The following is a 258,359-nucleotide window of genomic DNA, read 5'->3' on the forward strand; positions in this document are numbered from 1 at the left end:
TTCCTCCCTTTCTAACGTCCTAGAGGGAAGCATTTTGGACATTCTTTCCAAAACTATCCTATATTTGCTCTTGATTCTCTCCCTTTCTATTCTTCGGGGCCCTCTCCCTATCCACCCCCCATTTTCGTTTGTTCATTTATTGGTTCAACAAGCATTTATCACACTCTTGTTACAGGTCATATTAGGTTCTTGGGACACTAGAACAAAAGACATCTTTCCTACCTTCACAGTGCTCACAGTCTAGTGGAAGAGGTAGCAAAATGAACAACTGCAAACCACACAGTGACGATACAGCATGTAAACAGCCACAGCAGAAGTCTGCATATTACGCGGTGGTTGTGCACACAGGACAGTTTAAAGAAGGCTGGAGCAGAGCGGGTAACACGTGAGCCGGACCTAGACGTTAGCCACCGGGACAAGTGGGGAAGGAACGGCATTTTATTTTTATTTTTTGTTTAATTTTTTTTCAACGTTTATTTATTTTTGGGACAGAAAGAGACAGAGCATGAACGGGGGAGGGGCAGAGAGAGAGGGAGACACAGAATCGGAAACAGGCTCCAGGCTCTGAGCCATCAGCCCAGAGCCTGACGCGGGGCTCGAACTCACGGACCGCGAGATCGTGACCTGGCTGAAGTCGGACGCTTAACCGACTGCGCCACCCAGGCGCCCCACAGAACGGCATTTTAAACAGAGGGAATAACATGCACCAAAGCATGACCATGCAAGAAAATCGCAATCCAGGAAGGCAAACAACACAAGGAATCAGAGGTGTGCTTGGAGGTAAGCAGCGAGGGAGCATTTGAACAAATAATAAGGATCTTGAAGACGATAGGAATTGTTCAAGTATCTTAAATATTTAAGTATTAAAGTACGGTCTAATTTGCATTTGAGGAAGTTCAGTCTTGCAGCAGAGGACGATTAGACTGGGAACTATTGCAGTAACCCTGAAGACAAATGGGCAAGCGGGAGTGCACGGTGCTGCCATTAGAAGAGGTGATTCAGAAAGAGGCAGACTTCAATGTAAAGAGGAATTCAGTTTAAGGACATACAAGTGAAGGTGCCCAACAGAATATTGGTTGTATGTGTCTGCAATTTAAAAGTTAGGAGCGCCTGGGTGGCTCAGAGCCCCACATTTGGGCTCTGTACTGACAGCAAGGAGCCTGCTTGGGATTCTCTGTCTCCCTCTCTCCCTCTGCCTGCCTCTCTCTCTCTCTCTCTCTCTCCCCAAAATAAACAAATCAGGGGCACCGGGATGGCTCAGTCAGTTCAGTGTCTGACTCTTGGTTTCGGCCCAGGTCACAAGCTCATGGTTCATGAGTTCAAGCCCCGCTTGGAGCTCTGCTCTGACAGCACAGAATCTGCTTGGGATTCTCTCTCTCTCTCCCCCTCTCTCTGCCCCTCCCCTGCTCGGGCGCACACTGTCTCTCAAAATAAGTAAATAAATAAACTTAAAAAAAATAAAGAAATAAACATTAAAGAATTTTAAACTAATATTGCCCTGTATGTGAACTAATCAGAATTTAAATAAAAACTTAAAAAAATAAAGAAAACTGAAAAGTGGTTAGTGGCAGAGATGTGAATTTGGAAGTCACAAGCACATCGGGGATGACTGGGGACTTGAGTATGAGGCGAGGTTGCTTGGGAAGAGTAAGCTCCATGGGGGAAGGCAGGCATTTTTCCAGGTTTTGTTTATTACTATTTTCCCAACACCTAGAAGTGTCCCTGGACTTTAGTAAACAATCAGTAAGGTGGGTTTTTTTTTTAATGTTCTTTTTTTTTTTTTTTTTTTTTTTTTTTTTGAAAGAGACAGAGCATGAGCAGGGGAGGAGCAGAGAGAGAGGGAGACACAGAATCCGAAGCAGGCTCCAGGCTCTGAGCTGGCAGCACACAGCCCGACGCAGGGCTCGAACTCAGGAACCATGAGATCATGACCTGAGCCAAAGTCAGATGCTCAACTGACTGAGCCACCCAGGTGCCCCAGTAAGTATTTAAATGAATGAGGGGCGCCTGGGTGGCTCAGTCGGTTAAGCGTCTGACTTCAGCTCAGGTCACGATCTTGCAGTCCGTGAGTTCGAGCCCCGCGTCGGGCTCTGGGCTGATGGCTCAGAGCCTGGAGCCTGCTTCCGATTCTGTGTCTCCCTCTCTCTCTGCCCCTCCCCCGTTCATGCTCTGTCTCTCTCTGTCTCAAAAATAAATAAACATTAAAAAAAATTTTTTAAAAAATAAATGAATGAAATACTGGAAAGAAAAGAGGGCTAAGAACATAACTCTGAGAAACACTGACATTTACATGAAAAGAAGCCAGTGAAGGGGTTTGAGATAGAGAGCTGAGAGAGGTAGGAGGGAAAAGTAGGAAGGAAAGAGTGGGGGTCACAGACACCAGAAGTTCAACGATGCTACGAAAAGACTGAGAACAAGAACTAAAAAGTCTTCGTTAGTTTTAGCACCCGGAAAGTCACAGGGTTTTTTTATGACAGCCGTATCAGTGGGGATGGCAGGCAGGTGATAGTGGTTTGAAGCGTATAGGGATGGTAAGAAAATGGAGGCTGTGAACGTAGATATTCTTTTCAGAAACTTGGTTGCATAGTCATTAAGCAATTTCCCCCATTTATTTTATCTTTTTTTAATGTTTATTTTACTTTTTTGAGAGAGAGACAGAGACAGAGAGAAAGGGAGGGGCAGAGAGAGGACAGAGGATCCAAAGCGGGCTCTACGCTGACAGCAGAGAGGTCCCATATAGGGCTCGAACTCCCGAATCGTGAGATCATGACCTGAGCCGAAATCGGACGCTTAACCAACTGAGCCACCCAGGCGCCCACCATTTATTTATTTTCGGACCTAGGCAGCTCTTGTAATCTGTCACTCTATAATGAGCATAAACATATACATTCAATTCACTTAATCATTTATGGATCCATTCATCCTCGATGCTCTTTCTCTCATGCCCTACGCTTAACACATCGGCAAATTCCCACTCTGTGTTTGTAATATACCCTGAATCTGACCATTTCTCATCACCTCCACACTACCACCCAAGGCCAAGACCCCATTATCTGTCACCTGGACCAGTGCAGTAATCTTCCAGCAGATCTCCCTGCTCCTACCCTTGCCTCTCTCTTATCTATTCTTTTTCCTTTTTTTTTTTTTTAAGATTTTATTTTTAGGTAATCTCTACACCCAACATGGGGCTCAAACTCACAACCCGGAGAAAGAGTCACAGGCTCCACCCACTGAGCCAGGCAAGCTCCCATCCCTCTAGTCTGTTCTTTTACCCCCAGCCAGAGTCACCCTTCCAAGTATGAAGTCATGGGGCACCTGGGATGCTCAGTCGGTTGAGCGACCGACTTCAGCTCAGGTCATGACTTCAGCTCAGGTCATGACTTCAGCTCAGATCACAATCTCACGGTTCATGAGTTCAAACACCCGCATCGGGCTCTGGGCTGACAGTTCAGAGCCTGGAGCCCGCTTCAGATTCTGTGTCTTCCCCTCTCTCCGACCCTCCCCCTCTCGCGCTGTCTCTCTCTCTCTCTCAAAAATAAATAAACATTTAAAAAGTGTAAAGAAAATACGAAGTCATATTTTGTCAGTCTTCTCTTTAGAACCCTCCAATGGCCTGTCATCTCCTTTTAAGTCCCTGTGTAATCTGAACCCCCACCCCCACCCCCGCCATTACTTTGTTCACCACATCTCCTACCACTAGTCCCCTCAGCCACTCCACACCAGCCTCACTGGCCCCCTTCTTGTTCCCTCAACACACTCCACCTGAGGCCTTCTGTATTTGCTGGTTCATGCTCGGGACACTCTCTCCTCAGACATCATCGTCTCCCTCAGCGCTCTGTTCAAATATCCAAAGGTCTTCCCCGGCCAACCTTCACAAAACCATCGCACCGCCGCCTCCCTCGCAGCCTTCTCTTCTCTTTGTCCTGCTTAATAGCACTTGTCCCCAGCCGGCCCATCACAGTCATGTATTTATTGTCTCTTTCCCTTCACTAGACTGTGAACACCTACCAAGTACAGCTACCAAGAGCACCTCCTCCAGAGAAGCGGAGGTAAAGATAACTGAGAAACTATCCCTGCCCTTGAGGAACCCACACATCCGTGAGTCATAGAACCTAACGAGTAATTAGGATGGAAACGCTCAAAGCAGTTGGATTCGAGAGTCTGAGGCCCCGGGGAACAGTGCGGTTTGGGCCACTCTGCCAGTAGTTAAAACCATGAGTTCACCCTAAGAGAATGTAAGAAATGAAAAGCACTCAGGAGACACCGATGTTTAAGGGGTGAAGGTCAGAGAAAGGAGGCCAAGAAGGGATAATAATAATCAAGGAAGTGAAAAAGAGCTGGAAGAAGGAGCCGCTGACCCCAGAGCTGCTAGAGCCTTCGCAGGACGCTCCGGATAATCAAGCAGGGATCATGCCTTCCGATTCACTCGGTGTCAGCTACCGTTCGAAGCACGTTTCCTACGTTCGCACGTTAAGCCTCACACCAACCCGGGGAGTTAGGCACTGGTATGTCCCTATCTTGCAGAGAACGCCGATTCACTCACCCACGTGCACACGCCTCCGGAGAGAGATCAGAACCCAGGCAATTTGAACTAGCCCTCTTAACCGCTGTGCTGTTATCCATTCTACTATGCTACGCTACGTCTGTACATTTTTTTTCCCGATTTTACTGAGTACCTGCTAAGGGCCAGGAATTCTAGGCCCTAGACATAGAGTAGTGAGGTAGACAAAGTCCCTCTCTTCACAGAGCTCATATCCTTGTGCTGGACGCCGACACCCAACAGGGCAACAGACGCGTAATAGACAAGAAGTGCTGGGAAGAAAAATGAAGTCGGGTAAGGTTCCACAAGTGATAGGGAGTCGCCTCTCTGAGCAGGTGACACTGAGTAGCGACCTGAAGGAAATGAGAGAGGGAGCCAAGAGGATATCTGGGGGAAGAACATTCCAGGCAGAGGCAACCGCAAGTGCAGGAGCCTTAAGGTGTGAGTGTGCCCGGTGTGTTCCAGGAACTGCGAGGAGGTCAGTGCAGCGAGAGCACGATGAACTCGGGGAGAGAGAGGCAGGCGATAAGGTCGGAAAGATCTAGAAAGGTTTCCAGGTCGTATTGTTAAGTGAAAAAAATGAGGGGATCAGGCATACTAGTTTGTATGTTATAATCACATTGCGTATCTCTCTATCCAGGCTGTGTATGTTTCTATACGTAGAGATTGGTGAATTTTATATGTATATGTGCTCATTTATATTCTGAAGTATTAGACAACAAACTTAACAGTGATTACCTTTGGAGGGAAGGAAGGGATAGTCAGACTTTTAGTTGTTCCGTGCTGTTTGAAAAATTTCACCTTGCATATATTACTTTTATAGTAATCAAAAGTTAGCTTAAAAAGCTACAACAATGGGTCACCTGGGTGGCTCAGTAGGCTAAGCATCTGACTCTTGTTTTCGGCTCTGGTCGTGATCTCACGGTTCATGAGTTCGAGCCCCATGTCAGGCTCTGCGTTGGCAGCCGGGAGCCTGCTCGGGATTCTCTGATTCTGCCCCTTCCCTGCCCGCTCTGTCTCTTTCTCTCAAAATAAGTGAACTTAAAAAAAATCAAAATAAATAAACTTAAAAGAAAGTGGCAAACGAAAAACTCTTAACCACATGTTAAGGGGCTCCAGCGAAAGTCTTTCTCTTTCCTTTTGCAGCCGAACCCCCCCAAAGAGTTGCCCCCACTCGCTTCTCGTCCTTTTCATTTCTTCCTCAACCAAATGCGACCTGACTTCAGACTTTGCTTTTTCCCTGCAACTTCTCTCACCACGATCGCTTGTGACTTCCCTAGGACTATGAGGGACACTCTTCAGTCCTTTTGCCTCTTGATCTGGCTGCCACATTTGACATTGTTTACAGCTCTGCTGTTTGCAACGCTTTCTCCTTTGGCTTCTCTCTAGCCCCCTTTCTCCCCCACTGAGCATTCTTTCTGAGTTTCCTTTCCTCGGCTACTTTTTGTCAGCCCACGCAGCAGATATGGATTTCTTCTGGTTCCCTTCTTTTTTTTTTTTTTTTTTTTTCAACATTTATTTTTGGGACAGAGAGAGACAGAGCATGAACGGGGGAGGGACAGAGAGAGAGGGAGACACAGAATCGGAAACAGGCTCCAGGCTCTGAGCCATCAGCCCAGAGCCCGACGCGGGGCTCGAACTCACGGACCTCGAGATCGTGACCTGGCTGAAGTCGGACGCTTAACCGACTGCGCCACCCAGGCGCCCCTTCTGGTTCCCTTCTTGACCCATTTGTCTCTGAGTGCTACCCACACTCTTTCTGTGTGGTCTCATCCAGGCCCATGGTCTGGGCGGCCAACTCGATGCCTCCAAATCCCAGATCTAGATTTCTTAGCCTGTTCTCGAGCTCCAGTCGGATCTATCCAGCTGCCTATTAAACAGCCACACCTGCAGGCAGCTCATCACCTCCAAAATCACCTTCCTCCCTTTGTCCTTGTCTTCGAGGGTGGCGTCAGCATCTGCTTGATCGACCCCAGCTGGCAACCTGAGAAAAGCCTCTCTTCTTCACCCTCCATATCTGAATGGACACCAAAAGTCATTCTCTCTACCATCTATCTTGGGAATCTCATGCCTACATCTCCACTACCACTGCACCCATAATCTACATAATCTGGACTACCGCATATGGATGTATGAGTCTTAAATCCTGGAAGAGCTCAGAGATATTCTAACTGCATTCTCGGCTTCTAGTTTCACGATCAGCCTGTTTCTTACACCCAGTTGTCACAGTGATGTGGCACAAAGTTCATGACCCCGGTCGCTCCCTGAAACCTTTCCATTGTTTCCTAACCTGGCTTGCATAAAATCCAAAACCCTTGGTATGATCTGTGCAGCCCTCTTTTGACGCTTTTCCACATGTACCTTTAAAAAAAATTTTTTTTAATGTTTATTTTTGAGAGAGAGAGAGAGTGCGAGAAGGGGACGAGCAGAGAGAGAGGGAGACACAGAATCCGAAGCAGGCTCCGGGCTCTGAGCTGTCCGCACAGAGCCCGACACTGGGCTCGAACCCACAAGCAGCGAGATCATGACCTGAGCCGAAGTCAGACTCAACAGACTGAGCCACCCAGGCGCCCCCTTCCACGTGTACCTTATGTTCAAGCAACACTGAAGTATTCTTTGTTTCTCAACGGCCTCTTTCCTTTCCATGTTTCTGTGCAAGTTTTGTCACATAGCATCTTCATATCTCCAGATCTAATATAATACCTGGTACAAAACAGATGTTCAGTAAAGGCTTTTTGAGTAAATTAAAGGACAGAAAGTTGAAAGTAAGGATACCAATGAGAAGACTACTGTAAGAGTACAATTTAGAGGTAACTAAGAAGGGGCCCTGGGTGGGTCAGTCGGTGAAGCATCTGACTCTTGACTTCAGCTCAGGTCATGATCTCACGGTTCACGAGTTCAAGTGCTGTCAGTGTGCAGAGCTGGCTTGGGATTCTCTCTCTCTCCCTCTCTCTGCCCCACCCCTGCACTCCCTCTCTCTCTCTCTCTCAAAATAAATAAATAAGCTTAAAAAATGTTTACTTATTTTGAGAGAGAGAGAATGAACGGGGAAGGGGCAAAGGGAGAAGGAGAGAGAGAATCTCAAGCAGGCTCCACACTCAGCCTGGAGCCGGTAACGGGGCTCGATCCCACTACTGTGAGACCATGACCTGAGCCGAAGCCAAGAGTCAGGCTTTTATTTTATTTTATTATTATTGTTTAATGTTTATTTATATCTGAGAGAGAGAGAGAGAGACAGAAAGAGACAGAGTATGAGCAAGGGGAGGGGCAGAGAGAGAGAGGGAGACACAGAATCCGAAGCAGGCTCCAGACTCCGAGCTGTCAGCACAGAGCCCGATGCGGGGCTCGAGTTTGGGAACGGGGAGATCGTGACCTGAGCCGAAGTCGGGTACTTAACCAACCGAGCCGCCCAGGCACCCCTTAAATAAAATGTGTTTTTAAAACAAATAAGTATATGCAACTGCTGAATTCCTCTGATAAAACAAGAGTCTTTGGGCATGAATCCTAACGACTGAGAGTTCAGTGGGGAAGTGTCACTTATTCTGCAAACATTAATTGGACTGGTACAGACACTGCTTAGCACAGAGGATGCAAAGATAGGTAATACACCTGGGGCACCTGGGTAACTGAGTCGGTTGAGCATCTACCTTCGGCTCAGATCACGATCTCAAGGTTTGTAAGTTCAAGCCCCATCTTTGACTCACTGCTGTCAGTGCAGAGCCCCTCTCTCTCTGCCCCAACCCCGCTCACGCTCTCTCAAAAATACTAAAATAAAATAAAAGATAAGTAAAACACGATTCCTGTTCTCAAACAGCTCCTGGCTCCCAAATCATCTAGTCCTTACCTTTGGCAGGGACTATAACTAATCCTTTACCTAAAGCCAGCTGTCCACACTGGGGTCAGTATTTAAAGTCCTTTTCGTCATAGACGTAGCTATACCTAATTCTTGTGGAGCTCAGAAATGGGAACTCATGGATTCAGGGCAGTAGCAAAATGTAACCATTTCTTCCTTTAGGAAGGATGCCTGTGCAAAGGGTAATGGACTTGACCCTTTCTTCCCCACAAGACAGTAGCATCTAAAGATTCTGAACTGTCTTCTGTTCAGTGATGATCAAGTCTTCCAATGGGCAAGTTGAAACGACTCAGCCACCGTTCTTTTTTTTTGTTTTTCAAATGTTTATTTTTGAGAGAGAAAGAGACCGAGCATGATTGGGGAAGGGGCAGAGAGAGAGGGAGACACAGAATCGGAAGCAGGCTTCAGGCTCTGAGCTGTCAGCAGAGAGCCTGACGTGGGGCTCGAACTCGAGAACAGGGAGATCATGACCTGAGCAGAAGTCAGACGCTTAACCGACTGAGCCACCCAGGAGCCCCATCAGCCACCGTTCTTTCTTAGTTCGATGACTTTTGGGACCACTACTGCAATGTTTTCCAGTGGGGGCCTATTTGGAGAAAGGAAATTGCTGATTTGAGAGAGGGTATCTTCACTAATGCCTAAAGAAATCCCTGAGGGGCCGGGGTGCCTGGGTGGCGCAGTCGGTTAAGCGTCCGACTTCAGCCAGGTCACGATCTCGCGGTCCGTGAGTTCGAGCCCCGCGTCGGGCTCTGGGCTGATGGCTCAGAGCCTGGAGCCTGTTTCCGATTCTGTGTCTCCCTCTCTCTCTGCCCCTCCCCCGTTCATGCTCTGTCTCTCTCTGTCCCAAAAATAAATAAACGTTGAAAAAAAAAAAAAAAAAAAAAAAGAAATCCCTGAGGGGAAATGTGTCTACCTGAGAGAGAAGACACTTTATTTACATTATGTCATTCAACCTTCATAATACTCTTATGAAGTTGCTATTAATATCCTTATTTTTTGCAAATTAGGAAACAGGCGTAATGAGCCTGGTTGCCTGCTTCAAGATCACATGGCTACAGTTTTATTGGACCTACAGTTCAAGCCCAGATTTGTGGCATACTGGTTTGCTATGAAAAGTCTTTCCAGGGAGGAGAAAAGGGAGTAAACATCTAGAGGTCCATTCAAACCAGAACATGAGCTTGCAGAAAGGCGCACGATTTGGGGTTCTTGTCTTAAATGTTTCCTTTTGTTGTTTGGGGGGGAAAAAAGTGAAATATGTGCATTTCCAGTAGGTTGTCAAAGACCAAGAAGTTAAAAATCCTTTCTGGAAGTATGGGGGGGAAAGATGCTCTCTTGAACATTGCTGGTGGGGGTATGAATTAGTACAATCTTTGCTGGGGACAACATCTCTCAAATTTCCAAATATACGTACCTTTTGACTCAGTAATCCCACTTCTAGAAATTTGTACTACAGATATATTTGCACACTGGCAAAGTTACAAATAGTCAAAACAAGGCACTGTAAAATTGTTTGAAAGAGCAAAAGTTTAGAAACAACTTAAGTCCCCACTGACGGAGAACTGGTGAAGTAAATGATGCTACATCTATTCCATGCAGCCCTGAGAATGAGGAAATGCCATCTACTAATAGGAATTATTTCCAAGATATAGATTTCCAGGCAAGATCCAGGAAGCGGGGGTGGTATTCTTTCGTTTATGAGAAAACTTCTATATGGACTTGCTTGTATAGGCACAAACCATCCCTGGAAGAATTATATGAGACACTGATAACGTTAGCTGCCCCTAAGAAGAGGTAAGCTATGACTGCAGAAGGGGAGTTCAGAACAACAGTGGAGGAAAGACTTTAATTCCTTTAAACATTTAACCATATGAATATATTAGGTATTCAAGAAAAAGAAACTGGGGGCGCCTGGGTGGCTCAGTTGGTTAAGCGACTGACTTCGGCTCAGGTCATGATCTTGCGGTTCGTGAGCTCAAGCCCTGTATCCGGCTCTGTGCCGACAGCTCAGAGCCTGGAACCTGCTTTGGATTCTCTGTCTCCCTCTCTGTCTGCCTCTCCCCTGCTCACACTCTGTCTCTCTCTTTCTCTGTCTTAAAAATAAACATTTAAAACCACCGAATTAAAATTAACAAATAAAGCACATGTCTTTTTAGTACATTCATAGTTGTACAGCCATTACCGTCCTCCAACCCCATAATTCTTTTCATATTGTAAATCTGAGACTTTATATCTATTAAACAGAAAATCACTATTCTTCCCCACCCTACCCCTGGCAACCACCATACTTTCTGTCTCTATGATTTTGAATACTCTACGTACCTCACATAAGTGGAATCATACAGTACTTGTCTTTCGTCTTTTTGTGGCTGGCTTATTTCACTTAGTACGACGTCCCCATGATTCATCCATATTGTAGCATAGCGCAGGTTTTCCTTCCTTTTTAAGGCTGAATAATATTCCAGCATATGAATGTACCACACGTTGAATCCATTCATCAGACAACGTGAGTTGCTTCCATGTTTTAGCTATTATGAATAATGTTGCAATGAACATGGGTGCACAAATCTCTCTTTGAGACCCTGCTTTCAATCCTTTTGGGTATATACCCATAAGTGGAATTGATGGATCACACGGTAATTCTATTTTTAATTTTTTGAGGAACCCCCATGATTTCTGTGACTGTTTTCCACAGCAGCTGTACCATTTTACATTCCCACCAACAAGGGTTCCAATTTCTCTGCATCCTCACCAGCACTTACTGTCTTCTGAGTTTTTTGTTTTTGTTCTTTAGAGAGAGAATGCGTGTGAGTAAAGCCTGAAGTGGGGCTTGATCTCACCAGCATGAGATGATGACCTGAGCTAAAATCAAGAGTCCCAAGCTCGACTGACTGAGCCACCCAGGCGCCCCTATTTGTTTTTTTATAGTAGCCATCCTAATGGGTGTCAGGTGGCATAGTATGTCTTTTGGGGATCAGCAGTATGATTGGTGGATATAGGCGTCAGACCCCCATGACTTTGAGTGCTGCTGCTTACTAGCTGTGCGACCTTGGACATTATCCTAGGCCTCAGTTTCCCCACTTGTAAAATCAGACTTATCTCAGAGGGTTGGTGAGATGCGAATGCACCCAGGTCAAAGAAAGCACCCAACAAATGTAAGTTATTATTATTTCTGCCTTAAAAGCCCCAACAATAAACCACATTCTGCTTTGCTCTGGTTCCTTTTGGACTAGTCTGGAGGCAAAGAGACAAACTAGATTTCTCAAGTTTTTCTACCTAGATGCTTGAGTCTAGAGGACTTCTGACAATCTTCTCTGGCATTCTTCCTTCCTGCTGCCCCCACCCAACCTACCGACCTCCCACCTGTGCCAGATGAAGTGTGCTCGAAGTGAGGTTTCTCAGAACCCGGCCGTTTGTTTTCTCAGGGGTGGAGGACGGGAAGAAATCCTGTTGACATAGTTATGTAAAGCCTGTCACTCAGTCCCCTGCCTATTACCTCTGCAGACCGTTATGCATATTAAAGAAGGGGGGCGGCAAATACAAAAGAAAAATAAGCGAGAAAGAGTGAGAGAGTGAACAAATCAGGATGCATGAGGGAATCCACGTGGTCGCCAATCTGTAACTGATCAGAGCAGCTACACTGAAGCAAAACCCCCAGCTCCTACCGCCAAATATATTGCAATGGAGAAACCGTCCACAATGGGGTGTCTAATATCCTTAGCAGAGTCCTGGGGCTGCCGTTTAAGAGACTCTCCCGCTACTCCCACCCTTTTTGCACCCAGTAAACCAGGCGATGTAACAACGGAATCTGGTTCTGTGTGTGCCCTGTGAGTGTGCGCTTTGCAAACCATCTGGGCTCCATCCTGCGCGGTTGGAACGACGATCGATCCCGGACGAGTTGGGGGAGTTGGAGCTTGCCCGTGTCTCCTCCCTTTCTCTGCTCCCCTCTAGCCCCCACCCGGTCGTTCGCTCAGCACTAACGTTTCGCCGGCGGAGGGACGTAGGTTTTCAGCACCAGGAGGCCGTGGACCTTCTCTGGAGGCGTGCAGTGCACCCTCCAGAGGGCCAGAGCTGATTGCAACCTGCTCACCACGACCCTCCCCCTCCTTCCCAAATTCGCCGCCCCAGGCTGTAATATTACAAGCAGTGTGCGCTGTACCCGTGCGGGAGTCCAGGAAGGCTGCGTGACCTTCCAGCGAACTCCACCTCGGCTGGGGGGATGGAGGCTACCCCGGGGCCTGCAGGCTGTGTGTATCGATCCCCCAGCCTCGGCCAACACAAGTTCTCCCGGCGCAAACCCCTCCCTCCCCTCTCCGCTTTCCCAGCCTTGGAGGCTTCTAACGCCCAGCTTGAGGCGCCCTCCCCTCTTTCCCGCAATAAAGTAAACCGGGTGGATGTTCATCCCCCGCCCTCGCCCTCCTTCCTTCCCCCTCCCCCCTCAGCCTACTAACCCCGCGCAATGAGCTCGCCGCCGGCGGGCCCCTTCCACCCAGTGTATCATAATGCCCAACGCTCTTCTCCTCCCCCTCTCTTAATCAGAAACGTGCTCGCGAGCCCCCCTCCCTCTGCATGCATACATTAGGGTCTGCTTTGCATGCAGCGGCAGGCAGAGAACTGAGGAAGAAGGGGCGGGGGCGCTTTTGCCCGCCTCTTCCCTCCAGGCCCCGTTAGCCATCCAGCTTCAGCTTCGTTGTAACACCGCCTCGTTAGCGGAGCACGCCGTGGCCCCAATGCCCGGGCTGGAGAAACACGACCCAACTCTCTGCAGAAGGGCACGAGAGACAGAGGTTCCAAAGCCCCGAGTGCGAGGAGGTGGCGGGAGACCTGCCCCTTGATGTGTGCATTTTGGAGAGAGCTCCAGCATGAAAATGGGAGGGGCCCTCTCTCTCTCTCTCTTTTTTTTTTTTTAATTTTTAAAGCGCGTTCATTGAGGGCCTTTCTATTCTGCATATAGTAAACTGGGCAACGCTTCCGTTTTGCATATGGTACAATAAGGGCTCTTTTATTCTAGAAGCGTTAAATGAGGGCTAACCCATCTTGTCTCCGTGCCTCGAGGCAGAGAAGGAGGCTCGCTCGTCCCCGACCCGGCAGCCGCGCTATACTGGAAGCTGCTCTCCCGGGCGGTTCGATTCCCAGCGCATCCCGGGAACGTGTGTAAGCGGCCTCTCGGCTCTCGAGGCTGCAGGCGGCCGGGCTCCCTCCGCCTCCATCCTCCCTGTAGTCCTCGCCCCCTCCCCCTCTCCCCGGAACCCGCGCTCCGCGTCGGGCTCCTGGGCTTCCTTCCCCCCTCCTTTTCCCCAGCAATGCCGCTCCCGGAGGGCGGGGCATGCACTTATCCAGGTTGCGGGGCGGACGGGCGGGCGGGCGGCGGCGGCCCGGGCCTCGGCCTGGCGTAGCCGCGGCCCGGCGTCTGGAGCGTAGGCCCGAGCCCGCTATACAGATTGCGGGGCGGGCGGGCGCGGCCCGGCGCTCTGCATAGCGGCCGGCTGGGTGCAGGCCGCCGGGCGGCGCCGAGCGGCTCAGGCAGGTTCCGGGGCCCTCGGCCCCCCCCTCCGCCTCCCCGCCCCCCTGTGTTGTCGCCTCTCCCTCTCGCTGCTTCACTTCACGGGGCGAACATGGCGCACAGCTGTCGGTGGCGCTTCCCCGCCCGACCCGGGACCACCGGGGGCGGCGGCGGCGGGGGGCGCCGGGGCCTGGGGGGCGCCCCGCGGCAACGCGTCCCGGCCCTGCTGCTTCCCCCCGGGCCCCCGGTCGGCGGCGGCGGCCCCGGGGCGCCCCCCTCCCCCCCGGCTGTGGCGGCCGCGGCGGCGGCGGCGGGAAGCAGCGGGGCTGGGGTTCCAGGGGGAGCGGCCGCCGCCTCAGCAGCCTCTTCGTCGTCCGCCTCGTCTTCGTCTTCGTCATCGTCCTCAGCCTCCTCTGGGCCGGCCCTGCTCCGGGTGGGCCCGGGCTTCGACGCGGCGCTGCAGGTCTCGGCCGCCATCGGCACCAACCTGCGCCGGTTCCGGGCCGTGTTTGGGGAGAGCGGCGGGGGAGGCGGCAGCGGAGAGGTAAGGGGGCGAGGAACCCCCAGGCCCGGGGTCTCGACCCTCTGCGGAGCCCCCTCCCCTCCCCCATCCGGGATTGTGGAGCATCCCAATTCCGGGACCCTCCTGGGGTCCCTGACCCGGGGCAAACGGCCCTCCCATCTTGGGACCCCCCCCCCCATACATGGGTGCAGACCCCTAGGCGCCCCCACCCCGGGGTTTGGACCCATCTGGCTAAGGGCGTTTGCCCCCCGCCTCCTTCCCCTGACCCTTCCCCAAATCCCTTGGCACAGACCCCTCGCCGGGGTTTCCCATCCCGGGACTGAACCCCTCCTCCCTTTCACAGATTACCTCATCCGAGCAAGATTCCTCCCTCCCTCCCTCCTAGAGACCTGATCCCGCCACATCCCCGCCTCCCTCTCTGGGCAGATGTTTTACTCTTGGGGCAGTTTTCCTCTTGGGCATCTCTCGGGTGATGGCCTCATCCAGGGCCACGTTCTTCTCCTACCCCTTGGGGACCGATGTCTCTTCCAGCACCTTGCTTCCGAAAACCTGATGAACCCTCGCCCCATCCCCGGGCCGGGTCCCTGCACTACCAGCCACTCCCCCTTCCTTCACCTCCACCCTCCACCCCCCACCCCGTGCAGAGAGATCCTCCCTCCTCCTTCCCTACCCCGCCAGGAAGAATCTACTTTCCTCTTCACCTTGCCTCCCTTCACCTCCTTTCCCGCTGAAGATAACGGTGATCTCCTCGACCAGCAGTCTGTTTCCCCCATCTTACAGAGCTACAGTGTCTAGCCTATTGGTTAGCAGGGAATTACTCTACCTTCACTCCACCCTTTCCCTCCTTTAGAATGAAGGATTGGTGGCATCTTTGAGAGGAAAACAGTCCACTGTCCCCTAGGCTCAGAGAGGAGCCGCTTTCCACCGTTCCCCCTGGAGAGGAGGCAGGCTTTCCCTCCAGCTCTGGGGAAGGGGGCCCCTGTGAGGGGAGGTGTTTGTGGGGGGACTTGGGCAGCATCCTCCCAGGGGAAGCAGCTGCTCTCCTACCCCACCCACTGCGCCTGAGAGCACGCAGTCTCCAGCCCTAGCTCCCTCCCGCCCTTCTCCTTTTCTCCGTCATTTCACTATTGATCCACCTTTTCCTAGGCCAATCCTGGGGCTTGGAAGGGGTGGGGGAAGCAGGGTTGGGGTGAGGAGAGTAGATAAGGGACAGTTTTACTTTATTATGCTTCTGGTGGTGGTTGCTTTTGGTTGGGGGAAAGAGGGGGGCCATGAAGCAAAGTTATTCCTTAGAAGGAGGAGTTAGGGTTATCTCTCTGATTCTTATAGGGGGACCCAAGGTGGATGAAGGCTCAAGAGTTTTGCCCCTTCCCCGTTAGTACTGGGGCAGGAATGGGGATGCGTTACTCAGCCCCCTTCAGCAAAAAGGAAAGTTGCCCTGGGAAGGGAAGTTGAGTTCAGGTTCAGCCAGTGGCGTTGCGTATTTGTTTTCCATTGGATGCAGAAGGGGGAGTTTGAATTGTAGGGGAGGGGGGATGAGATGGAGGATGCTAGGAGGAGGAAGAGCAGCTGCTAGGGGCTGAAGCGAAGAGGGGGGGGGGGTAGGGGGTTGCTGCTCTGGAGTGCTCTTGATTGAAACAGAAAGGGAAAGATAACAACCAGCCGTTTCCTGCGTGCTCTGCCGTTGGTCCCGGGCAAACCCCTCGTCCCCTATTGTGCCCTGCACCCCTTTAGATATACGGAAAGATCCTGGGAAGAAGGGGAGGGAGAAGATCCCAGGGACCCTGGCCCCTCCTTTCAAGGAGCTGGCATTTTTTAGTTGTTAGTCTTCCTGCCTCCTTTTAAAAATCGTTTCTAAGGCAGCCTGATCAGGAGACTGACAACAGCCCGCCTTCTGACAGAGCAAGGAGGACATGATGGGGGCGTGTTCCTTGCTATGTAGCTAGCCGCAGCGTCCCTTTTCCCTGCCTCTCTCCGCTCTGTCTCCACCTCCTTTTCCCAGCCTTCAGAAGGCAGCTGCAGTCAGCAGGGTTGTTTGAGACTATTTATTGGTTGCTGTAGATTATTATTTTTTTTTGAAAGGCCAATTCTGTATTTTTTAAGCTAACAACACAGATCCCATGTAGTTGGAGAACCAAAGGCCTCATACATGACAAAAAGACTGAACCGTTCAGGTTACTTGCATGGAGTTGGTGCTTAAATGTGAGTTGATTTTGCTTTTTTAAAAGATACGGCAGCAAAAAAAAAAAAAAAAAAAAAAAAAAAAAGACTTACTGACATTTCATTTACCTGCTTATTTTCAAAATTGAGACTTGCCTGGTTATATGTAGAATTTTAGCCCCATGTATATTTGAGTATGATAAGAAAGTCTCTATTAGGAGAAGTTAGTCTATTTTAAAGGGATCTTGAGACGTATTTTCTCCTTGTGTAGCATGCTTATGTATTTTGTATTGAGGGACCAAGTGTTCACATTCCAAATGTTATCACCTATTCAAAAGCAAAGTTTTATGCTGACAGCTTCCAATCGTAGCTTTTCAAGAGACTGGTTAGAAAGAGAACCACCTGGATTCAGGGACCTAATGTCTGGGCACCAGAATATTTTATCTGTTGGTCTTTGACAAATCACTTTTAAAGTTTTAATCAGGTGCTAACACTTCCTTATCCACTGGCATTATTTTGCTTAGCAGTAGTGTGTAGTGTAAAGCCTGTTAAGGAATTGCAGTTACTTCAAATAAGATCATATTAGTACATTTTTTTTTTTCTTTAAAACTTTTGCCTGAACAGTTGTTGCTGCTTGACAATGAGAAGAGTGGTTGACTCCTTATATTCGATTTCAGTATTTTTTCTGAATTGGGTTTGAATGAGCTGTTGTTCCATTGGTAAGCTTTTTATGTGGTAGTTAGAGGCAATCTAAGATGTATATGGGTTGATGGTATGTGTTGATTAGTACTAACCCATAGTATGGTTCAGTACTAAACCGTAGTGATTGGGTCCTTTGACCTGGTAGTTTTCAGTGTAGAAACCAAGCGTTTTGTTACAGAGTCTCACAAATCAATGATAAGATTCCAGAGGGGAAGTTCAGGGTTCCCCTGGGCTGACATAGAATCCTAAAGATTGTTTCTCAGAATTCACTCACAGATCTGTATCAAGTCTTGTCTGGATTCATGAAGAAATGGTTTGGTGACCCAAAATGAGTCTAGCCTCTTGAAATTCTGGTTTGCTTTAAGTGAATGATGACAATAACTTGTCTATAACAAAATGTAAGCTGATACTTACACAGCTAGTAAGTTCAGGTGGTTGAAAGGTGATAGAACTTCCAGATCACTTCCCTGTTTAAACTCCTTTCGCCATGGAGACTTGTCCTTCACTGCCACAGGTCCGTAACTTCCCTTGTACTGAATATCTCTGGGTAACAGCTACGTGTAACCGTTCTTCATGACCAACTTCTGTCAGAACGGGATTATTTTAAGCAGATATTTAGCTGTTGCTGGTCTCCTCTGTTTCAGCTTTGTGTCTGACAATCAGGAAGCCGAATTTAACTTTGATTTAACTGAGCACAGTAAGAAATCACAGAGGTCTGCTTCTTCGTCTCCCTTTCCCCTCCACACTGTCCCACTTTTCTGAGGATTGTCTCAGGTACTGTTAATGCCACCATACGGTGCCATCTCAATAAACATGGCACAGCATCTTCTCTGTCGACTCGAATTTGAGCTGTTTTTAATAGAAACCCCAGAAATGGTTTCTGTATCAGCAGCTAGTCTTTGGTTAGTACTTTCATAGTCCACTTACCTTCTTCCTTAACCACCTCATAAAATGTTAAAGGCAGAATTTCCCTTGCGATCATAACATGGCACATTTTAAGTAGATCTAAGTGGAAATTGAATGACAGCATTGGTTGATACTTGTTTTCATTCGAAATGGCAGTTTAGTTGAGGTGGACCAAGGCACGCTCTTGGGCTGGGCCTAGAAAAGATGATGTTCCTGTAGGCCAAGGGTAGTTGGAGAGTGATTTTGTTTTTTGTTTTGGATGTTCACTGGGCATGTGTACCAAGAGGGGGAGTTGTTCCTTCATCACCTTCACAGCTAATCCTGAGCTTGACAGAAAGAAAGTGAAGCAGAGAACACAAGTGGAGCAGATGACACTGGTCATCTCTCATTGACCAGTGATGGGACCTTGGGCAGTTCACTTTTAACCTTACATATCTGATCTGTAAAATGAAAAGGTCGGGCTAAATATTAGCTCGTGAGTCTTTTCTGCTCCAGTATTCTCATTCGTTTCTATGCTATTATTTTTGGGGGGCCGGGTCAGAACTTCGTATTCTGAGTTTACTTAAAGAGTCAAGAGTCGGTGAGCCTGCTTGGTAATTTTTAATGTTAGTTAGTCCGTTTGCCCAGTTAACCGGTGTTATCACTGGGAAGAGAAATTCCAGCTTAGTGGGAAAGTTTTCGTTGTATGAAGATAGAAGGACGTACCTGTATGGGAGAAGCTCTTTGCTGAAACTGACCAATTTCATTTCTAGAAAGTTGAAGATCAGATTTTAAATACAAGTCGTTGTCTTGTGTTTAGAGGCCCTCTGGTTTGGCTGACTTTTGTTTCAGGTTTTCAGTGTCGTGGATTCCGGACTGCAAAAGGGAAGTATTTCAGTCCAGGTGGTGTATTCCTTTAGGTGGGACAGCTTTTTTTTTTTTTTTTTTTTTTTTTAAATTTTTTTTTTTCAACGTTTATTTATTTTTGGGACAGAGAGAGACAGAGCATGAACGGGCGAGGGGCAGAGAGAGGGGGAGACACAGAATCGGAAACAGGCTCCAGGCTCTGAGCCATCAGCCCAGAGCCCGACGCGGGGCTCGAACTCACGGACCGTGAGATCGTGACCTGGCTGAAGTCGGACGCTCAACCGACTGCGCCACCCAGGCGCCCCAGGTGGGACAGCTTTTAAATGAGAAGAAAACTTCCGTGCGCTAACGAATATATGAATCCAGAGTGACAGTACCTACGTTGCCCGGAGTAGCTGTTACTAAGCTGTGAAATGTAGGACTTTGGTTTCTACTGAGCATCAGAAAGGCAGTCTTGAGAACTTTTCTTCATTCTCACTGAAAAGCATATGACACGTCCCCAGTCTTTTCCGTCCATTTAATATTCTGAAGGCACAGTTCTTCCCCTTTTGTGAATCATCATTCACAAAATAGTGATTTGCCTCCTGACTGGAAGTGGAGAAGAGAAACTACTCCCATCTTGACTCACTTTCCATCTCTTTGCTCACCTTGGAGCTGTCCCTCCGTGGAGCATCCGTGGAGGCTCCGGGCAGACTCCGAGTTGCCTTCCTTGCCCCGTAGCTGGGGGCGGGGGAGGGGGGCAACGGTGCCTTGCTTGCTCGGAGGCAGAACAGACTCTCTTCTCTCTCTTTTGGAGACTCACTGTTTTAATTGTAGGTCTCCTAATTAAGATCTCTTTGTGCCTGCCCACATTCCACTAGTGTTGGCACAGAACTTCAGTTTCCTTCTAGCACTTAACTTGAAGGCCTTTGGTAGGGCCTTTTGTGAATATCTTGTCTTTCCATTTTTCCTCTGCCAAGGTGGAGAGCCCAGTGGCATAGACCTTTGAGAAAGGGGGAAGCTATGTGACTGTCACTACTTTGGGAGGAATTTATTCTAGGATTGCTGGGATGGGAACTTCTTTTGTTTGCACAGGTTATTTCCAGGGATTAAGAACGGTTACATTACTAATGAGTCTGACATAACATACCTGTACTTTCTAAATCCTATTTTTAACCCCATGGGCCCTAGCGGAAAGAGGAAGCCTGAAGAGCTCACTGTTAGAAAAAAGTATTTGTGTGGGTCTTACCTAGTTTGGTCTAAAGCTTGATAAATACAACTTTATCGTGGAGTAAATCACACACACTCGGGATTTGTGTGGACCGGTAGGTTGCGAAGAAAATCATATGAAGTTATTGATCTGCTCCTCAACTGTATCAGATTGTAAAACGCAGACTGAATGAACATTAACTTTCAGGTTTGAATGAACTTTTTTCATTAGCAAAGACTTCAGGAGGTTCTAGAAATTATTGAGTTAATTAAGAATACTCTTGTAGGTTCCAGTATTTCTTGAGAAGTTCAGGAATTGGCTAGGCTTCTAGAGTAGTTTCAGAGTAAAGTCAAATAATTGGAAAATGTCATTTCACTTCACTTTCCATCAGCAGGTCACTGCTCTAAATGCAGCCTGGCCCTTAATGGATCTCAGTGTGCCATGTGAGAGGAAATGCAGTCTTTATTAGGAAAAAGGAATCTTAAATCCTTCACCTGGACCCAGATGGTTTCATTGATCACATCAGTATGGGGCAGGCAGACAAAGGGCCACTTTTTTTGTTGTTATTGTCATTTCATTGGTTGTGAAGAAGGCCTGAAAGGAGGAAGTACAGGATCTTTATGGCGTGCATTAAATAAAGCTGGAGGCCCGCGCTCTTATACCTGAGTGGGTGGTTTTATGGCCTAATTCTCTAATTGCTGGCATTTATGACAGTGTGGATGCTACTGGCCCTGTGGCCGAGGCGGATTATATTGGGAATAGGGAGAGAAAAGGGGTCCTTTTGTTAGCCTTTTCATTTTCCCCCTCAATAAGATCTCTGAGAAAGCCCCGAGGAAATACACAGACACTTGAACGGAGGGAATGACATCCCATAAAATGGTCCTTTATGTTTTTAAAAAGGATGAGCTGCTTTTCTTGACCTATCCAGAGAAATCCATACCACCACTGTTAAATATTTCAATGAGCTTTGTACCTTGTCAGGTTACACACCAGGGGAAGCCGACCATGAGGCTACACTGCCAGACGCTTGCTTTCAAAGACTGAGATACTTGAAAGACGGGCTTGGTCGTGTGATTTGTAGTTGTTTGGGACGATAGAAGTCCCCTGGTAGGATTAGTACGCAACTTCTCAGAGGCCACACTTGGCTAAACTTTTTAGATACCGGACATAGTTAATGGGCCGCAGTTTTAAGGAAATAAAGACATAAATGTAAGAGTTAGTTGGCAGTTTTCTGTACTGGGTATGAAAATTCCCCTTCCTTTGAAATGAGTAGTTGTTTTTCTATTTGACAAATAGACCGAAGGGATTTCCCCCAGAAAACTTACCTTTAATTATCACTGCAGCAGTGCTCTGTGTCCTACCAGTGGGTTGGATCTATCCCGCTGGCATTTAGCTCTAGAGTTGGGAGTCTCTCTCGTATATTTCATCTGTTTTCTTGCATTTTTGTTTTTGTTTGGTTGGAATGTCCGGGCATAGATGGTTTGATGTCTTTGAGCTGTATGAGCGATGAACCTTTCAAACATTGGGACTGTTTTAGGGAGGTCCAACCCTTCCAATCTGTGCTTTGCTGAAGCACCATTGTTTCATTCTCCTTTTACAGCATCAAAGTAACTGTGGCTTTCTGTCTTGAATTAGGAGAGTACTATTACTGGTGAGGAGTGTGGTTGGAGTACAGTTTTTTCACCAAGCCCTCCTTTGTACTTTCTCAGCTCTGAAAAACTGGGAGAAGTTAATCACAGATGTCTCTATAATCAACATCTACACCTAGAGGAACAAATACGTACACATGTGTATATTCAACTTCTGTCCATCCATGAGTATTGACTAATTTTTAGATCAAACACAAACATACAACATTGCTCCTAGATGATTGCCTTTAATTATAAGCAGTAAAACCATGTGGATAACATCTCTTTAAGCTTGGTTAATGAGGAAATCCTTTTGTAATCTCTCGGGCTAGGATTTTTTTATTTGTGCGTATATAAATACCTTTATAAAGGATGGGGAGAATCTCATTATCTAATCTGTAATAGTGTGAGATAGTATAGCACAGTAATTAAGAGCTGTTAAGACCATGGGCTCTGGATTTAGACTGCCTGGGTTCAAATCTTGGCTGCACCGGTTTATTGGCTGAATGACCTTGGAAAAGTTTCTTAACCTCTCCATGCTTCAGTGTCTTCATTTGTAAATTAGCAGTAATCAAGCTTCTTAAAATTATTGTGAGGCTTAATTGAAATTATGCATGCAAAGTACTCAGCAATTTGCCTGGTACATAGAAATCCCTAATTATTATTAGGACTCAAAGTCCACGAAAGTCCATGAGGGCTGTCATCTTATTTTTTTCTACCGAGATAACTGGGTTTTATTACTCTGATGTCTACGTGTATACGTGTGCACATACATACCTATTTGAGAGCTGTATAATCTTGATTTTAGAACGTTCTTGATTTGGGTCCCCGTGTCAAGTTCATTAACAAGCTAGGTGTAACCAAGTTGAAGGCCAGCCACACACATCTTGGCAACAGTGGGTACCGTCGGTGTCCAAGTAGCACATAATTAGAGATAAGGCAAAAAAGGGAGGAGAAAGAACAAGACAGTAAATAGGCAGGTAGGATACTGAGGAATTCAGTGCCTCGGTGAGTTGCATAGTTATCAGGCCAAGGCACCTTTGTGGGAGTTGCTACTTTTTGTCTCTGTAACTAGTGTTCTTTACCTTTTTATGAATGACTAGGAGTACTTGGGTATCCCCTGCCATGATTCTGAGGCTCTTCAGGGTCCCCAGGTTCAGCTCCATTCGTCTATACTTGGTAACTAGTTGACATTTGCTCTCAAGTTTCAGCGTGGGGAGAATTAAGTGTTGGTCTACAGAGATCAACGCGATTAATAATTTAATTATAGAATAAATGCTGAGTTGTAGGTTACCATACTGGGGCTTGGAACTTAGCTTGAGAAATACAAAATAATCACGAGTAGAATAATCAGAACCAGATTAAAGTTTAAGAATAACTAGCAGAGGGTAGTATGCTTAAGGAGGAAACATACAGTACTCCTTATCTCTTAAAAAAAAGGTTTGCTGAGGGGGCGCCTGGGCGGCTCAGTCGGTTGAGCCTCCGCCTCCGGCTCAGGTCACGATCTCACGGTTCGTGGGTTCGAGCCCCGTGTCGGGCTCTGTGCTGACAGTGCGGAGCCTGGAGCCTGCTTGGAATTCTGTGTCTCCCTCTCTCTCTGCCCATCACCCATTCATGCTCTGTCTCTCTCTCTCTCTCTCCTTCAAAAATAAATAAACACATTAAAAAAAATTAACCAAAAAAAAAAAAAGTTTGCTGAAATACCGAGTACACCCCATCGTCTACAGCTGGAGAAACTGAAGCACAGACAAGCTAAATGGTTTCCCGAAGTCATATGGCGAGGAGGCAACAGAGCTAGAATTCACATCTAAACCTGTGTCCGTCGGAAGGCTCAGTCGTGCTCTCTCTGTTGCTGGCGTCCCCTCTTTGCTCTCCGTACCCCATCCAGTTAGTTTCGTGAGGCTTGTCCGTGATACTATTGTGGCGTTTCTTTAATCTGTCCCCGCCGTTCTGTTTTTACCATCCTCCTTTACATTTCCATTACCTTTGCGTGGATTATTACCATAATCTCGTAGCTGGTCTCCCTGCCTGCCTTTTCACTATAGGCAGCGTTGCCAGTGGTTTTCTTAAATATACATCTGATTATGTCACTTTATTCCTAAAACCCTTTGCCTCCTCACTGAATATAAAATAAGATTTAAAATTCTCAGTCCTTTATGGCCTACATTTCTACGTTTTAAACATTATCTCCTGAAACACACATTCTCACTTCTATGCTTCGACCATCTTGAGATGTTCTCTGTGGTCTGTCTGCACTTGCCTTTATACCTTTGCTAACGCTTCTCTTTTGCCTTAAAGTCTTTCCCATCTTACCCTGCCTCTGGCTTATTTTTCTTTCATGGCTCAGCTCAGATCCCCAGATCCCACCTCTTCCAAGAAGCTTTGACAAATGTCACTACTAGTGGAAACTCAACTTCTCCTTTCCTCTTTTCTTACTGTACTTAATACCACCCTTAAAGAATCTACTCCAGGTTGCTTTATGTTGTAAATACTTTTGATTGTGTCTGTCTTTCGCCCGTTAGACTGTGATTTGCTTAAGACTTGACCATTTCCAAGTCACCGTTTAGGTTTTGTATTGTTTATAGTGGTGACTTTCCATATAGAAGGTGGTCAGTGAATGTCTGTTGAATGGAAAATTTGGTACACACACAACTTTTAGGAATACTTTGCCAGGACGGTATGACATAAGCTATTACATTGTACAAGACTTATTAATAAGCACGATAATTGTGAGTCATTTTTTCAAAGTAGGAAGCTAACTTAAGTGTGGCAGAGGAACGTTGAAGAGCCATCAAAGATCATTTCTGTAAAAGTACCAGGTGGGGGGTGCCTGGGTGGCTCAGTCGGTTGAGCCTCTGACTTCGGCTCAGGTCATGATCTCGTGGTTTATGGGTTCGGGCCCCACGTCGGGCTCTGTGCTGACAGCTCAGAGCCTGGAGCCTGCTTCGGATTCTGTGTCTCCCTCTCTCTTCCCCTCCCCCCTCATGCTCTGTCCCTCTCTCTGTCCTTCAAAAATAAATAAACATCCAAAAAAATTAAAAAAAAAAAAAAAAAGTACCAGGTGGGGCTTTACAGGTGATGTTGAGGTATCCTGACATGATGCCGTCATCTTTTGTATAGATAATGCCAGTGCTGACCATCCCCTCACTTGAGTGTTGTTTCCGTTTCTAGGTTCCTCAACTTAAAGGGGATGAGGAGACGTTGGAGGCGGTTCTGAGGAGACTCAAAAGATGATTATATGATTGGAAGTCAGTCCTGTGAGGAAAGGTTGGGAGAATGAAAGGTTAAGAGGCAACTTAATAACTCTTCAAAAGACACGAAAGGGTCTGTTACTAGGAATGGTAACCAGTTCTTTTCCAACTCAGTGGATACTAGAGTAAGAGAAAAATAGATTTAAACTGAAGCAAAGGGTAGATACGTAAAGAACTCGTTACTAATGACGTTTGTCATTATAGTGACGATGAAAGAGATAACCAGAATAGCTTTATGATCTTCTGTGGAGGTGAATTTTTAAAGTATGGTCCTGCCTGTATATGTATAAGATGACCTCTCAAGCTACCTTCTCATTCTGTGAATCAATAAGTGTATTTTTATTCAGATCTTAGAGGATCTAAATAAATAAATAAAGCATGGATCATGTTTTAGACTTCTTAATGTTCCCCCAGGGGTCCTGGGGCCTCACTGGCTCCCTGAGTATTTGACTTGAATCGTCAATTTGTGGCAATAATTAACTTTCAGTAGTCAGCTCCAGAGAAATGTCTTTATGCAATGATGTTATAGTGGTTTTATAGGCGAATAAGACTTCAGTAAATGGAGCTAAGAGAGAAATCTTAACATCCAGAGAAACTGGGGAAAACAGTAGGTGCGGTCTCAATATAGGAAACAAGTGTTTGTAGCTTTTATGTCCGTTTTCAGTTGTAGTTTCAAGAGACGTGCTGCAGAATAGCCCTTGGTAAGGTTTCCACCGCTTGTGGACCTATTCTAACGAGTGCTTTGTAAATCCTTTCCTGTCTAATACAAGTTTGCTTCATGCGAATGAGGATTACAAAGGCTTCTGACCCTTGGTTTTTGAGGCTGCGTGGAGGGCTTGCATCACTCAGAATGAAACCTTTTTAGATATGTTGGGTTGCAGAAAGCATTTCCTGTACAGTCAGAGTGAAAACTGTGAATTGGGATTATTCATATAGATTACAAGAGTCTGGGCAGAACCGATATTTGCGCCAGCTCCTTTTCCTCCCAATTCTTAGTTCCAAAATCTTCATTGTTTTACTGAAGCTTTAGGACTTTGAATTTAGTCCTGGAATTGTATATAAATTCCTTCTTTGAGGTGAAGTGGTCACGAGATTTATTTAAGGTTATATACATATAATGAGGTTTCTAAGTTGCAGGTAGTAAATGCTGTCTACTCTTAACCAGACAGTCTCAGTAAATGACTGGAGGTCAGAGATGTAGCTGGCTTCTTGCAGGAATTCTGTAAGGTGGCAAAGTGAGGGCACTTTGGACTCCCTAATTGTAAAATCGGGTGTCACTTAAGAAACTCTGGGAGTTGGAAATATAAGAGATTCTTACTTTTTCTGGAACTTTTCATTGCTAGTCCTACAGGTATAAATTCAGAAAGCAAGCGATTATGAACGCAAAGAATAATTCTCATGATCCTTTATTCTACTTGAGAGACTCTAGAGGTGGAGTAATAATAAAAAAAAATACCGGGGACTTTTTTTTTTTTTTTGAATAGGTTAATGCCACAGAATGTAGGCTTCTCAGAATGTGATGGCAAACTTCCAAATATGATGTGGTAGTCAGAGGAGAGTCAGTTGGTTTTTCAAGATACGAAGAACACGAAACTTCCCAGCTCCTATATTGAACATTAATTCCTGAAAAATATTAGGTCAAAACGATGTTGGCTGACTCGGTGGCTTTGTGGTTTTGCCAAGGAGAACGTTGACACTTTTGACATCTAACTTCATGTTGCTCCTTCAGAAAACTGACTTTACCGAATGATAAACCCTGTTTACCTTCAGAGAGAAGGAAGTGAAAACCTCGTGTTTCTGTAGTTGCTATTGGTCATTCAACAGTGCGTCTATCTTCCCAGAAGGAAGGATGCACCCTGACTTTTGTACCAAGATATGACCAACAAGCTGGAAGAAAAAAGCTTCAGTTTTATGGTAGAAACTTGTAATTGAATGAGCGTATAACTCAGAATGAAGTTAACTACTTAAAGTTGATATATGGGGGACCCAAACCTCTTGGAATAAAAAGAACCATCTCTGAAAACAATGTTGGTGTTTGTTTGCTTAATTTTTCTAGTCTATTCAAAGGGATCTGGTCATGTTGTGGTACTTTCCTTTTAGAGAAGAATAAACCCTGTGAATGATGATGATTAACTTCATTTCTACAGTATATCAGGCTTATTTATTTCTTCTGCTTCAGACTTGGAACCTAGGAGTCTGGAAATGTACCTTTCTTGATCAGTTTTGGTTTGGTTTTTTAAGATCCTGCAAAATCATTTGGGACATTGCCAAGAATCTGTCTAGCTTACCATCTGATGTAGTGTGTTCATTTGCTGTGTTTCTTTTCTTCTTCTCTTTTGCTCCTCTTCTTTCTTTCCCTTCCCTTCCCTTCCCTCCCCTCCCCTCCCCTCCCCTCCCCTCCCCTCCCCTCCCCTTCCCTTCCCTTTCCTTTCCTTTCCTAAGACCAGTGAGCCACTTTATGAGTACCTCTTTCTGAAGCAGGATGGGTGGAGTTCACCTGCTCATTTGCTTGGCTGTTTTGAGCATCTTTGCTTCTTGCTCTTGTTGACATGGAATGAGGATGAAGGGTGCTACTTCTTTTGTTTTAAGTTTATTTATTTGGAGAGAGAGTGCGCGAGGGGGAAGGAAGGGCAGAAAGAGAGAAAGGGAGAATCCCAAGCAGGCTCCATCCACGCTGTCAGCACGGAGCCTGACGCAGGGCTCAAACTCAAAAACGGCGAGAGCATGACCTGAGCTGAAATCAAGAGTCGGACAGTTAACCAACTGACCGAGCCACCTAGGCGCCCCAGGGGTGCCACTTCTTTCTCTAATTACAAAGTGGGTAATATTTCTTACGTAGGTGACAGTTGTTAGGTAGAATTGATTAAATATTTGAAAACTGAAGTTCATTCTTCCGTGGGTGAAAATTTCACCAACTACCGTTATTGAAGAAGAGTTGGCTTTACACTCTTCAATCCTAGGTGACTTTCTTACGTTAACATTTCTCAACATCAGGCAGAGATCATACTTAAAACAGTTTAAGTCTCTTCCTGTCTGTTGTATATTAAAATAACCACTCTTCTCTTTAATGTACCAGTAACCAGAGAGAATTTGGCTTTGGCCATACCTCTGCCGATCTGTTGACAAGACTGTGATATTAGTTCAATAACTGCGCACACTTCTTGACCAGCTGGATTTCAGAAACCATCTCGGCTTAGGAAGTTTGTCTGTTAATGTCTTGACTGTGCCTGAGTATACTATACTTCTCCCTTCTTGTAGAATCAACCAGCATTATTGCCACATTCCAGTTTTTGGAAATGAGTTACAGATGTCACTATATTTTCTTCTATTATAAATGATGAAAAAGTACTCGCAAAGAGGCTCATCTTCCCCCGGAATGGTATTCATAAATGAAATGTAGCACTCTACACAGTAAGAAATGGAGAGATTGGAAAATCTTATTTGTTTGTTTGTTTATTTTTGAGAGAGAGAGAGCACAAGTGGGGCAGAGAAGGAGAGGCTGAGAGAGGAGAGAGTGGTGGGGGGGGGGGGGGAGGGTAATCCCAAATAGGCTCCCAACCGTCAGTGGTCAGTGTGGAGCCCGACGTGGGGCTCGAACTCACAAACTGTGAGATCACGACCTGAGCTGAAATCAGGAGTTGGACACTTAACTGACTGAGCCACCCAGGCGCGCCCCTCTAATTCATTTTTCAAAAAACCTCTTATGTACCAGACAGATGACCGAGTGTTGGCATTAGCATTGAACAAGTCTCTTCTCCCCTGGAACTTGTTATCTGACCTCTTTTGATGGAGCTCTGCTTAAAATATCGCATGAGTATAAGTACTAAAGTTATAATACTTTGTAAGGTTAACTTTGGAAATTGGCCATTTGAAGGTTGAAACTCCCAAAACTAGTATTAACAGAATTGTTCGCGGGAGCAGTTTGAGTAGTAGTCTTCGTTTACTGATTTACTGATTCTTGAATCAGCTATGCCAAGTGTAATGTATGGATTGAGGTATTTTACATAGTCTCAAGGTCTTTAATTGTTTTTCCCTTCCTGGTAAAAGGGAACTTAAGTACTACCACATCCTCTGGCACCTTCTACAAAGTACCACTCTGTTCTTGCACTCCGGATTCCATCCCTCTTTTCTCCTCAGGGTTGTGTCTGCACTGGCAGTTTTTCTCACCTCTATCTGGCCTGGTCTCAAAGCATATAAAACTCTCTCTCTCTCTCTCTCTCTCTCTCTCTCTCTCTCTCTCTCTTTTAAGATCTTATTCATTTATTTGTTTTAAGTAAATTCTATGCCCAACATGAGGCTCCAACTTAACGATGCCAAGATGGAGAGTCGCGTGCTCTAGTGACTGAGCCAGCCCGGCGCCCCTAACTGTCTTACTATAATCCTTATTAAAAAAACAAACAAACCCTTGACCCCCACATGCCTCCTCCAGCAACTACCCCATTCTCTGTTCCCTCTTACAGCAAAACTCCTTGAAGGTGCTGTGTGTCATTGCAGTCTGCACTTCCTCACCTCTCCCTCCTCCTCAGCCACTGCAGCTGGGCTCTTCTCCCCATGCTTCTACTGAAATAGCTCTTATCCAGTCCTCAAGGAGCCCACTCTTGCCAGATTGAATAGATAATTCTTGGTCCTCATCCTGTTAAACCTCTGGGCGGTATTTATTGAATTGGCTGACCACTCCCTTCTCGAAACACTTTTCTTGGGTTCTGTAACACTGCACTCACCTCTTTTTTTTTTTTTAATGTTTGTTTATTTTTGAGAGAGACAGAGCATGAGCAAGGGGACGGGCAGAGAGAGAGAGAGGGAGACACAGAATCCAAAGCAGGTTCAAGGCTCGGAGCTGTCAGCACAGAGCCCGACACCAGGCTCGAACTCGTGAACCTCCAGATCATGACCTGAGCCGAAGTCGGATGTTTAACGGACTTAGCCACCCCGGGCACCCTCACCTGCCCTCTTCTTAACTCACTGGTTGTTTACAGTATCCTGTATGGCTTCCCTCCTCTGCTTAACTTTCCTGAATGTTGGGGTCATCTACGGGGCAAACTTTGGCTACCTTCTCTGTCTACACCGTCTCTTCCGGGCCTCGTCTACATGCCCAAGGACTATTAAATCTTTGTCTCTTATTCTTACTACTTCTTGGAGTCCCAGGGTTATTTGGCATTTCCATTTGGATGATAATAATGATAGAAGTAGTTAGCATTTATTGAATGTTTATTATGGGCCAGGCAGTATTCTGAGTACTTTACATGGATTATGTTACCTAATCTTCTCCACCATCCTCCAAGGTGGCCTCTATTACTACTACCAGGCAAGAAGACAGGTGTGCATTGAAGCCCTTGGGGGTGTAATAGATATCTTACACTTAACGCAGCCAAAAAGTCTCAGTTTTGTCCTTTTCTGTGTTTCGGAATAACTCAGGCCTAAAACTAAAAAGGTACCTTGGATTTCTCTCTCTTATTCATATCCCAAATCACCCATCAGCACATTCTTTCTGTATGACCTCCAAAATGCCCTAAATCCCACTTTTCCTCAATTCTACCACCCAAACCCCAGACTTCTTATAATCTTTTGGCTGGACTACTCTGTCATCTCCTTGCTTGCCTTTTCTCCCCCCAACCTTTTTTTAAAAAAAAGATTTCATTATTAAGTAATCTCTACACACAATGTGGGGCTTGAACTCACGACCCTGAGATTAAGAGTCACAGGCTCCACGTACTGAGCCAGCCAGGCACGTCTCCTTGCTTGTGTTCTTATCTCCCTGCAGGTCGTTCTTCACACAGCAACTATGTGCTCCAAGTGTAAATTAGTCAAGTCTTATTATTCCCTGTCTTTAAAGCTGTCAGTGACTCTCCCCTCACTGTCCATCCCCCCCCCACTGCTAGAATAAGTCCAGGTGCCCTGTTGGGGCCATCCAAACCACACAGGCTCTGGCCTCTTGTCAACTCTGCTTCTCTGGTAACATCTCTTCTCATTCTCACTCATTCTGCTGCAGAGCCATGCTGGCTTTTTCGTCTACTACACATGCATGCTTATTGCTGTCTCTGGGGCTTTGCACTTCCTATAAAGCAAGAATACTGCCCTGCCTAGATCTTTTATTTTATTAAAAACCATTTTTTACGTTTATTTTTGAGAGAGAGAGAGACGGTGTGAGCGGGGATGGGGCAGAGAGAGAGAGAGAGCGAGGGGGACAGAGGACCCAGATAGCAGGCTCTGTGCTGACAGCAGAGAGCCCAATGTGGGGCTCAAACTCATGAACCATGAGATGACCTGAGCCCAAGCAGGACGTTTAACCGACTGAGCCACCCAGGTGCCCCTCCGCCTAGTTTGTATGTCTGTCTTTGTCTCATCATTTAGGGCTAAACCAGGGTTCAGCAAGTTTTCTTCTGCAAAGGGCCAGATGGTCTCTGTTGTTTAACAGTCACTTCTGCTGCCGTAGCGCAAAAATAAAAAAATGAATGAGCATGGCCGTGTTCCAATAAAACTTTATTTATGTACGCTGAAATTTGAATTCCATATAATTTTCATGTGTACAAAATATTCCTTTTTTATTTTTTAATGATTATTTTTATTTATTTTGAGGGAGGGAGAACGAGAGCAGGAAGGGGAAGGGAGAAAGAGAATCCCAAGCAGGCTCCTCACTGACTGCCCAGAGCCCGACGCAGGGCTTGAACTCATGAACAGCGAGATCATGACCTGAGCCGAAATCAAGAGTCATAGGCTTAACCAACTGAGCTACCCAGGTGCTCCCAAAATATTCTTCTTTGATTTCTTTTCAACCATTTAAAAATATTAAAAACCATTCTTAGCTCATGGACTGAACAAAAACAGGTGGCAGACCAGATTTAGCAAGTGACCCATAGTTTGCCAACCCTTGGTGAAGCATCACTTTAGAGCAGCCTTTCCTGACCCCAGGAAATAACCCCCACAGTGAACTCCCATCATCCTATTGCCTTTGTCTCTTTATTTATTTGTTGTATGTTTATTTTCTGTCTCCACCAGATCGTGGCCTCATGGGGCAGGAATTTTGTCAGTTTATCTTTAGAGTCTCATACAGTGCCTGGCAGTTCTCAGTAAATACTTGCTGAGTGAATGAATGCCAAGCATATTTAAATCGTGGCTGTAGACTGCTATCTAGTCTCTATTTATTCAGTCTCTGTCTTATTCTGTGTGTGTGTGTGTGTGTGTGTGTGTGTGTGTGTGTGTGTGTGTGCGCGCGCCTCTTCCAGGGTAAACTTCAAACAGAGCCCTGGCTTTTCTGCATTTGAGAACCGATGGTAGCTCCCTGCTGCTTATTGGACCAGCTTTGACCATACCATCCCAGATTTAACAAGGTTCTGTTACTTCATTTGTCTTTTATCTTGGCCCTGCTGTGGCTACCCCTTTGCAACCAAATCAGTTTCTACTAATTCCTGCATCTGGTTTTTTTCTCCATTATTCTGCCCTCCCATTTATTCTTAATTAGCCATTGTCCATGATTTATGTGCCTCAGAGCTGTGTTCTTCAAAACTGCTGTAGGTTCTGAGCCTCTTTGAAAGCTGGAGAAATCTGTCGTGTTTCTCATCTGACAGATGCCCATATAAACCAATTTTTGCCTGTCGTCTCAGAGAAGTTTCTCTCCTTACTCCTGCCCATAAACTTTTTTGCAACTAAATCCTTGCTTAACCCCTTTCTTAGAAGAAGAGAATTTCCATCCCTTGTGCTTTGTATTCGTTCCCTCCCAGTGCTGATGCCTCCTTCTCCCAGTGCCTTTTCCATTTATTACCGCTTTGCTTTTGAGGATTTTCAGCTTCTCTTCTGCTGCTGTGTTCCCCTTTGGCATCTAAACATATTCCACTCAAGAACTAATCCTCCAGGGGCTCCTGGATGGCCCAATGGGTTGAGTGTCCGACTTCGGCTCAGATCATGACCTCACTGTTTGTGGGTTTGAGTCCCGCGTCAGACTCTGTGCTGACAGCGCGGAGCCTGCTTCAGATTCTGTCTTCCTCTCTCTCTCTGCCCCTCACCTGCTCATGCTCTCTTTCTCTCAAAAATAAACATTAAAAAGAAAATTAAAAAAAAAAAAAATCCTCCCAAGCTAGTCTTTCCCTATCTCTCAACTAGTCTGTACTCATTTCCATTTTGTCACTTTTTTTTTTTTTTTTTTTTTAGTGTTTTACTTATTTTTGAGAGAGAGACAGAGTGCAAGCTGGGGAGGGCGGAGAGAGAGAGGGAGACACAGAGTCTGAATCAGGCTCCAGGCCCTGAGCTGTCAGCACAGAGCCCGATGCGGGGCTTGAACTCACGAACTGTGAGCCAAGCCATGCCCGCCCCCCCCCCCCCCCCCCCCCCGCCACTTTTGTCACTTTCTAATCACACCTCTACCCGTTGCGGTTCGTTTCCTCTAACGCTGCATTCAAGTCAGCTGTGCTAAGGTTAGAGATGCCGTCCCAGTTTTGTTACCCTACTGTACAAGTTTCAGTCCTTCCCCAACTTCCACTTGACCATCCCTTGCTATGTATTCCTTCCCTTGACTGTTGTGTACCTTTCCACGCATGACCTTCCTCTTGGCCCTTCCATCTGCATCTCCTTCCTTGGCTTCCCTTTCACCTTTGTGTTAAGTGTGGGTATTCTGTAGACATCTGCCTTTGCCCCTCCTCTTCTCTTGGGTGTTCTCTCTTTGGGTGATTCCATTTATACATAAAGGTTCAGAATTTATAAATATATTCTGTGAAAATAAATATATTCATGGACTCATTTGTGCTTTGTCCAGATCATTATCCTATCTTACAACTTGGATGGATATTTCAAATTCAAATGTCTGAAGTGATCTCCCTTCCCACCTCTATAAACCTTTCTTCCTCCTTGTATTCCCAATCATGGTAAATATCGCCACAAACTAATCAACCCAAGCCAAACACTCTCCAGTCTTTACTGATTCTTTCCATTTCCTTAACCCTTCATATCAAAACTTTGTCCATTTTGCCTCCTGTCTGCGGAATCTGTCCTTTTCCTTCAACCCCCAATGCTGCCGCGGTCATTTTATAGCTGTTTCTCCTGCCTATGGTTTTAAAGGCAGTCTCTACGTACCCACTGCTGTCATAGTGATCTTTTGAAAATATCAATCTGATTCATGCTTCTCTGCTGCCTGAAAGCATCACTGATCAGTTACAGCCTTCAGGATGAGGTCTGCACTTCCCTGAAGATAAACTTCAAACTCATGAAGTCATTCAACACCTTTTGAGATCTGCCTATGCCTTTTTCTCCCCTTCGATTTCTGACACCCCTTTCCCACATCAGCTAGGGCCCCCTCAGCCATTCTAAACTGTAATTTCACTCCATGCCGTGGTCTTTTGTACTTCTGTGGCTTTGTATGTACTCTTCTCTCTGCCTGCAATCTCTCTCCCTGACCCTGACTTCTCATCCTTCAAAAGTTTTCATCCTTTCTGTAATGCCTTTCCTGACTCTTTCTCCTTGATTGGGTTCGTCTTTCTGTTGTGCTTCCATATTCTTTCCATTCCAGGCAACACACTTGTGTTCCATTAATTTAATCATCTATTCTTAACAGGCTAGCAGGTCCTGGAAAGCAGAAGCTGTTTTTTATCTTTATGAGCTGTCTTCAGGGTTCCTGAGTGGCTCGGTTAAGTGTCCAACTCTTTCTTGGCTTTGGCTCAGGTCATGGTCTCACGGTTTTGTGGGTTCGAGCCCTGCATCCGGCCCTGTGCTGGCAGCACAGAGCCTGCTTGGGATTTTCTGTCTCCCTCTTTCTATCCCTCTGCCACTCGCACTGTCTCTGTCTCAAAATCAATAAAATTAAAAAAAAAATAAGGGGGGCACTTGGGTGGCTCAGTTGGTTAAGCCTCTGACTTCGGCTCAGGTCATGGTCATAATCTCACGGTTCGTGGGTTCAAGCCCCAAGTCAGGCTCTGCACTGGTGGTGCAGAGCCTTCTTGGGATTCTCTCTCTCTACCTCTGTCTCTCTCTGCTCTTTCCTCATTTTCACTCTCTCTCTCAAAATAAATAAACTTTAAAAAATTCTTAAAAAAAAAAAAAAAAAAGGAAATATATGAACTGTCTTCATCCCTTAACCCGGAAAGGGGCTCACATATTTAAATGAATGAATGGTTGAATAGATGAATGAATTGCTTTCCTCTGTCCTGCTAGCTTGAGGACATTCTCCCTATGCATTCTTTCTTTGTTTTTCTAATGTTTATTTATTTTGAGAGAGAAAGTGGGGGAGGGGCAGAGAATCCCAAGGAGGCTCTACAGCTGTCAGTAGAGAACCTGACGCAGGGCAGAACTCATGAACTGTGAGATCATAACCTGAGCAGAAACCAAGAGTCGGATGCTTACCCAACTGAGCCACCCAGGCATCCCTCCCTATGCATTCTTCTTTAATTTTTTTAAGTTTATTTTTGAAAAGAGAGCAAGCATGAGTGGGGGCGGGGCAGAGGGAGAGAGGGAGGGAGGATCCGGGCTCCACCCTGACAGCAGAGAGCCCACCGTGGAGCTCGAACTCCATGAACCATGAGATCATGGCCTGAGCCAAGGTCAGATGCTTAACCGACTAAGCCACCCTGGTGCCCCTCTCCCTGTGCATTTTTAAAAGGAAGAATCATATTGTTTAATTCTTTGGATTCCACCAGTATGTTCTATTACAGTGCTATTACCACAGTAGCTACTCAGTGTTTTATAAACAATTGCGTTTCTTTTATTTTCATTTTACATTTATGGAGTGCCAAGTTTGTGCCAGATACAGAAAAAATACAAAAATGAATAAGTACACTGTCCTTATCCTCAAAGAGTGAACACGCTAGAAAAGAAAACAAACAGGGAACATTTTTAAAAAATCCCTTATGCTAATTAAATACTAGTGATTATGTATACATGTCTTTAAAATGCCACATCAGGACCTTGGTGTTTTAGAGCTTGTAGCAGGAGACACAGAGGGAAATATCCCAGCAGAAGTGACAGCTCACTGGAATAAACTCCTAAAAGAACAGTGTTAAGTGTTACCGTTAAATTTTTTTAATGTTTATTTATTTTGAGAGAGACAGAGTGTGAGCAGGGGCGGGGCAGAGAGAGAGGGAGACACAGAATCTGAAGCAGGCTCCAGGCTCTGAGCCGTCAGCACAGAGCCCAGCTTGGGGCTCCAACCCGTGAGCGAGATCATGACCTGAGCCATCCTGAGGTCTGACGCTCAGGTCTGACCTGAGTCGGACGCTCAACCGACTGAGCCACCCAGGTGCCCCGAGTGTTACTCTTTTTTAACTAGAACTGAAATACACTGTATGCTTCTTGTATGTGTCTTCACCTTCTTGAGTTGTTCTTCTTAATTGTCTTAGTCCTCCTGTGGCCTCATATGGTGAAGCCAATATATGACGATACCAATAGTCAGAAGCTTCACATTTCAAAGAATTTGGAACGGTATGGTATTGGGGTGATTTTTGATGCTGTCTGTGGTTATTGATGTTAATCTTCAGTTGATTCATTGATGAACCTTTGTAGTTGAAGAAGTTTGATTATTCAGACTCTTGAGACTAAAATTTTGAAGGCCCAATGAGAAGATACTATTGCCAAGGGGCATGTCTGAGAAACCTACCACTTAATTCAAATTGTGATCTGAAGGGAGGAGGAGTCTCTTGCTAGAAAAGAAGGGTGTGAGCAGACTCATCCTAGACCTTAGTCATCTGAGGCTAGAAGAGGTTGAGCTCGTTTATTTAATGGAGAAGTTTGCAAAGTAGCTTTGGAACCTCCACCTTAGCCTGGGGAGGTGAACTCCAGGTGAGTATTTTGCCCTGACAGTGGTAAATTGGGAAGAATTTAAGGGAGTAACCAAAAATCTACGTATTTTATTTAGTTGAGGGTGGGGAGGAAAGGCGTTGAGGTCGACCAGTTGAAAGTTTATCAGATCACTGGTGTTACTGGGAACCGTGTCACATCTAATCACTGCAGATGGTTTAGGTCGATTACGTAAACTCTGATCGCTAATGCTGGAGTGGTGCCTGGTTACAGTACTGAGGGATGGAGATATATATTGCTGTCTTTTGGAAGGATTTTGAAATTTGTTGACCATTTCTCTATGAACCAAATACTAATATATAAGAGGAAGAATGAACTATTCCAAGATGTCAGCCAACTTTTATTCCAGAATATGATTTTCATGGTATTTTATCCTTCTGGCATTGGTTTTTGAAAGCAAGAGTGACATTGTGAACCTGCCTGTCTGCCTTTAGATACTTCATGGGATCAGGAATCGTGTCTTAATTATCTTTGCATCTAGAGCAGATAGCATATAAAATGGCAGGCGTATAGATGGTTTTTGAATGAATGAACAGGTAAAAGAAATAATACTTTGTTTGAAAAGTTGGCTTGGTAGTACACAATTCCTTGACACAGAATTTCATGTATTTTTCTCAAATGTCTTCATTATATTTTATATATAAACATTGTTATCTGAATACTTACTTTGGGTTCACTTAGGTTCTCGTATGGAGAAAAAATATTCTTACTGCTCTAGCGCTTACAAATAAAACCAGACACAAAAGCTTTAAAATTCTTTCATTAAAATAAAAGCCATCAGGGGCGCCCGGGTGGCTCAGTCGGTTGAGCGTCCGACTTCGGCTCAGGTCATGATCTCATGGTTCGTGGGTTCGAGCCCCGGGTCAGGCTCTGTGCTGACAGCTCAGAGCCTGGAGCCTGCTTCGGATTCTGTGTCTCCCTCTCTCTCTGCCCCTCCCTGGCTCACACTCTGTCTCTCTCTCAAAAATAAACAAACATTAAAAAAAAATGTTTTAAATAATAAAAAAATAAATAAAAACCGTCAAATGTCAAAACATTTATGAGTTAAGTGGAATTTAGTAAAGGTATTCCTGGTAATGGTATGCTGGAAGTTCTCAAATAACTGGTTACCTTCGAGTTAGGGGTATGGGTAATACAGACATTCTACACCGTTAACTATTTTTGCCATTAGGTTTCATTTAGGAAGTGACATCAGACAGCTCCATTGCATTCTTAATCACTGGAAGCTAAATATGATATCACAGTATTTTACGGTGCTCTACTTGGCAGGTGTGTTTCTATGTTTGGAGAAAAGAAAGTGTTAAAATCTTGGCAGTCTGGTCTCCAAGGACATCACTGTTCAGAAGGCATCGGTTTGATGACTCTTGCCTGGACTCTGTCTTGGAAGGCTGTGCTCATCAGGGAAAGCCATATTGAAAGGAAAAGTATGTGTGATGAATGGCCATTTGGGCCCCGTTCCCAGGAATACTTGACCATGTGTAGCATGGTGTCTCCTGTCGCCCGTCTCAGGACTGTCCGGGCTTATGATGCCACAGTGCCAAACGTGGAGTTAATTGCAGCTCCTTTTTTGTCTTTTTTGTGTGTGTGTGTGTGTAGTCATTTTGCCTTAGCCTTTTGGTTTTTTAGACAAGTCTGAATCCTTGGGAAGCCAGCACTGTTACCTTGCCGGCTACATCTTCCAGGAACCCCACGTGTTAAAGGGTGTGATGGGAGCAAGATGAGAGGGAGGCAGGAAGGGCTTGCGTTGAGCACCCTCCTGTAGTAATTCTTTCCCGGCGCTTTCTCGGCTTGGCCTCTCTCCTTTTTTTTTTTTTTTTTTTTTTTTTTTTTAGAGCTCTCGGAATTGGAAGTTCAGAGTCAGAAGGCTAGGGCTCTTTAACATAACAATGATGGCTTTTGTTTTTGGCTTAACTGTCGGGATTATTTAAACAACGGGTAGTTATTTTTTTTAAGCAGGTTTGCAGAAGTCAACCTATATTTCAAGTGAAAAGAAAGTTCTTGGGTAGAAGTGTAGCCTTTTTTCGACTACTCATTCTATTCTCATTCCAACTACAAGATCACAAGGAAAGAGTTAACGCTTTCTGTCACGTTGGAAAGCACTTGCGAAATGTAGACATTGGCAGTTCGTTCAGTTACCGCTCGCTAGCTCAGTAGCACTCTGTTTTGGAGCCCACTGTGATTAGGAGTTTGTAGTTACATTTTGTGAAAAGTTTGAAATAGAGAAAAGTGACCCACTAAGATTGCTCATGGTGAACAGAGCAGTGTGGAGCTCTTCTAATTTTCACGATTCATAATCTTTCATTGCCTCACCTATTGAGTACTTCACCCCATAGTTTATTATGTGCACAGTTGCTAGAACTCTCTCACGGCCACACTGGGAGCATAAAATTCAGGCATTTAGCATCGTTGTCCCCTGGTGAAGTGTTCGGAAATCTCCAGGTGTCTGTGGCGTGTCTAGATTCACGTGTTTGTTCCGTGAGGATGATGCAGGAAAAGAATGAATAAAATCAAACTTTAAAGATCTGAAAAGAGTTAACTTTCATAGTAGTTGAAAGACTAGCTGGAGATGATTTACTTGGTTCCTTGAAATATTTATCATTTAAAATTGTAACTATTTTGGTAGGAAGTCTTTGTAACTACATGTATGATCTTGGGCAAGTCATTTGGCCCCTCAGAGCTTCAGTTTCTGAAGCCACATCAAGAAGTACGGTATGGATGTCGCCTTATAGTCTCCTGAGTGCTTTTACAGAAATCACATAATTGACATAAATTATTTCGTTTACTCCTTACAACGCTTCAGTAAAATTAAATCGAAATACAAAAGTAGTAAGAGACTTGTCTAATATATAGCCTGCAAGTGCGAGAACCAAGTCCTCGGTCAAGTCCTTCGTGCTCCTCAGTCGTGTCATGTGCTCACATGAGAGATTGGGCTGGCCCCCTTCTAAAATTCTAAGGTACTGTCGTTTATTTATTTTTTTATTTTTTATTTTAAAAAAATTTTTACAGCATTTGAGGCCACTTACCCTGGGCTGTTTTATGTGTCTGCTTTTTTTTTTTTTTTCCTCAAAGTACATTTTAGGATTAACTATTTTAAATGTCCTTTTTCTAGCCAAAAGTACACTTAAAAAAATTAACAGGGGGCACTTGGGTGGCTCAGTCGGTTGAGCGTCTGACTCTTCATTTTTAATTTTCTTAGTTTCGGCTCAGGTCGTGCTCTCATAGTTTTGTAGGTTCAGGTCTCCTTGGAATTCTCCCTCTCTTTGCCCCTCCCTAGCTCGCTCTGTCTCTGTCTCTCTCAAAATAAATAAATAAACTTAAAAAAAGAAAAAAAGATTAACAGTATGGGGGCACCTGGCTGGTGTAGTCGGTAGACGGAGAGTGTGAGACTCTTGGTTTCTGGGTCGTGAGTTTGAGCCCCACGTTGGGTGGAGAGATGACTTAAAAATAAAATCTTAAAGAGATGAAGAGGTAGCTTTATTCTCACTCATAAATGATATTCACGATGAAAACTTTAATTTAGTGATGAGAAGACACTGTAAAAAGCAGGCCTACTTCGTACTTTTTAAATTTGGGTTTTACACGTTCTTGGAGTTACAGTGCCTTTCAGACAAATCTCTTTGAAGCGGACAATTTCAGGTTTTTCTTAAATAGTTAAATGCTTTAATAATGTTAACAACATCAGAACAAGCAACTTAGATTCTAAGAACCGTTCCTCAGCTATATCGTGTGCAAAGCCTCGGACCCAAACATTGTGCTAGTCAAAGCATTCAGATTTAAGAGCTGAACCTGCTAATTTGTCTAAAAGGTTGTATGTATCTTTTCATAGCTTCCTGGTGAATAAGTGGTTAAACAGATTAGCACCTGACTGTAGCCTTAAACTAACTGGGGAAGCAACTTTGCAGAAAATCCAGATGTTGTCCATATGCATGTGGTCTTTGCTCTTGAGAGGAAAATCTGGGGGCTTTAATTGTGGGAACATAGCTTGGGGCTTGGCTTATCAGTATAAATTGGAGGTTCAAGAAAATCTGTCTTTCGATCTTTATTTTATTCTTGTTTTTGGTGGATTTTGTTTCTGGAATCTGAAGTTCTCTCTCTCGTCTCTCCTCTGGAAAGAACTCAGTTTCTGAGTCAGTGAATTTCTGTTCATCAGTTTGTTTAAATAGACCACCTTTCTTGAGAACTTGTCCGAAATAAGTTAAATCCTTAAGGATTTTTTTGAAAGGGCAGGTTGAAAATTGGAGGTAAGGGAAGTTTTTGCCTTTTGCCTTTCCCAGGAGTAACTGAGAATAAGATGCTTCCCGAAGTTATTCTTGAATGCATTTCATCCTGTATGCGGTCAATTCATGATCCCTTTCACAAATGCTGCTGCCCACCATTAAGTCTCTTATCACAGGGCATTTTCAAACGATGCCATAAAATGCATGTTGAGAATCTTTGGATCTCAAATGTATAGAAATCACATCTAAATGTCAATTCCTGAGTTAAGGAACTGACAATTATGGCAATTTCAGTCTCTTCTATTAATATTTAGTAGACAAGAGATTATGGTATTGTTTATGTTATTCTTTATGTGTGTGTAGACTTAACTACTTGTTGAAAAGATTTGTTTGTTTTATTGGGGCTGTATATTTCTGCCATTGAACTGATTTGCTTACTTGAATTAAAGTCGTTCTTTAATTGTTTTGGGCTGTATCTACAGTTTGAAATTTAGGACCATCCCCTGTGTACTATGCACCAAAGGTGACGTTTCAATGCATTGTTTTCAAATACTACACAGCTCCTATTTGTCTGCAATGAAGCTGTATGACTGGGTCCATTTATTTCAATATCAGTTATTTTATATTATCCATATAAATGATAATGATTAATATATAGAGTCTGATTTTCCAAATTCATTTGTGTCTCCTCTGGGCATTTCTTTGGGATATGTTCACACTCATGTTTTTGTTTCTGATTTTAAAATAATTTTCCTTTGTTGTAGGATGAGCAGTTCTTAGGTTTTGGCTCAGATGAAGAAGTCCGAGTACGAAGTCCCACAAGGTCTCCTTCAGGTATGGCCAGTTAAGTGCTCGGTGCCTTTTGTTTACGAAAAAGACCGTGGCTTCCCCTTGCCTTCTTTGCATTTAAAGGATGATCTTAAATACCGGGGTTTTCTTTGTGCATCCTTGCCTTTCCCTCACACTGAGTAGGAGATGGCTTATGAACTAGACCTCTTTACGGGGCTCTTTGTCAGGCCGCTTCTGCCTTGTTCTTTATTATGCTTCCCTGTGGGAACCACTTGAGGCATGGGAGGCCGGGAGGGTTGATTTCCATGGGATGGCTGAAAAACCTGGGAGTTGAATTGAAGGTAACCCTGAATGAGCATCCTCAGATTCTTGTGTTTTGAATGATAATTTGGCTATTTTTTACAGATGAAATTTGGTCTACTGTTGTCAAAGAAATAAAAACAAACTATTAGCACTGTATGAAACTATTGTATGTGATCCTTCAAAGGCTGTATTAAAATAAAATAGAAATGATATGGGGGTATCATTTTTATTTTTCCATAAATAGGTTTCCATTTATAAGCAATATTTGTCATTGTTCTCGCCAAGAAAATATCTAGAATGTCTTGAAATTCTAGACTTATGGCAGTTTCCTGAGAGACAATCCTCGGTGGAAATAACATGTAATGGCTTGCAGAATTCCATTCTGTATAGGAGAAGGCTATGAGTCTTTTGATGAAAAAAACATTCCCCATCTGTGCTGCCATTCTGACTTCTCGTTTGGTTTTCTTTGCTCTGATTGGGGTAGACAGTCTAGTTAAATGTGATGTTCTTAGGCGGTTTTGCTCTTTGACACTGACTTAGTTTGTCATGTGTGTTAGTTAGCATTTGAGTTTCATCTAAGACTCACCGTATGTGTGTCGTAATTTGTTTCAAACGCGTAAGTTGACAGTTTCTTTTTTCCCAAATGGTGGTAGTATGGCCATCCCAGCTGGGAGGAGTTACCCAGCAGTATCACGAGATCTGTGCTACTTACACCATAGCCATGTTCTCCTCAAGTTGCGATGAAATCTTAAAACTTCCTATAGGAACATGATTTTAGAGACCATCTGGTCGAACCCTTCCTCTATAGATGACAAAATGAGGTCCAGAAAATACACGACGCAGTTGCTCATAACCGACTTAGGACTCCTTCGTGTGTGTTGAGTTTTGTGGAAATCAGCAACAGGGCTGAGCTTCGCTCTGTTCTGGTTTTTCACTTGTTCATTTAAAAAAATTCTTTTTAAAAGTGGTTAGAAGAGGTTTTCAGAATCAATAAAGCCCTATGAGTGGCCAGGTTTAAGTCTACCATGATGATAAGGAATCTTGTGATAAACTTCTGGGTAGAAGTTTATTTTGTGAATTCACAACCATTTCTTAATGGTTCCCCCTCCCCCCCCCCCCCACTTGGCTATCAGTCTACCCTGAATATTGTCTTGTTTTTGTTTTTGTTTTAAACCATCTGAATATACTTCATTATTTAAGAAATGAAAACGTCTTTTTGTTGTTGTCCCCTAGTCCATTACTTTTGTTGTAATTAGTATATATGGAGAATGGATTTGTGAATTCTTAATGTATTAAAAAAGGAAGTTGCAAGTTAATTGGTGAGAAAAAGCATTTATATTTAGAAAGCCCAACAGTGAGACCTTTGTCGATTTCTGTTCTGTTAGAAAGTTGGTCCTGTAGTCTCAAATGCTCATCATACTGGCCTGAATCTCTTTTGCTGCCTGTTAGGGGAGATTTTCGTTTCAGAAGAATGTTGTCATATAAAACATTGGAAAGTCACGAGGGAGGAGAAGATGTGATAGACCAGGAAACTCTTAATACATTTAGAAAATATGGATTTAAACAAAGAATTTTCGAAAACAGCCTTGTTTTCTCACGTCTCTTGATAAGTGGCAAATTGAGCTGATTTATAAATTGGCAAATTCCTTTTAGTTAGAATAGAAGAAGTCTGATTTGTGAAATTGTTGATTTATTTTTGACATCAACTCGAGTTAAATCTTTTTTGTCACTTGGGGCGAACTACTTCAAGAGCCTGTAAGTAGGGGAATAGATTAATGGACACATCATCATTTTCCTTCACTCATTAGTTCACATGCCGCTGAGTTCAGTGATCTTATTCTGATGTCTCCAGAATGAATATTTTTCCATCTAGTGAAGCTTTCTTAGTTTACTTTGACAAAACAGATTGCAAATGTAGGAAGCCGAGCTGCCCAGGTGTTTTCCCTACGGAAGTTATGCTATTGATTGAAGAGCTCCTTGTTCAAATTTATTAAAGCAAAAATTTCACTGAAAAGATGGGATGACTTTCTACAAACATGTTCTCAAATATTAATCTTAGAGGCTAGGACACGGAAAAGGTGGCAGATTTTTTTTTAAACCTTTTTTTTTTTTTCAATTAAAAAAAACCTCCTTGCTCACCTGAAGTTGTAGGAAAATTCGTTTCGCATATTAATGAAAATCTCTTATCATTATCTTAGTTTTTCTGTCAAATGTTCTAGGTGGAATGTTATTTACTTGGTTTCTTTGAGGCAAGCTTTTGTTGGAAGGAAACTAAACCCAATTAAGGTGTTTTATTGACTCACTAGACCCAGCTAGAGGTCCGTACAAAATGACTTGTGCTAAAGTGTATTCAGCTTAGTAGCGACCTGAACCACAAAGCTAAATATATGCTCTCCATTGTTTAATTTTTATACACAGTTAAAACTAGCCCTCGAAAGCCTCGCGGGAGACCCAGAAGTGGCTCTGACCGGAATTCGGCTCTCCTCTCAGATCCGTCTGTGTTTTCCCCTCTAAATAAATCGGAGACCAAATCTGGAGATAAGATCAAGAAGAAAGATTCTAAAAGCATAGAAAAGAAGAGAGGAAGACCCCCCACCTTCCCTGGAGTAAAAATCAAAATAACACACGGAAAGGACATTTCAGAGCTACCAAAGGGAAGCAAAGAAGATAGCTTGAAAAAGATTAAACGGACACCTTCTGCTACATTTCAGCAAGCCACAAAGATTAAAAAATTAAGAGCAGGTAAACTCTCTCCTCTCAAGTCTAAGTTTAAGACAGGGAAGCTTCAAATAGGAAGGAAGGGGGTACAGATTGTCCGACGGCGAGGAAGGCCTCCATCCACAGAAAGGATAAAGACCCCTTCCGGCCTCCTCATTAACTCTGAACTGGAAAAGCCCCAGAAGGTCCGGAAGGACAAGGAAGGAACACCTCCACTCACAAAAGAAGATAAGACAGTAGTCAGACAAAGCCCTCGAAGGATTAAGCCGGTTAGGATTATTCCTTCTTCTAAAAGGACAGATGCGACAATTGCTAAGCAGCTCTTGCAGAGGGCGAAAAAGGGGGCTCAGAAGAAAATCGAGAAAGAAGCGGCCCAGCTGCAAGGCAGAAAGGTGAAGACACAGGTCAAGAACATTCGGCAGTTCATTATGCCTGTCGTCAGTGCCATCTCCTCGCGCATCATTAAAACCCCTCGGCGGTTCATAGAGGATGAGGATTATGACCCTCCAATTAAAATTGCCCGACTCGAGTCTACCCCGAACAGCAGATTCAGTGCCACGTCCTGTGGGTCTTCTGAAAAATCAAGCGCGGCTTCTCAGCACTCCTCTCAAATGTCTTCGGACTCCTCCCGATCCAGTAGCCCCAGCGTCGATACCTCCACAGATTCTCAGGCCTCGGAGGAGATCCAGGTACTTCCTGAAGAGCGGAGCGATACCCCCGAAGTTCACACCCCACTGCCTATTTCCCAGTCCCCAGAAAACGACGGCAACGACAGGAGGAGCAGAAGGTATTCCGTGTCCGAGAGGAGTTTCGGGTCGAGAGCGACGAAAAAACTGTCCACCCTGCAAAGTGCCCCCCAGCAGCAGCCCTCCTCCTCTCCGCCTCCGCCCCTGCTCACCCCACCCCCGCCGCTGCAGCCGGCCTCCAGCATCTCTGACCACACACCTTGGCTCATGCCTCCCACCATCCCCTTAGCATCACCATTTTTGCCTGCTTCTGCCGCTCCCATGCAAGGGAAGCGAAAGTCGATCTTGCGAGAACCGACGTTTAGGTGGACCTCTTTAAAGCATTCTAGGTCAGAGCCACAGTACTTTTCCTCAGCAAAGTATGCCAAAGAAGGTCTTATTCGCAAACCCATATTTGATAATTTCCGACCCCCTCCGCTGACTCCTGAGGACGTTGGCTTCGCGTCGGGTTTCTCTCCATCTGGTACTGCTGCTTCAGCCCGATTGTTTTCACCGCTCCACTCCGGAACAAGGTTCGATATGCACAAAAGGAGCCCTCTTCTGAGAGCTCCCAGATTTACTCCAAGCGAGGCTCACTCTAGAATATTTGAGTCTGTAACCTTGCCTAGTAATCGGACTTCTGCTGGAACGTCTTCTTCAGGAGTGTCCAACAGAAAAAGGAAAAGGAAAGTCTTTAGTCCCATTCGATCTGAACCAAGATCTCCTTCTCACTCCATGAGGACAAGAAGCGGAAGGCTTAGCACCGCTGAGCTGTCACCTCTCACCCCGCCGTCTTCTGTCTCTTCCTCGTTAAGCATATCTGTTAGTCCTCTTGCCACTAGTGCCTTAAACCCAACTTTTACTTTTCCTTCTCATTCCCTGACTCAGTCTGGGGAGTCTGCGGAGAAAAGCCAGAGACCAAGGAAGCAGACTAGTGCTCCGGCAGAGCCGTTTTCATCCAGCAGCCCCTCTCCTCTCTTCCCTTGGTTTACCCCAGGCTCTCAGACTGAGAGAGGGAGAAATAAAGACAAGGCCCCTGAGGAGCTGTCCAAAGATCGAGATGCTGACAAGAGCGTGGAGAAGGACAAGAGTAGAGAGCGAGACCGGGAGAGAGAAAAAGAGAATAAGCGGGAGTCAAGGAAAGAGAAAAGGAAAAAGGGATCAGAGATTCAGAGTAGTTCTGCATTGTATCCTGTGAGTAGGGTTTCCAAAGAGAAGGCCGTTGGTGAAGATGTTGCCACTTCATCTTCCGCCAAAAAAGCAACAGGGCGGAAGAAGTCTTCGTCGCTTGATTCTGGGACTGATATGGCCTCCGTGACTCTTGGGGACACAACAGCTGTCAAAACCAAAATACTTCTAAAGAAGGGGAGAGGAAATCTGGAAAAAACCAACTTGGACCTCGGCCCAACTGCCCCATCCCTGGAGAAGGAGAAAACCCTCTGCCTTTCCACTCCTTCATCTAGCACTGTTAAACATTCCACTTCCTCCATAGGCTCCATGTTGGCTCAGGCAGACAAGCTTCCAATGACGGACAAGAGGGTTGCCAGCCTCCTAAAAAAGGCCAAAGCCCAGCTCTGCAAGATTGAGAAGAGTAAGAGTCTTAAACAAACTGACCAGCCCAAAGCACAGGTACTCTTTTCCATCTTGCCTGTTAAAAGTCAACAGCTCCTTCTATGAGCAAGTTTTAGGCGAAGGGTTTCCGTGACCTCTAGTTCCGGGAATCAGGAGAAGGGCCGAGGAGGTGGGGGCATTTGCACTGGTCCTTCAAGGACTGGTAGGATTTTGATAGGTAGGAGATGAGAGGGGAGAACATTCTAAACGGAGGGCACTGTGTGGGTAGAGAGGCAGAAGTACGAAGAGGAACAGCGGCGGATCGCCGGACTGGTACACACGGGAAGGTGGTGAATTAAGACCGAGAGGCAGTTTGGGGCCACTTGACAGAATGCTGAGTTGTTTGTGCTTAATGGGTTTGGTGTAACGGAATCTGTGACTTAATTTTGAAGGTGCGTTTTTGTACTCAAATTGTTTTACTATTGTTTACTACAGAAAACGGGGGTGGGGGGATTCTCTTCCTCTGAGTACTGAGTGATTAGCGCAACAGATAATAGGGCGTTTGTGGAATACAAATGAGAAGCGCGTAGCCTTCGAGCTGTAGGATTCAGTTAGTTAAGGTGATGACAAACAAATTTTACAGAGAACAGCAATATTAATTTTTTATGTTTTACTATTTTTTTCACAAAGTGAGCTTAGGCACCAGCCTTTTCAGAGAAAACCCACCGATCTTCAGGTTCTTTTTTAAAATTGCCATGTAGTAGGTACATATTTATGCCAGCCCACCAAGTTAGATTTAGACGGCCACACACTTAGGTTTTTCATGTTATTCAGCCAAGGGCCATATTGACATTTAGCAATTTCATCAGTTGAGAGTTCTAGCGGGAACACGATGGGATTTGTTTCTGACACCGTGTGGGGTGGTTTTCGGTTGGCCTCCTAGTGATAGGAGCAGTGGCTCTTAAAAGTGCGAGACGTTTCTGTTTAGAGCTGTGGCCTTGTATCCGTACATTTGTAAGTTGTTCCCCCTACCCCTCTGTTGATGAGGGCAATAGAAGAAATAGTCTGTGATTGGATAAGCCTTGTTAACTGCAGACCAAACTTTTTGATAATATAGATTGGCAGCTTGAATTTTGATGGGAACTTTAAAGCAGTAGTATAATCGGGAATAAAAACTGAGTTCCTTTTTTTTTTTTTTTTAAGTTTATTTATTCATTTTTGAGAGAGAGAGAGAAAGCATGAGCAGGGGAGGGGCAGAGGGAGAGGAGAGAGAGGGACTTCCAAGCAGACTCTGTGCTGTCAGCTCAGAGCCTGACTCGGCTCGATCTCACAAACTGAGATCATGACCTGAGCTGAAATCAAGAGTCGGACGCTTAACCAACTGAGCCACCCAGGCATGCCTAGTTCCTGGGGTTTTTTGGCTTTTTGTTTTTTGAAGCCCCACCCCCCTTTTTTTGCTGCCAGTTTTAGGATACCGGAAGTAGTCGATTTCTGCAGATTGTCATGGCTTATCAGCTGGGAATAACTAGGGTTGTATGTGTTGATTTTAGATTGTAATAAGCAAAACGAGTCTACCTTGGCTTCAGTTAATTACATTTTCAACATGTGTGCTTGCTTGTTGTTTGTTTTGACATGCCTCTTACTCAGGGTCAAGAGAGCGATTCATCAGAGACCTCTGTGCGAGGACCCCGCATTAAACATGTCTGCAGAAGAGCTGCTGTTGCCCTTGGCCGAAAACGAGCTGTGTTTCCTGATGACATGCCCACCCTGAGTGCCTTACCATGGGAAGAACGAGAAAAGATTTTGTCTTCCATGGGGAATGACGGTAGGTCAGGGAATGCCGGCCTCAGAGTCTAAGCAGACATTTGATTTGTTTGCTGATCATTCTGGGGACGCCTAGTAGGCTCTTCGTAGCATTATGTGTTAGTCTGGGTTTCTCCAAAAAACAAATGGCAAGGGTGCATTCAGTGGGTAAGGATTATACTAGAGAAAATGGCCCGAGAGAACAAATGGGGAGGGAGCTGGGGAAGGCTGGGGGAACCATCAGACCGCTTTGCAAGTCTGATCCCTATGAAAGAGAAAGAAAGGGGAGGAGGGTTGGACAGAATCTTCCCAGACTGTTTTCCCAGAGAGTTTGGCAAGGCTGTCGAGGAGTCCTTGGGCAGAGGTGGACTGTCAGAGTAGTTATGTGTCTCCCAGGACCAGCCCGCCTCAGTGTCCCTGCCATGCTCGGTCACTACCTAAGAGAGACCCTCATGGTAAGTGTGGCCTCTGTGATGCACTGGATTTCAGAGCACAGCAGTTGGGGCCCTTAGTCACTTAGTTACATGCCCCGTGGTTGGAGGTCTGAGGTACATTCTCATGGTCGCATTTAGATGCTGGGTGACTGCTCATATAAAATGTAGAGGTTTAGAGAATCTTAGGAAGCACTCAGTTCATATTTAAGTTAGACTGTGTTGTGTTCTCAGTGTTTGGATTTCTGCTTTCATCAAGCTGTAAGGTATAGACATTTTTAAACATTTAAAGAATGATCTATGATGGGATATTTTTATTATGACACATTTCATTTTTGAAGTCCCAATTAAAATGAGGCTCGCGTGTATATAATAACATCTGTGGATTTTGAGGACCCCCCCACTCTGCTCCCAAGAAGGAACTAGATACTCCCTGATAACTAACGCCCCGTTTCTTTAACAGACAAGTCATCAATTGCTGGCTCAGAAGACGCTGAACCTCTTGCTCCACCCATCAAACCAATTAAACCCGTTACCAGAAACAAGGCGCCTCAGGAACCTCCAGTAAAGAAAGGACGACGGTCCAGGCGGTGTGGGCAGTGTCCCGGCTGCCAGGTGCCTGAGGACTGTGGTGTTTGTACTAATTGCTTAGACAAGCCCAAGTTTGGTGGCCGAAATATAAAGAAGCAGTGCTGCAAGTGAGTGGGGGTCTTACTCGGAGGCGGTGGCCTCTCAGCCGTGAAGGTTGTGTGTTTATGCCTGGTTTGTGGCAGGGACGCAGCAGAAAACTGAATGTGGTGGTAATGAGTCCCCTTGAGGTGCAAGGTTAAGTTGCCCAGTTGGATTTTGTGACGTGGCTAGGTTTGGGCTGCCCTTCAATAAGACCTAGTCTGGGGCAATGCTGTCCAGGAGAATGTCCCGCTGCAGTAGGAATGTTCTCGGCTTAGTTCAGTATGGTAGCCATTAGCCAAACGTGGCTGTAAAACCCTTGAAGTGTGGTTAGTATAACTCAGGAACTACATACTTAATTGCATTTCATGTTAATTAAATTTAAATAGCCACACGGCCTGACAAATTTATGGGGCACCTGGGCCGCTCTGTCGGTTAAGCGTCCGACTTTTGATCTCAGCTTGGGTCGTGATCTCAGGACCGTGAGTTCAAGCCCTGTATTGGGCTCCACGCTGGGTGTGGAGCCTACTTAAAAAAAGAAGAGAAAAGAAAAAAAACCTGATAAATTATATGTTTATATTTTATATATTGTATAAATTATATATAGGTCACATATATATGTAATATTTACATATACTCGATCTATCATTTATATATAGTTTACATATATATTATAATATTTGTATAAATTTTCAGGTCAACTGAAACCACGGCATTCAGGAAATTGTGGTGATATGTTAGTATAAAACTCTTGGCTTTCTAACTCCTGGAATATTTTCACTCACATGGAATTTTTGATCTGAAAGTTTCGATTACTCGATCTTTTCCCCCTTGTTTTAGTCAGCTTATGGATGCACTTTCTGCTCTCTGGGATAATTTGTTTGAAGCGAATCGAGACATTTGCACAGACAGAAATGTTGGTGGCTGAGCATAAGGAGTATAGTGCCCAGACAAGGAGGAGATGTTAGCAGTAGGTATTTGCTGAATGAATGGCAGCACGAAAGTGATTTATAGAAAACGTGGTTGGGAGAAAGTACTTCAGGGGAGACAGTGTCTAGGAGACCGTAAGTAGTTCGGTGCTTTGGTTTAGCCTGTCCTTAAGCAGGAATCTTGCCTCCGTCCAATTAGTAGAACGAAGTGAGATAATTCACTGATCAGCAGAAAGGTACACGACCGCAAGATAAACCTGCACTATAATTTAGGGGTTGACATGGATTTAGACTTCAAATTCAGTTTCAGTTTCACTAAGTTGAGGGGTGGAAAATATACAAAGCCCTGAGATAGACCTATAGCATTGTAGTCTCAGAGGACTTGTTGGTTAATTTCAGTCCATTTGTATTTAGATTACTATATGAATATTAATCTCCTAAGGGAGCAGAACCGATCTGACTACAAGAAATACCAGCTGATCATTTTGTGTGTGGTGCTGGTCAGTACTAGGTTATAAGAAATTTGAGTCCGTTTCAAAAATAATTTGATACTTGCTCCTTTTAGAGCCTACAGGTAGGTAAAATTGCTGATTGAAGCATTCAAAGGCTCGGATTGAATCTGAGTAATCAACAGTGCCTTTTTTCAACTCTCAAAATGAACCTGAAGAAAGGTTCACTGATTCTCGCAGGCCAATTGACACTTGTTTCAACTGCTCTTCTTCTAAATGTAGTTTACTTTATGATATCCCTTGTCATCCTAGGATGAGAAAATGTCAGAATCTACAATGGATGCCTTCCAAAGCCTACCTTCAGAAGCAAGCAAAAGGTAGTGTTGTAGAAAGATCTTCCCCAAATGCTTCCTGCTTTAATGCCATACAATCATGTGCATCTAGCGTAAAGAGAATGCTAATTTGTTGTTGTTGTTGTTTAAGTACCGCTCTTTCCCAGCAAGTTGGTGTTTGTGGAAGCTGGATGGTAGTTACATGAGGGTTCATTTTATTATTTCCTTTACCTTGAAATTTTCCATAATAAGAAAAAAAAAAAATTTAATTCCTGTAAAAATTACAGTGCATGCCATTTCCTAGAGCAACAAAAGTGCCCCTATTTCACCTGACCAGCACGAGCCTTCCAGCGTCGACTTCAGCTGCAGGAAACTGAGAATAAGATTATGTTACATTCCTCTACTTCTGTCTGAAGTAAAATTCTTCTCACTTATACTCTTGTGTTTCCTCCTAGCTGTGAAAAAGAAAGAGAAGAAGTCTAAGACCAGTGAAAAGAAAGAGAGCAAAGAGAGCAGTGCTGTGAAGAATGTGGTGGACTGTAGTCAGAAGCCTACCCCGGCAGCAAGAGAGGACCCTGCCCCCAAGAAAAGCAATAGTGAACCACCCCCTCGAAAGCCCGTTGAGGAAAAGAGTGAAGAAGGGAACGCCTCTGCCCCAGGACCTGAATCCAAACAAGTTACCACCCCGACTTCCAGGAAGTCCAGCAAGCAGGTCTCCCAGCCGCCTCCAGTCACCCCCCCACAGCCACCAAGCACAGCACCGCCAAGAAAAGAAGTTCCCAAGACCACTCCTAGCGAGCCCAAGAAAAAGCAGCCTCCACCACCAGAATCAGGTGAGTGGGGAAGGCAAGGAGGAATAGCTGAACCAGAAGAACACCTCTGTCTTTCTTAAACAGCATGTGGAAACCTGACGTGTATATTTTTAAGCCTTTAATTCAGAAAAATTAGCTCTCTTTTAACCTGTTTACAGAATAATAGAGAAATAGAAGCAAAAAAAACCCAGTTAAGTCGGAGGTATTGTCTTCATTTCCTATTTAAAGCCCAGAGTTTCAATAGTTTCCTGTGTTTTCTAATGCCCCTTTCCTCACAGGCCAGTAAGCCCTAAAAGTGGTCGTTGCTATTTAGCACTGACTGTAATTTATGTTGAATTCTTCAGGTCCAGAGCAAAGCAAGCAGAAAAAAGTGGCTCCTCGACCAAGTATTCCTGTAAAACAAAAACCAAAAGAAAAGGTGAGGAGAGATTCGTTTCTCTGCCATTGCTCGGGGATGCGTTCCATCCTGTAAGGCAATAGTCTTGTCCTTGGCATTTACGTGATTGCGTGAATGAAACCGCGTATCTGCTTCTAGGAAGATGGCAGTGGACTTTCTTAAAATTGACAAACTTCAGGTTTAGGCTTTCACTCGTTTTGTTTTTTGTTTCTTTCCCCTTCTTTGTGCCTTTCTATGCTTAGGCTTATGTCGCAGGCCACTTTAGGGTAATTGTTTTTGCCTTCAGCATCCTTTAGTGACATTTGTCTGTAACTATCACCCTTCCCTGTGTCCACGATGTTATAGGGAGAGAGACGGGTCTTCAAGAATCCTCTGGCTCTCTCTGCTGTCTCTCTGTGCCACCATAATGGCGTGTGTGAACTTCCTGGTTGATACCCTCAAGAGTATCAGCAATGCCAAAGAGGGGCAGATGCCAGGGTCTTAGGAGGCCTTACTCCAAGGTCCTTGTCTGGCTTCTGACTGTAGTGATAATCAAGCATGGTCATACTGACAAATTGAAATCATTGATGATCGCAGAGCTGGGAACGCTTCTGTGAGCATCCCAGGCGGGTTAAGCAGGAGTGGAGCGATCGGCCCCACATTTGATGTGCAGCTCAAAGATCTAGAAAAATGGCAGAATAAACTGCTCCCGTGCTGTCACATCCGTTTCATTGTGCCAACAACCTCGGCCGGCGTCACGGACCACGAAGAAGCAAGACAAGAACCCACAGGGGAGAGTCCTGGAATTCTTCTCGGGTTGTAATACATATGTAAAATGCCTTTCTGGAGAAAAGAGTCTGAAGATTGACTCTCTGTGTCTGTAGGGTACTTCCGTGGAGATGTGTTTTGTAGATCTGTTAGACTTGTCGTTTGCGTTATCTGTTACAAAGGCAAAGGCAAATAGGGTGTGGTTTTGTTCTTCATCCATCTTCTGTCTCTGTAGGAAAAGCCACCTCCAGTCAGTAAGCAGGAGAACACAGGCACTTTGAACATCCTCAGCACTCTCTCCAATGGCAATAGTTCGAAGCAAAAAATCCCAGCAGATGGAGTCCACAGGATCAGAGTGGACTTTAAGGTAAAGGTGTTTTCGTGAGCATGTAGTGTATCAAGCGTCATGGACTTTAAATCAGAAAAATGATGTTAACCAGGGGTGCCTGGGTGGCTCAGTCGGTTAAGTGTCCGACTTCGGCTTGGGTCGTGATCTGAGTTCATGGGTTTGGGCCCCGCGTCTGGCTCTGCGCTGACAGCTCAGAGCCTGGAGCCTGCAGCCTGCTTTGGATTCTGTGTCTCCCTCTCTCTCTGCCCCTCCCCCGCTCACACGCTGTCTCTCTCTGTCTCTCAAAAATGAATAAATATTAAAAAAAAAAAAAAATGTTAACCCAAGGTATTGAAAGAAAGGCAACTCGACACCAAGTCAGGGAGTAAGAACTACCATCAGAAGGTGGGTTCAGGGGTGAGAGACACCACTGTTTGTGAGCTGGCTAAAGAACACAGGCATTGACGCACTCCTGACCATCCTGAGCAATAAAAGTGCATTTGGATGAGAACAGTGTCTGAGGAAAGAATTCATTCACATAGGAATTATCGAACCACGATGATGGCTTGAATCAGCAAAACTTTAAGGAAAAGTCAGTCCCAGGGTATCTTTTAACAGCGTGTGTGTCTGAGATTCTAATTTTGTAAAGCAGCAGTTCTTTTCAAACCCACTGAAGTGAAGTATTCTGGACACTATGCTGTCACTCTGGTTCTAGGCTTTCCATCCTCACTTTCGTTCCAAAGCGGTGTCATTGTAACACTTTCATAAATGACCTGTGTCTCTCTCTCTGCAGGAGGATTGTGAAGCAGAAAATGTATGGGAGATGGGAGGCTTAGGAATCCTGACCTCTGTTCCTATAACCCCCAGAGTGGTTTGCTTTCTCTGTGCCAGTAGTGGGCATGTAGAGGTAAGAAATCCTGCTTCTTGGTACCCCAGAAAGTTGAATGGTAGATTATTTTGCTGTAATGAAAGAATCATTTATTCTGTTTCGTTGGCGTGTACCAGGTGCTTACCCCCTCTTTAATTTTATTTAATTTTTAAAGTAATCTCCCTGCCCAACGTGGGGCTCAAACTCACAACCCCGAGATCAAGAGTCGCATGCTCCACAGGAGGCCTCTAGGTGCCCTGGTATCTCCTCTTGAAACCAGCCACCGAAGTATTTTTGAAGATTTTGTAGAGGTTGTATGAAGGAATCTGCCTCTTAGTAGAGTAGCAAAAGTGTTGAGTGTGAAAAGTTTAATGGTCTCATCTCTTAAATTCACTCTTTTTATTAGAGTTCTGATATTTCTGCTACATGTCCAAACATGGAAAAACTGTTACAGTGCTCTTCTAGAGAAAGATATGGCTATCTTATATTGAATATCAAAAACCCCTTGTCTATAAAGAGCTCTTGGCAACTAATAAGAAAAAGGAACAACACCCACCAAAAGAAAAGGCTAAGGACAGAAATATGTAATTCACAAAATGAGAAATGAACATGGTGGGAGGTGTCCTAGAGCCCTCTGATGAACAAAAATTGGACATTAAGCATGAAAAAGATCATGTGGGAAGGGACACCTGATTGCCTCAGTTGGTGGAGCATGTGACTCTTGAGCTTGTGTTGCGTGTTAGCCCCAGGTTGGGTGTAGAGATTACTTAAAAATAAAATCTTAAAAAAAAAAATCACGTGGGAAAAAAAGATTTGGAAATAGGGACTTTCCGCTGGTGGAAATCTAAATGTTACAGTCTTTCTTTCTGAGCAGATTGTTCGGAAATACGTATTTGTCTTTAAAATGAGCATACTGTCTAACCCAACAATGGTACTCCAGGCATTTATCTTAAGGCTGTAATTAGATCAGCAAATAGGTGTATGTGTACATACATGTGTGCGTGTACAATACACACACGTGTATATAAACATACATGTACATAATATATACATGTATTGTATACGTACATGTATATAATAAGCCTTTCTCTATATATGTAATAAATACAAGACTTTATTTCAGTACTCTTTATAGTAATCAAAAATAGGAAACAGCCAAAAGTTTGTCAGTAAAGAGCGGGGGCTTGGTTAAAATAATCATAGGACATGCATATAAGGGCAAGTATGAAGTCCTACATAATAATACAGATTGATATTGACATGGAAAGGTGTCCTTGACACGTCACTGAGTTAAAATAGCAGGTTACAAAGTAGTATGTAAAGCGTGATCCCATTTTGGTTTGGACATTGTTTTAAAAATGTATTCAGAAAGAGTTGTGGAAGGATTTACATCAAAATCTTAAAAGTGTGGTTGGGTAATGGTTGACTTGTTTTCTCTTTATTTTTCTTTACCCTTTTGAATCTTTTGCAGTGAGTATCTGCCACCTTTACAGTAAGAGAGGAAAAAAAGCACAATTTAAATAGAAAGCAGAAGTTTGTCATTCATACAATCCTCAATTCCAGAATGCCTCCTTCGCTTATTACTTTATCACATATGTATTTTAGTATCATAACGAAATTCCAAACCCAGATTGTAATGTGGATATTGAGCAGTCCGTGAGACTCATTCACTAGCTAAGAGATTCAGCCCTGCCCACTTGCTATGTTAAATTATACATTATTGTCTGGTGTTCATTCATTAAGCAAATCTATTAGTGCCTATCGTGAACTATAATATTGTTCTAAGTGGTGGGGTTGCTTTAGATACTATTGAGATTAAGAATATTCAGTGTAGGGGCGCCTGGGTGGCTCAGTCAGTTAAGTGTCCGACTCTGGCTCAGGTCATGATCTCACAGCTCATGGGTTCGAGCTCCACGTCAGGCTCTGTGCTGACAGCTCAGAGCCTGGAGCCTTCTTTAGATTCTGTGTCTCCATCTCTCTGCCCTTCCTCCGTCCTTGTCTCTCTCTCAAAAATAAAAAAACATTAAAACGTTAAAAAAAAAAAAAGAATATCCAGTCTATAATTGATTCTCCGCCTTTTGGCTAAGAGCAAGCGAAGAATATTCAGTCTATAACATCAAGGGTCCGCTGTATCTCTTGTATGTATTCTTTATACTTTGCATCCATACATATGCTATCCACATGAATAACTTGTAGCACCAGTCCTTCAACTCCTATGATAAAACGATTTTTTTCAGACTATAATTGCTTTAATTTAAATTGTGTAGTTATGCACAGCAATCCCACAGGATTCCAAAAAACTGAATTAGAAAAGGAATAGCCCACTGCCTGCATTGCACTCCTAAAACATTACCAGTGCCTAATGAATTCTGGCATTTGAATTTTAAAAATCTTTTTATGGTGATGTTATTTCAGATTTGCAGAAAAGTTAGAGTACAAAGAATTCCCATATATCCTTCACCCAGATTTCCCAAATGTTAATTTTTTAAGTTTATTTATTTTGAGAAAGAGAGAGAGCCAGCAGGGGAAGGGCAGAGAGAGAGAGAGAGAGAGAGAGGGAGAGAGGGAGAGAGGGAGAGAATCCAAAGCAGGCTCCGCACCGCCAACATAGAGCTTGACGTGGGGCTCAAACTCACCAACTGTGAGATCATGACCTAAGCCGAAACCAAGGGTTGGAAACTTAACTGACTGAGCCACCCAGGTGCCCCTCAAATGTCAATATTTTTATTTGCTTTATCCTTTTCTCTTTGTGTGTCCGTATTTTACAAAGTGAGAAGTTAAATATGTATACACATTTTATATGAAGACACATTTTTTTCTGAAACTTTGGGAGTAAGTTGCAGACGTGTCCTTTTACGTCTGCATATTTGGTGTGTATTTCCTAAAACCAAGGACATTCTCATGTAATCACAGTATAGTTATCAAAGTCAGGAAATTAACACTGGTATATTACTGTTAACCTAATCTATAGACCTCATTGAGACTTGACCAGTTGCCCCAATAATTCTGTTATGGCAAAATTCTTTTTTTTTTTTTTTTAAAGTTTATTTATTTATTTTGAGGCAGGGGGGAGCACAAGCAGGGAGGGGCAAAGAGAATCCCAAGCAGACTCCACTCTGTCAGTATCAGGCCCCATGTAGGGCCTGAACTCATGAACAGTGAGATCATGACGTAAGCCGAAATCAAGAGTTGGATGCTTAACCAACTGAGCCATGCAGGTGCCCCAGCAAAATAAAATTCTTACTCAAAATTTTTAAAAATGCCCATATGAAAATATCATTTTAAAATTACAGATGGAAAGGATAAACCAGAGCTTACAACTGTCTTTAGTGTATTGTCGGAAACCTTTAAAACCTTCCCAGGGTACCTGGGTGGCTCCGTCAGTTCAGTGTCTGACTCTTCCTTTTGACTCAGGTTATGATGTCACAGTTCATGGGTTCAAGTCCTGGTTCATGGGTTCGAGCCCTGCGTTGGGCTCTGCACTGACAGCACAGATCCTGCTTGGAATTCTCTCTCTTTCTGCCTCTCCCCTGCAAACACACAAAACCTCCCCATTTCCCCCTTCCCATAGCTCTTGTAGCTTGTTTATGGCACTTAGCCACATTCTGTTAAATCTGGGAATGTATTTATTATATATAAAAAAAAAATACATATCTATATAGTTACTTTAAAAATATTTTTTAATGTTTATTTATTTTTGAGACAGAGAGACAGACCGTGAGTGGGGGAGGGGCAGAGAGAAAGGGAGACCCAGAATCTGAAGCAGGGTCGAGGTTCCATGCTGTCAGCACAGAGCCCGAGGCAGGGCTCGAACTTACCAGCCGCGAGATCATGACCTGAGCCAAAGTCGGACACTTAACCGACCAAGCCACCCAGGTGCCCCTATATAGTTATTTTTTTAATTCTACTGTTATTACTTTAGTCCCCTGAATCACCTGCAATGCCTAATATTGGACTTTTTTTTTTTTTTTTTACATAATCATTGCTGAATGATTATATGTTGAATAAAACATGTTGGGCTCCTGTAGCCTGAAGTATATAGATAGGATTTGGTTGCTATTTCTTCATGTTATTTGACAACTTCTATGTTCCCATCTACCCTAGTTTGTGTATTGCCAAGTCTGTTGTGAGCCCTTCCACAAGTTTTGTTTAGAAGAGAACGAGCGCCCTCTGGAGGACCAGCTGGAAAATTGGTGTTGTCGTCGCTGCAAGTTCTGTCATGTCTGTGGAAGGCAGCACCAGGCTACAAAGGTATAAAACTAAGTGATAGAACTCTTTAGGGGATTACCCCCTCTCTCCATCTCTGCCGTTTGTTTTTGGGTTTTGTACCTATATTTTTTCTTTGTTGGCTTAGTCTAGCGTGACTATTTAGGTATAATTCATTGCCTATTTTTGTGTTTTAATTTGGGGCATATAGGAGAAAACATTGTCATTAGGTAAAATCCCCCAAAGTAAATCAAATCTACCCGATAAGAACATTCATCACCGAGGACCTTTCGCAGGACCTAAATCCGCATGCTTTCACTGAGAATAAATAATTCGTGAGAAAATTTAAACTGTTATCATGATGTGCTATACTTTAGTTGCAGATAAATATGAAAGGGACACTGAGTCATAGGTGTTTCAAGTGAATTGATGTGATATCCACCTTTGCCTTTAAATTTTCTTTTTTATTATAAGTGACATACAATATTATGTTAGTTTTTGGTGTGCAACTTAGTGATTCAGCACTTCTGTACATTACACAGTGCCCACCGTGAGAAGCGCCGTCGCCATCTGCCAACGCACGACACCGTTACAGTCCTAGTGACTATATTCTCTACACTGCGCTTTCCAAGTGTCTATGACCTACTCACTTTATACCTGGAAGTTGGTACCTATTCATCCTCTGCCTTTATATTTCCTACAGCAGCTGCTGGAGTGTAATAAGTGCCGAAACAGCTATCACCCTGAGTGCCTGGGACCAAACTACCCCACCAAACCCACAAAGAAAAAGAAAGTTTGGGTGAGTGCACACATCGTGCTGTTTCAGAGCGAACTGGCATGGAGCTCTGGGGCTCCTGCACCTTGTAACAGGGAGAGCCTTGCTCAAGGATGTCATTGTAACAATGTTTTGGTCTCATTATTAAGGAAAGCCATCCCAGGGAAGAAGTCCACTCTGGAAACTGATTGCATCCGAGATCTTTTTAAATGAGACGAGATACTAAAAATAAATTCCTATTGAATTTCTTTTCTTTTCCAGATCTGCACCAAGTGTGTTCGTTGCAAGAGCTGTGGATCCACGACTCCAGGCAAAGGATGGGACGCACAGTGGTCTCATGATTTTTCACTGTGCCACGACTGTGCCAAACTCTTTGCTAAAGGTACATCAAAAAAGCCAGTTTTATCAACTTTCAGGGGTTATATTTGGTTGTTCTGGAGGTGAACCGAACACTCCAGGGAAGTGAAGTAGAAAGTCTGGCACATTTTGTCAAGGGTACCATTTAGACCATTTCCTAAATTCCTGGCCTTGTTCTTTTCTTCACGCGAAGTATTACAGCAACTAGAAATATTTTGTTAGCTTATATGGGAAGAATTAAGGGGACTTGTTGTAATAACTAACCACAAAGAAATGCTCTGAGCCATTATTTCCGAAAGTAAGGTACATAGACATTTCATTGTTTCAGAAGTGATTTTAGGTGGTATTGAGTCAAACATTTTATTTTCATAGATATGCTAGAAAAAAATTAGTAACTAATACGTTAAACTCGTGTTGCTGATGGAGGATAATAATGATACAAAGTTTACTATTGGAAGTTATACTAATATAAGCAAGTTACTAATATAAGCAAATCAATGTTAAGTCTATTAAGAATGATAGAGGATATTATGGATAAAACAAATTGATGAAGGTTGTATGTTGTGCTGAACTTTTCAAAGTGCTGCTCTAAGCTCTAACTTAAATCACTAGGAATAAGGAGGTGTAAATTAACTGTGTTATTTTACACCCATATCCTCACCTTTTTTAAAAAATATAGACATTTCTTTGGAATGTTCAAGAGAGAAAATTCTCTCTTTCATTCTTTTTTTATTGTGTCGTCTGTAGACTCTACCCCACGACCTTTAAAAATGAGTCTAAATAAGGGTGCCTGGCTGGCTCAGTCCATAGAGCATGTGACTCTCGATCTCAGGGACGTGAGGTCAAGCTCCACGTTAGATGTGGAGGCTACTCCAAAAGAAAAGGAGTCTAAGTGGAATTAGTGGTATGTTCTAAGAGCTCAGAATAATCTTGACGCCGCACAGATGTGTGAGCATCCCATCGTAGATCTGTGCTGGCGTTGTTAAGAAGTTCCGGCAGATAGAAGCCCCAGCCTCAGAGGTGCCGGCACGGGGCCCAGAGCCCCGCTGAACCGCGTGCTTTGCTCACAGGGAACTTCTGCCCTCTGTGTGACAAGTGCTATGACGACGACGACTACGAGAGCAAGATGATGCAGTGTGGGAAGTGCGACCGCTGGGTCCACTCCAAATGTGAGAATCTTTCAGGTACAGAAGGTTGGAGTCTTTTTTTTTATTACAGTTTTCTTCTGTCTTGGTACATTTACAGCCCCCAGAGTAATCTGTAAACGTAACATTACGGCCATGCTGTTACTTGGAGCCGTTTTAAATTTCCCTTCTTGGTCTCTAGAATAACTTAAATAACTTCGGTCTCTAACACTGTCGTGTTAAGTTATGTTTATCAGGAACATAAACATTTACAGTATTCATTTGCTAGCTTTTGGTGGGCACCGTAACCGGTCGATCCTCCAGTAACCAAATCCTGGGTTAGTGTTACTGGCGTCCCTTTGGAGCTCAGTATGTGGGGATCAGTTCCTAGGGGATATTAGAGTCTTGCTACTGTTCCTAACCTACAACTTTATATTAAATTCAGTGGAGTAATGTCCTCTTCTCCCTGTCTGCCACCCTTCAGAGCACCTCAGCATCGTAGGTTTTTGTTTTTCCAGATGAGATGTATGAGATTCTATCTAATCTGCCAGAAAGCGTGGCCTATACTTGTGTGAACTGTACTGAGCGGCACCCTGCAGAGTGGCGACTGGCCCTTGAAAAAGAGCTACAGATCTCTCTGAAGCAAGTCCTGACAGCTTTGCTGAACTCTCGGACCACCAGCCACTTGCTCCGCTACCGACAGGTAGGCCCGAGTCTCATGTCGGTTCCTAAGAGTTTGTTCTGAAGTGGGTTTTCTCCGGTGATGGAATGTTGGTTTATTTGCTCTGATTTTATTTTGCGTCATTCTTCATTTAGTTTTGTAGAGTCACTTGTTGTGGCTTTCAACCATTAAGGAAACCTTCAGGGCCGGGGAGCCTGGGTGGCTCGGTCAGCTTCAGCTCAGGTCGTGATCTGGTTCAAACCCCGAGTCAGAGTCTGTGCTGACAGCTCAGAGCCTGAAGCCTGCTTCGGATTCTGTGTCTCCTCTCCCTTTCTCTCTGCCCCTCCCCACTCCTGTTGTGTCTCTCTCTCTCTCTCTCAAAAATGAATAACCATTAGGAAAAAAAAAAAAGGTGTTTTTTTTTTTAAGAAAATCTTTAGAGCCCAGAGTAAGACCTTGTCTAGGGAACTTCTTTGCTGTTATGATAAGAAATTTGGACTTTCTACTCTGAAGGGTCTGAGAGGGACCAATGAAGAGCTTCACCCAAGAGTAACCTGATCAGAGTTGCTTTTTTAGAGAAAAAATGATTCTGACTAGAAGAGAGAGGAAGGATTGGTGAGGACTGAGGCTAGAAGCAGGGATAGTGGTTGGGAGGCAGTTAGATCAATCTGGGGAGGAGAGAGATTGAGGGCCTGATCTAAGATGATAGTCATGTGGCTAGAGACCCTTTCCCTCTGGGAAATCCCTAGGCTCCTCGGGGCACAATTTGTAAATCACTACTTTTTGTCTATTTTAGTCGTGAACTATATACATCTGTAGAGCAGTCATTAGAAACTCAAGGTAAAATGCTGAAAGAACCACACGGATAACTTGAACTCAGAGATAGGCTGTTGCTTTATCTCTTGATAGAAGTCACATTTTGGATAGGAACATTTGCAATCTCTGTCTTCCTCAGAAGGGACTGGACGGTGTCTATGTTTTCATACGAGGTTTGGAAGTTATCAGGCAAAGCTTCTAAGTTCAAAGTCACAGACTTTCATGGTCAAAGTCTTAGAGAACTGGCTCGTTATGATTACTTTTTCTGTTATTTAAGAAATCTCTGATTATTTTCACGTTCTTTAGGTTTAATAATAGGAATCCTTCCGTGCTATCTTTATTAATTTTAATAGAATTTACACGGGTGCCTCATTTTCAGTGTCAGGTAAAAGAAACCTGTCTTTCCTGGCAACAGGCTGCCAAGCCACCAGACTTAAATCCTGAGACGGAGGAGAGCATACCTTCCCGCAGCTCCCCGGAAGGGCCTGACCCGCCGGTGCTTACCGAGGTCAGCAAACAGGAGGAGCAGCAGCCTTTAGATCTGGAAGGAGTGAAGAGGAAAATGGACCAAGGGAGTTACACATCCGTGGTATGTCTCTCCAACGAACTACCAACATTCCAAGTGCCATTTTAGCTTCTTTGGGTCTTTGGGGGATGAGGCTTGGGAGTAAGCATTAAAAGATGCTTTGTATTATATTTAGCAACGTCATGTGGATTTAAATACCTAAAAATATGTGAGCTCTCTTAGCTCTGTGTTTCAGAAGACAGGGAGGTAGTGTCTCAGAACGGTTCTCTGGTTTGGCTTTCATCTGAGTTCGCTAAAAATCATTTTTGCCTTAAAATTATTTTTATATTTAAACTTTGTGGGAACATGCTAACGTGAAGTTAATTGGTTTGCCCCTTTTGAAATCATGTCTGAATAACGTGTCTTTCAGTCTAGGATCTTTATTATAGACAGATGTCTTTTAAATGTATGGTTTTAAGGATGTATGGGAATGATTGTTATCTCATGGTCCATATTTGACATTCATTTGTTGATGGGGCATCCAGCTGGCTCAGTCAGTGGAGCATTCGACTCTTATCTCCAAGGTTGTGAGTTCAAGCCCGACGTTGGATGTAGAGATTACTTAAAAAATTACAAAATTTAAGATAAAAAGAACGTATGGGAACATCTATAATCTCATGGTCCACATTTGCTATTCAGTTGTTTTATTCATTTTAATCTGAGTAAAAAATCATGGTCCTATTTGGGTAACTTGCCATGATAACAGCTAATTTATTTGCATACTTGCTTTATTAGCCTGGCTTCTCTTGGCTGCCGCAAGTTAATTGAGAACTGAATTCAAAAAGCCTCCGCTAAAGACAAATTACACTGCATTAAAGTAGGGTGTCCATTTTCTGTTGGATTTCTGTGCTGGGTGATTTAGGAGGGAACAGGAAGTGGTTTTGAGACCACACTGCTTTTTGAGTAATTAATACTTTGTTTTTGTATACAGTTGGAGTTCAGTGATGATATCGTGAAGATCATTCAAGCAGCCATTAATTCAGATGGAGGACAGCCAGAAATTAAAAAAGCCAACAGCATGGTCAAGTCCTTCTTTATTCGGGTGAATGATATTAATAGTTCATGTTTTTAATGCGCATCTATGGGTAATTACTCTGTGAGCAAAGCGGATTTGTTCTCTTCTCCGATTTGTTTTGCCATGTGTGTAAAACATCTTTTGGTTTAGTTAATTCCTCTGATTCTTTGGGAGGAAATTGGTGAGGTTGCCAGAGTGGATGGATCTTTCCCTTAGTGGCCTGAAATCATCCTCATATTGACAGGGAAGCTGGTGTGAAGTGGTTAGTTTTCGTGTGGTTTCCAAATGGATGTTCACATGCTTAACGTTTGTTTGTTTATTTTTCTGTTAGCAAATGGAACGTGTTTTTCCATGGTTCAGTGTCAAAAAGTCTAGGTTTTGGGAGCCAAATAAAGTATCGAGCAAGTAAGTAAACTTGGTATTCCTTTTTTTTCCTCCTCATCAGCTAGAAATTTGAGAGTTGTGACATTTCTAGATTAAGGTTTCTTTAGACTAGGTCTTAATATTAACAATTAATCATTTGAAATGCCTTTTCGATGCTGCTTTAGAGATGATACTTAATGTTTATTATAGTCTGTTGCCCATTTTCTTTCTTTCTTTATATGTTATGTTTTCCGGAATTTGGCTTAACTTGTGGCATAGGTACCATCCACGTGCTATATATGTAGCTCAGTATTTGGACTTGTGATAACCGGGGTCTGTTTTATTTGGTTCAAATGGTGCTCTCTCCTGCTCTTGAGTCTCCATATTTAACTTAAAAATTTTATTCTACTAAATCCTTTTGATTCTTTGATAAAGTTATCATGTCTCTCTGGAAGTTTCACCAAGAGTCATGTATCGAGGATATATTTTTTTAAATAATAAAATCCTGTATATGTAGGCCGTTTTCACAATCTGTGGCTTGTTCTTACATTCTGTGAATGGCTCGTGCATGGGGCTGTAACCTGATGATGCCAAGAATTTGATAATTTTGTGTAGTTCTAGGTGTGTCGTAGGAGGTCAATAAATACTTGTTGAATCAATTATTTTCAGCAGTGGGATGTTACCAAACGCAGTGCTTCCACCTTCACTTGACCATAATTATGCTCAGTGGCAGGAGCGAGAGGAAAACAGCCACACTGAGCAGCCTCCTTTAATGAAGAAAATCATCCCAGCTCCCAAACCTAAAGGGCCCGGAGAACCAGACTCTCCAACACCACTCCATCCTCCTACACCACCAATTCTGAGTAAGGCACCAAATGAGTCATTATCCATTTCTCTCTAGATGCAAATGATCAACTTCGTGAATCTAAATTTAATACACTTGCATATTAGAAAGAAATTTCGAGGTCATCCTTAAATGTAATACAATCATCGTTTTCGCTTAGCTTGGACCGATAACAAGAAATCGATAGAACCGCTGTAACAGATGGCGAGATAACGTAACTTTGAACACTTTTTGAAAGTGTTTATTTTATAAGCTGCAGGCTATTGAAGCCTAAGTGGGTTTTTTTTTTCTTCCTGGAAATCAGACGTAGTATTGCCAATTTTAACTGGTTGTCTTTTGGGTTCTAAGGTACTGATAGGAGTCGAGAAGATAGTCCAGAACTGAATCCACCCCCAGGCATCGAGGATAATAGACAATGTGCATTGTGTTTGATGTATGGTGATGACAGTGCTAATGTAAGTACCTTGGTGTAAGGGGTCCTACTTAGCAGATGGTCACATGAACTGTGTGTCCTTTGTGTCTAAATTTGATGACTGGGTGCCATTTATTTAACGAATGTTTGTCACCTGGCATGTGGCACTTGGGGTTTTTTCTTTTCTTTCATTTAAAAGATGATTTGCCTTCAATTAACCTGCTGATGTCTCATAATTTCTACAGGAAATTCCTCAAAAAGATTTTATGAGAGTCCATAAAATATGTAAGTTGCATATTTAAAGGCTTGTGTTTAACATAGGATAGCAGAGTGGTTAAGATCCCCAGCCCTGGCAGGCTGCCTGGATTCATTTCTCTACTCTGCTGCCTACTTATTGACCTTGGCGAGGAGCTTAACCTCCCCGACTCTCAGTTTCATCTTTAAAATGAGGATAATGATAATACGTAACCACTGTGGGTTATAAGGATTAGAGGAAATAATGTTCATCAAGCTTTATTTAGTGCCTGGCCCATAGTAAGCTTACAATAAGAAAGGTTTTATAAGAAAGAAACGCACGCTAAGAGAACTGGCTTGGAAATACGGTTTTAAAGAAGTCAGTGCGCACTTTCATAAACTTACCATGTACTGCTAATGTTTTTGTTCCCTATGTTTGTAAAATATTTCCAGTCCATGGAAGAGGTAATCTAGAAAGGTGAGAAGTAGAAACAGAAACATCGAAAAATGACTTTTGGTCTTTGCGTGCATCCCCAAGTTAAAGAATTACTGTTGATGCTACCTTGACTGAGATAAAGCTAATACCAAGGAAAACCTTCTTTGGCATTATATTCTTTAAAGAAAAAAGAAATCTCTTGATTTCACAGGATGCTGGCCGTTTGCTATACATTGGCCAAAATGAGTGGACACATGTAAATTGCGCTTTGTGGTCAGCAGAAGTGTTTGAAGACGATGATGGATCACTAAAGAATGTGCACATGGCTGTGATCAGGGGCAAACAGCTGGTAAGACCTGTGTAAATGTTACAGAAAAGATCCTCTCTCTGTTTCCAGGTGTTTTCTCTTGGCTAAATGCTACCTCGCTGATGCTTTTGGTAGTGCCTTCAGAATGGTTAGCCAGCAGCAAATAGTGGTGTATACTATAGGCAGATTGCTATTCTGACCCCTGGAGGATGGTACAAAAGAAACAGAAAACAAAGTACTGTCTAGTTTGGGAGATAATTTGTGCAAGAAGGGTGTTACTTTATTAAGTGATTTAGACAAAACGACCTCAGAGGTCCCAGCTGAATCAACACCCTGTGGTTCCATAGGATAAACCCACATAGATACACACAGGAAGAGGGATGTGGAAAATGATCAGTAGAAGCTGAGAGTAGTCCGAAAAGGCCACGAAGGAGTAAAATTTTTAACAACTATATTTGGAAGGAGGGAAGAAGATGAAGGATTGTCAGAAAGAAAGAAAGAAAAAGGGAGAGAGACAAGCAAACAAAAAGCACATGCAAAGTAAACATGTCAATTGCATAGAGAGGACGAAGTCTTCTGTGGGGAGGAGCCCAGGCTGTGATTGACAGAATAAGGTGCTGACATACAGGCTAGTTGAAGGAAGTCTTTGAATCATATGATAAATTTAATCTGTTAATAAGCCTAGTAACTAGAGAACCCTTATGTTTCTGATCGGTACACTCTTTCCAGAACTGAATTCTTTTGGATATAGTACCTTTCTAACAAGATGATGTTTGTAGTATCAGTCTTCGAAATTTTGTCTTCTCTAAATCAATCGTGCATACTAGAAAAAAAAAACAAAACTGGTTTAAGTTCTAAATCAAATTGTGATATTTAATAGTTCTAGGGCCTAGGGGCAGTGGGAGAGAGAGGATTTGTAGAGGAGGATTTATGGCTCATATCATTTCTCTATAATTCAATTACCAATAAAAGAAATGAATTGTAGGAAACGCAGAATGGGATAATTCTTTAGAGATGGAAAGTGGCTTAAAACCTCTGAAAGTCTGACTTAGGCCTCTGTTCTCTCTGGATGGTTAGAGATGTGAATTCTGCCAAAAGCCAGGAGCCACTGTGGGTTGCTGCCTTACATCCTGCACCAGCAACTATCACTTCATGTGTTCTCGCGCCAAGAACTGTGTCTTTCTGGATGATAAGAAAGTATATTGCCAACGACATCGGGATTTGATCAAAGGCGAGGTGAGAACTTCCGTTACTTTTCGAATTCTATAGGAGTTCAGGGAAAACAGGCTGAGGACAGCAAGATGGTAAGCTTTGTGTTACCTTCCAACTGTGTGTTCCTAGAATCACCTTCTCTTGCAAATACAGAAGTCCTCCTGTGAAACAGCAGGGTGATTTTGAGATCTGTTCTGTACTTTGCCCTCTGAGAGAATCGGTATCACGCATATAATGTGTAAAGGGGCAGCCTATTAACAGCCGTATTTTCATTTTAGGTGGTTCCTGAGAATGGATTTGAAGTTTTTAGAAGAGTGTTTGTGGACTTTGAAGGAATCAGCTTGAGAAGGAAGTTTCTCAATGGCTTGGAACCAGAAAATATCCACATGATGATTGGTATGACATGGGCCTCCGTTGTTGGGGAAGGCTCCGTGTATCACTGGGGTACTTTCTGGTCTCCGGTTTAAAAGTGAGCCTTCTCATTATCTCTTCTAACTAGTTCTCCTTTCCTTGGTCAGGCTCCATGACAATTGACTGCTTAGGAATTCTGAATGATCTCTCTGACTGTGAAGATAAGCTTTTTCCTATCGGATATCAGTAAGTAGCACTGTAGAGAGAAGACCCCAACCCCCGCAGCTTGAGCACCCCGAACCATGAGCAGGTCGTTGAATGGAGAGCCATACTTGTTAGCTACTTTTAACTGCTACTGCAAATTAACTCCGTTTTTTGCTACTTCTTGTAGATTGGGCCTAAAGTATCAGTTTATGTCTGCTAAATCCACGTATAGAAGGAAAGTACTATTGGCATGCTTTCAGAATCATTTCCAAATAAAACCTAAATAGAAAACGTGAGGTCAGTCTCTTAAGAGTTCCATTTATCTGGATTCAGAAGTCCAGATTGTTGTAGTGGATCAGACAAACCCCTCATGCCTCTGTCCTCAGTCCAAAAATATAAACCCCCCACAATAATAATCATATTCTCCAGTGAGAATTTATCATCTTTCCCATGTGAAGCAAATGTCTGAAACTTCTAGCAGGCTGACAGTATAAATTTAAAATTCCTTTTCTAGCTCTCCCATTTTGGAGTCTCATTTTGCTATATATACTCACAATTTATTCTGCATTCCAATTCTGGCAGCACAGTCTATACTCTGCATTTAGCCGGCAGCCCTTTGTATAAACCAGGCTCCATCAGCATCCCGCAGATTGGAAGCAGTTACATTTCCCTTGTCTTGTGGGGCTTTTCTCCCAAAGGAAACACTTCGGGCTTGCTCTTTCCTCACTTCGTACACCCGGCGGGGCAGTAATCCCTTCCCGCAGGTCAAGAACTCTTTCTTGTAGCAGTTAGTATTTTTCTTTCTCTGCATTTTAGGATCTTGTACTATTTTTGTCTCCTGCTTACGCTACAATAAAAAAAGATGTTATGCTATTTTCTGAGAGACTAGGAAAAACCAAGAATTTCAAAAAGCTTGGAACGGCCTAGCCAGGGGGATCTATAATAAGAATCCATGAAGTGAAGCTGAATTCTGTCAACCCAGGAGGCCAGGGAACCGAGGATGAGGAGAGGTTTGGGCACGTGTTCGTCCCCGCCTCTGTACTCTCGCTGGTGGTGATTTTGATGGATCTGTTTGCCAGGTGTTCCAGGGTGTACTGGAGTACCACGGATGCTCGCAAGCGCTGTGTGTACACGTGCAAGATAGTGGAGTGCCGTCCTCCGGTTGTAGAGCCAGATATCAACAGCACTGTGGAGCACGATGAAAACAGGACCATCGCTCACAGTCCCACGTCTTTTGCAGGTGAGACTTTAATCGAGACGGGACTTGAGTTTGATTTTTGGGAGTACCGTGATTGAAGGCAGAAAAACGTCATCCCTCTGGGAGGTGTCATTTGTTTCTATTTTGATTTTTACCTTAATAGCTTACTTTTTATTGGTGTGTTTGTTTATTTTATTTTGTTTCTTTAAGATTTAAATTTTAAGGAACCTTATACACGCAACGTGGGGCTCGAACCCACAGTCCCGAGTTCAAGAGTGCATGCTCCTCCCGCGGAGCCAGGCAGGCACCCCCATTTGATGGATATTTTAATTGGACTTTTTTTTAGTAACGAGTGTTTCTCTCCTACCACAGAAATTTCATCTAAAGAAAGTCAGAACACAGCTGAAATTATAAGTCCTCCCTCACCAGACCGACCTCATTCGCAAACCTCTGGTTCCTGTTTTTATCATGTCATCTCGAAGGTCCCTAGGATTCGAACACCTAGTTACTCTCCAACACAGAGATCCCCTGGCTGTCGGCCATTGCCTTCTGCAGGTAAAGGACCTACCTCGTTGACGAACTTGACCCAAAAAGGTTAGCTCAAAGATTAGCCTGTGGTTCTTGCAGGCAACTTTATCTCAGTGACTTTGGCTCGTTGAAAATCTTGATCGTTGCAGTTTTCAGTGAAAAGTCATTGCCGAGTCATTGAAAGCAGTGGCTACCGCACGTTTGTCCCTCTCTGTAATAGACTATTATTTTCTCTCTCTTGTTCAGGAAGTCCTACCCCAACCACTCATGAAATAGTCACAGTGGGTGACCCTTTACTCTCCTCTGGACTCCGAAGCATTGGCTCCAGGCGACACAGCACTTCTTCCCTGTCACCCCAGCGGTCTAAACTCCGGATTATGTCTCCAGTGAGAACTGGGAGTTCTTACTCCAGGAATAGTGTTCCCTCAGTCTCCGCCATCGGGACTGCCACAGATCTTGAGTCAAGTGCCAAAGCAGTTGATCATGTCTTAGGACCGCTGAACTCAAACAGTAACTTAGGGCAAAACACTCCCACCTCTTCAAATTTGCAAAGGACAGTGGTTACTATGGGCACTAAAACCAGTCACTTGGACGGATCTTCATCTTCAGAAATGAAGCATTCCAGTGCTTCCGACTTGGCATCCAAGAGCTCCTCTTTGAAGGGAGAGAAGGCCAAAGTGCCAGGTTCCAAGAGTTCAGAGGGATCTGCACATGCTGTGGCTTATCCTGGCATTCCCAAGCTGGCCCCGCAGCTTCATAACACAGCATCTGGAGAATTAAATGCTAGCAAGATCGGCACTTTTGCTGAACTCTCTTCGGTGCCGTTTTCTTCTAAAGAGGCCCTCTCCTTCCCCCCACTCCATCTGAGAGGGCAAAGGAACGATCGAGACCAACACGCAGACTCGAACCAATCAGTAAACCCCTCTCCCGAGGAAGATGCGGAAGTCAAAACCTTGAAGCTATCTGGAGTGAGCAACAGGTCATCCATTGTCAATGAACATGTGGGATCTAGTTCCAGGGACAGGAGACAGAAAGGGAAAAAGTCTTGTAAAGACACCTTCAAAGAAAAACATTCCAGTAAGTCTTTTTTGGAACCTGGTCAGGTGACCACCGGTGAGGAAGGAAACCCAAAGCCGGAGTTTGTTGATGAAGTTTTGACTCCAGAATTTATGGGGCAACGACCATGTAATAATGTTTCTTCTGATAAGATTGGAGACAAAGTCCTGTCTATTCCAGGAGTCCCCAAAGCTCCATCCATGCAAGTAGAAGGATCTGCCAAGGAATTACAGACACCCCGGAAACGCACGGTCAAAGTGACACTGACGCCTCTCAAAATGGAAAGTGAGGGCCAGTCCAAGAATACCCTGAAAGAAAGTAGTCCCGTTTCCCCTCTGCAAATAGAGTCAGCGTCTCCAACAGAACCAGTTTCAGCCTCTGAAAGTCCAGGAGATGGTCCAGTGGCCCAGCCAAGCCCCAATAATACCTCATCCCAGGATTCTCAAAGTAACAATTATCAGAATCTTCCGGTTCAGGACAGAAACCTGATGCTTCCGGATGGTCCCAAACCTCAGGAGGATGGCTCTTTCAAGAGGAGATACCCCCGTCGCAGTGCCCGGGCACGCTCTAACATGTTCTTCGGGCTCACCCCACTCTATGGGGTAAGATCCTACGGTGAAGAAGACATTCCATTCTACAGCAGCTCAACTGGGAAGAAACGAGGCAAGAGATCAGCTGAGGGACAGGTGGATGGGGCCGATGACCTAAGCACTTCTGATGAAGATGACTTGTATTATTACAATTTCACTAGGACAGTGATTTCTTCAGGCGGAGAGGAACGGCTGGCATCCCATAATCTATTTCGGGAGGAAGAACAGTGTGACCTCCCGAAGATTTCTCAGCTGGATGGTGTCGATGACGGCACAGAGAGCGATACGAGCGTCACAGCCACAGCGAGGAAGAGCAGCCAGATTCCAAAGAGAAACGGCAAAGAAAACGGAACGGAGAACTTAAAGATGGAGCGGCCTGAAGACGCCGGCGAGAAAGAGCACGTCATTAAGAGTTCCGTGGGCCACAAAAATGAGCCAAAGATGGATAACTGCCACTCTGTGAGCAGAGTTAAAACACAGGGGCAGGATTCCTTGGAGGCTCAGCTCAGCTCATTGGAGTCAAGCCGCAGAGTCCACACGAGCACCCCGTCGGACAAGAACCTACTAGACACCTACAACACCGAGCTCCTGAAATCGGACTCGGATAACAACAACAGCGACGACTGTGGGAACATCCTGCCCTCGGACATCATGGACTTCGTCCTAAAGAATACCCCATCCATGCAGGCTTTGGGCGAGAGCCCAGAGTCCTCTTCGTCGGAACTCCTAAATCTCGGTGAAGGCTTGGGTCTCGACAGTAACCGGGAAAAGGACATGGGTCTTTTCGAAGTGTTTTCTCAGCAGCTGCCCACGACAGAACCTGTGGACAGTAGCGTCTCCTCCTCTATCTCGGCAGAGGAGCAGTTCGAGCTGCCCCTGGAGCTGCCGTCTGATCTGTCCGTCCTGACCACCCGGAGTCCCACGGTCCCCAGCCAGAATGCCAGTAGACTGGCTGTGATCTCCGACTCAGGAGAGAAGAGGGTGACCATCACAGAGAAGTCTGTGGCCTCCTCTGAAGGGGACTCGGCACTGCTGAGTCCCGGAGTAGATCCGACGCCCGAAGGCCACATGACTCCCGATCATTTTATCCAAGGACACATGGACGCGGACCACATCTCCAGCCCTCCTTGTGGTTCAGTGGAGCAGGGTCATGGCAACAATCAGGATTTAACTAGAAACAGTAGCACCCCCGGCCTTCAGGTACCTGTTTCCCCTACTGTTCCTATCCAGAACCAGAAATATGTGCCCAACTCTACCGAGAGTCCTGGCCCATCTCAGATTTCTAATGCAGCTGTCCAGACCACTCCACCCCACCTGAAACCAGCCACTGAGAAACTCATTGTTGTTAACCAGAACATGCAGCCACTTTATGTTCTCCAAACTCTTCCAAATGGAGTGACCCAAAAAATCCAATTGACCTCTTCTGTTAGTTCTACACCCAATGTGATGGAGACAAATACTTCAGTATTGGGGCCCATGGGAAGTGGTCTCACCCTAGCCACGGGACTAAATCCAAGCTTGCCAACTTCTCCATCTCTCTTCCCTCCTGCTAGCAAAGGATTGCTCCCCATGTCTCATCGCCAGCACTTACATTCCTTCCCCGCAGCTACTCAAAGTAGTTTCCCACCCAACATCAACAGCCCTCCTTCAGGCCTACTTATTGGGGTTCAGCCTCCTCCAGATCCCCAACTTTTGGTTTCAGAAGCCAGCCAGAGGACAGACCTCAGTACCACAGTAGCCACTCCATCCTCTGGACTCAAGAAAAGACCCATATCTCGTCTGCAGACCCGAAAGAATAAAAAACTCGCTCCCTCTAGCAACCCTTCAAACATTGCCCCTTCCGATGTGGTTTCTAACATGACACTGATTAACTTCACACCCTCCCAGCTGCCAAATCATCCCAATCTGCTAGATTTGGGCTCACTTAACACTTCATCTCACCGAACTGTCCCCAACATCATAAAAAGGTCTAAATCTGGCATCATGTATTTTGAACAGGCTCCGCTGTTACCGCAGAGTGTGGGAGGCACTGCCGCGGCGGCGGCGGGCGCATCAACAATAAGCCAGGACACTGGCCACCTCACCGCGGGGCCTGTGTCTGGCTTGGCATCCGGTTCCTCCGTCTTGAACGTTGTATCCATGCAAACCGCGACAACCCCCACGAGTAGTGCGTCAGTTCCGGGACATGTCGCGTTAACCAACCCCAGGCTGCTCGGCACCCCGGATATTGGCTCAATAAGCAACCTTTTAATCAAAGCCAGTCAGCAGAGCCTGGGGATGCAGGACCAGCCTGTGGCTTTACCACCAAGTTCAGGAATGTTTCCGCAACTGGGGACATCCCAGGCTCCTCCTGCCGCGATGACAGCGGCATCTAGCATCTGCGTGCTCCCCTCTGCTCAGACTGCGGGCATAACGGCCGCCTCGCCTCCGGGGGAAGCAGAAGAACACTATCAGCTTCAGCACGTGAACCAGCTCCTTGCCAGCAAAACTGGGATTCTCCCTTCCCAGCGTGATCTTGATTCTGCTCCAGGGACCCAGGGAGCCAGCTTTCCCCAGACAGTAGATGCCCCCAACAGCGTGGGGCTGGAGCAGAACAAGGCTTTATCCTCAGCTATGCAAGCCAGCTCAGCCTCTCCTGGGGGCTCTCCGTCCTCTGGGCAGCAGTCAGCAAGCCCCTCCGTGCCGGGTCCCACCAAACCCAAACCAAAAATCAAACGGATTCAGCTGCCTTTGGACAAAGGGAATGGCAAGAAGCACAAAGTTTCCCATTCGCGGACCAGTTCTTCTGAAGCACACATTCCAGACCAGGAAGCCAGCGCGACATCCCTGACCTCAGTCACAGGGTGAGAGATGCCAATATCCGCTCTGCTGGGTGGGCGGGATCTTGTGCTCGGGACTAGAGGCTGGGGCAGTGGCAGTCTTCTGGGAGGGGCGTGTTGCATTGCTCGGGGTGTTCTGGGTTGTGACTTTGATTTTTTTTTTAATTTTTTATTTTTTTTCCCCTCACAGCAGTGATTTCTAGAGCAAAATTTAGTTCCATCCGTGGGCAGTTTGTCTCTGGGATAGAACCACATCTCTAATTACTCTTTGATTTAAAACAGTGCTGCTGTTTGCTCTTGGCGTTTGGTTTTCTGGGGGACGGGGGGGGGGGGCTGGTGTTTGTCTTTTTGTTTTTGTTTTTGTTTTGCTGAGGCTTAGGATACTGAAGGGCGATTATTCCCGTCCGGAGGGCAAAGCCACCTGTTGTAGATCCTCATGAAGTCCCTTTTGAGAACACTAGCGTGGGGTGTAATGCATGTAAAATACACAAGTGAAGTTTTACATATGTGTGCACCCGCGTAGCCACCATGCAGATCAAGATCTAAAACGTTCCTAGAGTTCCAGAAGCCTCCTTGTGCCTTCTCTTGGTCAGTACGCCCTCAAGATCACCACTGTCTAACCTGTATCACCACAGATTAGTTTTCTCAGCTCGTGAATGTTATCAGATCCTCATGGTAGAGGCATTTCTTTAGACTGAGCTGTGCATTTGGCACATGTTTCCTGGTGGTTTTTCTTGAAAAGATACAAATGGTTCCGTTCCAGGACTCCAGGAGCAGAGGCTGAGCAGCAGGGGACTGCTGATGTGGAACAGTCGTCCCAAAAGGAGTGTGGGCAGACCACAGGGTAAATATGCAGATCATTTCTCTAAGGTTAAGCCCTCAGTTCTGTCCACCTCATTTAAAAAAAATAGTTCTTCCTGATTTGTATTATTTTTGTTGCCAAAGCTTTTTTTTTTTTTTTAAGTTTGTTTATTTATCTATTTATCTATTGGGGTGGGGGAGGGGCAGAGAGAGAGGGAGAGAGAATCCCAAGCAGGCTCCATGCTGTCAACACGGAGCCCAACGTGGGGCTCGATCCCACAAACAACGTGATCGTGACCTGAGCCGAAATCAAGAGTGGGACGCTTAACCCAACTGAGCCACCCAGGCGCCCCTGTATATGCCTTTTTTACATAAAATGAATAATGCTATACATACTGTTCTGTACTTGGTTTTGTTTTGTTTTGTTATTTATTTAAACAGTCCCTTATCGGAGTACCTGGGTGACTCGGGGGGTTAAGCGTCCGACTCTGGATTTTGGCTCAAGTCATGATCTCATGGCCGTGAGATTGAACCCCGAGTTGGGCTCTGCTCTGACAGTGAAGAGCCTGGGCATTCGCTGTCTCCCTCTCTCTCTGCCCCACCCCTGCTTGCACTTTCTCTCAAAATAAATGAATTAATTAAAAAAAAAAGATAAACCGCCCCTTATTGATATGCATTTGGGTTGTTTCCAAATGTTATTTAATTTAAGAAAAGGGAAACTGGTGGTGGTTTTCTGGCTCGGGCAGCTTGCTTTTATTTTTGGTTAAATCAGTTAACTTCAGTGATTCCAGAACTGCTTTTTTCCTAATACCGAGGGTATGAGAAAAATTTCAAGGATATAATGTGCAAACTGCAAAAGCAGAAATTTAATGCCACTATTTGGGAAAGAATCTCATAAGAGATAGTTTTATGTTATGTACCTTATAGTAGCGTGATGGTGTTTATTCAACAGGTAATACACAAATCATCCTGTGGTTCATTTCTAGTAGTTGTTTCATATAGCCCATACAACAGTATGGCAGACTGTGGACAGTTTTTATCTTTGAATTAAAGAGCTAGCTGATGTTACATCTCACATTTGATTTTCCTTTCATTTAGGCAAGTTCTTCCTGAGATTCAGACAACACAAAATTCAGCAAATGAACAAGAAAGTACAGGTACGTGGGTAGGTAACAGGTTAGAATTAGAATTCCAAAGCCAAACGTACTATAAAAATTGCCTACGTTATCTACTAGCTTTCCAAATTAAAAAATCTTAAGCTCCAAAGAAGTTAAGTGATTGGCCAGAGGTGTAGACTAAACCTCAGAGCGTCTGTCTCCCGGTCCAGTGCCCGTCTACTACATATTCTATGATCAGCTGTCAAGTAGTCTTCTGTTCCACTTGCTCTACAGCAGTGTGATTTTACTAGCTAGCGATTACCTGACTTCATCCCTCAGTGGTCACCGAAGAAAGCCATATATCTGGTCACAACCCCAGATGCATCTCCATAGCACTTTCCATCATCTGTGCTAATGAATTGGGTCAGTAAAGAACTGGTTACTTCAAGATTAGTAAGGTCTGGGTATAAAGCTTTGCCCGTTTTCATCGAGGGAACTTCTCAAAAGAGAGGCAGCTAGAGAAAATGCTCAAGTGTAACATTTGGGATGTGATCCCATTCTGCTGATTGGCTGATTTCTCAGGAGAACTGATACACCTCCTTCTGCAAGAAGGCGGGGGTGTGGGGGGGTTGGTGGCAGGCTTTGGAGCCATATGGGTTGAAATCTCATCTTATATGAACTTGGGCTACTTACTCTCTGCCTCGGGTTTCTTGCCTTTGAAGCGTACATTATAATAACACTTCCCTCACTGGATTGCTGTGAGGTTTCTCTGAGTTAATACACAGGAAGTTCCTAGAAGAGTGCCTCGATGCCTAGTGCTTCATTCATATCCATCATTATTAGTTTTTAGCTTTGACCCTACTGGGGGCAGTTGCTTATTGAAAAACTATCAAATTGGGCCACCTGGGTGGCTCAGTCGGTTAAGCGGCCGACTTCGGCTCAGGTCATGATCTCGTGGTCCATGAGTTCGAGCCCCGCATCGGGCTCTGTGCTGACTGCTCAGAGCCTGGAGCCTGTTTCAGATTCTGTGTCTCCCTCTCTCTCTGACCCTCCCCCGTTCATGCTCTGTCTCTCTCTGTCTCAAAAATAAATAAACGTTAAAAAAAAAAATTAAAAAAAAAAAAAAAACTATCAAATTGTCATACCAGGAAGTCATACCACAGAGACAGCATGACTTCAGGTAAAAAAAAAAAAAATCCGTTTCTGTCGGTCTCCAGCTATGACCTAGGGCAGGCTGCTCCACGGCTTTGAGCCTCAGATTTTGTTATCTGTAAATGGGAGTGATCCTACCAACCATGGAATGTTGTTAGGCTTGGAGATAACGTATCAGTGTTCAGTAAGTGTTTGTTTGCTAATGCAACCACTTTGGCCCCTATCTGTTTTCTCCCTGTAGAACCTAAAACAGTGGAAGAAGAAGAAAGCAATTTCAGCTCTCCACTGATGCTTTGGCTCCAGCAAGAACAGAAAAGAAAGGAAAGCATTGCTGAGAAAAAGCCCAAGAAAGGACTTGTTTTTGAAATTTCAAGTGATGATGGCTTTCAGATCTGTGCAGAAAGTATCGAAGGTGAGTGGATTCGATGAGGTTGGGGGGCACCTGGCTGGCTGCTTTGTGGAGCATGTGACTCTTGATCTCGGGGTTGTGAGCTCGAATCCCACGTTGGGTATAGAGATTACTTTAAAAAAAAAAAAAAAAAAAAACAGGTTGTCTCACTAGCTCAGGCCCTGACTCAGCCAGATCTGCCCTTACGTACATTAATTAGTACCACTGATGTGGGTAGTTTTGTGCGAGGTGTTATGGAAGATACTCGAAGGCATTATACATCTAACTTGTCCTTAAGTTCCTGGAGAGATATAATCCATAACTTAGCTGAGCACATGAGACCTCTTCTCTCTCCAGCCTTGTCTTCTGTGATTTCTTTGTGTACCTTAACTGCCATTCTGTCTCACCCCTGTGCCTTCTCCGTTTCTTCGCTCTGCCTGGAATGTTCTTTCTACCCTGGTATACCTGGTGAACTCTAGCTTGTCCTTCAGGGTTCTGCTTGGAAAGTCTTCCCTGACCTTCTGAGGCAGATAAGCACTCCCACTCCTTCCTTTCTGCTCCTTTAGGAATCTTAAATGCTTCTCGGTATAGCTTAAACTTTGTTTTGTAAATGTCTGTTTGCTTTTACAGTTTACTCAACAGGGAACTTCCTAGAAGGGCTGGCATTTTACTTTCTTGTTCGTTAGCTGTTGAAGAACTAGTGAACTTTCTCTAGGCAAGAAGTACTAGAGGAGTTGGAAGGAAAGAGCGATCCCTGTGGGTCAGTTAGGGTTATTGAACCCAGGGAAAATGGTGGAATAGAAGATCCCATTAAAAGAGATAATAGGATTTGAGTTAGGAAAAGAGAAATGGGAAAGGCTTTCTAAAAAGAGACACACGCACAGTTAGGATTGCATGTGGTGGGTTTAGAGCATCCTCACGTGGGAGAGGACCTCGAAATCCTTATGGGGTAGTAGTGAGATAGAAAACTGCGAAGATTAATTGGGCACAAGTTTTGGAGGGCGTTCAGTGCCAAACCATGAGGCCTTTGGAAATCTGGAAAAGTGAAATAAAAGCAGAATTTCAAGAAACGTAAGGTGGACTCAATTAGAGACATGGAGGTGGCAGGAGGTCGCCGATGAGAGCATAGCTACAGTAGAGATGTCCGGTAATAAAGCCCCTTCCCAGCAGGCAGAGAGAGGAAAGAAGGATGGACATACTTCATGACTGCTTGGATACGGAGAGCAGAGAGAGAAGGTGACTGAAGATTCAGGCCTGGGTCACTAAAAATAAAAAATAAATAAATAAATACAAAGATACGTAAGGAGAGCAAAAAAAACTACGTTGAGTGTATGAGTGCCACATACAACACATTGAGCGTGATGTGCTGGTGACAAGTCCAACAGACAGTAGGAGATCATAGAATCTTAAGTTGGAGCTGGAAGGGACTGAAGAGGCTTTCTGGTCATACCTCGTAGTTTTAAGGAACAGAGGTAAAGATCTCCCCAGAGTCTGGGTTAAATCATTAATGCTAATACTGTTTTGTTCAGGGGCATTGGGAATAGAAGTAACACCATACATTCAGGTTTGGGACCCGGACTACCATCGAGGGATGTGAATGCTGTGGGGATTCAGGGGTCATTTTCAGAAGGTGTGAACCTCCTTTCTAACAGGAGGAAGCACTGCTGGGTAGTGCCCCTGCCCAGCCTCTTATGCACGGAAAACATTAAAACTAAGAAAACAAAAAAACCATTTTAGAAGGGTGTTTTCACCCTGTAGGGATTCTAAGCTCAACGTTTGTGCATGCCATTGGTGTTGGAAGTAGTTGACCAAATATTTTATTTCTGCACAGATGCCTGGAAGTCACTGACAGATAAAGTCCAGGAAGCTCGATCAAATGCCCGCCTAAAGCAGCTCTCATTTGCAGGTAACGGCCGCAGTGGTCATTTTATTCTGAATACTCTGTCTCAGAGTATTCTGGTAGCTTGTTGGTCTAAAACTGCAGAGTTGATTCTACAAAAATGTCAAACTTTTAAAAAAAGAAAATGGAATTCTTATAGTATACAGCACACCCATTTAAAGCATACAGTTCACGGCACCTGGGTGGCTCAGTCGGTTAAGCATCCGACGTCAGCTCAGGTCATGATCTTGTGATTTGTGAGTTTGGGCCCCTCATCAGGCTCTGTGCTGACATCTCAGAGCCTGGATCCTGCTTCGGATTCTGTGTCCCCGTCTCTCTCTGCCCCTCCCCCGCTCACACTTTGTCTCTCTCTCTCCCAAAAATAAACATTAAAAAATAATAATAATAGAGCATACGGTTCAATGGCTTTTAGTGTATTCACAGAGTTGTGCAGCCATCACTACGGTATAATTCCAGAACGTTTTCATCATCCCTTCAAGAAACTCCATACTCATTAGCAGTCACTCCTCAGCTCCAACACCCACCAGCGTTGATCTACTTTCTGTCTCTAGGTATTTGTATGGAATCATACAATTATATGGCCTTTTATGACTGGTTTCTTTGATTTATTTATTTAATGTTTATTTACTTTTGAGAGAGAGACAGAGTGCAAGCCGGGGAGGGGCAGAGAGAGAAGGAGACACAGAACCCAAAGCAGGCTCCAGGCTCCGAGCTGTCAGCACTGAGACCGATGCAGGGCTTGAACTCACAAACCACGAGATCGTGATCTGAGTCGAAATCGGACGCTCAACCAACTGAGCCACCCAGACGCCTCTGGATTCTTTGATTTAACATAATGCTTTCAAGCTTTCTCTCTGCTGTAATGTTGCATCAGTACTTTATTGTATTCTTTTTCTTTTTTTTTATGCTTATTTTTGAGAGAGCACGCACGCGTACACAAGTGAGCGGGGGAGGGGCAGAGAGAGAGAGAGAGGGACAGAGGATCTGAAGCAGGCTCCATGCTGGCAACAAGCCCAATACAGGGCTTGAACTCAGGAACCACAAGATGGTGACCTGAGCCAAAGTTGGATGCTTAACCGACCGAGCCACCCAGGAGCTCCATTGTTTTCTTTTTTTTTTTTTTTTAAACAGATGAATTTTTTTATTGAGGTAAAATTCACATAACATAAATTTATCAATTTAACCTTATTTTTTTCCAGAGTAACCCATTTTTAAGTGTACAATTCACTGGTGTTAAATGTATTCACGTTGTGCAACCATCCATCCATCCCATAACTTTTCTTCTCGTGAAACTGAAACTCCCCTTTCCCCATTGTCTCCCGCCCCCGGCAACCACCATTCTCCTTTCTGTCTGTATGGATTTTGATTACTTTCAGTACCTCATGTAAATGGAATTATACGATAAGTGGACTGGCTCATCTCACTTAGCATCATGCCCTCAAGATTCATCCATGCTGTACCAGAGTGCAAAATTTCCTTCCTTTTTAAGGCTGAATAATATTTCACTGTATTTATATGTCACCGTTTGCTGATTGATTCACCCATCCACGGATACTTGTTGCTTCCACATTTTAGCCATTGTGAATCGCTCTGCTGTGAATGTGGGTGTATAGAGATCTATTCAAGACCCTACTGTCCAGGGCCCCTGCGGGGCTCAGTCAGTTAAGCGTCCAACTCTTGGTTTTGGCTCAGGTCATGATCCCAGGGTCGTGGGATTGAGCCCCGCATCAGGCTCCACCCTGGTTGTGGAGTCTGCTCAAGATTCTCTCTCCTCTCTCTGCCCCTCTCCCCTGCTCATGCCCTCTCTCAAAAAATCAATAAACAAATAAATAAAATAGTTCCTATTAAAAAAAAAAAAAAAAAAAAAAAAGACCTTGCTTTCCATTTCCGGGAGGCATATACCCAGAAGTTGAATTGCTGGATCATTGTTTTTTGTTTTTTTTTTTTTAATGGCAATTCCATTTTCAATTTTTTAAGGAACCACCATACTAATTTCCCCAGTGGCTGCACCATTTTACATGCCCACCAGCGGTGCCCGAGGGTTCCAATTTCTTCACCTCCTCTTTTTTTTGATAGAAGCCAGCTAAAGGGATGTGAAACGGTATCTCATTATAGTTTCGCTTTACATTTCCCTAATGATTCGTGATGTTGAGCATCTTTACATGGGCTTATTGGCTATTTGTAGGTCTTCTTTGGAAAAAATGAAGGCCTCTGTTTAAGGCCTTTGCTTGTTTCTTAATCAGGCTTTGTTGTTGTTGTTGTTGTTGTTTTTAATGTTTATTTATTTTTGAGAGAGAGAGGGAGACGGACAGAGTGCGAGAGGGAGAGAGGCAGAGAGAGAGGGAGACGCAGAATTTGAAGTAGGCTCCAGGCTCTGAGCTGTCAGCACAGAGCTCGAACTCACGAACTGCATGATCGTGACCTGAGCTAAAGTCAGACTCCCAACCGACTGAGCCACCCAGGTGCCCCTGTTGTTATTATTGTTGTTATGGTTGAGTTTTAAAAGTTGTCTCTACATTCTAGATATTAATCAGACAGATGATTTATATTATACATATCTATGTATAGAGATAGAGATAGATTAGATATAGATATATTTGTGAGGGAGATATTTGGGGGCAAATATGTCTCTACAGTGTAGATATTAATGAGAGGGATAATTTACTATATATATATTTAGATTTGTGAGGGAGATATTTGGGGGGCAAGAAAATATGATTTGCTGGTCCCGTGCCCAACTGCGGTGGTCATTGGGTGGAACTGTAGTTAAATTTGTACTTTGCCTCTCCCAGTAGTCGTTTTGAACTGATTACCTATAATATGTATAAAATCCTACTCCTGGAGTAAGCCAGCATTCTGAACTTTGTTCGCAGCCTCAAACTGAGTAGCCAGCCCTTTGTTCTGGCCAAAAGGACAGAATTTCCGTTGATTTATCCATGTCTTTAACTGCCACATGGAATGGTGGTAAGAAACCATGTACTTTGGAGGGAGAAAAAACCGAGTACAAGCCACATTTCTGCCCTTTTGCTATCAACATTCCACTGAGTGCAAGCTAATTGACTTCTCTGAGTCTCAATATCCTTATCTCAAAGGGAATATTGGGACACCTGGGTGGCTCCCTTAGTTGAGAGTTCGACTTTGGCTCAGGTCGTGATCGCGAGTTCCTGAGTTCAAGCCCCACATAGGGCTGTCTGCTGTGAGTGCTTCAGATCCTCTGCCTTCCCTCTCCCTGCCTCTCCCCCACTCATGCTCGCTCTCTCTCTCTTGAAAACAAATAAAAACATGAAAGAAAAATAAAAAGGAGGGGTGCTTGGGTAGCTCAGTCAGTTAAGCGTCCCAACTTCGGCTCAGTTCATGATCTTGTAGTTCTTGAGTTCAAGCCCCATGTTAGGCTCTGTGCTGACAGCTTGGAGCCTGGAGCCTGCTTTGGATTCTGTGTCTCCCTCTCTTTCTCTGCCCCTCCCCCTCTCGCACTCTTTTTCTTTCTTTCTCTCAAAAATAAACATTAAAAATTTTTTTTAAAAATAAAACATCTTTTTAAAAAGGGACCTGACATTATTGACTACTTATATGTATGTAGATAAATACAGTTATTTATATGTATACAAGTAATGTTATTTATTTATACATCTTAATTTACCTAATATGCCAAATAAAGACCATTATCCTTACGGAAAAGATTTGAGACAATTCAGAGAAATCATCGAAGACTAGCTTTGGGGGGGAGGTAATAGTATATTTTCATATATGGTATGAAGTGAGGGTCAACTGCATTCTATTGCATGTGGATACCTGGTTTTCCGAGCATCACTTGTTGAAAAGACTGTCTTTTCCCCCATTAAATGGTCTTGGCACCGTGGTCAAAACTCATGTGACCAGGGGCTCCTGGCTGGCTCAGTCAGGGGAACATGTGACTCTTGATCTCGGAGTTGTGAGTTTGAGCCCCGTGTTGGGTGTGCACATTACTTAAAAATAAAATCTTTAAAAAAAAAAAGGCATGTTACCAGATATGCAGCGGTTTATTACTAGACTCAGTTCTATTCCATTAGTCTGTATGTCTGTCTTTATGCCAGTACCACACTGTTTTGATTAATTACTGTACATCTGTGATAAACTTTGAAAGCAGGAAATTTGGAGTTCTCCGGTTTTGTTCTTTCTCAGGATTATTTTGACTACTCAGGATCCCCTCAGATTCCATATGAATTTTAAGATGAGCTTTTCTATTTTTGCAAAAGAATGTTATTGGGATGTTGATAGAAATTGCACTGAATCTGTAGATCACTTTGGTAGTATTGACATTTTAACAGTATTAAGTCTTCTAACCCGTGAACACGAGATATGTTTCCTTTTATTTAGGTCTTTAATTTCTTTTAGCAGTGTTTTGTAGTTTTCATTGTATAAGTCTTTTACCTCCTTGATTAAGTTAGTTTGTAAGCCCTTTTTTCTTTGTGATGCTATTGTAAATAGAATCGTTTTGTAATTTCCTTTTCAGATTGTTCGTGGTTTGTGTATAGAAACTCAACTGATTTTTGTGTGTTGACTTTATCCTATTACTTTGATGAATTCACTTATTTTAACAAGTGTTTTGTGGTATCATTAGAGTTTTCTACATATAAGATCATATCCTCTGCAAACAGAGATAATCTTACTTCTTCCTTTCCAATTTAGGTGACTTTTATTTCTCTTTTTTACTTAATAGAAGTGGTGAAAGTGGGCATCCTTGCTTCATTCATGACCTTGGAGGGAAAGCTTTCAATCTTTCACTATTGGATATAGTATTCTCTGTGGGTTGGTCAGTACATGGCTTTTATTAGTACTTCATTCCTTTATATTGCCAAATAATACTCCATTTTGTGGATATACCATATGTCGTTTATCCATTCATCAGCTGATGGACATTGGGTGTTTTTCCACCTTCTGAACCCCTGAACCGTAAGATCATGAGCCAAGCTGAAATCAGTTTCAGACACTTAACTGACTGAGCCACCAAGGTGCACCCTGTTTTTATTTCTCTTGGATATATACCGAGGAGTGGAATTGCTGGGTCATGTGGTGACTCTGTGTTTATATTTTGAGGAACTGGGGCACGTGGGCAGCTCAGTCAGTTGAGCGACTTGACTTCAGCTCAGGTCACGATCTCGGGGTTTGTGAGCTTGAGCCCCATGTCAGGCTCTGTGCTGACAGCTCGGAGCCGGCTTCTGATTCTGTGTCTCCCCCTCTCTCTGCCCCTCCCCCACTCACACTCTGTCTCTCTCACGCTTTCAAAAATAAATAAATATTTTTTTTAAAAAGAAAAGAAAGAAAGAAAAATTAAACTTTGAGGAACTGCTAGATTGTTTTTTGAGTAGCTGCACCATTTTACGCCAGCAGTGTTTGATGGATCTGATACCTATATCCTTGTCAACACTTGTTATTGGCTGTCTTTTTGTTATGGGTATCCTCCTGAATTATTTACTCAAAAATAAATACTTAAAAAAATTAAAAATAAATAAAAAATGATTAACTATTTTATTAACAGGCTTTTACATTTTTATTTTGAGAGAGAGAGAGAGAGAGAGAGAGCACGAGCAGGGGAGGGGCAGGGAGAGAGGGAGAGAGTGAATCACAGGCAGGCTCCACACTGCTAGCCCAAAGCCCAGCGCGGGGCTCAAACCCACAAACCACGAGATCGTGACCCGAGCCGAAATCCAGAGTCAGATGCTTAACCAACTGAGCTAACCAGGAGCCCCAACTATTTTATTCACAGATTTATTAACAGAGATTCAGAACTTGGAGATAATCTAGATAAAGATGGAGGAGACAGGCTCTCTCTTACATTAATGGCAGATACATAAATTATGAATACAGCTGATCGGAGGAGCGGTTAAGCAACGGCTATGAAAATTTTCGACTCATTTGCCCCTCCATCCAACAATTCCACTTCTAGGAAAGTATCCTCTAGGTAGTGTCAGCCAAGTCATGAAAAACGTATGAGGGTAGGTTAAGCATCCTTAAGTCAGGCTCAGCGGGGTAAGCGCCTGACTCTTGGTTTCTGCTCAGGTCATGGTCTCGTGGCTGGTGAGTTTGAGTCCCGCCTGAGGCTCTGCACTGACAGTGCTTGGGGTTCTCTCTCCCTCTCTGCCCCTCCCCTGTTCACGCTGTCTCTGTCTCTGTCTCTGTGTCTCTCAAAAGAAATAAACTTAAAAAATATGTACGAGGGTGGACTGGGAGAGGGGAGATTGGGAAGAGAATTTAAAAGAAAAAATGTATGAGGGTGGTCATTCCAGCATGTATTAGCAAAAAACTAGAGGCAGCAAGCCAAATACTCCTCAACAGGAGAATTTAGAAAGAGGTCCAAAGTAAATTAATTGGAAGGGGCTGGTTGTAACCGTATGTATCTGGTATGATCATGACTCCCTTTAGATACGTTCATGTTATACACCCACATATCCACACACGCGTCCTCTATCTCAATCTATAGAATGGTTGCCTCAGAGTGTCACCTGGGGAATTCAAATGGGCAACTTGGACTTCCTGTACTGTTTCACTTTATTTCCGTGAGTGGATATCACTTTTACAAATTTTTTAAAAAGAGTGGATTCAAGTGCAGTTGTTAAAAAAGCAGATGGCAAATAAACTTTTAAAAAGATCTTCTGAGCATTGAGTAGGGTATAGAATTGTTGAATCATTGTGTGACATGCTTGAAACTAGTGTCGTACTGTATATAAGAAAAAAAGAAAAAGAAAAGACAAAAAGAGTTCGGGTTCTCCTAGGTCCTCAGCCTCTGCCCCTCACTCTGCCCTCGTGCTAGGCTTGTTCAGCCATTCTCACCCTCTCACATTACACTCCTGTGATTCATCCAGTCTTCCTACCATCCCTCATATCTCAAGCCAAAAGAGTCCAGTAAATCTTGACTTCTTTCCTTTCCCTCGCCATTCACATCCAGTTGGTCGCTGCCGTTGACTCTACCCCAAAAGTATGAGTCATGTTCCCTTCTTCTGTCTCCTTCTTTCCTCAGGAATAGCCTTTGTCATTCTCTCACCAGTAATCTCAGAAAGCCTTCTAAATGGTCCCTGAGTCTCCCGTCTCCTCCTGGTGGTGAATCCTCAGTGTCCCCAGAAGTACCTCAGAAGCTTCTTTGGTTGCCTACTAATTGTAGAATAAAGTGTTCAGCCCTTAAATGTTGGTCATTTAAAAATATTACTGAACCCTTGAATGTGCCTGGCGTCATGTTGGACACTTGGGATATAACTGCTGAGTAGAAGCAGACTCAGGCCTGCTCTCCAAGGTTTCCAATCCATTGACCCCTTCACCACGAGGTCCTTGCCTCACGACTTTATATCTAGTGGCAGAGATAAGTACTCTGCAGAATGAAATCAAGTGCACGGGGTGGGTAGCTGGTGGCAGGGAGCCTCCTCTAGATAGAGTGGTCAGGAAAGGAGTTTCTTGAAGAGATGACATTAAATAAAGCTGAGGCCTGAGTGATGACAAGAAGGAGCGAGTCATGCGACAAGTAGAGTAAAAGCCCTCAATGCAGAAGAAACAGCACAGAAAAAAGCCCTAAAGTGGGAATACCTTTGGTGTGTTTATTGTCTGTCTCTTCCATGAAAGGAAAGCTCCATAAATACAGGTGTTTGCCTGTCTCGTTCACCTCTGTATTCCCAGGCTGTGTCTGGCACAGCAGAACGATGGAACGAAAATGTGGGATATAGTCGGTGCTCGGGAAATATTTGTTGCATGAGTGAATGAATCGTCCACAACAGAAGAGATTGCTCCCGCAGTATTTTATACTGTACCTTTATTTGGATACTTTCACAGTGTGTGACTTGGGTACCTGTTGGCCTCTCTCTGCCAAGAGCTTGAGAATGGGGGCCGTTCTTTGTTCAAATTCATCTTTGTTCTCCCCATTACTGACACAGTATTTAATCTTGCTTTAAGCCCTCCAGTGAAAGTAGAGTTGAACACTCAGCCTAAGCATAAAAATGAACTTTCTATGGAAATAAGTATGTTTCTCCAGTGTCGTTTTCTGCCTAGGAATCCACAACAATCTAAAATTCCTAGGAAAAAATTTCTTGGGGAAAATCAGTGTTGTGTGGGGAAAGAAAAGACGTTTGCCATTATCTTAATTGGCTTATAAGCTCTTCTAATGGAGGCTTGAGTTGTATACTTAGGTTGAATTCTAACTGGAACACAGTTGTGTCCAAAGAACGTGTCTGAAGACTGAGCCTTCTACCTGCATTGAAACCAAATGATCTCCCTTAGAAATTCTCTAAGTGAAATAAGAATCAGGCAACTAATAATAACTTTCCACTCTTCTCAAAAAATTATCAGGGACATAGAAGAATTTTAAAATATGAAAAAGCAACCGCAAGAACAAGGTGAAAGGTAGACAGGGCCCCATCCCCCAGAAGTAATCCTTGTCAACATTTAAACCCAGATAGCCTCCCAGGCATGACACTCAGTCCCCAAATTACACTGAGGTTGCATCTCTAAATATGCTTCGTAGCACAAAGGGTGTGACTGTTGGAATTTGCGTGTGATCCTAGCACAACAGACACCCTTGTCTTGATATCTGTTAATAATACCAAAAACAATATTGCAATGAAAGAATATTGTTGACTTTATAAAAATGTAAAGAACATTGGCTATTTGGGGGCTCCTGGGTGGCTCAGCCGGTTATGATACTGGCTCAAGTAGTGATCTTGATGTCCTAAGATGAAGCCTGGTGTCAGGTGCTCAGTCTCTCAAAGTAAATAAATATATATATATATATATATATATATATATATATATATATGATTTTTTTTTTTTAAGATTTTACTTTTTTTTAAAAAAAAAATTGTTTTTCAACGTTTATTTATTTTTGGGACAGAGAGAGACAGAGCATGAACAGGGGAGGGGCAGAGAGAGAGGGAGACACAGAATCAGAAACAGGCTCCAGGCTCTGAGCCATCAGCCCAGAGCCCGATGCGGGGCTCGAACTCACGGACCGCGAGATCGTGACCTGGCTGAAGTCGGACGCTTAACCGACTGCGCCACCCAGGCGCCCCTAAGATTTTACTTTTAAATTGTTTTTTTTTCAACGTTTATTTATTTTTGGGACAGAGAGAGACAGAGCATGAACGGGGGAGGGGCAGAGAGAGAGGGAGACACAGAATCGGAAACAGGCTCCAGGCTCTGAGCCGTCAGCCCAGAGCCTGACGCGGGGCTCGAACTCACGGACTGCGAGATCGTGACCTGGCTGAAGTTGGATGCTTAACTGACTGCGCCACCCAGGCGCCCCAAGATTTTACTTTTAAGTAATCTCCACACCCAACGTGGGGCTCGAACTTAACCCCGAGATCAAGAGTCACATGCTCTACTGACTGGGCCAGCCAGGCGCCCCCAACATTAGCTATTTCTAGTGTCAAAGTAGTGGAATTGCCCCATCCCTTTAATGCAAGGAGACAGTTCAGAAGGACTTTCACCATCTATGCCCACAACTTATATAAATGTTATTTTTATAATGGCACCTGGATGGCTCCGTCGGTTAAGCATCTCACCAGCTCAGGTCATGATCTCACAGTCTTTGAGTTCAAGCCCTGCATCAGGGTCTCTGCTCTCAGTACAGAGCCCGCTTTGGATTCTCTATGCCCCTCCCCCACTCATTCTCTCTCTCTCTCTCTCTCTCTCTCTCTCTCTCTCTCAGTCTCTCTCTCTCTCCCCCTCTCTCTCTCTCTCTGTGTCAAAAATAAACATTAAAAAACTAGTAAGTGTAGGGGCACCTGGGTGGCTCAGTCGGTTGAGCGTCTGACTTCAGCTCAGGTCGTGATCTTGCGGTCCGTGAGTTCGAGCCCCGCGTCGGGCTCTGTGCTGACAGCTCAGAGCCTGGAGCCTGCTGATTCTGTCTCCCTCTCTCTCTGACCCTCCCCCCATTCATGCTCTGTCTCTCTCTGTCTCAAAAATAAATAAACGTTTAAAAAAAATTAAAGAACTAGTAAGTGTAATTTTTGTAAACTAAAATCAGAAATGCTCATTAATGTCATGAGACTGAGTGAGTAAGCACCTCTCAAGCGTACTACTCCATATGCTCACTATAACAACAACAAAAGAGAGTTCCGTGCTAGGGGCTTATTGCTAGCCATTCTTTTAAATTTTAGGGAAGTATCTATGTGAGTGTGAAGTTAGAGAACCCAGTTACCCCATTAACCTATAAACAAAAATGGGATCATGGTTGAAGCTCTGTAGTCCAAGGTTCAGAGCTTGTCATGCTAGCAGTGACCTCGGGTGTGGTGTTTAAATTCACTGAGCCTAGATTTACTGACCTGAAAATGCAGCTGGTGACCCCTGCCTCATGTGGGCATTAAGACCATGAAGTGAAATAACACATACAACCTATCTGTGTACATAAGAGCATAGAAAACAATTTGGTGGTGTGTGTGTGTGGTTTTTTTTTTTGTTTTTTTTGTTTTTTTTCACTTAATCGTGAACATTTTCCATATTGGTAGATCTGAGCCTGTGTCATCCCAATGGCTAGTTAATGCTAATTCTTGGCTAGTCTTTAATGCAGTTCACCCCCGAGCAGCCTCTGGCAGAGCTCTTCTCTAGCTCAAGCATTTTTCTTTTGATTTTTTTAAATGTTTGTTTATTTTTGAGAGAGAGAGAGAGCATGAGCAGGGGAGGGGCAGAGAGAGAGGGAGACACGGAATCCGAAGCAGGCTCTAGGCTCCGAGCTGTCAGCACAGAGCCCGACGCGGGGCTGGAACCCACAAACTGTGAGATCCTGACCTGAGCCAAAGTCGGACGCTCAACTGACTGAGCCACCCAGGCGCCCCTCAAGCATTTCTTTAATACCAGGCAGTCTCCTGTTGACTGCGCCCTCACTACCCTGGTGCCTTCTGTCCGACAGGTGTTAACGGCTTGAGGATGCTGGGGATTCTTCACGATGCGGTCGTGTTCCTGATTGAGCAGCTCTCTGGTGCCAAGCACTGCAGGAATTACAAATTCCGTTTCCACAAACCGGAGGAGGCCAACGAACCCCCCCTGAACCCTCATGGCTCGGCCAGGGCTGAAGTTCACCTGAGGCAAGTTCCATTCTCTTTCGGAAGCAGGTTCGGGTCCCTATATTTTTACGTCTGATGGCATTATTTTCCCACGCGACCTTTGAGATTTCCAGCGTCAAAGCTGTCCACTGCTTCTGTTAAAGCTTTTCTGTTACAACACGTTTTCATCTTTTGGCTCCAGGAAGTCAGCATTTGACATGTTTAACTTCCTGGCTTCTAAACATCGGCAGCCTCCCGAATACAACCCTAATGATGAGGAGGAGGAGGAGGTACAGCTGAAGTCCGCTCGGTAAGTCTGGAGTTGAAGGGTCGTTAGGAACACTCTTTGCTCCCCTCTACTCCGGCTGTTCAGGGCACTGTGCGGGTTTGCTCGCGTCACAGTTTCCCAGATAACATCTAAGAAGACTATGAAATACAGTTTGTGTCAAGGTAGCAGCATTGCTTCTTGGCCCTTTGGCTGAGATCAAGCGTAAGGTAGCAGTAAGCGGGCTGGCACAGAGAGAAATGTGTTGGAGAGGAGAAATTCAGACAACGCTAAGAGGCCGTTTTTCATTTTCTTTAACCAAAGTGTATATACCCTGTCAGCTCTGGACGTACCACCATAGTCCCCATGGTCAAGTACTATGTATATTATAGGCCTAATTTTTTTTTTTAATATTTTTTTTTAACGTTTATTTATTTTTGAGACAGAGACAGAGCATGAACGGGGAGGGTCAGAGAGAGGGAGACACAGAATCTGAACCAGGCTCCAGGCTCTGAGCTGTCAGCACAGAGCCCGATGCGGGGCTCGAACTCACGGACCGCGAGATCATGACCTGAGCCGAAGTCAGCCGCTTAACCGACTGAGCCACCCAGGCGCCCCAATTATAGGCCTAATTTTGTAAGACACTTATTGTGCTTGGCACTGAACAAAGAGAGCAGTGCAGGCATATTCTCTAGGAACCTTTGATCCAAGACTCAAAACTGATTATCTCCTGAAGAGAACTCATTAGTAATATGCCTGTCTCTTTAGGAGGGCAACAAGTATGGACCTGCCGATGCCCATGCGTTTCCGGCATTTAAAGAAGACTTCTAAGGAGGCAGTTGGTGTCTACAGGTATGGCTAAAATTGTGGAAAGAATTATATGAAACATCATTTTCCAAAGTCAAAGGGAACCAAATGCTGGAATGACCCCCCCCCCCCTTCAGTAAGTGAGGTTTTTCTCGCTATTGTTGATGGAACCTGATGTTCTGAGATCTTGTACTTCCTTGCGTTGAACAAGGAACTTAACATAGTGAGCATTAAAATACTGCTACTTCTAGTATGTTATAGAGTGGAAGAAATCTTTCCTTGGCCGTTTGTTAAAACAATGAATATACTCCTCAAATCAAGTGGGTCCAGATTCTTTTTTTCTCTTCAAGTGTCTGTCCTTCCTGGGGAACTACCAGACCAGGAGGCTTTAGTCATTTATTCATGTGTTCACACAGTTAACCAGATTTGCAAAATCCATGGCTGATCTCTTTTCCGTCTTTATGCCCTAGGTCTCCCATTCACGGCCGGGGTCTTTTCTGTAAGAGAAACATCGATGCGGGTGAGATGGTGATTGAGTATGCTGGCAATGTCATCCGTTCCATCCAGACTGACAAGCGAGAGAAGTATTATGACAGCAAGGTGAGTGGCCCGCTTTCACCGGCCCACTTCTGGTGTTGCATGTGGAAAGGGGCCATCGACTACAAATACGATCCCTACAGCCCAAAAGAAATAGGATATTTTATTACTTTGAACATCTTTTTTTTTTTTTTTTTTTTTTTACACCTTTAAAATCTATGGTGGGCCCCAGGAAAAGCTCAGAATCTGCCTTAAGGATTGGTACCCAAAGAAAATCTTTGTAGGTTTGTCCGAGTGGACCAAAAGCACATGGCGACACGACGTTTTAGGCTTCTCCTTCCCGTGGAGACATTAAGAAACCTCTAGTGCGGCGGCTGGAGTATCGGAGGTTGTTACGGAAGGATCTTGAGAGACGGGAGGCACTTTCCTAGAAGGAACTCTTCTCGGCAGCGGCTGTCGGCCCCAGCAGAAGAAGGTTGGGAGGTGGTCCCCGGCCCGAGCTGTGCTAAGTTAACAAGGTCTCCTTTCTCCTTCACGCGTAGGGCATCGGTTGCTACATGTTCCGAATTGATGACTCCGAGGTGGTGGACGCCACCATGCATGGAAACGCTGCACGCTTCATCAACCACTCCTGTGAGCCCAACTGCTACTCTCGGGTCATCAACATCGATGGGCAGAAGCACATTGTCATCTTTGCCATGCGCAAGATCTACCGCGGGGAGGAACTCACTTACGACTATAAGTTCCCCATCGAGGATGCCAGCAACAAGCTACCCTGTAACTGTGGTGCCAAGAAATGCCGGAAGTTCCTAAACTAAGGCTGCTCCTCTCCCCCGGTGGTGGAGTACGAGGACCCGGGGCCATCCAAAGCGATGCTGAAGGCCTTTGCCAGCAGCTAGGAGTTCCAGGATTGAGTGGGCACGGTTTGAGGGGCCTCCGTGATGGCCGGGCTCCCTTACGTACGTCCCACGTTCACATTATACGTGTGATCGCGGTCCTGGAGAGAGAGATGAGGTCTCAAAGAAAAGCTCCGTGACCGGCTTTCTTCTGGGGCCCCTTCTGATTGTACGCCGTTAAAGAGTGGAAGTGGGGTCGCGCGCAGACTTGCCTGGAAGGAGCCTGTAGAGGGTTAGTTACGTTGGGAGATTGGGCCCGAGTGTCTCCTCAGAGAGAAGTTGCCATCCCCGCCTTGGCCCTTTCCCCAGCACTATACGCGAGGGGTCAGGCAGGGCCCCAAATAATAGAGTCGGTCGGATGCCTGATAGTGTGCCAGCCGGGCCCAGCCTGTAGCCATCTGTTGAACAAACAGAGAAGGTCTGGTGGTTTTCCCTCCTACCCTCCCGCTTGAGAGTTCACTTCTGGTTGGGAGACAGGATTCTTAGCACCTTTGGTGTCAAAAGGGTGTCTTGGGGTTGTGCCAATCAATCACCAAACATTGAGCCTGTGGGCTTTAAGTGGGAGCGTTCCCCCCATGAGCCTTATCTCAGCCAATGACCTTTCTTGACGATGGGAGTGGCTTCCCTCTCATTCCTTCTCCTCACTCCACTTTCTTCGTTTCCCCTGTCTCATCCCACCGCTTTCCCGATCTTTCTGGGTGGTAGAGAGGAGTGACTCCCTGCTCAGGGACACCCCCTGTTGGGCATAGTACGTGCCTACGAACCGATCCCTGAGCCTGTAAGCACTCCCAGTGGGGAAGTGGACAGGAGCCATTGGCCGTAACCAGACAGAATTCGGAGTTTTCATAAGGCTCCGCTGAGAGTTTTAAAGAAATATATGTAGCATGATTTTTTAGAAGAGGAAAAAGATTATTTACATAGGATCTGAATCATGCAACAACCAGAGTATCACAACCAGGACAAACCCCTGGGCCCCCTTCCTAGGACATGGTGACTTTATTTTCCCCTTGTTGAGACATAGGAAGACTTCATTTTTAAACGGTCGGTGTCCAGTTGAAGGCAGAACACTAATCAGATTTCAAGGCCCAAAACTTGGGGACTAGACCACCTTGTATCGAGGGACCTCTGCCACCTGCGCAAAATCCACAGATTAAGTAAATTAAATGACACTACTGCCCTGATTACTCCTTAGGATGTGGTCAAAACAGCATCAAATGTTTCTTCTCTTCCTTTCCCCAAGACGGTGTCCTGAACCTGTTAAATTAAGTCATTGGATTTTACTCTGTTCTGTTTACAGTTTACTATTTAAGGTTTTATAAATGTAAATATATTTTGTATATTTTTCTATGAGAAGCACTTCATAGGGAGAAGCACTTACGACAAGGCTATTTTTTAAACCGCGGTATTATCCTAATTTAAAAGAAGATCGGTTTTTAATAATTTTTTATTTTCATAGGATGAAGTTAGAGAAAATATTCAGCTGTACACACAAAGTCTGGTTTTTCCTGCCCAACTTCCCCCTGGAAGGTGTACTTTTGTTGTTTAATGTGTAGCTTGTTTGTGCCCTGTTGACATAAACGTGTCCTGGGTTTGCTCTTTGACAATAAATGGAAAAGGAAGGTCACCCAACTCCATTGGGCCACTCCCCTCCTTCCCGTGTTGAAGCTCCTCAAAAGGCTGTGGGAGTACCTGACACAGCAGTGCCCCCCTTCTTTCCTGCACTCGCTCTCTCCTTTCTGGGACCAGCTCAGAGCGGCGAGAGGTGTGATCTACATTTCCCTCATCTTTCCCTACTTCAGAGATAGCAACCAAGTTGAATGGCAACCTGACATTTTCCATCACCATCTGCCTCATCGGTCACCTCGTTCCCTTTCCGTCTGCCCGCCAGGTCCTCATACCTGCAAAGAACCCACGGATCCCCCTGTGCCCTCTTTCGGGGCAGCCCGTTGAAACTGAAGCACAGTCTGACCACTCACGATAAAGCAGATTTTTCTCTGCCTCTGTCGGCCACTGGGTTTCAGAGCAGTGCGGTCCAGTAGAGGGCAGGGCGCCCTTTTCTCCCACGAGAAGCCCATTCCTATGGAAGTCTAGCAAAGCAATACGACCCAGCCCTGCGCTCTCTGCCCCAGGACTCATGGCTCTGCTGTGCCTTCCACCCTGGGCTTCCTGTTCTTCCGTGACCTTAAGAACTGTGTCTGGTGGCTTTGCTGGAACATTGTCACTGTGTTCGCTGTCATGCAGGGAGCCCAGCACTGTGGCCAGGATGGCAGAGACTTCCTTGTCATCATGGAGAAGTGCCAGCAGGGGACTGGGGAAAAACACTCTACCCAGACCTCGCCTCCCTTCCTCCTTTGCCCGTGAACAAGATACGGTGGCCCTAGGGGTCCCACTAGTGTCTGGTCTCCTTTATTATTGCACTGTGTGAGGTTTTTTTGTAAATCCTTTTACTCCTTTTTTTTTTTCTTTTTTCTTTTTTTTTTTTTTAAGAAAAAAAAAAAAAAACCTTAAGCTGCATTTGTTACTGAAACGATTAATGCACTGATGGGTCGTGAATTCACCTTGAGAAAGACCCAAAGGCCAGTCAGGGGTTGGGGGAGACTCAGCTAAATAGACCTAGTCACTGCCCTGCTAGGCCATGCTGTACTGTGAGCCCCCTCCTCGTTCTCTTTTCTACCAATCCCAAACCCTGAGGCCAGAGGAGGGACCACATCTTTCCTTCTCTTGCCAGCTGCAGATGGTTTGCCTTGCCTTTTCACTCCCCGTCAACCATAGAAACGAGTAATTCCTCTTCTAGCTCAGCCTCGAGTCCATTGCCAAAATTCAGCATACCTGCCAGCAACTTGGGGAATAAGCTAAGGTTTCCCTACAAGAGGGAAAGAAGGCAAAAAAAAACAAAAACAAAAACAAAACACGGCCTATCTGTCTCCAAAAACACCCGAGTTTGTTTTGAAAGTGACCAAGGGAATCTCCGCACAAAAGTGCAGACCGAGGAACTGTGGTGAGTCATTCCCAGGAACCCCCCCCCAAGGGGCATCCCGAATCCCTAAGGAGTAACACAGCTGCAAGCCTGGTCAGTTCTCAGTGAGAGAGCCAGCTCCCTTACAGCTTTGCTGCTAGAACCTGTTGTGGCTGCATTTCCTGGTGGCCAGTGACAACTGTGTGACCAGAACAGCTGCATGGCGCTGACCCTATGGCCGGAACTTGGTCCCCTGGCTCCCTCTGTTACCGTCCACCACCTCCAGCACAGCCCTCCTGGTTTTAGACCAATCACCAGAATTCAGGGGGAAGCCCTGGCAGCTAGATGTAAGATTTCAACCAGACTCCTTTGCCGGGATACGGTCCGCCACCCCGCTTGCCTCTGTCAACCCCCTCCCGGCGCCCCCACCCCTCCCCTCCCCTTCCCTCCCCTCCCCTCCCCGGCCAACGCAGTGAGCACCATGCAGCTCCCTTGATTTAAAAAATACAACAACAACAACATAAAAACAAAATAAAAAACAAAAAAAAACACAAAAAACAAAAAACAAAAAAAATCTTTTAATGAATGTATCTTTCTAAAGGACTGACGTTCAATCAAATATCTGAAAATACTAAAGGTCAAAACCTTGTCAGATGTTAACTTTTAAGTTTGATTTGGGATTTTTTTTTTTTTTTTTAACTAGAAATCGAGTTTGGGTTTTTCTTGGTTTTGGTTTTTTGTTTTTGTTTTTTTTTTCTTTTTAAAGGAAAAGCGGGTCATTGCAAAGGGCTGGGTGTAATTTTATGTTGCATTTCCTTCATTTTAAAGCAATACAAGGTTATCGAGCAGATGGTTTTGTGCCGAATCATGAATACCAGTCAAGTCTCACACTCTGAAAACTTGCAACTTTTTTTGTTTTGGTTTTCCAATAAATATAAATATGATATATATAGGAACTAATATAGTATTGCACCATGTAACAAAGCCTAGTTCAGTCCATGGCTTTTAATTCTCTTAACACTATAGATAAGGATTGTGTTACAGTTGCTATAGTAGTGGCAGGAAAGTGTCAGTCTGGCGCTCCTCTGATCCTCCGAAACCGGGGGGGAGACCCAAACCATAAAGGGACCGGGGAACGACCCATTCCTAGGATCAGAGAGAAATGCAGAAATGGTGTCACCTGGATTTTTTCTGCCCATGAATGTTGCCAGTCAGTACCTGTACTCGTTTTCTCTATTTTTGGTTATGAATGTTGGGGTTACCACCTGCATTTAGGGGAAAATTGTGTTCTGTGCTTTCCTGGTATCTTGTTCCGAGGTACTCTAGTTCTGTCTTTCAACCAAGAAAATAGACTTGTGGTGTTTCTTTTATTGAACTTTTAACAGTCTCTTTAGTAAATACAGGTAGTTGAATAATTGTTTCAAAAGCTCAACAGATGACAAGCTTCTTTTCTAGAAATAAGACAATTTCTTGACAACTTTATCATGTATAACAGATCTTTTGGTTTTTTTCCTTGTGTTCTTCCAAGCTTCTGGTTAGAGAAAAAGAGAAAAAAAAAAAAAAAAGGAAAAAAATGTGTCTAAAGTCCATCAGTGTTAACTCCCTGTGACAGGGATGAAGGAAAATACTTTAATAGTTCAAAAAATAATAATGCTGAAAGCTCTCTACGAAAGACTGAATGTAAAAGTAAAAAGTGTACATAGTTGTAAAAAAAAAAAAAGGAGTTTTTAAACATGTTTATTTTCTATGCACTTTTTTTTATTTAAGTGATAGTTTAATTAATAAACATGTCAAGTTTATTGCTGCACACGATCAAACTTTCTTTTGGCTTTGGGTGGGGTGGAGGAACCGGAGCAGCTAGTGGCCGGTGACCTGACTGCAAAGTACCTTCCACAGTCCTTTCTTTTAAGGTGGAATCCTTGAATCTCTCTGCCTCGCCTTCCTCCGGGCACCAGGCCCCACTCCACACTGACCCTGAACGGTGTTTTCTTCCCTCCCTCATCAATGGTGTGTGTTCGGGACCTAATTAATCCTGGGTATGACGAGGACATAAAGAGGACAACGGAAGAGCTTTATCTCCTGCATAGCCCCTCTTTTTTTTTTTTTTTTTTTTTTAAAGCCACGGGGCGATCAAGAGGGCTTCTAATGGCTTCCTCCCAATCTATGAATGTACTAAAATGAAGGCATTTCAGGAAGCATCCCCCCTCACTCCACCTTAAGGCAGAAATTGGATTTATTTACTCTGTTCGTTCCCCCTAGGACTGGGGTAGGGAGTTAAGAAACATTTTTAAATATTTTGCCAAGCCAGAGTTGCTAACCCCAGGCCAAATGAGGTTGGGTTTACGTTACAGCCAAGCATTGGAAGACACTCCTCATGGGGGATGGACCTCAAACAGAACCTCTGCCCTCCAGATGAGCTGGCTGTGAGGCTCAGCCCCCTTCCCCTCCCCCTCTATCCTGAGTCACCTCGGAGTTGGGAGTGGGACACCAGCACCATGGGGACTCCCAATGATCAGGCAGTGCTGCAGGCCATCTTCAACCCTGACACCCCATTCGGAGACCTTGTTGGGTTGGACGTGGGAGAGGAAGTGGAGAAGGAAGAAGTAGACGAAGGTGAGTTCGACTTTGGATGGCAGTGTTCCTCTGGTGGCAGAGGATGGTAGTCTCACAAGGCCCCTTGTTCCGTGACCCTTGAATGACGGTCGAGGTTGGAATCAGAGGTCTACCGATCGTTGGTGCACAGGTTGGGGGCTCGGCAAGAGTTTCTCCGCCAAAAGGAGAAAGCCAGGCTTTGTCCTTCAGCCCTCACACCTCTGACCTTCCCTCACCACTTAGTTCACCCCATAATCCAAGCTCAACTGTACTGGGGCCGCGGGGAGGTGCTAAACTTTCACATCTTTGTCATAACAGGGGCACTTCGCTCCCCACAGGATGGAAGGAGTGGGGAGGGGCTCTGCTCAACGTTTCTGACCTCGACATGCACAGCCTCAGCAGGCATTCAGGGTTCCACACCGTTCCCAGCCGAGCCCTGAGCCAATCCTACGTCCCAGCCAACCCCTCCTGCTCAGGTCCCGGCTTTCCAAAGCTCGAGCTGGCTTTTGCTTCTTGCTCCCAGCTGCACACCTGTCCCTTCCCTGTTCCCTTCCTGACACAGATGGAGTTTTCCCTCGAGCACAGTTGGAGCAATCCAAGGCCCTGGAGCTGCAAGGGGTGATGGCCGCGGAGGCTGGCGACCTCGGCACGGCCCTGGAGAGGTTTGGCCAAGCCATCAGCCTGCTGCCTGAGCGGGCCTCCGCCTACAACAACCGAGCCCAGGCCCGCCGACTCCAAGGAGATGTGGCAGGTGAGGGGAGATGCCCTGGAACTTCCACAGAAGGGACCCTGGCGTCCACAGACCAGAGATGGAGTGGTTGTGGGACTGGGGCCTGGAGGCTGGGACTGTCCTGGAACCTATGTTCTTACCTATAAGAGCTATCCCATGGGCCCTGCTAGTCTCTGGGGGCTATTGGGAAGGTCAAAGAGATCGCATTCCGTTCGTTTATGTAACAAACATTTAATGAGAGTCTACTGTTGTAGCGGTGGGTTAGGACAAAGAGGAGAGATAGACCACCCACAGGAACTACTTCTACTCCGTGCCGGGTGCCCGGCACTTTCCATGTAACTTCACAACAACCCCCAAAGGTGTGCACTATTGGTACCTCCCTTTTATAGAAGAAGAAGACTGTAGCAGAATTGGGGTTTGAAGCAGGTGGTGGGGCTCCAAGGTCTGTGCTCTTAATGCCCCTGTGCTACTGCTTCTCAAGAAGCTCACGGTCCGAGGGGTGGGACAGACCCACAACCATGAGACAAGCTGAGAAGGTTCAGCAGAGTGTCTGCCCCCCACCCCTCACCCCCCACCCCCCGCCGCCAGGGGTGAGTTTGAAAGGATGAATAGGCTGCAGCTGGATGGAGGAGAGGAAGTGGGAGAAGGTACAGGCAGGTAGAGACCCAGAAGGCATGGAAAAGTACAGAGAACTTCAGAACTCCAGGCTGGCTGGAATGGGGAGTGGTGGGAGGGTGGAGTAGAGCCTGGAGAAGTAAACAGGGGCCTGATGGCAACGTTAGGCAGGTTGGACTGTGTCTTGAACACATGGGGAATCACTAAAAGGATTTTAACTGGGGAGTGACCGGATTGAACCTGCTGCCCTTGGGCAACTCTGACTGGAAGGGGGACAATGGGACAGAGAAGGCCATGCTGGAGACCGGAGGGCAGACTGAAGGTGTAAACCACAGAAAACCGTCACGGTGGTTGAGGTGCTCCTGCAGCCAGGAACGCCAGCCTGAAGGGTTTTGAACATTCTGGGAACAGTGGGGGGAACCAAGGGCCCCTTCTCCAGGCTTGGTTGCCTGGCTTTGGCAGGAGGGGGCTGAGTGGGGCTGTAAAAGCAGCTCAGGACAGTCTGTAGATAAAAAGCCCAGAGAGGAACAGAGGTGATGCTGCCTGGAAAAGGCTTTCCATTCCTCCAGACCGGCTCCTCCAAGGGAAACCCAGAAGTACTGTGATCAGAGAGCTTCTGTGATCAGAGAGCTTTTTTTTTTTTTAATTTTTTTTAATGTTTTATTTATTCTCGAGGGGGAGAGAGACAGAGCATGAGCGGGCACGGGGCACAGAGAGAGGGAGACACAGAATCTGAAGCAGGCTCCAGGCTCCGAGCTGTCAGCACAGAGCCCGATGCGGGGCTCAAACCCATGAACCGTTAAGATCATGACCTGAGCCGAAGTCGGATGCTCAACCGACTGAGCCACCCAGGCGCCCCGATCAGAGAGCTTCTTAACCATCTGGGTGGCCTGGGCAGCCTAGCCCTCGCTGGGTTCTGGGATCAAAACACACAGAGACTGGACAGAGATCAGCCTCTCTGTAGGGTGATGCTGGAGCTTCTCACGCGCCCTGACAGCTCTTTAGACTAGAGAGCATGAGTGACCTGGGCAGAGCCCAGAAAAACGGCAGCTGGGCCCTAAAATACCAACAGCTGCCTGAGTTTGAATTCAGAGTTTAATGCCCAATCCGAGTATTTCATGAGAAGGATAGACATGACAATGTGCGGGGCCAGCCCTGACTCCAAGACCTCCTTTATTTTTTTTTTATTATTTTTTTTAACGTTTATTTATTTTTGAGACAGAGAGAGACAGAGCATGAACGGGGAGGGTCAGACAGAGGGAGACACAGAATCTGAAACAGGCTCCAGGCTCTGAGCTGTCAGCACAGAGCCCGACGCGGGGCTCGAACTCACGGACCGCGAGATCATGGCCTGAGCCGAAGTCAGCGCTTAACCGACTGAGCCACCCAGGCGCCCCTGTGTATTTACTTTTGAGAGACAGAGCGTGAGAGGGGCAGAGAGAGAGAGAGTTGGACCTCAAGCACTGGGGGCTGACAGCACAGAGCCCACTTGGGCTCGAACTCATGAACCATGAGATCATGACCTGAGCCCAAACCGGCTACTTAACCTGCTGAAGCACCCAAGTGCTTCAGGAAAAAGTTGTTTTAAAGCATACACTGAATAAGGGGAGAGGAATGCCTTCAAAAGGAAAAGAGAGAGAAATGGATTTTATTATACTTGTAAGAAATGGTTGTCAGTATATGATAAATTTTTTGGACTTTGAGATTCAGAGTCAGCCACCTGGCACGTGGTAGATACTTAATAGCCTATGACTGGAAAACACGGCCTGCTTCTGCTGGACAACGGGCCAGATTCATGACCACAGTGACCATTCAAAATCGTCCCAGCACCCTTCACGGTTTGGTGTATTCGATGGTGAAAGGTGATAGGGACCACAGTCTCAGCTCTGTCACTAAACTGGCTGTGCAGCCCGGGGCAAGTGTGGCCAACTCCTCCAGTGTGCACGTGTGACGAGGAGCAAGGGCAGGCGGGTGTTGGGTGGCCCTGCCCCGGGGCCTCGGTTCTGACCGCCTTCCGTCCCGCAGGCGCCCTGGAGGACCTGGAACGCGCTGTGGCGCTGAGCGGCGGCCGGGGTCGCGCCGCCCGCCAGGGCTTCGTGCAGCGCGGGCTCCTGGCGCGGCTGCAGGGCCGGGACGACGACGCCCGCAGAGACTTCGAGCGGGCGGCGCGGCTGGGCAGCCCGTTCGCGCGGCGCCAGCTGGTGCTGCTCAACCCCTACGCCGCGCTGTGCAACCGCATGCTGGCCGACATGATGCGGCAGCTGCGCGCGCCCCGCAACGGCCGCTGAGACGATCCAATAAAGCTGCCGGCTCTCTCCCACTCGCGTCGGTGTCTGCGTCCAGCCGCCGGCCCCGCAGCGGCAGGGCACTTGGTGGTCGGCCGGGGTCCGGAGAGCTGGGCGGGGCGGGAAGGGAAGGGGAGGGGGCGGGTGTGCGTGCTTGGGCGTTGATTGGCCCCGCCTGGCCCCGCCCAGCCCCGCCGCGGACTGCAGCGCCCCGCAGACAGGAGCAGTCGCTCGGAAGGAGCTTGGGGAGGGCGCCAGGTGAGCCGCCTGGGGCGGCGGGGCGGAGCTGTCGTGCGACCCCCGCCGTCCGAACCTCCGCCGTGCCGGCCCACTTCCGCCTGGTCCCCGGAGGGTGGTAAAGGGGGCGTGGGGCCACGGAAGGGAGGGTAAAGGGGAGTGGGGGAGAGGGGTCCGGGGGACGGTCCCCTTGGGGGAGGGGCACCGCGCTGTGTCCGCCTGTGCGCGTGCGCGCGAGCCGCCCAGTGCGGGCTGCGCGGTTGCGCGCGGTTGCGCGCGGTTTCTGCGTCCGCGAGCCGGCGCTTGATTGTGCCTTGGGGGCGGCGCCGGGTTCTGAGCCCGCAAGGTGGGTTGGTAGCCACTGGGTCGGCTCCGGCCTTGGCGCTGGGCTGTTCGCGTCCTCGTCTTCGCCGCTGCGGGTCAGGCTCTATTTGTGTGTTGGTGCACGGTTTATTTTTGTTTCTGGAGAGGAAATTCCCGGAGGAATTACCGAGCCTGCGTGCGGTCACCTGGCTAACGTCGAGGCCCGCCCCCTTCTCTCGGCAGCCTGGGGCCCAGGCCTGAGCCACCATGGCGCTGCCCCCAGGCCCAGCTGCCCTCCCGCATACACTGCTGCTCCTGCCAGCCCTTCTGAGCTCAGGTACACCCCCGTTTACCCCTTGGCCGAGCACTTCTGGGGGCAACCCCCCTCTTTCCCCTCTTTGTCTGCACCTTGGGTTTGGGAACCCGCTTCAGGCCACAGGGACCAGAGCTGGCTTCCCCTCACCCACCTACCCAGGGTCCAGCCAATTTTTGGTGAGCGAACCTAACCAAGTGCACTGGCCCCTGGTCCTCTGCCCCTCTGTAAGCGGATGTCGTGCTGGTCACAGGCCAGTACCCCAGTACCGACCTTCTCCCAGCTCTCCCCACAACTCCCTGCTGTGTTCCAGGTTGGGGGGAATTGGCACCACAAATTGATGGTCAGACCTGGGCCGAGCGGGCACTTCGAGAAAACGAACGCCACGCCTTCACCTGCCAGGTGGCAGGGGGGCCTGGGACCCCCCGACTGGCCTGGTACCTGGATGGACAACTGCAGGAGGCCAGCACCTCAAGACTGCTGAGCGTGGGCGGTGAGGCCTTCTCTGGAGGCACCAGCACCTTCACTGTTACTGCCCAGAGGGCCCAGCATGAGCTCAACTGCTCCTTGCAGGACCCGGGCAGTGGCCGGTCAGCCAATGCCTCAGTCATCCTCAATGTGCAATGTGAGTGCCTCTGAGATGGGCAAGGAGAGAGGTTCTCTGCCCTGGGACCCCCAGCAGCCACCAGGCAGGTGGTCTGATAGAGCATTTAACACACACGTACTTTGCAGATTTGAACTCACATCATCCTCAGGATAATCCTATGAGGTGATTGTTACTGTTATCCCTATTTCACAAGTGAGAAAACTGAGCCACAGATTGGCTAAGTCCTACGGCTCATAAGCAGAGCCAGGATTCGAATGCAGGCAGCTTGGTTCTTGTGTTTCTACTGCTGGTCACTATGACGTGCTGCCTCTCAGGGAGACCCAACCATCCTGTTTCCCAGAGCCTTCTAAAGGGGAGGTCGAGGCCCCCGGCTCGCTCCTGGGTTTGGGAAGAGTGGGCAAGGAGTCCGAGAGATGTGGTGAGAATATGTTGGTCTCTGCTTTGTACCAGTTAAACCAGAGATTGCCCAGGTTGGGGCCAAGTACCAGGAAGCTCAGGGCCCAGGCCTCCTGGTTGTCCTTTTTGCCCTGGTACGTGCCAACCCACCTGCCAACGTGACCTGGATCGACCAGGATGGGCCGGTGACTGTCAACACCTCCGACTTCCTGGTGCTGGATGCCCAGAGCTACCCCTGGCTCACTAACCACACAGTGCAGCTGCAGCTCCGCAGCCTGGCGCACAACCTGTCCGTGGTGGCCGCCAACGACGTGGGTGTCACCAGCGCCTCGCTTCCGGCCCCGGGTGAGCACTGCCAGCGACTGGCCCGGCAAAGCCTCAGGTGGGTGCAGGATCACGGTACATAAATGGGACGACTAGTTGCCCTTTGGGTGAGTCTCGTGAACGAGCTGTGCCGCCCACCTTGGGCAAGGAGCACCGAGTGGCACCTGTAGCATCTCAGAGTTGGGGACCCCACCCACTTAGAACCTAACCAGAGGACAACTTGCAGGGCTCCTGGCCACCCGAGTGGAAGTGCCGCTGCTGGGCATCGTTGTGGCGGGAGGGCTTGCCCTGGGCACACTGGTGGGGTTCAGCACCTTGGTGGCCTGCCTGGTCTGCAGGAAAGAGAAGAAGACCAAAGGTAGGTCCAGAGCCAGGAGGGGGAGGGGGCTGGGCAGAGAGAGGGTGGCTGAGGGGCAGGGAGAAGGAGGAGCAGCGAGGGCAGCATGTGGGGCTAAGCAGAGCAAGTCGTCTCTGACGAGTGGCAGAAAGGGTCTCCCTGAGCATGGCCGTGGGTAAAACCAGATGCAACTCAGGGCTGAGCACTGGGAACCCAGTCTGTCCCAGAGGCTGGGCATTGGAGAGATCCTTGCCTGGGGGTCCTGGGGGTCCTGGGTCTTGGTTGTCCTTTTTGCCCTGGTGCGTGCCAACCCACCTGCCAACGTGACCTGGATCGACCAGGATGGGCCTTGGGGCAGAGCCCAGAGTGGGTAGGCACCCTGAGAAAGTGTGTGGTTTCTTTCTCCCCAGGCCCCTCCCGGCGCCCATCTCTGATCTCTAGGTAACTCTTCCTGGGGCTGGCTGGCTGAGCTGAACTGAGATGCGGCACGGGGACGGTTGGAAACCCGGGGTCTCTCTAGTTCTGGAATGGGCCCCCAAGCAGGAATCTGTGCCTGCTGGAGCTAGGGCATATCCCGGGCTCTGTCCACCCCGTAGTGACTCCAACAACTTAAAACTCAACAACGTGCGCCTGCCACGGGAGAACATGTCCCTCCCGTCCAACCTTCAGCTCAACGACCTCACTCCGGATTCCAGAGGTACACCCTTTGTTTGTCCCCGCTTTATTTTCAGAGGTGCTTCTGAGGAAAAGAGAGACCCTGGTACTAGGAGGGGCTAGGCCTTGTCAGGCACACTCCTCATCGTGGGCACCACTCTGTTTGTCACCCAACAGAGAAACCAGCAGACCGGCAGATGGCTCAGAACAGCAGCCGGCCAGAGCTGCTGGACCCGGAGCCTGGTGGCCTCCTTACTAGCCGAGGTACAGGGGCATGGGCCCACGGCCCCCCTCTTCTCCTCCCCAGCCCTTGTGCTTATGCCAGAGGCCTCTGGGTCTCCAAGCTTCCAGGCAGTGAGGCTTACTGAGACTCACGGCATCTTTGACCTTGCAGGTTTCATCCGGCTCCCAATGCTGGGCTATATCTATCGAGTGTCCAGTGTGAGCAGTGATGAGATCTGGCTCTGAGCCGGGCGAAATTGGGGGCAGGGGGTGCCCTCTTGGCTCCTGGGCCCCCTCCTCCTCCTCCAAGGCAGCCTCTGCCTGGCTCTGTGGCCAGGTCGTGCCACTACTACTTTTGCTCGCCCTTCTGGCTGGGGTGCCCTCTGTCATCCACGTGACACCTTTCACTGGGATCTGGCCCTCAGGGGCACAGATCTCCTTGGCAGAGCCACCAGCTGGACCTTAGCCCCTTGTTCTAACTCAGGTTGGGGGCTTTCACCGATGCTAGCGCGCAGACGGGTGGAGCTCTTATCCAGGTGTGTTTGCAGGTCATCCAGCATCTACTGTGGCATGGGCCTGCCGAGTGTGGTCTGGGCCTGCCCTGTGTCACATGCCAGTACCCTTAGCGCTTTGTACAGCAGGCATGGGGGCATGCCTGGGTGGGGGAGAGGGAGGGCCCAGCATGTCTTCAGTTTCCTTCCCATGCTATGCAGCTTTGTTCCCTCAGGGAAAATTTAGGACCCGGAGAGCTATCTGGAACCAAACTGCCCTTTGCACAGGAACCAATCCCTGGCCCAAGGGGAAGGGCCAAGCACAAACCAGTCCCTTTTGCCGCATACCTCTCTGCCCTTCTCTGTCTGTGCCTCCTCTTGGGCATCATAGGTTATACGTTGGACCTTCTCCCATTTCTTCACTGGGCACTAAACTTCCCCCTTGACCTGGCCCCCGGTGGTGCCAGTGCCTGGTATTAGCACAAGTCAGGAGGAGAAGAGGGAGATGGGAAGTCTAAGGGCACCCAAGACCGCATGTAGCTATGCATCATTTTCTTACTATGTTAGCACTTTAAGCACATCCCCTGGGGAGGGGGTAAGTGAGGGCCTCCGGGCCCTCTCCGTGGCTTCCCCAAGTCTGGCCTCCGTGTGAATCACTGTGAGCACCGAGCCCTCGGGGTTGACAGTTTCCCTCTTGGCATGTCTCCCCACCATGGGACTCCATGACCATTCCCTAACTGCCTCATCAGCAGGAAGCCACTCTTCCTGTCCATCCTCTTCTTCAGGGGATGGTCATAGTGGCACATTGTTTGACAGAGCTAGAAGCTTTAGGGGAACATGGAGAAAGAGGGGACCACACACCACAAAACAATCTAAGAACTCTTTGGAAAGCAACATGGAAATGATTGCAAATTAATACAGTGCAGAGTATATTTTTCCCTTGTTGAAACCTTGTTTTATAATTTTTCTCATGTTCCTGCCTAGGACAGTGCTGAGCACATGGTAAATTTAATAAACTTGACTCAACGAATGTGACATGTCTGTTCATTTCTTCGTAGATGGTGTTAAAACAAAATCTTTAAATCACACATTAAGTAGGGGAAACACCTGTGTATCCACTATTCAACTCTGTTAAATTTTATCACTCTATGTTGTTTGCTTCAGATCTTTTATTTTTAAAAATAACGTTACTTTTTAAATTACACTGTTCTCAGCAGCAAGGCTCGTGTTTTCTATTTTGGGAGTCCTGGCGCAGGGACCCCAGCTCTCCAGCCACTGAGTCTCGCTTGCCAGACTCTCCATCTCTCAGGAGTGTGGCTAAACCATGCTAGCCCTTTTGTCCTGACTAGAGGTACGGAAGGCTCAGACTAGGCTTTGATTTCCCGAATTTGTTTCTGGAGGATCATAAGGGAGAAAAAAAGACTAGAAATGGGATGAAGGTTTTGAGGGCAGATTTATATCCTATTTTCTTGAACAAAGATGGGCTTGGCTTGCATAGCTCTGAATTTTCCGACTACCTCCCTCCCTTCTCTCTTGTTCTGTAGGGTATTTTCCTTCATGGGAGGGACTAAGGCTACCCCAGCCTCCCCAGAGGAATTTTTTGAGAGAGCGAGAGAGAGAGAGAATATCCCAAGCAGGCCTGATGCAGGACTCAAACTCATGAACAGTGAGATCACGACCTGAGCCGAAATCAAGAGTCAGATGCTTAACCAACTGAGCCACCCAGGTGTCCCCAGCCTCTGCTGGTTTTGTTTGCAAGCTGCTTGGGCCTAGAAATTCTAAAGGCCAAGGTGCCTTGCTGTCAATTCTGTTGACTGTCCTCTGCTGTTTCCTTTGGGAGGTCCCGGAGCCCTTTCCTTGGTGGTTCTTTGGCAAGGCTACAAGCCCCGTGCATCCCCTCGGTTGCCCTCATGGTCTTACCTCGTCAGAAAAGCGGGTTCTTCCTGGCAAATCCATCCTTGCAAGTATTTGTGATGCAGTGGACTTTGAAACTAGTGTTCCAGTTCTCTAGACGTATCCCTAGCGTCCGAGATTCCTTGTTCCTTCGTTGAGTCCCAGACCCCTTGGAGAATTTGATGAGACTCTTTTCTGAGAAAATGCAGATGAAAAAGCCTGCTCATTATGCAAGTCAAAGCCCATCAGATGACAACTTGGGTGAACCTTGCAAACATGCTGAATGAAGAAGCTAAGCCCAAAGGCCACGTGTGACTCCTTTCATATGAAATGCCCAGGATGGGCAGAGACGGAACAGGCTAGTGGTTGCCAGAGACTGGAGGGAGGGAAGAATGGGGAACAGTTGCTGATGAATAGGGGTTTCTTTTTGGGGTGATGAAAATGTCCTGGAATTAGTGGTGACTGATGCACAACTTTGTGAATAGACCAACACTGAACTATATGCTTTACAGGGTGAACTTTATGGAATGCAGATTATATCTCAATAAAGCTGTAATTTTTTTTTTTTTAAGTAAACTCTACCCCCAATGTGGGGCTCGAACTCACGACCCTGAAATCAAGAGTTGAATGCTCCATGGACTGAGCCATCCAGGCACCCCAATAAAGCTGTAGTTTTATTTATTAAAAAAAATTTTTTTTTTACATTTATTTATTTTTGACAGATACAGAGCACAAGTGGGGGAGGGGCAGAGAGAGAAGGAGACACAGAATCTGAAGCAGGCTTCGGGCTCTGACCTGTCAGCACAGAGCCCAACGTGGGGCTCGAACCCACAAACCGTGAGATCATGACCTGAGCTGAGGTTGGACACCCAACTGACTGCGCCACCCAGGTGCCCCTAAAGCTGTAGTTTTAAAGATCATCAAATGGTAATTTGATTTGTACATTTCACTATATATCAATTTCACCTGACAACCATAAGTAAATATTGAACTCCAGTTAATTATATGCATGATAAAGTGTTTAGGATGAAGTGTATTGATATCTGTAACTTCCTTTGAGATGTATCAAAAAACAAGATGGACTGATGAATGGATAGAGGGATGGATATCTGAGAAAACAAATTTAGCCAAAGGTTAGTTGTAGGATTTGGGTGGTAGATATATACATATAATTCTTCCAAAATTCTTTTATAATTTTTTATAATAAAACATTGGGAGGGGATTCCTGATCTAGTTCCTTCTCTGATATTTCTCAGATCTTTTTTTACCTAAGGATCATGAAGTTTTCAAGCACTACATATGTCCCTGACATGACAGTTGTCTCTTCCCTGGGAAGTTTTTAATATACCTCAGTCACCTAATCTTTGATGTTTTTTTTTTTAAATTTTTTTAATGTTTATTTATTTCTGAGATAGCATGAGTGGGTTAGGGCAGAGAGAGACGGAGACACTGAATATGAAACAGGCTCCAGGCTCTGAGCCATCAGCACAGAACCCGACGCAGGGCTCGAACTCACAAACCGTGAGATCATGACCTGAGCCGAAGTCGGTCACTCAACCAACTGAGCCACCCAGGCACCCCTACCTAATCTTTGATCTTTACCCTCCAACAATAGGTATGTTGTTTGTTACCTTGACCTTGAATGTACAGCAGTTCAACATTTGGGGAGGAATAGTTCAGGTTGCATTCTCTCACCTGGACTTTGTTTTACTGAATTCCTCCCAACACAATAGCTGTTTGATGAGGACTTGTAAAAATTAATGCTCAACTTTGTGCATTGCTGGTGGGTAGGTAAAATGGTGCAGCCACCGTAGAAGACAGTATGGCAGTTCCTCAAAAAGTTAAACCAGCAATCCCATTTCTGGGTTTATTCCCCCAAAAAATGAAAGCAGGGACTCAAACATTTACATACCAGTTTTAATAGCATTGTTTGCAATCGCCGATATTGGGAACACCTCAAATGTCCCTTAGCAGATGAATGGGTAAAGAAAATGTGACATATACCCAATGGAATATTATTCAGCCTTTTAAAAAGGAAGGAAATTTTGATATATGCTACAAGGTGGATGAACCTTGAAAACATTATGCTAAGCGAAATGAACCAGATGCAATAAGACACATTTTGTATGATTCCACTTAAGTGGTCCCTAACATAGGCAAATCCATAGAAACCAGAAATAGAGAAGGTACCAGGGGCTGTGGGGAAGGGAAGGTGGGAGTTACTGTTTAATGGGAACAGAGTTTCAATTTGAGATGATGAAAAAGCTCTAAAGCTAGATGGGGGTGATGGTGGTACAACACTGTGAATGTACTTAAATGCCACTGAATTGTATACTTAAAAATGGTTACAATGACAAGTTTCATGTGATGTGTATTTTACTTTTTAGAAAATTTTATTCAATTTATTTAAACTCAAAAAAAGAAGTTCACTCATTTCTCTCATCCTCCATTGCCTCTTGGAACCAGCAATCTGTTCTACTTCGATTTTAAAATTTTGATTACTGATTCAATCTCCTTCCTAGCTACAGGTCTCTCAACTTTCTACTTTGTCAGTCTTGGTAGGTTTTATGTTTCTAGAAATTTGTTCATCTCATTAGGTTAACCAATTTGTTGTTGTTTTTCACCTCCCAGAGCAAGTCATATGGTCCAACTCCAAATCAAAAGATAAGGAACCATCCTGTGCTTATCATGAAGCCATGGTAAGAGGGGGCTGCATACTATAGGTGAGTGAAGAATTATTACCAGTAATTTAATCTGTTCAACCCTTTTATTGCCTAGAAGGCCCTACATGATCCGATCCTAGGTACTTTTTTTAAGTTTATTTCTTTTGAGAGAGAGAGAATCCCAAGCAGGTTCCACACTGTCCGTGTGAAGCCTGAGTGGGGCTCAAACCCATGAACCATGAGATCATGACCTGAGCTGACATTGAGAGTTGGACGCTTAAACCGACTGAGCCACCCAGGCAACCTGCTTTTTTTTTTTTTTTTTTTTTTTTTTAAGTAAACTCTCCCCCAACATGGGGCTTGAATTCGTGACCCCAGAGATCAAGAGTCAGATGCTGAACCGGTGGAGCCAGCCAGGCACCCCAAGGCTTTTTAATTTTGTTAATCTTTTTGAGGAACCAATTTTGGGTTTTATTGGTTTTCTTTTTGTTTTTCTATTCTCTATTAATTCTGCTGTAATCTTTATCATTTCCTTCCTTTTGCTAGCTTTGGGTTTAGTTTGTTCTATTTTTTTCTAGTTTCTCAGGTTGTAAAGTTAGATTGTTAACGTGTGACCTTTTTTTAAATGTAAATATCCTCTGAGCCCTGCTTCTGCTGCGTCCTGTAAATTTTGGTATGTTCTGTTTTCATTTCCATTTGTCTCTAGGTATTTTCTAATTTCCCTTGTGATTTCTTTTTTTTTTTTTAAGACCTCTTTTTTTTTTTAATTTTTTTTTTAACGTTTATTTATTATTGAGAGACAGAGAAAAAGAGCATGAGCATGGGAGGAGTGGAGAGAGGGAGAGACACAGAACCTGAAGCAGGCTCCAGGCTCTGAGCTGTCAGCACAGAGCCCGATGCAGGGCTTGACCTCACAAACCGCGAGATCATGGCCTGAGCTGAAGTCGGACACTTGACCAACTGAGCCACCCAGGTGCCCCCCCCCTTTTTTTTTAAATATTTATTTATTTTGAGAGAGAGAGAGCACATGTGTGCATGGTGGAGAAGCAGAAGGAAAGAGAATCCCAAGCAGGCTCTGTGCTGTGAGTGCAGAGCCTAACACGGGCCTCGATCCCCTGATGTGTGAGATCATGACCTGAGCCAAAATCTAAGAGTCAGACACTTAACCGACTGAGCTACCCAGGTGCCCTTCTCTCGTGATTTTTTATTTGACCCATTGGTTCAGAGCATATTCTCTCATTTTCCCAAAATTATGGGTTTTTCAGTTTTGCTTCTGTTACTGATTTCTGACTTCATCTCATTGTGGTCAGGGAAGATACTTTGTATGATATCTACCTTTTGAAATCTATTGAGACTTAATTTGTGGCCTAACATAGCACCTATCCTGGCAATTGTTCCATGTGCACCTAAGAAGTATGCTCTTGCTGCTGGACAGGGTGTTCTGCCTTTGTCTGACAGAGTTAGTTCACTGTGTTAAGCCCTTTGTTTCCTTATATATCTTCTGTTTCACTGTTACATCCATTATTGATAGTGAGGTATTGAAGTTTCCAGCTCTTATTGTACAACTATTTCTCCCTTCACTTCTGTCAACTTTTGCTTTATATGTTCTGAGGGCTGTTATTAGGTGTATAAATGTTTATAATTGTTATATCTTCTTGCTTCATGTTCCTTTTGTTAAGTCTCCTGACTTCACAGATGTAGAATCTGCTCATCTCTCTGTAATAGCAATTCTCAAATTTGTCTCCATCTTGAAATAATCTGAGGAGCTTAGAAAAAATATGGATTCCTGCATCCTGCCTCCAGAGACTGTGATTTAATTAGTTTGGTGTCTTGTCTGTGAGAGGCAACTTTTCTTTAAAAGATCTCCAGGGGTGCCTGGGTAGCTCAGTCAGTTAAGCGTCCAGTTTCGGCTAAGGTCATGATCTCATGGTCCGTGAGTTTGAGACCCGCATTGGGCTCTGTGCTGACAGCTCAGAGCCTGGAGCCTGCTTCAGGTTCTGTGTCTCCCTTTCTCTGCCCCTCCCCTGCTCGTGCTCAGTCTGTCTGTCTCTCTCTCTCTCAAAAAGTAAACATTAAAAAAAATTTTTTTAAAGATCTCCAGTTGGGGATGCCTGGGTGGCTCAGTCGGCTGAGCGTCCTGCTCTTGATTTTGGCGCAGGTCATGATCTCACAGTTCGTGGGTTAGAGTCCTACGTCGGACTCCACGCTGGCTGGTGGTGCAGAGCCAGCTTGGGATTCTCTCTCTCTGCCCCTCCCCAACTCACCCTCCCTCAAAAATAAATAAATAAACTTAAAAAAATAATAATAAAAGATCTCCAGTTGATTCTAATGTGCAACCAAGTTTGAGAACTACTGCTCTATGAATACTATTGTTAATTTTCTTAGCTTACCTGCTTTGTTTCTCTGATTTCCTTTGTTCTGCCAGTTTTAGTCTCTATTTTTCTGGTTTCCTTCAAATGTCTGGCAATCTCTGACTGTACGTGGATATTTAACATGAGAGTTGCAAACAGGCGTACACACACATGAAATGGGAGCAAACAGATATTTGCTATTTGCTTCAAGACTCCCTGACAGTATCTATAGGTCTCTTCTCTTTGGCTGATCATCTTGCCAAGGGAGGACTCTTGCAATATTCTGCTTTGGAGGTATAAGCATGGAAGGGGGCTGAGGGTCTCATGGCTCATTCCTCTGTATTACCCTCTTCTTTTATTTATTTTCTTTTATTTATTTTTTTATTTTTTCCCCAAGTTTTATTTATTTTTGACAGAGAGAGCATGAGTTGGGGAGAGGCAGAGAGAGAGGGAGACACAGAATCCGAAGCAGGCTCCAGGCTTCCAGCTGTCAGCACAGAGACCGATGGCGGGGCTCAGACTTGTGAACTGCGAGATCGTGACCTGAGCCGAGGTCGGACGCTTAACCGACTGAGCCCCCCAGGCGCCCCCACCCTCTTACTGTCCTTCTCAGATTGCTTGTACTCTCCTGTCCAGAGCCCCCGCCTTCTGTTGGGATGAAGAGGTGGCAGCACAGATGGGGACATTTCTGGGGATCCAGTCCTTCTACAAACCTTAACCAATTCTCCTGTTTTCAGCCTCACCCTGCACACGTGCCATCAGAAATATCTGGCATTGTCAACCCCTGACCCTTTCCAGGGCTCTGCACTGTCAGATGGCTTATCAGTTTCTCAGTCTCTATAGGCAACCTTCAGGCTCCCCTCACACCCCCCTACATCAGTTACCACTTACCCATCTTCCAAAATTGTTGCTGTCTAATCACCCATCGTTTTCTTTCCTATTATCTATCCTCGCTGGTTTATGTCTTTTTAAAAATTATTATTCTTATACTGTCATTGGGTAGGGTGAAAGGAGAGAGTGAAGATGTAAATATTGTGTTCAATTTTGTTTGTTTCGAAGTGTTGAGAGCCTAGGGTCAGCAGAGAAGGTGAGGGACACTTCGAGCAGGGGAAATAGCCTGTGTGAAGGTTTAGTTAGAAGAGGGACTTCCAGGGGCGCCTGGGTGGCGCAGTCGGTTAAGCGTCCGACTTCAGCCAGGTCACGATCTCGCGGTCCGTGAGTTCGAGCCCCGCGTCGGGCTCTGGGCTGATGGCTCGGAGCCTGGAGCCTGTTTCCGATTCTGTGTCTCCCTCTCTCTCTGCCCCTCCCCCGTTCATGCTCTGTCTCTCTCTGTCCCAAAAATAAATAAACGTTGAAAAAAAAAAATTAAAAAAAAAAAAAGAAGAAGAAGAAGAGGGACTTCCAGGGGCGCCTGGGGGGCTCAGTCTGTTGAGCGTCCACCTTCAGCTCAGGTTATGATTTCACAGCTTGTGAGTTCGAGCCCCACATGCAGCTCTGTGCTGACAACTAGGAGCCTGGAGCCTGCTTCGGATTCTGTCTCCCTCTCTCTCTGCCCCTCCCCTGCTTGCGCTCTGTCTCTGTCTCTCAAAAATAAATAAACATTAAAAAAATTTAAAAAAAAATTAAAGGGCTCAGTCAGTTAAGCATCTGACTTCGGCTCAGGTCATGATCTCATGGTTCGTGGGTTCGAGTCCTGCATCAGGCTCTGTGCTGATGGCTCGGAGCCTGGGGTCTGCTTTGAATTCTGTGTCTCCCCGTCTCTCAAAAATAAATAAACATTTAAAAAATTTTTTAAAAAGAAGGAGAAGGAGAAGGAGAAGGACTTCCTGAATATGGGTAGAGCACAGCAAGCAGAGTTTGGTTTGGTATTTTGCCTTGGGGGATTATGGAAAATGAAGATCTTGAGGTAGGGAGAAAGCAGCCAAATGCAGTCTCAAGAGGCCTAGTTGAAAATTTATACTTAGTAACATAGTTACTACATCTTACATTTTGTGGCACTTCATCTTTTCACATAGTTTTACCCACAGGGCAAGCCTAAGAGTTAATTAGTGTTTGTTGTAACTGTTTCCTTTTACTTATTTTTTTTAATGTTTATTTGTTTATTTTGAGAGAGAGAGAGCATGTGTGGGAGGGGGCAAGGGGCAGAGAGCGGGAGAGAGGGAATCCCAAGCAGGCTCCACACTGTTAGTACAGAGACTGATGCGGGGCTTGATCCCATGCACCGTGAGATCATGACCTGAGCTGAAATCAAGAGTTGGACGCTTAACTGACCGAGCCACCCAGGTGCCACTATAACTGTTTCATAGCTAGGTTAACTGAGGTAAAGAAGTTACCGGATTTTTTTCTAGGTCCACAGAGCAAGGAGCCAGAAGGGAGTAACAACAGGTGTTGAGGAGGAGAGGAGCCCACAACTGAGCAACGTCTGGGAGGGCTGTGCTGGAGCAGCGAGGTAAGCTAAGGCCAGGCATGAACAGTGACTTTGGCAGGAAGTACACTTGAGCCTTGTTATCTGTAGATTCTGCCTTTGTGAACCCACTTGCTTACTAAAATATGCTTGCGATCCCCAATCAATACTTGTAGCGTTTTCACGGTTATTTGCAGACATGCTCAGAGCAGTGATAAATGTAAGTCACCTGACACCTACCTTCCATGCTGAGGCGGAGAAAGGTGACGTTCTGCTTTCTGGTTTCAGCTGTCATACTGGAAACAAGTGCTCTGTGCACTTTCTATGTATTGCTACATTTTCTGCTTATTGTTGGTGATTTTGCTATTTAAAATGACCTGCAAGCAGGGGCGCCTGGGGGGCTCGCTCAGTTAAGTGTTTGACTTCCGCTCAGGTCATGAGCTCACGGTTTGTGATTTCAAGCCCCTCATCTCGTTGTCTGCTGTCAGCAGAGAGCTGGCTTCGGGTCCTCCGCCCCTCTCTGCCTCTCCCCTGCTCATGTGCTTTCTCTCACTCTCAAAAATAAAAATACAAACATTTAAAATGACCCCCAAGCATAGCAGTGAGGTGCTGTCTAGTGTTCCTATGTGTAGTAAGGCCACCATGTGGCTCACGGAGAAAGTGTGGTAGATAAACTTCAGTACAGCATGATTTACAGTGCTCGTGGCTGTGAGTTCAATGAATCAATGGCTGGTTGATGAAAATGTTATGACCGGGGCACATAGAAGCCTAATCTCATATTTCCCCTAGGAGCGATGGTTCAGTATTTGCTAATTGGGTGTTTGTGGTGGCTTTATAGAACATAACTACTGTGGATACCAAGATTCAACTGTTTTCATTAGTGCTAAGTCTTAGCTCTAGCCAAAGAAGGCAATCTGAATGTTCCCTGAAAACGTAATGGAGAATTTGAGTTACTATCATACTTTGGTTTTTTTTTCCCCCTATGAGTTAAATGAGAGCATTGGTGATATCCAGTTGAGAGCAGAGCCCCTGGGGTTCCAGTATGATGTCAAAGCGAGGCCTGAGCACAAAAGTTCCTGCTCCTCAAATTGAAGCATGATGTGAACATCACACTTGGTTTAAGAGTCGGTCAGAAACAATTTCCCTCCTGTGTGTTTATTGTATATGTATTAGGCTGACGGTGTAGCATTTTTTAAAGTTTATTTATTTTGAGAGAGAGAGAGAGAGAGAGCGCGCACACATGCGAGTGGGGGAGGGGCAGAGAGGGAGGGAGAGAGAGAATCCCAAGCAGGCTCCACACTGTCAGTGCAGAGCCCAGCACGGGGCTTGATCCCACAAACCGTGAGATCATGACCGGAGTCAGACGCTCAACCGACTGAGCCACCCAGGCGCCCCTGATGGTGTAGCATTTTACTGCAATTCTCCCCGCAACCAGTTCCTGCCCCACTTCCCCATATCAGTCCGTAGCTCCTTTATCCCTTCAGCTGCTCAAGCCAAAATGCCTGGGGGTCATCCCTGATTCCTTTGCTTGCACCCCCACATCCAGTCTATCAGCAAGTTCTGTCGGTCCTACCCCTGCTGTTTCTCCCTCTGTTGCCTCTCACCCACCCCTCCCTTCTGTGAGGTCTCGTGCTGCCGGGCTTCCCGCATCCCCTTGCCGGCTGCTGATCTCCGCCAATGGGAGGCACCAGCCAGACAGAAGGCAGAGAAAGGAAGGAGCAGCCGTCGCTCGCGGTTGCCGTAGTAGTGAGGGGACGGTGTGCACACTTCGGTGCCTGAGTGTGGCACCCTCGCAGCCCATCAAGACCACTGCAGGATCCCTCTGCTTCCGGCACCTGCGGCGGACGCCTCCCCTCGGACCTCTTCTTCCTGCGGCACGCTCTCCCTTCTCCCTTTTGCTCCGCGGGCCTTCCAACACTCTGTGACCAATGTCCCACATTTAGCACCCTCTGTCAGAAGTAGCTAGTGTGGTTTCTGACTTCCTGACTGGAGCTTGGCTGACATAGCTGCCAAATCATTTCCTGAATCGGTCCATCTTTACCACCACTGCTTTCACCCTGGTCCAAGGCACAGTCACCTCCCACCTGCACTGTGCAACAGCTAGGCTCTCTGGAGACCACAACCAGACAGGTCTGGAGCTAGACAGGCAGGTAAGGCAGGCAGCAGTCACTGGTGAGAGACCCCTAGAAAAAGGAACCGCCCTCTACTGCCAACCCTGGAGAACTGGGATTTGATTTTATTTCACAAGCTGATTTGCTGAAGCCGCTATTCACTTAATGCCATTACTAGGCCTGGTTCCTTATCTCTGCCTGGTGCTCAATCTTTTTCTTTTCTTTTCTTTTCTTTTCTTTTCTTTTCTTTTCTTTTCTTTTCGGTTTACTTTGAGAGAGAGAGAGAGAGAGAGAGAGAGACAGAGACAGAGGACAGAATGCAAATGGGGGAGGGGCAGAGAGAGAGGGAGACACAGAATCCAAAGCAGACTCCAGGCTCTGAGCTGTCAGCACAGAGCCCAACACGGGCTCAAACTCACAAACCACGAGATCATGACCTGAGCCCAAGTCCGACGCTTAACCAACTAAGCCACATAGCCGCCCCTGTCTTTTTCTTTTTAAATGTGTATTTACTTATTTTGAGAGAGGGCACTCGCAAGTCAGGGAGGGCAAGAGACAAGGAGAGAGAGAATCCCAAGCAGGCTCCACACCGTCAGCGCAGAGCCTGACATGGGGCTCCATCTCACAAACCATGAGATCATGATCGGACCCAAAATCAGGAGCTGGATGTTTGACTGAGCCACCAGGAGCCCGTCTGTTCTCTTTCACATTACAGAACAGCAGGACAACCTGAAAGATACAGCATTTTATTTGCAAAATCTTTGCCAACTAACTTGAAGAATGAAAGAAAATAATTCCGTCGCTATCTCAAAAAGAACATCTTTTAAGCTTCCCTCCCAACCTGAGCACCCTGGAATCCCAGACATTCCAATCCTTCTGTTTAACTCAAATCCCCACCATGGCATAGATGCATAATTCCCGTGGGAAGGAAACCTGAGACAGGCAGAAGCCATTTAAGGAACGTGCACTGTACTTTCTGGTAGAGAGGGCAGCAGGGAGCACACGTCCCTGAGTGAGGCAAGGACGCCACGTGGCTGACGGCCATCTCTCTTCAGCGAGCACAGCCTTGCAACAGCGTGACCTGGGCGGGTGTCTCAGCTGAAGATCAATGTCTCTGCATCTCCAGCTTGGGAGGCGGAGTTGGATGGAGGGGTGAATGCTTTCTTGCCTTCAGCTAGAGCTTTAAAATGCTGTGAGGAAAGAGGAGAGGGTACACGGAGTTTGGGTACGTTGGCTGCTATATCTGAGCAAGAACTAACCTCTTCACCACCCGTAATGCTCCAGTTTTTTCTAGGTTCCATTTCGGAACAATTCCTTGGTGCTGTTTTTGAAAAACAGCTAGAAATGTGCCCCGCCTCCTTCAAAGATGAACCCCTCTCCTTCTGTCCTGCTTCCATCCGTTAGGCCACATGGTTCTCCCACCAGGAGTGTCCTTGGTAGACCCTCACAAGCCTGGCCACGCCAAAGGCCCACAGCCATTCCGCCTGCCTTCCTGTGAAAGCCCAACCCTCCTGCTTGCTGCTCTTTTAATGACAGAGAAGGGTGATGGTAACTCCAGCAGAAACATCCTTGTCAAAGGATCCTTCCCTTGTCAAAGGACACATCACAGCCAACTCGGAGGAGTGGAGACTATAGTGATCTCGCTACAGCTTAAAGCACTTTCTAATGCTAGCCTCACCTGTGAGTTCTTGAATTCCGAGTAGAGGGAAAAGAGCAGGTGTAGGGACTGAATCCGACTCTTGTAGACAGGGATGTCGAGGATGGCTGAAATCAAGAACTCCCATGAGCAGAACCAAACAAAACCGGGAATTATCTGTTTAGAATAGCCAAGCCCCTCCCAGATGGGACGTGTTACTATGCCTCTGGGGGTTAAACACCTGGCAGGGAGTCACCTAAGCCCAAATACCACCTTCAATGCTGCCAAATAGTAAGCTGGCTTAAAGCGAGGGCCGTAACTCAAGATGCTGTCTTCCGAGAGTAAACAAGGCTTTTCAAAAGCCCACAATGTATTCATCCAGAAACGGAACCGGGAAGGGATGGGGGAACTTACCACAGATCATGTCAATGTACTCTGCCAGGCTGCAGTCGATCTCTGCCGTGGGCAGGCTCACCTAGGAGGAGCGTGGGACGGACCAAAGTCAGAAGGCTGAAGCTTCAGCGGGGCCAGCACCCCTCCCTCTCTCTGAAGGAAGAGAGCTCCCAGCATAAGGCATGTCATGGGCCGAACTGTGCTCCCCCCAAATTCCTATATTGAAGCCCTAACAGCCAGTACCTCAGAATAGGACTGTATTGGAGACACAGTCTCAAGAGACATAATGAAGCTAAAATGAGGTCATCAGGGTGAATCCTAATCCAGTAACTGGTGTCCTTATAAGAAGAGCAAATCAGGACACAGGCACACACAGAGGGAAGACGGCCAGGAGAGAGGCCCTGGAAGAAGTCAACTCTGCTGACAACTTGACCTCACACTTCTAGCATCCAGATGTGTGAGAAAATAAATTTCTGTTGTTTAAGCCACCCAATCTGGGTCATGAAAGCCCTGGCAAACAATACAATGTGCTTTTTTCCCTCTGATCAATAAAATGAGATTGGTGACATTCATTAACCATAGTGGATGATCTAACAGGACCAAAAAAATAAATAAATAAAAATAAGTAAAATACACTGCCATGCTATCTTCCGGTGTGTATGTGTGAGGAAGGGGCTGATCCCAGGCCACGGCCAAGTATTTATGGCTACTTGGTGTTATAATGCCTAATGGGCATGGAACACTATAGGAACAGAAAAAATGGAATATGACAGATGAGGTGATAGGCTTTGGGTCTAAACAAGTCATACTGTAAGTTTAAAAACCATTGGCTCTGTAAACAATTTTTGTTCTTTTTTTACAAAAAATCAGAGTGTAGGTAGGTCTGCAATTTCCTGTTTTCATTTAACATGTCATTGATATTTTCTCCTATCAGAGTAAAATAAAACCAAATAATATTCTACTGTGTAAGTATTTCACCAAATAAATGTACTACAGTCTATTCAGTTCCCTAATCAGACACTTTTCCTCAGCTACAGCTTTAAAAATGCTTTGAGGAAAGAGATTGTTTTCAAATTCTTGGCTTTTACCACTGTTCCTCAATAAAATAAACATTTACCTAAAAACTCTGTCCTCACAGAGCTTATAGGGAGTTTTGATAGGAAGAAACAAAAACCGAAATAAGTAAGGCATAGAGTATGTCAGAAGGTAAGTGTTAGAGAAAAAGCAGGGCAAGGGGGTGAGGAACATTGTATGGCTGGTGTGGCCATTTTAGTATATGTGCTGCCGAAGCGAGCACTGGTGTGGCCATTTTAAATATGATAGCCAAGGAACTGTAAATTGTGTTTGCTCAGTTTCCTTTTCTTGATATAGAAGAGCTCTTTGCTTGGACAGTAATCTAATATATAATTTTTTTCAGTTCATCACTCTTTAACTTTGTTTAATGGTAAGTACTGGTACTGAGAACTTTTCATTTCCAAATCTAAAATGTCACATTTTCCCCATTATGCCTTTGAAGTTTTTTTAAAATGTTTTTAATGCTTTATTTATTTTTGAGGGAGACAGTGTGTGAGCAGGGGAGTGGCAGAGAGAGAGAGGGAGGCAGAGAGAGAGAGAGAGAGGTAGAGAGAGAGGGAGAGAATCCCTAGCAGGCTCCACACTGACAGCCTCTGATGTAGGGCTCAAACTCACAAACTGTGAGATACTGACCTGAGCCCAAACCAAGAGTCAGACGCTTAACCGTCTGAGCCACCCAGGCGCCCCTTAGTTTTTCTTTATCCCATTATGTTTTTCTTTTATTTTTGAGAGAGACAGAGTGTGAGCAGGGGAGTGGCAGAGAGACAGGGAGACACAGAATCCAAAGCAGGTTCCAGGCTCTGAGCTGTCAGCACAGAGCCTGATGCAGGGCTTGAACCCACAAACCACAAGATCATGACCTAAGCCAAAGTCGGACACTAAAACGACTGAGACACAAAGGTGCCCCGATTTTTAAGATTCTTAAAAGCAAAAGAAATAAGACACAAAAGAGTGTGATTAGATTTAGACACACACAAAATAGGCAAGCATGATCCACACTGTTAGAAATCAGGACAGTGAGGGGCGTCTGGGTAGCTCAGTTGGTAAAGTGTGCAACTCTTGATCTTGGGGTTGTAAGTTTGAAAAAAAAATGTTTTTTAATGTTTATTTTTGAAAGAGTGAAAGAGAGAGACATACATGAGCGGGGGAGGGGCAGAGAGAGAGAAGGAGACACAGAATCTGACGCAGGCTCCAGGCTCCGAGCTGTCAGCACAGAGCCGCCCGATGTGGAGCTGGAACCCAGGAACCATGAGAGCATGACCTGAATCAAAGTCGGATGCTTAATCAACTGAGCCACCCAAGGCACCCCTAAGTGGCTGTAATTTTAAACCTCACATTAGGTGTAGAGATTACTTAGAAAAAAATCTTTAGGGGCACCTGGGTGGCTCAGTTGGTTAAGCATCCAACTCTTGATTTTGGCTCAGATCATAATCTCACAGTTATGAGATCAAGCCCCATGTCAGGTTCTGCACTGGGCATGGAGCCTGCTTGAGATTCTCTCTCTCCTTCTCCCTCTGCCCCTCCCCCACTTGCACTCTCATGCTCGCTCTCTAAAACATATATATGTGTGTGTGTGTGTGTGTGTGTGTATCTATATATATTTCAAGAAAAAAAAAACTTAAAAAAATACAGTAAGAGAGCAAACACTGGGCACTTGAGTAAATGCTACACTTTCGTGGCCCCTGCTCCCTCCACTTACCTTGCCCAAAAGCTCTTCAAACTCTGGGGACCATTCCTGCATTAGCGTGTCAATATCAGGCATGGGCCTACAAACACAGAGGTAAATATGAACAGGAAACGAGGACAGGTAACGGGTAACATCAGCAACCTCTGGGTCATGAGATTCTAGGATGAAGGAAGGTGGTCAGTCAGCCACATGAGGATTTCAGGCTGGCCGCATCCACAGAACCTCAGGTTGATCTGGTATGTCCTCAGCCTGTGGGCCCTCTTCTCAGAAGCAATGGATCCGTAAGTGGGGAAGGTCACCAGGGGTTCCTCTGGTGAAGAGTGTGTATTTCTTACCTGGTGTAGTGCACAGTCGCAGGGGGCTTAGAACGGTGTAATTCTGAGATGCTCTCAATCCATGTGTCAATGGCTTTGGGATTCTTCTCTGCATCTTCTAGGCTCTTTACTTTCATATGTTGCTAGAAAAATAAGGGGAAACACTGGCTGATGACATTAAATAGCTCTCTTATTTTAACAGGATGGCTCATCATACGCTGTTGTTTCTTAAATAGCAGACAGCCAATGAATAGGGTAGCCTAACAGCAGCCAAGTGAAGATTAGAGGAAAACCTGATAAAATTTTCTGGAGCCATGGGAAGGGGGTGGGTGAATAGCACAAGACTGACCATACTGAGATGGCATTTCATACCCCTAGGATGGCTACAATTCCTTTAAGTTTGTTTGTTTGTTTGTTTGTTTGTGTGTTTATTTAGAGTGAGCGTGCATGTGGGGGAGGGGCAGATAGAGGGAGAGAGAATCCCAAGCAGGCCCCACACTGTCAGCATGGAGCTGGATGCAGGACTCAAACCCATGAACTGTGAGACCATGACCTGAGCCAGAGTTGGATGCCTAAGAAACTGAACCATCCAGGCGCCCCTAGGATGGCTAGAATTAAAAAGACAGACAATCACAAGTGTGAGTGAGGATGTGGAGCAACTGGAACTCTCATTCCGTACTGGTGGAATAGTAAAATGGTTCAGCTACTTTGTGTTTTGGGTTTTTTTTGTTGTTGTTTTTTTAAGTTTGTTTATCTTTGAGAGAGAGAGAGCACAAGCAGGAGAGGGACAGAGAGAGAAAATGGGAGACAAAGAATCTTAAGCAGCCTCCAGGCTCTAAGCCGTCAACACAGAGCCTGATGTGGGGCTTGAACTCACGAATCGCGACATCATGACTTGAGCCAAAGTCAGACACTTAACTGACTGAGCCACCCAGGCACCCCAAAGGTGTGTTTTTAAATGAGATAGCAGTGATGTTTATACATCTCTGTGAATACACTAAAACTCACTGACCTGTACAATCTGAAAGGGAGAGTTTCATGGTAAGTAAATTATACTGCAATAAAACTTTTTAAAACTAGGGCTGGCCTGAAACCAAGCTACCCCTTTTGATAGTAAGTCAACTGCACAGATACCAGTGGGGCCTCTGGCCATCTCCATCTGGGGCCTGGACTGGACTAATATCTTACTGTGACGTTGTGCTGTTTGGAATTCTCAGTCAACCAGAGAGAGAGCACTGTGGGGTCTGACTGCTTTGTAGAAGGCTCATCCAATACCAACAGGCCAAGGTTGTCCGGCTTTCCATCAGGACGTGGGACCTGGTTAAGAGAAAGGAAGAAAGAGGAAAAAATGGGGTTGGGCATACATAAAAAGGCCATATCTGTTGTTTCCAATCAGCTGAAGAGGAAGAACTCTTCCGGTTCATCATTATTACTAGTATTAAAAAGCATGCTTGCATACCATGCTGTACTAAAATACCATCTACTACAAAACACATTATCTATAGTATCTTAAATATAAAGCGGATAATTAGCCAAATAAATGACAAATTTTTAACATATAATGGTAGAATAAAGTTATTACCTAATACAATGAATAGAATTTGGAGAGCAAGATTAAGAACGCCAATGAAATGAAGAATGTATATGAAGGTAGCCAGTGCTAGCCAAGGAAATTAGTGGAATTGTTAAGAGTAAGAGAGGGGTCAGAAGAAACACCTAAGGAGTCATTTTTAGGATGTTTCGACTGTACCTTTAAGAATGCGTCAATATCCCCAACAGCGGGGATAAAATCAGGAATGAAAGGTTTCAGTTTGTGGTCCAGGTCGATCATCTGAGGGGTGTACCTAGGAGACATTGCCAAGGTTAGGTGGAGAAAGTCAGAGAAACGAACTTTACTGTTCAGGTTAAAAAATCTAAGGAGAATGGCCCCATTTCAGACCGGAGGTAGGAAACGGCTGGGGAGGTCATGGGGGAAGGGCCTGGTGCTCACCTGCTGATATATTGGAAGAGTTCCTTAATCTCAGCCGAAACTGGCAAATGTTCATAATCTGTAGGATCATAGGCCCTGTGAAAAGGAAAATATGGTTCGAGGTGGCCAGAGAAGAGCAGATGTGGCTGAGCCCTGGTTCAGCCCCCTCCTCACTGACCACAGACTCCCTGACTCTGAACCTTGTTTCTGCCCTGCCCACAATTGCCCTTCCTGGGTGGTTCACAAGGCAACTTTAGAATGGATCATAATTAGCTTGGTTATCTCTGCCAATGAAGAAGAAAAGAGTCGCAGAAAATGGAAAACAATTGCTAAACATTTTAGAATGAAGCATACATTTTGTTTCCCTTTTTTGAATGAAAGGGATGGAGAGAAAATATGGTATGAGATTGCAATTTTTAAAAATTCAAGTATAACTGACAACATGAGATTTCAATTTCTGACATGAAAATAATCTGTCCCAAGAAAAACAAGAATTTTTACAAAGATGCTTTTAACAGTGGGCACCTGGGTGGCTCAGTCAGTTAATCTTCTGACCCCTGATCTCAGCTCAGGTCTTGATCTCAATATGAGTTCAAGCCCAGCCTTGGATTCCACGCTGGGCCTGGAGCCTATCTTAATTAAAAAAAAAAAAATGCTTTTAACAGTGTTTATTTAATAATTTTTTCAATGTTTGTTTTTGAGAGAAAGAGAGAGAGAGTGAGCACAAGAGGGGCTGTGACAGGGGGACAGAGGATCCGAAGCAGGCTCTGCACTTTCAGTACAGAGCCCAATGTGGGGCTCGAATTCACAAACCATGAGATCATGACTCGAGCCGAAGGCAGACACTTAACCGACTGAGCCACCCAGGTGCCCCTTAACGGTGTTATTTAGACAGGTAAAAAATTAGAAACAAAATACCCAATACTTGAGAGATGGTTAGGCATGTCAATTTGAATGTTTAGTAGTTATTATTATTTTTAATTTTTAAGTAAGCTCTACACCCAATGCAGGGCCTGAACTCACAACCCAGAGATTGAGTTGCATGCTCTACTGACTGAGCCAGCCAGGTGCCCCCAAATATTGTATAGTTATTAAATACAGAATATAGGAAATGTATACAGTAAAAAACAAAAACAAAAACAAAAACCAGTAGAACACATTAATTATAATTAAGTAAAATGTAATAAACATTGGCAAAGTATATAGGTGACTTGGAAAGTTATTAACAAATGTCTGAGGAGGGTAGCTTAGCAAAAAACAGAAATAAATCATTATTGTTTTAATGTTCACTTATTTACTTTGAGAAGGAGAGAACCCCAAGCAGGCTCCACACTGACAGCACGTGCTGATGCGGGGCTCCATCTCACGAACCACGAGATCACGACCTGAGCCAAAATCAAGACTTGGGTGCTCAGCCGACTAAGCCACCCAGGTGCCCAAAACTAAATATATTATTGACTTGAAGTTTCCATTTCCCCAGATTCTGTAATTTATGAAAGCAGGATATGATCATGAAGTAAGCTGGGAAACATGAAAAGTCAGTCTGGGATTAAACTTTTGCCTCATTTGCTTAGTGTCTACCTGTGGGTGGATAGTCCACAGGTAACTTTTTATTAAACTGCTTGATTTAATAAGTGATACATACAGATGATATAAAAGGAAAGGCATAAAATGTACAAAGTGAAAAGTTATGGCTCACTTCCACCCTTGTCCCCTTGCCACCATGTTCCCCTCCCCAAAGTAATCACTAGGATTAGTTTCTAGGGTTTCCTAGAAATAGTCTACGTAATATTCGTTTTATACCCTAGTAGCACAGCGTAAACACTCTTCTATACCTTTTTAAAATTTAACACTGTCTCTTGGAGATTGTTCTTTATGGTGCACAGAGTGCTGCCTTATACTTTTTAATGGCCAGACAGAATTCCACTGATTGGCTACACCATCATTACTTTAACCAGTAATGGTATATGAAATGGATGGGCCTTAGAATCCACTTTGATTAAAACCTATAGGGGTGGTGGCACAAAAACAGACACATAGACCAATGGAATAGAATAGAAACCCCAGAACTAGACCCACAAATGTATGGCCAACTCATCTTTGACAAAGCAGGAAAGAACATCCAATGGAAAAAAGACAGTCTCTTTAACAAATGGTGCTGGGAGAACTGGACAGCAACATGCAGAAGGTTGAAACTAGACCACTTTCTCACACCATTCACAAAAATAAACTCAAAATGGATAAAGGACCTGAATGTGAGACAGGAAACCATCAAAACCTTAGAGGAGAAAGCAGGAAAAGACCTCTCTGACCTCAGCCGTAGCAATCTCTTACTCGACACATCCCCAAAGGCAAGGGAATTAAAAGCAAAAGTGAATTACTGGGACCTTATGAAGATAAAAAGCTTCTGCACAGCAAAGGAAACAACCAACAAAACTAAAAGGCAACCAACGGAATGGGAAAAGATATTTGCAAATGACATATCGGACAAAGGGCTAGTATCCAACCAAAATCTATAAAGAGCTCACCAAACTCCACACCCGAAAAACAAATAACCCAGTGAAGAAATGAGCAGAAAACATGAATAGACACTTCTCTAAAGAAGACATCCGGATGGCCAACAGGCACATGAAAAGATGTTCAGCGTTGCTCCTTATCAGGGAAATACAAATCAAAACCACACTCAGGTATCACCTCACGCCAGTCAGAGTGGCCAAAATGAACAAATCAGGAGACTATAGATGCTGGAGAGGATGTGGAGAAACGGGAACCCTCTTGCACTGTTGGTGGGAATGCAAATTGGTGCAGCCGCTCTGGAAAGCAGTGTGGGGGTTCCTCAGAAAATTAAAAATAGACCTACCCTATGACCCTGCAATAGCACTGCTAGGAATTTATCCAAGGGATACAGGAGTACTGATGCATAGGGGCACTTGTACCCCAATGTTCATAGCAGCACTCTCAACAATAGCCAAATTATGGAAAGAGCCTAAATGTCCATCAACTGATGAATGGATAAAGAAACTGTGGTTTATATACACAATGGAGTACTACGTGGCAATGAGAAAAAATGAAATATGGCCTTTTGTAGCAACATGGATGGAACTGGAGAGTGTGATGCTAAGTGAAATAAGCCATACAGAGAAAGACAGATACCATATGGTTTCACTCTTATGTGGATCCTGAGAAACTTAACAGGAACCCATGGGGGAGGGGAAGGAAAAAAAAAAAAAAAAAAGAGGTTAGAGTGGGAGAGAGCCAAAGCATAAGAGACTTAAAAACTGAGAACAAACTGAGGGTTGATGGGGGGTGGGAGGGAGGGAAGGGTGGGTGATGGGTATTGAGGAGGGCACCTTTTGGGATGAGCACTGGGTGTTGTATGGAAACCAATTTGACAATAAATTTCATATATAAAAAAATTAAAAAAAAAACAAAACCTATAGGGGTGGGTCATGAATAATCTATCCCGAGGACTGGAACAGGGTGAGGTTTTTCTTTTGTTTTTGTTTTTTGATTTTTTTTGAGAGAGAGAGTGAGAGAGAGGCAGAGGGAGGGATACAGAGAATTCCAAGCAGGCTCTATACTAAAGTGTGGAGTCCTACGTGGGCGGGGCTCGATCCCACAATGCTGGGATCATGACCTGAGCTAAAATCAAGAGTCCGATGCTCAAACCAAATGAGCTACCCAGTGCCCCAAGAGATGTTTTTACTGAAACACCAGCCAGGAACACGTGCTTCAGTGTAGGGCTCCCAAGCACTTATTCTCTATCCATCCAACAAAGATCTGAGCCTAAACTAGAAACTCTCCTGTGCCTGTATGTTTTCCTTGCTGAACAGAATTGCTTGTGTATGTATATAAATGTTATTTCCTCGTTCCCAACATTAGAGCTCCTTGAAGGCAGGGACCACCTTTTATATTCACTCAGCAAATCCTCATGAAACCACCGAACGTGCAAATATTTCAGATAATGCAAGTGATGTCATGGGACTCAATGAGGCAGTGTGGCCGGAAGAGAAGGAAAACGCATTATGCTGGCTTCTGAGACACCTGAAAATCCTAAGCAGGATCAAAGGGAGATGCTAGAATTTCACTCCTAACTGATGTGTCTTCCTCCCTGGCTTGAGTGTCCTCAGCGAGGCAGGGCTTTCCTCACCCTTCCAGAGGGGCCCCGTGCTCTTCATCATCATCATCTTCATCAGTATCCGTCTCAGAGGAGTCGTCGTCGTCATCATCATCATTTTCACTGAAGCCCCGTTGAGGTGTCAGCTGCGAGGGCTTCTTCTTCTCCTGAGGTAGGGCAGGGTGGGCACAGAAAGAGCTACATAAAGAGAAGGTTAGTGTGCCTATGCCCCATTCCCTCCTAGTGCTCCCACACATACCCTCCCGCCTGGCACCAAATGACCAGAAAGAGAGGGTGGCTCTCCCCAGAAAGGCCCCAAGGACTGTCGTCTTTTCCTGCTTGGCTGCACCCTGGGGCCTCACTTTCTATAACCACATTCGATTTTTCTCCTTGAGGCCTGGGTATAGATTTTATCCAGTAGATATCTATTTTACCTTTTACTTAGGAGACCCCCAGTCAGCTCCAACTCTAAAAGTTAGAGACTCTTGAAGGAGAGGAAAGCAACTCTGATTAGTTATTTTGGAAGGAAATGAGGGCAGATGAAGTTGGAAGACAATTTTAGGGGAATCTTAATACTCACAAAGCTCACGGGGAGGAAATCTAGTGTTTAATTTGCAAGACTGCCCAGAGTAAGCTGCTAATGACTATCAAAAGAATCAACTCCGTCCCCGAATTCCAATCAGCAGTTCCAGAGACTATGGGTTTTTCACTTCCATTCAGTCACACTTCTCTTCAGTGGGTACTGGACCTGCCCATAGTCCCCGTCCCTTCCCCCCCGAAGTCAAATGCAACGACTATATGTTATATCTCAAGATAAGAGACTCTTCTGTCCTTGGCATTACAACCTACCTTTCCGAGCTTCTGGTTCTCTAAGTATCATCCCACACTCTCAAGGGTACGAGGAGTCCAGTTTTGGGACTTGCAGGGGCATTTGGGACAGGGTCCATGTCTTTGCCTCTGTGGCCTGGAGCCTGTGGCATGCCCTCACTTAGGACCCAAAGGATGACCAGCTGGTCTCCTTTAAAAGTAGGTTTGGGGGCACCTGGATGACTCAGTTCGTTAAGCGTTCGGCACTTGATTTTGGCTCAGGCCATGATCTCATAGTTGTGAGATCAAGCCCTGTGTTGGGCTGTGTGTGCTGAGCCTGGAGACTGCTTGGCATTCTTCCTCCCTCTCTCTCTCTCTTTCTAAATATTTTTTTTAAATAAATAGTAGGTTGGGCGCCTGGGTGGCTCAGTCGGTTAAGCGTCCGACTTCGGCTTAGGTCACGATCTCACTGTCCGTGGGTTCGAGCCCCTCCTCAGGCTCTGTGCTAACAGCTCAGAGCCTGGAGCCTGTTTCAGATTCTGTGTCTCCCTCTCTCTCTGACCCTCCCCCGTTCATGCTCTGTCTCTCTCTGCCTCAAAAATAAATAAATGTTAAAAAAAATAAAAATAAAAATAAAATAAATAGTAGGTTTTGAGGGGCACCTGGCTGATTCAGTTGGTAGAACACGAGACTCTTGATCTCGGGGTTGTGAGTTTAACCCCCTCATGGGGCATACAGCTTACTTAAAAAAAAAAATAACAATAATTAATTAATTAAAAAAATAAAAGTAGGTTTTTTTAAAAAATGTTTATTTCTTTTGTCAGAGAGGGAGAGGGTGAGGGAGCACGACACGGGGCTCAGTCCCACGACCGTGAGATTATGACCTGAGCCAGTATCAAGAGTCTGATGCTCAACTGACTGAGCCACCTAGATGCCCCTAAAAGTAGGTTTCGAAAGCTTGGTTTCCATATGCCATATGGCTTATGCCAAGGTTAACAAATGTTTGGCTCCAGTTTTAAAAATTATTTAACGTTTCTCTTACAGTCAAGCAACTATTGGCATATAAAACTGTGACATATTACAGAACATCAAAAATGCTTTTGGTCACAGGTTCCTGTAGGCATAACACAGAATTATTATATATAAAAATATATTTTAACTAACTGTAATATGTGTGTGACAAATGGCACCCAGTTGCAGAATTTATTCAATGACTGTGCTTTATTGGTATACAATAGATAAGGGTCTCCTATAGTGCTCTTTTTTTTTTTTTAACGTTTATTTATTTTTGAGACAGCATGAATGGGGGAGGGTCAGAGAGAGGGAGACACAGAATCCGAAACAGGCTCCAGGCTCTGAGCCGTGAGCACAGAGCCCGACGCGGGGCTCGAACTCACGGACCGCGAGATCATGACCTGAGCCGAAGTCGGCCGCTTAACCGACTGAGCCACCCAGGCGCCCCTAGTGCTCTTTCTTAACTCAAAATCTGCCAAAGCAATCCCTCATCACACAGGAAGTAATTTGGCAAAGGCAGCTTTTTAAGAATACTGATGGCCGGGGCGCCTGGGTGGCGCAGTCGGTTAAGCGTCCGACTTCAGCCAGGTCACGATCTCGCGGTCCGTGAGTTCGAGCCCCGCGTCGGGCTCTGGGCTGATGGCTCAGAGCCTGGAGCCTGTTTCCGATTCTGTGTCTCCCTCTCTCTCTGCCCCTCCCCCGTTCATGCTCTGTCTCTCTCTGTCCCCAAAATAAATAAAACGTTGAAAAAAAAAATTTAAAAAAAAAAGAATACTGATGGCCAATTTAAAGGTTATTAAAAATAACCTCTCTGATTCTAGGTGCACACTAAATTAAAAAGATAAATTGAGTCCTGAATGTTGGTCACAGCATGATGAAGGCTAGAAAAATTTAGGGTGAACATGTAAAACTAGGAGGCCAAATTAGGAAAACTGCTCACTTTTCTTTTGTCTGCTTCTTCAAAGCTATGTTTTGCAAAATCTCTGATCTAAAGGCAGAGGGCTTCCTATGCCACAGACAGATGCCTAAAAAATTACTTTGTGGGTAAGATGTTAAAACAGCACACTAGTCACCAAGTGGAACAACTTCATTTTTCTTAATAATTTTTTTATATATTTTTAGTAATCTCTACACTCAACCTGAGGCTCGAACTCACAACCCCGAGGTCAGGAGTCGCGTGCTCCTCCAACTGAGCCAGCCAGGTGCCCCAAAGCAGGACTACTTTAAAATGTGACCTTGTATAAAAAGCTACATTTTCTACAATCAGTCTATATTACTATAGCTTTTTGCATTACTTCAAATACCCTTCTTCACTTGTTTCAAAGCTCGTGTTCTTGAAGGATAATCAAAAGGTAACTAACCATTGGATCACATGCTAAGGCTGAACACAATGGCTGTGTAGGAGAGCACGTGTGCACCTGTAGGGTCCTGCCTAGAGCTGGAGGCATCTTGCCATCTTTCTTTCGGAAACAGAGCAATCCTCCAGGTTCACAGAACCAACAACAAAGTGACATCTGGGTCTTAAAACTTCAAAATTAAAGTCTCTTTCCCAAAATATTGGCAGTATCACAAATGTTGACAACGAACAGATGCCTAGACCAATAATTCCAAACTCGCTTTATCATAAGAATTACTTGGGAGTGCTTGCTAAAAATATAAATTCTCCGGCTTTTACCTTCAAGATCCTGATTCAGTAGTTCTGGGTGGGGACTGGACATCTGTATTGTTAAAGGTAAGTACTCTAGTTGATTCTTATTGTCAGTAAAGTTTGCAAAAACAACGCCTATATTATATGAAATATATGAAATATATATATTCCTCACCAAAAAGTCAGCTGTAATAGTAGGCTTGACTCCAGAAGGAAACAATTTTTTCTTTTTTTGAGAGAGAGAGAGACAGGGTGCAAGTGAGCAAGGGGCAGAGAGAGAAAATCCCACAAGGGGGAGACAGAGAGAGAAGCGGGGCTCACCCTAAGCGGCTTGTGTTTTTACCTGAAGCAAGGCTGAAACTCACGAACCATGAGATCATGACCTGAGCTGAAGTCAGATGCTTAATGACTGAGCCACCCAAGCACTCTGAAGGAATCAAAATCTTAAGGCTCTTTGCTCCTGATTTTCCTACATGAGCTCAAAGGTATCCAACCCAACCCCTGGAGGTGCGTAGTCAAGAAACGTTTACTGCTGGGGCGCCTGAGTGGCTCAGTCGGTTAAGCATCCTGACTCTTGATTTTGGGTTAGGCCATGATCTCACCGTTCATGAGTTTGAGCCCCACGTCAGGCTCTGCACTGACAGCTCAGAGCCTGGGGCCTGCTTCTGATTCTGTGTCTCCCTCTCTCTGCCCCTCCCACCAACTCCTGTGTGCTCTCTCCCTCTCTCAAAAATAAGTAAAACTTAAAAAAAAAAAAAAGGCATGTTTACTATTGACCTACTATCACCCAGACTAACTACTGACAACTCCCAAGTCCACAAGAAACTGTGGGTCATACTATACCTTGTTATTTTCCTCTTCATACTCATCACTGCTGTTGTCAGCCATAGTCTTGTCAGGAAGCTGGGCAGAACCAAGAAGTCCTTAGAAGAAAAGTTTTCCTTTTAGGTTAGTAATATGATCTTTAAAGACAAATATTTTTGGTTTATAGTATGTTATGCTCTGCTTTATGGCTAAAGGACAGAAGTCTGAATTCTAGTCATGGCTTTGTCAACTCAATTCAGGATATATATACTAAGCATTAGTGTGCATAAGGCATTAGGTTAGACATTATACTAGTGGATTATCTGCCGTTACATAAATTATATACAATCTGCCCTTAGTTTACACACTGGGAAGGCCGGGAGTGAAGAGCAACTCTATGGCTTGAAACTCTTAGCCTGAGTCTCAGTATTCCCACATCTGAAGGAAGGCAGTGACATCCATCACTCAAGACCGTTACAAGGATGAAATGACAAAACTCAGGTGAAAGGAATTGACCCAGCTCCTGGCAAGTAATAGTCACAAATATGAACTGAATCAGGGTCCAGAAAAGCAATAAAAATATTCTGAACAATTAAAAGTATAACCAGATATAAGATAGTAACTGGCATGGAAACCATGTTCAATGATTTCTAAATCAAATTCAGCCAGGGGCACCTGGGTGGCTCAGGTCACGATCTCACTGTTGGTGAGTTTGAGCCCCGCATCGGGCTCTGTGCTGACAGCTCTGAGCCTGGAGCCCGCTTCGGATTCTGTGTCTCCCTCTCTCTGCCCTTGCCCTGCTCGTGCTCTGTCTCTCTCTCTCTCAAAAATAAATAAACATTTTAAAAAATGTAAATCAAATTAATGCCAATTAAACACCACTTTTCAGTCTGCTACCTTGCCCAAACTGAAAACAAATTGTAATGTCAACAGCCGGCAAGATTATAAGCATGCTCAAGTCAAAAACCTTGTCTAGGTATACATATATCCCCAAAAGATTGAAAGCAGGGACTCAAAAAGATACTTGGACACCCGTGTTCACAGCAGCAGAGTCACAATAGCCAAAAGAGGGAAAAAACCCAAGTGTTCATCGATAGACGAGTGAATAAACAAAATGCGGTTATACCTACAATGGGATATTATTCAGCCATAAAAAGGAAGGAAACTCACACGTGCTATAGCATCATTGAACCTCGAAAACACGATGCTAAGTGAAATAAGCCAGACACAAAAGGACAACTATTGTATGATTCCACTTTTGTGGAGCCCAGAATAAGTGAAGTCATAGAGACCAAGTGGAACAGAGGTTACCGGGGGCTGCCAGGGAGAGGGGAATGGCGAGTTATTGTTTAACGAGTAGTTTCTGTTCGGGATGATGGAGGAGCTCTAGAAATAGACAGTAGAGATAGTTACACAACAATATGAATGCACTCAATGCCACCGAATCGTACACTCAAAAATGATTAAAATGGCAAATTTTATGTTAGGTACATTTACCGCCACCCCAGATGTCATCCTTGATTCCTAACTCAAGAGCCAAACCCAATCCATCAGCAAGTATCTTGTATTTTCCTCTCCTCTCTACGCTCCCCTTCCTCACCACATCCGGGTCACTATCGCCTCAGCTCGCCATTGCAACAGGAGCCTTGGCTCCCTACTTACCTCCTGCCTGCCTGCCTTGGAAACCACTCCTTCCTACCATACGCTGGTCTCCTTCAAGGCCTCAAACGAACCCAAACTCCTTTTCACGTTTCACTTGCTTCTTCCTTTTCCTGCCCCACTTCTCCTCAATATCTGGATTTTTCTCATCTTTCAGTCTCAAATGTCACCGCCCCCTCAGGTCTTCCCTGACCCCCCTATCAAAAGAAGATCCCACTCCTCATCATTATCCTCTGTAACATCACACTCTTTGCCTCCAACAGTGCACTCACCACATTTGTCATTATGTCTGTTTGTCCATTTGTCATCTGTCTCCCGTGATTACGAGCATCGAATGGCAGGGTCAGTGTCTCTTTTAATACTGTATACCTAGTGCCAGGCAGAAGGCTGACACACAGTAGGCATTCAAAACGTGTGTTGACTAAATGAGGGGGTCAAGTCCTGTTAACACGTTCCACTGAGATTTTGACTGGGATCGTAAGTTAAGGGCAGGTTACTGAAGCATCTTCAAAACTGTGCAAAACCAGTTTTGAGAAGTTAAAGCAAACAGACAAACGTGAATCCCTGGCCGACTGTGAGCAGAGCCGTAGCACCAAGCCACCGGAGATAGGGAACACTGGTCAGGTTGGAGGAAGACCCTGCATCTGGGGGGCTGGGTTTTCTCCTCCCTTAACTAGTTGGAAACGATGGCCGATTGTTCGCCAAACTGGACTCTGAAAGCCAACATTTGCTATTACAGTAAAACAGGAACTTCTTGGAGACATTCATGAATCCATCCTGCTCTTTTGTTCTGAGAGCTATTTCCTTCCTCTCCCGTCCTCTCTTACCTTTGGGTCTGGGGGTTGGAGGATGAATACTTGCAACCTCTTCAGAGTCGTTAATCTCTAGACGCTCATCGTAGGTCTGGTTTTCTACAATTTTGGTCTAGGTAAAAGGAGACATAATTACATAGCTCGTATCTCCGGATATGAGCTGATTCCAAACCAGTAGTGGTTCCTCTTCCTTACCCAAGACACCAGTTTTACATGAAACCTTTACCCCATTCAAATTTTCCTTGGTTTCTTGGCCCAAGTCAAGCAGTTAAATCATTCTGCTGCAGCTCTTGTTTAGGAACTGCTGGCAGGCTGGCTGAGGATCGAGGGAATCGTGGAGGGAAACGACAGCCCACTGAGGGGACCAGCTCCCCAAAGCTGTAAGATGCACGCACACGGGCACAACAGTATTTGTCTTAAGAGGCAGCTCTCTCCTTATGGTCACTTTCCCCCAAGGCTGTTGGGGTGTCGGGGCTGGGGGGAGGGAGCTAGGGGGTGTAGAGGTTGTAAAAAGAGTTCTGTCTCTGGAGTCCCCTTGTTTACCTGCAGAGAGGGTAAACTCCAGTTTCTCAGTCCCATCCAATAATCCTAAGCGCATCACCCCCATCTCTACCCCCTGTCTTGAAGGTCGGACCCCACTGAAGTTTCTTGGGGAAGTAAAGGAAGCCGAATGATAGCTGGTGGCGTGAAGGAAGAGAAGTAACGGTTGTCACGGAGATAGGAAGAGATGGGGGGATGGAGGGAAGGGGAGTGGAGATTCCTCCCGGGAGGGAGAAAGGGACTTCTCTTTCTGCTAAGGTGAGTACGAATTACCTGTAGCCCCTCTGAATCCGTCTCCTCTATATGGAAAGAACCCCAGCCTACGGCCGGAGTCTCACTCCAATATCAGACGAGGCCACTTTCGGGCTTCGACTTGGAGCTGCCTGCCTTGTTGCCAGACGCTAGGAGGCAAAAAAAAAAAAAAAAAAAAAAAAAATCGCGAGACTTGCTTCCGCTCTCGTGAGACCTACTCCCCTCGCGCTTTGCATCTCTCCCAGCAGCGGAGGTTCCGAGGAGGATCTGGAGGGTTTTGCATGAAGCCTCTCTGGGCGGGCTAGTCGCCTGTTTTTCTATGGTTTCAGTAAATGCGTCTGTGGCGGCATCTAGCGACCACGGCTGGCAGAGCCGGCTGATGAGTATCGGTTCGTACAGTTAGCCCTCCAATCTGGAAACGCTGTGTACGTTTCTCCCGCTAGAACAAGGCAATTCGTTCTAAATCGGTCTAATCGGAATTGAGGCTGACTCTCGAGGCAGTATTCCTCGAAGCACCTTGAATGTGCTTTTATAGCACTTGTACTACATTATAGTCCGTCCCCTCCACAGTGTCTCATTGCATGGGACATGCTTATATCAAGAAATCGTTATTTATATGCGATTCAAATTGAACCTAGTTTCCTATATTTTTATTTGCTGACGACTGAGCTTCGTTAGGGCATTGCATAACTTAGGCACTTTTATTTTATTTTAACGTTTATTTATTTTTGAGACAGAGAGAGACAGAGCATGAACGGGGGAGGGGCAGAGAGAGAGGGAGACACAGAATCCCAAGCAGGCTCCAGGCTCCGAGCCATCAGCCCAGAGCCCGAGGCGGGGCTCAAACTCACAGACCCCGAGATCGTGACCTGAGTTGAAGTCGGACGCTTAACCGACTGAGCCACCCAGGCGCCCCACTTAGGCACTTTTAAAATGCGCGTTGGATGGGTGAATGAGGAATGATGAATGAAGACATAAGGGATAAATATTTCATAACCATGGACATAGTTAATTTGGGGAATCAGTGGGGTGCCTGGGTGGCTCAGTCGGTTAAGCTGTAACTTCGGTTAAGTGGGACTTCGGGTCAGGTCACCATCTCTCCGTTAGTGGGTTCAAGGCCCCCTTAGGGCTCTGTGCTGACAGCTCAGAGCCTGCTTCAGATTCTGTGTCTCTCTCTCTCTCTGCCCCTCCCCTGCTCGTGCGTGCGCGCTCTCTCTCTCTCTGAAAAATAAATAAACATTTAAAAAAATTAATTTGGGAAGTCAGAGAGAGGGTGAGAAAAACAGAGAAAAGAATATTGGAAACTGACCCTGAAAACCTGCCAGACAAAAGCAGGAAAGTTGCTTTAAAAAGGAAAATGAGAGACACTTCCGGCCAAAAATGGAACTGCAAAATACTTAAAAATTTTTGTGTCCTCTGTTATTGCTAATAATAATGCATATGTATTATTGAGCACTCCCCACGCAGGAGCACTCAGATTATATAGGCTTATTTATTAATGGATTATCTAACTTCACAACCTTTTGAAACAGATGTTCGTGCCAATTGAGAGATTAGATCATGGAAGTTTAGGAGAGTTAAAATGATTTGCCTAGACCCAGCTAGTAAGTGGTCAAAATGGGAGTCAAACGCGGGTCAGTCCGACTTCTAAATCCCTGCTGTGAACCATTAAGACATACTGCCCCTAATGCACTCCTCAGAAAGCGTGTTTGCAAGGGTGCTTTTCTTATGCAGTTTAATTTAGCTGATGTTGTATTTCCAAAGAACTTGTCAGTTTGTCTTTGCCGCACTGCCCTTTTGCACTGCACTTCGGTGGTCAGCATGGAACATCCCCAGAAGTGGCCACAAGAAAACAATAATTCCAGGCAAGATTTTTTACTATTTTTAAATTAAGAATTTGCCTTTTTAAAAATATGGTTTTTATAACCAAAATTAAAAAATACAGTTTGACTTACATCCCTCCAGGGATGTAAAATAAGTTTTAAAAAACTTTAAAAAAAAAAAAAAACACTTTTTTGGGGGGCGCCTGGGTGGCGCAGTCGGTTAAGCGTCCAACTTCAGCCAGGTCACCATCTTGTGGTCCGTGAGTTCGAGCCCCGCGTCAGGCTCTGGGCTGACAGCTCAGAGCCTGGAGCCTGCTTCGGATTCTGTGTCTCCCTCTCTCTCTGCCCCTGCCCTGCCCATGCTCTGTCTCTCTCTGTCTCAAAAATAAATAAAAAAAAAACTTAAAAAAAATAAAATATGTGAGCTTTGTAAAGATTCTGCCAGAAAGCCACTAGCAATGAAACTGCAGTAAGAGTGAGTATTCTATAATGCAGGGTTTAAGGGCACAGGTTCTGAAGTTGAGCAGCCTTTGTTCGAATCCTGGCTTTGCTACTCTCTAGCCCAACACCTGTGGTAGAATAGTTTTCCTCTTTCTACCTTGTAAAAGAGATTATTAGAGATCCTCTTTCACAGAATTCTTGTGAGGATTATTATTATTTTTAAGATTACTCATTTATTTTGAGAGAAAGAGAGTGAGCACATGAGCATGAGCAGGGGAGGGGCAGAGAGAGAGAGGGAGAGAGAGAATCCCAAGCAGGCTCTGAGCTGTCAGCACAGAGCCTGACATGGGGCTCAATCCCATAAACCGTGAGATCACTACCTAAGCCAAAACCAAGAGTCAGATACCTACCCACCCAGGTGCCCCTTATTGTTATTATTTTTGACACTGGCTGAAAGAGAACTTGTTATTACTTTTCTGTACAGAAAGTTCAACAACGTCCACTTAGTCCAGTTTGGTGGCCAATTCTTTAGCCTTTGCCTTTTCCAACTTGGCAATGGGAGCCACTGACTTTGGACCCATGATGTTACCTCCCCAGTGACAGTGGATCTCATCGTATCTGTTGTTGTAATGGGTCCTGATGGCTTCCACCAGCTTAGCCGGAGCTCCTTGGTCTTCCAAGTTACCTGGCGTGAAGGTGACAGTGGTGCAGGCCTTCCTGTAGACCGGATGCCTCAGCCTGGCCTTGCCCTTGATAATGCAGTAGGGAACCCCTGTCTTACAACACAGGGCTGGCAGGAAGAAGACCAGCTCAATGGAATCCACATCATGTGCTACCACCAGCAGCTTGTTTTCCACCAAGGTGGTGATATTATTTTTTTTTTAATTTTTCAGTGTTTTTATTCATTTTTGAGAGCAGAGTGTGACTAGGGGAGGGGCAGAGAGAGAGGGAGACACAGAATCCGAAGCAGGCTCAGGCTCTGAGCTGTCAGCACAGAGCCCGACGTGGGGCTCCAACTCACGAACTGTGAGATCGTGACCTGAGCCGAAGTCAGACGCTTAACCAGCTGAGCCACCCAGGCGCCCCCAAGGTGGTGACATTATTAACCCCAGCTGGAAGGACAGGAGGCCTCTTAGTGGGGGAAATCTCCTTTGCCTGAAGCTTTCTTCTCAGCCTGAGCTGACAACCTCTGCTTCTTTTCTTGCTTTGTCTCTGGTCTGTATTTGTGAGCCAGCTTAAGCAGTTGAATAGCTAGCTGTTTGGCGGTCCAAGGCCTGAGTGAACTGGTTAGTCTCAGGAGGCACTTTTAGATGTTGATATTTAATAGCCCTTTGCTACTGCAGCCAGATGTATGAGGGCCATTTGACAAAGCAGGTGAGGTCCCTTTGGGGCCGGATGTCCTGTCCAGTGCCAAAGTCCTGGGACCTTTTCTCAAACAGGGGACCACCTTCTTGGCCTCCTGTTTCTTCACAACAGCAGGGGCCAGGGCCACCTTCTTCCTCTTAGCCTTCTTTCCTTTCGGCATCTTGGATGACTGGGGGAAAGAGACTCTCTTGAGGATGAAATGAGATAATCTGTGTGAAGAATTTAGAGTAAAACCTGGCTCATTGTAAGTGTTCAGTAAGTATTAAGGAATAAACAAGAGCTAAAAAGGGGGCAGTGTCATCATGAGGAAACCGGAGTTTCAATCCTGGCTCTATCATTTACAGGCTGTTTGAGTTTGGGCAAGTGTTTAACTTCTTTGATCCTCAGTGTCCTTATCTGGATTGTCGTAAAGGACTAGAGATAATGTGCAAAGTACCTGACACAAAATAAACACTCAATAAAAGAATGCTGTTTTTCCACGGCTGCAGGGGATGAGTGCTGCAGAGTTGAGCTAGTAGTGTGGGACAAAATGATATAGGACACAGGGAACAACTGCTGAATCAGCTATACTCTGAGTCTGACCCTTGGCATGGGAGAAATGCCAACAGACCAGGCTCTGAGATGTCAGCACAGAGCCCGATATGGGGGATCAAACCCACTAACTATGAGATCATGACCTGAGCCAAAGTCGACACAACACTTTTTAAAAGATATGATTTGGGGGTACATGTCTAGTTCAGTCGGTAAAGCATATGACTCTTGATCTCTTGGTCTTGGGGTTGTAAGTTCAAACCCCATGTTTATTTAAAAATAAAATCTCAGGGCGACCTGGGTGGCTCAGTCAGTTGAGTGTCTGACTTCGGCTCAGGTCATGATGTCACAGTTCATGAGTTTGAGCCCTGCACCAGGCTCTGTGCTCAGATGCTCTGTCTCCCTCTGTCTCTGCCCCTCCTCTGCTCGTGCTCTCTCTCTCAAAAATAAATAAACATTAAAAAATAAAAATAAACAAAATAAAGATACAACTTACAAACCATAAAAATTCACCCTTTTAAAGTGTACAATCTAGTTTTTAGTATCGTCACAAGATTGTGTAACCACCATCTCTAATTCCAAAACATTTTCATCACTTTAAAGAACAAACCTCCCTCCCCATTTCTTCCCTCTCCTAATCCCTTGCAACGCTACTTTCTACCTCTATGGACTTGCTGACCCTGGACATTTCCTATAAATGGAATGAACAGGTTCAGAGCAAGTCTTCCAACATAAGCTATGGTGTTTTGTTACTGGTTTCCTTTACTTAACAGGTTCATCCATGTTGTATCATGTATCATTATCTTTTTATGACTAATATGACACATTTTGTTATTCATTCATCTATGATGGACATTTGCATTGTTTCCACTTTTTGGCTATTATGAATGATACTTCTAGGAACATCGGTGTACAAATTTTTGTATGAACATATGTTTTTAATTCTCTTGGGTATGTACCAAGGAGTGAAATTGATGGATCATATGGTAACTCGGTTTAATTTTTTTTTTTTAATTTTTTTTTTCCAAAGTTTATTTATTTTTGGGACAGAGAGAGACAGAGCATGAACGGGGGAGGGGCAGAGAGAGAGGGAGACACAGAATCGGAAACAGGCTCCAGGCTCTGAGCCATCAGCCCAGAGCCTGACGCGGGGCTCGAACTCGCAGACCGCGAGATCGTGACCTGGCTGAGGTCGGACGCTTAACCAACTGCGCCACCCAGGCGCCCCAACTCTGTTTAATTTTTGAGAAACCGCCAAACTCTTTTTCCAAAGCATCTGCACTATTTTACATTTCCACCAGCATTGGGAGAGGGTTTTAATTTCTTCACATTCTCACCAACACTTATTGTTATAGCCATCTTAGTGGGTGTGAAGTGGTATCTCATTGTGATTTTGATTTGCATTTTCCTAAGAACTAAGGATGTTGAGCATCTTTTTGTGTGCTTATTGGTCATTTGTATATCTTTTTTACTTTTTTTTTAAGTTTGTTTATTTTTGAGACAGAGAGAGAGAGAGAGAGGGAGAGAGAGAAAGACAACACAAGCAGGGGAGGGGTGGAGGAAGAGAATCCTAAGCAGGCCCTGTACTGTCAGTACAGAGCCTGACATGGGGCTCGATCCCACCATCCTGAGATCATGACTTGAGCCAAAATCAAGAGTCAGAAGCTCAACTGACTGAGCCACCCAGGCACCCCTTTTTGTCTTCTGTGGAGACTTGTCTAGTTCGCCCATTTTTATTTATTTATCTTATTTATTTATTTTTAACTCATTTCTACGCCCAGTGTGGGGCTCCTGCTCACAACCCCAGGATCAAGAACCGCATGCTCTTTGCACTGAGCCAGTCAGGTACCCGGAACGTCCCCATTTTTAAATGAGCTCCTATTTTTATTACTGAGTTCTAAGAGTTCTTTATATATTCTGAATACTAGTCCCTTATGCACACCAGTTAGTTTGTATATTAAATAATACGGTGGCTGCGAGAGCTTTATAAACTGTAAGAGGTGTTGCTAATTAAGCGAACGCGCTGACAATCTATGAAAGCACAGAAACAGGAGCTTTCGGAGCTGTAGCGTGAGCCTCCTATACCTCCTTGGCAAAACCTGCCCAGCAGCCGGGTACTGCACATCCCCACCCCACGGCGCCCCGCCCTCCGCCCTTTGACCCGCGCCATTTCCGGTTGGAGACGTGGCTCGAGGCCGCCATCTTGGCAAGAGGCGAAGCGGCAGCGGCTCCTGACAGGGGGGCGGCAGGTCCGGAGCGGCCGGTGCTCCCCTTCCCCTGACCCCAGCCCCAGTGGAGCCGGAAGCGCGAGTGAGCCCCATCACCGTCCTCACCATGGTAAGATCCGAGCCGGTCCGGATTGCCGGGGTCTGCTTCCCTTGCCCGTTGTCCCTGCCAGACGGCCTGGTGCTGGGGCCAGAGGAGTCCCGCCCAGAGGGCCTGGAGCCGGACACTTCCCTCGGGGCTCAGGGAGCCGTGTGGACTTCCCTGCCCTGTGCCCGACCTCCCAGGAGATCCGACGGACCTGCCTGCAGTCCCTTTCCCGTTGCGCCCACACCCCTTCTCCCTGCCCAGCTGGGCACCCTCCTCTTCTGGGCCCGGGGTGTTGCTGTTCGAGAACCGCGTAGTGGAGTGGCTTAGACCGTCTCGCTGCAGACCTCGGTGCTAGTGTCCAGAGGGTTCCCTGGGGGCCGGGCTCTGCAGGCTGGTCTCCTCGGGGGGGGGGGGGGGCTCCCTTTCTTCGGTAATCGGCTCTCCTCTCATCCCCGGGGTTTGGTAGGCCCTTGATACTCGGAATCCAAACCCATTGGTGTTCAGGACTTCTTTTGTTTGTTCGGAAGGGGGAAATAGAGGAAAGTTCGAAAGGAAGATGGAACAGGAAGGAGGAACTTGTGACGTTACTTTGTAGGACCCAGGTGTCCCTGAAACCTTTCGCTACTTCTACAGAATTTAGGTGTGTCCGTTTGTCAGTGTTACCCAGTACATGCCGTGTATGGGGCGTTAGGGAGATGTGAGCGAGTAATAGAGAACACAGGCTTTCTGTTTTCAAGGAACTTACCGAAGTAAAATGTGTAGGTGGCACATCGTAATCGGAACTCTCACGGTGGGGGGGGGGGGGGGGGGGGAGGGACGACAAGAAGGGGTTGCACCCTTCCTCAGATGTTCCTTGCCTTCAGATGCGTGATCTTCATGTTCTCATCTATTGTAGAGACGGAGAAGATTAATGTGTTTGAGGATGGGACAAAACAGTGCTGACAGCACGAAATCTTGGCTGATAAAGCCAAAGTTTGTGGATATTTATGAAGTAGGAGAAATTCTTTGGTTCCAGATGAGCTAGTGACTTAGTTGTACTTTATGCTCTTAAGTCTTTTGGAGGATTTTTTTTTTATTCCGTTAATTCATTAATTGATTTAAAGCATCTTCCTACACACTTGAGAGGTGACAGTATAGTTTGGTGCCAATCCTATTCAGTTCTGTTGACAGCGTTTTTAGATGAGAACTTGGATGGTGGAGGGGTAGGATTCATGCTTGGTTTTTAAACCACTGAAGGATTTTTGTTTTCAGCTTCAGGCAAATAAATCGCACCCAGAAGGTTTGCCTCATAAACTTTACTGTTGGACATAAATGTTTCAAAAACTCCCGTTTTTCATTTCCACTAGGAGGCTCAATATTGGGATAGGGATTCTTAAATTCCTTGGCTGTTTACATCCTGGGTGTATTTAGTGCATTTTGGAGCATATTATAATTTTAATAGCAAAATTAAAGTCTTGTAGTACATAAACCAAATACAGATAGTCTTTACAAAAATCGTGTTTGTTGAAAAGTTCTTGGAACTTAATATATGAGAGAGCACAAGCAGGTGAGGGGCAAAGGGGAGGATAGACCAGATTCCAAGCAGGCACCACACCATCAGCGAAGAGCCCGATGTGGGGCTCAAACTCATGAATCGTGAGATGGTGACCCGAGCCATCTGTTGGATGAGTTGGATGAGCAACCATGAGTTGGATGCTCAGCCGACTGAGACACCCAGTCGCCCTGGAACTTAATATTTTTAATTCATTGATAACTGAGAGATGATAAAGCCTTAGGTATTGAATGATAAACATTAAATTAAATTTTGCATGTTATTTGAATAGGTGCATATACATACAGTTGTGTCATATTTAAATATGCATATTTTAAAAAATTATATGGGACTTGGCAAGAGCCAGATACCCACAGATTGGTGTACTCTGGAGAAAAACTTATCTCGGTATATTCTGCGCTGCTGAGTGTTAAGAAATTAAGTATTGTTTCTGTATAATGTTTTTGGGTCTTATTCTTTTACTAAAAGATTCCTAGATAGTAGAAATGTCCAAATAGGTCACGTTTTGTAAGATTTATTCCGTGTAAAAGTTGTATCAGAACTTCTGAAAGATGATTTTTCCTCAGCATTTTATTATAAAACTTTCAAACATCTAGGAAAGTTGAAATAACTTCACAGTTATTTCACCCACATTTTTTTTTTTTTTAAGATTTTATTTTTAAGTAATTTCTACAGCCAGTACAGGCTTGAACTTACAACCCCAAGATCAAGAGTCTCATGCTCCACTGACTGAGCCAGCCAGGCACCCCATCAGCAGCTAGATTCTATAATTAACATTTCTCTATGTTTATTTTATTGCTCATTTAATCATCCATCCATCCCTCTCTCCACCTTTTTTTTTTTAATTTTTAATTTTTTAAATGCATTTCAGAGTAAGTTGAAGATATCAGTACATAAATGTTGGTGGGAGGGTTGTAGGTATGTCATTTTCCTGTTTTTCTTTTTTTCAAAGTTTTAAAGTTGACACAAAGTATTGACAGTTTTAGGTATAATAAATGTTGATTTTTGAAAAATAAATTTCCTTTGTTAATGCAAAGAAGTTAATGCAAAATGTCCCATATTAGGAAGTCCTAGTAGGGAAAATAAATGAACAAGTGCAGAAACAAATGGCTTATGATGACTTTGTCATGAAGTGAAGTACAAAAAAGGGCATCTTTTGATTAGATCTTCTTTCTAGTTTTCTGCAAATTAATGAGAACATGTTCTTATTTTCTTAACATTTGTTAGATAGTATGGTCCGTTCTTTGTCTTAATAAATTTAGAATTGCATAAACTTGATATGAAGTCTCATGGTAGCAACAGTCTGTAAAATCTTTGGTTACTTACAGAATGCTGTTTTATTCACTCAGGATAGCAATGAGTAAACTAGACTGGACACATTGAATATAAATGATGACATTCCGTTCCAAAAGTCATTAGTTATTAGAAAGCTAAATTTGGGTTCCTGTGAATGATCTGCACATAATGAGGGAGAAACTGAAATCCTACATAGTAATAACAGTCCCCAACTAGGGGGTTATTATTGCTTTTATTTACCTTTGTATATAACATAGCAGCTGCACAGCTTTTGTTTTCTTTATGTATCTTTTTGACTGTTGTTTGAGAGTACAGCAAAGAAGAAAAAAGTTCTTGAGTTTCTGTTGATTTGTCAACTGTTTATTCTTCAAGTAGAAAGTTTTTACTGCCGAAAGTGAGAACAATGTCCTTTTATTTTCATTCTCTACAAGAAACTTGGGATGAGCTTAAAACTCTCACTGAGTAACTTTCAAGTTTTAGGTTTTGTATGAGGTGTAGATTTTATTGTAATCATCCCTCTGATTCTCTCTGTAATTACCTCATGCAAACAGGAAAGACAAAGTGATCCTCTCTGACAGTTGTAGAAACTAGCCTTAATATGATCATGAATCATGTATATGTGTATATGATGACATCATTGCAGTCATTTACAAAGGAAAAAGTGACTGCCTAGTTCTGGGAGTGAGGAATATGGAACATCTAGAGGTTCGAGGAAATCTTCAGCTTTTTTTCTTTTGGGAATTGTGCGTGTTTATGGTGGATCACTACCTGTTATTCTCAGACCTTTATCACTAGTGGGGATGAAGACATGGTATGGCAGCTTATCTCAGACACAGCTCTGTCTGCACACACATGATTTGTTTTGATGAGGCAGTTTGCCTTTTAGCAGCTTAATATTAATGTAAAATACTGTTCCAAAGTAATTGCTACTGGAGTAGTGGGTGTAAAGTGGGGGTATTGTACACTTTTAGTTGCTATAAAATTTTCAAATGCTTAACTTTAGAATTGTAAAGATGCAAAGGCACTGTAGATTTCATATAAACCTCTATTTTGGGGAAGCAATTAAGTGACTTATGCAATATATAATTAGTGACAGAGGCAGAACAGAAACTAATTCTTTAGGTTTCTTTACTCCAAGAACTTTCTGATCCATGTAGTTAAATCTGGGTAGAAGAGAGTTGTTATTTAATCCAAACACAAATGATAATATACTCAAACCATCTTAAGTATTAAGAGAAGGTTGTTTGACGAAGCTCAACTTAATGGTTTTTTGTTGTTGTTTTGTTTTCAACAATCCTGGAGATGTCATCTAACTTTTGGGCCCTCGGTTTTTACATCTATAAAACCACCACGGGCTCTTGAAAGGTCCTTTTAGGTCTAAATGTTCTTTTCCAAAAATATAATAAATAAATAAGGCAACCTTATAGAGAATCATATTTATTCATTCTTCCCCAAAGAAAATCAGATCAAATTACAGTCAGAAAAATTAACTTACCTTGTTGTGTATACTGTATTTTATTTTATTTTATTTTTTTTAAATTTTTTTTCAACGTTTATTTATTTTTGGGACAGAGAGAGACAGAGCATGAACAGGGGAGGGGCAGAGAGAGAGGGAGACAAAGAATCAGAAGCAGGCTCCAGGTTGGGGCGCCTGGGTGGCGCAGTCGGTTAAGCGTCCGACTTCAGCCAGGTCACGATCTCGCGGTCCGGGAGTTCGAGCCCCGCGTCAGGCTCTGGGCTGATGGCTCAGAGCCTGGAGCCTGTTTCCGATTCTGTGTCTCCCTCTCTCTCTGCCCCTCCCCCCCGTTCATGCTCTGTCTCTCTCTGTCCCAAAAATAAATAAACGTTGAAAAAAAAAAAAAATTTAAAGAAGCAGGCTCCAGGCTCTGAGCCGTCAACCCAGAGCCTGACGCGGGGCTCGAACTCACGGACCGCGAGATCGTGATGTGAGCCGAAGTCGGACGCTCAACCGACTGCGCCACCCAGGCGCCCCAAACATTTATTAAAATACAGTATACACGGGGCGCCTGGGTGGCTCCCTCTCTCTGCCCCTCCCCTGTTCATGCTCTGTCTCTCTCTGTCCCAAAAATAAATAAACGTTGAAAAAAAAAATTTAATAAGTGTTAAACGTTGGGGCTCCTGGGTGGCTCCAGTCATTTAAGCGTCTTGACTGTTGGTTTTGGCCCAGGTCATCATTTCATGGTTTGTGAGACTGAGCCCTGTATTGAGCTCTGTCTACACTTACGGCGTGGAGCCTGCTTGGGATTCTGTCTGTCCCCCCCTCTCTCTCTCCCTCCCTCGCTCTCTCTGTCTTGCTTTCACAAAAAATATATAAACATTGAAAAAAAATAAGTAAATGCTTGACATTGGTGAACACTGATATGAAGGGGAAGCTTTATTATGTCAAGGCACTTAAGAAGATGAATTCTAATTTAGAACAGGTTAAATTTATCTTGTTTAGAGGTGACCATACCTTCCAGAGGTGACATGAATAACATAGTGAATAGAAACCTGTGTCAGCTTCATGGTCCCTCTGATTGTGGTGTCTTGGGTATTTCAAGGTTTAGAGCCATACTTAGTGTGGGGCACTTTGGTACTACTTCAGAAGCCTTATTTTGCTTGTATCTGTATAATGGAATGACTCAAAGAGAGTCTCAGAGTAGACCTCTTCTGCTTAGGTCCTACCTACTGTTTTACTCTACTGTTTGTTCATATTTACACACTCAACTTCCCCCAATTAATCAAAGCATGATTTAAGCGCTGTTTCTTTCACCAAGTCATCCCTGATCTTACCAACTAGAAGTAATCTCTTTGAAATCCCAGAGTATGTTACTTAACACATTCTTCCCAGTATTACACTTATTTGTGTCTTATCCCTTGTAGGCTTTTTACTGAAATTGAGGTATAATAGGGCGCCTGGGTGGCTCAGTCGGCTAAGCGTCCGACCTTGGTTCAGGTCATGATTTCATGGTTCATGGGGTCGAGCCCTGTGTCAGGCTCTGTGCTGACAGCTTGGAGCATGGAGCCTGCTTTAGATTCTATGTCTCCCTCTCTCTCTGCCCCTCCCCCACTCACGTTCTGTCCCTCTGTGTCTCAAAAATAAATAAACATTAAAAATATAAAATAAAATTGAGGTATAATTGATATATAACATATCAGTTTCAGGTGTACAGCATGATGATTCAAGATTTGTATATGTTGTGAAATGGTCATTACAATAAGTCTAGTTAACATCCCTCACCATACTTACTTACAAAATGGTTTTTCTTGTGATGTGACCTTTTAAGATCCTACTAGGCTTTTGGAAGGAAGAATGCTAATCGGTTTCCTCTTAGTATTCCTGGAGAACATCTGGTGTGTATAGTAGGTGTTCAATAAATAATCCTTTAGTTATTTTTATAATAATGTTAAAATGGAGACCACCAATCTATAAATAGCCTTTGACAAGCCCAATTAATAAAGCAAAGTAGATGGGGGTTCCTGGGGGGCTCTGTTGGTTAAACGGCCCACTCTTGATTTATGCTCAGGTCCAGACCTCACAGTGGTGAGATAGAGCCCTGTGTTGGGCTCCGGGCTCACAGCACGGAGCCTGCTTGGGATTCTCTCCCCCACCCCTCTCTTTCTCTGCTCCTCCCCTGCTCCTGTGTCTCTCTTTTTTCAAAGTAAATAAACATTTAAAAAAAATAAAGGAGGTGACTTGCTCCTCTTCACAGCATATACCTTTCTGGTTACAAGTTGCCTTTTGTTTCTTTGTTTCTTTGTCCCTTTTGTGTTGCTTTTGGTGTTAGTTTTTACCTAAGTTCTATCTGTGTGGAATGGATGCATTTTTTTTTAAATTTTATTTAAGTAATCTGTACACCTGATGTGGCCTCAAACTCACAACTCTGAGATGAAGAGTCACACACTCTTCTGACTGAGCCAACCAGGTACTCTGTATCAAATAGTTTAATATATCACACCTTTAAAATTATCAATAATTCCTTATTATCATTCACTATTCTTTTACTGTTCAAATTTTCCTGTGGTCTTACATTTTTTAACAGTTGTTTGAATCAGGAGTCACATAAGATTTATATATTGTGATTGGTTGACAGGTTTCTTCAGTCTCTCTTAATCTGTGGGTTTGCTCTCCTTTTTGTTTTATTAATTAAAACAAATTTTTTAAATTTTTAAATTTTAATTTAAGTAGGCTCCATACCCAACATGGGGCTTGAACTCATGACACTGAGATCAAGAGCTGCATCCTCTATCTACTGAGCCAACCAGGCGCCCCTGCCCTTCTTTTTATTTTTAATTGAGATATAAATCACATACCATAAAATTTAGCCTTTTAAATTTATATCATTCAGTAGATGTTTTAGTATGTTCACTAAGTTGTACAACCATCACCACTATCTAAACTTAGAAGATTTTCATAACCCCAAAGAGAAACCCTGTACTCATTTGCAGTCACTCATTTCCCCTTTCCCAGCCCCTGGCAACCACTAATCAACTTTCTGTTTCTGGTTTTGCCAATTCTGGATGTTTCAGATAAATGGAAGCATGTAAGATGTGGCCTTTTATGTTTGGTTTCTTTCACTTAGCACAATATTTTCAAAGTTCATCCATGTTGTAGCATGTTCTTCATTTCTTTTTATGACTAATATTCCATTGTATGGATATACACTTTGTTTATCCATTCATCAGTTGATAGACTTTTGGGTTTTCGCTTTTTAGCTTATTTTCATCATTATGAATGATGCTGCTATGAACATTGATGTACAAGTTTTTTTATGCAGTACAGCTCTTTTCTGAGGGACATTTTGGAGCAAAAATATTATTATTTGGACATATGTGGCATGTAAACCAATAGTGAACCAGTACAGAGATTTACCTGCTTGTCCTTATTAGTAAGCTGAAACAGTGACTAAATTTTTATCTTTTTAATTATTTTGCCAGGGGCGCCTGGGTGTCTCAGTTGGTAGAGTGTCAGACTCTTTTTTTTTTCCTTAATGTTTATTTTATTTTGAGAGAGAGAAAGCATGAGTAGGAGGAGGGGGGGGGAGAGAGAGAGAGGAAAGAAAGAAAGAAAGAAAGAAAGAAAGAAAGAAAGAAAGAAAGAAAGAATCCCAAGCAGGTTCCAAGCTGCCAATGCAGAACCCAACTCGAGACTCAATCCTACCAGCAGTGAGATCATGACTTGAGCCAAAATCAAAAGTCAAACGCTTAACCGACTGAGTCACCCAGGTGCCCCAAGTGTCCATCTCTTGATTTCGGCTCAGGTCAGGATCCAGGTAACTTACGGGATTGAGCCCTGGGTTGGGCTCTGTGCACAGCATGGAACCTGCTTAAGATTCTCTTTCTCTCCCTCTGCCCTTCTACCCTACTTGTGCGCGCTCTCTCTCTCTCCCTCTAAAATTAAAAAAAAAAAAAAAAAAAAAAAAGGAAAAAGAAAAAAGTAATTTTGTTTTGCCAGAAATCTGTAGATGGTTGAAATATGAACCTATGATAAAAATTAATGTGAAATCACGGGCACCTGGGTGGCTCAGTTGGTTGAGCCACTGACTTTGGCTCAGGTCATGATCTCATGGCTCTGTACTGACAGCTCAGAGCCTGGAGTTTGCTTCGGATTCTGTGTCTCCCTGTTGCTGTGCCCCTCCCTCATTCATGCTCTGTCTCTCTTTCTCTCAAGAATAAGACATTTAAAAAAATTTTTAAAAAATGTGAAATCAAATTTCTTGAGTACATTTAGTTTTGGCCTTCTGTACAAATATAACTCTTGACCTGGTAATAATTTTAGGTCAGTTTCATCTACAAAGAGATTAAAATATTAGCATTATTTGTGTACCAAAAATTACCCTTCCGTTTATTTAAAGAAATCTTTATTTCACACGATTAATGTAAAGACATGGAATTGCCACGATATACACTTTAAATATCTTAACAATTTTATACATTAATCATACCTTAATAAAACCAAATTAAAAAGTAAAAATCTATAGCCAAAATAAATAAATAAAGTTAAAGACATGGAATGGATAATTGCCTTTGAGAAATGTGTCATAATCATTTTGCATTTTTTTTTTCTTTTTCTGGTATCCTTTACTATCTTCAGTATATCTTTTTGTCTCATATGTAGGTGATGACAAAAACCTCCCAAGGCCAAGGGGTCAGTGTTGGTGAAAGATAGATTTTTTGAGTGCAAAACTATTTATTTTAAAACATATAAATATTTGGGGAAAAATAACTGTTTTTGGACTTCTAAGCTAGATTATTTGTCATTTAAAAAAAATTTAATGCTTGTTTTATTTTAGAGAGGGCGGTGAGGGGGGGAGGAGCAGAGAGAGAGAGGGAGACACAGGATCCGAAGCAGGCTCCAGGCTCTGAGCTGTCAGCACCCGACTGTCAGCCTTGACTCAGGGCTCGAACTCTTGAACCGTGAGATCATGCCTGAGCCTAAGTTGGACGCTTAACCGACTGGGCCAGCCAGGCACCCCTGCCATTCTTAAAGTAATCAACTGGAAATTTTTATACTCTGTGACTCTCTATCTAAAATATTTTCTTGAAATGGGCAGAAAACGTGAATAGACACTTCTCTAAAGAAGACATCCGGATGGCCAACAAGCACATGAAAAGATGCTCAACGTCACTCCTCACCAGGGAAATACAAATCAAAACCACACTCAGATATCACCTCACGCCAGTCAGAGTGGCCAAAATGAACAAATCAGGAGACTATAGATGCTGGAGAGGATGTGGAGAAATGGGAACCCTCTTGCACTGTTGGTGGGAATGCAAATTGGTGCAGCCACTCTGGAAAACAGTGTGGAGGTTCCTCAAAAAATTAAAAATAGATCTACCCTATGACCCAGCAGTAGCACTGCTAGGAATTTACCCAAGGGATACAGGAGTACTGATGCATAGGGGCACTTGTATCCCAATGTTTGTAGCAGCACTCTCAACAATAGCCAAATTATGGAAAGAGCCTAAATGTCCATCAACTGATGAATGGATAAAGAAGGTGTGGTTTATATACACAATGGAGTACTACGTGGCAATGAGAAAGAATGAAATATGGCCCTTTGTAGCAACGTGGATGGAACTGGAGAGTGTTAATGCCAAGTGAAATAAGCCATACAGAAAAAGACAGATACCATATGGTTTCACTCTTATGTGGATCCTGAGAAACTTAACAGAAACCCATGGGGGAGGGGAAGGAAAAAAAAAAAAAGAGGTTACAGTGGGAGAGAGCCAAAGCATAAGAGACTCTTAAAAACTGAGAACAAACTGAGGGTTGATGGGGGGTGGGAGAGAGGGGAGAGTGGGTGATGGGTATTGAGGAGGGCACCTTTTGGGATGAGCACTGGGTGTTGTATGGAAACCAATTTGTCAATAAATTTCATATATTGAAAAAAATAAATAAAAATAAAAATCCCTGAAAAAAAATATTTTCTTGATCCTTTTAAAAGTAATTTACAAAACAAGATTTTTTTCCTGAGGGTATTTATGATTTAGGACATTTTTTTTAAAAAAACATTTTTTCCCTACTTTAAATTTTATTTACATTTATTTAAAAATATATGTGTATGTTTTTAATGTTTATTTATTTATTTATTTATTTATTTATTTATTTATTTTTTAATTTTAATGTGTATTTAGTTTTGAGAGAGAAACAGAGACAGAGTGTGAGCTGGGGAGGGGCAGAGAGAGAGAGGGAGACACAGAATCCGAAGCAGGCTCCAGGCTCTGAGCCATCAGCCCAGAGCCCGACGCGGGGCTCGAACTCACGGACCGCGAGATCGTGACCTGGCTGAAGTCGGACGCTTAACCGACTGCGCCACCCAGGCGCCCCTAATGTTTATTTATTTTTGAAGGGGAGAGAGAGAGAGACAGCATGAGTGGGGGAGGGGCAGAGAGCGAGAGAGGGAGACACAGAATCCAAAACAGGCTCCAGGCTCCCAGCTGTCAGCTCAGAGCCTGATGTGGGGCTTGAACTCAAAAATTGTGAGATAATGACCTGAGGCCGAAGTCGGAGGTCAACCGACTGAGCCACCAGGCACCCCATATTTGCACTTAGTTTATACGGAATTGACTCCCAGGCCATCAGTCTTTGTTTCTTCAGTTTCTTCTGGGTTTTTTTTTTTTTCTTCTGTGCAATCTCCTCTTCTGGTTTAGGAACAGTCTCCTCTTTTTCAGTAAGTATCATCTCAGTGTGGCAGAGAGAGCTCATGTATGGGTAGATCTTACCATGAGCTCTGTAAGTTCTCCCCATCTTGGGGGCTTTGTTCACCTGGATGTGCTCAGTGATCAGAGAATCTACGTCTAAACCCTTAAGTTCAGCATTTCTCTGTGCATTTTTAAGCATGTACAGTAAAAATTCAGTATTCTTTTTGGGCCACCAACCCTTGTCCAGCCCCACTGGTTGGCCTTGGGCACACCTACCAACTCTACCTTTGTGGTGACAGAGTGGTACAGATTGCTTCTGTAAATGACATCATTCAGATACTTAGTGGCTTTTCCAGTGCATACCCTGATGGCCCGGGCAGTTTCTTAAAGTGAACATGAAGATTTGAAGCCCCCCCCCACCTTTTTTTTTTTTTAGTGTTTACTTATTTATTTTGAGAGAGAGCTCATGTGTGTGTGTGCAGGGGAGGGACAGAGAGAGAAAAGAATCTCATGCAGGCTCCATGCTCAGCAGCCCTGAGCCCAGCACGGGGCTCGATCTCATGACCTGAGATGAAATCAAGAGTTTGTCGCTCAACTGACTGAGCCACCCAGGAGCCCCTGAACCTCTATAGACCAAACACTTCTCTAATATAAATTGTTTTCACCTAGCTGCTTGGAAATAAACATGATGGTAATTATCTCCCAAATAACCTAATTACCTAGTCTTGGTGCATAAGGACATTGTGTTCTCATCTAATTGTTATAGAACTCTATTGATGTACTGAGACTACAGGAATATTTGGATTGACTAAATTGTTTTTTCTTCAAGTTGCTCGCTTATTCGGCAGTGTCTGTAAAGCTGCGAAGTCTGATTAGTGGGATACTGCTATTTCAGATGTTGTATCCCAGCATTGAGGCTTCTGAAATGTGTAAATAGTCCTTTTGTTACTTGTATTTGTGAATTCTTGGGTTCCTGGACTGTAGAGATGGTTAATACTGTACTTAATTTTCTTACTCCCCTGCTAATGGCATTTGAGGCCTCTTCGTCTTCTTTTGGTGCTTTGTTTTGTTTAATGAATGCCAGACTGTGAGAAAAGGCTGTAGGTCTTGATCATTGATTGGTGTCACAACCTGTGTAAAACATTGAGTCATTCAGTTTCTGATTTTACAGATTGTTTACATATCTGGAGGTAAGATAGTGTGGGATGGGAACGTTATTAATCAAAGAGCAAAAGATCAACTTAGACTCACTAGATTGGATCCATGTTCTAGGTAAAAATGAAAGGAAAGGTCAAGGGGCTTCCTTTAAACCTTTAATCCTGGTCAGACCTGTTTTGCTATGGAGATTTCTGTTCTTAGAAAAAGTTTTTAACTATTCTTCATGGGTCTGCCAAAGCAAAGAGCAGTTCGTTTCTGAGTTCTAGGGAATCTGTTAACAAACATATTTGTAGACTTGGAAAAAGGTGTTTTGTTTTTTTTAACTAAGTTTTTCTTAAGCTATGGTATTGAAAAATAGGAATGATAGTTTCATTTTCCTCTATTGTAGCTTTACTTTATGAATTACATACTAGAATGAAAAGAACAATGAAGTAGAGTTTGAAGGTCGCGTCACTGAATAACTGAGTGTGGCATTCTGTGTAAGATCTGAGGATGCTAAGAAAACAGATTTGAAGAAATAATTTGTATTTACTTCATGTATGTTCCTGGCAGGTGCTGTTGGCAGCAGCGGTCTGCACGAAAGCAGGAAAGGCTATTGTTTCTCGACAGTTTGTGGAGATGACCCGAACTCGTATTGAGGGCTTGTTAGCAGCGTTTCCAAAGCTCATGAACACTGGAAAGCAGCATACATTTGTTGAAACAGAGAGTGTAAGATATGTCTACCAGCCTATGGAGAAACTGTATATGGTGCTGATCACTACCAAAAACAGTAACATCTTAGAAGATCTGGAGACCCTAAGGCTTTTCTCAAGAGTGGTAAGAGTCCTTTTGTAATGGTGGGTTATAGTTTTCTGCTTTAAATTTTCCCTATGAAACTGTTTATCCCCCAAAGCAGCTGCTACTTATCACTTTGCATGCCGCATGCCTCCCACCCCTACCCCAGCAGTTTATTGCTACAGCTTCTTCCCTATTCATTCAGCAAACACTTTCTGCCCTCCTAGACTAAGTATCCCAAAAGAGAATGTGCAAACTGACCTTTCCTTTCACAGACCTTAAGTGGTTGCTTCGATCTGTTTTTGTGGTTCTGACACTTGTGTATCCATATTTTTAGATCATGTTTATCAGATAAGATTTATTTATCTATTTAAATATTTATTTTAAGAGAGAGTGTGCACACACACTCGATAAAAATAAACATTAAAAAAAAAGGTTAGCTGCTTAATTCGCCTAAGCCACCCAGGCGCCCCTATTTATTTTTCAAGATTTTATTTTTAAGTTATCTCTACACCCACCATGGGGTTCAAACTTAACAACCCTAAGATCGAGTTGCATGCTCTATCTACTGAGCCAGCCAGGTGCCCCAGATAAGACTTATTGATATAACACAATACAATACAACATGCGCGCGCGCGCGCACACACACACACACACACACACACACACACACACACACACACACACACTTTATGCCAAAGTCTTGCTTAAAAGAAAGGGTAGAGGATCTAACAGAGGGATTCAGGATTATTGAAATCTGTGTATTTTATTTTACTTTTTTTTAATATGTGTACTTTAAAGAATAAGACTTGGGAAACATAAATGCTGATAGATCTTAAATCTCTTTTCCATTGCTGTCCACTATTAGATACCTGAGTATTGCCGAGCCTTAGAGGAGAATGAAATATCTGAGCACTGTTTTGATTTAATTTTTGCTTTTGATGAAATCGTTGCCCTGGGATACCGGGAGAATGTTAACCTGGCACAGATTAGAACCTTCACGGAAATGGATTCTCACGAGGAGAAGGTGTTCAGAGCAGTTAGAGAGGTAAATAGGGTCTTCTTTGGGAGTTCTTGTTCGTGTGTCTTTCTTTTAGGCTTTTAGTATTTTGATTTTCCTATATTCAAAGCCACATCCATGGATGTCTCTTTGTGTAGACTCAAGAACGTGAAGCCAAGGCTGAGATGCGGCGTAAAGCAAAGGAATTACAACAGGCCCGAAGAGATGCAGAGAGGCAGGGCAAAAAAGCACCAGGATTTGGAGGATTTGGAAGCTCTGCAGTATCTGGAGGCAGCACAGCTGCCATGATCACAGAGACCATCATTGAAACTGATAAACCAAAAGTGGCACCTGCACCAGCCAGGTATAGTCCAGTGTATCACCAGCAACCCTAGAATGGCAGATGAAGGCTGTATGTGTGTGTTGTGGAGTGATAACTGATTTCTGGCAAGTTGAAATTATGAATGACTTGATGAAGTAAGATGTAATATTAAATTTGGCTACATTGGCTACATAATGAAGGGATAAAGGAGAAATCTGAAGGTAGAGAATTTTTGTGTTAAAGAGTTCTTTTACAAATTATACCATGAGAGTTGCCTTATTTTGGGAAAGAAGGGGCTATTTAACTGTTTATGGAGCATTTTTTAATCTAAGCGTGAATGGCTTTCAGGGAGAATCTGAACTACCTGAAAGTACTATGTGCAACAGTTTATGCACAGGTGTATTTATCCGGACGAAAAGTACAAAGTTTTCATCTGATCATGCATGCTTACATAAATGTACCTTTGCTCTTTAGGTACTTGAAGCTTACGTATTAATAGTGACTCGGCTGCCAGTTTGGGCAGGGAATAGTCTAATTCTCCACTAAACCCTAGGATACTTTGATTTTTCCCTTGAGATCTGCACATGCCTCTTAAAGAACAGCTTTAGGGAAAGCTTCAATGATATGGGGTTACTAATTCACTAATTTTTAAAAATCATGTGTATGTTTTTTCTTACTTTGTTATTTCTTATTCTTCCACTTAGGCCTTCAGGCCCCAGCAAGGCTTTGAAACTTGGAGCCAAAGGGAAGGAAGTAGATAATTTTGTAGACAAATTGAAATCTGAAGGTGAAACTATCATGTCCTCCAATATGGGCAAGCGTACTTCTGATGCAACCAAAGTGCATGCTCCACCCATTAATATGGAAAGGTGAGTAGTAACTTTTTCAGTAAGAACAGACCATATATTTAAAAATGTTTATTTTAGCGCATTACAAATTCTTTATGTGACTTTTAGTTTTTCTAGAATTTAAAAGACTTAGGATATATTTTAGGGACACCTGGTTGGCTCAGTTGGTTAAACTTCTGACTCTTGATTTTGGCTCAGGTCCTGATCTCATGGTTCGTGAGATTGAGCTCCGGGTTGGGTTCTGTGACGACAGCGTGGACCCTGCTTGGGATTCTTTCTCTCTCCCTCTCTCTCTGCCCCTCCCTTGCTCACGCTCACTTGCTCTCTCTCTCCTTCTCTCTCAAGATAAGTAAACATTAAAAAAATAATGATAAAATCAAAGTGTTAAAAAAAAAAAAAAGACTTAGAATATATTCCAGATTTTAGCACAGGGTCTTTTTTTTTTTTTTTTTTTTTTTTCTTTTTTAACCGTGATTTTAACTGTGGCTCTCAGCTATTTATTTCCTATGAAGTTTAGAACTTACCTTTTATCAACTCTGCTGGCTAAATTTATAAGTAACTTGTCTTCATGCCTAGTGTGTGCCTTGTCTCTTAAAGTGGAGTTGAATTAGTGCTCTCTTGGGCAGCACATAAACTGAAATAGGAACGATACAGAGAAGATGAGCATGGCCTCTGTGCAAGGATGACACGCAAATTTGAGAAGCTTCCATATTTAAAAAAAAAAAGTGGACTTGAATTAGAGAGCTAGAGGTGTAGCAGCCCTACACTGTATTTTGGCATGTCTCCTTCTAATTAAACTTTCAGGAGAACCAATCTTTAATACGAAATGTATAAATATCTTTAATAGCAAATTAACTTCGTTTGCCTTTCCAGTACTTAAACTCAGTATAGAATATTTTGATTTGTTTCTGATCTAAGGATTGGTTGGTAACATTTTTAGTTACCAAGTTCACATATTCATGACTCAGATTTCTTGTCTTGAAGCCCAGACCTTCTACTGTTGCTGATGGTTTTGGGGTCAAGTGAAAGATGAGTCTGGGAGGATACTTTTATCAGGTGTGCATGAAAGAGGAGTGTTTTGTATATCCTTTTCTGTATGAAATGAACAGGGATACATTGGGATAAATCTCTTAAATCGCTAAAGCTCCTTTGCTATTCCTGGTGGTTGCTTAGTGTGTGACACTATTTTAAAAAGATGCTGGAAACTGTCAGGTATTAGAGAGGGCTCGAGGTTCTTTGCTAAATGATGAAATACTTGCTGAGCACGGAGCAGACTCTTGTGAAGACGCATGGGCCCCTGCGCTATTTGAAGATGCGCTCCTTTGTGGTCTTGAGTCTCATTCCTCTGTTTCTGGGAAGACTTCTGTGGTGGAACAGAGAACAAAATAGGATGCCAGAATATTCGTCTTAGCTTCTGCAGTTCACCCAGTTAAAAATAGTTGTAGTAAAGGATATGGATAGTTTGTACTTAGTAATTGCCCAGAGAGGCAGCACTTTTTGTTTCACTTATTTTTTTGTGTTAGGTTACACATTCCTATAGTTCAAAATTCAAAAGGTTCAAAGAGTGTTACAATTAAAAGTCTTTCTCCCACCCAGCCGGGCAAGTTTGTCTTTTCGGAGGCAACTAGTATTCATTAGTTTCTTCTTGTATTCTGAGGAGTATAGTCTATATGTAGATGAATAAAAATACATGTATTTTTTTTTCTTTTTATATGTAAGTGGTAATAACATACTAGGTACATTTTCCAGTTGCTTTTTTCACTTACTTATTGTGGAGATGAGAATATCCTTATTTGAAGCTATAAAGACGTGACATCTAAATGTAAGACTCTATCCTAAACTGGATCTTGTACAACTTTAAAGGACATTATTAGGTCAGCTGACAAAATTGGCATATGGTTGGTAGATGAAACAAAGTATCAGTGTTCGTTTACGAAGTTAATTTGTACTTTGGTTATGTAAGAGAATATCCTATTCTTGCAATACTCTTTAAGTGTTTAGGGCTAAAGGGCCTTGGTATGTATAATCTGCCTCTAAATGGTTCAGGAAAAGAAATCAAATAATAGTTGTAGAGAGTATGCAAATGATAAAACAGACGGTGAGGCAAAACGATAACAGCATTTAAAAAGTGTATAAATGTATTTCTGGTATAATTTTAATTTTTTTCATTGTTGAAATTATTTTCAAATGAAACGCATTTTCAGTTGTTGCCCCCTTTCTTCACAGCAGTGTTCATTTTTGTGGACGTACCTTTATGTGTTTAAGCAGTTCCCTCCTGATAGACACTTGAGTTATTTCCATACTTCTGCTATTATTACCCTTTCTTTAGTGAATGACATTGTTCGCACAGCTGAGACTTTGTGGGCTGAATCTAGTGCTTTAAATTTTGTACGTACAGCAGTAGCACCTTAAAATAAGTTGTTGGTGGCTCATTACCATTAAACCCTGGAGAAAGGGAATTCTGGTTCCTGCTTTTATGAACAGATTTTATTACTTTTTCCCTACAGTGTGCACATGAAGATTGAGGAAAAGATCACACTCACCTGTGGCCGAGATGGAGGATTGCAGAATATGGAATTGCATGGCATGATCATGCTTAGGATCTCAGATGATAAGTTTGGCCGAATTCGTCTTCATGTAGAGAATGAAGATAAGAAGGGGGTGCAGCTACAGGTGTGGAGAGGTTTTGGATAAGGGAGTCAACTGGAGTTTCTCCTTTGAACCATAGAACACAGAAAACATTTCTTTTTTCTTTTTTTTTTATATTATATATTTATTTATTTTGGGGGGAGGGGCAGAGAGAGAGGGAGACACAGAATCCGAAGCAGGCTCCAGGCTCTGAGCTGTCAGCACAGAGCCCGACGTGGGGCTCGAACCCACAAATTGAGATCGTGACCTGAGCTGATGTCGGACACTTAACCGACTGAGCCACCCAGGTGCCCCTGATTTCTTTTTAAAGTTTATTTATTTATTTTTTGAGAGAGAGACTGAGAGTGTGAGCCGGGGAGGGGCGAGAAAGAGGGAGAATCTCAAGCAGGCTCTGGCACTGTCAGCACAGAGCCCATGCGGGGCATCAAACTCTGCAAACTCTGAGATCATGACCTGAGCCAGAATCAAGAGTTGGATGTTTAACTGACTGTGCTATTCAGGCGCGCCATTAATATGATTTCTGTAGTCCATCTTACATGGCCTGAATTTTAACAACTTGAGTGCTCTTGGCAAGATTGCAGCTAACCTTTCAACAGAACTTTTCCTTCTCCTGCCTGCTGACTGTAAGGCCAGGACTCGTATCTGACCCTGGCAACTGATCAGCATCTAACCTTAGTCTTCTACTTGGCTTGCCTGGCTCTCCCATGATGTTGCTTCCTGTGAAGTATTTTTAGAAAGGACTTGGTTGAATGTATTTAACTTTTTTCAATTACAAAGTTATTAACTTGTTCAATTACAAACAAAATAGTTTAGACTTGAAATTATTTTAATTATTACTTTTAAAATGTCTTAAATCTTTTTAAAATTCTTCAAAGAAGGGAAATTTTTCTTCAAATCAAAAGGAATTGGCATTGTTTAGGTACTCCTATTCTCTTCTCTTCTATTTATTTATTTATAAGATTTTATTTTTAAGTAATTTCTATACCCAACATGGGCTTGAACTCACAACCCTGAGATCAAGAGTTGCATGCTCCACCAACTGGCCTGGCCAGGTGCCCCATGGTTTTCTATCTTAGATATTTAGATTATGGGCCATGTAAGACCAGAAGGAATTTCTTTTCTTTTTTTTTTTTTTTTTAACATAAATTTCTGGGTTGGTTTTTTTTTTATGTTTATTATTTTGAAAGAGAGAATGAGCATGAGTGGGGGAGGGGCAGAAAGAGAGGGAGAGAGAGGATCCCAAGCAGGCTCTGGCTGAAAGCAGAGACATAGGCTCTGGCTGAAAGCTCAGTCTCAAGAACTGTGAGATCATGACCTGAGTTGAAATCGAGAGTTGGACGCTTAACTGACTAAGCCACCAGGCACCCCTATTTCCTGTCTCATAATGCCTGAAACTCAGAAGTTTTCTCTTCCTTCTTACTTTAGACCCATCCAAATGTGGATAAAAAACTTTTCACTGCAGAATCTCTAATTGGCTTGAAGAATCCAGAGAAGTCGTTCCCAGTCAACAGTGACGTAGGGGTACTAAAGTGGAGGCTACAAACCACAGAAGAATCTTTTATTCCACTGACAAGTAAGTGCTTCTGGTCCGTCCCACTAAACTAGTCCACACTGAGAACCACAAATAGCCCTGGCTTGTACACTCTACATTCATTGCCACAGCAGAATGCTTTTTTGACAAAATGACCTTCTTTCAAAATGGACTTAGTGCTGGGTTTTGTCTATGTTAATCATGAGCTTTCATTTTTAATAGCTTTACTTTTGAAACTGTTATTTATAATAGTTTATGTTAGGATATTTAAGGCCTGCAGCTGTCAGTTTTGATTTGCCGTCTTAACTTTTCTCCACTCTCCTTTTAGTATTTGAATATTCCTGGTTTGCTTTTCTTCTCAGTTAATTGCTGGCCCTCAGAGAGTGGAAATGGCTGTGATGTCAACATAGAATATGAGCTGCAAGAAGATCATTTAGAACTGAATGATGTGATCATCACCATCCCACTCCCGTAAGTGGTGTCCCCGACATAATCAGTTTTTTCTGTGCTGGGCTTCTAGAACTAACCTTTCGGAACTTGTTTTGGAGGCAGCGCTCAGTTGGCTATCCATCATAAAAATCTGCTTCCTAAAAAGATCAGTTGTAAAAGAAACCAGATACAAAAGGCTTCGATACTGTACGGTTCCACTTATCGGACATTGTGAAAATGTGTCATACTCCTAGAACAGAAGTCAGGAGATAGAGAGGAAGGCAGTTGACTAACAGGGCACAAGAGAACTTTTGAGGATGATGGAAATGTTCTCTGACTTGATTGTGATAGTGCTTACGAGATTACATAGTCAAAGTGCACGGAGCTGTACACGTTAAAAGGAGTGGATTTACGGTTTTAAAACCAACTCAAACAGCCAGCTGTAGTTCTAGAGCTGTGTTTTCAGATGTTGGGCCTGTTTGTTCCTGTAGTAATGAAGACTTCCAGAAGGAGGAGCCAGTTCTCTTCAAAAACCATTCTCAGTTTTGTTTGCTACTCAAAGAAATTGAATCTGACTGAATCTTTCACTTTGCTCTCTAAACTTTCAGCTAAAGATGAAAGTACATTTTTTCTTTCTTTCTTCCTTCCTTTCTTTCTTTTTTTTTTAACGTTTATTTACTTTTGAGAGAGAGAGAGAGACAGAGACAGAGCATGGGAGGGGGCGGGGAGGGCAGAGAGAGATGGAGACACAGAATCTGAAGGAGGCTTCAGGCTCTGAGCTGTCAGCACAGAGCCCGACATGGGACTTGAACTCAACAAGCTGTGAAATCATGACCTGAGCTGAAGTCGGACGCTTAACCGACTGAGCCACTCAGGTGCCCTGAGAGTACATTTTCAAGGGAACTATTCTTGCTGGAATACATATCTACATTAGTTTTAGTGAATTTCCTAACAGTTTTATTGTGGTTTAGTTGACCTACCACAAACTACACATATTTAAATTGTACAATTTGATAAGTTTTGACACATAGACACCTGTGAAACCATCACCACAATAAAGATAATGATAATATCCATCACCCCTAGAAAATCAGTTCCAATAAGTTTTTGTTCTGTGCTTAAATGGCCTACTTTCCAGGATCATCTAGAAATATTCTCTCCCTCAAGTTAATCTCACTAGCACTCACTTCCATTGAGTGTGCGCTATCATATCACCAATGAATTCCTAGCCCCTCTCCTCTTCCTCTCAGTACCTACCTCCCGTGATTAAGCATTGGGTGTCATTACACCTAATAAGCATATTCTTAATGTATTTTTATTGTTATATTGTTATTATTGCAGAGAAAATGGTACTAATTTAATTTGTAGTTTTGTTTCCTTTTTGATGTCCTTCAGACATTTATGTGGCCAGGTCAGGTTTTTAATCATTTTTTTTTAAATGGAAGGATTTAAAAAAAAATTTTTTTTTAATATTTATTTTTGAGAGAGAGGCAGAGCACAAGTGGTAGAGGGACAGAGAGAGAGGGAGACACAGAATCTGAAGCAGGCTCCAGGCTCTGAGCTGTCAGCCCAAACCTGATGCAGGGCTCAAACCTAAGAACTGTGAGATCATGACCTGAGCCAAAGTTGGACATTCAACTGACTCAGCTATCCAGGCGCCCCTGGTTTTTAGTCATTCTTGTTTTTCCATTAAAAAAAATATGCTTGGGGCACCTGGGTGGCTCAGTAGGTTAAGTGTCCAACTCTTGACTTTGGCTCAGGTCATGACCTCTCAGTTCATGGGATCGAGCCCTGAATGGGGCTGTGTGCTAACGATGTGGAAACCGCTTGGGATTCTCTGTCTCCCTGTCTCTCTGCCCTTCCCCCACTCCTTCTCATCTTCTCTCTCTCAAACATTTTTGTAAAAATTTAAAAAATAAAAAGTATGCTTTATTACCAATCTCTTCTTTATTGGAGTAACTATCTTATTCTTCACAGCATGGTTATTCTTTTAGAACAATAGATGGCTACCTTGAACCATTGTAGGGGTTGGGCGTTGGTGACAGGTGTGGGTTTTGTTTTGTCAAGATTTGTTTTACTACGCTATTTTTAGGATGCCACAATTTTTAGGCCTCTCCATCTACCCTATAATTGTGGTTATGGTGGTTTCCTGTGTCTTAGTTCAGTTTTGCAGTAGTCTCCAGAAAAGACCCTTACACAACATTTCACTCTGTTGTCTAGAACTGATTCGACTTTAGAGATCGGAATCGGAATCGGAATCGGAACAAGAGCAGAGGAAGAAACATATATACAACTGGGACCATAAAATGGATAGGGAAGAGCTGATCATGTTGTATCACCCTTAAAATGTTTGTCTTCCTTATTTACTGTGTCCCTAATACAAGCATTTAATGTCATTGGCGAATTAAAAGATGGTAAATTTAGAATGTGTAGGAGGGGTGACACTGCCGATCAGCCACATTTGGGGGTACAGAGTACATCCTAACTAGCCCTGGTTCTCTTGCAGACTAAAGAACAGCTGTGTGTCTTTTCTCCTGTCATGTTCACATTCTGGGCAGAGGAAATTGTGTTTTCACTTATCAAATAAAAGTCCGCTTACTGGATTGTAAATCAGACCCATTGGCGTCAACTACAAGTTTTGAAATGTTCTAAGGTCTTTTTTTTTTTTTTTTGGTTCTAAGGTCTTTTGAAAACTCTTCTCAAAGACAGTTTATCTCCATTCTAAATAACCACGTAATGGTGTGTAAGGTTTCCCATCACTACAATCACCCTGTTTTCCCCCCATTGTCACCTATAAAGAGAGCTGCATTATGTTAAAATTCATTCTTGACAGGGCAACAGACCCTTGGTGCAGGACTTTTGGAAATACATCCCCCTTCACATGTTCGTCAGTCTCAGTCCCCTGCTAGCTTCAGATCTGATCCACAAGTTGGAGCAGCCCACAGATATATCTGCCTATTACCCATGGTTGCGTGTATCCATATCTATAAAAGGCAGCGAGTGGGACCCTTTGGCCAAGGTGCTAAGACTGTTTGATCCTTGCAGTTATTAGGGAACCTCGTTTCCTTTTTCAAGGATCATATAAAGTGGGCAGAATTTGAGGAGCATAATCAAATTCGGGGCTGGTTTTCCTTGGCAGAATTCTTCCAGCTCTGGACAGCTAATGTGACACAGGTGTTTCTCATGACAGATCCGGTGTCGGCGCACCGGTGATTGGCGAGATTGATGGCGAGTATCGACATGACAGTCGACGAAATACCTTGGAGTGGTGCCTGCCAGTGATTGATGCCAAAAATAAGAGTGGCAGCCTCGAATTCAGCATTGCTGGGCAGCCCAATGATTTCTTCCCTGTTCAAGTCTCTTTCATCTCCAAAAGAAACTACTGTAACATACAGGTACCACCTTTTAATAGCACGTAACGGGGAAAGTGGTGGGACAGATGCCAGATAGGCAGCATGGGATCAAAAATCAGAAAAGTTGGGCGCCTGCCTGGCTGGCTTAGTCAGTAGAGCACGTGACTGTTGATCTTGGGGTTGTGAGGTGAGTTCAAGTCTTACATTGGACCTAGAACTTATGTTAAAAAAAAAAAAAAATCAGAAGAGCTGTTATTACTGCAGATTACATTATTGACTCTCATTGAATGGTCTTGGTCAAATTCTTCTCCTGTTTTAACTCAGTTTTCCTCTCTAGATTGGACAAGGTCAAGGAATTGAATATTAACATATATAAAAGTATTTATGGATTGCGCACGATTTAGATCTCTTAGTTTCCTGCTTTTCTAAATAATCTCATATATTTTTAAAACCTTTTACCAAAACATGCAACCCAAGGTTTTCTTATCCCTTTTATATGCCACTCAAGGCATAGTTTGAACACAAGGAAGGAAAGTTTATTTGGAAGGCAAAATTACTTCCTCTCAAAAGTGATTCTAGGGGCGCCTGGGTGGCGCAGTCGGTTAAGCGTCCGACTTCGGCCGGGTCACGATCTCGCGGTCCGTGAGTTCGAGCCCCGCGTCGGGCTCTGGGCTGATGGCTCAGAGCCGGGAGCCTGTTTCCGATTCTGTGTCTCCCTCTCTCTCTGCCCTTCCCCCGTTCATGCTCTGTCTCTCTCTGTCCCCAAAATAAATAAACGTTGAAAAAAAATTTAAAAAAAAAAAAAAAAAAAGTGATTCTAATACAAATGGATACAATATTTGGATTTTTTGTGTTACTGCATCCCTTCATTAGTACAGATAATCATCAACCAATTCTGTTACCAACTTTGCCCTTTAGATAGGCAAAGCAAAGGAAATTTGTGAGCTGTTTCTTTAGATCGTTATTTTTAACTCCTTGTTACTCCAGTTTTTGAAGTTGCATTACAAGGGCCCAGTTCATATTGTCATTGTTCCCTCTGACTTGGTGATTTGCTTGTTATTGTGGCACTATCTTATCTTCCCAGATGGTCTCTGGCTCTCCTCTAAGTATTTGGGAGATTACCCTTTCCTTCCTGTGTTGGATCATTTTAAAAAGCAGTTCTCTCTCCACTCTTAATTATAAGCATAAGGCTATCAATATTGGGAGCATGTGGTTGAACCCAAGACATTAAATAGAAATGGTACATTTTCAGGCCTCCTGACTGGCTCAGTCAGAGGAGGAGCATGCGACTCTTGATTTTGGGGTCGTGAGTTTGAGCTCCACGCTGGGTATAGAGATTATACTTAAATTAAAACAAAAAAACAACAACAAAACAACTTAAAAAAAAAAAGATACATTTTCCTGTTTGGGAACTTTTGAAAAACTTCATTAGAAAATATGAATCAGGGGGCGCCTGGGTGGCGCAGTCGGTTAAGCGTCCGACTTCAGCCAGGTCACGACCTCGCGGTCCGTGAGTTCAAGCCCCGCGTCGGGCTCTGGGCTGATGGCTCAGAGCCTGGAGCCTGGAGCCTGTTTCTGATTCTGTGTCTCCCTCTCTCTCTGCCCCTCGCCCGTTCATGCTCTGTCTCTCTCTGTCCCAAAAATAAATAAACGTTGAAAAAAAAATTAAAAAAAAAAGAAAATATGAATCAGTGGTTCAGGCATCATGTTGATGCCATTACAGGCACTATTGTTACAGGTAATTCATTAAACTAGACATTTATAATTAAAAGGAAAAGACGAGATGTCACAGAAGGACACAGCCATGTCTAGAAAATACGTGTGATAGAGCCACTTACACTTTGACAGCAAGTCAAGCAAATAAAGTTGAAGAGTTAGAATTTTGCATTTGGGGTCAAAATATTAATTGATCAACCTGATAAAATGTCTGTGAACTTCATAGGTTTTATGGGGCAGGACCTGGGTAATGGCCACTCATTCTAGATCTTTTACTTGATGACCACTCACTCTAATCTCATCCCATCAGTTGTCTTTTCTGTGTGGGAAGCCGGTTAATCATGTCAGCGGGGAAGGGTGCCGCTGTGAGATCCAATTGTGAATTGAACTTTGTTAGTATTTTTGAGTTACTTTTAATGCTGCTTTAAGGGAATTTGATCCATTCTGTCCTGAGAATTTAGTCGGCACCTTGGAGACTTGCCCTCCTGCTTTACCTTATTCTTTGTTTGTTTCCCTAGGTTACCAAAGTGACCCAGGTAGATGGAAACAGCCCTGTAAGGTTTTCCACAGAGACCACTTTCCTAGTGGATAAGTATGAAATTCTGTAATACCAAGGAGAGGGAACCAGAAAGGAAAAATTTCAAATTAATAAAGAAGAAGCCAACAGTGGCTGAAGAGTTTTTTCCAAATCTACAAGCCATTGGAGACCCTTTTTTTCTGGTACAATGCACGATTCTCTGCGCGCAAGGACCCTCAACTCACCCTCAGTGTTTAAGTGTCACAGAGACGTTCTTTGGCAAAGAAAGACACAAACATAAAGGGAAAGGCTGCTGATTTCTTTGGCAGATTTCACTGGCCAGCAGGAAAGCACGCTCTCCAGAGAATACCCCCAGTTAAACAGCTTCTCTGCCTTCACCTCAGTCGTTGCTCCTTTGTTTTAATCCCTGAATATAGTTACATTTCGTACTTTGTTTAAAAAGTTTTCTTTCACATTTTATTTTTATTTTTTTCCCTCTTTTTCTCTTCACATTTTGATCTTTCAGACTCTTTAACCCTCATTTTTTTTCTTTCTGTACATTCAATCAAGTGCTGGGATCATCTGTATATAGGCATTATATTCGGCACTCTTGGAAACAGTTGATCTAACCAATTCTCGATCTTCAGGCTATTCAGGCGAACTGCTTAAGGGGTATGAGGTCTAGAAGTTAAAAGATAAGGACGTCCTTTGTCATTTTCCTATATCCCCTCATCCCTCCGTTCCTCTGCCAAGTTGTTTTCCTTCCAGTCCTGTCCCTCCAGTTTAGAACAGTACTGTGAAGCCTACCTGTGTCACTATTACAGATAGCTGAGAAGCACCTTTCAAATGGCATAGCCCCGCTTCAAGATGCCTGAGAGGAGAATGGTTATATCCGGTTAGGGATTTCACATCCACAGGTAATCATGTCTGCTGCTGGTGCTACCCAAGCTTCTAGTTCTTTACATTTTGAGTACTTCAGCTAAAACGTGAGAGCTCATGGTCTTTGTGATCTACTCACATTGCCTCGATTTCACCACCTCCTTCCTCTTGGCTGTTCTGTGCGTTACCCGGTCCTTTCCAACTCTCCCTGTCTGTGAAATCCTTCCTTCTCCTCCCTTGAGCCTTTTCTCTTGCGTGTCCTCGTGCCCATCTCACCCATTACTCTTGCAGTGAAGAAGACTCCATCAGCCAGCCCCACTTGGGCTTTTTAACCCAGTATTGCACTTCGTATGCTGGCTGAGCTGCTGGGCTGTAGCCCCAGGAAGGGGGCGAGGTGGGTGACTAGGTGACCTGCTGCGCTTCCAGCTGGCTGGAGAGTACCACTCCCACGGGGGACAACATCTGGCCTCCCCTACAAAGAGTGTGCTGTCCTCGAAGCAGAGCAGCCACACACAGATGGCCATGGATGGAATTGATTGCCAAAGAAATTTCTGGCCTTTCCCTTTCCCTTAACTGCATCAGGGAAGAATCCTTATCTCTGGCTTGGTTTCCACACAAGGCTTTTCTGAGGAAGGGGACTGGGACAAGAAATCTGTCATGTAGTTAAATAGGCAAGAAATCTTATTAATCCAGTTTTGTTTGAAAAAGTTGCTTGTCCATACGATTTTTTTAAAGCTGTTTAGTTTCACAACTTTTTTTTTTTTTTCTGAAATTACTTTTGGGGTAATATTTAAAATGAAAGACGTTTTGTAACCCTGTAAAATACATAGGGAATATAACATTCCAGTGTACACAAAGAAGGAAGATTCTTGAATCAAATAAAGAGTATTATAAAATGAATGTTTATTAGACTCTTGACTCTCTCATACTTCGGTGTCTGCTTGCTGATTTGAGATGATGTAACAGGATCTAAGTTTAAAAATTAATGATATGTTTTTTTTAAGAGAAAATAATCTCTCTCTGAGGGTATTCATTGCCTTCCCGCATATTAACAGGTATTGTGCCACCTCGTGTATTTTTCTACATTTGAGCGCACACACATACACGTGCACTCCTGATGGTGGAGCTTTTGAATTTGATGTTACTTACGGACTTTTGGTCTTAATTTTGTCAGGGGCAGTTGTAGAGTCAGAGACAGGAGGCTCCATCTTTAAGGAAGAACAATGGTCGGGGGCACCTGCGTGGCTCAGTCAGTTGAGCGTCAGACTTTGGCTCAGGTCATGATCTCATGGTTCGTGGGTTCACGTCCGGCCTTGTGCTGACAGCGTGGAGCCTGCTTTAGATTCTCTGTCTCCGTCTCTCTTTGCCCCTCCCCCGCTCATGTGCTGTGTCTCTCAAAAGTAAATTGACATTTTAAAAAATTGAAATATTAAACATTCCTAATTAAAACAAAAAAGGAACAATCATTGGTGAGTATTCTCTTCCCCATCAGAAAAACAGTGGTAAGACGTAAGTGATCCAGGGGTGAGTGATGAATGCTTTGGGAGTTTTGATAATTCCTTCAGAAAAGTCTTCATCCTTTCTTTTTATTTAACTTAGAAAACTATTGAATGTCAGCGGATTCTTTGGAAGACAAATTATTCTCTAATGAGTAATTAGTGTCTGGGAATGATAGAGTTTTTATCTTCACGGTGAAAGGCAAGATTCTGGATTTTTTTTCCCCTTAAGAGAAATCCCAAGTATCTGGTCTGTGTTGCTGAAGTGTGGCTTGGCTCTCAGCCTGTAACCTTAATCGGGTGAAGCACACCAAACCCCTGTCACACCCCCTGACTGGCAGCTAATCCCTCCACGGCATCAAGTGGACTCTTTTGTTGGCCTCTTGTGAAGGAGACTAACAAACTAATTAGACCTGACTGAGCGTTCTGTTTAATGTAGGAGGTTTGTGGTTCCTGCTTTGAATTAATTAATTCCACATAGAGGAGGTAGGGAACACACCTCTGTGGTCAGGAATTCCTTTTAAGAAAGATCTGTAATTCATCTACTCAGTAGTTTCAAACCTCCAAGTCTACCAACCCATGCATCTCAGACACAGGAAGTTTTACCCTCCAATTAATGTGAAGTTGTTCGCACTGTGTAGGATCTGAGAGATTTCCAGGGTTGGTACAGAATAGGCTTTTTAAAAAAGTTCATGTCTGGTCTGGCTCGTCGTCGGAGGAAAATAGAAGAACAGAAAAAGGTCCCCCCATCCTCAAGGTTAAAGTCTAACCAGAAGCAACGGCTGTACCTACTTACAAAGCCTTTTTGTCCTAAGGTGGACAAGTGTTAACTACAGCTAGTGATACTCAGCATGGGTCTCAGTGAGGGTTGGGAACAGGGTTCTGGAGTAGGCTTCAGAACAATCTCTCAAAGCAAAAACTCAGAATTAACTCTCCTTTACCATGCACATCTCACTGCAACCCCTCTCCCTCCGTTTCCTCTTCTTGCCCCTTTGGTAAATATTGCACCTATCGAGCTTTGAAACTCCAAGAAGATCCACCAGTAATCGGTCGCTGTACATCGCTCTTACGTAAACTTTGACAGCATTTCTACAAGTGTCAGTCTCCCACCTTAACCCCTGGGAGTTGAGTGGTTTACACGGAGGCAAACCTTTAGGAAGATTATATTACCTTTCCAAACCGAGCTCTTGCCTACTCTCCCACACAAAAGGTCAAGCAACCAGGCAATTGTTAGAAGTTTGGGTCATTTCCCACTCCTGGCCCTCCCCCCACCCCAACAGGTTTTTTGTTTTTTGTTTTTTGTTTTTTGTTTTTTTTTGCCTTGCTGTTCATAGGGCAGGGGCTAAGTGGTTATTTAGGGCTTAGTCCAATTCTAGAAAGCTCCCACAAGCGTCTGTACGCTGTGATGGGGTTGATAGCCAAACAGGCTAGTTGAAAAAGGCATTCCAATTTCAAGGCCATGAGGGAAATGGAAACAGGTTTTGTTTCTTCTTCTTCTGCCCAAATGAATGCTTGTTCTTTTCAGTTCAGGGGAAGGTCCTGAGCTGTGGATGTGGACAAGACCAGTACCCCACCCCCACCCCGCCCCATTGCCCACTCTGCTTTGATGCATCTTAGCTTGAGGTATCCCTGCTGCCACACCTACACTAATGATGCCTGAGTTCGGGATCCACAGCAACCAGAAAGGATGGCTTGAGCAAGTGTGAATCTACAGGGTTTGCCTGCCGTAATGAGCAAAAATCCCCTCCTTCTGGAGCTGGAGGGAGCACATTTGAAGTGACAGAGGTGGGAAATGCGTCTAGGCAAAGGCGGGAGGGGTGTGGAAATCCACCCCTGACGCTCCAAGCCAAGTGCAGAGGGCCTTCACAAATCCGCTCTTCCTTCCACACCCAGCCTTTGCCCTCTCCCCCTGCTTCCACTTCGGAAAGTCTGAAGCAAGCTTGGAAAGCTGTTTTCTGCTTTCTTCTCCTCTCTTCCTCCCCCTTTCCTGAGCTCCCAGCTGCTCGACCTCTTGCGTAATTGTGAGCGAGCACGGAGTTTTTTGATGGGCTCCAGATGTGCAGCGGGTGGGGGTGGAGGGTGGGGGCGGTAGGTCTGTAGTCCCCTGAGTGCTCTAACTGTGGGAACACAGGGCCTCAACACAGCAGGACTGAGGACACACTGCACTGAGCCTTCGTCCTGGGGTCAGCTGGTCCTCGGGCTGGGAGGGCAGAGCGGAGTGGGGTGCTGTGTTAACCCCCTGCCTCAGCATCAGCTGCCTCGTGGCAGGCTCAGTCATCCCCTGAAATTCCTCCTGACCAAGGCGGTGAAGATGATCTAGGACCTGTGGAGCTATGTGAAAAGACCCCGAGGTACCCCAGTCAGAACCCCTTCCCTCTAATGCTGGGATTTGGCACATAGGATGCAATAGTTTCAGTTTGTTTCTTTTTCTTTTACCAGGATAGTCGGAAAATTACTGTTGTGATCTGCTTCCTGAAAGGTGGCCAGAGTCAAAATACTTTCCTGGGCCTCAAACAGTATGAAGAGAGGGGGAAAAAAAAGGAGCAACCCTCTACCCTCCAAATCCTGAGGCTTCCTGGTACCATGATGCATGCTGGAGCCTTGCTTGCTTGACCTCTGTTAGCCACAGCTGGTAACAGCAAAGTGTCTTTCCCCTCCCCCCTCTCATCCATTGCCTGGCTCCAGTCAGCCCCAGCCTCCAGCTGTGGGGGGGGGGGGGGGGGGGGGAGCTGCTAACGCTGGTCCTGTCAATGAGTGACCAAAGATTCCTGCACTTCAGCCTCCTGCTGCTCCCCGGTTAGCGAAAAAGGGCACCAACTAAAGCCACTGAATCAGAACAAGGTATGTTCATCCCAAAGAGGGTGAATTATTTTCTGCTATCTGCCCCCGCTGGAAGACTTGGGGGCTTTTTACTCCCATGTTCAGAGAGGAAGAGTCTCAGGGATCCCTCTAGGGCAAGGTAAAAGACGCTCAGTCTAGCCGAGTTCAGCTCCCTAGGGCCTCCCAAGTCAGTCCCCCGGGGCAAGAGCTGGCTTTGCAAGGTAAGGATCCACTGTCAGCGTTGAATTTCGGGGCGGGGGTTGAGATGACGAATGACTTCAACCAGGCTCAGTTTCTAGACTCAGGTTTTTAGTGCCTCCTTTTCCTCCTTCTTAAGCCCCTACTCCTAGAGAGACTCAAACTGCTATAGGATGGTGGGCTCAATTGTCTGCCTGTAGCTTGCCTCGCCATGGCAAAGCAGTAGGTTGTGGTAGGGTGGAGCTACCTGGATGGGGGCAGGATGATAATTCAGTTCAGGTTTGTACTTTATGGTTTGCATGGCACTTTAACATGTCTTATACCTATCTTTAGAAAAATCTGTGAAGCCGGATGTGCAGGGTTATCAACCCCATTTACAACTCTTCATGGTAGGGCCGGGGATAGGGTGAAGAGGAGGGGTGACCGGAGGTAAACCTGGGTCCCCTCAGCAGACGTTTTCTGGAGATATTGACTAGGCTGGGGGACTGCGACCAGGAGGTTCACGGGAGCCATGGAGGACTCAGGCATCTAAGGTTAAAAAAATAAATAAAAGCGGGCGGGGGCAGAGAGTGAGAGATTGTTAAAAACACCCTTTCAGAAGAGCCTTAAGGCCCACGGGTGGAGGGTCTGGGGGAGTCCGGAGGGGAGGGGAGGAAGGCGGAGGTGTGTGTGTGTGTGTGTGTGTGTGTGTGTGTGTGTGTGTGTGTGTGTGTTGATGGTAGTGGAGAGCCCAGCTGCAGAGAGGAACAAAGCGGGTGCTGTGCAGGCGGGGTGGGGAGTAGGGGGGGGAGGTGCTGCTATGGGAAAGGGTGGGTGGGGGGACCTTGGGCTCCAGCTCCACAAGGGCGTCTTCTCTGGCTGGCCAGGCGGACGGGACGGGGGACGGGGGCGGGGACTGGGGGGGGGGGGCGGGACCCGCTCGCTCTCCTCCCACTCAGCGGGCTCCCAAGGAAAAGCAACAGTGTCCTCCAGAGCCTGAGGCCGCGGCGGGCTTAGCCAGGCGAAGGAACCGGTGTCCCACTCTCCCCCCGCGAGGTAAGGACTCGCTCTCCCACTAGGCCCGTGGGTCTCGCCGGCTGCGCGGCTGGGACTGGATAAGGGGAAGTCCCAGGGCCTGGCGGGAGCCCCCAGATCAGCTCTGGGCCGGGAAGTTCAGAAGAAACCGTGGGGGAGGTGGGGGCGCCCCAGGTGAGTGCGGGAGGCCTAAAGGGGCTTTGTGGGGAGCCGGCTCCGCTGTTTTTCTGCGAGCTGCTTGCTTTTGCCCTCGCCAGCCGCCGTCCGCACAGCCGCCAGAGGGGGCTCTCGCTCCCTTCCCCGGTAGGGACGCTGGTCGTTGCCCCCTCCGAACTCTCTCGTGGGCACGCAGACGGCCGGGCGGACACTCGCGGGGTCTCGTCCGCCCGCGCCGCACACGTCCCACTCTCCGGCCGACGGCAGGACTGAGAGCACCGCACCGGGGAGCGGGCTCCCCTGGGCCACCTCCGCTCCTGTCCCGGGCCGGCCGGCCCTGATGGATGAGGAGTGTGTGCGGGGTCCGACCCGGAGGCGGTGGGTATCGCGGAGGGACTCTTGGATGTGTTCAGCAGACGGGAGGCACGTCCGGGGCCTCCCCAGCTCTCCTCCGAGGCCCCGCATCTTTAGGAGTCCAAGAGGCCAGATGGGGCTCCCTAGGGCAGTGAGTTCCAGGTTCTTGCCACGCCCGCGCGGTCCGGATTCGAATCCCTAACGGAGTTCCCCGAGGCGGGGGGCTGAGCCAGTCATCCGGGTTCCTCCGGGATGGGGAAGTGCGGGCGGGCGGGGGCGGCGGGGCCTGGGAGGGGCCGCCCGGCGCGGGGTTGCCGAGGCGCCCGCAGACGCTTCCGCCCGGGCTGGCGCGAGTGGGGGCTCGGCCGGGGGACCACGCGGCCCGGCGGGGGACCCAGGGCGCCGGGGCGGGGCTGCATTCTGGGCCCGTTAGCTCAGCGGTCCCGGAGGCTCCCGGGCTGACTCATCGGACCGCTCACACACAAACACGCGCTGCCCACCACGTCAGGCGTCCCACGCGGCAGACCCGCACTGCGCCCCGCACCGCGCCCCACCCCGCGTCACCCACGCGCCCAGCCGCCGCGCGCGCAGCCCGGGTCTCGGCCACCGTTGTGCGTGTGGCAGCCCGGCGCACGCCTGGCCGTCAGCCCGCAGTCCACACGCACTGCACTCCTGAGCCCGCCGTTCACTCCGGCAACCCGTCGCTCTCACGCAGTTCCCGCCTGCACAAGTACCTCCTCGCGCACGCACATCCCGCCGCTCACACTCGCAGTCCCGCGCTCACACTCTCTCCTCCCGTGCACACGCAGCACCGCCGCCCCCCCCCCCACTTCCCGCAGCTGCCCCGCGGGGAGCGGGCGGTGTCGGAGGGGCCGCCCCTTTCCCCGGCCGCGCAAACAAGCGGCTCCTTCTCCCTGCCCGGCCAAAGAAAGGCCGCTTGTCCGGCGTTCGCGGCGGGCGGGGCGGCCCAACACTGTGGCCTTGTCCCACCTGGCGGCCCCGGGCAGGGCAGGCCGAGGGCCAGCGAGGAGCCGCGCCCTGGCGGCCGTCCCACCCGCCCGCAACCTCGCAGAGCGGCGCTTTCCAGCACCCCCATACCCCCCACCCTCCATGAGAACCAGAGCCCCACTCCACACTCCCGCCTCTCGTCTGTGACCGCCTGCAATCCCGCCCCAACTTTTGGGCCCCGGCCTGCCCTTAGTCGCCCCTTTACCTTCCCCTCCCCCGTCTCCCCGCCCCCTCGGTTTCCCCCTCCACTGCCCTCTGTACCTTCTAGGGCTGTCCCTGGCCGTCGTTCCCTTTACTCGACGACCTCCCTGTCCTCAGTCTCATCTCCTTCTTTGTCCCCCAGTCCCTCCACCTCGCTGTCCTTCCGTCTCCCTCCAGCTCTGCGTCCCCCGGGCTGTTCCCCCAACTTCTTGCCTTCCTGTCCATCTCCCCAGCTCTCATTTTTCTTCATCGCTCAGTCTCCGTCTTTCATCCCCTCCCCCGCCCCCACCCTTGCGTCTCCCCTTCCCCACCCAGTCCCGCCACAGACTCCTCATTTCCCCCTCCTCAAGTTCTCTCCGCCCCGGCCTTTTCACACTCCACCCCTGCCCCCACCCACCAGGCTCCCAGCCTCAGTTTCCTTCCCGTCCCGACTCCTTCCCCTGCCGGCGGCCCTTCCTCGAAGGCGGATGTGCGTCGGGAAAGCGAAGGCGGCGGCGGGCGGAGAGGGTCCCAGCTCGGCCCCGAAGGCCTCGGGACGCGGCCATGCGACGCCCGGGGCGAGGCCTCGGCTGGCCCCCCGGGCCACAGGTGAGGGCTGGAGCGGCCCCCCGGGACCCCGGGGAGCTCCCGAGCAGGGGCGCCGCGGAGGGCCGGCTAGCGCTCAGGGAGTAGCCCGGGACCTTTTGCCCGCGGGCCTGGTTTGGAGCTTGGACTTCCTCTAGTGCCTGTTGGTTGCAGATCTTTTCGGCCCTTCCTCGGACTTCCTTTCGCTCTAGTTCGGGTGCCGAGACCCCCGAGCCGTGACTCTGGACACCCACTCGGAGGAGAGGGCTGGGGACTGGCTGATCCCTCAGGGTCCGTGCGCCCGCGCGTCCGCGCTGGGCAAGGAGGCCGGAGGGGCCGGGCCTGAGCAGGGTCACCTGCGGGAGCCCGGGCCTCGCCCGCCACGGGGTCCTCCTTGTTGCACGGCAGCTTCCGGCTCCCAGGCCTCTGCCCCCCCCTGCGTCCCGGGAGGTGCGGGAGAGCTGTAGAGAGCCCGGGCTGACCGCGGCGCCTTCTTCGAGTCCCTCCTTCCCAGAAGCCGGCCTCGAGCCGCAGGGGCCTTTTTTTGGCAGTGGGACCGGGCGGGGCGCTCCGAGTGGGTAATTACTGCCCGGGGTAGTGGGCAGCTCTGTCCACGGAAGCGGGTTGAGCGGTGGGGGCGCCCCGGGCGCAGCACCGCTTCGCCTTCCCGGTCCGGGGTGGGGTCCGAGGAGAGGGCGCCCCCAGGTGGCGGCTCCCTGCGCCGCGGCGCAGCCCAGCCTCTTTGTCAAAGCGCCGCCTGGGTGCCGCTGGGACGCGTTGGTCTGGTGTCTTTCCACTTCACCTGGATTAGGTTTCCGAGCTGGGGCCACAGCCTCGAACCTGCTGATCTCTACATCTTTTCTTATCTTCTCGGTCCCTCCCTACACTTCTCCCCTTATCTCTCCCTCTCCTTTCGCTTTATTATTCCACTCTCTCCTCTAATCACTCTTGTTCGCCATCAACCTTATTCCTTTACAGTCTTTATCTCTACTTGAAATTCTTTGGTGTAAATAAATGAACACATCCCCAGCCGCCTAACTGGGTGATAGTGGCGAATTTGAAAGATGAAAAAACGGAGGCAGTTTTATTGAGGTGTAATGTATATTTCATAACATCCCTTAATGCAAGTGTACCTTTCAATGACTTTTAGAGTATATTTACAGAGCTGGGCAGCCATCATCACAATTTAGTTTAAGAACAGTTCCATCACCCCAAAAAGCAATCTCGTGCCCATTTATAGTCACTCCCCATTCTACCCTTAGCCACAGGCAAGCACTAATCCAGGCAATCTTTTTTTTTTAAATCAGTATTCTACTTTTTATAGAGAATGACTTGACACTTGGAGAATTTAAGTAACTTGTCCAAGATCTCACAGCTAATAACTAATAAAGTCAGGGTTAGAATTTAAGGCTCTTGCATCCCAGTCTGAACCTCTTTTCACTAAAGGATGATGCCTTTCCTTCACCATTATTTATTTTTTATTTCTTACATCCCTCCCTGCCCCCCGCTTTTATGTAAACTCTCCATTCCCAACCCACTCTCACCTCTCTTCCGCAGAGAACACGGAGGGATTTCCCTAAGTGGAAGGAAATCCACTGACCCTGACCCTGGAAATTCTTCCCCATGGCCAGATCTCCTGAGGAGATGTCAGGCCAGCTTGGTGCCTGGTGTAGGTTAATGGCCTTTGCCTTCTCTCTTCCCAGGCAGAGTTGGGGTGGGCCCCAGGCACTATTCCGGTCTCTCTTCCGCCAGCTTGGGTGGAAATGGTGACGGACATGATGCCGTCCAGGTCCGGAAGGGTGGAAGCTGGGAGGGTAAAATTAGTAACCCTATGGCTGAGGCCCTTGGTTCCCACTGCCAGGGCAGGGTTGGACACTCCTTGGAATGCTGGGCTTCTGCCCCCACTTCCTCTCCAAGTCACCTGGTCCTGGTCAAGGGCCGGAAGAGAAAGTGGAGGGAAACCCTGCCTTCCTGGGTCTCCCTCCTACCTTCAGCCACAGTCTCAGTTTTCCCCAGTAACATTTCAGCAGCAAATGGGACCTTTTTCGCACCTTAGCCAGATGATCAGGGGATGGGAATGGGGCACACATTAGAAACCAAAGGTCCCACACATTTCTCCGGCACCAAAATTGTGAGCCAGGGAGAAAGGGGTGGGTGGGTGGGAAGAGTTCTCATTCTGGCCCTGGAATCTACTTTACCCTTGGTTCTAAGGATCTAAGCCTCCTACAACACCAGATCAAGTTAAGAACCTTAGAAAACTGTGTTCTGGGCATTGGTCACCACTGAGGGTTTTTGTTTGTTTGTTTTTTCTGAATGTCTGGGGGTGAGATTGCTTTCTGGGGAAGAGGAGTTGAAATATATAGGTGACAGGAAGTGTTGAGTTTTTCCTGTTGTGTCTCCTTTAAGAAAACACCCTGCTGAGGGGTGCCTGGATGACTCAGTTGGTGAAGCTTTGGACTCTTGGTTCTGGCTCAGGTCATGATCTCATGGTTGGCGAGTTCAAGCCTCGCATCTGGCTCTCTGCTCTCAGCACTGTGGAGCATGCTTTGGATCCTCTGTCTCTGCCTGTCCCCTCCCCCTCAGAAACAAATAAACATTGAAGAAAGGAAGGAAGGAAGGAAGAAAGAGAGAAAGAAAGAAAGAAAGAAAGAAAGAAAGAAAGAAAGAAAGAAAATACTCTGCGGGGACTCCTGGTGGGGGAAGGAGACAAAGGGAGAGGAGGAGAGGGGAAGGTGGGGTGGGGGATGGTGCTCCTACTCAGCCCTGCTGGGGGTCCTCTGGCTACCAGTGTCCCTGGGAGAGTGAGTTCCTTGGGCCTGGCTTCCCTCATTGAGGTAGATTCTCCCCACTCTGGCTCCAGACATCTAAGGGTCCTCTACTGCCAAGGCCTGGCTTCTGGGTATCAGAGGCTAGAAAGCATAGAAATACAGGCTGGGCCCTCTTAGAGTTCTTTGTGCTCATGGTCAAGGGTCAGGACTGGCGTGGTGAGGTTGAAGATGTGTCACTGTCTTTCCCCCAGGAAGCTCCTGAGCTGCCTCCACTTTTTCTTCGGCACTAACTTGCAATGAACGATGGTAGCAGGTGCTGCCCCGCCCTAAGAACCTGATCAACAGAACCTGCTCCTTTCCCTCTCTTCCCCTGGCCTCCCCACCTACACCTGTTCTCCACTGTGTCCCCAGGAGCTCTGGAGCCCCAGGACCATGGACGCTCTTAATAGGAACCAGGTGGGCCCTGGGTGCAAGACCCAAGCAATGGTCAAGGTGAGTGGGGTCGGGGCCAAGGGGCAAGAGGGCTGTTGGAGGGAATGGGTTCCGCTGCTCTACCCCCCCGTGGCCCCAGCCCAGGGATGAGGACAGCAGCTCCTCTCTGCCCTTCCCCAGGTGCCAAGCCTATTAACAGCTAAGTCTTTATCTGAATCAGGTTAATTGGTTCACCCAGAAAATACCCTTTGGAAGTCAGGAAGCATTTTACAGATTGACCCCGGGCTGTGTCCCTCCTGGATCCATGGCCCTGCCCTCTATTGTGATTTAGTTTCAAGAGGCAAGCGTTAGCCAAGTAGATCACCACGGACAAGCAAGCGTATAGGGACAAGCCTTCACCGGCCCTCCTCTGCAGCACCCCCTTCTCCTACCCTGCTCTCCTTACTTTCTCCTTGTTTCTGTCTTAATAGACAAAGGGGACAGTTAAGCCAAGACTTGAGATAAATCCAGTGGGACGAGTGAGTGGCCTAGATTCAGATCTAATTGCAATTTAGTGTAATAATGCTCCGTGCGAGATCTTGTGCTAAGCCTTTCGACACCCTCAGAGCCCTTTGGAGAGGGCCAGTCCTGGAGAGAGTGTCAGTGTGATTGGGACCAGGGTCTGAGGCCTGAAGTCTCTAATGATGCTCATCCCCCACCCCTACTACCTGCAGAAAGGGCCCTTGGACCTGATTGAGACAGGCAAAGGGCTGAAGGTGCAAACGGACAAACCCCATCTGGTGAGCCTGGGCAGTGGGCGGCTCAGCACAGCTATCACCCTTCTGCCGCTGGAGGAAGGTGAGTCTGGAGGGGCGGTCCGCCTGCCGCCCCCCACATCCTTACAGACATTCCACCAGGTGTCCTCAGTGTTTGCCTCTCCCAAATGTGAGGCCATGCTACCGAACCCCCCACCAGCGTGTGTCCCTTGTCTTGGCCTTCTCGGACTGCCTGCCTTCTTTGGTGGATAATCTGGCTCCATGATTGGGATTAAAGATCAGTTTAGAAACAAGGAGGAGAGCACTGAAACAGGAGAGAACGTTGCTCTTAGCAACCAGCGTGGCCAGGAAGAGAGCCCCCCACCCCGCCCCCCGCCCTCCCTGTTCCAGGGCAGTGCCTGGCATGGGAGAAGCTACCTGTGGAGAATGGAGGGATGGGAGTGGGGGCAGACCTCCCAAGATAAGGCCCTGGCACAGCCCCCTTCACCGACTCGCTGCAGCTTCTGCCGGTCCTCTCTGCACTTGTTGCCTGGGTGATACTACATTCCCCACATTCTCCAAATACCGGTCCCAGGGGCTCTGCCAGGGGGAGCTGTTCAGGCTGCAGCAGGGAGGGGAGAGGGGAGTGTAGGGGGTGGGGGCAAGGGTTGCAGGTGCAGAAAGGAGGGAGAGAAGACGGAGAGATGGCACATTTGGAGGAAAAGAAGGGGAGGCTCGGTGAAGGAGGAAAAGGACTTGGGGAGAAGGATTTGGAGGGACTAAAGGAGCGTCTGCAGAAAAGAAGTTCCCCTTCTCTGTGGAGCCTGGATCCTCTGTGCCCTCCCATCTCTGAGCCAGAGTTTCCTCTGCCTGACCCAGAGCTCCTACCACTGGCTGTGTCCACCGGGCTCAGGGGCCCAAAAGGGGTGGCCAGCGGTAGGCGGCGATCCTTTGTGAAGTAGGAGGTCCAACTGTATTTCCTTTGTCACCCTCCTTGCCCCATCCCTGCCTCCTCGACCTGGACAAGCCCTCTGACTCAGTTTGCCTTCTGTCTTCAGGGAAGACCGTGATTGGCTCTGCGGCCAGGGACATCTCCCTGCAGGGTCCAGGCTTGGCTCCAGAGCACTGCTACATTGAGAACCTGCGGGGCACCCTCACCCTCTACCCGTGTGGCAATGCCTGCAGTATCGACGGGCTCCCTGTCCGGCAGCCCACCCGGCTCACTCAGGGTAAGCTTTGACGCCCCCCACCAGAGGTGGTCTCTGTTTAAGAGCCGGGGTGCAGGAGAGGTGCCGGTGCCCCGGGGAAGCCTGCTGTGGTGGTTGCCATGGTAACTGCCTGAGTGGCCACACACAGGGTGGGGTGCTTAGGTGCCTCTGGATGTGCCTAAACAACATCCCAAACCCGTCTAGCATCCAGATCCGTCTTCAACCTGCTTTTCTTCTCTGGTCGTCCCCAGCTTGCCTCTCCACACCTGGTCGGGGGAGGGGAGCAGAGGTTCTGATCACTGCCTCCAAAGGGCAGGGGGACTCCCCGATACAGAGGTCAGTAGGGATTGTTAGAGGACTGCGGCGGGTGCAGCAGTGGGCGGAACAATGGCATTGTTTCCTGATGCCGAGAGGGAGATGTTCTGAGAAGATGGGAGAGGGGGGCAGAGGAGGACAGTCCCCCCTGATGGGGATGGAGCAAAGGTAGAACGTGAAGGCAAAAATCGGAGGACGTGCTCACTCCTGTCCAAATGCTGTTGACGGTAGCTTTTGGGTCATGAATATGGTTACCACCCTGCTTCCCAAAGCAGCAGGCCATTCTGTTGTGTTAGGTAGCTCTGAAAACCGGGCCCCCAGTTACCATGGTGACCGGGCAGTTGAGGGGTTGGCCCAGGTGGCACTTTGACAGACCAGGTGTGTTTGCCCTGGGCATCAATTTATACAATGAGTCATCACCTTAGGGGAATGAGGAAAGCAGATTTGGGGTAGGGGGTAGAGGCCGTGAGGATGGGAGCTTTGGGCCCAGCCTCGCTCCGAGCAGCACTTAGGTCCCGGCATTGTTTTCTGGGGACTCTCGCCTCTTACCGGCCGGCCGGCAGCTCCCTCGAAGTGGGAATCCCACTCATTCCTTTGTTTCCCTCTCTCCTTGTGTTCACATCCCTTAGGGTCTCTTTAGATGCTCTTCCCGTCACAGCTGACCCAGGAGACCAGACCTTGCCCGACTCCTTCCTTCCTGCCCTTGCGAGTGTGAGGGGCACACCCGACTTCAGGGAAGCAGGTCCCCCAGTAGCAGGCCCTTGCCTCCTCCGAGGCCTTCAAGTCGTCTCACTCCAGATGAGAGGAGGAGCCCCCATAAATTGGGACTTTGGCTATGATGCCGTCTGGCTCCCGACAGTCCCGTTCAATCTCAAAGAGGACAGCTTCCCCCAGATTCGGGTGTGTGGAAGTGAGACAGTAGAGCAGGAAGGAGAGGGAGGGGCAGGGTTCAAAGAAAGCTAGAGAGAGAGCCCAGCCCTGACTCCCTCAGCCCCAGAGCCCCCGTATCCATGGGCAAGAAAAGCCTTCCCCGCGTGTTGTGAGCAGGGTCGAGGAACGGGTGCCCTGTAGGCCCCTCTTGCTCTGTCTTCCCAGAGCATCACTTAGCTCCCTGAGAAGAGGGAGGGCCTGGGTCAAGATGGAATTCTTAGGCATTTCCTGTGGCCCCGGTGACCCCTAAGTCTTCCCCAGCCCAAAGCCCACTCTGCCAAGTATGCACCCTCCCACACGCTTCTGACCCTAAACCCCTTCCCTCTCGCTCCCTCCCACACCCATAGCCTTCTTGTCTGGGCTCGCCTGTCTCAGGAGCTTGGCAGCCTGGGGAGGGGTAGGCAGAGGCACAAAGGAACGGGTGTTCTTCTCCCTAGCACTCCCCCTCCCCTGGGCTCCGGGAGCTGAGGGTTTCCTTGTCTCATCTCTGGAGCAAGGCACCAAGCCCAGCCCTGCCTGGCCCCACTCCGGACATTCTTGGGAGTGCGTTTCCCTGGAAACTGGGTGGCTCGGGGGGTGCATGTGCTATCTCTGTGTGTCTGTGTGACTGGAGTGTGTTTATATATCTCCGGATGTGTTTGTGACTCTGGGCTTGTGTATCTCTGTTTGTGTCTTTCCTTGTGTTTATGGATCAGAGTGTTCAAGTGGGGGACAGGGGTGAACTCAGGACTGATGGTCCCGAAGTGTCCGTGTGTGCACTCCTCGGTATATTTGAGAACTCGTTGGCCCCGTGCCTGTCTGTGGGCATATGTGCAAGAGGATCATTTTCCCTGTCTTGTTCCCCTGATAGAGCCTTGTAGAGGGGACCCTCCTCTTGGAAAAACAGAGGGCTACCCTACAAGTAACAAACAAGGAGCCCGTTCTGGCTGGGCCAGGCTTTACTTAGATGCATCATTCTGGGCACTGTGCCCAGCCATAGGCAACTTGGAGAGGCACACGTCATGATGAGTAGAGATGGCAGTGACAGGCTCTTCCAGCAGGACGATGCCTGGGCCAGGGGAGGACGGGGCGGGGTGGGGGGTGGGGGCCCACAGAGAGCACATGCTGGCCTTTTGCTAAAGCTGTGGACACGGGAGCTTGAAGTGAGGGAGCCGAGCAAGAGCCTGATTCCACCTCCCTATCCGGGTGTTCTGGCCCATCTCACGTTGCCCTCTTCTCTACAGAGCAAGAGGCAGGGCTGGGAATGCGACCAAGGAAATAAGGAGGAATCTCAATCTGGGCCTAGGCTGCCCCACCCTGGGACCACAGTGCCAGACCACATGAAAGATCCGGGAGGGGACTAACTAGGGGAGGACCCAGAAAACCACACAGCTCAGGGCCCAGGCTGTCTAGACAGTAGGTCCCCATCCGCTCCCAGCCTCCGCTGCCAGCCCTGTCTCCACGTCCCTTTCCCTCATTGATGAGTAGAGGCTTGCATGATGGCCAGCAGGGGGCGCTCCCTGCCACGTGACTGGGGTCTGGGATTCCTGGGCTATCCAGCTATCTCCCTCTGGGATCCCGGACACAGAGCCTCTTCCTCTCCCATCCAGTTATCAGTTATTCCTTCTGTAAAATGGGAGTGAAGCTTCCAACTGTCCTCTGTTGTAAGATAAAGGTCTTGACTAATAAAGCTCAAAGGAGGGAGAGAAAAAGCAAAGGCTCCTAGCTCCTCACTTCTTTGTGCCTGCCTCCTGCCCTATTTCTCACTGGCGGGCATCCTCCATGTCTGTCTGGGTCTGTCCAGCTGGCCGTCACAGTTTCCAGACCGATGAATCATTCTTCCTGAGATTTTTTTTTTTTTAAAGCCTCCCCCTATTTTGCATTTGACCCTATACGGTTCTTCCATTTTCCTTCAGAAGGGGAGTAAGATACACACGGGTGCGTGTGTGAGCGTGTGTGTAGTATGGCCGTGTGGGTAGGTGGTTAGCGAGGGAGGAAAAAATCATTCAATTATTTCTCTATGGAGGCCGACTTTGATTTCAGAGTCTCTCCAGGGACTGAGTGGAAGGATATCTGTGCCTGAATGAGTGTGTAACTAAAGATGGGTGTTGTGTGGGTGAGAATAAGCGCGTGTGAGAGACGGGGTGTGTTTACCTGGGGATTTTGTGCGACTCGGTGTGCACAGCCAAGGTGGGGTCTGTGAGACTGAGCAAGTGTCCTGGGAATGTGTGTGAGGCCGTGTGAGCTCTGAGCACATAGCGCGTGGCTGAGAGACACAGTGTGTCCCTTAGGGTTCTGGTGTCCAGAGGGCAGGTCCCTGGAACAGGAGGAATTCGCCGGGGCCCAGGCTGGGTGGTGGGTACTTGCCTGGCGCAGAAGCTCAGCCTGCCCTTGGGGACTCCAGAGGCAGGTGGCACTGTGTTTTCCAGACGGGAAGGTACCTCACTGGGGTGGAAGAGCTCTTTGCTGAGACTAGCACAACTGGTGGTGGTGGTGGGGAGGAGGTGGGGTTGGCTTCTGGAGCCCCAGGGGAGCGGGCTGGCTTGGAAGGGGCAGTGCCTTGGTCCAACCTGGGTCTCTGGGTGAGCTGGGCTGGGCTGGACTGGGCTGGGCTAGGAGTGTGGGGAGCAGGGGCAGAAGAGCAGGTGTTTCGGCTACAGACCGGAGCCGGGCTCAGTGCTGCTCACACTGCACAGAGGGTTGCCTTGGCCTGAACTCCCAGCCCAAGAGTGACCTTGTCACCGTGGCAGATGGAGGGGCAGAGCTGGACCTCCTGACCTAGCTGGATCTCTGGGAGCCATGGAATGTCAGAGCTTAACCTTTGCTGTCGTTGAGGACAACCTCATTCTGTAGATAAGGGATCTGAGGCCAGAGGGTGTGACCTGCCAGCCGGGTCCAGGGCTGGCCCCTTCCCGGGCCTCTCGGGAGGCCGACCACAGGGGCTTTCAGGGAGACCCTGCTTCGCCTCACTCCTGCCTCGGGACTCTTCACCCTCTGACCTCTACTTACCTCTTACCTTTCCTCCCCGTCCCCACTTCTGCTCCTGCCTCCCCACCCCCCTCCCCGCGGAGCTCCCACCGCGCCGGTCGCCGGCATCCTCCCGCCCCGCCCTCTCCATCCAGCTCCCCTCTCCTCTCCTCCATCACTTCCTCTTCCCCTCCTCCTCTCCTTTGTCCCTCCCTCCCTGGCTCCCTTCCCCCGCCGGTGGCCGGCCCGCCCCTCCCCGGGCCCTGGCGGCGGCTGGCTGCCTGGCGGCTAGCTGCTCCGAGCCCCGAGCCCCGCGGCGCGGGAGGTCGGCCCGCCCCCTCGCAGGCCCGGGGCGGGCCGGGAGCCCCGAGGGCCCGAGCTAGCGGGGGGCCAGCGCTCCTGAGGTCCGGGTTCGGCGGTGAGTGCTCCGCCCGGCCGGCCGCGGGCAGCGGGCGCCCGGGGGCTCGGGCTGGGAGGGGCGTCTGGGGGATGGGGGGCTCGACTAGGGGAGCGGGGCCCTCGGCTCCCCTTTACGAGCTCGGGGGTGTGAGACGATTGTGTGTGTGCCCTGCACGTTTCCGAGTGGGAGGTCTGGGCTCGGGGCCACTCCTCCGCCGGCCAGACTTCATCTTCCTCGGCGCTCGCTCGGAAGCCCCCTCCGCGGACCCGCCTCCGGAAGGGGCTGAGGGGTCCCGAGGAGGATGGGGGAAGCCTGTGCTGGGGGCCGAGAGGAAGGGCGGGGGGCGGGGGCCCTTCCTCCCGTCTTCCCCTCACCCCAGCCTCCCTTTGGCGGGTCCGTTCTATTGGTGTGGCCAGCTGAGCAGTGACTGTGGCCCTGGGAGTGTGTGAGCACGTATGCCTGTGTGTGTGTTTCTGGGAGTGTGTCTGTGTGGGAGCTTGTAGGAGAGAGTGTGTGTGGTGCATCCCCTCGGTGTCTCTCAGAGGTAGGATCCGCCCTCTTCTTTGCCTTGTTTTCCCTCCAGATGTGCAGCTTCCCCACCCACCTGCACACACACAGCTGGGCCTGGGCCCCACTGGGTCCTGGCCGGACCACAACTTTGCCTGGATGAGAAGAGGTTCTAGGGTTTCCTGAGTGGGCTGACCTTTGGAGGTGCGGGGCAGGAGCGGACAGAGAGGAGGCTTCTTCCCAGAAATAGGCTCTCCAGGCTCCTGGGGGCAGTAGGGACCCCAGTTGGGGCAACGCCTGGGGCCCCTGAGTGCAAATAGAAAGTTAATTTGGGCAGGAGCTGGGCTGCTCTCAGTCCTTGTTGCCCTCCTGCCTGCTCTATTAATACAGATCCAGCTCTCCTGCCTGGCATCACCTATTTATAGCCCAGAGGCAGCAAGGCCACACCCCCTGCGCGGAGGAGGCTGAGGGGCAGAGGAGGGGGCAGGGAACTCAGCCACAGGAGCCAGGGCTGAGGGTCCCTGGGTGCCCACAGCCTTCTTGGGTGGGCCTGGCTCTGATGGGCCGGAATCCACTCAGACTCCCCACCTCCGTCCCAGACTGGGCTGTGCAATCGGCCTCCAGGTCCTCCCCCACCCCACCCCACCCCCATCAATCTAGGATTGAGTGGGTCTGTCTAGACCCTGCGAACTCATCATTAATTAGCTTGTTAAAGGGCTGAGAGGAGCGGGAGGGGCCAGCAGGGCTCTTTCTGAAACAGCTGTGGTTGTAATTAGGTGGAAGTGTGGTTGGCTATTATTTATTCCGGTTATGATTACTCCGGGATCAGCATCCCTGATTGGCGGCTTGTCTGGGAAGGCTCCCCTCTCTCCTAACCACCCGTCAGTCTTTGGAATCATTGGTGCCTGCCTGTTTGGGAGGGCCTCTGGGTGTGCCAGAGAAGTGGGTGGCTTTGTCCACTATGGTTACCTGTGGTGGGCTTCTCAGCAGCCTACTGGCCCCTTCGCCGCCTGCCTCGGCAATGCCTAGGGTCCCAGCAACAGGCTCCCGAGCTGCTCAGTGGGAGGTCTGCCATGGTATCCACGTGGCCTGGATGCCCCTTGCCCTTGTGGCTTGCCTGAACTGAACTGTCTCAGCGTCCAGGAATGTAGACTTCCCTGCCAGTCTCAGCGCAGACTGGCATGAAGCTTGGGGTGCCAAGTGGCACCAGATTGGGTAGATAGGCTGGGCGCAGCGGTGTGGACAGATCGGGAGGGTGATTGGAGAGAGCACCAGGGCTCTCCCAACGTAGCATCTTTTGCAGGAGTCCTGCAGTGTGGCCAGGAGGAGGAGGAGTCCTGTTAGCCAGGCTCAGGAACCTCTGCACACACCTGCCGCCGTGCACACTCTTGGTGCCCCTGGCTACATTTCTGGCTTCCACATACCCTCCCCTCTCCGTGTAGTCACCCTTACTGGGCAGGACTGGGCTTGTGTCTCCTGCCTGGGAATGTGCTTGGCTGAGGCAGGGCCCACTGGCCCTAGGCTTGGCTAGATTCCACGGAAGACCAAGGAGCAGGAAGATATCAGGCCAGAGGGTGCTTTGTCGGAGAGAAGGAAGGTGGTGGCTCTCCCCCGGCCACGTCATGGTAAGGATTTGGAGCCAGGAAGCAAATTCTGGTTCCTGCGGAGGGGCATCTGACTGACGCATGGTTTTTCCCTGTCCCCTGTCTCAGAGCTTTTTTTATTTGATCCTGGAAATTGATGCCTCTCACACTGACTTTTGCACCCAAGGGGCAGATAGATGGATCATTGGTACAGTTTGGGGAAGGGGGACATGAGCGTCCATGTTCTCTGAAGAACCTTCTCCCTTCACAGAACACTTTCACAGACATTGTCCCGTTAACCCTGCAAGGTCAGTGGTATTGTCCTCACTTTTCTAATGAGAGAACGGGACTCAGCGGTGAAGGATCTTCACCTGAAGGTCTCACAACCAGTAACGAGAGTTAGGACCAGGATATTCAGAGCTTGGGACTCACAAACCAGAGCTCTTTCCACTCTGCCCTGTGCTGTGGAGCCCTGCTGGTGCTTGTCGGGTCAGGCGTGGTCCGTGTAGACACTGTGAGTGCAGGTGGGGATGGCTGTCTGGAGCCCGGGGTGAGTCTGCTCGTGCTGCGGGGTGAGGCGTACCCCAGCCCCTTCTGCCCTCCTCAGCGTTTGTTTTCTCTGCAGGCTGTATGTTGTGCCTGGGTCAGTCGACCTTCCTGCGCTTTAACCACCCGGCTGAAGCCAAGTGGATGAAGAGTATGATTCCGGCAGGGGGCCGGGCCCCCGGGCCCCCCTACGGTCCTGGCTCAGGTAGATGCCCACTTGGGGTGGGGGGTCGGGTTGGTGGCTCTCCTGGACAGTCCTCCTCCTTGCCCATCCCAGCCATGCTCGTAGTGTCAGGGCAGGACAATGGCCATGATCTGGGCTTGCTGCCACCTGCCATGGGCCATTGGTGGAGAATGCCAGGCGGTCTGGCTACTGGGAGGGATCCAAGAAGTGCCGCTTGGCTGGAACTGGGGAATCATGTGCCCAAGGGACGGAGGGCTCTGCCAGCCCCACTGCCCTGGAAGGTGCCGCTTCGGTGTCTGGGACCCTAAACCTCATGTGCCAACCGCTGGGGAACCTCACCCTTGAGAGGGGCCCGAGGGGGCAGAAGGAAGCATTAGGTCGAGCCCCTGCTGGCGGGTCCCACCTGCCGGTGCTTAGGTCCTTGGGCCCTGCCCCTCCCCCCAGGCCATGCCAGCTGATTACTCAGCGGAACAGCTGCAGTTTGTGTGTGAATTATTGATCCCCAGAGGAGAGTCGGTGATTGTTCCAGGGAACCAGCACAGCACCCCCCTCAACCCAGCTGCCTAGGGGGTGGGGTGGGGTGTAGACCAGGAGGCTGCCAGTGAGCCTCCCGTCCGAGGCTTTGCAACGAGGGTTCAGATGGCCGTGGGATGACAGGTGTCGGTGTGGTACTGGGACAGGTGGACATGGGTGTCTGGTGAGCCCCTCAGAAGCCTGGGTTCCCAGCCCACTCCCTGGCTAGCTTTACCCGCTCTCCCTTAGCCTTGTCATGCCGCTCCTTCCCTCAGCTGTTCCGGGCACTGGTTCCCGGGACTCCTGGTTGGTCGATGAGGCCTGGGGCAGGGCCAAGGCAGGCTCTTGCCGGCGTGGCTTGATGGGCTCATGATCGGAGGCGCCGAGCTGCCCCTAGTGGCTGGCCAGCCTGGCTTCCAGAAGCCACCCAGCAGTGCCAGGCCCCTCCCTGCCTCTGATTGGGCAGAGTAGTACAGCACACACCTCTTGCCCGGCGCTGGAGGTTTGCCTGTGGTTTTTCCTGGGTCTCAGCTGCTGTGCTGGGAGGTCCTAATGTCCTATTAGACTGGACCCCCCACCCCGAACTTCTGGCCAGCTCCACAGCATCCCCTCCATAGAATGTCCATCTGCCCTTCCTGAAGGAGAGATCTGGGAGGGAAACCAAGGCAGGGAGGAACCCGGTCTTGGGGTGAGCCCGCGATAACCGGGCCTAGAAGTGCCTGGCATCGTTACCAGCTCTGTCCTAAGTCATGAGGCGTTAGAGCCAGAGGAGCCGCACCCGTGCCCTTCCTTTCCGGACAGGGAAACCGAGGGCAGCTGATTGACGGTTGTGCAGCAGGTCAGTGGTAGAGCTGGCAGATCGCCTCCCTCGTTCTTGGGCACGTACAGCTCCCCGGTGGTTGGAGGCCAGGGCCTGAGGCACCTTTGCGTTTCCCATCCGCAGAATCGGAAAGCCTGGTGAATGGGAACCACGCGCCACAGCCCGCGACCCGGGGCCCCTCTGCCTGCGCCAGCCACAGTTCCCTGGTGAGCTCTATTGAGAAGGACCTGCAGGAGATCATGGATTCGCTGGTGCTAGAGGAGCCCGGAGCGGCCGGCAAGAAGCCTGCCGCGACTTCCCCACTGTCGCCAATGGCTAATGGTGGGCGCTACTTGCTGTCCCCGCCAACCAGCCCTGGTGCCATGTCTGTGGGCTCCAGCTACGAGAACACCTCTCCAGCCTTCTCTCCGCTCTCCTCACCAGCCAGCAGTGGGAGCTGTGCCAGCCACTCACCCAGCGGGCAGGAGCCAGCACCTTCCGTGCCGCCGCTGGTGCCTGCCCGTTCCTCTAGCTACCACCTGGCCCTGCAGCCCCCACAGTCCCGACCGGGCGGTGCCCGCTCCTCCGAGAGCCCCCGGCTGGGCCGGAAAGGGGGTCACGAGAGGCCTCCCAGCCCCGGCCTCCGAGGTCTGCTGACGGACAGCCCCGCGGCCACTGTCTTGGCGGAGGCCCGCAGAGCCACCGAGAGCCCCCGGCTGGGTGGGCAGCTGCCCGTGGTGGCCATCAACCTGAGTGAATACCCAGCTTCTGGTGCCCGAAGCCAGCCCACGAGCATTCCTGGAAGCCCCAAGTTGCAGCCTCCGGTCCCTGCTCCCCGAAACAAGATCGGCACCCTCCAGGACCGCCCCCCCAGCCCTTTCCGTGAGCTGCCAGGCACCGAGCGGGTGCTGACAACCAGCCCCTCACGCCAGCTGGTGGGCCGAACATTTTCAGATGGGTCAGCCACCCGCACCCTGCAGCCTCCTGAGAGTCCCCGCCTGGGCCGGCGGGGCCTGGACAGCATGCGGGAACTCCCTCCGTTGAGCCCGTCTCTGTCGCGACGGGCTCTCTCCCCCATGCCCACCAGGACTACGCCAGATCCCAAGCTAACCAGGGAAGTGGTGGAGAGTCCGCGGGCCCGGCGCTGGGCAGCCCACGGGGCGGCACCGGAGGACTTCTCCCTGACGCTGGGGGCACGGGGCCGTAGGACACGGAGCCCCTCACCCACGCTCGGGGAGTCACTGGCACCCCGCAAGGGCAGCTTCAGTGGCAGGCTGAGCCCAGCCTATAGTCTGGGCTCTCTGACCGGGGCTTCGCCCCGCCAGAGCCCCCATGCCCAGAGGAAGCTGTCCAGTGGGGACTTGCGGGTGCCTGTCACTCGGGAGCGGAAAAATAGCATCACGGAGATCAGTGACAACGAGGACGACCTCCTGGAGTACCACCGGCGGCAGCACCAAGAACGGCTCTGGGAGCAGGAGATGGAGAGACTGGTGAGCAGATGCCCCGGAGGCTGCCGCCGTCCACGGCGGGGTCCCTGCCAGGGCGCGGGCAGGCCAGCTGGCAGAGCGGGAGGGGCCCTTGGACAGGGCCTGGGCTTCTCAAGCTTTTCTCCTTCCGGGATGCACCTTAGTGACCTATATCTCAGGGGTCTGGTGCCTGGAAGAACTTTCTTTGAAGTCTCTAAGGCTTTATTTCAGATGCACGTTAACTTTGCTTTTATTCTGTAACAGCGTTTGTTTTAACGTGTTAAGTTTTGCGTTATTTACCTGATGATAACAAAGCTGTAGGAAAACACACCACCTTTACGGTGAGGTCTTGCACCTCTCAGTTTGAGGAGCAAGGCTTAATGATGAGAAGCTGAGGCCCAGAGAGGGGAATGGGTTTGTGCAAGGTCACACAGCAAGGTCTGGCAGAGCCCGTGTTGGAATTCAAGACGCCTGTCTTCTTAAGGCTTGTTTTTTAGAAAAGCACCTTGTTCTTTAGAAAAGTTGCTTCTTTTTTTTAAACTTTTTTTTATTTTAAGAGAGAGAGTGCGAGCGGGGGAGGGACGGGGGGTGGGGACGGGACAGAGGATCCAAAGTGGGCTCCATGCTAACAGCAGTGAGCCTGATGTGGGGCTTGAACTCACGAACCTTGAGCTCATGACCTGAGCCGAAGTTGGATGCTCAACTGACTGAGCCACCCAGGCACCCCTCTTTTTGGTCTTTTACAAATGGGTGGGAGCTGCTCACCCTGGCCCAGTGAGGATCATCTGGGAATGTGGGTGGCAGGGAAGAGAAAGAGAACAGGACAGGTCGCCCCTGGCTTTATCCCGGGCCGACTGTGTGATCGTGATTGTATGCATCAGCGTGCGTGCGTATGTGTTCATTTGGGGGCCGGGTGTGGCTCCGGGCAGCTGTCCTGGAGATGGCATCTGAGCTGGGTGGGGGCCAGGATTCCCCAGATAGCGCAGGGAGCTCAGGGGGCTCTGGCTAATGTGGACAATCGAGGACACGTACAGGAGAATGGATTCTGCCCTCCGTCCCTTGTGAGCAGGATGGGGTTGCTGGGGGGCCCAGGGTCCCTGGGATTGGTTTGAGGAGGAGAACCAGAAATGAGGAGGTTTGTCTGGAGGGCTTTTCAGAAGAGGTTGGGACAGCTTTGGGCAAGGTGAGGTGCAGGCTGGGTTGGGGAGAGAGGAGGAAGGATCACCAGTCTTCTCCTTTGCCACAGCTTCCCTTCACTGTCTTTGCCTCGACCTAGAGTGTGCTCGGACCACCCTGGGGTCTTATCCTGGAGAGGGAGCACCGAGTCTGGCAAAGGCAGAGTGACGGGCCCAGCCTCCCTCAGCTCCTCCATTCAGCCTCCCCACCCCCCAGGCACGAGGCCACACGGGCACACCTCACTGCCAGCCCTGACCTGCCCCACCTGCCACTTTAAATCTTGGAGGCTGCCCGCCCTGCCCCTCCCATCTCCAGCAGGCTGCTTATCTGGGTACTGGGGCAGGGGTGGGGGCACTGGCCCAGCCTCCTGGGTGCCTAGGCTCCTCTGTTCCTGGTTTTTCTGTTTTTTTTTTTTTTGTTGTTTTTTTTGACGTGGAACTGGGCAAGCAGCAGGAGGGAAGCTGGGTACGTGTCCAGGGGGGTCGTGGCCAAACTCTGCAGTGAGGGACCCCTGAGGTTGAGGTACCCTGGAGAGCCTGGGCTGGGGGTGGGGCTTCAAGGCTGGGACATGAGAGCGGGGGACCCAGATTGGGGAGCGTGATTGTACCGTCCCTCCTCCTGGGCCCCTGAGAGCTGTGTGGCTGGGGTTTTGTGGGGAGGGGGTGGGTTAGGGGCAGGGCCTTGGAGCGCTCCCAGCTGGGCCTGGGCATTGGAGAGCAGAGGCAGCAGCTCACCTTGCTGGAAGGGAGTGGAGGGCAGCCTGAGAGTGACCTGGAGCTGGGGTAGGGGATGAGGAGGACCGTGTCCCACGTCTGTCTGGCCTGGTGTATACACGCTGGGCACAACTTTGTACGAACCTGTGTCACATCCCTGTCGGCCCACGGGTCTGTTTTCCAGCCGTCTGTGTCCGTGCCCACCTGTCTGTGCGCTAGACTGTGTTTATCTGTGTGAGTGTGCGCCAGGGTGCATCCGTGCGTGCCAGGGCTGGTACCTGTGTGCGTGCCTGCCTGTCAGTGTGAGTGCAGAGCACATGTTGTGTCCTTGTGTGTCCGTGTTGGTGGGTGGGGTGTCTGCGTACCCTCGTGTCTGTAGATCTACGTGGACGAGAGTCAGCGCGAGTACCCGAGTGTCCATCTGTGTGCCATTGTGGTCTTCAGCCTGCTTAGCAGTCCGTGTCACTGTGTGTCCCCGAGGAAGCCCATTCCGGGCAGAGTGAAAAGGGAAAGGAAACAGGAAGCTGGGAGGGGCTAGCCATGTGGGCAGGTAGCACAATGGCCTGGTTCCTCCTGCCTACTTCTGGGGCGCCCTTCTGCCCTTTGCCTCTCCTGACTCTGGGTTTGGGGCTCTCCTGGCTTGGTTCTGGGCCCCTAGCACCTAGTGTCGTAGTTCTGTCTCCTGACTGCACACGGTGCCTCCATCAGGACCCAGCATCCTTCCCTCTCACGCCCTGCTCTGTCCGCCCTCCCCAGGAACGCCAGCGCCTGGAGACCATCCTGAACCTGTGTGCCGAGTACAGCCGGGCCGACGGGGCACCCGAGGCTGGGGAGCTGCCCAGCATCGGGGAAGCCGCCGCAGCATTGGCGCTGGCGGGCCGGAGGCCCTCACGAGGCCTTTCAGCGGCCACCGGAGCCTCTGGGCGGGGCACCGAGGAGCCCGGGGGTGCCACCCAGCGCCTGTGGGAGTGCGTGGACCGCTCAGATGAGGAGAATCTCAAGGAGGAGTGCAGCAGCACTGAGAGCACCCAGCAGGAGGTGGGGTGGTGGTGGGGGCGGGCAGCACCTGCTGAGGGGCTGGGGGGCAGAGGAGGCAGGGGTGGTGGAGGGATGGCTCAGTGAGGGGGAGGTAATTAAACGGTCGGGTTTGGGAAGACATCCGGGATGAGAGGCTGAGATGTGAGGAGGCAAGGAAGAGGGAGGTGTCGATGCGCTTCCCAGGTTCTCCCTATACTCTGTGACCTGCCTGTCCTTAGGGCCGCCTCCAGGCCTGGCACAAAGTGGGAAACCTTCATTCCCTTTAGCTGAGCTGTACTGCTCCCCTTGCAGGGAGGGGAGTCTGCCTCCTCTCTGTCCGGCTACCCCTTCCGAGAGCGCCCTGAGGAATGGGGATCCCCTCTCTTAGTCTGGTCGCGGAAGGCTCCAGGCTTCCCCGGCTGATGGCTTCCCTCCCCTCCAGCATGAAGATGCACCCAGCGCCAAGCTCCAGGGGGAGGTGCTGGCCCTGGAAGAGGAGCGGGCTCAGGTGTTGGGGCGAGTGGAGCAGCTCAAGGTCCGTGTGAAGGAGCTCGAGCAGCAGCTGCAGGAGTCCGCCCGCGAGGTGAGCTGGGAGGGCCCGTAGCCTAGGCCAGCTGTGGCCACGTTCCTCCCCGGGCAGAGCCAAGGCCCCCGGAGGGGCCTGCGTCCATCTGCCTTGACTGGCCTTGACGTGGACCTTGGTGTTGGCCCCAGGCTGAAATGGAACGAGCATTGCTGCAGGGGGAGAGGGAGGCAGAGCGGGCGTTGCTGCAGAAGGAGCAGAAGGCCGTGGACCAGCTGCAGGAAAAGTTGGTGACCTTGGAAACCGGCATCCAGAAGGAGAGGGACAAGGTAACCCACAGCTGGCCTGGCCCCGTGTTGGCTGCCAGTGGCCCCCGGGGAAGGACACACGTCTTCTCTGGGCCCCTTACTTCTCATCTCCTCAGTCTTCCTACAGGCCTGGTGGTGTCTGTGCCCGTCAGGGGAGGGGGGGCCTTGTCCTCTGCGGAAGGTGTCAGCTTGAAAAGGGCATGGGCAGGGGCCGGACTGGGTTCTGGGATCTCCTCTGTCTGGGTCTCTGCGCTGCCTCTGGGTGCCTGCCCGTTCCTGGCCCTCCTAGGAAGTGCCGAAGCTGCTCCTTGGGCAGTGAGCACAGCCTGAGGGACAGGTGCTGGGGCGTGACTCGGGTGTGGGTCCCTCTGTCTAGAGAACGTGCCCCTCCCAGCATGCCTCGGGTGCTCAGGATGTGATCTTTGGGGGACGGCCTTCAGGTCTCTGCTTCCCCTGAGCCTTTCAGGATCTGCAGCTTCCCGTCCCAGGTGGTCCCAGCTCCTGCCCCCAACCCTTTCAGATTTCGTGCCAGCCTGCAGGGGTCACTCCGTCCCACAGGGGCCGTGCCAGCTAGGCCCAAGATGCCTACCAACGTGCCAAAAGCTGTGAAGTGTGGAGAGGGGCCATCTATTTCTGGACTTGACAGTATTTTTCCAAGACTTAATTTTCTTTCTGAATTTTTTGAGAGTGTCTTCCTCCTGTCCCAGTTTTGAAACTCTTAAAGATTCTTCAACAAACTCCCCCCGCCCCAACTCCTTTTTTTGTTTTTGGAGCTTTGGCTCTGGCCCCCAAAACCACACTCCCAAATTCTGTGCCAAATTAACTCCACGCTTACCAACCAGGCCTGTACTAACGCCCCCTCTAATCACTGTCCTGGGCTCTCCGCATGCCCCTAACTGCCAGTGCCACCCAGGCAGGGCTGAGCCATGCCTGCTTTTGCACTAACTGCAGGGGCACCACTGTGCCCTTGACCTCTCCCCTCTAATTCTGCCTCCTTCCTTTCTTGGTGCGGGACTCCAGGGTTTTGATCAGAAAGGAATGGGCAGGGGGCACAGCTCAACTTGACTCAATGGTGCCTTGGCAGGAAGGGTAAAGGTTGGGGGAAATGCGTAGCTGAGGAGCTGCTCAGCCTGACCAGTGTCCCCCCTTTGGAAGAGCCCAGGCGCAGCCTCCACAGATTGTTGGTGGTTTTCCTGTGCAGCTGGGAGAAGCAGGCTGCCCTCCAGCCGTCCACCTCCCGCCCCTCTCTTCCTTCCGGAGCGGAGGGGTCAGGAGGTCCGGCTGTGGCGGCATGGCCCTGGGGGGTTTAGACCAGTTCCCTCTGCCACACGGCGGCCGCCCTTCTAGCTTTCCTCTGGGGCTTCCAAAATCCAGATACCCCAACCGGAGGGTGGGAATGACTAGGCCTCTCCTCTTCTCCCGCCCCTGAGCCATCCGGAATGTAGCCTGAGTCCTAAGAGGGCAAAGTGCTTGGAACCCAGGACTCCTCTCCCTGATGCGAGAGTGGGCCGGAGGGATGGGGCAGGGCAGGATTCGGCAGAAGAACTTGAAGTAAGCTCAGCATTTCAGAAGGAACCTGCCTGACCTCCTTTCTCATTGACCTGGCATGGCCTGGAGGCCTGGACTTTGCCTTCTCTCTGGGCCTAGTTATTTGAGGGGGTGGTAGGGTGGGGGGTGGGGAGGCAGTGGCCGCGGGGCAGGCTCACTCAGCTTTCCTCCCCAGCCCGTGGCTCCGCTCTGGTTTTGGAATCAGTAATCCTAGTTTCTCCTCTGCCTGTCCTTCGGAGGGGTGACTCACCAGCTCCTCCCCTCGTCCCCCTTCCCGCCCTGGGAGGTGTCATCTCGCCCCAGACAGAGCTATCCACCTCCTCCCTGTACCCACTCCTGGGGCTCCTACTGCCATGGCAACGGCCGAACTAATTGCAACCCTCATCCCGCTGGAGTTCAGCCTGGAGTGCCAGCACCCACCTCCACCCAGGGCGGGAGGGAGGGAGGCCCAGGGAGTCGGGCCGGGGTCCCCTCTGCGACACTGCCGTAGCTTTAACATCCTCAGCTTCCGATTCATGCCGGACCCCTGGATTTAACCCTCGCTGTCTATACCCCTCCCCACCCCCCAGGGTTAAATTTTGGTCTCTAGGCAGTGGCAGAGTCAGGGGGAAATAGGAGCCAGAGGCTCCGTGTTTGTGATGCGGGACCAGCTTTGGTCTTGACTGGTTTGGAGAGAAAACAGAAGGCTTTTCGTAGGACCCACCCCAGTGTTTCTAGTCCAGGGGACTCCAGGAGACCAAAATTTCTGCCCAAGACCCACACCTGGCGCCTGTGTGACAGCTTCCCTTGCACCTGCGAGCGTCCTGTCTTCCGCCTCGCCTCCTAGCCTTTTCCACTCTTCTCTTCCGTGTTTTCCCTTTCTCTTCCTTCTCCTCTCCTGCTTACTCTCCTCTGTTAGTCCTCACCCCACCCCCTGCCGGCTCCCCAGCTTTCTCTCTCCCGCCCTGCACCCCCCATGGCCGCTGCTGCCCGCGGGCCAGAGTTGAGGAGTGTGTGTTCTGTTTCTCCCCTGTGCCCGCCCTCCCCACCCCTCCCGCCGACCAGGAGAGGGCGGAGCTGGCCGCGGGACGGAGGCACCTGGAGGCCCGCCAGGCGCTCTACGCCGAGCTCCAGACGCAGCTCGATAACTGCCCCGAGTCAGTGCGGGAACAGTTACAGGAGCAGCTGAGAAGGGTCAGTTTCACCAGCCCCCCTTCCCTGGCCCCCGAGGGCCACCCACCCGGAAGACAGGAGAGCGGTGGGACGGGACCACCTGGGCCCTGCACTTCCTGCCGGACACACCAGGGTCGGTGCTGTGGCTTGGAAGGGACAGGGAAGGATTGGGGGGATCGATTTCCACCTTTCTGCTACTCCAGGCAGCGATGCCCATGAAAGGGGCAAGAAGCCAAGCAGAGCAAAGGGGGATGGGTTGGGGGCAGGTCCCTTCCCCAATTTCCCTGGGGCCAGCCCTCAGAACTCCCACCTCTGTGGCCTGGCCTCCCAGGCCCGGAGCGGTACTGCGAGCACCATTCAACCCCCTTGGTCACTGTCGTTCAAGGAGGCCGAGGCCCTGGAGACGGAGACAAAGCTGTTTGAGGACTTGGAGTTCCAGCAGCTGGAGCGGGAGAGCCGCGTGGAGGAGGAGCGTGAGCTGGCGGGCCAGGGGCTGCTCCGGAGCAAGGCCGAGCTGCTCCGGAGCATCACCAAGAGGAAGGTGTGCCCTGCTCCCATCCCCTGTGGGGCCTCGGTGCCAGGCGGGGCGGGGCGGAGGCCAGTGAATTGGATCCCCGCTGATGACCCCATAAAAGTTAACTTTGCCTCTCTGAGCCTCAGTTTCCTTAACCGCAGAACAGGAACAGGCTGTCAAGAGAACTAAGCAAGATGGTGTATGTGAGGACAGCGTGGGCTCCGATCCTAGTAAGCGCGGAGCGGACAACAGCTGTTGTTAGTAGGCGTGGGCTCCCAGTGGGGAGTGGACCGGGCTCACACTCGGAGCCGGGCTCCGGCCGGGCAAAGAAATGAAGGGTGGAGGTACAGGAGGAGGAGGAGGCCGAAGAGGAGGCTCGCTGCTGCCCTTGCAGAGCTTTCTGTCTGGTGGATGTGCTGGGAAGCATGCAAGGTCCTGAGATCCGGACGTTTGAGCCAACCAGGGGTCCTAGAAAGGGCACCACCTGGCTTCCAGCTGTGGCTCAGCCGAGCCACGAAATAAGGGCATTGTGTGTCATATCCTCACCAGTCCGGGAGCTCCAGATGCTGTGATCCCCTGCTCCTGATCTCAGCCAGACCAGGACAGGATGATGGGGCAGAGGTGCGTGCCTGTGTGCAGTAAATTTGGGAGGAGGTTTGTGTTGAGCACGTGTTAGGAAGAGGTCAGGAAAGAGAATGGGGAGGATGGTCCGGGCAGTTCACGTGACTCTGGCTGGGACTGCCATGTCCGTGCACACACACGCATGCGTGTGCAGTTTGGAGTGAGTAGGTGGGGGGTGACGGCCACGAGATCAGGGGAGGGGTGTCAAAAAGTGGCGACTGGCGTCTCGACGGTTAGCCTGAGTTTGGTGGCTTGTGGCAAGCTCCTGGATCTCCCCCGGAGTCCGGATCCCTTGCCTCTCTCCTTGAGTTTCTCTGCCTTACAAATGCGTCTGCTTCTGGCTGTGAGACAGATGGAAGGAAGAAAGCTAGCATTTCCCAAGCGCGTGGGTGCGAGCCAGGAGGTTTTCTTGGGTCATCTTGTGCCAACCTCAGGATGGTCTCACAAGGCCAGTGCTCTCATCCTCGTTTCCCAGACAAGGAAATGAGGGCTCAGGGAAGCTACATATTTGTTCCAGACCTCTCAGTGTATGAGTTTGAGTCAGCGTGAGACCCTAGGCCTGCCTGGCCCAAAGAACCTTCCCCATTCCTCTGGAGAGAAAGCAGCAGGGAGCCCTAGATGAGCCAATCTCATTCCTCTGGGGTCTCGGTGGGTGTAAACTCCAGGAAGTTTGGGAGGGGTCGGCAGTATTAGCCTCCTGTTCCCACCTCCCCGTACCCACCCTGGCTCCTAGGAGGTCAGCCACTAGGACCCCAGGGGTCACATTCTTCCCCTTGCTGTTGCTTTCTTCTTCTTCTTTTTTTAAGATTTTATTTCTAGTAGTCTCTACACACAACGTGGGGCTTGAACTTACAACCCCAAGATTAAGAGTTGCATGTTTCACTGACCGAGCCAGCCAGGCGCCCCTTCTCCTTGCCTTCTCGTGAGTCCTGCTCAGCTTCTGTCTCTCGCACCCCGCCCCTCCCTGTGTCCCACCCAATCCCAGGCTCTGTCTGCCCTCCTGCCCAATGTTCCCCTATCCTCTCCACTGTGATTCAGGACGGTTCAGAATACTGGCTTTGGAGTCCTACAGATTTAGTTCCGTTCCCAGCTGTACCACTTACTAGCTCCTGAATATGTCAGTGTTCTCATCAGTAAAATGGGTATAAAGGCACCTGCGTCAAAAGAGGTTTAAATGAGGTCACAAATGCAAAGCGTTTAGCAGTTACTGCGTTCTAACAGGTTCTCGTTAAACAGCTGATCTTGCTGTGGGAATTCCTGCTTGGGCTGACCCCAGATTTAGGATAGCTCCCTTCTTCCCTCCCTCCTTGCTCATGTCTTGCTCTTAAAGGTGGTGGTTTAAGGCTGCCCCTTGCAGGAAGCCCTCCTGGGATTAACCCAGCCCGTTTTCCCCAAACCCCATTCTTCTCTCTCACGTGATTGTCTTTTCCTTTTAGCACATGGTGGTAGAGCCAGGCACTGTGCTCAGCCCTACTGGGGATATGGAGACAGAAAAGACCCCGACCTTGCCCTTGGATCTGACAGTCTGGGCGGGGTGGTGATGGAGGCACATGTTCACAAGTACCAGTAATACGAGGCAAATGGTGACACAGAGTAATCTGAGCACAGAGGAGGGAGCAGAGGAATTGAGTGGTAATGGAGGAAGATGTAGGAGAAAAGTTTCACTCAGACTGGTCTAGGAGGAAAAGTGAGCTCTTGGTGGTGGAAAGACAGGGACAGCTCTCCTGGGGCAAGGGGGCAGTGTTAGGCCTGAGGGTGTGCAGCTCTGTGGCTTAGTGTGCCCCGTGGCCAGGCTGGGGGGGACACAGAGGGCCGGGGGGGAGGGGGGCCGAAGAGCGTAGGCCCAGTCCCGGGAGCCCTCGGACGCCGTTTTCAGTTTGTGCTCTGTCCTGTGAGTAGCGCGTCAAAGATTTTGAGGAGAGGAGTGATCTAACTTCACTCGTGGAGTTTTAAAACATTATTCAAGTCATATATATTCTTTTTGGAAGGCTTAGAAAATTCGGATAAGCAGACAAAAACAGACCTCCGGGGCCATTTTGAGAAGGTGTTCGTGGCAGTGTGGGGCACACTTAGAAGGTCAGGAGTGGGGGCAGAGGGCTGGTGAAAAAGTCCCGGCAGGGAAGGCAGCGGGCCTGGACTTGGGGGGTGGCCGTGGGAGTGGGGCCGGTGGAGAACTCTTCAGCAGCTCGGATTCTGGACTCGTTGATGGTGGGGAGGTTACGTCTGGGGACTCGGGTTCTAGCCGGTGTGCCTGGCGGCACGGGAGTCACTGGTTGAGGGACGGGTGAAGGGAGGAGCTGACCACACTTGCCCCGGTATTCCGGGGGTGGGTTAAGGCCAAGCGGAAGAGCCGGCCGATTCCCTTCACCCAAGCCAAGGGTCTCTGGGCTGGAGAGACAGGGAAGCCTCGCCGTGGGCTCAGCCCTGTCTCCCAGGCCTGACCGACCTCCCACCCCCTCCTTCAGGAGCGCCTGGCAGTCCTGGACAGTCAGGCCGGGCAGATCCGGGCCCAGGCCGTGCAAGAGTCCGAGCGCCTGGCGCGGGACAAGAACGCCTCCCTGCAGCTGCTGCAGAAGGTAGCCTCGGTCAGGTCGGGCTGGGGGATCGGGGTCGGTGCAGGATGGGGAGTGGGAGACGAGTGCGGGGGGCGGCTGGGGTGGAGCTCTGCCAGCTGCAGGAGGGCCTCCCTCACTTGGCTCCCCCTGTGCTGCCACCCCCACCCCGTTCTGACTCGGCCACTCTGGGCTCGCAGGAGAAGGAGAAACTCACGATGCTGGAAAGAAGGTACCACTCACTCACGGGAGGCAGGCCTTTCCCGAAGACCACGTCGACCCTCAAAGAGGTAACGTGGTTGGGTCAGCCCTAGCTCCAGGCCCAAGGGGCTTCCTGGGAGGCCCTGGAGCGACGTGTGGCACCTTCTCCCCAGTAGCTGAGGCCGAATACTGGGGACGTTCTCCTGAACCGGAGAGATTTGAGTGCGAGTGGCCCTGAAGTCTGGGATCTGACCTTCTGTGGCTACCAGCTGCTGCTTTGCAGATACCTTTCTGGCTCCTAGGAGCTTACCGATGTTACCATTTTGGGTGATCAAATCCATCTGGGGGATTCAGGAGGCATGAGTGGGGAAGGCGGGAAGCTCAGAGGTTTGGGAAGGGCCAGGGCCGGGCAGCCTCGCTTCGAGGGTTTGCACAGGAATCCAGGGGTCCTGCTCTCGGAGCTCCTCGGGCTTCAGTCTAGAACGAGGCTCTTGGCAGCATAGTGGGCACTGACAGCCCTTAGGCGGTCCTTTCCTGAGTCTTTGCCCGCTTGGGGCGTGAGGTCCAACTAGGACATGCCCAGGTTCCCGAGCTCTTTCCTTTTCTCCCCACCTCCCTGCCACTGAGGCCGGCGTGGGCGGCCCCTCACCATGTCCCCTCTCTGTAGGCCGAACTGCTCATCTCCGAGTCCTCAGGGACTGCGAGTCTGGTCCCTTTCCCGGGGTCTTCTCAGGCTGGGGCCTCCTCTGTCCCCCTAATCCCACCTGCTTCCACTCAGCTCTGCCCCAAAGCACAAGAGGTAATCCCAGCTAGCTGCCTGCTCTGCTCTGCCCACTGCCCGTCTGCCTGCTTGCCGAGCTCCTGCCTCCAGCTCCTGCCAAGGGCCTGGCTCGGGGGCGTGTGGCAATAATCCTCTGGCCAGAGTTTGTGAGAGTGTGAGTGAGCGCGCCATCCTGCTGCTCCATAGAGGGCCCGGGCAGGCTATGCAAAATCAGCACCGGCTTGCGTGTTAATTTGCACGTGATCTGCATGCCATTCATCAGTGCTCACAACACACCGGATCCTCCCTCTCCTTTTCCCTTTCCCTGACCCCCGGAGGACAGTTGCCCTCTGGGGCTCCGCCAGGCCGGGGCTCCCCTGGATGGGTCAGGCTTGGGACCCTGCGCATTCAGTGTGCATTTTGGAGGCCTGCCGTGCCCCCACCGCCTAGATCAGCTTAGGGGACTAAGGATATGCTCAGGGAGGGTGACAGTCCCTGTCCTCCCACACCGCAGTCTGATGCGCTAGTCTCTTCCTACGTACTAACCCTTGGGGGGTGGGCCCGTGTTTCCACCTGGGCTCTTAGCTGCTCCCTGCTGAGGCCTCTTTCTCAAAGCCCATCTAGCTCAGCCACTTAGTGAGCCTCCCCTCCCAGCTCCCGCCCCGGCACATGGGTGCGAGGAGACCCATGGTGGCTGGTGCTCGATGCAGTGTGTGTGCGCCCCACTGGGGCCCAAGATGGGGGAGACAGAAGAACTCTCTGGGGGTTGGGTCCTGATTCTCGGTGGACTCTCGGAAGGCCTTCCCTAGGCTTCTCCTGTCCCCAGCCCAGAGCAAACCCAGGGATGGGCCTTCAGAGTCTGCCCCGGGCAGGGCCGGGATGCCAAGGCAGCCTAAAAGTACAGGTCAAGAAGTGCCTTCAGACAGTTCTGCCTGCCCTTTTCTGGCCCCTCCCTCCCCCCAGCTGTCTCCGGTCACAGGAGACAGCTGAGTCCCCCTCCTGCACCCCCTGCCACGCTCCTTGCTCTGGATCTTGTATTGAATGGAGTGATGGCCCGAAGGCATGGAGTGTGGGCGTCAGGTGCCTGGGTGTACCCTGTTGACCTCTCTGCCCATCCCTCCCCCTCCCACCGGGCACCCTAGGAGTATGTGAGCCTGGCAGAGGTTCTCCAGCTGTGCTTCCGCTTGGACCCCCATGCTTCTGCCACCTCCCCCAGCGTGCTCGCCCAGCCCCTGCCTGACAGTGAGGTACCGGCCACTGAGTGAGCCCACCTGTGCCCAAGGGCCTCCTGCGGATGCCCAGGTTGTCCCTCAGTCCTGGGTGGGGCTTGGGGGACAATGGGGTCTGTGTCCAGCGGTGAGGGAGAAGGGCAGCCGGCATAGGGGGGTTGGGAGTGGGTCCCTGTATGGCCTGGGGCCTCGGGAGCTTCAGCTCCTGATGGCTCAAGGCCGGGCAGCCTTCTGGTTGGGCGTGAGGGCGTCGTCCTGCCTAGAGAGGACTTGCTTTCCTGGGCTCTGCAGGCCTCTGCTGCTCCGCGCTTCCTGTGCTCACCCTTCCCTCGCCTGTGGGCAGGGCCAGCTCCTGGGTTGCAGTTCCATTAACCTCTTGTATTCCCTCCTGCGTCCTGGCCTTTCCCCCAAGTACGTGACGCTTGAGCAGCTAAAGGCGATGTGGGGCACCTCGCCCATGCCCGCAGCCCCTGTGCCAGGCCTGCCTCTCTGGGCCCCTGCCTCCCGGGACCTGGTTCCCACCACCTGCCTTCCTCCCGTGCTGCCCTCTTCCTCCTCCTTCGCTTCCATCACGCCTTCACCCAAGGTTGGTGGCCTGTGTGTCCCTGCCACCCCCAGCCCGCTGCTGGCGTGGCTCTGTGTATATGTGTGTGTGCGCCCGTGTGCGCGCGCGCGCGCGCGTGTGTGTGTGTGTGTGTGTGTGTGTGTGTGTGTTCCGCCCCTGCTTCCTGGCTTCTGAGCTCCAGGCTGGCCCCCTGGGAGCGCTCGGTGCCTGCGGACGCTGGCTGTCTGGCGTCATGGTGGGCACAGCACGTGTCTCTGGTCTGGGAGTTGTGTCCTGACTGTTCCTCTTTGCCCTTAGCGCGTTCACAGCAACTGTTTTCTCACTGTTTTTCTCCTCCTTCTCTTTATGCTGTCCTCTCTCCCCTCCTTCCCTCCCTTCTCCCTCACCTCCGTGTTTCCCTGCTCGGTCTTCCTTTACTCTTCCTGCAACCTTCCCCTTTCTTCTGCCTTCTCTCCCGTCCTCCTACCCGTCCTTCCCCTACTCTCCTGACTATCCTCCTCACCCCCTCCCCACGCCCCTCTCCCCACACCCCGCTCCAGATGGAGGAGCTGCTGCTCCCTGCTGTAGACTTAGAGCAGTGGTACCAGGAGCTGATGGCCGGGCTGGGGACCGGCCCCGCTACAGCCTCCCCGCGCTCCTCTCCCCCGCCTCTGCCCGCCAAAGCTTCCCGGCAGCTGCAGGTAACCCCCTCTCTCCCTGTCCGTTCCTCCCCAAGCCCTGCTCCTCTCTGTGCTGGGTATCTCCTGCCAATGCAGCAGCCACACAGCGCCTCCCTAGAGGGTGGGGGTCCGTTGAGTCAGGGCAGTAGGTCTCCTAGTGCCATCCTGGCACTTCGGGCAGCTGGGGCCAGCCCCTGAGTCCAAGGATGACGTACGGGATTGACTGTCCAGTGGAGGGGGGTCCAGGAGCATTGGTCAGGTTGAGATCGGCTTGGTGCCTCAAGCTACGGTAGGCTCTGTCCCTGGCAGCCTTCAACCCCGGAGTTTCTCCCTGGGTCTGGGGGCCTGACGCGCTCTTGGGCCCGTGGCAGCTGGAACTCGTGTGTCCTGGGAGAACTGCCAGCACTTTGCTCTCCTGGTCTCCCCGGGGGTGACACTTGGAGGCAGTCCTGATGGGACAGAGACGTGCCCGGCCTCCTCACAGTTTCCGTGGAGGGTGCAGTCCGAGCTGAGCCTGGAGCAAGCTGCTGACTGTGGTGTGGGGAGGGGGAGGGGGGCAGTCAGGTAGCGTTCTCCCCCAGGGTGCACGCCACTGACCTGCTGCTGTGCCCGAGGCCCCCGCCTTCGAGATTCACTCCTGGAGCGAAGGCACAGGACCTCTAAGACCCCGATCTCAGCTCAGATTCTGTGCTCCCCATGGGAGGAGCCTGTGAGCCACCCTCTCTCTACTTTGTGTCCAGCTGGTTAGAGACTTTCCCATGTTTTGATTCCTTTCATCGTGAGCACAGTTAACTCTGATTTTACAGCTCAGTCACTGGGGCCCGGAGAGGATAAGCAGTCCCGCCAAGGCCACACAACTAGGACGTAGCAGAGCCGATGCCAAGAGTCAGGGATCTTGACTTCAGGCACCGGTGTTCCGCAAACACGAGGGCCGTGAGGGAGCTTGGCGGTTATTTGGTCTAGCCCTGCTCCCTGCTCTTGCAGATAAGGAAGCCCGGGCCCAGAGCTGGGAGGCACAGGGTCCAAGGTCACACAGCCCGTTAGTGGCAGAGCTGGGACCAGAGGGAACCCTGGCTTCTAGTCGGTCTCCTGTACGGCTCTGCCCGGCCCATGTTAGCGCCTCGCATGGGTCGATTTACGAGATCTTTTCTGAGACCTGGGGTGGGACCGGGGATTGGCCCAGGGAGGAACTGCCCGGAAAGGAGGCTTGGCAGCCTCCAGTAACGCCTCTCCGTTGGTCTGGCCCGAGAAGCTCAATGCTGTTGTCAGTTAGAAGCGGCCTCAGAGGCCCGGTGCCAGGGTGGTGTCTTGGATCACAGCCAGCCTAGGTGACGGGGGGTGGGGGGGGTGGTGGCCAGGGAGGAGCAAGAGTTGACCCGGCGCTATCTCTTCCCTCCAGGTTTACCGCTCCAAGATGGATGGTGAGGCCACCAGCCCCCTGCCCCGGACCCGCAGCGGCCCCCTCCCCTCTTCCTCTGGCTCTTCTTCCTCCTCCTCCCAGCTCAGCGTGGCTACCCTGGGCCGTAGCCCCTCCCCAAAGGTCTGAGGACAGCGGGTGGGCTGAGTGTATGGCAAGGTGGTGGTAGGGGGATGGAGACTGCCACACCGGGGAGGGGGCGGAGCCGCCCCAGGGGAGCCTGGGGGGGGGGGGTCTTCTGAGCCCCTGGTCCCCATGCTCCACTTCCCCCCGCCCCCGCCGCAGAGTGTCCTCCTTGCCCAGAATGGCACGAGCAGCCTTCCTCGCAACCTGGCGGCCACGCTGCAGGACATTGAGACCAAGCGCCAGCTGGCCCTGCAGCAGAAGGGTGAGTGGCCGCAGTGCCCACCCACCCGCTCTCCTGGGGGGCCTGGATATCTGCCACCATCCCCCCTCTCTCCGTGCCTCACGTTTTGCGGGATGTTTTTGCTTTACTTGAGTTCCAGGTGAGGGCAGAAAGCATTTAGGTTCGATACTGAAAGGAGAGCTTCCTGGATATTTGTGCAGAGACTCGGGGTTGGGGGCTGTGCGTGCGGTCTTCCCAGAGAGCACAGCAAACAAGGAAGGTGTTTGTTGATCTGAGTCGGGATGGACGTTGCCCTGTCTGGAGGCGGAGGGTGGACGTGATGACCTCCGGAAATGGTTCCCTAAGATACTGGCTCTGGGGACCCTGGAGTCCTTGTTGCCTGTGTGCATTTTGGTTGTTTTGAAAGCCCATGTCTGTGCCTCTCTCTCGTCTCGTCCCCTCTGTGTCTCTCTGCCCGGGGCCCCCCCACACCAGGCGAGTCGCTTCCTGCCGAGCCCCCCCCAACCGACGACCCAGCAGGTAGAGCGTTGGTCACTGAGGGCATTGCTTTGGTCAGGCAGCCCCGCCTGGGCGTCCGCATGATGTATTCTGCGCGGGTCCTCGCTGCCCCCAGGCAGGCTCCCCGGCTGACCCGGGGCCGACCTGGGGCCGGGTGTCTGGCTGGCCTCACGCCTCCCGCTGAGCTGTCTCCTGCCTTGTCGTCTCCCCCTCTGTCCCGCTCTCTGTGGCTCTTGCTTCTGCATCACGGCTGGCTTTGCATGGACGCCCTGCTCACCCCCTTCCCTCTCCCCCTTCCCCAGTGGGCAGGGCAGTGCATGAGTCCTGCCCCTCTCTGGGCCGGGGCGGAGGGGGGGCGGCGGGTGCTCAGGAAGCAGGAGGAGCGCTGAAGCCGGACCGCACGGCCGCGGCCAGCTGTGCAGGCGACAGAGACCCTGGCAGGGCAGCCGGACGTGGAGCTGCGGGGGCTGAGGGGTGGGCCCGCTGCTGACCTCTCCCCGCTCGCCCCTTCCCTCTGTCTGTGGTTCTGCCGGCGGCCCCTACAGGGCCCACCGTGACTCCCCCGTCCCTCCCGCAGGGCAGCAGGTGATCGAGGAGCAGCGGCGGCGCCTGGCCGAGCTGAAGCAGAAGGCTGCGGCCGAGGCGCAGTGCCAGTGGGATGCCCTGCACGGGGCGGCCCCCTTCCCGCCCGGCCCCTCGGGCTTCCCCCCGCTCATGCACCACTCCATCCTGCACCACCTGCCGGCCGGCCGAGAGCGCGGGGAGGACGGCGAGCACGCCTACGACACCCTGAGCCTGGAGAGCTCCGACAGCATGGAGACCAGCATCTCCACGGGCGGCACCTCGGCCTGCTCCCCGGACACCGTGTCCAGGTACCCGCCCGAGGGGGCCGGCCCCGCCCCCGCCAGCCGCCTCCCGGCCCCTTGATGCCCCCACTCTCGCCCTCCCCCAGCGTGAGCGGCCTGGACGTGGGGAAGATCGAGGAGATGGAGAAGATGCTGAAAGAAGCGCACGCGGAGAAGAGCCGCCTCATGGAGTCGAGGGTGAGGCAGGCCTGGGCTGGCGGGCCCGCGGCTGCCCGGGGCCTATGTCCCGCCCCCAAGCGCTCCCCCCCCCCCTTTTTTTAAAAAGTTTTTATTTATTTTCGAGAGACAGAGACAGAGCGCAAGCAGGGGAGGAGCAGAGAGAGAGGGAGACACAATCCGAAACAGGCTCCAGGCTCTGAGCTATTAGCACAGCGCCCGACGTGGGTCTCGAACTCACGGGCCGCGAGATCATGACCTGAGCCGAAGTCGGACGCTCAACCGACTGAGCCACCCGGGCGCCCCGAGACCTTCCCTTGAGGAAGAGTGTTTTAGAAGTCGTGTTCGTCAGATGGAGGAGGCCTGGTGACATGGCTCTTAGGATGAGAGGAGGCAGCACAGGAACCCTCGTCCAGCCAGGAATTTCCCTTTCGGCAACGTGCAGCCTTTGCGTGTTTGCTTCTGTGGGTCGTTTGGCCGCCGCGAGAGTTCTGATTTGCATCTGCACGAGTGGCGGGTCCTTCCCCTTGGGGACGGTGAAGAAAGGCGGGAATGGGGGCCCAGCATGGGGGGGGTAGGGCCGGAAGAGAAGGCAGGCGTCCAGGCCAGAGCAGAGGTTGGCAGAGGGAAGTGGGCCCGAGGTCAGGATCCTGGTTTGTCCCCAGGGCACAGCCAGGCTGAGGAGTCGGTGCCTGGGGAGGAGGGCGAGTGAAGGGCCTGTTCTGTCTCCACTCTTGGGGTGCTCTTCGTGTCTCAAGATGAGAGTGGGGGGCAGGGGGCAGCAGCTAGACCAGCCAGAAAGGAAGGCCTCTCAGCCTTACATCCGCGGGGGCCAGATTTACAAGCAGCTCTTGGCAAACGGAGAGGAAGGAGACCCTGCTAAATTTTGAGCTGGGAAGAAACGGCAAGCAGGAGCCAATGGCACGGAAGTTGTTTGTGTTGATGAGGACATTGGGCATCTCTGACACGCTTTGTGTTTGATGATTTGTTTTAATGGCTTTTAAAATCTTCTAATAATGGCTTCTGTACGTGCACTTTTTTTCTCCGTGAAATTTGAAGTTCAACTACAAATGTTTGTAATTTGACTTCAAAGGGCCTCAGGGACTAGGAGGGATTACTGAATATATTCAGTATCAAAAAAACCCAGTTGCTTAGATTATCGGTGTCTTAGGGATTGAAGTAAAAATTGTGAGAGCCATGTTTACTTATTTATTCAGTGCTTCCTTCAAGCTGGAATCAGTGATGGGCATTTACATACACGACCTCGTTACTTTTCACTATAATCCCCGAAGGTGGGCACTCTTGGCCCCATTTCACAGGCGAGGCGGCTGAGGCTGAGGGGGTTTGAATGATTTTGTCAGGGTCACAGAGCTCAGACCGGTGACAGAGCCAGGATTTGAAGCCAGCCTGGTCTCAGTTTAAAGCATTTGCCCCTTACGAGCCAGGTGCTCGGAGAAGGTGGGTTTTGGGGCTGATGCCGCCTCGTGCCAGCCTGCTCTCTGAGGTGGGCGCCTCCTGCAGCTCTGCCCCAGCCTGAGGAGGGGCACCTGGAGAAGGGGAGGGAGAAGGCAGCCGTGGGCACTGACTGCTGGCTTTGGGGGCAGGAGCGGGAGCTGGAGCTCCGGAGGCAGGCCCTGGAGGAGGAGCGGAGGCGGCGGGAGCAGGTGGAACGGAGGCTGCAGAGCGAGAGCGCCAGGAGGCAGCAGCTGGTGGAGAAGGAGGTCAAGATGCGGGAGAAACAGTTCTCCCAGGTAAGTGGGTGCTGGGGTGTGCTGGGCGGGGCTGTGGAGGCGTGGGCGTACCCTGGGGTGTGAAAACTACTCTCCTCCAGAAAAGGTTGCTGTTGGCTCAGCACCAGGCAGAATTCTACTTGGGACTCGTTCGGCCCCAAGGACCAGACACCTGGGTGTGTGTGTGTCTTGTGGCTGTACCGGTCCTCACTCCACCAGACTCGAAGCTCCGCCCCCCCGCCCCCCCGCCCCCCCCACCCCCCCCCACCCCCCCGCCCCCCCCCCCACCCCCGTGGGCAGATGATGTCGCTCTGGCTCTGGGTTTACATCTCCAAGAGAGACTTGTACTCGTTTCTCCGTGGCACCGGAGTCCTGGGCTGTTGCCTTATGCAGAAGATTTGAGCAGAAGAGTTGAAGGTAGAAGAAGTTAGGTTGTGTGGGGAGGTCTGCCTGTGTCTCTGGTCCCAAATCCTGGCCCCCCTGTGAGAGCCCATGGGACTCACACAGGCTGTTCCTTCCCACTGGGTCTTCTAGTCCCCCAACACCCCTGCGTGTCTGGTCCTGTGGGATTTACCCCGACAGGGACCAGTGACCACAGCTCCCTGGTCCTGGGAAGCAACAGCATAAACTCTAGGGGGCAGGCCACCTGGATTGGGCTTGGGAATTAAGAAACGATCAGGGGGGGTGCCCTGACTGGGTGGCTCAGTCAGTTAAGCGTCCGACTTTGGCTCAGGTCATGATCTCACGATTTGTGAGTTCGAGTCCTGCATGGGGCTCACTGCTGTCAGCACAGAGCCTGCTGGAGATCCTCTGTCCCCCCTCTCTCTTCCCCTTTCCTGCTCACACATGCTCTCTCGTTCTCTCTCAAAAATAAACACTGGGGCGCCTGGGGGGGCTAGGTCGGTTAAGTCTCCGACTTCAGCTCAGGTCATGATCTCATGGTTCACGAGTTCGAGCCCCGAGTTGGGCTCTGTGCTGACAGCTCAGAGCCTGGAGCCTGCTTCAGATTCTGTGTCTCCCTCTCTCTCTGCTCCTCCCCCACCCACACTCTCTGTTTCTCAAAAATAAATAAACATTTAAAAATTAAAAAAAAAATACTGATAAGGAAACTGAGGTCCAGAGAGGGCATGCGATCCAAACAAGGTCCAATAGGAAGTCAGAGGCCGGATTTCCTACTGGGCTTTGCTTTCCAGAGCATGTTCACATCTGGCCTCTTGCCTTATTTCGTTCAGCCCAGGAAGGAGATGAGGGGCAGGGACAAGACAGGAAAGGTTGTATCTTGCTCCTAGGTGGGGAAACTGAGGCACGGAGCCACTCAACAGTTGCCCAGGCCTAGGTTGCGGCAGTGCGGGCCTGCTAGATCTCTGCTTCTGCCACAAGCCCTGTGAAACCAGAGTGACTTCCCTGGGGGTGGGAGGGAGGGTTGGCATTGGTGGGGGTTCAGGACTGAAGCCAAGAGACCTTGACAAGGGAACAGTGGGGGAAGAGAGAGACTCTGCTGAGCCTGCCTTCTGCTCCCAGGCACGACCCCTGACTCGCTACCTGCCAATCCGGAAGGAGGACTTTGATCTGAAGACCCACATTGAGTCGTCGGGCCACGGTGTCGATACCTGCCTGCACGTGGTGCTCAGCAGCAAGGTACGAGGCGTGCGGGCCCCCGGGGTGCTGTGGGGAGGACCCCCCGCTCTGGGCATTTCCCCGGGCCCTTGGGATATTGGCCCTAGTTCCTGTCCTAACACCAGAGGTCTCTGCCCCGGGATCTGGTGTGCTGGCTTAAAGAGATGTTGGGGACAGCCCCCCGAAATACAGGCAGAGGGGATGGCCTTTCTGTTGCTGCTCGGGGAAGGAAGGTTTAGGGACTGCGCATTCGGGTCCCTCCTCACTCCCGCTTCTCACCAGGTCTGCCGCGGCTACTTGGTCAAGATGGGGGGCAAGATTAAGTCGTGGAAGAAGCGCTGGTTTGTCTTCGACCGGCTCAAGCGCACCCTTTCCTATTATGTGGGTAAGTTCCTGTGAGACTGTCTCAGAGCCTGGACGCTTCTGGAAGGAGGCCAGGCTTACAAGCCAGGGGCCAGGGGCTTGAGCTGAGCACTTGTCCCCTCCCTGACAGCATCCAGAGCACGGTCCACCTTCGTGTATTTGGCAACATAACCGAGCGCATCCTAAGTTCCGGGCACTGTCCTGGTCCTTGCTGACAAGCAGGGTGGCCACAGCTCTGCCCCTCGGAGCTTGCTGTCAGGGAGGCAGATACTGAACGGAGTAAAGCGGTGCACGATGGGAATGCTGCAGGGGGCCCCAGACGCTGTGCGCGTGTGCAGTCCTGTGGATTCCTGGAGGGCCCACAGGCACCTCCTCCCACGGCTTCCTCCGCCCGGCCTCCGGCTCGGTTGCCGGTCCCTAGAATCCCCTCCCTCTCTCTGGACAGTTCCCACTTCGAGCGCAGGATGCCGTGTCGCACGCTGGTCAGCAGAGGCCAGGGCATGCCGCGGGGACAGCCAGTCCTGAGACCCCAGTGGCTCAGAACCACAAAGGTCGTTCTTACCCGATACGCATCCGTGTACGTGGCGCGTTGGTGGGGGCTCTGCGGCCCTCTGCGTCACCGCCCCCTTTGTTGGAGAGCATGCATTTTTAGAGCACTGCTGGCCACCGTGGCGGAAGGTAAAGAGAAGCTTAACTGCGCCTTGCGCTGGCATTAAATGCCCCAGCTGGGGTCTGTCCGCAAGTCATTAGCGGGGCTGCTCGGCCAGTGCAGCCACCCCGCCCCCAGCCAGGAAGAGCAATCCTGCTCGGAGCCTGAAAGGTCAGGGCTTAAATGTCTGGTGCCAGGGACATCCAGGCCTGGAGTGCCTGCATCCCCTCTAACCTGCTCCCTGAGTTCCACCCCCTCCAAGAAGCCTTCCCTGATTGCCTGGGGCCCTGGGTGTGCGGGCAGAGGCACATGCGTCTGGGAAGGGACTTCGTGGGGATTTGAGAGAAACAGGCCCGGGGAGAAGAGCTCCATTTTAGGCCTGTTGAGGTTGAAGTGCCCCTGGGACATCTAGGTTGAGGAGAAAGGTCAGGGTTGGAGTTGAATCGGTTGGAGTAATAGCGATAGCAGGTCATACTCGCCTGAGCAGGCTGCTGTGCTAAGCATTCTGCGTGCTTCGTCTCGTCTACTTTTCGTCATCGTCTTGTGAGGGAAGCACTGTTTCATACCCATCTTACAGATGAGGAACATGGGCTCCAAGAGGTTAAGTAAACTCCCTCGGGTCTCACAGCTGCTAAGAAGCAGAGCTAAGCCTGAGCGTGGGCAGCTGGACCTCAGAGGGAGATGAAAGTCCATGCCCTGGGGAAGGAGGAAGCAGAGGGAAGGGCAAAGGGACGAGGGGCAGGAAGCCACATGCCAGGTGCTGGGCTGGCCCTTGGCCTCTGTGACCTTCCTTAATGTCTGTGGAACGAAGGAAGACAACTTTCAGATGAGAGGTGGAAACAGGGAGGGAAGCCAGCCCAAGGAGCAGACGTTTGCAGGCAGGGAGCGTCGTGTCGCCGGGGACGAGGGATGCTACAGAAAGGCCGAGAATAATGTGGGCTCAGAGGCCCTTCCACTCAGAGACCGGAGCTGTGTACAGGGGTGGGAGCCATTGCACACGAGGAGGAAACGTGGGTGGTTAGGAAGCAGAGGCAGGAGCTGTTAGTATTTCCAGCGAAGGGAGAGGTGCTACTGGAGGGGTGGCCGGGCCTGGGGGCCAGGGTGGGGCTGCGTCCCTGTCCCAAGAGGAAGCGTCGGGTGGAGCTGGGCCCCTCAGCCCAGGGGCGTAACGATGGCAGCTGCCACATGTTGTGTCCCAGTCGCTGTGCCGAACCCTCCGAACGTGTTCTCTCACTTAGTGCTCACGACCGCTTACAACGCGTAGATGCTCTCTCCGTGTTCCCAGCCGTGCTGTCAAGGTCACATAGCTAATGAACGCCTGTATGCCTGTGCTTTCCTCCCCACTGGATTGTAGATTCCTAAGAGAAGGATCTGTGATTGCTGGTGATCCCAGCGCCTAGGGCTCCTTCAGCACTGAGCGCCTGCTGTGTGCTAGGCACATAGCTGTTGGTGTTGGAGGAGGTAGACCTATGGACGGGTAAAGAAGGGCTCAGATTTAGCATGGTAAGTTCTGTAGAGGAACATCCATGCTCTGGGAACACAGGAGAGTGCAGCCAGGCACCACAGCGGTGACACTCGCAATAGGTCTGGAAGACCATTTAGGAATTTGCCAAGGGAATGGGCTGGAGACCGTTCCAGTGTATGCAGAGCATACTCTTAAGGGACTGGTCAGCAGCTCCACCTGGCCAGATAGAACGCGTTGGTGCAGGGGAAGGATGTGAGATAAGACCAGAGGGGCGTGTTGGCACCGGCCTGTAAGTACCCTTTGCCAAGCCAAGATGGCGGCAGGTTCCGGGGGAGGGAACCGGCCGGGAGGCTCGCGGGTTGAGGCAGCAGGATTAGGTTTGCTTTAGGAAGATTGCTCCCTTGTCCTTAGGGGAGAGGAGTTGAAGGGGCAGAGGGTGGGGCCGGGGCACATCGAGGAGGCTACAGCAGTGCTCCCGGATGGAGGACTCAGGCCGGAAATGACACAGGGGTGGGGGAAGGGTGCAGAGCAAGGTGCAGGCCACCGGCTGTCACTGTCTGAGTTCAGTGACTGTGTGACCTTTCGGTTGTGGTGCCCGAGCAGTTTGCCACAAGACAAGATGGCCCAGGCCCTGGGCTTTCCCTTGGCAGTTCCCCTCCCTCCCCACTGGAACGGTCCCCTCTGCTGTTAGCTTGCCCACCTTCTTCCTGTCACCCCTGCCTCTAGGTGCTACGCGTCTTTCTGTTTTTTAATATTAGAGGCGAATAGGCCAAGGCATTCATAGAGTTCTGATATCAAAACGCCCAAAAAGCTTTAGATTGGGACTTATGCCTCTGCTCACTCCAGATGACTGTTTTTATTATAAATCTCTTGCGTATCCTTGTAGAGTTTTAGAACGAAAGCAAATGCAAACATAGACTGTTACTCGTTTTCTTCCACAAAAGGGGGCACACAATGCATTCCTTGTTTTACTGCTAACGTATCAGATCTGTGTGAGATAGATCTACATCTGATACATTTTAAGTTAAGCTGTATTTCTGAAACCATGTAGCAGAGATTTCTGAATCATTTAAGAGCGGTGTAGTATCCCCTCACGTGCTAAACTATAATTTATTAACCAATCTCTACTCGGGGACACTTGCGTTGTTTGCAGTATTTCATGACTACCAATACTGTTGGGGTGAATACGCGTGTAAATTTGTTACTTGTAAAATAAATGTCCGTACGTGCCATCGTTGGCTCGAAGGGCAAGCACCTAATCCTGGTAGGACTTACCTGTCACTTATCGGACCACCTCCCCTGTTTCTCCAGAGCCCCACCTAAGGGGTGCTGTTTATTTTTGGCATATTTTTGCCATTCCGGTAGGTGAGAAGTGGTATCTCAGTGGAGTTCTAATTTGCGTTCTCTAATTCTGAGCAAGGCTGAGCCCTGACCAGGGCTCCGGGGTTCCATGTTGGCCTCGGTTCTGGAGTCCCGGGAATCACCCCATTTCTCAGACTGGGGGCAGGGGTGCTCCTTCAGCAGCACGTCACCTGAGGGACGACAGGCCCCCTCAGCCCGGCCTTATTTCCTTTGCAGACAAGCATGAGACGAAGCTGAAGGGGGTCATCTACTTCCAGGCCATCGAGGAGGTCTACTATGACCACCTGCGCAGTGCGGCCAAGGTGAGGGCGGGCCCCGCGGCGTTGTGGGACGACAGCCTCCAGCCTGCGTCCTCCAGAGACTTGGACCCAGGGCTTGGTCTCTTTGTAAACTTTCTCTTCCTGTCTCCCTCTCCCCTTCCCAGAAGAGGTTTTTCAGCTTCACTGTGGTGACTGAGGTACCCCTCCCCCACCTACGCGTAACCAAAACTACTGCACATTAATGCCCCCTGTCCCCTACTTGTCCCTGACCCTTTACTCTCCCCTCCGCCCCCCTTCCCCAGGCCTGAGGGAGGAGCAGCGGGGGGCGGCTTGCGGCCCCCTCTCTTGAGATGACAGCAGGCTGTGTCCCTGTGGGGGGAGGGGTGGGCACCACAGAAAGGATGGCTAAAGGGAGGAAGGGGTTCTCCGGGAGGGTTCTGGCTGGGGGGACTGATAGAGGGGATGTGTCCGAGGCCTGGGCCGTCTGCCCTCGTGTAATCAGCCTCCCTCCCCCCAAGCCTCGGGTGCCCACCTCAGCCCTGACCTCCCCTCCTCTGCGGCCCAGCACCCTACCTGCAGCTTTTTCCATCGGCCCCTCTTGTGCTGAGAGGAGACTCTGGTCCTCACGGGAAGGGCCCTTTGTGTCCGATTCCTGTGACACTTTTGTGCCCCCGGGCTCGCTGAGGAACAGTGCCCCCACGAGGCAGGGTACGGCCCTGCCAGGCCCAAGGATGGTCCGGGTGTGAGGAGGGGACCATCTCCAGCGGGGGCCCGCTGGACTGATGGGCACTAGGTTTGGGGCCTGTTTCAGACTCCGTCTTGAGCTCTAGGGGGTCCTGGAGACGGGGAGGGGAAAGGGCAGATGGGGGGGTCAGAGGTGAGAGCCCTGGCTTAGACCTTCTTCTCTCCCTGAGCAGAGCCCGAACCCAGCCCTCACCTTCTGTGTGAAGACCCATGACCGGCTCTACTACATGGTGGCCCCATCTGCCGAGGCCATGCGCATCTGGATGGATGTCATCGTGACCGGAGCTGAGGGCTACACTCAATTCATGAACTGACCAGTGTGGACCTCCTGGACCCTCGGGCCAGCCCACCTGCTGCTCCGCCCTGGAGACAGAGGTGCACACCGGGCCACACAGGAGTGCCCCCCCAGAGGCCTGGAAGGGCGGAGCGTGCCTGGGGCTGTTGTAGGTGACTTTGTACTGTTCTACGGTGTAAGGAGCTCATCCTGTGAATTTCTGGGCTCAGGCCCCCTGAAGAACCAGCCAGCAGATGAAAAGTGGGGAGGCTCCCGGGAGCCCAGAATCTGCAGTAACCTTGGAGGGCCCGGCCCCAGGCCTGAGGAGCCGTCACAAGAGGGGGCCTCAAGCTCTGACCTGGCACCTGCACTCCCCAGCCTGTGTTCTCTTTTGCAAAAGGACAAATTATGGTACCAGAATCTGCCAAAGATCCCTTCTTGCCTCAGCCCCCTTTGCGGGGGCCTTGGGGGCTGAGGAGAACCACATCAAGAGTGGGGTAACAGCTCAGGCGGTGTACTTCTCCAACCCCGCTCTACCCTGTTCTCCCCTGTCTTTGTTCAAGGGCCAGGGACCTCCAGTGCCATCCTTGAGGTCCTAACCTCATCCCCTTTTTGCAGACCCCCAACCACGATCTCCACAGTGACTGCTTCATCGCCATGGTCATACACTCGTTGCCGTGGCTCCGCCCATGCTGCAGCCATGGGCCCATCCGAGGGTACAAGGGTACGTACTGCGACCTCTCCAGCCCAGGACCTTGTGCATCTCGTGCCGGGGGAAGGGACCAAGCACCCGCTCCCTGCCCCCTATGTCTCCAGGCCCTGGTGCACAGCCGGCCGCCCCCTAGTCCAGACCTCTCCCTTGCACTCGTGCCTTGCTTAGAGCCAGAAGGGACGAAGCTTGGACATCCAGAGACTGGAGGAAGGAAGCAGATGGGAGAGGCAGCTAGACTGGGGTCTACAGAACTGGCTGGGTTTCTAACAGGGATGGAGGGCCGCTCAGACGCCCGCTGGGGGAAACCTGAGCAGGAGCCGAGGGGGAGGACCCTGGGGGCTGGCTGCCCTCCCTTCCGCCTCAGAAGGATGACAGAAATGGAGAGCAGAGGACCAGGCCCCCAGCTGTCTGGCCTCAGCCCTTCACGCCTTAACACTAAGCCCACAACCCTGCTCCTCTGCCCAACACTGGGCCATGGTTGCCCGGCCTGGGCTGGGCGATTTTCAGTATTTGTAAGCATCTCAACAGAACAATAAAGCATTTGGAGTATGTGTTTGGGAAATGGGGCTAGGTGTTCCCCGCAAAATAGGATTTCCTCCTTACTGGGGTTCCAGGAGGGACAAGGGCACACAGCCCATGACTTCCAGGTCCCTATCCTGACCACTCCAAGGACTGGCTCTGGGTGGGGTATGGGGTCTCCAGGGGCAAGAAAAGGCGAGACTCACGCAGACATTTAATGAGGCAGACGTGGCCGGAGGCTGAGCAGAAGGGCAGTTGTGAGGCACTGCGGCACCAGGAAAGCGGTCTGGGTCCCCGAGCTCAGTCGGTCGCCGTAGCGGTCCAGGAGCATCAGGACCACTCCACTGGTCCAGCCAAAGCCCTCCTGGAGAGAGGAATGGTTAGTGGGGCAGGATCTCTGGGGAAGGCCCTCAAGCCCTATTTTAGGGGGTGTGAGATCTCCACCCAGGGGCTCTAGAACTGCCTAACCCCAGGAGGACAAAGGAGCTCCAGGCAGGCTCCTCCCTGTGGACCCGCATCCACAGGAGGAAACAGGCCCAGACAGCGGAGGTCATGGCCAGTTGCGGGGACAGCAGAGCCCTGTAGATCCTATGGGATGTGGGCCCACTCACCTGAACTTCATACTCCCCTCCACCACCTGGCTGACCACCGTTGCTGATGTCATACTGGGAACAAAAGGACAGGCTCTAAGGTCAGGCACTACCCACCCCACCCCCGCGCCCCCTCACCTCAGCCCTCTAGGGAAAGCCAGAAATGGGAGCCCCTGTGGGAGAAGCTGCCCTGGCCTGCAGTGCCCAAGAATGGCCACTGGGTGTCACCACTGTCCCCGGGCTTTGCAAAGCCTGGCAATTCCCCCATCTCCCCATGGGGAGGAGGCCCAGGAGGGTCAGGGCTCAGGAGCAGCTCACCTTCTCATACATGGCTGACTTTCTGGAGTAGACCTCAAAGTTGGTTCGGATCCAATTCTGAGCCAGCTGGAAAGCCACTTCCTGGGCCCGAGGTGAAGGACACTTGGCCAGACCTAGACCCCCCCCCTCCCCGTCCCCCAGGCAGGACCCTGAGCCACCTGAGTCCCCAACCCAGAGGGAGCATAGGCCTGAGCCTTACTCTCCTCAAGGAGGGAAAGAGGCCCGAGCCTCAAGACCTCCATCTTGAAACCACGTGAAAAGCCAACGTGCTCTTTCCCCAGGGCCTGGGTTCGGAGAGAGAAAGGAGGGCTGGTTCCCTGGACAGGTGGGGGCAGACACAAATGTCTGCTGAGGGGGAAGCCATGAGAACAGAAGAGCCAGAGAAAGCCCTCGCATCCTCTGTTCACACCTCCCCAGTACCAGGGGGCTGACCCTCTAGATGCAAGGGGGGCAGGCCCTGGGATGTGCCCCACTGCTGCCTCCCTACCTCTGATGACCAGGTCCTGCAAGGGGGCCCAGGCACTGGGGAAGTCCCACTGCTGGCCTGTCTTCTGGAGAGAGGTCGGGATCCTGTACTGGTAGGTCAAGATCTGGCTGTCCTAGAAGGTTCCAGACATTTCTCAGACTGTGGGTGGGGACTGGATGAGGAGCCAAGGGGCCGGGCCCTCCTAAGGCCAGATGGTCCCCTTCCTGGACTTTCTCTTCTTGGCTCACTGCCGCCCCCTGGTGGCTCCGGCGGGACCTGCAGGCTCAGGCACAGGGGTGGAGCAGGAGGGAGTGGAGGTCACTAGCTCAGAGTCAGGGAGAGAGCAGGTGGTTCTGCCCCCAGTATATCAGCCCGCCCTGCTGTCCCCGGCCCCCTCACCTCCAGATATTTCAGAGCCTTGTCCACGACTCCCGGGTCAGAGAAACAGCCAGACCAGAGAGGACTAAGGTTGGATGGGTAAAACTCGAGGTTTTTCCTTCTGTTCTCAAGGTCATAGTCAAACCAGGCACCGTTCTCCTCATCCCACAGAATGGCTTTCATGGCAGCCAAGAGCTGTTCCCACATATTTCTGTATTTTGTGGCTTGGAGATCGTTCCCTGGGGTGACACTGTCTTTAGACTGAGGAACCTGGGTCCCGTGCCTTCAAGAGATCTACTTTGGCCTCCTCCTGTTGTCCTTCCCAAGGGCTAGAAATCCTGAGCACCAAGGGGACATGCATACCTGGGGCCACATTTCAGGCCTCTAGGACCTGGAATTTCCCGAGCAGACGGCCCTGTATAGCTCTCAGGACTTGCACTGGCCTGTTGCCAGGTCCCTCCTAGGAGGGCACTGGCCGTGTGTATTCCCCTAGCTCTGGCTGGACAAAGGGAATGGAGGGAGTTTGAATGTGTGGACTGAGGTGCCCTCAGGGAACCTATAACTCCCTCCTGGTGAGAAAGGGACCGTGAGTGGAGAGTGGGCTCCATTTGTACTCTTGCTCTAGCAGTACCAGGGGTGGGGTACGGACCCTTCACCCACGGTCCTACTTCCAGCTCCAGGGCCAAGGCTGAGGCAGGACCAAAGCCGGCCGAGCACCGTTCTCCCTCTCCTCCTGCTGGCGAGCTCACCCGGTCTGGAGTAGAAGTCGCTCATCAGCTCCTCTGCCTGGCACAGGAAGGCATTGAGATCAACAGGCACGAGTTTGCTGGTCTGGATGCTGCTCAGCAAGTTGGGGTTCAGGCCTTTGACAAGCCAACGCGAGGAGAAGTCCCAGCCAGACTCGGCCCCAGCCTTGAGCTCAGCCCACAGAGCTTCCTGGTCCCCTGTGATGACGAGGCAGCAGCAGACCGGGGACCGGGGCCTGACACACAACATCAGGGTCCCAGCCCCACCCAGATGCCTGACCTCCCCGTCTTTGCTGTAAGACTCGGGCCTGGAGGAGGAAAGCGAGCGTCCTGGCACCAGGAAGCTCCAAGCCCAAGCTGGAGGCTGAGCCATGTTGCCTCAGCTTCCCTTGGCTTGTCTTTCGACAGCCCTGCATTGTCCTGGGCTTTTAGTATCACCATCGGAGACGTGGGGCTAAGTCACTGGCCCTCAAACCAGAGTGAACGATGAGAGACTGAGAGGCTGACAGGGCAGCTCTTTACCTGGGTGCCCCATAAGGGACAGAATAGTGATTCAGGACGAAGCTCTTCCCCCCCGAGCTCACAGAGACGTTCCTGTGCTCAGTCCAGAAGTCCAATTCCAAAGCTAGGGTCTTGATGTTGTCCCTGGGGTGGAGCCAAATACCGCCTTACCCCAGGCACGCCCCCTCAGTCCCACCCTGGGAGGTCTCAGGGACGGGGGCCTGCAGGGCAGCAGGGGGGCGGGGTGCCCACCTCAGGAAGGCGGTATCGTTGGTGTGAGCCACGTAGGAGTGCATCATGAGAGTCAACGGGGGAGGGGGGGGGGGCTGGCTCTGCTGCAGGGAGTACACATGGGCCCCGTTGAGGACATGTCCATAGCTGCCGAGAAGGAGGCCTGCTGAGGGGCATCTGCCCAGCGGCCAAGGCCAAGGCCAATCCAGCGCCAAGCCCGTCCCCTCTTACAGTCGCACCAGGTCCAGGAAGTTCTGCAGCATGCCCTTCACGGTCTCGGGCATCTCAGAGAGGAGCAGCCCCCCCCGCCCATCACCCAGTAGGAGTCCCTGGGGAAAGGGGCAGCTCAGGCACCCACCCTCCCTCCCCCACCCCGCCACCCCCTGCCCTACACACCCAGGCCAGTCAGGGTGCCCTACCCTGCTCAGGACAGCCCGCCGGCCCCGGGCTCCCCCACTCCCACCCTAAAGCCCCGGCCGCTCACCAGTAGTAGAATTCGACAAAGCGCCCACCAGGCACAACGAAGGGGTGTTCTGAGTAGAGCAGAGAGAGAACTGCTCCGGGTGGCTGAGGACCTCTGGCTTTACCTGCAGTCAGGAGAGAGGGCACAGGGAGCCCAGGACCCCCACGGTGTGGAGTCCGGAAGAGGCCGGGCGGGGGGGGGGGGGGGGGGGGGGCGCCTGGCAGCTGCGGCTTTGGAGCCAGGGAGCCAGAGCACGAGTTCTGGCTCTGCTGCTGGTCAGCTGGGTACGGCTGAGGTCAAGGCCTGAGCTGCGGGAGTCTGGTCTGCTCGGCCCCACGTGGGGGCCTCTGGAGTCCTGGCTAACCCAGCCCGGCCCTGGCAGGTGCTCACCAAACAATGGCCATTACCAGGACCGGCCAGGGGGACCACGTCCTCCACTCCCCTGGCCTCGTCTCTGGGGCCACCACCAAGCCAGGCCCAGAGACTCAGGGCCCGCATCCTCTGGCCCAGGCGTGGAGTGTGAAAATGAATGAAAGGCAACCTCATTCACAACCTCCGGGAGGCTGGCAGGTGAAGCCCTCCTGCCCTGACTCTTTGTCAAGTGCAGATCCCAACTAGCAAGTGGATGCTGCCTTACTCTCCCAGCCAAAGGGGTAGGTTTCTCCCGCCCCAGCAACAGCCCAGCCAATGAGAGGCTGTCACAACTCAGCCAATGAAAAGCCACCGTACTCAGAACGCCCCAGTTTACCGCAAAGGGCTTGTTGTTCGCAGCAGCCTTCCCAATGCCCCCCCTTCCTCCACAAAGCAGCGTTCCTGTTCTGCGTTCTGCTGACTTGCCCACGGTTTTCCTGTGGTTTACTCAGCCCAGATGGCCGTTCTCTGCTGTTCCTAAACGAACCCCTTTTTGCTGGTGAAGTAACTGGCAGTGTTATTTGTAAGGAGAAAGGAAACCCCAAACTGCTTTCCCAGTGAGACAGGCGTACGTGAACGTGGCCTCGGGAGAGCAACTGTAGGACCAGAGTAGAGATGGCTGCCTCCTTCAGGTACTTTCTCTGTTCACGGCCTCCTGGTTCTGTCCCAGTGAGTGTGGTTTCAGTGGGAGAGCGGTGGGCTGTCAGTTATTTTGAGGGGCGTCGTGGAACAGAGCTGGGTTTGCTCCTGTGGGGCTGGGTGGGGAAGGGCCCTGGAGCACCACTCTGTGCCAGCGGGTGCCAGGGCCCCGGGGGCCGGCTGGGAGGACAGATGCTGTGCAGCCTCGGGCAAACCTCTGCCCTCTCTGAGCCTCAGACAAAGGAGAGAAAGTACATAACAGACAGTGCTGACCACAGGCCACAATCAGCAGTGGCAAATATTCCTGAGCCGAGGCCTGGCCCGAGGAGATCAGGGAAGGGAGAGCCCAGTTGGGCAGCCTGGAGGTGACAGGACAGGCTGAATTTGCCTGGGGGGAGGATGGTGAGGAGGTGAGAAGTTAGAAGTAGATGTTCCCTTCTACCCCTCCAGAAATTCCTTCTAGAGAACTCTTTTCAAGGACCCAGTGGATAGGGTACAGACTTTTAGGAAATGTCTCCCTCTCTGTGCTCTACAGGCAAGGTGAGCCCCAAGCCGGCGAAACCGTCTCCCAGCTCGGTACCCCCTGCCAACACCCAGGGCAGTCACACCTTCTTTCCCAGTTTCTTCCAGAGCTGGTGCAGCTGCTCCCCCCAGATTCGCAGCTTGGGGTCCGAGATCTTCTGCAGGAACCGGGGGCTGGAAGAACACCAACCGAACCCTCAGGGCTCAAGGAGACAGCCCTCTCTGAAGGGCCCTCTCTTGTTTTCTGTCCAGACTGTACCTGTCCTTCCAGTCCTCGAGGGTCCAGGGCTGCAGCTCCTGCCCCGCGGCCTGGAAGTGTTCCTGGATGAAGGCGCGAAGCAGTGGCGTGGGAATGCTGTGGTTGTGGCGGGCGGCCAGCTCCCGGAAGTGCTGCAGAACTCGGTCTGGGGTGCGGGTGGCCAGGAGGGATCAGCTGGCGCCCAGGAGCCCCTCCCTGCCCGGCCCTGCGTCCCACTATCTTTGGTACAGAAGGTTCAGAAGGTGGGGCCCCCAGTCGCCTTACCTGGGGTCGAGGACGGTGGCATGTCCACAAACTGCTTGTCGTCCTGGTCGAGCTTCGCCATCTGAACCTGATGCAGGAGCTCCCCGTGGCAGTAAATCCGGCTGCCGGGAGCGTTGGGGAGGGGAGCAGGTCAGGCCACCCCCGGGAGGGGAGAGAAAAGGCTGGAGTGTGGGCACGTTCCCTGGACCGGACCAGGGCTGTGTGTGTACGCACCTATGCACGTGTGCATGTGTGGTAGGCGTGTGCGGGTGGTGGTGACAAGCCAGGCTGAGAGAATGAGGACACTCTGCAGTACAGGATGTAAACAGGCACCCAAGCCCACACCGGGTGGTCATTTGGAACAGTGCCGAATACCCAGCGGAATACCACTGTCATCAGTGACTCGACAGAATGGGCTGGATGGATTCTCTGTACAGCGGGGCCTGTGTGAAAGGGATCAAAAGGGCTTGAGGCCAAATCCCGTAAGTTACACCCAGTGGCAATTGCTGAGACCTTGGACCAGAAAACCTGCAGGCGTGGGGCAGGATGTATGCCCCTTGGAAGACAACTACGGGCCTGCTGTTGGGTGTTTGTGGAAACCAGCTCTCTGACTGAAGGATGGAAGACATTCCTAAGGCCTGAAGTAGCTCTAATGTCCTGCCAGAGAAACACTCTGATAAAGAAGGCAGTGCCCATGGGTGCCCTGGTGGCTCATGATTTTTTTTGAAGTTTATTTTGAGAGACAGAGTGAGATCACGACCTGACCCAAAATGAGGAGTCGGACGCTTAACCAAGGAGCCACCCAGGCACCCTGTGACTTCACGATTTGTGAGTTCAAGCCCCACATGGGCTCTGTGTTGATAGCATAGAGTCTGCTTGGGATTCAATCTCTGCCTCTCTCTCTCTGCCCCTTCCTGGCTTACTCTCTCTCTAAATAAATAAATATTAAAAAAAAAGTGGCAGTGCCCCCAAAGGGCTCCTCAATACAATGGAAACGTTTTATGCAGGGATGTGCTACGTGGGGCTTCGTGGGCAAGTCACCTCCTTTCCCGCAGGACCATGGGAAGCACTGAGGAGCCACGGGGAGGTGCCCTGTGGACAGCTCTCTGTGACCAACAAAGAGCTGCTTGGTTACCGATGGCAGCTCCAAGGCAGACAGACAGTATCTTGTTTGGAAGGCCAGTGCACTCCGACCAACTGATGGAAATCTTTGAAGCATGAAAGAACGAATCAGCTCAGTGGGCTGAACTGCATGCTGTTTCCCTTGCAGTGATGGAAGAAGTGAGTGCAAAAAGTCCCTAGGTTGGGGTTTTTACTGACTCACAGGCAGGGAAAAACTGGACTCATCGAGGGGATGCCCGTATGGGGCATAACCCTCGGGAAATCACTCTGGAAATTCAAGGGGCATGATAAAGTAGGCTTTACAGACCTGATTATAGAGGAATATGCTTAAAATACTACATCGGAACAGAAGATACTGTGCCAATTTGGTCGGCACACAGTCCCAACAATGGACCGAGAGATCATGTCAAATGGACACATCATGTGGCTTATCACCTTCAGAGTGGTGGCTCCATACAGAATCGGAACAGGCAAATGAAACTTTTCTTGTTTAAAATGGGAAGGGGTGCCTGGGTTGCTCAGTCGGTTGGGCGACTGACTTCACTCAGGTCATGATCTCACAGATTTTGAGTTCAAGCCCCATGTCGGGCTCTGTGCTGATAGCTCAGATACTGGAGCCTGCTTTGGATTCTGTGTCTCCCTCTCTCTCTGCCCCTCTCCCGCTCACGTTGTCTCTCTCCTTCAAAAATAAACATTAAAAACTTAAAAAAAAATAATAAAACAGGGAGAAATCGGGGCACCTGGGTGGCTCAGTTGGATAAGCATCTGACTTTAGCTCAGGTCATGACTCACAGTTTATGAGTTTGAGCCCCACATCGGGATCTGTGCTGACAGCTCAGAGCCTGGAGCCTTCTTTGGTTTCTGTGTCTCTCTTTCCCTCTCATACTGTCTCTCTCAAAAATGAATAAAACATTAAAAATTAAAATGGAGAGAAATAAAAGCATGAGGGGCTGGCTTACATAGCTTCACAAGTGTGTGCTCACACTCAGCATGGGATGAGGGCCAGAGGAGGGTCCCCACTGGATATATTCCTGTGGTTTTCCGGGGGATGGGTGGAGAGGTTGCTGGTGGGTCTATACAATTCTTTCCCACACCATCTCAACTTACCTTTTGCCTACACAGTGGACCAGACTGCCATGTGGTGCCAGAAGCATGAATGATCCCTGAGCAAGAAACTGTAGCTATCTTTTCAAATCTTTTTAAAAAATATTTATTTCTTTATTTTGAGCAGGCGGGAGAGGGACAGAGAGTGAGGGAGACAGAGAATTCTAAGCAGGCCCGAGTTGTCAGCACAGAGCCTGACGCAGGGCTTGAACTCATGATTCGTGGCATCACGACCTGAGCTGAAATCAAGAGTTGGACGCTTAACCAACTGAGCCACCCAGGTGTCCATCTTTTCAAATCTTTATGTCAGAATTCCCAAGGGCCTAGTGGGGCGACTTATGCCCATAGCTCATCTGGCTAACTGGGGGCTAACAATGAATGCAGCTATACTCTCTAGTGGTGGGAATAGCCACCCATTCTGGGCCTTGTAACTCTATCCTGAACAGATGGGAGGAAACTAGGGAAGGCACTAGCAAGACTGGTATTGCTGTTGGCAATCTGGATAAGTACAGTGGCCAAACCTAATGTCTCTTCAAAGGTTGAAAAGTTTAGTGAAAATTAATGACAAATGGAAAGAAGGTAAATGACAGCCAGGGACTTAACACAGATACAAACAAGATGTCTGAACCAAAATTTAGAATCACAATAATAAGAGTACTAGCTGGGGTTGAAAAAAAGCATAGACTCCCTTTCTGTAGAGATAAAATAAGTAAAATCTAGTCAGGATGAAATTTAAAATGCTATAACTGAGATGCAATCTCAAATGAATGCCAGGGTGGCAAGGATGGATGAAGCAGGGCAGCAAATCAGTGACATAGAGGACAAACTTCTGGAGAACAATGAAGCAGAAAAAAAAAAGAGGGAAACTAAGGCAAAAGAGTACGATATAAGACTTAGAGAACTCAGTGACTCATTAAAAAGGGATAACATCCGAATCACAGGAGTCCCAGAAGAAGAGAGAGAAAAAGGGGCAGAAAGTTTATGTGAGCAAATCATAGTGGAAAACTTTCCTAACCTGGGGAAAGACACAGACATCAAAATCCAGGAAGCACAGAGAACTCCCATTAGATTCAACTAAAATTAACCATCAACAAGGCATATCATAGTCAAATTCACAAAATACTCAGGCAAGAAAAGAATCATGAAAGCAGAAAGGGAAGAAGAGTCCTTAACCTACAAGGGAAGACAGATCAGGTTTGCAACAGACCTATGCACAGAAACTTGGCAGGCCAGAAAGGAGAGGCAGGATATATTCAACGTGCTGAATCAGAAAAACATGCAACCAAGAATTCTTTACCCAGCAAGGGGGTCATTCAAAATAGGAGGAGAGATAAAAAGTTTCCCCAGACAAAAACTAAAGAAGTTCATGACCACTAAACCAGCCCTGCACGAAACTTTAAGGGGGACTCTCTGAGGGGAGAAAAGACAAAAAAAAAAAAAAAAAAAAAAAAAAAAGACCAAAAGCAACAAAGACTAGAAAGGACCAGAAAAGATCCACCAGAATCTCCAACTCTACAGGCAACATGATGGCAATAAATTCATATACTTCAGTACTCATTCTAAATGTCAATGGACTAAACACTTCAATCAAAAGGGTAATAAAATGGATAAGAAGACAACTGGAAAGAAGGAGACATGGCAGATGAGGGCAGAGAGGTGAGTAAATGGATATTCAATGAAAATGGGAAATCTAGCATGACATTAGTGCCTGGAGAGAGCAAGAGGTTAACACTGTCCTTAGCACAGTTGTATCAGATTCCTGGGAGGGTGAGGCCACGAGTGTGCCATGACCACTCTGCCTTTGGAACCCGACGAAGTTGAATGGAAGCCTGCAGACATGACTGGAATCTCTCTGGGAGGCATTCTGGTTTTAGGATACGATAATGAGCTGGGCTGCTGATGACTGAAGGGAACTCTAGTGACGTGCTAACATCTTCTGACTTCAAGTTTTTAGATTACACTTACTACGAAGGATATCAGTTGGGGAGGAATTTCCCAGGACAACTCCCCACTGGGCCTTTAGACTGTGTGGTTTACAACTCTTGGCAGATTAATTGTGTGTAACATAAACCTTGATAATCAAATACTTGGAAAGGCCCCTGATGTCAATGGACAAAACAGAGTAGCACGTGCAGTGTGCTATAAGCACAAATGCAGATCACCCTTGTTTTTGTGAACAGAAAGCTATTAAACAGGAGAGAATAAATGGGTTTCTTGTGGGATTAAAGCAGTAGGCATCATACAGTGTGTCTCAATTCCCCTGGGGAATAGCCCCATCAGGGATGAGAAAGGCTATGGGAGGCCTTATGGCATACTCAAAATAAATTGCATCTAGGCGTGACTACCACTTATCTAACCCACCGTATCTGAGCTGCACTCAGGCTTTTAGTATCTCATGGCAACAACATGCACGGTAGATTGAACAACTTTGGACCATGAGGCATAAAAGAGCTTTGGGGGATATAGGTCCCCCACTGTTGAACAAACTGAATTTGCTTTTAATGAGGAGAGGCAGAGGAGAAATACTTATTAACTAGAATAAGCAGATGAGAAGGAGTTCTCTCTTCCAGGAGGGAAGCGAAGGATGGGAGTCAGACCAGGTAGATGATGAGGCTTTAGTGAAATGGGTCAGGGCAAGGCAACACACAATGCTGGATGATGCCAGGATCCAGCACTGGGAAAGGACCTGTACCCTCACCCAACAGGGCCTCTGGACTATTTTAATGCTGATGGGACCCAATGTACACATGCACCAGTGGCCTTCCATTGTAGCTACTGAGGCTCAAGGGCCACGTCTCTGGGAATTTAGAGGCCTGACAACCTCGTTCTCTGGACACTCGATGCACTATGACTGCCCTTGCTCCAAGAATAGATCGGAAGAAGACATACCCTGTAGTACAACCATCAGGGATAGGAACTATTCTGAATACCACCCAGGTCCTCCCATAGGAAGGAGGTGGGTCCTGTCCTGAGATGCCTATGAACAGAGACAGGGTGACTGGCTTTGCCTCCAATGGACTTGGAACCCAGAAATAACAGATAATAGTTTGTTATAATAAATAATAAAATCATGGCTATTTGTAATGATGCCTGTCCATAATAATATCTGGCATAAGGGCAAGGTTTGAGTCCAATGAGAAGGAACAGAGAATACCTCTGTAATTCTTCCAGATTTGTTCTGTAATGAAACCAAATTGTACTGTGACCATACCAGGATACGGTATAATACTGGTATTATTGGTACGATTCAACCACCTTATGTAAATTAGCCACATGGTCACACTGATACTGATGACCGAGTATGTTGGGACATTGAGTTAAAGCCTCCTCAGAATGCGAGACCAGTGGGAAATGCCTGGCCTGAGGAAGAACTGGATTGAGCTAATTTCTATGCTAAGTAGTTCTGCACAAGTTTACCTAAGATACAAATAGTGGCAGATCAAGGAAGGAAATGAGTAATCAAATCAGTACAAACATACAAAAACGTATGTTAAGGTGTTATAGGCTGGTTGTTAAAATAGTTGTTTCTTTTCTGCACTGACTCCTCCAAAGGTTAGGCACACTCATGCCGATATACTGCTATACCTGTTACATAATTGCTATACTAAATGCAGATGCTCGAGGATGCCTGGGTGGCTCAGTCGGTTAAGTGTCTGACTTTGGCTTAGGTCATGACCTTGTGGTTCACGGGTCAAGCCCCACATTGGGCTCTGTGCGGACAGCTCAGAGCCTGGAGCCTGCTTTGGATTCTGTCTCCCTCTCCTTCTGCCCCTCCTCACTCATGCTGTCTCAAAAATAATAAACATTAAAAAATATAAATAAATAAATGCAGCTGCCCAAATATGACAATTATGCTATAAGAAAGCCCAGGCCGAGGGGCAGAGGGGTGGTGGACAGATTTAACTTCTGATGCTGACCATCTCAAGTTAGTGCAGACTCTGGATGCTTAAGAGCAGAGTCTCTAATAAAACCGCCCTCGCTCAGTTCACTTTCACAAGACATATAGGGAGGGTCCTCAACATGGAGCTTCTGTGTCCTCTCCCCATGGAATCAGGATTTATCACCCTCCTGGCGCTTCAGTGTGTTCACCAAATAGGATACTCCATTGAGCCTTGGTGTCCAGAGTTTTTATTAGGTTTCCACCACATGGGCATGATTGACTGAATCACTGGCCATGCGATTGAACTCAATCCCCGGCCACCTTCTCCTCCCCAGAGGTTGGGCTGATATCACATGACCCAAAGTTCCAACCCTCTAATCATATGGTCAGTCTTTCTGGCACAGTCTGCCCCCATCCTGAGACATCTCATTAGTATGACCATCTAAGGGCTCACCATGAGTCACCTCATTAATGTAAACTATCAGAGCCCACCCGAATGCCCAAGACTCTCCCATCACTTGGGAAATTCCAAGAGCTCAGAGGTTACATTGCAGGAAAATGGGTCGAAGGACTGCCACGTTCTTTGTTATACAGCAGACTACCCTCTGATCTTTGGTAAAGGGTCCGTTTTAGCAAAATATTCCTACCTGTTTGAGCATCTACATTTGGTGTAGCATTTATGTAATAGATAAAGCAACAGTATCAGCACAAATATACCTAACATTTAGAGCTAGGGTAGGGATAGAAGGCTTTTAACTCAACTTCCCAATACATTTGACCATCAAGATTAATATTATAATCTAACCAACAACGTTAGTGTTTCACCATATCGTATTATGGTAGATATAACCTGAAAAGAAGGTCGAAGATGTTGGCATACTACTAAAGTCTCATATAGTCATGAATAATTAGTCTACTCCATCATCGTATCTTACAGCCAAAATGTTTCCTGGCGAGGCCACTCAGGTTTGCAGGCTTCTGTTTGATCTTGTCAGGTTCCAGGGCAGGAGTGATTTCAGCAATATGTACATTCACCCTTTTTAAAAATTTTTTTTTAATTTTTAAAATGTTTATTTTTGAGAGACAGAGACAGAGTGTGAGCAGGGGAGGGGCAGAGAGAGAGGGAGACAGAACCCAAAGCAGGCTCCAGGCTCTGAGCTGTCAGCACAGAGCCCGGTGTGGGGCTCAAACCCACGAACTGCGAGATCATGACCTGAGCCGAAGTCAGATGCCCAACCGACTGAGCCACCCAGGTGCCCCACATTCACCCTTTTGAACTGAGAACAGCATCACTTCTTGCTCTGAGCCTCTTTTAAAGTGTTAACGTAGGGGCGCCTGGGTGGCTCAGTCAGTTCAGTGCCCAACTTGATTTTGGCTTTGGCTCAGGTCATGATCTCGCGGTTCGTGAGTTCGAGTCCTGCATCGGGTTCTGTGCTGGCAGCGCAGAGCCTGCTTGGGATTCTGTCTCTCCCTCTCTCTCCCACCACCCCCCACCCCCCACCCTGCCGCAAAAGGCTTTCTCTCTCTCAAAATAAATAAACTTAAAAAAATTAAAGTGGTAATGTAATAGTGGATTTCCTTCATTGCATTATTATCAATCCACTCACTCATTTCTTTACCTGCGGCTACTGTTTCTCCTTCTCTCCATTTATATCCAAACTTTTCAACCTTTGGAAAGGACACTACGTTCAGCTGCTGTGCTGGGCCAGGTTGCAGGCAGCAACGTTAGTGCAGCAAGTGCCTCCCCGCAGTCCTCTCCCACGCACAGGTGCCGCACAGGTGCGCTTCGGCTGGGCCATTCCTACCCTGTTCCCGAATACAGCCGCATTCAGAGACGACCCCCATTTAGCCAGATGGGAAGGCACAACACCCCCCATCAGGCCCTTAGAAATTAGGACATAACACGGGGCGCCTGGGTGGCGCAGTCGGTTAAGCGTCCGACTTCAGCCAGGTCACGATCTCGCGGTCCGTGAGTTCGAGCCCCGCGTCGGGCTCTGGGCTGATGGCTCAGAGCCTGGAGCCTGTTTCCGATTCTGTGTCTCCCTCTCTCTCTGCCCCTCCCCCGTTCATGCTCTGTCTCTCTCTGTCCCAAAAATAAATAAACGTTGAAAAAAAAATTAAAAAAAAAAAAAGAAATTAGGACATAACAGTTGAAGGGTATAGTTACATTTTCTTGCTTGGGAGTCATCCCTACTTCGGACACGTGGGAGCTGCTGCCTTGGTCCTGGGATCTCTGCATCGGGTGGAGAAAAGAAGGATGAAGAAATGCGGGGAAGAAAGAAAAAAGCGTTGTCATACCATCGTCTCCCTCCTATGGAAGAATCGCATGGGCATACCAGCCTCCTCTGCACCCCTCTTCCCTAGGGTCCCCCGAAAAGCAGAGCAGTCCGGCTGGTAGCCACCCTCCCGGGACCCCCTCACGGTGAGCGTTGAGCACACACTTGTGAAGCCGTGTCGGCCGGCCCTTCCTGTCTGTCTCCCCGTTTCCGACAACCGACGTTGTAACTGTCCATCCCAGCTCTCTATCAGACCATCACTCGGAGGATCAAAGTGTGTTCCCTGTCTGAAAAAATGTAACTCAGTGGTCCAAACTGCTGCAGTCTCTTCTGTTCTGGTCCTTTTACAGTATTTGGAGCATTCACAGCTACACCCAGTTCAGGGTCACTGTCTGATCGTGCCGGGTCTGCCAGCATCAGTCTCACTGGCCAGCTCCATGGGTGTCCTTCCCTCCAGGGAATCTGCCCCGCAGCCACGTGGAGCCCGTCTCTCTGGTTGACAGAACAGCTCTTATCGGCATGTTGTGCCTCAGGGGGTGCGGGTGCAAGGTATCTAGATTTGGCCCACCTCTGCATCGCTGCAAACTCCTGACGTCCCATTGGTCCGTGAACCCAAATGGCCACCTCATGGGAACGCCCTGGGACACCTGCTTGCTGGCTCTAGTCACTTTCCAGTCTAGGAAGGGAGGTTTTTTTTTTTTTCCTTGACGTTTTTATTCATTTTTGAAAGACAGAGACTGAGCACGAGCAGGAGAGGGGCAGAGAGAGAGGGAGGCATGGAATCCGAAGCAGGCTCCAGGCTCCGACTGTCGGCACAGAGCCCGATGAGGGGCTCAAACTCGCGAGCCGTGAGATCATGGCCTGAGGTGAAGTCGGACCCTTAACCAACTGAGCCACCCAGGCGCCCCATAGGAAGGGGGTTTTCTGATGGGCATCGGCGGGTTCTACCTCCGGGCACCCTGCAAATTCCCATAGTGACTTCCGTAGGACCGTGCCACACAGGGCACTGTTTCTACAGACCACGTTCCCATTGCCCTTTTGCCTGACCGTGCGGCCAGGACGGGGGTCACTGACTAGGCACGGGTAAAGGCCCAAACACAGTGGCAAACAGCATGCAGTTCAGCCCACCAAGCTGATCTGGTTTTGTCGTCTCTGGTCAGAACGGCAGCCTTTCGCTGCGGTTTGTTCACCTCGGAACGACCGTCCACGAACCAAGCAGCTCTCTGTTGGTCCATCAAGAGCTGTTTATAGGGCACTTTCCCAGTGGCAATAGTATCCAGAGCCCCTCGGGGCACCTGGGTGGCAGGCGGTTAAGCATCCAACTCTTGATTTCGGCTCACGTCATGATCTCATGGTCTGTAAGATCGAGAGCCTCGCATCAGGCTCTGCATTGACAGCGTGGAGCCTGCTTGGGATTCTCTCTCTCTCTCTCTCTCTCTCTCTCTCTCTCTCTCTCTTTCCCCCCCGCCCCTCCCCCACTCGCATGCACACGTGCTTTCTCTCAAAATAAATAAATAAACTTAAAAAAAAAATCCAGAGCTCCTCAGGTGGTTCCAGAGTCAGTTCTGGGAGAAGGGCATCTATCTGCTCTCGAGCACATGGAGTTAACCTTACATTTCCCCTAGCAGCACGCTCCTGCATGAACCACTTCCATGGCCTTACGGAACCCTGCTGGGCACCGCCCTCCCTCTTACCTCATGTTTCCAACACCACCCAAGATGTTACGGGCATGTCAGGTTTTAAGATTATCTTCCGTCCTTTAAGAAAGGAGGTCTGAATTAACGTCTGATAGCAAGTTAGTAATTGCCTCTCAAATGGACATTCTCTAGCCCAAAGTCTGGCTGGCTGGGAGGGGCCCCAAGACTTCCACTATAACTGCAGCCTATGCTCCACGGAAGGATGTGATCTGTGTGACCTCAGGCAGTCTTCCCGGCGCCCATTGAGAATGTCCAATGAAGACAGCAAACAGTAGCGTGATGGCAGATGTAGATGCCTTTTGCTTCATAATCCTAGAGAGTGGAAACACTCCCCCCTCAGACACAACATCCACCCCTGTAACACATTCAGGCAAAACAGATACAATCACTTCGCATGAAAACTATTCAAACACACCAACGGCACTTTCCCCATAGTCCCTTCCACCCTTGTGTTCCTAACCGTGGCTTTGCCAACAGGTTTTCACTTTATGATACTGCTCGGGGCAAGTGTTCCCCGGTCAGATGTGGAAGCCATTGCGAGACAGCATTCAGGGGAAGGAGAAACAACCCCCCAACGTAAAGTCTGTCTGAACATTGCACTTTCCATCCAAGCATTCACCTTGATCGCCAAGGCTTGCATTTTCACGTCCTCCGAATATGACTCACCAGTGCTCCTGCTACCGCGGCGCATGGGACCCCATGTCACAGACTCCAGGACCTTCCATACCCTCTGACCATTTTGCCCACTCCCAGGCAGGGGACAGAGCTAAGGGACCCCGACACTGTCACCAATCGTTATCTTAACTTGTGCGGCCACTGCCTCAGTGGATTGGAGGTCAGCTTTCTCATTACCTGCTTTGCCTTGCAGTTTTCTGAATTCCTCCAGAGTAGGGCAAATGGAGATGTGTTTAGGTCCCTCGCATCTTGGGGGGGGGGGTGCAGCAGGTCCAATCGGTCCACTCAATTTCTAAGTGCTGCATTAACAACTTTCTTTGGACCGTAGCCACAGCTGCTTTATTCACCCCATCTTTTTTAAAGTTTATTTATTTGAGAGAGAGGGAGAGAGGGAGGGAGAGGGAGAGAGAGGTGGGGGGGAGGGGGGGAGGGACGGAGGGACGGAGGGAGGGAGAGGGGCAAAGGGAGAGAGAGAATCCCAGGCAGGCTCCACACTGTCAGCACAGAGCTCGATGCGGGGCTCGATCCCATGAACCACGTGATAAAAACCTGAGCCAAAACCAAGAGCCAGACGCTTAACTGACTGAGCAGCCCAGGTGTCCCACGCCCCACTTCTTAATAACTGTTTAAAGACTCTGCCCTGCTGGGATGGGGCCACTGGCTCTCTCCCCTCTATCTATCCTACTCTCTTGGGAATCAGTCTAATCTTCATTCGTCATTTTAGAATTATTTTTTTCCTCTTTGGAAATGACTCTGAGTCCAGGGCCACACCTAGGCCAGCCAGAATCAGGATCTTCCCCAACACATTCCTTAGGCGGGGGCCCTGAGACGAGAGGCTATGGTTTGGACTGGCCAGAAGCAAAGCCTGGCCCGTCTCTCACTCTCATGTTTGCCATTAGAGCATAATAATAACGAAAGGATCGCATTTCCCCCCCCCCCCTATTATTCTGCATTTCCTTAGGCATCCAGTGAGACAACACCCTGGGCCCTGGACCCATCATTTCTAAATTCCACTGACAACTTTCACCTCCAGGAACTGATCCCAATACAGCTGCTGTTCCAAACCACGGGTGACCTGGCAGCCACCCAGGAATCAAAGGGTCCTCATCCCCTGTCCTTTCGTCTTGCTTTTCCCGAGCCACCTGTTCCAGTGAATCAAGGTCATTCTAGCAAATGACACGTTTTGTCACATTGATGACAGTATTGCAATCTAATCTCAGTACTAACCAACTAGCTCAGGCCGTGGGCACAGTCCCCAACAAGACTGCCCTCAGCTGGGGCTCCAAGTTCAGGGCTTCCCAGGCTTCCACTACTTCTGACCAACTGGCTACAAATTTGGAGGTTCCCTAAACCCAACAGGTTCAATAATGTGCTAGAATGACTCACAGAGTCACCACTATCCTTATTATTACAGTTTTATTCTAAAGATACAAATCAGAATCAGCCAAATAAAGACACACGGAGAAAGAGGTCCGGGATTGTCCTGAATGCAGACCTTCCCTGTCTTCACCTCAAAGAACCCAGACATACCACCCTCCTGGCACATCAAAGTGTTCACCCAACAGGACACTCCCCCGAGCTTTGGTGTCTAGAGTTTTTATACACACCATTGGTTCAATCACTGGTCATGTGACTGAACTCAATCTTCAGCCCCCTCCGCCCTCAGAGGTCAGGAGGTCAAGTTGATATCCTGTGACCCACAGCCCCAACCCTCCAATCACATGGTCCATCTCTCTGGCATGGCCTGAGACGTCTCATCAGCATGACCACCCAGGGGCTCACCAAGAGTTGCCCCATTAATGTAAACTATCAGCACCCACCACGAATACCAAAGACTCTCCTATCCCTTGGGAAATCCCAAGAGCTTAGAGGTTATATCCCAGGAACCCAAGACAAAGACTAAATACATTATTCATTGTAGAACAAGTAGCTTGTGCAGCAAAAAGTTGACTTAATGGGTTTGCTGTGTTCCCACCCTACACATTTCAAAGACAGCACAGCGTGTGCCCAGCTCCTGAGAAATAAGCCGTAACCTACTGGATTTCTGTCTGATAAATCTTTACATGGGGCCTTGGGCCACACCAGATATTTTATACTAATAATGTGATTTATGGTGGGGACTGAGAGCCACCCAGTATCCCTCTGACTTAGAGGCCTGGAGACTGAGTAATTAAGGTCAGGCATACAGATACTCCAAGCCTCTATAACTGAACCCCAGTGAAAGCCCTGAACACAAGACCCAGGGGAGCTTCCTGGTTGGCCATACTTCACGCAGGTTGTCACACGTGCTTCTGGAAAAAGTGAATGCTGTTCATACAAGTCCACCGGCAGAGGACAACTGGATCTCATGTCTCTTCTCTCCGGGACTCTGCCCTATGTGCCTGTTGCCTTTCCCATTTTAATCCGCATCCTTTCACTGGAATAGACTGTAACCATAGATGTAACTGTGTGGTGGGTACTAGCAAATCGCCGAAGCTGTGGGTGGTCTTACTGACCCCTGACACAGTCTTCTTTCCATACTTTTGGCAACCAGCCTCGCACTTGACAGAACTCTTGATCACACAGCCTCTCTGAAATCCTTATTACAATTGCTCAGGACAAAAATCTCTGCATCATCCCAGGTAACCCCCTTCCCTTTATATTCCACGATCATCGGCTCCACCTTCAAAATACATCCCAGACTGAACCACTTCTCACCTTTCTGGTCCTACCACTGGTGCCCAAGCCCTGGTCCTCCTCTGTTCCCACCCCTGCCCCAGCCTTCTTCCTGACCCTTGAACGTGACCTCAGAGCCTTCACACCGCCCTTTCTGTGCCTGGACGGTCTTCCAGATCTGCACAGAGACGGTTCCATCTACGATTCTGTTCAAACGTCTCCTCACAGACGCCTTCTCCCTGCATCCCTCTGCACTGCTGTGCCCTCTGCTGGCCCCGAGCAGCCCCCTCACTTCATTTTACTTTTAGTTGTGCTTCCATCGGCACTCTCCCTGCTAATTACGTAAGGTCCAGGAAGATGGGGATCTCGATTCTCTCGATTCTCTCGCTTGCTGCCACAGCCCGAGACATCATGAGAGCGCAAGAGAGCCATTGAAATGAGAAAAGGATGATGCCCTGTGAGTCTAGGAGGCAGGACAGGGCCACTTAGGTCTCTTATTTGGGAAATGGGAGCTATGGCTCTACAAAGAGCTCTGCCCTGCTCTAGGTCACAGAGGTCAAACTTAGGAGCACTTTTCAGGTCCTTACACTGCTGCTCACCTCCAGGCTAGGGAAGCTGGGCAGAGAGTTTCCCAGAACAACCCTGAGAAGAGCATGGTTTGGGGAAGAGCCTGGAGGGAGGGGTTGAGGGGAGGGAGGACCCTGGCCAGCAGGTGCCTGGGTCAGGAGGCAGCACCCTCTTCCCCCAGCCTGCTACACAAGGAAAGCTGACATCCTTCCCTCCCCTTCCCTCGGAAGGACTGACCCTCAGCGCCTGAGATCCCACCCCAACCTCCTTCCCCAGCTGCTTCCCCACTCCTACCTGTCACAGGGCGGGGGCAGGGCACCCTGGGACCCCAGCCCCAGCAGAAGCAGCTGGCACAGCATGAAGGCCCTCCCAGGCATGGTGACTGTGGCCTCAGCCAAGGAGTAAGCCCAGGTACCTCTTGCTTGCAGGGGCGCAGGCTGATCACCTGCCTACCCGGGCTGCCAAAGTCCACAACTGAGGCGTGGCCACCCTGGGCGCTGTATGTCAGGTCTGCGTGGCCTTGCTGTCCCGGCTCAGCTTGCAGAAGCCGACCCCTGCTCCCCACTGTGGACTTTTCCTCTTCGTTTCTTAGTCTCAGCGGGTGCCACCTGCTCAAGCCCTTCCCTCATGTGGTGGGGTGGTGGTGGGTGACTGGGGCGCCCCGGTGTCTGGGGCACAAGTTGGTCCCACATCTGTGACCCAGATGCCAATCGCTCTGGTGGCTCCAAGATCACCACGGCAGAGAGTTACCTTTTCCTTTAACATCTCAAACAGAATGGCTCAAGGTTCCGTCCCACGTGTGGATCGATGGCTTGGGCCTGAAATGACATTGGGGTGGGGGGGGGAAGGGTGCATGGGAAGATATACTCTGCAAACCTGTCACCATTTGAGATTAGTGACTGCGTGACCCTCCCTTTAGGACTCAGCCTCACTGTCCAGGAGGTCAGTTGTGGTGCCTGAGAACAGTATCCGTCACACGACAAAATGGCCCTGTCCCTCTCCACTGCCCTGGTAGCGTGCCCCCTTCCATCCTGCCTCCAGATGCTACATGCTTCCTTCCTTCCTTTTTATAAGTGTTTTTCTTGTGGTTAAAACAGATATCACATAAAATCTGCCATTTCAGCCATTTTAAAGTGTATCATTCAATTTATATTACATTCACAATATTTCAAAACAATTGCCACTCTTTATTTTCAAAACTATTTTTTTTTATCATCCCAAAGAGGGGTGCCTGGGTGGCTCGGTTGGTTGGGCGTCCGACTTCAGCCCAGGTCATGATCTCGGGGTTCGTGGGTTCAAGCCCCACGTCACGCTCTGTGCTGACAGCTTGGAGCCTGGAGCCTGCTTTGGATTCTGTGTCTCCCTCTCTCTCTGCTCCTCCCCTGCTTGCACTCTGTCTCTCTCAAAAATAAATAAAACATTAAAAATATTATCATCCCAAAGATACATTCTATAACCATCAGGCAGTAAGCCCTCAGTCCTCTCTTCCCATGGCCCCTGGAAGCCACTATTCAACTTTCTGTGTCTATAAATTTACCTATTCTAGACACTTAATGTAAATGGAATTTATTCCTAGGTATTTTATTTTTTAGCTGTTTTTGCACATGGGATTGCTTCTCAAATTTCCTTTTCAGGTTGTTCTTGGCAGATGTGTGGAGACACAACTGATTTTTTTGACTGGTGATTTGCGTCTGCAGCTTTGCTGAATCTGTTTATTAGACCCAGCAGCCTTCCTGTGGATCCTTGGGATTTTCTATATACAGAATCATGTCATCTGGGAATAGATATGCTCTTCCTTTCCAATTTGCATGCTTTTTTTTCTTGTTCTTGCTCTGTTGTTCTGCTAGAACTTCTGGTACAACGTTCAATAGCAGAGGTGATTGTTGAGGATTTTCTATCACATGCATAAAAGATATTGGACTGTAATTTTCTTTTCATGTGATATCCTTACACGGTATACGCATTAAGCATTGCTGGTCTCTAGGAGGAGTTAGGAATGTTTCCTCCTCTTCCATTTGGGAAGATCTTGAGAAGGGTTGGTGTTAATTCTTTCGATGTGTGGTAGAGTCAGCCAAGGAAGACATTGGTCTTGGACTGTATTAGGATTCTCCAGAGAAACAAACAATAGAATGTGTGTGTGTGTGTGTGTGTGTGTGTGTGTGTGTGTGTGTGTGAGAGAGAGAGAGAGAGAGAGAGAGAGAGAGAGAGAGAGAGAGAGAGACTTATCTTTAAAAATTTGCTTATGGGGCACCTGGGTGGCTCAGTCGGTTAAGTGTCCAACTTCAGCTCAGGTCATGATCTCTCAGTCCATGAGTTCGAGCCCCACGTTGGGCTCTGTGCTGAGAGCTCTGTACTGACAGCTTGGAGCCTGGAGCCTGCTTCGGATTCTGTGTCTCCCTCTCTCTCTGCACACCCCCCCACCCCACTCATGCTCTGTCTCTCTCACTCTCAAAAATGAATGTTAAAATTTTTTTTTAAATATGCTTATATTAAAAAAATAAAATAAAATAAAAAATTTGCTTACGTGACTATGGAGGCTGGCAAGTCCAAAGGCTGCAAGTTAGATCCTCAGGCTGGAGGCCCAGAGAAGTCTAAAGGCAGTCTCTAGGCAGAATTCCCTCTTCTTTTGGGGAGGTCCGTGTTTTTCTACTAAGGCCTTCAACTGAAGAGATGACATCAACTCACAATAGTAAGGGTATGAAATCAATAAAGGAAACTCTCATTTCAAATATAGTCAGGGGGTGCTTAGGTGGCTCAGCTGGTTAAGTATCCCCCTCTTGATTTCAGCTCAGGTCATGATCTCACAGTTGCTGAGTTTGATCACTGCATCAGGCTCTGTGCTGACAGCTCAGAGCCAAGAGTCTACTTCGGATTCTGTGTCTCCCCCTCTCTCTGCCCCTTCTCAGCTCATGCTCTGTCTCTCTCTCTCAAAAATAAACGTTTATTTATTATTGAGAGACAGAGCATGAGCATGGGAGGTGCAGAGAGACAGGGAGACACAGAATCCGAAGCAGGCTCCAGGCTCCAAGCTGTCAACACAGAGCCCGATGCAGGGCTTGAAACTCACGAACTGCGAGATCATGACCTGAGCTGAAGTTGGACGCCCAACCGACTGAGCCACCCAGGCGCCCCCTAAACATTAAAAAAAATTTTTTAATAAAATAAAAATTTCTGAGACTTGTTTTGTGGCCTAACATATGATCTTATCCTGGAGAATGTTCTGTGTACATTTGAGAAGAATATGTTTTCTACTATTGTTGGGTACAGAGTTCTATATATCTTAGGTCTAGCTATTTTACAGTTTTGGTCTCCTATTTCCTTATTGATTTCTGTCTAGTGTTCTATCCATTAAAGGGGCACTGAAGGCTCCGGCTATTAACAGAACTATTACTCTCTTCAATTCAACTTTTACACACACTCTCACCCTGGGATGACAGTGGTCTTAGCAGGCCTCTCTTCCTCTCTTTCCCTGAGCACACAGAGCTGATAAAAGAAGTGTCACTATGCCTGTATTGTTTTCCAAAGTTCCCAGGGGCATAAAATGATCTAGACTAACACATTCAAATTCGGACTCCTTTGGAAAGGACAGTTCAGGAAAACAGTGTTTGATGTTTGTTCTGATCCCACCTCCGGGCCCTCCTTCACAGCACTTGGGGCCCATGGCAGCTGGGACCCTGGGGCTGGGTGATTTTCAGTTTTCGTAAGCATCTCCACGGAACAATACAGCATTTGGAATATATGTGTTTGTGAAGCCAGGTTGTGTGGGTTATGGGAGGGGGTATGAGGGTAGGAGAGCTAGGTGTCGCCACAAAACAAGATTTCCTCCTTATTGATGTTCCAGGGGGATAAGGACCCATCCCCATGACTTCTAGGTCGCTACCTTGACCCCACTGCACTGTGGCCAAGGATTGGCTGGGAGGGTAGAGCAATCACAATTGCTCAGAACAAAAATCTCTGCATCATCCCAGGTAACCCCCTTCCCTTTATATTCCACGATCATCGGCTCCACCCTCAAAATACATCCCAGACTGAACCACTTCTCACCTTTCTGGTCCTACCACTGGCGCCCAAGCCCTGGTCCTCCTCTGTTCCCACCCCTGCCCCAGCCTTCTTCCTGACCCTTGAACGTGACCTCAGAGCCTTCACACTGCCCTTTCTGTGCCTGGACGGTCTTCCAGATCTGCACAGAGACGGTTCCATCTACGATTCTGTTCAAACCTCTCCTCCTCACAGACGCCTTCCCTCTGCATCCCTCTGCACTGCTGTGCCCTCTGCTGGCCCCGAGCAGCCCCCTCACTTCATTTTACTTTTAGTTGTGCTTCGATCAGCACTCTCCCTGCTAATTACGTGAGGTCCAGGAAGATGGGGCCCCGGTTTCTCTGGTTCATTGCCGTAGCCAGTCGGTCGCCGTAGCGGTCCAGGAGCATCAGGACCACTCCACTGGTCCAGCCAAAGCCCTCCTGGAGACAGGAATGGCTAGTGGGGCAGGATCTCTGGGGAAGGCCCTCAAGCCCTATTTTAGGGGGTGTGAGATCTCCACCCAGGGGCTCTAGAACTGCCTAACCCCAGGAGGACAAAGGAGCTCCAGGCAGGCTCCTCCCTGTGGACCCGCATCCACAGGAGGAAACAGGCCCAGACAGCGGAGGTCATGGCCAGTTGCGGGGACAGCAGAGCCCTGTAGATCCTATGGGATGTGGGCCCACTCACCTGAACTTCATACTCCCCTCCACCACCTGGCTGACCACCGTTGCTGATGTCATACTGGGAACAAAAGGACAGGCTCTAAGGTCAGGCACTACCCACCCCACCCCCGCGCCCCCTCACCTCAGCCCTCTAGGGAAAGCCAGAAATGGGAGCCCCTGTGGGAGAAGCTGCCCTGGCCTGCAGTGCCCAAGAATGGCCACTGGGTGTCACCACTGTCCCCGGGCTTTGCAAAGCCTGGCAATTCCATCTCCCCATGGGGAGGAGGCCCAGGAGGGTCAGGGCTCAGGAGCAGCTCACCTTCTCATACATGGCTGACTTTCTGGAGTAGACCTCAAAGTTGGTTCGGATCCAATTCTGAGCCAGCTGGAAAGCCACTTCCTGGGCCCAAGGTGAAGGACACTTGGCCAGACCTAGACCCTCCCTCCTCCTCCCCCAGGCAGGACCCTGAGCCACCTGAGTCCCCAACCCAGAGGGAGCATAGGCCTGAACCTTACTCTCCTCAAGGAGGGAAAGAGGCCCGAGCCTCAAGACCTCCATCTTGAAACCACGTGAAAAGCCAACGTGCTCTTTCCCCAGGGCCTGGGTTCAGAGAGAGAAAGGAGGGCTGGTTCCCTGGACAGGTGGGGGCAGACACAAATGTCTGCTGAGGGGGAAGCCATGAGAACAGAAGAGCCAGAGAAAGCCCTCGCATCCTCTGTTCACACCTCCCCAGTACCAGGGGGCTGACTCTCTAGATGCAAGGGGGGCAGGCCCTGGGATGTGCCCCACTGCTGCCTCCCTACCTCTGATGACCAGGTCCTGCAAGGGGGCCCAGGCATTGGGGAAGTCCCACTGCTGGCCTGTCTTCTGGAGAGAGGTCGGATCCCATACTGGTAGGTCAAGATCTGGCTGTCCTAGAAGGTTCCAGACATTTCTCAGACTGTGGGTGGGGACTGCATGAGGAGCCAAGGGGCCGGGCCCTCCTAAAGCCAGATGGTCCCCTTCCTGGACTTTCTCTTCTTGGCTCACTGCCGCCCCCTGGTGGCTCCGGCGGGACCTGCAGGCTCAGGCACAGGGGTGGAGCAGGAGGGAGTGGAGGTCACTAGCTCAGAGTCAGGGAGAGAGCAGGTGGTTCTGCCCCCAGTATACCAGCCCGCCCTGCTGCCCCTGCCCCCCCTCACCTCCAGATATTTCAGAGCCTTGCCCACGACTCCTGGGACAGAAAAGCAACTGTCTCAGAAAGAAGTGTGGCTGAATGGATAAAAGTCCAAAGTCTTTCCATGTTCAAGCTCATAGTCAAACCAGGTATCTTTTTCCTCATCTCATAGGATGGCTTTCAAAACAGCCCAGTGCTATTTCTGCAAATTTCAGTAATTCATAGCTTTGGAGGCATATTCTTGGGTGGAACTAGTTTAGATAGAAAGTGCATACCCTTGTATTCTACTGCAGTTTTCTAGAAAGAAATTGACGGGGGGGAGGCGGTAGAAGGGGAAAGTTTACTTCTAACTCCTCATCGCCTCCCTGAAGCCCTTACGAGCCTCCTCCCAGGTAAACTCACGCAGACCTGCTTCTTATACCTCTAATTGCTCACTCCCCAGCTGGGCTCTACCTTCCCTGAGCTAATCAGCTAGGCCTCGGCTCGGAAATATTTGCCACTGCTGATTGTGGCCTGTGGTCAGCACTGTCTGTTATGTACTTTCTCTCCTTTGTCTGAGGCTCAGAGAGGGCAGAGGTTTGCCCGAGGCTGCACAGCATCTGTCCTCCCAGCCGGCCCCCGGGGCCCTGGCACCCGCTGGCACAGAGTGGTGCTCCAGGGCCCTTCCCCACCCAGCCCCACAGGAGCAAACCCAGCTCTGTTCCACGACGCCCCTCAAAATAACTGACAGCCCACCGCTCTCCCACTGAAACCACACTCACTGGGACAGAACCAGGAGGCCGTGAACAGAGAAAGTACCTGAAGGAGGCAGCCATCTCTACTCTGGTCCTACAGTTGCTCTCCCGAGGCCACGTTCACGTACGCCTGTCTCACTGGGACAGCAGTTTGGGGTTTCCTTTCTCCTTACAAATAACACTGCCAGTTACTTCACCAGCAAAAAGGGGTTCGTTTAGGAACAGCAGAGAACGGCCATCTGGGCTGAGTAAACCACAGGAAAACCGTGGGCAAGTTAGCAGAACGCAGAACAGGAACGCTGCTTTGTGGAGGAAGGGGGGCATTGGGAAGGCTGCTGCGAGCAACAAGCCCTTTGCGGTGAACTGGGGCGTTCTGAGTACGGAGGCTTTTCATTGGCTGAGTTGTGACAGCCTCTCATTGGCTGGGCTGTTGCTGGGGCGGGAGAAACCTACCCCTTTGGCTGGGAGAGTAAGGCAGCATCCACTTGCTAGTTGGGATCTGCACTTGACAAAGAATCAGGGCAGGAGGGCTTCACCTGCCAGCCTCCCGGAGGTTGTGAATGAGGTTGCCTTTCATTCATTTTCACACTCCACGCCTGGGCCAGAGGATGCGGGCCCTGAGTCTCTGGGCCTGGCTTGGTGGTGGCCCCAGAGACGAGGCCAGGGGAGTGGAGGACGTGGTCCCCCTGGCCGGTCCTGATAATGGCCATTGTTTGGTGAGCACCTGCCAGGGCCGGGCTGGGTTAGCCAGGACTCCAGAAGCCCCCACGTGGGGCCGAGCAGACCAGACTCCCGCAGCTCAGGCCTTGACCTCAGCCGTACCCGGCTGACCAGCAGCAGAGCCAGAACTCGTGCTCTGGCTCCCTGGCTCCAAAGCCGCAGCTGCCAGGCGCACCCCCCCCCCCCCCGCCCCCCGCCCGGCCTCTTCTGGACTCCACACCGTGGGGGTCCTGGGCTCCCTGTGCCCTCTCTCCTGACTGCAGGTAAAGCCAGAGGTCCTCAGCCACCCCGAGCAGTTCTCTCTCTGCTCTACTCAGAACACCCCTTCGTTGTGCCTGGTGGGCGCTTTGTCGAATTCTACTGGTGAGCGGCCGGGGCTTTAGGGCGGGAGTGGGGGAGCCCGGGGCCGGCGGGCTGTCCTGAGCAGGGTAGGGCACCCTGACTGGCCTGGGTGTGTAGGGCAGGGGGTGGCGGGGTGGGGGAGGGAGGGTGGGTGCCTGAGCTGCCCCTTTCCCCAGGGACTCCTACTGGGTGATGGGGGGGGGGGGGGCTGCTCCTCTCTGAGATGCCCGAGACCGTGAAGGGCATGCTGCAGAACTTCCTGGACCTGGTGCGACTGTAAGAGGGGACGGGCTTGGCGCTGGATTGGCCTTGGCCTTGGCCGCTGGGCAGATGCCCCTCAGCAGGCCTCCTTCTCGGCAGCTATGGACATGTCCCCAACGGGGCCCACGTGTACTCCCTGCAGTGGAGCCAGCGCCCCCTGCTGACTCTCATGATGCACTTCTACGTGGCTCACACCAACGATACCGCCTTCCTGAGGTGGGCACCCAGCCCCCCTGCTGCCCTGCAGGCCCCCCCGTCCCTGAGACCTCCCAGGGCGGGACTGGGGGGGCGTGCCTGGGCTAAGGCGGTATCTGGCTCCACCCCAGGGACAACATCGGAACCTTAGCTTTGGAATTGGACTTCTGGACTGAGCCCAGGAACATCTTTCTGAGCTCAGGGAGGGGGGCAAGAGCTTTGTCCTGAATCACTATTCTGTCCCTTATGGGGCACCCAGGTAAAGAGCTGCCCTGTCAGCCTCTCAGTCTCTCATCGTTCACTCTGGTTTGAGGGCCAGTGACTTAGCCCACGTCTCGGATGGTGATGCCGAGGGGGTGGGTGCCTGTGTTGTCAGAAAAGCAGTGCCAATGGGAGCCAGGGGAGCAGCGTGGCCCCCCCACGGGCGCAGCTCTCTCCCAGCTCCTTCCTACCTGGCCAGGCTGCGTAGCGACCACATGAAGGCTGCAGAGGAAACTTGCCCCAAGGTACTGGCCATGCAGTGGCTGCGTCCCCCTCTGCTGCGCCGTCCCTGGGGAAGGAGAGGCCCCAGAGGACAGAGACAGCAGACAGGGCACCACCAGGATCGCGGGCAGTGGCACGGAGAGAGGACCGCTGTGGGTGAGCTGTGTCCAGGCCAGAGGAGAAGGAGAGCTGGCAGAGGATATGGGGGACAGGACGACAGACCAGGAAGACCACGGTGGGGGCTTTTCTCCTCTGTAGCATGGCCACCAGCCTGCATTGCAGGGTCCCCCTGCCCTCCTCCCAAGGCAAGACCGACCTGCTTGCCAAGGCCTGGAGCAAGACAAGGAGCCTCTCGGCCTCTCCCTCTGCACTCCTGCTCAAACCACAGCCATCTGCGGACCAAAAACACCTCTCTCTCTTTCTTTTTCACCCCGAGTTGCCTGAAACATATGCGTGGTCGGGCTGGGCCTGTGTCACAAGGGCCGCCTGCATACACGGGAGGGCGGGGGACGACTCCTGGGCACTGGCTCTCAGACACTGCACGTTTCTCTATTTCTGCACACGGCAGCGATTTTTGCAGAAAGGGTGAAAAGGGAGCATCTGGGCCCAGGCACCAGCCTGCTGCAGCTGCCTGTGGCTGCCTCTGCCCACCCAGGGCAACCTCTTGTTCTCACCTCAACCACTGTGACTTCCTCTCCCCGTGGGAACAGGGTCAGGGGCTCCCGCCGCACCCAGACTCCTGGGCATCTCCCTGCCCGGCCAGGAGTCTCACAACCGCAGCTCAGTGTCAACAAAATTCAGTGCTCCCAGGTGACCCCAACTCACGGCCCTGTAAGCAATGTGATTAGCAGTGTTTGTAAGTGTCCATGAGAGATGCTTTAAGTCAGAACCGGGTCCCAGGAGACCCTGACTGAAGACCTGACTATGCCATTACAGGCCCTGTGCCCTGGGCCACTCACTGTATCATCCTAGGCCATTGCTACATAAACTGAAGGCTTTGTTCTCCATTAGGGGTTGCAAACTCCAATTCTAAATTTTTTTTTTAAACGTTTATTTATTTTTGAGACAGAGAGAGACAGAGCATGAACAGGGGAGGGTCAGAGAGAGAGGGAGACACAGAATCTGAAACAGGCTCCAGGCTCTGAGCTGTCAGCACAGAGCCCGACGCGGGGCTTGAACTCATGGACCGTGAGATCATGACCTGAGCCGAAGTCGGATGCTTAACCGACTGAGCCACCCAGGCGCCCCGCAAACTCCAATTCTAGTAACACAAATGTGCAGAAATATGTGGGGGCAAGGGAACTAACAGTACAAGACCATCATCTTGGGGAGTTAGGAGACCTAGGGTGAGAAAATGCACTTTCCTCTATAAAGAAGGTCTCTGCCTCAGAAGGTGGTTGACACAAGGGAATGTGGGCTCCTTATTTGCTAGATCTTCTGATTAAAAAAAAAATTTTTTTTGATGTTTTTATTTATTTTTGAAGGAGAGAAAGAGAGAGACAGAGCATGAGCAGGGGAGGAGCAGAGAGAGAGGGAGACACAGAATCCAAAGCAGGCTCCAGGCTCCGAGCTGTCAGCACAGAGCCCGATGCGGGGCTCGAACTCACGAACTGTGAGATCATGACCTGAGCTGAAGCTGGACGCTCAACCGGCTGAGCCACCCAGGCGCCCCTAGAACTTCTGATTTTTTGAAGTAGGGTGGGACCCGATATTTTGATGCAAAATATCCCAATTTTTAAATGTCTCAATGTCCCAAATTCTGACTGGGGATGGTTCCTTGTGGGTGTGAGGAATGGTAAGGAGGAGATTTGACCCGACTACGGCACCCCCTTCTCCCTGAAGCATTCAGGGCCCTTTGGTCCAGTTAAACCTCAGCCTGCATTGTTGACTCTTGACCGTCAGTGTCCCTTTATATTGAGATACTCTGTATGTATTTAGATCCTTAATATGTAGACCTCTCTTACAAATCAAAAAGTAAAAGAATAATACTGTCACGGGGCACCTGGGTGACTCAGTCATTTAACCATCCGGCTCTTGATTTTGGCTCAGACCATGATCTCACAGTTTGTGAGATTGAGCCCCTGATAGTGCACAGCCTGCTTGGGATTCTCTTTCCCTCTCTCTGCCCCTTCCCCACTCGTTCTCTCTCCCTCCCTCCCTCCCTCCCTCTCAAATTAAATAAATAAATAAAAACTTCAAAAAAAAAACCCCAATACTGTCACGCTTAGAAAACATCTATAGATGGGCGCCTGGGTGGCTCAGTCGGTTGGGCGTTCGACTTCGGCTCAGGTCATGATCTTGTGGTCACGAGTTCCATCCGCACGTGGGGCTCTGTGCTGACAGCTCAGAGCCTGGAGTCTGCTTCGGATTCTGTGCCTCTCCCTCTGCCCCTCCCCCCCCCACATGCTCGCTCTCTCTCTTTCAAAAATAAATAAGCATTAAAAAAAAATAATAAAAAAAAGAAAACATCTATAGAATAACTATGGATAGTCGATAAACATAATGCTCTGATTGTTCTTCTCTGGGTCTGGATGGGGCCTCAGCCCACAAGGATGCAGCCTCTGGCTGCCCTCGGGGTGTCTTGGCTTTGACCTTCTGGGATGCCTTCACTCAAGCTTTACCACTTAGTTCGGCTTAACGCATTTACAAGCAGCCTCATCGGTGGGGAGACAACACTTTAAAGTATTTATTCAGCTTTGATTTTGTAGTGAGGCTACAGGCTGTGTAGGAAAAGGACCGAGAAAGGGACCCGAGAGGCAGCTTAGCCTTTTCTAAATCCTCAGTAATTCAGCTCTGGGCCCAGACTTGCACCCTCACCGATCAGAAGTCCGGCTGCTACTTACTGGACCCACCGAACCTGGGAAGCAGTTGGCGGAGGTGGGGGTGGGCGTGGGGGATGGTTCTTACTGCCTCATGGCTCCAAAGTATTTCTTTGAGGAAGAACTCCCAGCTTCCTTCTCAATGTCTATCCTCAGGGTAGCAATGTGACCAGCCCTTTTTCAAAGTTCATTTCCCAGGCTCCCCTGCAGTTAGGGGCGGCCAAGAAGGCAGTTCTGACAAATGAGAAGTGGAGGTCACTGGAAGAGGCTTCTTTTTTTTTTTTTTTTTAATTTTTTTTTTAATTAACGTTTATTTATTTTTGAGACAGAGAGACAGAGCATGAACGGGGGAGGGTCAGAGAGAGAAGGAGACACAGAATCGGAAGCAGGCTCCAGGCTCTGAGCCGTCAGCCCAGAGCCCGACGAGGGGCTCGAACTCACAAACCGTGAGATCGTGACCTGAGCTGAAGTCGGACGCTTAACCGACTGAGCCACCCATGCGCCCCTGGAAGAGGCTTCTTAAAAGGGGAAAGACTCAGCTGCCTTTGCCCTTTGCCCTTCCCCTTCCTGCCCGCCTTCAGCACGGATGAAGTCCTAGGAATGGCAGAGGCCAGCCACCCTGCGACCACGAGACGATGAAAGCTGAAAGCCTTCGTGAGGCTGAAGACCACACACTGAAGATGACGGGGCAGAAAGTTGGAGACTGTTGTCAGTGGCGCCTTGGAGTCATGAGAGCCCTGGGCCCCATTATATATATGAGGAAAACAAACCCCTCAGTTGTTTAAGCCACCGGTTCTCAGTTTTTTGTCGCTTGTGGCCGAATAAAGCCTCTAACAGGTCCTTCTGCTGAGGCCTTTTGGTCACTATAGTTTCCTTCATTCCCATCACGCGTCCAACCATGTTCTAATGTCCCAGCGATATCGTGGGGCTCCTGCCTGCCTGGCCTAATCTCAGGTGGGAGGGGCAGACCGACCCATCTGTGTGTCAGTCTGTCTGTCTACCTACCCACCTGGATCCATATGTATCAGGTGAGGCCGAGCAGGTGCATGGACCACCTTCCTCACAGCCTTGTCTCGCGGCAATCAGCTCCAGGCCCCTGGACTTCTCACTAGCATGCGTGCAAACAATTCCTGGAGTCTCCAGGAGCAGGAAGGCCAACCTGGGGAGTGACTGCCAGCTGGAAAGTAACAGGTCGAGCTTCCGGGGTGCTGTGAGTTCCATTTCATGACCCGATTACCAGCTGTTTGCTTTACAACCATCTGTACCCTGGCCAACGTGTTTTACGCGCTTTCCTGTATGGTGCTTTAGTTCGTAATAAAATCAGTTGGACGTTTATGCGAGAGTCCATCGGCCTGCTTGGTCTGGCCCACTTGGACAGGAGGGCAAAGGGCCTGTGGCGGCCGGCGCTGGGAGCATAGCAGCCTCCCGGCTGAGCAGGCGGCAGCTGGGTTGACTGATCCACCCCAACGCGAAGAAGCCACCGGGTTGGAGCTCTTAGAATAGCGGCACACCTGCAGGTAAGCAGTTTCTATTGCGGTGAGGCGTTAAAAAAACAAAAGGGCAGGCGAGGAACAAGTTCGTCTTTCAAGCGACAGCTGTGCGTGACTGCCGCCTCGGTGGCCCGCCCACTCCCCCTGCAAGCTCGGTGCTAGCCATGAGCTGGGCCTGGGGAGAGGTGGGGGGGGGCTCCCGGCACCTGCGCCTGAGCCCCGCCCTCGCCCCCTCACCAGCCGCCTTTGACCGCTGACAGAGGCTGCCTCTGAGTGGGGGTCTCGGAGATACTGACCTTGGTTCTGCCACATTTGTGGCATGAGTGCAGGCGAGCCGATGGTCCCTCTTTGAGCCTCAGTATCTTCATTTGTGAAGTGCGGATGGTATCTCTTCTAGAGGTCGTTGTAAGAATTAGAGAGGACACGTTTCAGGCACGCAGGGAGCCAGCCAAGGGTAGTGCCTATTTGGTAATGGGTGGAGACGCCCCAGCTAACTCCATCCCAGCAGCCCAAGGCTGGGGGAGAGACCGTGCTCTCCACTCCACCAGGCAGGTCTGACGTGGCACAAACATTTCCCAGGCGTCCGAGAAGGTGCATTTAAGGCCAGGCCTCCACTGGAGGACCTCCTAGTCAGCCAGTCACCGCAGGGCTGCTCCTTCGGGACCCTTCATGCTCGGAGCCTCGTATGACACAAATCTGTGGCCTGAGGTAGGGTGCCAGCAACCACCTGAGCCTTACAGACGAGGACCACTGGTGCTCAGAGAGGCAAAGACCAGCGTCAAGGCAGGCCTCACGGCAACAAAGTCAGACTGTCCTTGGGCCGGAGTCCAGGTGAGCCTCTTGGCACAGCCATCTGCATGGCAGTGAGGAGGGACAAGAGGGGCTCCTCAGAGCCAGCCCCCCCCTGCAGAGGCCTTCAGCTCGACACACGAGGTGGAAACCCTTGTCGGAAACATGGGGATTCATCATAGTCAACACCTCTGTCTCAGGCTGAGGCTCACGTGGGAAGGTTCTCATCATTCCTCATGGGGAAGGCTAAGCCCTGACATCGACCACCTTCCTCACAGCCTCATCAGTGTGGAAATCGACTCCAGACCCCCTGACCCAGTCCCTACAAGCTCTCATGAGGTGAGGCTTGCATGCTGTGAGGCCGCCCACTAGCAAGTAACGTTTCCGCATTTCCCCACAGAAGGCGTCTTTTAGCTCACAGCTTGTCGGTAGCTTGGATTCCTCCAGCGGTTTCTCTGTCCTCCAATTCCCCGAGGTTCTTGCAAGAAGGATGTGCTCTGGCCAGCCTGGAGAGGGTGGGCCTGGAAGGATGTTCTGACGTCACCACTTCCAGGCTCTGCTCCAGACTTGGCAAATAAGTGGAGGCTGCTCAGGCCATGTGAGGAGGGTAGGCACTTATTCTTAACTTTTTTTATTTTTATTATTATTCATTATTGAGAGACAGAGCATGAACATGGGAGGGGCAGAGAGAGAGGGAGACACAGAATCCGAAGCAGGCTCCAGGCTCCGAGCTGTCCGCACAGAGCCCGACGCGGGGCTCGAACCCACGAACTGTGAGATCATGACCCGAGCCAAAGTTGGACGCTTAACCAAATGAGCCACCCAGTTGGAGCTGAGCTCCCTGTAGGAGCTTATTCTTAAGGTCGGGTCTCTGAATGACTCCTACTTACCAGGCATACATAATATCTTGTTCCTTCAGATTATGAAAAACTCAAAGCGTATTACAAAATTTAGAGTATAGGGCCCCTGGGTGGCTCCATCGGTCAAGTGTCCGACTCTTGGTTTCAGCACAGGTCACGATCTCACGGTTCATGGGTTCGAGCCCCAGGTCGGTTCATGGGGAAACTGAGGTTCAGAGAGTTTAAGTAACTTGTGCAGAGGTAGCACCGTTAGCAAGTGGCAGAGCTGGGATTTGAACCTACCACAGACTCCAGAGCCTGTATTGACCTCTATCATCCTCTGGAATCCTTCCAGGTCATTAGTGATCCGTAAACATGGGGAGTCCAGACTGGAAGGCCAGCCTCAAGACTGACTCAGACTGGGGGCGCCTGGGTGGCTCAGTCGGTTAAGCGTCCAACTTCGGCTCAGGTCATGATCTCACCGTTTGTGAATTCAAGTCCCACGTCAGGCTCTGTGTTGACAGTGTGGTGCCTGCTCGGGATTCTCTCTCTCCCCTTCTCGCTGCGCCTCTCCCGTGTGCACTCTCCCCGACCCGTCTCTCTCTCAAAATAATAAATAAACATTAAAAAAAAAAAAGACTGTAATCTAATCTGTATCAAAAGCCTAACATCCGTGAATCCTTTGACCTTGAGAATGCCTGGGAATCTCACCCAGCCGTAAGAAAGAATGAAATCTTGCCGTTTGTGACAACCTGGATGGACAGTGAGGGCATTCTGCTGAGTGAAATAAGCCAGACACGGAAAGGCAAACGTTGTGTAATCCCACTTACATAAAGAACCATAAATTCCCAGTGACAGATAGTAGAATCGAATGATGGTTGCCAGGGGCTGTGGGGAAGGGGATCGGAGTTCAATGGGCACAGATTTTCCGTTTGGAAAGATGAAACAGGTCTACGGACGGAGAATGGTGATGGTTGCACAACACTGTGAATGCAACTTAATACTACTGAAACATACACTTAAAAATGGTGGCAACGGTAAGCTGTACGTTATGTATATTTTCCCACAATAAAAATAACGTGCAAAGCACTACTATACATAGCTTGTAGGTGTATACAGCAAAAGCATAAAGACACGCATGAGAATGGTAAATTGCGAAAGAAGGAAAGCGGTTACACTGAGGGGGGCAGGGATCCCAGTAGGCATGAGTAGAAAGAATGCTTCAGTTGCATCTGGGATGCTTCTATTCTACAAACAAAATATGAAGGAAAGAGGACAAAGCTAGTTGGTAGGCATACGTCGGTTTCCCATAATTATACTCTAACTTTTTTTAAACAGAGAGTTAAAATTTTTTTTTAAATTTATTTTGAGACAGACAGAGTGAGTGGGGGAGGGGCAGAGACTGAGGGAGAGAGAGAATCCCAAGCAGGTTCCACACTGTCAGCACAGAGCCTGACCCGGGGCTTGATCTCACAAACCGTGAGCTCATGACCTGAGCGAGCCAAGACCAAGAGTAGGACGCTTAATCCACTGAGCCACCCAGGCGCGCACCCCCCCACCCCACCCCACCCGTGACATTCTTTTTGAATAACAAAGAGTTGAGGCCTTTGGCCCGGGGTGGGGGGTGGGATGGGGGGGTCGCGTAGCTGAGGACAACTCTTGTGCCATAAAGTAAGGCAGCGGTGCTCAGAGGTCGTGGGGAATGGTTGTTGAGATGTATGAGTTCTCACTGGGAAGTCAGATAACTGCCAGTGTTCTGGAACGTGCGTGCCTGCGGCCCCGGGCCCTGCCCCCGTAGAAGCTGGGGAAGAGTGCCTGTCGCACGGCATGGCACACATCTGCCAGAGGCCCCTGTTCTGGTTGGATTCATCCAGGACGCATGTGGCTTCTGTTGGTGTGAGCTGACAGTGCCCCAAACAGAATTTCAGTGTGCCCCAGGGAGGACACAGAATGTAGTATCTTCCCTGCAGGGGGGATCTCCAGGTTTGTGGGGCCTGAAGCCGAAACAATTTGGAGGGCTCGGACCATCAAGGGGCCTCATGTGCGAGAGGGGCCCTGGAGCTTAAGTGTCATTAACTTGGTAGGAAGTCTGCTTGCCTGGTGAGACTGGGTTTGCCCTGCCTACAGCCCAGTTTTGCTTCCAAATGACTTAAATTACATGTTTTCCCTTCTTGCCTTTTGCAAATGCATTAAAATTTACGAATTGAACAATAAAATGATCATTCAACAAAGTAGTCATTTTTGGCAAAATGGCTCGTTTAACCCTCCCCTACTCAAATTGCTAACAATGCATGACGGAACGAAAGAGGCCAAACCCCACGAACCTCGTCTGCAGTGTGGAGCCGGGGAGGGCGGTGGGAGGTGGGGGGATTCTTCTAGCATTTATTGAGTCTGCCTGTACAGACATCGTGGTGGGTGCTTGCACTGTATTATTTCACCCTTTTGCCTGCTATGGGGCAGCAGACCCTCCCAGGGGGTTCAAAACAGCTCCCCTATAAGGGCGTGGGGGGCAATGTCAGGACACCACGAGTCGAAGTTCAAATAATGAAACTGTTAGCAGAGTAATTTTGGCATAAAACCCACTGCATCAGCCAGTCTCCCAACAGGAAACAGATGGCACATTCAAAATAGGATAATTTGAGGAGGGTTTATTTACAAAAACGATGTGGGTGTCAGGGAACCACAAAGGATAGGGCAGCAATCCAAGTTCGGTAGCAGCCAAGCATTGCCCCCATGATGCGGGAAGGGACGAGGGAGGGAATGGCCACTGGCCTCCGCAGGGAGAGAAAGGCGCCACAAGGCCCGTGAGAGAAGACATGATCGTGGTTGATCACAAGAGGAAGTAAGCCACCTGACCTCTGCCTCTGTCTCCGATCTCCTGTGGGGCTCCACCAGGACACAGAAGATACTGGACGTGGGCCACAAGGGCGGCCTCCTGGGGCAGAGGGCTGAGTGGAGAAGGTGGCAGGGGCGGAGGTGGTTCTAAAGGACAAAGAAACGTAAACGGCACAGGCTACCTCTTTGGCCCCTCCGCATCCACCCTAGGCCTTTTCCCAGGTGAACATCTTGTCTCTCCTACATAGCGGACCCGCCATTTCTCACCAGCTATCATACCACCGTGGGGTAATGTTAGCTGGTCATACTCTCAGCCGAAATCACCGGTGTTCCTCAGATAGAGTAACGGGCCAAACGGAGAAAAAGAAACAAGAACAGCTCACGAAATAGGGACGCGACGGTCTCCACTCCTATGGCTGGCCCCAAGGCCAAGGTAACCCTAGATGCCTTCTTCTCGCTTCCATTCCCTTTCACCTCTGCTGGCACTTTTCGGGACAGGGTTCTTGACCAAGCAGGGTGACCCAAATCTTCACGTTTGCGGGATCTGAGTCCTTGGTTGCCTTATTTTTTGGGTTCCCACAGTTTTCCGCTGACTTGGACGGTTAGGCACAGGGGTGCTCCAGTGGTGCCCCTCACTTCAGACACTCTACTCCTTGTCCCCATTCAGTAGCAGCAAGCCCGTTTTGCCCTGGTAGCCAGGATCGATCATGCCACCCAGGGCTGTTAACCCCTTTCTTTGTCTGTTGGTTTAGTGGCACGTGGAGCCCCAAATGAGCCAGGGCCATTTCAGCTTCTGACTCATCAGAATCAAGGCTGTGTACCCTGGAAACAGCGTTTCTTCTTTGGGCGCCAGAACCTCTAGTTCACCAATCCGAAGGTTGGGGGGGCGGGGAGATAGGAAGCAAGCATTTTTCCAGTGGGTTATTAGGAATCGTAGTGAAAGAGGCCATTCTCACCTCTACCCCTTGGTTCTTGGACCCACATAAGGCACCATACATATATTGGCCACTGGTTTCAAGCATATAGTGGGTCTTGTACGACAGCACCCCAACCTTGCAGAATAATTCCACCACCCCATGAAGCCAGAATCTTCCAGGGGTCTCAGTGAGACTGGCACAAAAAGCTAATCTCCCTGTAATCAGTCAACAGTGCTAACAACCAGTACCAACCTCCCTGAAAGTCACGAGAGCCATAGTTGTAAAGCAATACCATTAATCGTTATGTTTCATGCCTTCACCAAGGATCGGTGCCGTGCGAATACTTTAGCTAAACCAACAGCTCAGGCCAATTCCAGGCTTGCTGGAATTGACCTTCACGGCACGGTCCTCCTCGGTCCATTACCTGGTCATGGAGGAACACCCCGAGGCATTAGGTGTCGTTCGGCAGCACTCGAGAAGGTTGCAGTGTTAGTAGAGACGCTGTGGTCATCTACCCACGACCACAGATCCACACGGTTCAAAACACTCGATGACCATTGTTGACCTAAATAAAGAGGTAATCTGAGGTAAGCCAGGACAACAGTGTATTCGGGAATAGCAGAGGAATTGCAGTTGAGGGCAAGCAAACAGCGAGCTGCTGGTGAGTCTGTTGAGGGTTTGGCTGTACTCATGGGCAGGGACTACAGAGAGGGGGGAACTCAGTTAGAGCCCGTTAAAATAAAACAACAAATGGAGAGGAGCCTTCGATATTTTCCTAAGCAGATCAGATCAGTCACCCAAGCAAACCTCAATTCAGCCCACTTGGTGAGACCAGCCCAACCTGGGTCATCTCCTCTTCCCGCCTCTAACAAAAGCTCCCGAGATCGATAGGAGACATCCTCTCATCAGCCCGTCATCACCCAAGAAAATTCCAATGCTATCTATTTTCTTCAAATCAGACATTT

The 258,359-nt window shown here is 48.5% G+C and overlaps 7 protein-coding genes, 2 long non-coding RNA genes and 1 other non-coding gene across 29 annotated transcripts; 7 read left to right on the forward strand and 3 right to left on the reverse strand.

The window, feature by feature from the left end:
* Positions 1-13,953: 13,953 nt before the first annotated feature.
* On the forward strand, positions 13,954-98,620 carry KMT2A (lysine methyltransferase 2A). 5 transcript variants are annotated; one of them, XM_047878083.1, is made up of 37 exons: positions 13,954-14,437; positions 16,520-16,618; positions 41,855-41,924; positions 44,601-47,254; positions 48,824-49,001; positions 49,874-50,108; positions 51,770-51,834; positions 52,245-52,622; positions 52,946-53,019; positions 53,981-54,112; positions 54,867-54,980; positions 59,046-59,192; positions 59,854-59,946; positions 60,184-60,304; positions 61,350-61,472; positions 61,922-62,106; positions 63,296-63,469; positions 64,377-64,487; positions 64,792-64,865; positions 65,493-65,686; positions 66,016-66,122; positions 66,961-67,098; positions 68,134-68,292; positions 68,547-68,664; positions 68,787-68,865; positions 69,903-70,063; positions 70,394-70,576; positions 70,796-75,038; positions 75,778-75,858; positions 76,914-76,972; positions 78,306-78,476; positions 80,284-80,358; positions 91,220-91,394; positions 91,555-91,662; positions 92,386-92,469; positions 92,895-93,024; positions 93,504-98,620. In XM_047878083.1, the coding sequence occupies exons 1-37, from the start codon at positions 14,006-14,008 to the stop codon at positions 93,777-93,779; spliced, it is 12,000 nt and encodes a 3,999-aa protein (XP_047734039.1). In that variant the 5' UTR covers positions 13,954-14,005; the 3' UTR covers positions 93,780-98,620. The 5 variants fall into 5 exon arrangements, with proteins under 5 accessions (XP_047734039.1, XP_047734038.1, XP_047734040.1 ...); XM_047878082.1 differs by having other exon boundaries at positions 13,955-14,437; positions 59,851-59,946; XM_047878084.1 differs by having other exon boundaries at positions 13,955-14,437; positions 59,851-59,946; positions 61,350-61,463.
* Positions 98,621-99,308: 688 nt separating this feature from the next.
* Positions 99,309-103,060, forward strand: TTC36 (tetratricopeptide repeat domain 36). Its single transcript, XM_047823824.1, has 3 exons — positions 99,309-99,426; positions 99,968-100,156; positions 102,776-103,060. The coding sequence occupies exons 1-3, from the start codon at positions 99,309-99,311 to the stop codon at positions 103,036-103,038; spliced, it is 570 nt and encodes a 189-aa protein (XP_047679780.1). The 3' UTR covers positions 103,039-103,060.
* A 382-nt stretch (positions 103,061-103,442) lies between these two features.
* Positions 103,443-109,451, forward strand: TMEM25 (transmembrane protein 25). 4 transcript variants are annotated; one of them, XM_047823822.1, is made up of 8 exons: positions 103,445-103,912; positions 104,202-104,513; positions 104,946-105,236; positions 105,442-105,573; positions 105,963-105,993; positions 106,149-106,249; positions 106,384-106,470; positions 106,601-107,949. In XM_047823822.1, the coding sequence occupies exons 1-8, from the start codon at positions 103,843-103,845 to the stop codon at positions 106,672-106,674; spliced, it is 1,098 nt and encodes a 365-aa protein (XP_047679778.1). In that variant the 5' UTR covers positions 103,445-103,842; the 3' UTR covers positions 106,675-107,949. The 4 variants fall into 4 exon arrangements, with proteins under 4 accessions (XP_047679779.1, XP_047679777.1, XP_047679778.1 ...); XM_047823820.1 differs by lacking the exon at positions 106,601-107,949 and adding an exon at positions 108,464-109,451 and having other exon boundaries at positions 103,773-103,912; XM_047823821.1 differs by having other exon boundaries at positions 103,444-103,912; positions 106,384-107,949.
* A 165-nt stretch (positions 109,452-109,616) lies between these two features.
* LOC125176453 (uncharacterized) lies at positions 109,617-119,187 on the forward strand. Its single transcript, XR_007156247.1, has 4 exons — positions 109,617-109,739; positions 111,444-111,535; positions 116,175-116,275; positions 119,057-119,187. It is a non-coding gene; the product is annotated as an uncharacterized LOC125176453 (long non-coding RNA).
* On the reverse strand, positions 119,068-144,036 carry IFT46 (intraflagellar transport 46). Of its 4 annotated transcripts, none has more exons than XM_047877885.1 (12): positions 143,561-144,036; positions 136,291-136,387; positions 133,844-133,923; positions 129,565-129,698; positions 125,436-125,510; positions 125,196-125,289; positions 124,634-124,762; positions 123,467-123,588; positions 123,144-123,210; positions 120,392-120,452; positions 120,020-120,105; positions 119,068-119,531 (listed from the first exon to the last, which is right to left on the reverse strand). In XM_047877885.1, the coding sequence occupies exons 1-12, from the start codon at positions 143,561-143,563 to the stop codon at positions 119,436-119,438; spliced, it is 1,044 nt and encodes a 347-aa protein (XP_047733841.1). In that variant the 5' UTR covers positions 143,564-144,036; the 3' UTR covers positions 119,068-119,435. The 4 variants fall into 4 exon arrangements, with proteins under 4 accessions (XP_047733841.1, XP_047733844.1, XP_047733842.1 ...); XM_047877888.1 differs by lacking the exon at positions 143,561-144,036 and adding an exon at positions 137,089-137,222 and having other exon boundaries at positions 133,844-133,903; XM_047877886.1 differs by lacking the exon at positions 143,561-144,036 and adding an exon at positions 137,089-137,222.
* Positions 143,413-170,609, forward strand: ARCN1 (archain 1). Its single transcript, XM_047877883.1, has 10 exons — positions 143,413-143,564; positions 156,244-156,507; positions 157,334-157,513; positions 157,624-157,829; positions 158,492-158,656; positions 161,143-161,308; positions 162,710-162,857; positions 163,178-163,286; positions 166,435-166,639; positions 168,832-170,609. Exons 1-10 carry the CDS (start codon positions 143,562-143,564, stop codon positions 168,919-168,921), a joined length of 1,536 nt encoding a protein of 511 aa, XP_047733839.1. The 5' UTR covers positions 143,413-143,561; the 3' UTR covers positions 168,922-170,609.
* LOC125147223 (U6 spliceosomal RNA) lies at positions 159,246-159,352 on the forward strand. The gene has a single exon (XR_007145066.1). It is a non-coding gene; the product is annotated as a U6 spliceosomal RNA (small nuclear RNA).
* Positions 170,610-175,140: 4,531 nt separating the features above from the next.
* On the forward strand, positions 175,141-219,420 carry PHLDB1 (pleckstrin homology like domain family B member 1). Of its 10 annotated transcripts, none has more exons than XM_047877878.1 (24): positions 175,141-175,258; positions 180,700-180,780; positions 181,434-181,557; positions 182,513-182,683; positions 189,969-190,094; positions 191,530-192,875; positions 195,497-195,778; positions 196,200-196,340; positions 196,472-196,609; positions 199,181-199,309; positions 199,674-199,829; positions 199,964-200,032; positions 202,889-202,999; positions 203,176-203,265; positions 207,789-207,929; positions 208,092-208,194; positions 208,648-208,692; positions 209,249-209,543; positions 209,624-209,714; positions 211,298-211,444; positions 212,945-213,061; positions 213,323-213,425; positions 217,096-217,181; positions 218,057-219,420. In XM_047877878.1, the coding sequence occupies exons 2-24, from the start codon at positions 180,721-180,723 to the stop codon at positions 218,195-218,197; spliced, it is 4,212 nt and encodes a 1,403-aa protein (XP_047733834.1). In that variant the 5' UTR covers positions 175,141-175,258; positions 180,700-180,720; the 3' UTR covers positions 218,198-219,420. The 10 variants fall into 10 exon arrangements, with proteins under 10 accessions (XP_047733834.1, XP_047733835.1, XP_047733836.1 ...); XM_047877879.1 differs by lacking the exon at positions 175,141-175,258 and adding an exon at positions 175,647-175,771; XM_047877880.1 differs by lacking the exon at positions 175,141-175,258 and adding an exon at positions 177,357-177,544.
* On the reverse strand, positions 217,832-227,431 carry TREH (trehalase). The gene is given in 17 exon segments (XM_047877761.1): positions 217,832-217,975; positions 219,595-219,752; positions 220,000-220,053; positions 220,297-220,409; positions 220,784-220,895; positions 221,162-221,379; positions 221,890-222,194; positions 222,409-222,531; positions 222,640-222,765; positions 222,850-222,923; positions 222,926-222,947; positions 223,103-223,167; positions 223,170-223,205; positions 224,740-224,827; positions 224,913-225,057; positions 225,177-225,277; positions 227,385-227,431. Coding segments are annotated over 16 exon segments (1,779 nt in total). The 3' UTR covers positions 217,832-217,975; positions 219,595-219,602.
* Positions 227,432-243,330: 15,899 nt separating this feature from the next.
* Positions 243,331-244,262, reverse strand: LOC125176454 (uncharacterized). Its single transcript, XR_007156248.1, has 3 exons — positions 244,133-244,262; positions 243,839-243,892; positions 243,331-243,591 (listed from the first exon to the last, which is right to left on the reverse strand). It is a non-coding gene; the product is annotated as an uncharacterized LOC125176454 (long non-coding RNA).
* Between the last annotated feature and the right edge of the window lie 14,097 nt (positions 244,263-258,359).

The sequence above is a fragment of the Prionailurus viverrinus genome, chromosome D1 (assembly GCF_022837055.1).
Source record: "Prionailurus viverrinus isolate Anna chromosome D1, UM_Priviv_1.0, whole genome shotgun sequence".
NCBI classification, from domain to species: domain Eukaryota; kingdom Metazoa; phylum Chordata; class Mammalia; order Carnivora; family Felidae; genus Prionailurus; species Prionailurus viverrinus.

What these genes read in the sequence shown, in the direction of transcription:
- KMT2A (XM_047878082.1), top strand. Translation starts at nt 14,006, where the DNA reads ATGGCGCACAGCTGTCGGTGGCGCTTCCCCGCCCGACCCGGGACCACC. An exon ending in TGATCAGGGGCAAACAGCTG is followed by an intron (nt 67,099 to 68,133) that starts GTAAGACCTGTG and finishes CTGGATGGTTAG; the next exon opens with AGATGTGAATTCTGCCAAAA. An exon ending in GAGGCAGTTGGTGTCTACAG is followed by an intron (nt 92,470 to 92,894) that starts GTATGGCTAAAA and finishes TTTATGCCCTAG; the next exon opens with GTCTCCCATTCACGGCCGGG.
- TTC36 (XM_047823824.1), top strand. Translation starts at nt 99,309, where the DNA reads ATGGGGACTCCCAATGATCAGGCAGTGCTGCAGGCCATCTTCAACCCT. An exon ending in GAAGGAAGAAGTAGACGAAG is followed by an intron (nt 99,427 to 99,967) that starts GTGAGTTCGACT and finishes TTCCTGACACAG; the next exon opens with ATGGAGTTTTCCCTCGAGCA. An exon ending in ACTCCAAGGAGATGTGGCAG is followed by an intron (nt 100,157 to 102,775) that starts GTGAGGGGAGAT and finishes TCCGTCCCGCAG; the next exon opens with GCGCCCTGGAGGACCTGGAA.
- TMEM25 (XM_047823820.1), top strand. Translation starts at nt 103,843, where the DNA reads ATGGCGCTGCCCCCAGGCCCAGCTGCCCTCCCGCATACACTGCTGCTC. An exon ending in CGCCTCGCTTCCGGCCCCGG is followed by an intron (nt 105,237 to 105,441) that starts GTGAGCACTGCC and finishes GACAACTTGCAG; the next exon opens with GGCTCCTGGCCACCCGAGTG. An exon ending in GAAAGAGAAGAAGACCAAAG is followed by an intron (nt 105,574 to 105,962) that starts GTAGGTCCAGAG and finishes CTTTCTCCCCAG; the next exon opens with GCCCCTCCCGGCGCCCATCT.
- IFT46 (XM_047877884.1), bottom strand. Translation starts at nt 136,854, where the DNA reads ATGGGACTGAGAAACTGGAGTTTACCCTCTCTGCAG. An exon ending in TTGAAGAGCTTTTGGGCAAG is followed by an intron (nt 120,453 to 123,143) that starts GTAAGTGGAGGG and finishes CGCTCCTCCTAG; the next exon opens with GTGAGCCTGCCCACGGCAGA. An exon ending in GTACATTGACATGATCTGTG is followed by an intron (nt 120,106 to 120,391) that starts GTAAGTTCCCCC and finishes TCTTGATTTCAG; the next exon opens with CCATCCTCGACATCCCTGTC.
- ARCN1 (XM_047877883.1), top strand. An exon ending in AGAAGGGGGTGCAGCTACAG is followed by an intron (nt 161,309 to 162,709) that starts GTGTGGAGAGGT and finishes TTCTTACTTTAG; the next exon opens with ACCCATCCAAATGTGGATAA. An exon ending in ATCATCACCATCCCACTCCC is followed by an intron (nt 163,287 to 166,434) that starts GTAAGTGGTGTC and finishes TTCTCATGACAG; the next exon opens with ATCCGGTGTCGGCGCACCGG.
- PHLDB1 (XM_047877880.1), top strand. Translation starts at nt 177,500, where the DNA reads ATGCGACGCCCGGGGCGAGGCCTCGGCTGGCCCCCCGGGCCACAG. An exon ending in GCCCACCCGGCTCACTCAGG is followed by an intron (nt 182,684 to 189,968) that starts GTAAGCTTTGAC and finishes TTTTCTCTGCAG; the next exon opens with GCTGTATGTTGTGCCTGGGT. An exon ending in ACCTGCGCAGTGCGGCCAAG is followed by an intron (nt 217,182 to 218,056) that starts GTGAGGGCGGGC and finishes CTCCCTGAGCAG; the next exon opens with AGCCCGAACCCAGCCCTCAC.